At 38.2% G+C, this 288,358-nt stretch overlaps 3 protein-coding genes across 11 annotated transcripts; 2 read left to right on the plus strand and 1 right to left on the minus strand.

Moving 5' to 3' along the window:
• The first annotated feature begins 44,445 nt into the window (after positions 1–44,445).
• LOC145977926 (eukaryotic elongation factor 2 kinase-like) lies at positions 44,446–90,745 on the plus strand. 2 transcript variants are annotated; one of them, XM_083110247.1, is made up of 16 exons: positions 44,447–44,649; positions 44,884–45,072; positions 47,682–47,945; positions 51,360–51,513; positions 54,352–54,524; positions 59,348–59,522; positions 64,290–64,465; positions 66,304–66,383; positions 67,819–67,973; positions 71,610–71,780; positions 73,305–73,598; positions 76,075–76,260; positions 78,994–79,121; positions 80,883–81,037; positions 83,738–83,883; positions 89,330–90,745. In XM_083110247.1, the coding sequence occupies exons 3-15, from the start codon at positions 47,860–47,862 to the stop codon at positions 83,845–83,847; spliced, it is 2,043 nt and encodes a 680-aa protein (XP_082966373.1). In that variant the 5' UTR covers positions 44,447–44,649; positions 44,884–45,072; positions 47,682–47,859; the 3' UTR covers positions 83,848–83,883; positions 89,330–90,745. The 2 variants fall into 2 exon arrangements, with proteins under 2 accessions (XP_082966374.1, XP_082966373.1); XM_083110248.1 differs by lacking the exon at positions 83,738–83,883 and having other exon boundaries at positions 44,446–44,649.
• Positions 90,746–95,214: 4,469 nt separating this feature from the next.
• Positions 95,215–150,628, minus strand: LOC145977927 (uncharacterized). Of its 5 annotated transcripts, none has more exons than XM_083110253.1 (6): positions 122,304–122,396; positions 119,322–119,447; positions 116,922–116,973; positions 114,068–114,156; positions 110,677–110,833; positions 95,215–95,574 (listed from the first exon to the last, which is right to left on the minus strand). In XM_083110253.1, exons 2-6 carry the CDS (start codon positions 119,391–119,393, stop codon positions 95,498–95,500), a joined length of 447 nt encoding a protein of 148 aa, XP_082966379.1. In that variant the 5' UTR covers positions 119,394–119,447; positions 122,304–122,396; the 3' UTR covers positions 95,215–95,497. The 5 variants fall into 5 exon arrangements, with proteins under 5 accessions (XP_082966379.1, XP_082966376.1, XP_082966377.1 ...); XM_083110250.1 differs by lacking the exons at positions 95,215–95,574; positions 122,304–122,396 and adding exons at positions 100,899–101,397; positions 150,291–150,628; XM_083110251.1 differs by lacking the exons at positions 95,215–95,574; positions 122,304–122,396 and adding exons at positions 100,899–101,397; positions 125,400–125,877.
• LOC145977928 (uncharacterized) lies at positions 113,458–174,035 on the plus strand. Of its 4 annotated transcripts, none has more exons than XM_083110257.1 (6): positions 113,458–113,476; positions 150,310–150,433; positions 161,455–161,542; positions 165,210–165,283; positions 169,229–169,382; positions 170,832–174,035. In XM_083110257.1, the coding sequence occupies exons 2-6, from the start codon at positions 150,359–150,361 to the stop codon at positions 170,933–170,935; spliced, it is 495 nt and encodes a 164-aa protein (XP_082966383.1). In that variant the 5' UTR covers positions 113,458–113,476; positions 150,310–150,358; the 3' UTR covers positions 170,936–174,035. The 4 variants fall into 4 exon arrangements, with proteins under 4 accessions (XP_082966383.1, XP_082966382.1, XP_082966380.1 ...); XM_083110256.1 differs by lacking the exon at positions 113,458–113,476 and adding an exon at positions 114,025–114,163; XM_083110254.1 differs by lacking the exon at positions 113,458–113,476 and adding an exon at positions 128,585–128,710.
• Positions 174,036–288,358: the final 114,323 nt, after the last annotated feature.

The following is a 288,358-nucleotide window of genomic DNA, read 5'->3' on the forward strand; positions in this document are numbered from 1 at the left end:
CGTTTCGACCCTGTATCAGGGTCTTCCTCAGACGAAGAACTAAACTAAAATGATCTAGTTTTTAGTTTCTGATTTTAGTTTAGTTCTTCGTCTGAGGAAGACCCTGATACAGGGTCGAAACGTTACGTGTTAAGTGTTTTTATCTTAATAAACTGCCTTGGTCAGCAACTTATTGATTTCTAGATATGTTCTTGGTTCTGGTGGATGGAGGAAAGCTTCACAATGTTCAAATGGGCTGCTGGAGTGGGTCTGGGCAGGCATTGATTCATATTTGCAGACCTCTAACACACACACACACACACACACACACACACACACACACACACACACATACAATTACAAACTAAAAATCGCCTGCCTCACCCTCTAATTAACTTATTTAATTATGTGGCATCCACTTTATGCGCAGATAGGCTAATTGGGACTGACTTGCAAATTAAAAGTGGAATCTCAACCAATGCTTCCACTGGATATTGAACCCATAACCGCTTGACTACCAGGAGACAATGTTAGCACTGCGATGTCATGCCAGGGGTTCCAGGTTCGAATCCCTACCTGAGCATGGGTGTTCTTTGCGAGTGTCCCTTTATCATCAATTTCATCATCATCTTAGTAATTAGCCAAAAGTAGCAGAAATGCGAAGTAAAATACACCAAATCAAAGAAAACAAACAGTAATGTTGAAAATTTTACAAAACGAAAGTAGATGATTCTTGTATGTATGAATTGCTTGCATTGCAGAATTCCTATTATAGATTGCAGTTATTGCAAGCATTTAACACACTTTTTTCATGTAAGATTTCGGGAGAAATAAACTCCCTTCAGACATTCGTATTTGATTACTATTAAAGTACACCAACCACAAGAATAAATTTAACAAAAAAACAAAAGTAACACAATGGATCTTGTCGATAATGTTACATGGTTGGAGCCGAACAGCTGAATTAACTGAGCAACATTTCCTTGTCTGAAAACATTTAAATCAAAAATGTGTTTAAATGCTTGTAACAGTAAACTAGAAGAATAATTCAAAGTGCATGCAGATATTTAATGGCTGCATTTATAAAACAAAATGGAAGAATAGCTCACTGAATTACCAACTATTTATTTATTTATGGAAGGATACAATTAAAATTATCCAAGATAATGTTTTTCTATATTGCAATTGAGTAATAAGGAAAAATAGAGAACAACTATGAATAAATAAACATATTACAATTATCAAATCTACATATTATGCAATACAAATAATTACATACGAATTATTTTCTTCACATGTCTAGATTTCAAATTCTAAAACTATAAAGAAATAAAGGGAAAATAATAGAGATAAACTATGAGTAAATACAAATATTATAATTGGCAAACCTACATATTATGCAATACAAATAATTATGTAAGACAATTATTTTCTTCAGTTAATGAAAATATTTGGCCATATCTTAGATTTCAAATTCTAAAACTATTATTTCCCCCCTATGGCTTTATAGAGAAAAATTATGAATAAATACAAATATAATTGAGAAATTACAGATTATGCAAGGCAAATAATTGTATCAGATACTAAAAATTCAACTATGTACAATAAATAGATATTGATCAATAAATGCAATGAATGAATGAATTTATTTAGAAGATGTAAGTGAGTATTGAAGCATCGAGTTTCTCAGTACTCACTTACGTCTTCTAATTATCAACAGTGCTTTTTATTCTGCCTAACATGAATGCACTTATGTTTTGAAATGGGATACAGTATTTCTGTGTGCATACATATCAGTACAGTTGATAAACCTGATATACACATGTAAGAAACGAATCGACTGTACAAGAGAATGAAAACAACAGTAAGAAAAATTATAAGTAGATGGAAGTACCAGTTCTAACTTCAGTATCTGCAAATAGAAAGTCTATTGTTGAAAATGTTGACACAATCTATTATTCTGTTTTTATTGAGCATCCAATGTATCTCAAGCACTTGTAAAACTTACAGTAAAAGCACTTCTAACATAGCTAGTTGCCATACATTGAAAGGAAAAAAAAATCTTGCAGATTTCATTTTCTGGTAACAGTTAACACATACCACTGTAATTTTTTTGCAAAATGTAGCACCCGTTTCCCAGATAATATGTAGAAATATTTTCAAATTACCAAATGTAGCAAACATGGACAAGATATGCAGATTTTAAATACAATTTGAACACTATTCAATGTAAAAGTATTCAAAGTTTCGATAAAATATCTTGTGTAATATATGTCATTATTGTTAAAATGGCAACAGAAAAAGTGAGGTATCAATGTAGATACTACTAAGATTTAGGACTGATTGTTCTATGTTATATGTGAAGCTCCTCCAACTGTGGACCTCAATGGACTTACGGAATTATTATTTTTTAAATGAAGTAATTATCTGCAGTATGCATTTCCTTGCTTGAACCGATACAATTTTGATTTAATTATGAAAGCATGTTAACAACAATATTCACACAATCTCTGCATCAAGCATTAAAAGGTTATAAACAAGGTTTGGGATCTTCTTGATTTTTGGTTTGGGAGCACTCCCTAGATGAGGGGCCTAGAACCAAAAATGTTCAGGTGATTTTAAGGGGTCTGGAAAAATGCGAGAGATTAATTTCTGAAACACTAAAGTTTCCCACTGATGCCTAATTATTGCCTCGAACTCCAGCTACTCAGAAACACAGTGTGTTGAGAATGAAATGAACTTATATCGGGTGTCCCACTTAAAAGTGGTACGACTCACTGACTGCTTTTCATACTAGTTGAATTGTTTTTTCATATGTAAATACTGCAGAGTTTCAAGACATGTGTCATCATATAATTACATTTTCACATCTTATGTTACGTTAGGTACACTTACTGTGTAAAACTGTAAAACTGTCTGGTTTATAACAAATGCTGAAAGTGCCATCCACCAGCATCAGGCATCGCTGTGCTCGCAGTACAATGTTCTGAGAAACACGTCGTAATTCTTCAGGGGAGATGTTATTTATCTCGTTTGTGATGTTCTCTTTCAGTTGGTCTATCGTATGAGGGTTATTAGCGTACACTTTTCCTTTCAGAGCTCCCCATAAATAAAAATCACAAGATGTTAAGTCCGGCGATCACGGAGGCCAAAGGTGTTTGCTGACAAGCCTGTTTTCGGGAAACACTTCACTTATACGGGTCATACTCTGGTTGGAGGTGTGGGCAGTGGCACCATCTTGTTGAAAGATGCCGTGTCTTTTTTCATTTTCTGTTAACTGTGCATAGAACGACTCAAATATCTGCAGATATCTTTCGCTGTTGATAGTCTCTTCAAAGAAAATTGGTCCGATAATGCATGTTCCCGACACTGCACACCAAACGCCTATCTTCTCTGGGTGAAGAGGTTCCTCATGCACGATGTGTGGGTTATCCTGTGACCAAAATCTACAATTCTGTGAGTTGATGTAACCAGAAAGATGAAACCAAGCTTCATCTGTCATGAAGAAGAGCATAGGATCCAAGTAACCATCAGCAATCGAAGATAACATCCAGTTGCAATAAGTAACCCGTTTAGCTTTGTCTGGTTCTTTCAATTCATGCACTACGGTCACACGAAATGGTCGGAAATGGAGCTCTTTTAGTACACGATGGCATGTTGTGCGGGATACACCATCTTGTTGAGATAATCTTCGTATCGATTTCTTGGGCCTTCTCAATATGTTACTGCGAATTCTGTCCATTACCACCGGGGTCTTCACTGTGGGATGCTTCTTCTTCAAAACATTACTAACGGATCCTGTAGTCCTCCATTTGTTATACATCTTTTGAATTGCATTGGTTGTGGGAGGCTTCATACCGACGTATTTCGCCACAAACATTTCTTTAGTCTCTTTAATGGACCCTGTCTTTATGTAAAATTCAACAATATCTATCCGGTGTTCAATTGCAAACTGCACCATTTCTCCGCAAACTTTTGCACAACAATCTCCGCAAACAATCACTTTTAAACTGTCGAACGCAACTCAACAATTACATGTGACTTCAAGTAATGCGATATTTCAGTGTAGGCAACTACATTAATCTGATTCCACCCATTTATTTGTGAATGCCAGAATGAATGTTAGGCGTACCACTTTTAAGTGGGACACCCAGTACTATCCTAAAGAAAACAATACATCACCAGTTCATACTGTTGGCAAAAGAGAGGTGGGCTACTAGATTCTACTAGGTGATGAGGTAGTCTACTTTTGATTTCATCGTTACACTAAATAACACAAATAGTAGATTCTAGTAGAGTCTTATCTTAATTCAAAAAGTCACATGGCTTATGTATTTCTAATTTGAAAGGCAATGAGCAACATTAGTTTCTCTTGTTTCATGAAAAAATTGCTGACTACTGAATTCTATTTGTACAGAAGCAGTAATTTCACGCATCACTTTTCACTGAACCTTACAACTTATCAAAAGTATACTATGAATGGGGAAGAATGAACAATTAGACAAATTGGAGTAATCATTGTCACAAAAAGATGTTAAAGTGTTGGGGGTGGGGCACCATGTTATTTTAAATTCCAAAAAACATTTCTCATTATTTGAAAAGATGAAAATTTTGTGACAAAATAAGTGAATGTTCTATAGTTTCATCCTTTGGAAATCTTACAACAAATTCAACAATGACCACCTCCCTCCCTCCCAAGGTCCATCTCTTCCCAAACAACCAGAAATATTTGAGAAAAAAGGAATAAAGAGGGAAGAAGCAGGAAAAAATCCAAAGAGTTTGTGTGGAATTCTAGTTTGGTTCGTTGGTGCATGAATGCATGCACAATCCCAATTTTCTAACAAAAATTCTATCAACTGGAATTTCTGGGTCACGTACACTGATTACTCAAATTGTGTTTAGGATAAATATAACAAAATATGTTCAAATGTAACGAAAGGCAATGCATATTCATGCCCAATTCTACACCTAAGACATTCATTCTGTGGCAACAAGGTGACTTCAAAATCTCTGTATTCACTTGTCACTTTCTAGTGTGTTACTATGCAAAGAAAAATGACCGTGTAAGTGCAAGATAAGTGCTTACTTTGAATTTTTAAGAGCTTAACATGGTCATCTTTGGTATACCAATAAGTAAGTTGCTAATTCTTAACATTTTCTCTGTAATAACCACACCCCTTAATCAGATTGTTAATTTCATGGGCAGAGCAATCCAACAATTTGCATTAAAAATAAACTCTTTGAACTATTTTTGTCAAATTCTCTAGCCTCCACAACTTTTACTTCTCTCATGAAAAGCAGGTTAAATGGTCAACAATCATTTCATATTTCTAACCAATTCATATATTGATATCATAAATGATATTTAAGCTGAGAATTGAAAAATCTAATGTCTACATGCATTTGTTTCTCTCCAGGTATACACAGGAGATACCAGTAATAGGTCACAGTTAAAACTTGTTTTACAACTAAGCTAGTCAACTTTAAATGCTTACAATCTTCACCAGATAATTTTTCAAGACTTCATTATCTAATTAATAATCTCATTGATAGGTTTCAGCTATTACAAATTTCAGTTTTGGGAATTGTATTATGTGGAGGAAAAAACACAATGGCATGGCAAGATTTAGACAAAATACAAAATCTTGAATAGATTACTAGAAATTAGTAAGAAGTGTTAAAAAGTAACTATCATTATTGAAAGTTGCTGCAAACTGCTGTGAGAAGAGACAAGTGGATAATTTGAAGAGTGGAAATCAAATTTCAAAAAGGGGCTAGTATATTTAAACAAAAGTGATGCAGAAAGACAAAATGAAAAACATACCAATGGAGTGGAAAGTAATAAGAGAATCGAAACTGAAGAGTATATCACTAACTCTTCACTCACAATGAATTCCATGTGAAATGTGTGGGAATAAATGGAAATTCGTTGAGAAATGATGAAACCAGGACCTGCCTTATATGTTTACGTTGGGTAATGGGTGGTCAATTATCAAATTCTATCCTTGCCGTTTAAAAAGAAAAAAAAAGAGTATTTTCCACAATGCTGGGCCAACACCAGAAGTTTAGTATTAACCCCCACTGGGATCAACTCTAGAATCACTTGCACCCTGGCCAAGAGTGATAACCACGTGGCGATGCAGGACCATTTATTACCTCCTTAAAGTAAATTCTTTGGCCCAACAGTCCTACGAGGGCTTAAAATCATGAATCATGTGATCAGAGTGGAGAGTCCCTTCAGGTCTTTCCGCACTCAAGTCCACTACTTCTTCTTTACAAGTAGCTCTCTCTGTGCTTCGTCGAGTTATCCATCAGGATCGAACCCATTGCTGCTAACCATTCGGTTTCACTGGAGCTTGCTTGCCTTCTTAACAACCAGCCTGGGCTCGTAACGGCCATTTGGGATCTCTTTTAGTAATTTTAGTGTAAGTGTGGATTGTTTTTATGAAGTTTTTAACATGCTGAGATTTTTTAAGTGGGAATATGGCAGAGTTTTCGTAAGTGTTTTTAACCTTAACCCTTAACCGAATCCTCATTCAACACTTCATTTACATGGCACTATGCTCTGTGCCTAGAAACATCCACGAACCTGATGAAGGAGGCAGTTTGACCTCCGAAATGTTGTCCATACTCACTCACGTAAGTATTCAAAATTAATTAATACTATTTAACGTATTTATTTCCTTTAATAGTGAGTAATACGCAACAAGCTACAATATGTTAACATAGGAATTTGTACATTTTCACTCATTTTATCTAAATTCCCATGCTTTCATAATTTGTCTTCACATGTAACATTCCTTACATTCAACTTCTTCCTTGAACATTACTCCTGTTTTTCTTTATTCTTTCTTCAAAATGTTTTCAAAAGATTATCTTATCTTCTATTGTCTTGTCAATTTTGCTCCCAGCTTCTCTTTATCATTGTTTTCCACATGCTTTTCTGAGGGAAATTTATGCTCGAAAGAACTTTGAAGCATTTTTGTTGTAAGCCCCTTCTGAATTAAACATTATCAGCTTAATTATCACTAGGGAGTGGAAGTTGATGAAATGTCATCTTTTTTCTGACATTTCTGACACGATGCCCATTAAATATACACAATATTACACTTCGTCCAGAACCCAAGAAAGGTAATTTAAAAGTGCATTTTATGCATTTCTTTGCCAATTTTCAGGTTTTAGGTAATTTTCCCCGATTTTCGGCATTTTTACGTCATTTTTCGCAATATTCGGTGCATTGTTTTGTCATCTTTTGTCACTTCTTTCATTTTGGTAATATTCTTGAGTCTATTCACCAAGGTGAACATAGGCTTATATATATATCTCGCAGGATTGCAATTTACGAGCTTTTTCATTAAATTGCTTTAAAATTTTTCGGTTGTTTCCATTGTATATCCTCGTTACATATTTTAAGTGAATGTGCATGTGCTAGCATTTGGTGCCTTTTTTTTCTTGAAAGCAAGATTGCATTTTGTTTAATTTCCTTTTCATTTCAATTTCTAACCTGAAAATAAAATTTAATGGTCATTTTTCCAATTTTTTACGTAATTTTCCCAATTTTTTTTAGGACATTCTATAGGTCATATACCTATATTTTTTTAGGTTATCAACTTCCGCTCCCTAATTATAACAATATTATTATAATAAACCATGACACAACAGCTCTTGAGACCTAAGGCCAACCTACTGATAACTAACCACACTCCTACATGCCTCAGTAGAAGTGGGAAATCTTCCAACCAGTTACGGAGTGACACGAGGTCAAGATGATGAATCCTAGTAGTTTTAGGTTTCCACGACCAGGTTACACTACTCATCCGTAGCTCCTCAATTTCCTCATGATGGTGCGTGGCCACTGGCCTCACACACAGGCCGAAATCTCAAGAGAAAAGTTGTTAAGCTTCACTCCCCAGGAGACTCAAACCAGCATGCATCCCCCAGCCTGAGCCCAAAGTGTGACGTCTTAGACTGCACTGTCAGTGTGCGGGACAATAAGCTAATTAATCAGAGCCAAATGTACAACTCAAACCCACTATAAATTATTCAAAACTCAAGCACTGTTCTACTTTTATCAACTGCATTTATGATGTAAACATATTGACTTTAGCAACTGCACTTGTGAAACAAAAAAGCTGCATTAAAGTCTATTCAGTTACAGAATTGATGAACTGCATCTCACTGTATTCCAACTAACTTAACCTAAGTATAGATTATAATTAAACCTTAAACTTATGCTTACTATGATGATGATGATGATATAGATAAATACAAAGGAAGTCCCAAGAACCAAGTCTAGAAGTGGCTTGATCTTGTTAAGTCCTTCGCATATATTCATATCTTAATATGACTGTAGAAAACTTCTTACGTCACGTGCCGGCAACATATTTGTTAAAACACTAAAATAACACACAAACAGCATGTTTTTGACTCCTTCACGGAGTCATCTTCAGGGCTGGTCGAGGAAAGATGGAGTAGACGCGGTTGTCGTTACACTGGCGTTACTTGATGTGTCCGCCGGCAGATGTTGTTGCGGTCTTGCAGTGTTGGCAAGACTTGGTGTGTTTGGATTGTTGGTTGGGGTACTAGAGTAACTTAGTATAATTCTAATATCCATGCACACTTTCTTGGCCAAGGAAAGTAATGATGCATTTGAGTCAACAAACAGAAGTATGCAAAGAATCATCAGGTTGCATAAGACTAATGAGTGTTGGAATCCTAAAGAAGCTTTACAATATCATTATTGTGAAAACACATTTCATCAATTGGTGAAAGTGAACAGTATCTTCTAAAATATTTAAATGAGATAAAGAATATTAATTTTGTGCAGAACTATTCCCATCCCTATAATACACTAATGTATCATGCTGTCAAACATTTGTAACTGAGCGATTTGATTCACAGACATCTCTGATGGCACTTTTTATGTTACTGACCTTGTGTAAGTTACCCTGGGGACTCGACAGTTTTAACTACAGCCAAGATGGAGAATGTGTTGAGTCGTGCCGTGCCTTCTTGGCATGGTGCAAATGCACAGAAGAGAATTTTTATCTTTTTCGCACAAAAATCTTAGGTAGATAAACAATGAAAGATTTTACTTTACAACCCTGAATTCATGGAGTTCACACCACATCCTCCAGAGGCAAACGGGTTTGGGATTCTACTGGAGTCAGGTGGAAGTGGGCACCTCATTTCTGCCGGATTCAATCCTCATGCAGTAACTACCCAAATTTGTTTCCCTGAGGAAGATGTGATGTGAATTTCATGAAATAAAGACAGATGTAAGATGACATATCTATATTAAAACTTTTCTTTATATTAATATACTAGATAAATCAAAAACTGAAGGCAATTTTGTGTTTTCGCAGGAATAAACGAAGACTGGGTGTGTCTGACGTCACCACGTGTATACTTGGAGTGACGTGGAAGTAGGAGTATCAATCACTGCCCCATTCAGTCGAGTGTCGCGGAGCAAAAAGGTCACATGTATGGATGCACCACTCCATGAATGCACCATCAAGGAACAGCGTGCTGTATTGCACTTTCTGTGGTTGGAGGGAGTGAAACGGCAGACATCCACCGTCGGCTGTCAGCGCAGTATGGAGCAAGCACCATGACTCAACGAAAGGTGTATGAGTGGGTGGACCACTTTAAAGCTGCGTGGTCATCGGTTCAGGTCAGATGACAAGGTCCAGCAGGCAGTGCAGACATGGTTTCATGACCAACCAAAAACCTTCTTCGCGGACAGGATACAGAAGCTGATTGCACGATACCAAAAGTGCATTGCCGTGCAGGGGTCATATGTGGAAAAGTGATATGTGTAGTTCTTCTTGTGTAGAAATAAAGATGTTATGTGAAAATTGCCTTTACTTTTTGATTTACCCTAATATAATGCATTATGTTGAAGTAGTCCTGAACGTTGCCCATGTGGTCCATGACAGGCTTTGGGCTCAGGCTACAGGATGCATGCTGGTTAGATTCTCCTAAGGGGAATCAAAACAACTTCTCTCTTGAGATTTCGGCCAGTGTGTGGAACTGGTGCCCACCCACCATCGTGAGGAAATTGAGGAGCTAGGAATGAGTAGCATAACCTGGTAATGGAAACCTACAACCACCAGCAATTCGTCATTCTGACGTCAACGTCATCCTGTAACTGATTGGTTGATCGCTCACCTCTGCTGAGGCATGTAGGAATGAGGTAGTCAGTAAGTTGGCCTAAGCTTTCAGGCCAGCTGCACACCGGATCCGACATGGCTGATATGCAAAGCGACATGAGGCAAGACAAGTCTTCTTGTGTTCTTCATACGAGAACGACAGGGCAAAAGAGGTGTTGGTTATTTTAATTCCATTCACGGCAGCTTTCCATGACAATATAACTTTACGAATTGCTAACAAAAATGAACTTGGGAAGGGTGCGAGGGAAAAGAGGTCCTGTATCGCCACGTGGTTAGGACTCTTGGTTCGGGTGCAAGTGGTCCTGGGTTTGATTCCAGTGGGAGCTCCTAAAAAAAATCGATGTTGATCATGCATCATGAAGAGAATTTGGGAGATACTTGCAAAGATTGGACTATGGTTTCAAAAACAATCAAACAAAAGAGGAAAAAGCAAACTAGTGGTAATGAGACTATAAGCTGACCATGTACCACACAATAGAAAGCCACTTTGAAAGTCCTGATCTTCACAACGCTGTTGTGTCACAGTGTTTAGTTAATTAAGAGGAGGAAAATATTTTCAAGAGATTTTAAAACAGAAAACCATAGTAAATGATTAGAGGCATGCATATTTCGTTTTTGACGAAAACATGAAATGTGAAATAACACATTGTAATGTTAATTTTTCATGTTTCTGAAAGGTGAAAGGTGCATTTTCCTACCCTGTTTTGTCACGAAATAATGCAAAATGAACTGCAAAAGGCGAAATAGACTCAAACACGAAATTTACCGTTTATATACCAACATGACACTTTTTGAAGTCTGAAGTATCCTGTGAGTTATGCAATTCACGGAAAATTGATTAATTCTGCTGCAAACGTTTGAGAAGCAAAAATGGACTCCTTTATACAGGAATAAACATAATATTCTGGTAATGATTTAATGTGCTATTAGAAGGTATATGTTTATTTTGTGTAATAGTGCAGTTTTAAAATCAAATTTGAGAATATATTCACATTTTTAAAACCAAAATGTCATTTTATATGCTGGTTTTTCACTGCTATAACAGCAAAATTTTATTTCATTTACCGCTTTTGAACCTGAAATTGACTGTTTTGTACCAAAATTTTGCTTTTTAATTTACCAAAAATATGTGCCTCTATAAATGATGAAACAATAAAGATCACGAAAAGTCAAAGTAACCATATGAAACAAGTATCTGGTATTAAACATTTCACGAAGGACACTAAGCTGTCAGAATGTTCTAAGAGCAAGGCAAAGTTTCGATAAAGAAAGCACAGAAGGTTGAATTAAGGGGGTACATGAGATAACATAATTCATTGGCTTGGATTAAGACAAAAAAATCAAGGTAGAGCAAAGCTCTGAAAGAACAATCTTTCAAAACATTAACAATTGAATGAGTGTGGGACTAACGTAAGTTATAAATGTGAAAGGTGACAATATGCAACAGCTGAAACCAACATCTTTAATGATAAACTGATGGAATCTATACAAAAATATGAGTAATTTTCAATTATGTTTTGCACATATCATAAATTTATAGAATTTAGTTCCACAAGACCGTGCATATCGAACCTAAAAAAATATCGGGTGAAAATTTGGAGAAGAGTTCATAGTAGTAAATCAAATTAAAATGGATGTTCTAAATATAAGGAAGATAGTCCCTACATTACATGTATTAAATTGAAAATCAATCTTCTTCAAAATGTTAATTACTTTCAATACTTCAGTCATCCAATTACTGTCCTGATAACTCACTTCTAATAAGTAAATTCTAAATTGACAACCTGAATGTAAATATACCTGAAGAGCAGTTTGTAAATACTAAATCTTAATGATTATAATCATTAAATTTAGACAATTCTCAGCTTGAATTTAAGTTGCCCTTCCCAAATTATTACATTGAAAGAACTCTCAAATAGGTAAACTACATTACAAAGTGTACTTACACAGAACAGTTGACGATAGCAGATCTTCTCATGCTGGATAAAAAGGATTAGTTTCACAACATCGAAATCAAACAATCAAAATTCTCAGATCTCTTAAGGCAAAGAACACCATGAGATTCCACCCTTCTATGACATTTTAAGTGAATGAAGAATTTGGTAGAACAAATATTATTGTACTGATTAGTGTTATAAAGAAAGACATGTTAAGTTCTCTATAAAATTCACTGTAAATGTAAGCATTTATACATACATACATACATACATACCATTTACTTATTACTAGAGTACAGATTTCTATGGAATAACTGCCCAAATAATAACAACATTTTATTGTCATTAGGCCAAGTACAGAATAGACAAAGTCAATAGTTAAGATATGCACATAATAGTGTTAAACCTATAGGTTATGCAAAGCTAATTAAATTATGTACCAAAACTAAATCATATATCTACTAGACATTCAAAAAAATCATTAATATCATAAAATGGGTGTAAAACTAACCAGCTGTACAATTTGTTTTTTAAACCCTGTAACGATTCATTATGCAAGTAGAATGGAATTCTGTTGAAAAGTTTTTGGCCAATTACTTCAAAACTATTTAGGCATCAAAATGTGAAAGAAGCAATAGACATTGGCTTGAAATATTGTGAATAATGAAAACCTTACATGTAAAACTTATTACATCTATAATATTTTTGCACTAACAAAAAGAGTACTGTACATTTTTACATCCTGTATTTGTTTTCAAAACAGAAAACTAATAAATTTAGTTCTGAGATGAGAATATTTGTATTCTCTAGTAATGAACTTTTCTTCTTTTTTAGTATAATAAAAAAAAAAAAACATTTGTCCCAACTTTGCAGTAAAGCATTAGGATATATTTAATCAGTATAACTATTTCTAGAGAGATTTTTATCTTAATAGTTTTAATCTGCATGTATGGAAACCTACTCCCCTTTTTAAGCATTTTGGGCACTAATAATTAAAATAGGCAGTCAAAAAGGCACTTCTAGGCACAAGAGAATTTACACTGAATGAGTGTTGATCTTATACTGAATGCCTATGCATCTGTTTACAGGGATAAATTAATCATTTATGGCACCTTTGTATTTAATATACTCACGCCTCAATTCTAATGATGCTCAAATGAAATAGGTGAATTTAACACAGGGCCGTCTGGTCGATATTTTTCTGGAGACAAAGCCCCCCCCCCAGTCTCCTCCCCAGAACATACGAAATGTCAAACTGAAGCAGAATAAATGTTCTGAGTTATTGAAAATACTAACTGTCACTAATTTTCCATATTGTGTGGTAAAAGCTGTTTAGTATATCTATATTAATAATTTTCATATTTTACATGAATCTCTGAATATTTTAAGTAATCTCTGGTTGGTCGAATGAAATGGTTGCAATAGAAGCATTTAAAAAAATCTTAAATGGCATTGGCAGTCACCTGTAAGGTTGCCTTCACACCCGAGTGACAAGTGATACTTCTCAGTTGAGTGTGAAGTCACCCTGAAGAGCATCAGTCTGAGGTTCTTCAACTTAGTTCCAGAAAGAGGTAAAATGAAATTATCAAAAAATAATATAGTTCAGAACCATAAAGTAAATGAAGAAAACAAGAATATGAAAGAAGCCAACAGCAAGCAGCTGGATGGATGGAGAAAGCACGAAACTAAAGTATTATATGAACAACAAGAAGCAAATAAGGTAAAAATCTAACAGTCAATGATTATGCAATCTTATCAGCATGAATTACAGATTTTTTAAATGCATCAATATTGACAGAATGGAGTACATGTACAGGATTGTAAACACCATTAAAATGATTCAACTTTGGTATAATTAGAATTTTAAAAAATTGGCAAATAAGATCAAATTCCAGTGACGTGCGGTGACGTCGACACTTGGGGTAGCAGTCAGTGGCATGCTCAGGGGGGGGGGGGTTGGTGTGGGTCACACCCCTCCTCCCTTTAGGGCCAGTATTCCTACAAAAAATAAGAATGTCAATAACAGGAAAAGATGGCAAAATTATGAATGAGTACTAGAAAAAAGTACATGTAACCCCCACCCACATTCAAAAATAAAAAACTATTTGATTTGACTCTAAGCCAGAGATCCTGGGTTCGAATCTCGGATTGGTCATTTGTGTTCTTTGTGTGTGTCCCTTCATCAATTTTGTCGTACCAAAGGTGGCGGAAAAGCGAAGTAAAAGAAACCAAATTGAGCAATCAATCAATGATTTGATTTCATTTTTGTTACTTAGCGTCGCTTTTTGTCACATTTGGTTAATTGCGAAGATGATACGATGAAATTGATGAAGGGACGAACACAGGGAATGCCCATGCCCGGGTCTGGGTTCGAACCCGGAACTCCGGAATTTTTTTCATTATTCACTGCAACACATAGGACAAGAATCACGGGTTCGAATCCTGGCCTGGATTGTTCATATGAGGTTCCTTCACCAATTTCATCATATCATCACTCAATCCTCATTTTCGCGATAACCAAATGTGGCAGAAAAGCAAAGTAAAATAAACCAAACCAACAACAATATGAACACGCGTTCTCTTGCCCAAATAAATACATCCATATTTATGACTGTTAGAGGCCAAGAGTAGTATATTTAAATAAAACACTACTAAAACGAGAGTCAGAGAGAACCTGAGCACATATTTGTAATTTAATCATTATATATTCCATATTTGAAAAAGAAAAAAAAGAAAGAAAGCATAACATTATTGTCTGCACATAACACGTTCCCATTTAATAAATAATAAAACTACATCCCATATTATACATACACACATATTGTACAATGTGTAAAAGGTTGTGTAAATACAGAGAACATAAGTACTGCAGAAAATTTTACCTTGTGTTCTTTAGAGGATTTACAAAAAAAAAATATGAGAAACCAATCCTCTATCTGCCCTATAGGAGATAGACTGGAGGACCTGAAAGCCTGGGCTTTCAATCATTGCAGCGGGGGGCGAGGGGACAAGGGAGGTAGAGAGAAATCTTCCTTTTCCTTGGGCCGGCCGTTTCTACCTGGAAACTGGTCTGGCGGAAGAAGAGCGAGCTAGGGTATCCAGCCAGCTTTGCCCGCGGAGAACACCGATGGACGAGAAGCGCGTGGAAAAGAAAGTGTTCCTTATGAGCTGTGGTGGCTTTAACAAGACAATAAATATTGTGATTTGAATATAATTCGAGATGTGAGATTGATTGATCTATCTCTGCTAGACTAGCTACTCCTCAGTGCACGTCACTGTCAAATACCCTCTAACAATTATTAAAGCATTACGTTCAGGTAATTGCATTGATTTGTAATGAAATACACTTTGATGATACTGACTAATTCAAGACTCAAAATTTGCTGTGCAACAGCTGTTTGAGGGCCAATGCTTGTCAAGTGAATTCTCATTGATGACGGCAGATTGAGTATATTGAGACTTTGTGGACCAAAGCCTGTTACTTCTTGTCAAAATACCTCCCCTCCCAATTGCCATGATGCTGGGACAGTTCTGAAAACTTTGGAGTTCCCACCATTGATTGAACCTGGCACTGATTACACCAATAGTCGAAGCATTAAAAAATCCATCAAGCGAGAAAACCCTTACAAAACATTACGCTGGTCTTATCTAGTAACATTATAATTAGTGCTGTCTCTGGGAGCTACTTAACATCTTTCTATTTGGAAATGTGAACTTCAATGCATGTAACACTGGCATTACACCATGATATTATTAACAATAATTCAATTTAAGAGGTTTTCCGATCCAAAAAATGAAAAATATATGGTTATTAATGATCAAAAGATTATGTGTGACTGTTCTGTCATACGGATGCTTGTAGCAGAAATAATTAATTTTGAACAAGAATCCACATAAAAAAAAGACAATTTCAGATGTGGGCGAGAATAGCAGGAGGTGTTAGAATACAATGGTGGGTAAAGGCTTGCTTATGACTCGAAATGGAAAAAAAAAAGTGTGAACATGCTCTCGGTCTGACTTGAAACAAGTTTGGAGGGGAATAATGAGAAAACAAAATCAGGAGAGAAGAGTTCTGATGACAACCTGTGCTTGAAGCTGGCTTCACTTCCACTGTTTTCTGCCGTTAAAATATACCTTGGAGAACATTGGTAAGTCACTGGGTAGTGTTAAGCGCTGGCACTTCAACTACCAAAACACAAAAAACAACTGCATGCAAACCTACTACAACTACACAGAACACAAAGACACAAATCCCCAAAAAACATACCCTACAACCTACACCAGCAAAGCAGTAGACAGCCCAGTGACTTTATTTATCTTAAGAATGTGGGAACAACCGTCGATGGAAAACTAGCAGTGTCACTGAGGCCTGCCTTATTAGTTCAAATATGTATTTTGTGTGTATGTGTTGGTGGTCACCAGGTAAAAAAAAGGTAAAGTGTTCCCCTGTGCTTAGCACCACGCCATGAAGGCATATAGGGGGTGCGGGGGTAACACCCCACACTTTCTTGATCCGGTCGTGAGTGGGGGTGATGTGATCAACACCACACCCCTGACTGCCTTTACCCCCCAGAGTTTCCCCCAGGTACCCATGTTATTCGACGCTGGGTGGGTGCTGGGGCCGCTTCCACCATTAGAAAAGTTCCGAATTTGAACCGGCCGGGGATCGAACCCGGGACCTAGAGCATGGTAGTCAGACGCATTACCGACTGAGCCACCGCAGCCACCAGGTGTATGTAAACTGTCTAAAAATTAATATGTATTGCAAAAATTGATTTCAGCAAATGCTTTTAACCTCCTTAATACATTATGAATAATTACTAAAAGTGACTAATTCTTGATTTAGTGTAAAGATAATGAGATATATAGTTGCCATCACACTGTACAACTCTCCTGGTTACCAAATCTGCTTTTGCAAGACAATCAATGATCTCCAACATCTGATTCCAACCAAAGTAAAAGCAGGCTGCACCAGTTGAACTTTTAAGATTTCATATTGAGGAATGCAACAGCCCAATAACTACTGATCATGGAGGATTTTCTCTTACACTTATTTTCAAAGAATTAACGAAGTGTACTACTGCTATGGGGCAATTCCAGCTTTGGTCAAGTGAGTTTTTGAATACAAAGTCCCACATCTAAATTCCAGGGAAACTGTGCTTGTTCTGATCTCCCAAAGACTGCACAATTTCTGAATGAATGAAATCGATTAGTTCTTCATTTTTACTTGCAAGATAAACTTTAAATAATATCCATACTATTATGCGAACACAACATTATGAATCATGTTGCCATTACTGACATTTATACGCATAATAACTTTATATTTCCCAAAATGTTGCAAACTTCTCTAATAGCCTAGGGAACAAATGATCCCTTATGGTTCCAGATTTGATCAAACATTGTGAAAATAATTTGGATGCTTTCTGGGTAAGATAAATGAAAAGCCACTTAACAAGTCTTGACCTTCAAATGATTGTTGTAACAAACTAAATTATGAATGCTAATTGAATGCACAAATCTAATTACAACACAAAATATACTTTTAGATTAATTTTAGATTAATTTTAGCTTAATCTTGAAGCTTTCCTTCATTAGGAAACTATTGGTTAAATCTGAATTTTTGACAAATAATAACACAAAGTTAAAACTGAGAGTCAAGACTGATTCATGAACCAATAAAACATTGAATTCAGTCCACATTAGCCAAAAGCCTAGTGAATGATTTTCTTCTATATTACTCTACCAATGAATGATACTTGCTAGGAAGGGAAAGGAAAGAATTTCCAGAGAAGTTTTGAAACTCTTAATTAAATAAGACTGGTGAAGGCACTGATTGCACACAGTTCTTAAAGACCAGGAAAATTTTCAAGCAATGAACATTGTAGTACAGTAGACTCGCGATTATCCAAGCTAATTGGGACCAAGATTACCTTGGATATGGAAAACTATGGAGATAATGTGCTAATAGGTCATAAATAGGGAACGGAACTTTAGGTAATTAAATGTTTTTTCTGCGATAAGATAGAGACCCTCGTTTTTGCCAAAATTCTGATCATAGCCTTATATGTCAACACAGCAAATTTTATTTTACATAAAAACACATATTTTCCAGTTTTCCGTATGTAAATACATATTTTTCGAATTTTTATTTTAAATACATAAAATCACTTATTGGCTTCATCTACCTCGAAATCCTCGAAGGAAAAATGTTTATTCTCCGCACCTCTTTCATATCGAGATTTCTAGGTTTGTTTTGTCTTTGAACACGCTCGCTGGCAGACTTCTGGCATCTCGCCTACGATCCTATTGGGGGAAAATATTACCCCCACCACTGGATCTAACGCACAAGTGCTAATGTCAAAATATACAGAATTTTTTTGGGAAGAAACAAGGTTTTCAAACTTTGTGCCAAATTGCACGTGTTTTGGAAGCTGAAGTAGAGGAAGAGGAAGCTTTGGAAAACTTCAGCGTTAGTGGCATTTCGTGCTTCAAATATGCAAGAATTGTTTCTTGTGACGTGGAGCGGTCTTTCTCACAATATAAGATGCTTTTTAGAGATAATCGTCACAGATTTACAGCGGAGAATTTGGAAAAACTATGGTGATTCAATGAAATTCTTCCAAAAAATAGCTCGCTAGGAGGTAAGCATTTAGAAACTGATTTCAGCTGTTAAAATGCATGTAATATTTTGTTTTTCTTACCAAATGTTTTTCATTTTTGTCACATATTTTCCTGTTTTTATCACATATTTTCAACATTTATGACACATAAGAAAATAAATATTTCTGAGTTTTTTAGCACATAAAGTTCCGTTCCCTAGTCATAAATGATGAAACAACACTTAAAACTGTATAGTAATTATTTATTACTAGTACAACATAAGTGAGAAGATTACTTTTTCCACTTAGAATACGCCTACACAGACTTAAACACCATCGTAACAATCGGATACACCGACAATGTAACAAACACATGCAGCGCGGATGGTGACTTGACTCCATAAACAAACAGGGGGGTGCATTATGAAGCATGATGTTTTCCAACCACTCCCTCGGTTAACCCAGAGCCTCGGTTAATCGGGACTCTGTTAATCGTGAGTCTACTGTAATTTGAAATCATTAATGTTAAAAGTATATTGCATTGCAACTATAACATCAGTCTACCAGGTTTTCTCATAATATTCATAGATTCATGTAAGAGAATATTACACAAAAAAAAAAAAAATCACTTTTGTCACATAAGAGCAGCACACAATTAGAAATTATTGCATTTAGATTTGCATATACTGTCTCCATCAAGATACTCATACTCCAGAAAAATATCAACCGAAATTGGTGGCACTGTTCTCCTTGATGATGCTAATAGATATGTTTCAGTATACGAGGGATATCAAAAAGTTTAATTATCCCCCAGAATTTATTGAGTGATTTCGATGAAACTTTGCTTCTGTAGTCATTAGACCTTCTATGTGTTCTGTAGTGAAAATTATTAATGTGTGTTATTTCTGTTCTTTATAGGTGGCGCTAGTTGTCAGTAAAGTGCAAAATGGAGAAGATCGAAGCTCGCAGCGTTATTAAGTTTCTGCATTTGAAGGGTCACAACGCCCGCCAAATTCATGAAGAAATGAAAGTTGTGTATGGTGGTGATTGCCCATCCTACGACACTATTGTGAGGTGGAAGAGAAATTTCCAAACAGGTCACATGTCTGTTACAGATGAACCTAGATCTGGACGCCCATCATCCACGGATGACGCCGTCACAGTGAAGAATCGAGGATCTGATACTGGAAGATCGACGCATAACTATCCAAAACATCATGCGACAAAGTGGACTCAGTTATGGTAGTGTTTGGAATATTATTCATAAGGAATTGCAATTGTCTAAAGTGTCGGCCCGCTGGGTTCCGCGTTTGCTCACTCCTCTTCAGAGACAAACACGGCGTGACATGTCGAGTCAGATGTTGAACATTTTGGAACAAAACGAGGAAGATTTTTTTGCCCGTATGATAACTATGGATGAATGTTGGATCTACCTATATGATCCTGAGACAAAAGAGATGAGCAAACAATGGAAGGACCCCTCGTCCCCTTCCCCCAAAAAAGCGAAGGTGGAAAAGTCTGCTGGGAAGGTCATGCTCTCAGTGTTTTGGGATTGTCATGGGGTCATCCTTACAGACTACCTTCGGAAGGGAGAAACTATCACTGGGACATACTACTGCTCACTTCTGAGGAAGTTACGAGATGCTGTGAAGGAAAAACGTCGCGGCATGCTCTCCAAAGGGATCAGTCTCCTTGCGGACAATGCACCCGCTCATTCATCGCAAGCAGCGGTTCTTGAAGCTCACCGTTGTGGCTATGAATTATTACCGCACCCGCCCTATTCTCCCGATCTACCACCAAGTGACTTTTTCCTTTCCCCACATATGAAGAATCCACTTCGGGGTCGCCATTTTGACAACACTAACGATGTCATATTGGAGGTGGAGCGCTGGTTTGCCATGCAATCTGCAGAGTTCTACAATGATGGTCTTCGACAGATCAAAAAACGCTGGGAGAAATGTGTAACTCTGCATGGTGACTATGTAGAGAAGTCACAATAAAAGGATATAAAACTCAACTTTCTGTCTCAATTATTTCATGGGGATAATTAAAACTTTTTGATACCCCCTCGTATGGTTCACCCAGCTTACGCTAGAAATAGTTAGAAGTCCATGTAACATAGGAGCCACTTGTCAGAATGAATAATTATGAGCTTTGATAATAATTTTCTTCTGATTTCATACTTAACACAATTAGGATTAATGCTTGCTCAGATCACATGTGTAAAGACACTAGGTACCACATACACACAATAAGCAAGGCACCTATGATTTTAAAATCAGCTTGTTGGACAAGAGAAACAAATGCTATCCAAAAGCTGCCAGCCTTCATTGTGAAGGCACGGGCTGTTCTACAAATATACAACTGCTGCAAACTTTATTAACCTTGAACAAGAAATTATGTGCTTTGAGATGAAATCCTATTGCTACAAAGCTGTGTTTTAAATCAATCTCTTCATTCTCAACACAACAATGTGTACTGAGCCCTGGAGATACCAATATATATACGTATATATATATATATATATATATATATATATATATATATATATATATATATATATGAGTGGCGTGGCGTGACTTTTTCAAAAGTGTTACCCGCTATCAGTATGACAATTATGCCTGCTAGGCGTTATCACCCACCCCCTCCCCCCGGTAAAGAAAACATGTCTTTGAGCTAGATATTTGTTCATTTCGTTCTTGTTTTGCAATCAGCACAGTGATTTAGCCACAAACACGCCTAGAAAGAACTACCACTCATGAGACAGTTACCATGGAAATCCAATGAATAGTGGTAGACTCTTGCCAATTCTTCATCTGTCTCTGTTTCTCTGCAATGAGGTGCGAAGGGAAAGAAGAAGAACCACACTTTCCTCGGGTCAGTTTGACGTTTGTGTGGTGAGCACTGAGCGGACGACAAAACTCCGCTCCTTTGTGGAAGGGAAGCCCAGCTGTAAGTACTACTGTTGCCAACTTAGTATTTTGGAGCAAAGTTTGTCCAAATCACGAATCACACAAATTAACTATATTTTCGTCTATTACCTAACTGGTCTCAGTTGTAGTTGAATCCAGCCTTGGCTCTGCAGTCTACCTATAGTTGCTTCACAGAAATTGTATTCCTATTTTAGGCGGGATTTAGCTCTTTTCTGCCAATCCGATGTGACAACACTGGCTGCTCCGGTGGGTCTGAACGGCAACAGGACCCCTTAACAGGCATATGAATAATACACCAAAGTCCTTCCCCACTCTTTCCTTGCATTAGCACCCTCTTCTCCCTTGTTGCCTCTGCAGGGTAGCGGAACGGCCTCCCTCTTCACTTCTGTCGGTTGCAGAAAAAATGTCCTAGGCAATATCTACTCGACAGCAATGGTGTTCATTAACGTATTTAACAATGTTGTCATTTTATTGAAACAACTTTTTAGTTCTTTATATTTTGATGTTACCTACGGTAACACCGGCTACATACACGCCACGCTATATATATATATAAAATAAATATAAACTACAAGTATCTGTATTCTTGCACGAAAGGCTTCTGATTGACAATTCAATGAAAATAATCAACTAGTCCATGATTTGTCAGAAATTTTGGAATGTTGACAGAAATCAATAGTTTTCATTTTATCAGTTAGGAAGAAAATGTTCAAGTAACTATCAGCTTGAAACTATATTTATATTCCAAAGAGTGGAAGATTGCAAGCCATGAAAATGTTTCGGTAGGATATGAAGACATTTGCTTTCGTACTTAGTTGAAAATGCTAAATTTCAAGTACACACTAAATTAGATATGAACTTTTCAAGCTGTAATTAAAAATCTATAAAGTAAAGTAAAGTAAAAAAAGTAAAGTGTTCCCCTGTGCATAGCACCACGCCATGAAGGCGTATAGGGGGTGTGGGGGTAACGCCCCACACTTTCTTGATCCGGTCGTGAGTGGGGGTGATGTGATCAGCATCACGCACCTAACCGCCTTTACCCCCCAGGGTTTCCCCCAGGTACCCATGTTATTCGACGCTGGGTGGGCGCCGGAGCCGCTTTCACCGTTAGAAAAGTTCCCGGATTTGAACCGGCCGGGGATCGAACCCGGGACCTTGAGCATGGTAGTCAGACGCGTTACCGACTGAGCCACCGCGGCCACCCAATTAAAAATCTATAGAAATCTATAGAAATTTCAATTTGGAGAATCACACTTCACACATATTTGTAACTTTACTTCAAAGGAAAAACTACTGCAGATAAAATTTCAAACTAAAAAGTTTTATTTTTCTTTCTTAAAAATTCCTTAAGCCACATAAAGTTTATGTTAAATAGAGAAGTGTAACCACTTGATTGGAACAAGTAATTCTGACATTTTAACTACACAGTTTAGAAAAAATTGCAACTAATTTCCACTCTTTTTGCCCCTGAGGTAACGACTGAAGAGCAGGATGCTACTATGGCTGCCCTACTCCAAACCATCGCACAGGGAGAGCTATATTTTTCCTTTACCCAATATTATCCATCTACATTTATATTACTTAGTTCAGTGAGCTTTCTGCAAGGAATCAGTGATACAAACGTTTCATTGGCTGTTGCATAAGCAGTATAGAAACGACACTGGAATTGAACCATTACCAGAAAATGAATTCATGATTCGTTAAAAAAATAATTCTTAGGAGTGCTTTCACTGTTACCTGTAATGAATTGTTAATTTGGTTGAGAAAGACAAAAATAAACAAAGGCGTGCATGACACAAATACTTAAATACTTACAAAATTATGAGAGACATTAGTAATAAAACTGGTACTTCCATCAATGAAATACTTGCTTTAATGAAGGATCCTTGTCAGAATCTGGAAAAAAAAGTAGAATCAGATGAATGTGTGAGAATTGAAGGAGATATCAAACAAAATAGCATTCGACCTCAAAAGTGTGAGGCATCAAAGTCTTGATGACCTTAGACCAATAAGCTTGCTGCCTATTGTCTCCAAAATTATTGAAAAAGTAGTGTGTCAGCAACTCACCAAATTTGTTGATGCGAACAATATATTACCAGAATTACAGTCAGGTTTTCGCAGTAAACATAGTACTGCCACTGCACTCACAAAAGTAGTAGATGACTTCCTTCATTTCATGCATGAACGGAGTGCAGTCATACTAGTCCGCTTAGACCTCAGCAAAGCCTTCGATAGTGTACGGCATGATCTACTTTTAGCTAAACTCAGATATTATAACTTCAGCCCATTAGCAATCAAGTGGTTCAACTCGTATCTTACAGACAGACACCAGAAAGTACAAATGCCTGGCACTCCACTATCATTTTCAAGATCTGTGCCAATAAAAACTGGGGTGCCTCAGGGATCAATATTGGGGCCACTATTGTTTACTTTATACACAGCAGACTTATCGAGAGCAATACAAACATGTACATATCATTTCTATGCTGATGACACACAGATATACATACCTACCATGCCAATTACAGTTAGACGTGATGTTATGGTCCTCAACGATGAATTAAAAAGAATTTCCACCTGGTGTGATTCCAATGCACTGATATTAAATCCCAAAAAATCCACATACATGTTACTGGGGAACAGACAAACAATTACAAACGACAAGTATAACGACATAGTCTTGAAGATACGTGGGACGTGCATACCGCATAAAACAACATCTAAAAACCTGGGTTTGGTGATTGATAGCTCTCTTACTTGGACAGAACACATCAATGGACTGTGTAGAAAAGCATTCTACATTCTCAGAAATTTATATGTGTCTCAAAATTATCTAACCGAAAAAGTTAAACTGAAGCTCGCCGAGCTCTTATTGTGGTCACTCTTTGATTACTGTGATGTAGTTTATGGCCCTGGGGTCTCAGTCAGAGATAAAAGGAAAATTCAGGTGATGCAAAATTCTTGTATACGATTTGCATTGAACATAAGAAAATATGAACATATCCTGCCTCATTTGAACACAAAGAAAATATTAACAATGGACAGAAGAAGGCATCTGCACTACATCACCTTCATAAACAAAATTTTGAAAGTAAGTAAACCAGATTATCTATTTAGAAAACTTAAAATAGGCACTCAAATACACTCACACTTCACGCGAGAGCATAACAAACTTTTTACATGTCATTACAGTACCGCCTCCTTCAAATCATCATTCTCGGTAAATGCAGTTTCAACCTGGAATAAATTGCCCATAACAATAACTAACCAATCAACACCCCATGTTCTTAAATCCACAGCAAAGGACTATCTACTATGTAAACAGTTTGAATCTAGAAGCACACACGAATAAAAATACATCCCAAAATGTATTAATGTCAATGTAAGAATTTGATATTACTACATGTCAAATATTTCTATTTTTGCACCATCAAAGATTAACAAATATGCAATTACGTGTACATGTGTGTGTGTGCCTATATATATATATATATACTTAAAATTGTATTTAGAATTTAGTTTTATGTGTATACATATACTCATTAATTGTATCCTTACAGTTCTTATTTTATTTCAAATTGTCCATACGTTTTTCTTTCATCTTTCTTACTTATTTACCATTATTATTATTATTATTATTTGTTTTGTTTCTTTTTTCTTATTGGATATATATACCTTTTGTAACTGTAGACTGTATTCTGACAAGGGTTAGGTGGGAGAACAGCGTATGCTGAACCTCGCCCGCTCAATAAAGATATATTATTATTATTATATTATTATTATCTAAAATGATACACAGCAAATGTTGAGAGAGTACATATTTATCTGTTAAATTCTAACTCTCTAACCTTATCAAATGTTGCACTTTATCTGAGTATGCACTCGTAAGTAGCTACTCTATGGATCAGAAGTATCCGGACACCCACCTGAAAATAAAGTACAAGTTTGGGCAACCCTCCATCGGGAACACTGGCAGTCAATACAGGGATGCTTTCAATCAGGTGCCGGAAGGTTTCCTGAGGAATGGCAGCCCATTCCTCGCAGAGTGCCAAAATGAGAAGAGGTATTGATGTGGATCGGTGTGGTCTAGCATGAAGTCTGCATTCCAAAACATACCAGAGATGTTCTATCGGTTTCAAATCAGGACTCTGCACAGGCCAGTCAATTAGTGGGACGTTGTTGACGTCAAACCCCTCCCCCACAAGCCCTGCAGTATGGACAGGTGCTCGGTCATGTTGAAAGACACAATGGTCATCCCCGAACTGGTCTTCGATGGTAGGCAGCATGAAAGCTGTTAAAATGTCAACGTAAGCTTGTGCCGTGACATTGCCATGTAAAGCAACAAGGGGGCCAAGCCCCCTCCAGGAGAAACATGACCACACTGTAACCCCGCCACCTCCAAATTTCACTGTCTGCACTATACAGGCTGGTAGATGTTGTTCACCAGGCATTCGCCACATCCACACCCTACCATTGGATCGCCACATTGTGTACTGTGATTCATCACTCCACAGAACGGTTTTCCACTGTTCTATGGTCCAGTTTTGACGCTCATTGCACCACATGAGGCGGCGTTTGGCATTTGTCTGTGTGATGTTTGACTTATGGGCAGCTGCTCGGCCATGGAAACCAAGTTGCCGCACTTTGCGCCAAACAGTAATGGTGCTTGGAGTAGATCCTGATGCAGTTCGGAATTCCTGTGTGATTGTGGCGATGGATGATTGACGATAATGCTGTACGACCCTCTTCAACACTCGATGGTCTCTGGAGGCCAACATGGGAGGTTAGCCTGCACCTTTTGGGTTGTACACATCCCTTCACTATAACATCAGAAACAGTGGACAGAGAGATATTTAGGAGGGTGGAAATCTCACACACAGACTTCCTACACAAGTGGCACCCAACTAACTGACCACGTTGAAAGTGTGAGTTCCTCAGACCATCCCATACTGCTGTCTCACACTGTCTGCAGACTACTGAGTTCGCTGACTATGTGTTCCACGTGGTAGATGGCAGTACTGTGTCGCCCTCTATGATAAACACACGTTTCGCGGTGTGTCAGGATACTTTTGATCACATAGAGTATGAAATGGAAAATTCATTACCATTCTTTTCAATTCATGAGAGAGAGAGTTCATTCTGGAAAATGCTTCTAGTTCCGTCATTCTTTCAATGCCCTCCTTCTTGTAGCTTTCCTATTTGGACTGCTTCTCCACCAAAAGCTTGAAAGAGAAATACATTAAAATTTAATTCAACCCATTTGGTGCACATACATACATACAAACATATATTAAAAATAGATAAAATGTCTTACAAAATGAATTGATGTGACAAATTTGCAAAATTTAAGGATGGAAACAAATAAATAAATGCAAAATGGGAAAGGGATGAATTCATTAACTACGAAATTTTGCTACCCGTGCTATATAAAAAATTCATCAATAAAGTTTGTCAGAAAACTAATCAAGGCTGGACCTGCAGTTTGAAGTTCAATTAGAAGTACTGTACATTGTGCCTCCACAGGATGTAAAACCCAGGATTCTTTAATAACAAGGTGACTACATTTCCAGTATGCTACCACCCAATAAACTGATAAAATTCAGATATAAAATATAGTAAAGCTGATAAGCAATACATTACCAATCCAATATAAACCTGCAAATATTAGTGTGTGTCACCAATGAGCAAAATGGAACATTTTGATGATTTAGGCATTGTTGAAAAGGACAAGCACAGTCCTAACAGAAAATAACAGTGTTAACCTCCTTCCCACTCAGAAAATAGCAAAATCTTAAAAGAAAGTAATATGTTGTGATAAGAAAGACACCCTACTTCTGGTAATTGTTTGATAGGGAATACCCAGGTTTTAACACAAAGGAAAGTGTTACAGTTTATTTGATAAAGTGCAATCAGGTCAGACCTAATTATAATTACTGTTTAAACTGAAATATCTAACCTTGAGCTTTCTCAAAGGGTTGTACCAACAGTTTTTCTTTCCTCCAGCTGCAATTGCAACTTCACAATTCAGAGAATCAATCTGCTTTCCCATCTCCGAGAACTATGCTCTCAGATTGTCTACAATGAAAAGGAAAATATGAAATATACTAACACAATTGCTGAAAATGGTTTCAAGCATGTAACATGCATGCAATTTGTTCTATTTACTTGGAAAAGAATGAGCATTGTGTCAGGGTGTCTAAAACTTCTGGTAATATGTACTCACTATATCAACTGTAGAGTATTTTGTCCACAACAAATATCAAATTTCTTGCTTATCCTTTTCTTTGCTCAAAAACATACTTTTAGTGTTGTTTTTACCAGAAACACAAAACATTTCCCTCACTTTTCCATTATTTCCAGATTGGTGCACACCCACAATGTGCAAACATTTTATATCAGGATGTCAAAAAAATAACAAGTAACAATAACGGGTACGTGTAAGAGCAATAATCATAAATAATAACAACAGCATTATGAAACATTATGCTTTATGCACATGGCATGGAGAGGTTGAAACCTGAAGGTGAGTTACACACTCTCTAACCTTATCAAATATTGCACTTTATCTGAGTATGCACTCGTAAGTAGCTATGAAATGGAAAATTCATTATTTTCAATTCATGAGAGAGAGAGAGTTCATTCTGGAAAATGCTTCTAGTTCCGTCATTCTTTCAACGCCCTTCTTTTTGTAGCTTTTCCATTTGGATTGCTTCTCTACAAAAAGCTTGAAAGAGAAATACATTAAAATATAATATATGCACCATTTGGTGCATATACATACTTATATTAAAAAATAGATAAAATGTTTTATAAAAATAATTGATGTGACATTTCTGGGGGTTGGAATTTTTCAGACCTTGTTTCTGTATAAAGTGGCTCTGGGTTCACCCATCCTCAAGTGGGTACCTCAGGACAACCCTGAAGGGGTGGGGTAAAGATGGTTGATGGTGCTGCTCACATCACTTCCAAAAGACCAAGATTGAAAATGTGAGGAGCCCTAAGGGGAACTTTACCACATAAGTCCCAATGTTTAGTGACAATATGAGAAAAAATACAAGCAGGTAAAACAGAGACAGCTCGGTAGCTCAGTGGTAGAGCAATGGAATGGTATGCCAGAGAACCGGGTTCGAGTCCTGGTCGAGCCTGCATTTTTTTGCTGAAAAATTCTATGAGAGATATTTGTTCGTATATTGCCAATAATTTTACAAATTCAATATTTCTATAAGTGGTGTGTAATCCATACTCTGTACTCTGAATCTCTGGGGCAAGAAAAACAAATCTTTTCACAAGTGACTCAAAACAGCTTGGCCACTGAGAACATGAGAGTGGAATGGGATTGTGTGGAGGAGGAAAAGCAACTTTCATCTACCAGCCCTTTGCAGCAGTATGTACTGCTTCACAAGAAACTGTGACAAGAAATTTACATCCACATGTTCTATGTTATTGAACAATATTAAAACAAGCGAAGTGAAATAACGCAAATTTCATTTGAATTTGAAATTGGTATAGGTCTATTTTATGCACTGATAGGCTATCGGAACTGGATCTGTAGTTTAACGTGAGATCCAAACCATTATGTGAATCCACCAGGTACTGAAGCCAGGTCAGTTCCAGCATCTTCTGTTACCATTGCACCTCGTGTCAGTGTACAGCCTCAACCTTGCATACTACATTGAAACAAGCACATTAGATTAAAACCCACATATGTCCAACAACTTTCCACTATATGCACTAATAACAGAGTGACTCTATGTAACAATACTTTTGAATCATCCTGTATACCAAAATGTTTGCACACACTTGGGTTTGTCATCAGTAATGGAAAGAATATTACAAGAACATTAAAAAAGGATCAGATAAACAAAAATCCTTGTGACGGAATATTGTGGCAACTTGTATTGTCAAAAGTCCTCAACACGAGCAACAGGGATTCACCGAATAGCATCCACAGCTAATAATCAGGCATGACCTTGACTGGAAACAGTCAAGGTCATGCCACCCACCTAAAGAGTTGCCAATAAGCAAAACATTCAACTGTCAATAATATTTTTTTTAAAAAATGTTAGAAAATAGTAATTAACGAAAACAACATGAGGATTTTTTAAAATTCTAATACTTTCTTGCCCATTCAGAAAAGAAAATAAAAACCATGTTTCCATGAAATTCACAAGAATTCTTTTTTAATTCAAACTGTAAAAAATTATGGAAGCAGTGACAAGAGGGTTGTAAAAATTAGTGAAACATTCTTAAGGTTCATACATGCCTACAGTACATATATTATACACAAAATGTAAACCACTTGAAGTAAAAAAGTATAATGTTACAAGAATCATAAATATTTTCAAATTATGTAATGTAAAATACACTTACAATAATAAAGGTAACATTAAGTTTAATACCAAGGGAAGGATTTTTCTTGAAATCCTCCTGCATGTACATATCAACCTCACACACATAGCTCAATTCTGCAATGATCTGCGAGAACTTCTTCCTTGATGTTGATGGTTTGGATCATCTGATGATGAAGCAACGAGTGTCTGCCAAGAACTGCTTCATCTGAAGATTACTCTCCACTTGATAAAATTCTGAAAAAAAAATCACATCATCCTGGTGAAAGTGTGAAATTATTATTAAATCATCCGACTGAAAGACAAAACAATTGCTTCATAGTCCTGAATTTTTTTTCATACTTTTACAGATAGACTCAAGGTCCAATATGACATGTGCATATTAGGCTTGTGCAAACCTAAGTTGAAAGTTAAAAATATTTGAATATTTTCAGATGTTGGGTGAACACACGTAATATACAAATCAGTCACATCTCTGAAACTTTGTGGAACATTTTGATGATTTAGTCATTGTTGAAAAGGAGAAGCACAGTCCTAACAGAAAATAACAGTGTTACCCTCCTTCCTACTCAGAAAATAGCAAAATCTTAAAAGAAAGCAATATGTTGTGATGACAAAGACACCCTACTTCTGGTAATTGTTTGATAGGGAATACCCAGGTTTTAACACAAAGGAAAGTGTTACAGTTTATTTGATCAAAGTGCAATCAGGTCAGACCTAATTATAATTACTGTTTAAACTGAAATATCTAACCTTGAACTTTCTCAAAGGGTTGTACCAACAATTTTCCTTGTATATACTGTTGTACCAACAGTTTCATCTTTCCTCCAACTGCAATTGCAACTTCACAATTCAGAGAATCAATCTGCTTTCCCATCTCCGAGAACCATGCTCTCAGATTGTCTGCAATGAAAAGGAAAAGATGAAATACAATTGCTGAAAATTGTTTCAAACATTTAACCATACATCAAGTAACGCACATATGCATGTAATTTTCTCTATTTACTTGGAAAACAACAAACTCTGTGTCAGGGTGTCTAAAACTACTGGTAATATGTACTCACTATATCAAAGGCAAGTGTATTTTGTCCACAACAAATATCATATTTCTTGCTTATTCTTTCCTTTGCTCAAAAACATACTTTTAGTGTTGATTTTACCAGAAACACAAAACATTTCCCTGACTTTTGCACAACTTCAAGATTGGTGCACTCCCTGAGTGTGCATCCATTTTATATCAGGTAAAAAAAAAAAAGGTAAAGTGTTCCCCTGTGCTTAGCACCACGCCATGAAGGCGTATAGGGGGTGTGGGGGTAACGCCCCACACTTTCTTGATCTGGTCGTGAGTGGGGGTGATGTGATCAGCATCATGCCCCTGACCGCCTTTACCCCCCAGGGTTTCCCCCAGGTACCCATGTTATTCGACGCTGGGTAGGCGCCGGGGCCGCTTATATCAGGATGTGAACAAATAGAAAGTAACAATAATGTATATCTGTAAGAGCAATAATCATAAATAAAAACAGCATTATGAAACATTTTGCTTGATGCACATTGTGTTAAAAGTTTGTTTGGAGACGTTGAAACCTGAAGATGATTTACGTACTTTCTAACCTTATCAAATGTTACAGTTGATCTGAGTATGCACTCCTAACAAGCTATGAAATGGAAAATTCATTACCATTCTTTTCAATTTGTTTGAGAGGTCTCATTCTTTCAATGCCCTTCTTGTAGCTTTCCCATTTGGACTGATTCTCTACCAATAGCTTGAAAGAGAAAGGCATTAACATTTAATTCAATCTATTTAGTACATATATAAAAAAAAAATGTTTTATAAAATGAATTGGTGTGACAAAGTAGCAAAATTTGAGGTTGGAAACACAATAAATACTGTAGACTCGCGATTATCCAAGCTAATTGGAACCGAGATTACCTCAGATACAGAAATACTCCGATAATATGGATATAATGTGCTAATAGGTCGTAAATGACAAAACAACATTTAAAACTGTATAGTAATTATTTATTACTAGTACAACATAAATGAGAAGATTACTTTTCTGCTTAGAATAGGCCTACACAGATTTACACACCATCGTAACAATCGGATACACCGACAATGTAACAAACACGTGCAGCTCGGATGGTGACTTAACCATAAACAAACAGGGGGGTGCGTTAAGAAGCGCGATGTTTTCCAACCACTCCCTCGGTTAACCTGGAGCCTCACTTAATCGCGAGTCTACTGTAAATGCAAGGATTTCACTTTTTCTCTCCAAAAGGGAGGGCCATGTCATTAATGTTCTTCAAAGAAAGTTTAGTTTCATATCAGATCTGCAATTTTTATATTAAAAAATTGTAACAATTACAGCATAAACAATACATAATTACAGTAAAATTTACTAATATCTGTATTAATCCTAATATCACCCAAACACAGCACAAAAATTGCAACAAGAAAGAGGAAGATTCCAATGGCCAATCACTGAAGTACACTTCGACAGGAATGCAGTTCAAGACATGCCCCTTTTTCCTATAGTATTTAATAAGTAATTTCTACTGAAACTATTGGTAATACATACTCAATACTATAACGAAGTGAAGTGTACTTTGTTTGCAACAAATATCACATTTCTTGCTTGTCCTTTTCTTTGCTCATAAACCTGCCTTACTGCACTACAAATACAACAATATCTGGTTTTTCCATCAGAACCTTCCTATTGGATTCAATTCTTTTATAAGGAAAATCAAAGATCACATAAATATTTCCTTAATATGATCCCAAATGAAATTGACTTTTTCTCCCAGCTTCTTTAAGAGGTGAAGGTACAGTATTTTCAACAACGTATGGATCTCTTGCAAGCCTCCTAATAGCCCCTATATCGAAACTGTCCATTATAGCTTTTCTTGCACATTTTCTCCATTGCTAAGAGTAGTCAGCGGCTCTCTCTTTTGGGTTTGCTACAATGGCATTGTTGGTTTTGAATTGATCGATTTGATTTACTTTACTTAGTTTTTCTGCCACTCTTGGCTAATCGCTAAGATCACTATGATTTATTATATTGATGAAGGGACACTTACAAAAAATAAGATCCACAGGCTGGGATTAAAAATCAGGACTCCTGGCGTTGTAGCACTCTGTGATAACCTCTCCATCACGGAGGCAGTGTTGCCACAAGATGAAGTCACAATTTCCCTTCCCAAGGGGCAAAATTTCCCTTTTTGGACCAATTTTCCCCTTCATCTAAGCAAATTATATAATAAAAATAATTAGTAGTAGTAGTATTAGCGGTATTATTAGTGGTGGAAGCAGTAGTAGTACGTAGTAAAGTATTCCGCTGAATTCGTTATTCTTTTGAATAAAAAATATTTTTTTAAAAAATTCACATTTCAGTTTCATCACTTCCTGACCAGACGTCCCAGGTTTGAATCCTGGTCAGGAGTCCATTTAATCGTTAATCCTCATCGTTACTATTTATCCAAAGATGCATAAAAGCAACGTGCAATAAACTTAAAAGGAGCAGAAACAAGTAAGAATAGCAAAATAAATAAATAACATAAAAATGTGAATATGAAAATCGATATTAACATAAACTGTAGTAATGTAGTCAGATGACCTTAAAATTTCCCTGCAATTGTGATATTTTTCATCAAAATTCCCTTTTCCCTTTTGGCTCAAATTTCGGTCCGAATTTCCCTGCAAAAGGGAAATTTCCCTTCATGTGGCAACACTGCACGGAGGTTGGCGGGTATCTTTGGAAATGGGGCTTGTGCTTTTCTTCCCACATTTGTTGCCTAGCTTCGCAATTCTCGAAAAATACATCTAAACTGAGTGACCATATATTGCTTACAACTGTAGGTTGCAACATTGGGATTTTGCTGCACCAGCCTGCCTTTCATGAAACATCAATAAAAGACATAAGAATTCCACCCATGTTACAAGTGGAAGCGATTTTTCACATTTACTATTAAGCTGATTATTATTATTATTATTAATAATTGTTTTAAAAATCTGATAAATAAGAATTTTCAGATTTCCATGCATTCCTTATGGAGAAATAACTTCGTCAGGCCACGCTAATCAAACGGCAGGGGCGTGCCGTGACCTTTCGTGATAGGCAAGCGATGGGTGAATTTTTCGTTTCGGTTAATTATAACAATTTCAAATATAATATAGGCCTACACACATCCCCATTTACAATAATGTGTGTAATGGTGACGTATCGGTCTTGAGTGTGTGATGTGCATACATACCGTAAAATCAAATCTTCGCTGCGCGGTTTTTAAAGAAGGAAAACAGCCTTTCGATATAACTTTTAAATTCCAACCATGAAAAAAAATTGATTTACCTGATATTTGAGGGCAACTGTAAATTAAATTAAGTTCTTCTTTAACCTTGAAAGTAATAAACATCCTATTAGCATAAAGTTTCGATCTTAAATAAACGGACGGGTTTCGGTTTCTTACTTGGCTAGAATTATGAATCATGACTTGTCTTCAGTTGGATGCAAGCGCAGATGTGATTCTGTGAACGTTCATGTCTTTGCACTGCATTATAAAAATTGCTCAAGTCACTCACCGTAGCCTGTATAGTTCCATCAGTGGCGTGCTCAGGATTTTCAAAAGGGAGGGGTTATGTATAGGCTTGGTAGTCAGCCCTCATTTTGTCATATTTTCCTACCTTTGACGTTCTTTTTTAGGAATACTTGGCGAAAGGGGGGTTATAACGCACACCACATCAACCCCCCCCCCTTGGGCACGACACTGAGTTCCATGGTCCTACATTTGTATTGAATAAAACGCATGGCCAACAAAATAATTTATTAAGATCATTGCTGCCACATAACCAGATAATATTGTTGTACTGAGATGTTTTAAAGTGCCTAGTGAAAACTTTCCCATCTTTCTTAGTTGGTTTGGTTATGAACAATTCAGGACACGGTCGCTCATGGTTCACAAGCTCCAACCTTTCACCTTATGTTCTCGAACTGAATGGTTTTGAAAGAAGGCCCCTAATAATCAAGTCCTTACCTGCAACACTGCAAATCGATGGCTCGTCTGGTATATCAACCATGGCGGAAATTTTCAATATAGAATCATACTTTTACATCAGGTACAAAAACACTACACAAAGAACAGAAAAACACAGCACAATATCACAGTAAAAAACAACACGCATCCGCAGCACCCACGCTTCTTCCGTTTCACCCTACCTGCAGTGTTACATACCCTGCATATTTCCGAGTAACTGACTACATGACGGATATGTTCAAGTACCGGCTGTGATTTTATTTCTTATAAATAGCACACGACTGGTGATCACTGGCTAACTTCATAATGTAATTTGTTAATTACTATAGACAGGCCCGTAGCTAGAGGGGGGCAGGGGGGCAACTGCCCCCTCTGAGAGCCTGCTTTGCCCTTCCCCCCTGTGAAATATACAGAACACCTGATATTCTCATTAATTTTTACAATTATATCCTCTATTACTCTAGCAACATAACAAAGACACTTATTTATTTTGTGATTTAATGAGGTGTGTGGGATTCCGAATAATGTCGTACTAGGATTGGGGGGGGGGGGTCCCTTCCCGATTCAGACTTTGGGACATTATTTCGTAATTTTCAGTATCTAGAACAGTTGTGGCATTTTGAGAAGTCTTATATTAAAGGTGCCCAATGTGTTTGGATGTTTTTCTTGGATGTGTTGCTATGAAGTTTGAACTACTTAATTTTTTGTTTCCCAAAACAACAAAACAATTGGTAATAGTGATTCATGCAGTAGAGAGGGGGAATGGATATTTAATTTTTGTTACTTAGCCTTGCTTTTCTGCCACTTCTAGCTAATCGCGACAATGAATGATGACGTGAAATTGATGAAGAGGAACTCACAAACAGTGCCGCAACCACAGGGGGGGCAGGGGTCATTGTACTCCCAACCTTGAACGGAAGTCCAATCTAGGGGGGGCAAACATTTAAGTAAAAAACAAGACTAACAGAATATAAGAATAGTAGGACAAATGGATACTCAAGATGGAATTAGTTTCTTCTTCCAGACGGCCAAGGGATCTTGCAGGGGGGCACGGAGGGTGAATTGCCCCCATTGATTTCAAATTTTCGTAAACTTTTCTTGCTCGCTTCGCTCGCATTGTCTGCTATAATTATGGTCCAAGTTCAGAGCCTGGGGCAAAGCGGTCTAAATAAAATAAAACATGAGTTAAAGAAAATGCCATGGTGCCCTGTGAATTTTTTTGCCTCCTATTAAGTTTTCAGTTTGAAAAATTTGGATCTAAAAATGTTCTTGCTCACATCGATCCCAATATGATTGTTTTCTGTAATGTAGGTGGCCGCGGTGGCTCAGTCGGTAACGCGTCTGACTACAATGCTAAAGGTCCCGGGTTCGATCCCCGGCCGGTTCAAATCCGGGAACTTTTCTACCGATGGAAGCGGCCCCGGCGCCCACCCAGCGTCGAATAACATGGGTACCTGGGGTAAACCCTGGGGGGTAAAGGCGGTCAGGGGCGTGATGCTGATCACATCACCCCCACTCACGACCGGATCAAGAAAGTGTGGGGCGTTACCCCCACACCCCCTATACGCCTTCATGGCGTGGCGCTATGCACAGGGGAGCACTTTACCTTTTTTATCTGTAATGCGTTCTAAATTACCCGAGAGAGAAATAAGACAAAATATATAGCTACTTCAGACTGTTGTTGCTAAAAAGTTTTGTCTCAAATGCACGAATAATTATTTTGAGGAAAAGGAGACAAAATTTGTATTATTTTTATAATTGATTTGTTATGAGGCGGATGAATTGATTATGTAATGTATTCTCATTAATATATATATATTAAAGAAACTTTGAATGCATACACAATTTAGTGTTAACATGTTGCATACTTATGTATTTTCTTATTTTACGTAGTTTCATTTGCATAAATAAAACATATGTTGTACATGAAAGTAATACATGTCATATGTACGAATAGAATTATGTTCATCATGCATTTTGTGTCTTTCAAAAATACAGTTCTGTGCTTGTTTTCCAGTATTAGCTAATGTGAAATTGAACGCGTTGGAAAAATATTTTCAAATCATTTGTTCCATGACAAATGCTTTAGCACAGACTTCTAACCCCTTCTTGCATGATTTTTAATAACGTCTTTGATGCTACTTTTATTACTACCACTACCACCACTATAATACAATTATTATTATTTGCACGTTTGTCCTGGTACTGGCCACGAAAAATCAAATCTTCAACCTGTCCTCTTTCTGTTCATGTGTTTTATAATCCATCGGACGTTTCATACTCCCAAGAGAACAATTAAAATAATTCTCCCATAAGCGTAATGCTAAGTTCTCTCCTCCTACAACCAACCAGCGCAGGGAAAGGTCGGTGGGGGAGGAGCAGTTTCCGGTTCTCGCGTTTGGCTGAACACAAACTGTTCCTCCTGCCCTTAAGACACCATTATTTATCAATTTTTGGCTAATTGCGAATGTGAGGATGATTCATTATGATGAAATTGATTAAGAGACATTCACAAAGAACACCCTTTCCCGGGACGGGATTCGAACCCGGGAGCAGAACTTAGTACAAGAGGTGATCAAACACTCTCGAAAATCTCTGCTGCCGTCATTAATAAACACACAATTATAAATCCATTGGGCGTAACTTGGTACCTAATTTGGTTGGGGAGGGGGAATCGAACTTTGGGCCTATCTCGGGGGGGGGGGCAGAATAGAAAAGTTTACCATCCCATAAAAATAGCGTTCAGCCGGCGACGGCGACAGGATTATTGATGTAAGGGTACTGAGAGAGTGCGGAATGAAATGTAAAGGGTGAGATATTGAAAATGAAGAAAACATGAAACGCCAATCAATTTTTAGTAGGCGAAAATTAAGACCCTTATCAATGCAAAAAAATAAAATACAACAACTCAAACAACTATATGCCACTCGTCAATTTGATCATATCATCACTCATCCTCATCTTCACGATTAGCCAAAAATGGAAGAAAAGCGAAGTAAAATAAACCAAATCAATTCTTAACAATTGTGACGAAAGAAGGACAACCGCCGCTGATCTTGGAGACTTCTGCCACTACTGGAAAGTAAATGCGGCTTCTCTTTCAGAGTAGGATGAATGCTTGCCTGTTTCATACAATAACAGCGACCTCACTTCCATATCTAATATTCGACGCTCAATATGACACTGTAAGAGATGATGTTTTCGGTTGAATATAGGTTTTGAAAAGGGGGTGCGGAAGAAAATTAAAGGGTGCGCAAGCACTCTTTCGCACCTCCCCCCCCAACGCCGCCCCTGCGTCCAGGATTATTTGCTATTGCGAAACCACATATATTACTATTCATTATTTTGCTACTCAGGTTCCAGGAGGTTAATAAACCCTAATAAACCTGAAAATGGGGGCAAGTAACCCTTTGACCCCGTCAAGTTACGCCTATGTATAAATTAGTTTACAGAAATAAGCTATCAAGATTTTTTAATGGAATGGAATCTATCGTTCGAAAATGCCATGTGGTGGATTTCTACAGAACGTTTGTGAGTAAAGGAAAACAAATGACTAACGGTGCCCATAAAAAACACATTCAATCGAAATCAGCCTCTAGTTTTCTGTTACACGTCCACATTGTCCACCGTTTAATGTCCAGCAGTAAACCATTTACAGCTCGACAACAACAACAGTGGCAGTTTTCTTCGTTTGCGCCTATCGCCAGAGGTCAATGAACGTCACAATAGCTTTCCCAACGTGATTTCATGCCAGCACACACACTGGCGAAGCGATACAGCGCAGAGTGTGTGTGCTACTAGCTGTTCTTGTGTTATCACCTTTGTTAAGTTTTTTCAACATTACAAGAGCTCCCGATTGTGCTTATCGCAAGAGAAAACTTCTCTCGCCTGGAATCACTGTTGCCAACTTCGCCGTAAAGGAACCACACACTTTTTTTCCAGTTTCAGATAGGTCAGGTCATCCGTATCGTATAACAGTTGCCAACTTTAGCGAGAAATCACAATCTGGCGGTCTTTTAAAAACGAATTAAGCAAAAATGTATTACAATACTGGCTCGTTGTTCATCTTGCATTTAGACTAGAAAAAAATTACCCTTTTATAGTTTTACATGAAGATTTGTGAATGTTATTCTGTGATTTAGCCACTTCTCCGTCCCAGTTGTTGCCAACATTAGGCGTATTTTTATGTAGTACTTTGTTAGGAATATAATTTCAGTAATTTTGGATATTTTAAAGTCTGTCAAAATCCGTTAAATCAGGAAAAATCAGAATAGTTGAAAGCAACAACGTCCTATAAACCATACACAAGCAATTCTTGCCCCTCCTTAGGGGGGTTAAGGGGTCCGGACTCCCCCCGAAAGACTTACCAAGTACTAAAATAAAATAATGAAAATGTAGTTTTTAGCATAATCTATGGTTATTTATTGCTTGATTGATTGATTGATTTAGTTTACTTCGCGTTTTGTGCCTCTTGGCTAATTTGCGAAGATGGGGATGAGTGATGAAATGATGAAATTGATGAATGGACATTCGAACCCGGGACCCTTGGCGTCGCAACGCGATGTGCTAACCACTCGGCCACAGGGTCGGGCGATGGTTATTTATTTCCTATGAACTTGGAAGACAAGGATTATTAAATTGGGATCATTCTGCTTTGAAGGACCACAAGAAGATTTATGAACTTATGAAAATATGAATAAAATATTAATCAGGAAGATCCGATTTTTATTATTCAATAAATATTCAATTCTTTATCTATTTCATATTAATTTCCTTGTTTTTGTACAGATTTGGCGATCTTCAGTACACGCAAACTAGATAATAAATATATGCTGTTATATTATATCATATTTTTAAGTATTCATGTAATAATAAAAATGCAATATCAATAAATTTACATAATTTAATTAATATTTAATTGAATTATAATTTGTTTTAATTTATACATTATTGTTATTATTATTTCTGGGACACTTAGTTCGGACCATCCAGAAATATATTTCTAGATACGTGCCTGAGGGGTGTGACTTTTTTTTAACGTTTAACGAAAAAAAAGGAAATTTGGATAAGCAAGGATATGTACCCCATCAACTCCCTGGGTGTGCCAGAACTTACTCGACACACACAAAACTGCATCTTAAAAATCTGATAACGAACCATCATTCAGAGAATTTAGATTGAATAGACAATCACTATTCTTGCATTAGAATCGTATAAATCACAATTGTGGAAATTCTCCAATATTATGGTAGCAGCTCCCCATTTCTGACTTGGGTGCACCCACACCACTTTCAGTTCAATTAATTTTATAAATTATAATACACAATAGTATATTTTTTCAGATTTCATGAAAAAATGAAACTTCAACCCTGATGAGAAAATTCTCATTTTATTGCTATAGTGGAACCACAAGGAGAGAAACCTGCGCAGACCCCATCGCGCTGGCGGGTGGGGGAAAAAGACAGGAGGAAGGAGCCTTCAGAGCGGCCAACGTCAGTGTTGCCAGACCTATTGATTTCTCGGTAGGATTCCATAATAAACTATTGCTATGGCACCTCCGACGGCCTGCTCAAAAACAAGTTTTCTGGTCACCTTACTTGAACATGGAGGGGAGAGTGGAACTCCACTCAGCCATGAAAAGTGTTGTTTGAACTGTGAAATTATGCCAAACGATGTGCTAGGACATTATTATTATTTTATTACTATTACTACATTACCATGGGCGTCCGGAAGGGGGGGTGGCCCCCCTGGAAAATGAAAGTCAACCAAAAATTATATATTTTTCACATATAATTTCATTTCAGCTGCAATAATGTGTGTTAATTATTGCATGAATATGATACATTGAAATTTAAGCAATGTTTTTTGAGGGAATAACACTATTATTGGAGAAAATGTGCCTTCTTTGCCCCCCCCCCCGGAAAAAAATGCCTTCCTTGCCCCTGCCTGGAAAAAATCCTGCGGACGTCCATGTACATTACTATTTTTAGATGGTTGTATTTTATCCCACCCGAAAATTGAGTTGATTTCAGTTACAGTAATTTACATCCATTATTATTATAGGGATGTAGAAACGTGATAATTTCAAACTCAAGTGGTGTTTTCTGAGAGGGCAACATTATACGGGGTAATATGCCTCGTTTACCCGCCTGATAAAAATACATTGTTTCCCCCTCGCTGGAAAAAATCTGCAGACATCCTCTTGCCCCCCAGTGCGCACGCCTATGCCGCCCCCGAGAAGGTCGTTCATCCGCTACTATTAGATCATCGGATTTTGTAGCAGATCTTCTGGTTTCCCAAGGAACAATCTCCTGAATTTTTCAAATCTGACCTGGCAACACTGCCCCGAACACCGATATAACGACAGGGAAGTTGCGCGAACGCTTTGGGCGGAAGGTTTTTTTCCTTGTGGTCGAGCTGTAAACATTAGGAACCAAGCCTGCTTTTGATTTTTTTTAAAAAATGCGTGCCAACTCCATCAAGGTAGCCAAGTTTTGCAAGTCAAGCTGCATGAAAAGCCATCTTACCTTCATTTTTGGCACTATTTAGCTCATTTTCATTCGTTGGGGTTAGCAACACTGCTCACCTACTTATTGCGTCGTTCTATTTGAAGCTGCTTTGATTTTTAATCAGGAATTTTCACGGATAATTCAACTGAAGTGGATCTTTTTAAGTTGTACAGGTAATTACCACACATTTTCAAAGTGAGAACGTTCCATATTACTTTGAAATAGATAATGAAAACAAACTGTCAGTTTTACCACAGACTATGGTGTTACAACGTGCTTCCCGTTTGCATTAGAATCTTGTAATTTGTTGACGTTCATTTGTTAATTAAGGAGATTTATGATTACACGAAATGTCAAAAGCTCTGTATAATATGTAATTTGTCCTGTCCGTTTCTTTATAATGTAAACATCTGTTGTCACGTACTCATGCGGTAAATATCACGTGACTCGCATGCATATAGTTAGAGTTGTTCGGGTAATCCAAAATTTATGTTAATGAAATAAAGATAATAATTCATAATTTTATGCAAGAAAGAATATTAAATTAAAAAATCAACCCACCTTTATTCCATTGAATTTTCACAAACTTCTTTGTACGCACGAAAACATGTACAGTGGGATTCATAAGTATTACCAGGCAAATTATCCGTTGCCATGTTTAATGTCTTTGTTTAACGAAATAAGAGCTTCAAGAATTGAACCAAAACGCCAAAAGAGCTGCTGACAACTTCTGCACCAGCACACATAAGACGCCTGTCCTTAAAAACACGAAAGATGCAAGAGAAAAATTAACGAAGTTTGTTATGGGCAATTTGCTCTGCAATGCTTGTCACTTGTGCAGCTAACGGGTAATAGTGGACAAATTGTCTATCACCATGTACAGTGGGATCCATCAGTAATACCGTGTAAATTGTCCATAACTATTTTCATTAATTTTTCTCTTACATCCGATGTGTTTTTAAGCGATGATTTTTTGTGTATGCTGGTGCAGAAGTTGTCAACAGCTTGTTTTGAATTTTCTTTTGATTCTTGAAGCCCTTATTGGGGCAAATAAAGTGCACGAACATGGTGATGGACAATTTGCGCGGTAATACTCATGGATCCCACTGTACATTCATTCGGTTTCTTAAGAGTATAGAAGGATAGGTTAGGTTCTCTAAGTTCGGTTTTCTCGATACAAGAAACATGGACCATGACATCTGTTAGCAGATTTTTTTAAATCTCTTTTTGGGACTATTTCAAAGACGTCCAATAGTTCCAAAATTATAAAAAGCACTGAGTTTGTCTCATCTATATCGCCAGTTAATCATTCATCCTCATAAAATAACCCGTGACGCAACATCCCATGAGGGCCAGGGCATATAGGTAGTACCGACTGCCGGCCTGACTCCCACATGCCGAGGTGGGCGATCAACCAACCAGTTACGTGGTGATGTGTGGTCAGCAAGACGAACCCCCAGCATTGTTGTAGGTTTCCGTGACCATAGTCGATATTAACCCAAGCGATAAAAATTGACGTAAACTAACATAAAAAAGAAACTGTCGTCAATACAGTTTGTTGTGTGTTGCAACAGAAAGAGACACATTCGTGTTTTATAAAATTACATGTCATCTACAGATAATTTTATTAGGATATGTTGACTCACCTTATAACCGGGATGAACAGATATCTCTCTGCTTGTGATACCAGAACAGAATAGATACGATTCAATGAGTCTAGAAACGGATTCTGCACAAGTCCAGCGCAGAATTAGTTCAGTGATAAGCAAGGAATTATTTTCTTCCTGACGAATTAGAAATTCTAGCGTTCTTACGACCAATCTTTATTAATCTTACTTTAGACTGATGTAATGATTAGCCATCTAAAATAATTAAATGTTTTATTCGCCTGGTATTCAATTTCCATAAGGAGGGAGATGTCTCTCTGTCTCCACATTGTTAATGTCCAATGTTTATATATTATCTACACGTATTTGGTGAGTCGGTGACTGTGCTACTCTTCGAAACAAGAAAAAACAAATTTATGCGGTCTTTGCTTAAATATGCATTTTGTACGGTTTTTAGTGATTTATTAAATATGCTGCCTCCAGAAAAAAAATTATTCCCGCGCCTCTCTACCTCCTCACCTTACTATTTTTTTCTGGAGCACTCGCTGCCTAACATAGGCGTGCGCGCGGGGCGGCAAATGTCCCCCTAATCATGGACGTCCGCAGATTATTTCCACGGAGGGACAAGCAAGGTATTCTTCCATGGGGCATATTACCCTGATAATAATGTTGCCCCCTCAAGAAAACACCTCTTGAATTTGAAATTATCGTATTCCTGTATCCCCATTATAATAAACAATAGTAGCGAAGTGATGATTATTAATACTTTTCATTCCAAGATAGCTTTAAATTGTGTTAATATTCTTTTTCAAAGAACTGGGAATGTTGTTTGTTGCTGCATTGCAGACGACAGAGTCATTTGCCATGTTAGGAAAGTTCTATTATTATTATAGTGAGCACGCACTACTTGAGAGAGATGCGCCACACATTCTGATTACACCACTCGAACAACTGCAATAGAAAAAAAAATGTCTAATCTAGATAAGGTCGACCATAAATATTAGATATCTTTGAGTTTAATTGAACGTTAATAATATAAACAGAAATGCACATTTTTCCAGGCTTATCTCGTGTTGCATGTTTATCAAGCAATCTAACGATTTCAACCAAAGATTTCTCTTGTCGAAGCATTGCAAGCTTTAGGGGTTTTCTCAAGGACTTTATTCGCACATAACAACGCAAAAGAATATTCGAATTACGTTTGTCTCTGGATTATACGGTATGACCGGAATCCATTGTATTATTCTGCTGTGGATAGTTAATTTACGTTCTGTAGCTTTTGGTGTTCGCGCAGGATTGTATTAGCCAATAGGAGGAAGCGGAAAACCACAACAAACAACCCAACGAAATAGCACCAGGCACAGTGCGCAGTTAGCAATCTTGCGTTCCAACACGTTGATCTGTTTTTGATCTATTAGCACGAAGAGCTAATAGATCTTGCAATACAACGTCCCGAGAACATTTGAGTGTCAAATAGTGTATTTTTCTCGCTATCACGGCTTAGGCTGAAAGTAAAAATACAAGAAGGCTGCAGGTTGGTACTCCTGCAAAATATAGAAGTAGGTCAATGGCTAATGGTGGGGGCGTAGGAAAATTACCTAATGTTTTGGTTGTACTAGCTCAAGTAATCCAGTAAACACTACTTTTATGCGAAATATATAATCATGTTTATAATTTGTTGTGTATGTATTGTGCAAGTTCTTTTAGAATTGTCATGTCTTATTTTTTCAGTGTCTGAAAATAACTAGCTTTTTTGTCGGTTTCTTAGCAGACGAAACAAAACAAGGAGACTCGGTCCGGTGCGTTCTGCAAAGGCGAGTGACCTCCACGAATTTGTTGTCCTGCTGACCTTGGAAAGATAGTGAAAGCCAAGGCAAGGAAGGAAAATATTTTTCTAGTGTCTGTTTAGCCATGACACAATTCTTCTTAATCATATACTCAACTGACATAGCGTATGGTAAGTTACTTTACGTATTTCCGTAATATTTAATAAGCTAAAGACGATGAACCAGTGATGTAAACATACGTAGATTCCAATTTGCGGAAGTAGCCTTGGCATTTTTTTTCTATTTCATAACATGCCGGTACATCGGAATAATATCGTATACATTTCGTGTAAACACTAGGTTGAACGTATGTGTCAGCTTTAACCGGCAAACTGTTGCACCCGTTTAAATACTAACATTATTAAATCGAAGTAATTTTCCCAATAGAAATCTTTTCGCGCATTGGAAAATAACAAGCCCAAGGCATATTGCCAGTGTCACCTGTTTGAGCGCCAAAACATCAATGCTTCTGAAGTTTTTTTTTTATTTTTAATAACAAACTTAGGTAGAATAAACACTGATACAGTATTTAAAACACATATCAATGTTGTTTAGTAGCATGGAAATTGAATTTCCAATCAAACGTTTCAAGGAAAGGAGAAATAGTAATTATGTTGCAACATATTTTCAGTTACAGATGATTCTGCTTTCTCTGAATGATAGCGACAACGATTCACATTAGCATCTAATTGACATTGCACGCTAGGACTGCGTTATAATTGATACGGTGTACCACAATATACATAACACGAATTTGCACAATGAAACTAATGAAATGAAGTTAAGTTGATACAATTGTTATGTGTAAGATGTTTCATACCCTTGAAGTGCAAGGTCATGGATTCAAACCCTGTCTGAGGCACTACTGTAGTTGACCTTTATGTAGGTGGTGTTCGAACATTTGTCTAGGGTAACCACAGTGTTTAATTACTCTTGCTGGTAAGTACAATGACTGTACATCAAACCATGAATTATACGTTCTATGTTCTATCACTGTGCTTTATTTAACAACTGTTTTCTTATACATAAAGAATAAGGTGAAATGAAGGAATACATGTCCAATATATATTTTTTGGCTCTTTCTGATACTTTCTTGAAGAATTGCTGGGTACCCTTGACCCACTGGAGAATAAAATATTTTGCATGGTTTATGAAGATATTGTTTGTTGTTCATGAACGTTTTCAGTTCATTTTAGCTCTCGGAAATGTGTTTTTGTGAAGTAAAGTATGTCTGTTACCTTAGCGTATTACTTTACCGTGTAGCAGAACAGCCTGAAGGCTTCACGCAAGTGAATATTGCACCCAAAACGTCTTTCCACAACAGCAACTATAATTTTACGTAGTTAGGTTAGGATTATTAGGTTTGGTACTGATAGTTATTTTTGACGTGTTCTTTTGCTATTTTAGTGTGCATACAAACAGTTTTTACTAACAAGAATATACTCTGAAATTGCAGGTTTTAACTTAGCAACAAAATTTATTTCAAGATGCAGAAACAATAATAACAGATATTTATTCATGAAATGTGACCAGCTTTCATCCAATTCCTCATAAAAAAAAAACACATTTGAAGAGCGTAACTCTTTTAACACTCCTAACTTAGCAAAAAGTAAAATTACTATCAGCACTTAAACTCTCATTGCTTCACTATAACAATTCCAGAAGTAAAAAACAACTCATATTAAACACAAGCTTCATTAACAATGCAAATATTCCACTATGTTTTTACAGGTGTTCATATTGTTACCAGCACTGTACAGAATATTTCAAGAGTTGTGAAACAACTGTAGAAGTAACTGTTCATAATGTTACTTCTTTTGCAGAAAAGTAACTGTTAGAGCTACTTTTAGAAGTAACTATTTACAGTTAGAATTCCTAAAAAAAACTTACTTCCAAACACTAATTTTTCTACATGTTTGTGTACAGTCATGAAAAAAAAATCCCCGATAGAGCATTTATACCAGCAGGCTTATGGGGGAAATATTTCTCTCCATGACTGTACATACTTCACGTGTTTTGGCTAAAAAATCTGCCCTCCTGTGTCTTTCACATTCAATCAAAGGTAACACTTTACTATACTGGAGATGGATTTCTTCAAATTTACAGGAGAAAGTACTTCCGCAAATCATTTTCTGTAGGGTTGTTGATGTTCGGGAATGTAGTTTTGATCCATTTTAATGCGAATGCATGTGGTTTTCTATGAAAATCTATTTCCGACGCACTATTGCTGCTGCCGCCATTTGCTTTCTGCACGTCATCGAGAAAAACCGATGTTGTCCGTATATGCTAAATTGAATGAAAGGAGTGCTAATGGAACCTAACCTAGTAGGCATACCTCGATGGTTCGTGGGGCTGTCGTGAATTTTTGGGCTAACGTCAATGGTTTTTGGGGCTAGCCCCAAATATTATGTGCATATACGTAAGTACGACTGCATATTTAGTGAGTATAACAACTAGTAAAGTAATTACAGAATATCTCTATATTGTTAATTCTTACCTTAATTTTTTTTTAAACCGAGGTATTTTTCATTAGAAATTCATTATTTCACCTAAAGAAATGTTCTGCAATGCAGAATAGTACGTTCGCAATGTAAAAAATTGCTAAATAAATCATTGATAGGTGTCTCCGGTATAGTAAAGTAGTACCAAATCAAATGTAGTGATGCATATGATTGAAACAAAGTAAATGCTCTTATAGATACAATTCAGTATTTTTGCTTAAGATTTCTTTCATTTTCAGGGGCAGTGGCCAATTTGTCCAAGATTAATTTCAGGTATTGTTCCACGAGAGAAGTGTGAGCACCCGTGAAGAGATTGTATACTGGTTTTCTTTGAGATAAAGCTGTGTGTTTGGGAAATGGTTGGATTTGGAACAAGTTTTGCCTTGTAAGAATCAACTTTGGCTGTTGCATCAAGAGATGGATGAACAAGATATCGAGGATTTGGTTTTGGAGCCTATAGTGCTTGAGGACGTGGAGAGGCACCCTAGCTCAGCTGCTAGAAGGTAAACATCTTAAATTTATAGTTCTTTTCTTTCATGATTCAGTAATTGGAGGTGTTATTCAGAGAAATTCAGTACTGGAGCCATGGTGGTTATTCGGTAGGGCATCTGACTACCACGTGGAAGACCTGGGTTCAATCCCCAGTGTGGGTCGTCTCAAATGAGAACTTTTCTGACAATGCTCTTGCATGAAATGGCTCTGACTCACCCAGCTCTTAATCCATGTGGTAAAAGTAGCTGCAGCATGATACTGATCACATCACCTGCACTACGGCCAATGCCAATATTTTTGAGCAGCTAGAGAACTACATTTTTCCATTCTGACTATATCTTTGCGCTGCGCCTGGCAACTTTGCAGGTCGAACACTTACTTCTGTTTACACCTTTGTCTTTTTAGAATTGAAGATGCAACCCATGGCTTCAAAAATTTAATATTTTGTAGTGTTCGGGGAGTGTTTCCTATATTGCACACACACACAACGTTTTCCCCTCTCAAATTTACCCCCTCCCCACTGGAAATTCTTCAAATACCACACATGTCTTTTGTTACTAATTTATCCACAAAGCAGACTTTATTTACACAACAGCAACTGATTTAATATGATGAAACTCAAGCACAAAAAAACACCTTCTCAGAGCCGTGACACAATATCTTTGTAAAACTTGCCTCCTAATGGACAAATGTGTAACTACAGAACACTACCTTTGCAAAAGAAAACGCTGAGATTGCCTCCATCAATTGGTGCGGATATATAAATGCCAAATGTTTCCTGACCTGCTCAGAAAAAAAAAAATATATTGAAACCCTGACAACCATGGGCCCCCTGGCAAATGAAAGTCAACCAAAAATTATGTATTTCACACATATAATTTCAATTTAGCCACAATAATGTGTGTTAATTATTGCATTAACACCATAAATTCAAATTTAAGCAATGTTTTTTTTTTAGGGAACTACACTCTATTGGGGGAAAATGTGACTTGTTGGCCCCCCTTGAAAAAAAAATACCTTCCTTGGCCCTCCTTGGAAAAAATCCTGCAGACGTCCATGCTTACAACCATTTTGAATAACCCTGTATGTGTTATTTTCTAAATGCATGCAGTCACGGACACTTCTGGGCTGTAGCGATTTCAATGAAAGTCAATGGGATTGTTACAACCCAGAAGTGTCCGTGACTGTACATAATGATTATTATTAAGAATTAATTGCTCTATTACAACTTTACTCTAATGACTAAAAATTTCCATTTCATCATTCTAAAACAATGCAAGAAGTAAGGAATATCCTCCCAGCGTACGCATTCCCTGCCAATGATTTTCTGTTAATGTTTAAAGAGAAGATTAAAAAATATTTTTGCATCTGTGCTGATTCTCTAATGTTCTGAACTAATATTTATCTGTCATTTGAAGATAGTGAAGTCAAATAACTACTACTTGTCGGGCATGAAAACCATGGTGACTGCACCTATTGATGGCTAGTTGCAGACCGAGGACCACATCAGCATTCCTCTTCCTACAATTGACCATTTAGCAAAGGGAGTTGTTTGTTCTGAACAGGGAGATATCATACGTGTTGGAACTTTAGCGTTAAATCACTCAGAAATACAATCTTGAAATGCCGTTAAGAGCATAATTTCTCAGATTCTGGCATTAGTCCAAAGGCTAATTGGTACAGTTTTCATATTATGTAGTGAAATCCACATTTTACATTCCCTGGGTTTACATCTTCCTGCATTAAACATTCAGTCTTCATCATTCCAAAACATCAAAATGTTATATGGTCATTCCATGTCAAATCAACCACTGTCTGAATCTTGACATCTCGGAAATTGATAATTTTTTGTGCAGTGGTAGTACCAGTAATGTTGACGAAAACTGCCAAATTTCAGATTTTTTCAGCTCTCAGTTTTTGAGTTATTGATTTTTCATCAAAAAAATAAATAATCCGAAAATTTGAGTACATTTTGAAATCTGTAGATCAAAAACTATTTGACCTAGAGAGCTCAAATTGGCGTCATTCTCTTCTGCTTTTAATGAGCTTTAATTTGAAATGCAACATGACTGTGCAACTTGAATTTTTTAATTTTTTTAATAAAAATATATGAAGACATCAATTGACTGTGTGCAAAATTTCATAATTGGACGGCAATGGGTTCCTATGGAAATTAGTTTTTCTGTATTGTAATGTGTGCGAAATTTGCTATATTCCTTAACTTTCATGTTAAAACCACAACTAGATGCTGAGTGGTTGATGTTGAAGTCTTCATATTTTATAATTTTTAGACTACAAATAACATGAAAATACCTAAAATTTATCACTTTTAATATCAGATAAGCAAATTGAAAAATGTACGAGGGGAAGTCAATTAAATAACAGGAATTTTATTGTGAACTTCATGGAGATTTATGCACAATGAAAATTTGTGTTTCGACACTCAAAAAGGTTCCTTAGCAACATGCCATAAAGGTGTCGTGACCATCAAGCGTTATGTGCCTGCGCAGTAGCTCTTACAACATGGCCGCTACACTGTTGACGTGCACCGTAGAAGAGCAACCAAGTGTTATTCTTTTTTGTGTTCAGAGGGAGTGAAACCTTATGAATTCTACAGCAGAATGAAGGTTCAGTACGGAGACAATTGTTTAAGTCAGGAAGACTTCAACATCAACCACTCAGCATCTAGTTTTGGTTTTAACTTGGAAGTCAAGAAATTTAGCAAATTTCACACACATTACAATACAAAAATAAATTAATTTCCATAGGAACCCATTGCTGTCCCATTATGAAATTTTGCACATAAATAGTCAATTGTTGTCTTCAAAACATATATTTTTACGAAAATAATTAAAAATCGTGTTTTTGAGATTTTGAAAAAAAAGTTTTTTTAAAAGAATTACAAAATTCACAGTCATGTTGCATTTCAAATTAAAGCTCATTAAAAGCGTAAGAGAATGACACCAATTTGAGCTCTCTAGGTCAAATAGTTTTTTAACTACAGCTGTATAAAAATTTCAAAATTTGGCAGTTCTTGTCCTCTTGATAGGTACAATGTATAAACAAAAAAATCTGAATCCTAAAGGGTCGAAAATAATTTTTATTGTTTGATTTGACATGGAATGACCCTATAAGATTTTCCCGGATTTTACATTGTCCTGCATTTTAAGTTCTTTCACTGTGGTCCTCTGAAAAACATAAAATCGAAGTTTTACTGTATTATGTTGTAAATACTTGAATTTATGATGATAAAGTCCACTTTATGCACAGAGAGGCTAATCAGGAATGGACCTACAGTTTTTTAAAATGGGAATCCAAACCACTGTTCAATCTGGGACCCCTTGATCACAAGGCGATGATGTTACTTGACGAAATCTGGTAATTGTTTTCAGTCAATCTTTATTATTTTGCTTGTTTCATTGCAGCAATTCTTTGGACGAGGATGTGGAGGACAAAAAGACCAACAACCCCCATGTGTTTTTCTCTGCCGCTATGGGCAAGGCCCACAGTCGCCGGTCAACCATAGAGGAAAATCGTCATCAGAAGACTGTCCTTGCGTGGAAACATGCTGTGATGAAGGTAAGGCTGGGAGAAAGTGTTACAGCAGTCAGCTCACGAGGGGATATGGCATGGAGGGAAGGATCAGTTCATTTGCAGATTTTAGGGGTAGTAGAAAGTCTTCCGCTTCAGTGTCCCTTTGGAAGTTCATAGGAGTTCATTTGCGTCATTCACACAGAGCGTGTGTCTGCGGCAACAAGTTGCTGGTTTCAGTGTGCAGAATACTTTTTGTATTGCTTATCCTGTGCATTATTTTGACTGTATTTCAAAGAATTTCAAAAATAATATACGGCAACGACTTTAGGGTTACCAGATGACAAACTTTAAAAAAGAGGACATTTTTAGATTGCAAAAAAGTTGTTACCGTTCAAGGAAGATGCAGCACTTCGAACACACATTTTGTGCTAGTTAGTGTTTTGGTAAGCTTATAGCCGCGGTAGCTGCGGTGGCTCAGTCGGTAACGCGTCTGACTACAATGCTCAAGGTCCCGGGTTCGATCCCCGCCCGGTTCAAATCCGGGAACTTTTCTAACGGTGGAAGCGGCCCCGGCGCCTACCCAGCGTCGAATAACATGGGTACCTGGGGGAAACCCTGGGGGGTAAAGTCGGTCAGGGGCGTGATGCTGATCACATCACCCCCACTCACGACCGGATCAAGAAAGTGTGGGGCGTTACCCCCACACCCCCTATACGCCTTCATGGCATGGTGCTATGCACAGGGGAACACTTTACCTTTTTATAGCTTACACGCCCCTTTCAAATAATTTTATTCCGTTTCCGTATAAATAATATAGGCAAATCTCTGAATATTGTAATATTTATTCACTATCCCGTAATATTACACGGTTGTGAAACTTGGTCTCTTACTTTAAAAGAATATAAATTAACATTTTGCTTCGGAGTTGTTTCGTCCAGGCCTAAAGTCAGGAAACCATTTTTCTAAGGTGTCACTAAAAACACATTTGCATTTTGTCATGGTTCAGATCGCTCATTGACAGAACTTCACTTCTCCACTGTCATGTAACAACTAAGAGTACGGCAGTTAAAAATTAATGTTTATTTCTGATGTTATGAAATTCAAATCAAAGGAAACCGCTGCGTATCGCATTATTGTTAGAAACTTGCTGCTCACCACGAGCTGCGGTAGAGGTCAGAAATACTTTAAAATCAAAACCTCACGCGTCACGGCGGTGACAACAGAAGAGACGCAAAGGTCCAACAATTTTTCTTTGTTGGAAGAATAGTTTCTTATCTTTGCGCTTGCAACTGAGTATGTTGTATTTTCTTACTTTGAAATTGAAGATGGAAACAATATTAACCATTATTTACAATAGTTTTTCTTGTATGTATGCATTGCTTGCATTGTAGAATTAATTTCCTGTAGTTTACAAAAAAAAAAAAATACCTGAAATAAAAATAAAACAGACTGCTTCTTTTCACAGTTAAGTTGCTATATTACAACAGTGTAACATTGACAACATCCATTATATAACGGATTACTTTTGTTTAAAAAATTATTAACCATTGTTATAACTGTATCTTTAGTCAAAATGAAAATAAATGTCTGATGAAGGGAGCGTGTGTTCTCCTGAAACGTCACAAAGAAAAATTGTTTTCTTATGCTTGTAATAACCGTAAACTACAGGAAAATAACATTATTTACAAATAACATTTTGTTACTAATCTTGAAGTTAAGCAGTTGTCTATACCCCCAAAAAGTGGATATTTCCAAATTTTCCTAAAAACCCACCCGGAGCATTTTTAGAACCTGAAAAACAGGATTTGTTTCGGTACAAGAGGACGTCTGATAACCCTAAATGACTTGCATCGCTGTGCTGGTTACAACAGACCCACATGTTTTTCTCACTGAGGGTGCTCTCCCTCAACCCTAATAGTGGAGTCGCCTGTCGCTACGTCACTTCAGTCGGGGATGATCTTCTGAGCGGTCAGCTGTACATGAAACTTCTTTTCTTGTATGTTAGAGCCCACACGTAACCTAATGGTTAGCACACTCATCTTTGGTGCAAGTAGTCCTGGGTTCAATTCCTGGTGGAAGCTCTAAAATTTCTGTGTTGACCCAGTCTTATGAGGAGGAGAAAAGAAGCTTTTCAAATAGTTCCCAATGATTCATTTTTGTTCCTCATGAAATATTTGTCATTTAGGATTGGATGAATACACTACCAGAAATGTTTTTGTATCAGAACATACATATCAAGCACGCTAGGCGTGATATACAAATATTACATGTCACATTGCTTCGTTAAAACGCAAATGCAACCTGGGATAAAGAAATAAGAAACTATTTACAATTTTTCGATATCAGGCTTCAGCCATCTTATTTTTTAGTAGTCGTGATAATTTTTCACCTCATTCTTTATTGATATTTTTTCTTTCCAGAATCGAATACAAGTTGACATAAATCCTACAAAGTTTTATATTAACAAATTTGAATAGTTTTTTTACAATATTGTCTGATTTTAACTTATTACTGAATAATTTGAAATAAAATAGTTTTAAAAAAATCACTGCTCTGTTGGGATATGGTTTGCTAAGGTGAACAATAGATGGCTCTGGACTTATGATTATTTTTCTAACATTTTTCTTTATTATTTCTGAATGTTTTATTGTGGTGGTAATGAGTTAATATCTTGATCTTTTTTACAGAATTTAGAATTTTATTTGAAATTGAGAAGATAAACCACATGTAGGAAGATAACAAAGTTTAATTTCAAATTGCCATAAAGAAAAATGTATGTAATTTCCTTTTATAGAAGTAATAAGAAAGCTAAATTTTCTTGCCAAATGGCTCCCATATCAATATCATTTGCATGATATTGATATAATACCTAATGCATTACAGGCTAGATTGCTTGGAGATCCATGGGAGAGGTTCCATTTGGATGAGTACCCCACCGAGAAGGCCAAGAGGTACCGCTACAGTGCCCTTCGCAAAAGCTGGGTTGTGGACGACGTGGTTCTCAAGATGGAGCCCCAACCTTTCAGTCACGGGGCAATGCGGGAGTGTTACAGGCTGTGAGTTTTACCTCTACTTTTAACAATACTCTATTCATTTTTCTAATCTTACTTTGTCCCATGTTGATTATTTCTCCTTTTCATTATTTTATGTCGCTTGTCTACCTTTCTAGGTTAATTGCAACAACAGTGATTTCTAATGCATAATCATTTTCTTGTATATTTAGGATTCTTAAGAGTAAAAACATGGGTACCTGGGGGAAACCCTGGGGGGTAAAGGCGGTCAGGGGCGTGATGCTGATCACATCACCCCCACTCACGACCGGATCAAGAAAGTGTGGGGCGTTACCCCCACACCCCCTATACGCCTTCATGGCGTGGTGCTAAGCACAGGGGAACACTTTACCTTTTTTTAAGAGTAAAAATATAAAAAATCAAATAAACTAAATTAAATTAGATTTTTCATTCTGCGTGCTTGAGTATTATAAAGGTACTTTGTACATAACTCAGTTCTGCGTAATTCTGTTTTATACGTAAATTACTGTAGGTCCCGGCAAAATATAATTTAAAAAAGTGTTCATTAAACCTTATTGGTATGTGGTGCGTTTACATGTAATTCAGTATTATACGTACTAATTTTCATAAAGTACAGTTGACTTGTATGTAATCAAGGTACAAAAGTATACTTTTCTCATGGTTACAAGAACACAAGTCTATTTTCAAATACGAAACAAGATTTGAGGGCATTGTCGCTGTCGGTCTCGAGTTGCGAGTAAGACTAGTGCGGCATGGCAGTGCGACAGAGAAGGCAAGGAGAGTCGGCATGAAATCAGTGCAGAAAGATTTGCTGCAGTTCAGAACATCACACACATTTTCTTTTGTATGTAATGGCGATACGAAAGTACACACGTTAAAAATATGCCAATAGCTGACGTTTGCCATGTTCCATTATAAAAACAGAACTGCGGTTCCTTCAGTGAACCTTTTCAGTTGTTACTGGTCGGCTATGGAAAACAGGAAGAGAAAATGTTACACGCTTGACCAGAAAGTAAAATTTACGTGGGAAGTGGACCCTAATCTACATAATACTTAAGAATAACTTGTAGATTCATTAATTTACCACTTATGGCAAAAATAGCCTGTATTATGTATATCTTAATAGATACAATTACAGTATTTTTAATAATGATATGGTATCTAAATGTGATTTACATAGATATACATCACAAAGAGAAAGATAAGTTTATTATGGGACGTTCTCTTGCGAGTTTAGAGATATGGTGGTGACCCTTTCAGTTCTCTTCATGTAGTATATACCCCTGGCATGCATTGTTATAGACTAACAAGGCTCTGGTGCCTGGACTCGCATCCCATATAATCATCTGTGGAGGTTGTGTTATTTCTCTTGTAGTCTACTGTTGTTAGAAGCATAAAAGCACAGTTTGTTTTGTTGTGACATTTCAGGGGAACACACACTCTCTTCATCATACATTTATTTTTAGTTTGGTTAAAGATTCAGTTGAAACAATGGTTACAAATCTTTAAAAACTAATCAGTTATAGAATGGATCTTGTCAGGGTTACATTGTTGGATCTAGCAACTTATTTGCGAAACAAGCAGTCTCTTTTATTATTATTTAAGATGAAAATTTTTGTCACATTTTTAAAAAAATATATAAATCCCAAATATCATCAGGCAATTCAAAATCACCATTGCTCTCACAGATATTCTTGATGTTTTCAGTTACATAGAATTTTAAAGAAAACTCCATAGTGGGTCAATGTTAACATTTTCATTATTCAATTTATTCCAGTGTTCTTCCACAATGAACGAAGCTTCCCAGACATTCAAATGTATATTTCCCGCCACTCTTTTCAAAACCCTTCTCTTTTTAATCATATGCTTCTCCTCGATGATGTGAGCTGACAAACCCGTTCATGCATTTAAATTTGTAATTTCCAAATCATGTTCGTGCCATCTTATTGCCATTTTCCTTGCTGTTTGTCCTACATAATCCTTTGTACATGAACAACTTATATATTATATATTCCTGTGCTTTCCATATCTGGTACAGATTTTCTCATTTTGTGTTCATTAAATGTGCATTCCAAACTCATTGGTGATCTAAAAACAATTTTGAACTTAAATCTTTTAAAAAAATTTGCAATTTCATGAAAGAATCCCTTGTAGCCCAGTCAATGAAGGACAAAAAAAGGCCAATGTCCGGACTAATTCCGTAAAAGCTGAATTTTGGTCAGTTGTTAGTAGTAGTGCAAAATTCCAAAAGTCTTAATCCTCATGATTAATCATTAGATGGGCTACAAGAAAGATTCTGTTTAGTTTTTTGATAATGTTGGTGGTTTTGCCGTAATTTAAACAAAAATCTTCAAAAAGTGATTTTTTTCTAGTACTTTCTGAAGTTTTTGCCTTGTAACCCTTAAACAAATTAAATGACAAAAAATTGTTTGGAATAAAAGTTGTAGGCTAATTTATAAGCTTTAAAACGATATCAGTTTTAATATATTTTAAATGGAGAACAGCGCCAAAAGAGTGTGTCTTTATCAGAGTCCGGCAGTAAGTCCAGAATCATTGATTATTCGATAAAAGCATGAGACTTGGTAGAATCAATTGTTATATCACTTAAGACATGTTCAGTCAAGTAGCCAATCACCATCTGCATGCTGATAGCCGTCATCTTGAAAAGAGTATGCCATATTGGATATTTTTGATTTGATATATCTTGGGAACTGTGGCACCTGTCAACTTCAGAATTTTTCAGAAATGCTCCAAATAGTGTAAACTTTCATAATATATCAATAAATATATTTTTGAAAAATACAATATGTAATTGCTGGAAATGATTCCAGATACTGGGTTTCCCATTGATAACCCATTACTTTCTTGATAAATTTTACCATCAAATATGAAGAAATGTAATTTGCAGACACAGTAAACCATAGCATGCACCATTTCCCACGCTTGTACCAGGTTAATCTTCATTTCAATAAGCCATCTATGTAATGCATTTGTTGCACCTACTATTGGGACACTAGGATATAAATTTTCAACATGAAATATTGTAATACGAGGGTGAATCAAATATGAACGAGCCTTGTGCGGAAAAAAATATTTATTGAAGGAAACAGAGACATTGCCACATCCTATTTTTCTACATAGTCTCCGCCCTTAGTGATACAGTTTTCCCAACGTTGTGGTAGGTTCTTGATGCCGTTCTCGTAGAATGAAGCTGGGTGGGTAGCCAACCAGTTGCACACAAAGGTTTCCACCTGATCATTGGTTGCAAATCGCTCGCCCCCAAGTGCTTCTCTGAGGGGTCCGAACAGGTGAAAATCACATGGTGAAAGGTCTGGGCTGTATGGTGGATGCGGAAGCAGTTCCCAGTGCATTTCCACCAGTTTCTGCCACGTAACACCTGCTGTATGGGGTCTGGCATTGTCGTGGAGGATCAAGACCTGGCGGATGGGACAGCCTCGTCGTTTGCATCGATACTGCACCTTAACTTGATCCAGGAGGCTGCAGTAGTAGGGTGCGTTGATGGTCCGACGTTCGTGTAAGAAATCCACCAGTAGGATTCCCCTCCAGTCCCAAAACACCGTGGCCAACACCTTCCCCGCAGACAACCGAACTTTGGCCTTCACGGGGTTTCCTTCGCCTTTCCTCCTCCACTCCATGCTGGCACGCTTGAATGCTGGGGTGTAATGATACACCCATGTCTCGTCACAGGTAACGATGCAATGCAAAAATGCTTACCCTTCCACGTCAAAACGAGTGTGAAGCTGGCGAGCAATGCGAACTCCGTCATCTTTTTGAGCAACATTCAGCAGCTTGGGAACCCACCAAGCTGTGATTTTGCGGAAGCCCAAGTGCTTTGTGATGATTTATTGGACACTTCCAAAGCTCACACCAAGTTCTGCCGTAATTTGCTTCACAGTGACTCGGCGATCCTGTTCGACAAGCTCACGAGCACGAGCCATGTTGTCATTTGCAACACGTTCACGGCGTTGCTGGAATTCCTTACACCACACCTTCACTCTTGCCCACGAGAGGGTACCATTCCCAAACTGGGCCTGCAGTCTCCGGTAAATTTCGGCCGGTTTGACATTTTCCTGGGTGAGGAACTTGTTGATTATGCGTTGCGCAACAGACACAGGCACACTCGGGTCACTCATCGTGACAGCTACTAAACGAAGCATGCGACACGCCGGCTGCTCTGGTTCCTGACTCACGACAGCCCCACCTACCAGCTGCACATGCGCAATCACACCCTGCTACCCATTCCGACGCTTAGCCAATCAAGGCTCGTTCATATTTGATTCATCCTCGTACAATACTCATTATTCCAAACATTTTTTTTAGTATCTGTTTCACTTCACATACATTTTTAACACGAAATTCAGTTTGTTGTTTAATTAAAGCAAGTCTTTGAACTAAATATTTGGATAGTTTGTAAGCAGCATGTGTGAAAGTTGCAATGATGGGTCGTATTGGGGTTCCCTGTTTGTGAATTTTTGGAAGTCCAAAAGCAAGCGGAAGGGATGGATTTTTGAGGTTGTGTTGTATTGTGATTGTTCGTTCATCAATTTCATCTTATTACAATTCATTCTCATCTTCGTGCTTAAGCCAAAAGTGGCGAATCTTGCAAATTGACCAAGGGACTAGTGGAAAATATACTGATGACCAGGAATAAGTCGCCAGGAAGAAAAAAATGGTTAACATAAGTTAAGGACAATTTTTAACACTTATTCATTTTTTTGTTAATTCCAGGGGAGAATTGTGAAATAAACGATTGTTTTATTTTGGCTTGGGAAAGTAATATGAAATATCACATGATTGAATTGATATGCTGTGTGCTTTCTTCACAGGAAGAAGTTGAGTAATTTCACCCATTCTGAAGACTGGAGAAGGGATAGCAACAATTACGTAGCCAAGCGATACATGCAGCCTGTGGAGAGGGAGGTGTATTTTCAGGATGTCCAGCTACAGATGGATGCCAAGCTATGGGGGGAAGAATACAATCGTCACAATCCTCCCAAGAAGGTAAGGAGGTTCTCTTCATAGGCTAGTCAATATTCAGATCAGATCTTCACTATTTCTACCAAGCAGGGTGGATAAAAATCATAATTTTTATTTTAAAAAAAAATCATTTTTGATATTATTTTTGATTTGAAATAGATTTTTTCTTAAAAAACACACTTAAAACTGCTTGCATGGTTGAACTATGCATATAGATATATGTTTTTTTCATAGACATGCCTTTTCTAGTAAACGGCCCTGGAAATGTTTGATGAGTGCGTAATTTCAGTAACTTTTCTTCCAATGAAAATAAAACATTCTTACAGTACTCTATAATTATAACTTTAAATATTTTTATAGTCTTTGTAGCTGAATTTGGCAATTTATTTAATGATAGTTTTCAAAATATCTACTGCCATGTTTATTTACAGTTTAATGATAATGACACCATTTACGGTTTAGCATGATTAGTATTTTGTATATTTTTCTACACAAAATGGTTGCTATTTTTGCCCATGAAAATTATTGACTTTTTTTTAAAGAGAAATTTACATGTGTTTACAGTTTATATATTACATTTTCTTTCATATGAGCTTCACCTCATAAGTACATACAGTGCATTCCCCGACATTCGCTATGAGACTTGGCGGCAAGCGGCCCGGCGTAAGTGCTTGTTTTTCCCAGTGAATGGGGTCCGCGACAGTCACACGCTACAGTATGTTTTTTCGCTCTCCCTGCCTTCGCTCTCTTTCCCTTTCTGTTGACGTTGCAGACTGACACCAGTATGGGGGTTATTCCTGAGTAAACAAAAAAAATGATCGATCAGACAAATCGATTATTGATGGCGGGGAAAGAACTTCCGGTTTGGCGAATTTTCCAATGTAAACAAGTGGAATACGGATCGTCACCGAGCTTCTTTTCTTATAAAAGATCGGAAACAAAATGAATCACTTGCAATTTTTGAGTGATGTAGAGAAACAAAGGTACATAGATTGGCAATTTCCCGGATCGTTTGGATGCAGATATAAGGGACAATACTAATATTTTCCAATGCAATGTTGATCTTCTACCATCAGTTTCGGTTTTGAAAAGACTTCTCCAGGTTGAAATGAAGCTTACATTAATTATAAACATTGAAATACTTCGATCATAACAGTAAAGGAAATAATAGTAATTGCTAAGGTTAAATTATTGTTATACACTAATACCTAATTAAATACATTTTATTCGAATTTAATTATTATATTATTATTGTTGTTTGTTAATTATTATTATGCTATTCGATCCCGAGTGAATATCCAGCACAACTATTTTCCATTAATACTTTTACATTTCATAGTTACTATACTGAAATAAACACATATTGTAGTTTGTTATTAACTTTTGCTAGTGTCGTTCAAGAAATGACTTCAGAAGTTAGAAAAAATACTCACAAAGTTTATATTGTGTGACCTCATCTAAAATTATAATTTTTTGAATTCTGAAAACTCTGGAACCATTTGTTCTTTGAATTAAATGGTAGAATATAAAAAAAATACCTGGTTCCTGTATTTTTCACTTATTTTTTCAATCTAATGCATATTTTACATTGATTACTCTGTTTGAACGAATAATAACCAAGTTAACTTTATTTCTGTTATTAACATTAAAAATAACAAACTTCCTGCTTTTTTGCATCATGAAATGAAGAATGCCAATTTGCAGAGGGGGGAGAAGGAGTCGACTGACTTACAGACACCCATGGAGAGAGCACCTATCAACAACCGAAAGGCAAATGCATTATAATATGATTATAAATAGTTCCAACTTTTAAATTTAATCAACACACGTGCGTTAGACAATTATATTTTTCGAAACATGTAAAATATTTTCATTTGATTTGATGAAGTGCCGACTGCAGAGCCTACTCCCACGTGTTTGTGTCCAATCTTTTTGCCTTACTGCCTAAATCCACTGATCTTTCAATATCGGGTCTGTCTGAAAACGATGCATAGATACCAGAGAACAATTGTTTGTTCCCTATCTCATGTTGAAACCAAATGCCACACAAATATTGTCGCCTTTTCCGAAGACACTGCCTTTACACCATTGAATTCAATGTTATTCATTTTAAACCGGAAGTGCAGTCCCCTCCAGCACGAAGGAAGCACAGAAATATAAACATCCGGTGAATAGTGCCCATAATCCTCTCTCTCGGAAGTTGTGTTGTGTTGTGTCGTGTCTGTGTGTTGAATATTGTGGCTTAATATGGCACCACAAAAGTTTACATTACAACAAAGGATTTATCTTGTCGAGTGTTACTTCGGAAAGAGGAATTGTGGAGAAGTGAAACGATGTTTTGCAACGAAATTTCCTGGTGTTCCCGTTCCACATTGGACCACTATATTAAACCTCGTAAAAAAGTTTAGAGTAACAGGGTCAGTTCTGAATAAAAGTAGAAAGAAAAACCCAAGTGTAATTACTGAGGAAAAACTATGAGATAGAACTAAAGTTAGAACAGTCTCCTCAGAAATCTATCCGCCGCCTCTCACAAGAAACGGGTGTTTCAAAAACCACAGCATTTAGAGCCTCTAAAATTCTTAATTTTAAGCCCTACAGAGTGACAATAGTGCATGAATTACAGCCTAGAGATAATGCGAGTTGTGTGAATTTTTGTAACTAGGTTTTACAAAGTGTTGTCGATAGCGTTGTGGATTCTAAATTTATTATTTTCACAGATGAAGCATGGCCATGTTATAACGCAAAACAGAAAATCCTCATCTCATTCATGAAACTCCTTTACATGATGAGAATGTTGGCGTATGGTGCACTATAACTGCACATAGGATTATAGGCCCTATATTTTTTTTACGATACGATCAATGGTGACAGATACAGAACACAAATACTCACCCCATTTTTTGAACGGTTAACCGGTATTGAGTGTCAAGAGTGCTTATTTCCAGCAGGATTCAGCAACTGCCCATACAGCAGACGAAACATTGAATTTGATAAAGGAAATTTTCGAGGATTTGATAAAGGAAATTTTCGAGGACAGGATTGTTAGTAGAGGATTATGGCCCTCTAGGTCCCCCGATTTGTCAGCCTTCGATTTTTATTTATGGGGAAATCTAAAAAATAAAGTATACAAAGACAATCCGCACACCATCCATGAGTTAAAAGTGAGTTGTACGAGAAATCGGGAGAATTACAGTAGATGAACTTGCACGTGTAAATGCAAATTTCTTTCGGAGATGCCAGAAATGTGTTGCAGCAGAGGGACATCATTTTCAACACCTGTAGTCAAGGTTAGTACACTATATGAAAACTGTAATTTTAATAGCCGACTCTACCTACTGTCGCTGACCCCGTTCTCTGGGAAAGACATGTTCTGACCCCGGCCCGTTTGCCGCCGAGTCTCGTAGCGAATGGCGGGGAATGCTCTGTATATTTTGTTTCCTTTCTTTTCCATTCTTAGAACCTAATAAATACCATTAAATGATTACAACATTAATTTCCTAAAAAAAAAATTATTGATATTTACAAAATGCTTATGTACATTATTGTATAAATTATGTTTTTAAAGTGATTTAAATCAACCTGTTTTAAATGAATCCACCTTGCTACCAAGTATTGTCTTGTAAAGACAAAAGCTTTCCATTTTTAAAAATTATCAGCTGTTGAGGCTTGGTATCATGGTTGTACTTCCATTGCATTCAAGATTTTATGTGATTGTTTTCAATTCGGGTGATATAAATTCCAAGAGATTCCAATTCCAATTATTTTCTTGTAGTTTACGGTTATTTACGTTACCCCCACACCCCCTATACGCCTTCATGGCATGGTGCTAAGCACAGGGGAACACTTTACCTTTTACCTTTTTTACGGTTATTTGAAATGAAAATAAATCTCTGATGAAAGGAGCGTGTGTTCTCCTGAAACGTCACAAATAAAAACTGTTTTCTTATGCTTGTAATAACTGTAAACTACAGGAAAATAATTCTACAATGCAAGCAATGCATACATACAAGAAAAACTATTATCCAAGAGAGCTGTTGATGCTATAGCAACGGCAGTCCAAATTGCCCCGTTTGTGTAAAGATCTATTGCGTTCATGTGAATGTTTTTTGTCATGGCTGTTTTCATCTCCCTCTTACTATGAAGTAGCAACCAAAGGCGTCAGGTTCGAATCCTGGCATGAGTCATCTGATTAATAAAGTTTAATTTGATTCTGTCTATATTGTGGGTGCAGGGGGTGGAAATTTCTAGCCAAAAAAGAGTAAATCCTTTACATTAGAATTTTTTTCCCCCTCGGAAAGTATCAACAGGAAGTGTGCTATTGTTGCCAAGAAAATGGGACACACATCAGTCAAAATGCAGGTCCCATTTCCAATCCTCAATGTCCCGGTGTTCTCTACGTGGACTGGATGAAGTTCAAACAAATTTTGAAGAAAAACCACCATTTGTCTTATTTTTCTTCTACTTGATAAATTATTATTATTTTTTAACTATAGACTTGCAGCGTAATCTGTAACAGAAGAAACTAGCTAAAATTTGTTACGCTATCATTTGTAGGTAGATTAAAATTATGCAAAGTTTTAAATAAAAAATATAACTTTCCATTAGAGACGCACTTGGCATTGTGACTTACATTGGGTGTGGTGTTTAAGGGTTAAAGTGGGATCCAACAAATGTCACTTTACTCTAAATGTTTTTAAAAATTATGGTAAATTGACAATACCAAAGAATTCTGTATTTTTTGTACATGTTGCAGTATTGACAATGTTTATTTTTTTCTCATCACCTCCATAGGTAGACATCTTCCAGGTGGCTGTATTGGAATTTGCCGAGAGAGAAGGACATCCTCTGTTCCACATCGAGCATTTCATCGAAGGACACTACGTCAAGTACAACTCCAATTCAGGCTACGTACAGGATGACAACCTTCGTCTTACTCCTCACGCATTTAGTCATTTTACATTTGAAAGGTGAGCTTGCAATTTTGTTGAGGGCATTGCTAATGTTTCCACAACACTTTATTATTATTATTATTATTATTATTATAACCAGTGGTGCAACAGGCCGTGAGGGCAGGGCTTCCTACCTACTGACTGCTGACCTTACTCCCAGCTGTCGAGGTGTGACATCATGCAACCAGTTACGGGGTGATGTGTGGTCAGCACGATGAACCCCCAGTCCATCATTGTAGGTTTTTGTGACTGGGTTTATGCTACTCATTCCCAGCTCCCCAATTACTTCACAATGATGGGTGGCCACCGTTCCCATACTGTATCATGCCGAAGGCATGACTCGAATCCGAGACACCGGGCACCATAGTCCGATAATCTAATCATTTCATAAAAAGGGCCCGAGCTTCTTTCAAGCAAATGCCACTTGCGATCTTCAGCAAATGTAAAAATCCGCTGATGCGAATTCTTCCGGAATCGCAGGAAAGATACTGCAAACACAGCTTTACACTGAAAGCACAGTTATTGAGAGACGTGGTCTCTCAATGGCAGAAGTTCGAATTTCGTTTAAATAGCTTGGGAGAATATTTCTTCAAACAGTCGGTATCTGAAATCTATCGCGTGCGCAGTCGGTGCATCGGAATTATACAAGTTGTTGAACTAAGAAAGTTATGGTGCAAATAGTTGTTGCCTCGGACTTAAAGTTGGATTACCGAATGTTACAAAAGGAGTTACAGCGAGGAGTAGTACAGTATCGGAAAGGAGCTTCATTTCAGGAGAGTTCATCAGAGTTTCATCAACGAACCAGCGAGTTGATCGTCACTTCGAGATCTACAGGTAACGAACGTTCCTAAAATCCTTGTCTATCATTCTCTCAGACCCCTGCCAGACCATCAAGTCAAGTGTTTAAATTTAATCGTGAGTGTAGTTCTTATTTCACGGGGCTCACCCCCTTGCTTGGTTAAGTGTAGACGTAGCTCTTTAGAGTTATACCCCCTCTTACGATACACCTCTCGCAGCCAATTAACTTCGAATATCAGGCTTCACATAGCCTATCAACGATCCCTTAATCTGAAACAATCGGGTGTTTGTACGATACACAGGTCGAAATCTTGGGAGAAAAGTTGTTACACTTACTCGAGGAAACACGAGACACGTCCCGTAGCCAGAGCCCAATGCATATCGCCTTGAACTTCGTGGACACTGTGTGGGATTGTTAATGTTTCTTCATATACATTAATGTTGAATGTAATGTGCAAACTGCTTTTTCTTTGTGAAGCTTTATTGTGATGACTCCAACATATCTGGTTTAGACAAGGTAAATTAACAGCCAAACTCTGTTCTTAGACAGGGTTACTTTTCAATTTAGGCAAACTTTCACTACCTGTAATGCCATTATAAATGCCTTTTACTATTTTTTAATAATAGTTTACTCTTACAGGAAATTTTAAGGAATGTACGGTCACGGACACTTCTGTGTTGTAATGACCCCATTGAAAGCAAACGGTAACTTTACAATCCAGAAATGTCTGTGACTGTACTTGTATTTTAGTTCTTTAGCATCCCATTTTGACAACTTTTGGCTAAAAGTGCCAATGTGAATGAGTGCTTATTCAATTTATGAAAGAACGCCCAGGCCAGGCTTTAAACCTGGGAATTTTGGTGATGAGATCAAAGCAACCACAAATTTCGAACACTGATATGAGGTGATACCATCCAATCTGTTTGCAAAATTTGCTGAAAGCATTTCCAACCATATATTAATTTCTGCCTAAAATAATTAAGCCCGAATTGTAACTTAATTTGTGTATGATCAAAGTATATGCATCTTCTTTTAATGGTATTTTTTTCTGTTTCAGGTCTGGTCATGAGTTGATTGTGGTGGACATCCAAGGTGTGGGCGATTTATACACAGATCCTCAGATACACACATGCACAGGTAAGTTTGACATTGCGTAAAGAAATTTACTTGAATTTTGTCTTGCCATTTAAGTTGATTAAAATCTGAGTTGAATTCCTTAAATGAAAGACTTCACGATAGAGGCATATATTTTTGGTAAATGATGCAAAATTTTTGTACAAGAACCGAATCAATTTCGGGTTCAAGAGCCGTAAATGAAATATTTTTTTTTTTTGTTATAGTGGTGAAAAGGCTGTATATAAAATGACATTTTGGTTTTAAAAATGTGAATATAATCCCAAATTTAATTTGAAAACTGCACTTAGTAGACAAAATAAACATATCCCTTCTGATAGCACATTTATGTCGTTACCAGAATATTAAATATATTCATGCATAAAGCGATACATTTTTGCTTCTCAAATATTTACAGCGGAATTGATCAGTTTTCCATGAATTGCATAACTCACAGGATAATTCTGACTTCAGAAAGTGTCGTGTTGGTAAATAAACTTTAAATTTCGTATTTGAGTCTATTTCGCATTTTGAAGTTCATTTTGCATCATTTTGTGACAAAACAGGGTAGGAAAATGCACCTCACACCTTTCGGAAACATGAAAAATTAACATTACTAAGTGTTAATAACATTTTATGCTTTCGTCAAAAACGAAATATATGCGTGCCTCCACTCCACGGTATTGGTATTGGTTAGAATACTGAATACACCATCACTGGCAAGGAGAAATTTGTTCACCTGGTGGCTTTCCCAATGGCGAAGTGGTAATATTGACACCTTATAATCAAGGGGTCCCAGGTTTGATACCCGGTGGAGGCACATAATGGTTCGGATCCCACTTTAAACTGTAGGTCCATTTCCGATTAGCCTTACTGTGCATAAAGTGGAGTTAAACACAGAATCAATCATTGTTCACCTGAAGACAAGAGAAAAGGTGTGGTCTCTCGACATGTAGTGTTACAATAAGTATAGGTGAAAATACTAAGACAATGCATAATGCTCAAGTAATTTCGTATGCTAATAATCCAATAGGATCAAGTATAAAAAGAGAAAACTGTGCCTAATTTTATTATAATCAATGTCGCAATTTTCACAGCCCATGTTGCACTTGAAAGGCAGTGTTTTTCATCTTTTTTCTCTGATCAAATTAAGTCGCAGCAAGCATTCCATTAATGTAATTTCAGTACAAAATCTCCTTCACCTTAGAAGAGATGAATATGTTCTTTTGTAATTATTATATAAATCAAGTTCACATGCCCCCTAATGAGTCCCTCAGGACACCCCACTGTTTTCAACCTGTAAGTTGTGCTGCTCATATTTTTAAACATAGTAAATTAGAATGCAAATTTGTCATCGAAATCTTTTTTTAGCATCAGAATTTAGAAAATTTATAGTAATTCACTTTTGTAGTGATGTTAGGGTAGCTACACAGAAGTAATGAGATTTCTTCCTGATTAGGTGATGAGTATGGAGATGGCAACCTTGGAACCCGTGGGATGGCTCTCTTCTTCCACACGCACGTCTGCAACAAGATATGCAGGAGCCTTGGGCTCTCTCAGTTCGATCTAGCCGATTCTGAACTAGCAGACGTGAAGAAGATCAAAATGGCTCAGGTAATTACAGACAATGAAAAAGCACACGGCATATATTACAATGGATTCCCGGTGTTCATATTTTTCCAGGGCCTGACTCTGTTCAGGGTACTCAGAATGTACAATGTTCATTATTGCACTAATACCGGGTGTCCCGGAAGTCTTTCCCTGATTACAAACTTTATTCATATCCACTAACAAGTTTTTTTGTTGCAGGTTTGAGTAACGTGGCTGTAGTGTAGCAACAAATAAACTTGGTTAGTTTTCCAACATTTTGGCACCACTTTCACATCTCTACATTGCATATAGTGGATATGAATAAAGTTTGTAATCAGGGAAAGACTTCTGGGACACCCGGTATTTGATAGTGTACTTGTACTGATCCAAAAAATTACATTTTGTAGAGTACCTGAATGTTTCTTCACCCTATTTATTAAAGTACAACTCATTGGTGTTGTCAGGGATGGGCAGAAGCTTGGCAGAAAACGATACCATTAAATTTGTAATATTTGTAATTGTTTCATTAAATCATTGTGTCCCATGTGCTACATTTGTGTGTGTGTGTGGGGACAGCATTGTTCACTTCACTAAAAAAAAAATACAAGTAAAATAAAACAGCCCATGATAGGTCAGAGCCTGCCTGCCAAGTAACTTTTCATTGGGTAACAATTAGCAAGCCAATAAAGAACTTCTTGAAGCAGACGACCCTATCCCCCAATCATCACCTGGCAACACCCCCTGACACAGCAAATAACGCAAGGCAGGAAAAACACACCAGTGTCGCCAAATGGAAAAAAATGCAACTACCTCCACCTGGGAACTAACAAAGAAGTGACGCTCTACCATCTCCACTCCAGACGCCGTATCCTTATAGGCCTTTTCTACTTTTATGGCGGGCAGCCTTCATGCTGGCAAGGGAAGTGGAGAGCGTGGATTACAACTCATACCAACCAAACAACAACGGTGGCACCGTGAGTTACGATGTCGAGGGGAGGAGGTACTGCCTCCACCTCGTTCTACAGGCTGCTGAGTTTCTTATCGCATTGGATTGTTCGCTTCCCCACTCCCCACTTCGCTTGCCAGCATGTAGGGTGCCTGCCGTAACAGTAGAAAAGACCTTTAGTGAATGAAGGCAGTGAGCCTTCGAAATTAATCTGAAAAAAGAAAAAAAAACAAAAAACAAAAAAAAACCACTAACCATATGTACAACACAGAAACACGAAATTTCACATTGGTAATATATCATATATAGTTATGCACTTATTCTGAGAAAAAAAACATTATATTCTTACAATGGAAAACACAAAAATAGCCAAGGATCGATTGGAATTGTTGCTGCTCCTAGGGCCATGTGAAAATTCCATCCTCCCTGATTATCTTGTAGGGATGTTGAGTGGACGTGTATTCGTTCATTAGTTAATATAATAACAAACATAGTTAACATAACATCCCATAACCACAGCTTGTAATTAATAAATGAAATGTAAGTCATTACTTAATGTCTGCTTTGCAAGTCATATTTGAATTATTATATTTTGGACCCATTGTTAGATCCTACCTCAGGGTTGTCCGAAAAAATCACAAAGGATAAAAGCAGAATGAAAAGTGGTCGAAACGATAAAAAGACTTGGGATTAACCTTTTGAGTCCCAAGGCCATTTTCACATGTAACCCCCTTGGTCCCGAGCCGATGTTGAGCAAAATGCAGAGTTTCAATTAAATGAGTGTAGATCGGAGACTAATTGCCCTAGAGAGATGAGTGATATACCGTTGTACGCGGAATGAACCAGAGATTCAGACTATATGAAATTTATGCATATTTGGCGTACATATGAAGGGGGAAAGGGGGGAAATCCCCTGAAAATACTTTTTTAAAAAAGGGTTTCTCCCCCACCCCCGCCCCCCCGAAAAAAAGGATATGAAAAGTTCAAAATACACATAGACATTATCGCTGGCATGTAAGAAACAGAAAAATATTTGCATCATTGTCGTATGACCAATGTAACTTGAGTTGTACCCCCAAAAGGAATGGTCGGCACGCCACTGATTGAAGCTTCAAAATGCAGTGGTACCTTGAAATGACTATAGCTCAGAAACAAAATGCCCTAGAGATATGAAAGATATACCGTTGTACGTAGAATAAATCACAGATTCAGACGATATATAATTTATGCATATTCGGCGTACATATGGAGGGGGGAAAGGGGGAAAATCCCTCAAAAATACTTTTCTTAAAAAAAAATGGTTTACCCCCATCCCCTGAAAAAAATGTCAAAATGTACAAAATGCAAAATTTATGCAAATTTGGGGTATATATGGAGGGGAAGGGAGAAAACCCCCAAAAATTATTTTAAAAAATTGTCACCACCCAAAAAATGTCATTGCACTTGGGCACAAAACGACACCTACACACAACATTCACGGACGAAAAGCTATAACGCAGTGAAAAATGAACGTCGATTCTTGCAACTGCTTGACAGTCTATTTTTAGACAATGCAGAGTAACCTATGTTCAACCTTGTGGAACACTTGTGCTCACAAATAAAGGTTTCCTTCAGTGCGCTTCGAAATTCCATTCTCACAAGGCAGATTCAACAACCAGTCTTCCCCCTCCCCCTGCTTGCGCCCTCACGGAAAACTTTCATTTTGACATCGGATACTGATAAACAAGCTTCCTTCGAATGCATTAACAGGAGGGAGTGAAAAAGCATTGCTTTAGAACAACAAAGCCGGTCTTACTTTGTCGGCAAAAATTTGACCTTGAAAAGAGACTCAAAAGAGAAGTGCCTTTTCCCGTCCATTTTCATGGACAAAAAAATGCAAAAAAAACATTTCTGTTAAATACATGTGTTAGGAACAATATATAAAAAAATCGAAATTCTAGCCAAAAATAGAAAATTTATAACATAAAAACTACGACCTTGACACAGGGTATCTCGATCGAGATACTTGGGACCGTGAGGCTTACATTTGGGTATCTCGATCGAGATACTTGGGACCCAAAAGGTTAAAAAAAACAAAAAAAACATCGAAATCATCAGCTATCAGGCATAAAGGATGCATGTCACTATTGTGCAGCACTGGCCCCACTTTAAAGTTAAAGCAAAACGTTATTTGGAAAGACTTGTTAACTACACATAAGTAGTGACTTATGTTTGGTTGGTAGAATGTAGCTAATTCATACCATTCCGTTCACTACTGTGGAATGGTAGAACAACTTATAGGTTGAAAGGAAATCGGGTGAAGAGCGTGGGGAAAACCCTCAGCTAAGATGGTTGAAATGAGAAACTGCATTTTCTTCAATTGCAGAGTGCCTCCTGAAACATATCTTTAGGATTTCCAAATACAAACAAAGATATTCTATTTGATTCTAATAAGACTGAAGTCAATTCAGCCAATGTGGTGCAGAGACTTTTCCCGATTCTCAGACATAGCAATTCCAATGCTCGAAAATAACATTTAACAGCTTCTTAAAAAATTTGATATAGATAATTATTCTACTGCAATTACATGTATAAATTAGCTAGAGTTTTGCTTCAAGAAATACATCGGAATATTACAAGACTGCCATTCAATCACACAGTTCTGGTAAAAATTAATGAAAATCTCTCTAATTTTGCTCTTGTTTTCATTCATTAACTTTTGCTTATCGTTTCAGCTAAACTGTGCTACGGTAGTTCGTGGCCAGGAGGAAATCTGCATCACTCCGTCAAAGTCTGAGAAGATCCATCTCCACAAGTACCTGAGGACTCGCTCCATCTCTGGCAGCAGCTTGTCCCTGTCACCGCCTGATTCTCCCGACAGCGGGTTCCTTAATCACGATTCTCAGGTACTGGCTCCATGCACTTTTGAAATTTAATAACTCTTCTTTACGTGTTCTTGAAACACTTACTGCTCCTGTTTTCCTTGGAGGCATGAAAGTGGCTTAATATTTTGTGCTAAATTATCCTCTTGGTGCCAGAAAATCAGAAAGGTAGAATTAGAAGAACCGTCAAATCAAAACAAAATTCATTCTCACATGTTGGCTTGAATCCCAGCTTGAATAAACTGTTCCTATCCTGTTTTGTGAAAATGTAATAAAAATAGTCTTTAAGAAATTGTATGATATGCGGTAACCACCTTCTTGAATAAGAGAAATTAGTGGATTATGTGGAACATTTTTTTCTTCTCTTTTGGTGGTTTGTTGCCGTAAATGTTGGAAGTGTATCCACGTTGCTGTTCTTTTTCTGGTCAGATTTTTGAAGGCCCACCACCTTCATTAACACAACTTCTGACATCTACGACATCAGTGCAGTCTATGTGTCTTTAAAATTTGTGAGATCTTGTGTGAATATTGAAACAATGGCCAGATGCAAGAAACAAAAATCATTTATAGATGTATCTAATTAATAAAATTATCAGTAATTTTAGTGATAAACAAATATACAGGGTGAGGCACCTAAAATTACCACTGAAAATATTTTATGAACAACAAAAAATAATAAAAACTACTTTAGCATATATAAAGGTATGAGAGGGGATGAAATTAGTGGACACAATATGTTCAACTATGTAAGGAAGTACGATTTTCAACACAAACTTAAAGTTTTTTTTTTAATTGAAACCTCGTATTATTTTAGTGCAATTGAAAGTAGGGAAAAATTTAATAAGAAACTGAGTTAGTTACAATGTAATATGTTGAGTAGTTCTCAAGTAATTGTAACATGAAGTTGACGCTTGAAAGAAACATCTCAGAAGTAGGGCTGTCCAATATTTCAATATACTGATGAGTCGATATTTTTAAAATATCAAAGCATCAATATCGTAAAACTATTGATGTTGATATTTGACATGTCGATATTTGATATACAGTATATCGATATCAACATATCAATGCAGGTATTATCATTATCGATGTATCAACATCAATATTTGTATGATTCGATGCTTTGCTATTTTAAAAATATCGACTCTACATTAGTATGTCGAAATATTGCACAGCCCTACTTCTGAGATGTTTCTTTCAAGCGTCAACTTCACGTTAAATTACTTGAGAACTACTTGATGTATTACAATGTAACGAACGCTGGTTCTTAATGAATTTTTTCCTACCTTCAATTGCACTAAAAATAATACTTCCTTACGTAGCTGAACGTATTGTATCCACTAATTTCATGAGCCCCTCTCATACCTTTGTACAGTATATGCGAAAGTAGTTTTTCAATATTCTTTGTTGTTCACAAAATATTTTCAGTGGTAATTTTAGGTGACTCACCCTGTATTTGCTATCAGAGTAGTTCTATATTTTTGATAATCAGTTGTCCTGGCTGTTCTAAGGTCCAAATGTATTTTAAGAATCCGTGTATATTTTCAGCACAGTGACGGAATGAATGGGAACCAATCTCCGAGAATAGCTCTGTTCCATTTGGACGAGAACATTGACCTGGGAATGGACGATGATAGTGATTTTGAGTCAGGGTCCAATTCTGGATCCGAGTACGCCACCCGACGCAGGCTGGAGTCCGAGAACAGCAGCTCTGTGAGCAGCGAGGCGGACAGGCTGGCCTTCCAGCAGGCCGTTGCAAGGAGATCGAGACCATCGTGCGTTCAGCCGGAGAACATTAGGGAGAGCTTCAAGGCATACATCGGGGATTCTATTCTCGGAAGGGTCAGTTGTGTCAACAAATAATAATATTCCAAGCAAATTGTAGGCATTTTGAAAATTATAGATTTCAATGTTGATCAAATAGCTTAATTTTTAGTGGACGGGAGCTCCTCGCACATGTTGGCTTTTCTGGAGGGGGACTTTTCACATGCACACCTTTCAAACCAGACGGCGATGTACATAAAAAAATCATAGAAAGAGATCCAACTAACGTAGAAACGAAATTAGTTATTTTTTTTTCTTTCAGAATGACAGAACTCTTAACGGTGGTGAAATTTATACATTTTACCTCCCAGTAATGAAAGTTATAAAAAGAAGAAAATAAAAAATTTGCACAAAAAGTTGTATTCGGCATGCCTCTATAGCGACTACAATAGACCAAAGTGAATGAAAAAAAATTACTATGTAGCAGTGCTATATTCTTACAACCATGCCAAGTCATGTTGAAAAATAGACAAATACTTCTTGGGGTGAAATATAATAATAATAATGTATAATAAAAGCAGTGTTGCCATCTTGTAGAAAAAAATCTGAAAAATTGACTATCATTGGCCCAAAACTGCAAGATATACTTTTACTTATCCACATAAGCATGTTGACAAGTTGCACTAATATGTAATTGAATTATGCTTCTATGCATAAAAAACGGCCATAAGAAAGTTGTGTAACTTGGATGTAAATTTGAGACTATTTAGGGCCAGTTTTTTAATGTCCAGATAATCTTTTCTGTTAACTATCTGCCAGTTGGAGATAATCGCCAGTTAACAAGCACAATTTTTTCAATGTGAAAGTAACTGCCAGTTAACTAATCCAAGGTTCGTTCTTCAAAACAGTGTGTTGGCAATTCCGAAGCACGGAAATTACAGGAAATCGATCTATGCCCCATCTGTTGGTATAGTTTCAAACTGCATCGATTGGCACACAGCCTGGTGTTTAGATGTAGAACTACAAGTGCTTATATGCTAGAAAGCAAGTTTCTGCATTGAAACAATTGAAATAATGGCTATGTATTCATTCTGTATGATTATGAAATAAATTTAAGGAAAGCAGTCACTACAAATTTGGCTTTCTTTCAATAATGGCTAATCTCGTACATCTCAAATGCTGTTACGGAACTCAAGCATACATACTTTCTTGCAGAAGAAGCGTGAGGAAGTCGAAACATTTTATTTCCTGTCTGTTGATGTAAACACTATTAATATGTACAAATTTTACATGTCTTTTGACTGCAATGTTTCTCTGTTCCTTGAGAAAGAAAAACAACCTTTTAGTGAGAACGCTTTGTAGGCAAACTTCTAAAAAATTTTGAAAATATATTAAGACTAAAAATAATTTTAAAATTTACTAAGATTTTTCTGAGGTACGAACATTCAACAATAAAGCCTGAAGTGAAGGAAACACGCACAATAAATAATTTGACAAAGAAAGAACCAGGACCTAGGCTCAAACTTGTATCATTAAACATAACGAGCTCCGCTATAAGATTGGTGCACGTGGTAGAGCAGGTATTAGTGTCTCAAATTCTTCAACACCAACTCGTCAAGCGAACTCTAGCATGCATGCTGCTTAATTTTCCTGTTTGCTTGGACATCAGTTGAGCTCTGCCAAATAAAATAAAGAAGAAAACTTACTAATTTATAGGGGCATGCATATTTAGTTTTTGACGAAAAAGCAAAATTTGAAAGAACACATTGTAGTGTTAATTTTTTATGTTTTTGAAAGGTGTGAGATGCATTTTGTGACCATATTTTGTCACGAAATAATGCGAAATGAACTGCAAGAAGCGAAATTAACTCTTAAACACGAAATTCAGGGTTTATTCACCGACGCAACACCTTCTGAGGTCTGAATTATCCTGAGAGTTATGCAATTCCCGGAAAATTGATTAATTCTGCTGTTAATATTTGAGAAGCAAAAATGGACGCCTTTACACAGAAATAAACTTAATACTCTGATAACTACATAAATGTGCTATTAGAAGTGAAATGTTAATTCTGTGGAATAAATGTAGTTTTTAAATAAAATGTAGGATTATATTCACAATTTTAAAACCAATGTGTCTTTTTGTATACCACTTTTCATCCATTTTTTCACCGCTATAACACCTATATTTTATATTATTTACCGCTTTTGAACCCGAAATTGACTCAGTTTTTGTACCGAAATTTTGCTTTTTTATTTACCAAAAATATGTGCCTCTACTAATTTAACTTTTTAGTGAATCGCATCTTGTTTAATCTTATGGTGAAAAGTTGTCAAGTGTGAAACCAATATCTCCATGAGGCAGCCATGTTGCTTTGCAACCTCCAATTAGGCTGGTAACTGCAAGAAGGAGTGGCAGTAAAGATAATCGCCACCACACTTCCAGTTACGAGCTAACTGTACATTGAAAAACTGGCAGAAACATCAGATCAGTATATCTATACTATTATTGATCAGTATCATGAATTGCATGTTCAGTATGTAAATCTCTTTTCAGATACATCTTGATCTTGCTCGGTATCACGAACTCCACCGTTTCACCTCCCCGGACAGTCCATGGTACGATCGCGAAGCGGCTTTCTTCCACCTGGAAAAGTCCTCAGATTGTGGCATCGTCGAGGCAAAGCTTGCCCTCGCTCGCATGCTGCTTGGTCTTCCACATGATATTCTTCCTGACCTTGAGGTACGCAAAATATTTGTCATGTCTTGATATTTATTTACAGGATGTTAATCATGTGTTAGGAAGGGATTTAACTCTTCCATGGTTCATGGCATATTTTTAAGACTTAATTTTTTTTTTGTTTTGTACATGCACTGTTTTCTCAATGCACTTTATTGATATACTGTTATAATTAGAAGCATGTATATTTTAATTTTGACGGAAACGCAAAGTGTGAAATAACTTTGCTCTAATCTTCATTTTTCAGGTTTTTGAAAAATAGGAGCATTTTTCTACCTTGTTTTGTCATGAAATGATGCAAAATAAACTGCAAAATGTGAAATAAACTCTCTCAGGAAGAATTCACACTAAAGTGACAGGCGGATACACGTCCTTGAGGATTTCACTGATTGAATGCATGCTGCTGATTGGTTGTTCCCAAGCACCTATCGCTTCAGTCTGAAATCTCCCTTAAAACATAACATAACATAACACTTTCTGAAGTCTGAATTATCCTGAGAGTTATGTGATTCACAGAAAATTGATTAATTCTGCTGTAAATATTTGAGAAGCAAAAATGGACCCCATCATACAGGAAAAAACTTATCACTCTGACAACTACATAAATGTGCTATTAGAAGGGAAAAGTTTGTTTTGTGTAATAAGTATAGTTTGTAAATCAAATTTAGAGTTATATTCACCATTTTAACACCGAAATGCCATTTTATATACTGCTTTTGGTGCGGAAATGTGCACAGTTTTTGTACTCAAATCTTGCTCTCCTATTCACTGTAAACCTGTGGCTCTAATTATAATTCTTTTCTGTATTTTTCTTATTTGTGTTGCTGTTCTGCCAGTTTTGGCTAAGTACAGTGGCAAGAAGAATAATTAGATTGAAACAATGAAGACACATACACAAAGGAATACGCAGCCTGGGATACAAACATGAAACTTTTAGTGGCAAGATCATAAGTTAATCACCTAATGCACTCAACCCCCCTAAGTCAATCTACTGCTTTAACCCCTAAACTCAAAGGTGTGACATATTGTCAAATTTGGGTTTTCAACTTTTGGAACATACAGTGACTCAGGTAATTTTCGGAGATGCATGTTTTGAGTGCTCCATGATTCTTGAGGCATCATATTAGTAAAGTTTAATTTGATTCCAGATATATTTGATTGGGGGAGGAGACTGAAATTTCTGGCTGAAAGAAAACATGGCTTTTTCATTAGAATTTTTTTCTCCAAAAGTATTAGCAGCAAGTGCGCTATTCTTGCCATGAGAATGGAATGCAGGTAATGTTTTGAACCTCTCATGTTCCAGCATTGCCTGGACGAAGTTTAAATTAAGAACAAAAAAAAATAAATTAAAGTTTTGTCTTCTATTTTTTTTAAATGAAAAGTTGTCTAATCTGTACTGAAAATGACAAATTAATATTTGTAACTCTAGCATTCATTAGTTACCGAGATAGACATGTTTATGTAAAACCATGATAATTTTAAATTTCTCACTGAAAACACACTTGGCATTGGGGCCATATCTGGGAAAATCAACCTTCGCCATTTCCTGCCTCTTGTATACAAATTAGTAATTAGATAATTCTGTTCCCACTATCCCAATTATTGGATTAACTCACCAATATTTGAAGTGCAATAAGAAGAGTTCTTATACTCTGTGCTATGCTCAGACTGTAATTGGAACTGGACCTACAGCTTAAAAGCAGGTTCAGAACCACTATACATGTAATTCACTGGGAAATCCAGAACTCTTGATTACAAGGAAACAATGTTACCTATTACGCTGTCAAAGGGTACAGTTGAAGTGCAAAGGGAAGAAAATACTGAAATAGCTCACGGTTCATATACCTGGTGTCCAGAATTAAAGTTACCCAACTCAGAGCCCTCTGTAGCCTGTTTGAGGCATCGTAGATCTCTGAAATTTGGTGAATCCACTATGCAGACTATGAGGAAGAGGATGGCGATAAAATAGTTCAATTTTTTGCCACCAGGTTGAAATGTGGTGCTGTACTTCCATGATGGCTTGTAATAATGACATAAATTGGTCCAATTGGTTATGGGTTTGCCTTTACCTTGCAATAAACGAGAGATTATTTTCTCGCAACTTCCAGCCACTAACAAATGTCTTTCTAATTAATAATTCAGCTAACGTGATTATTTGTACAACCCATCATGGAAGTACAGCGCCACTTTTCAACCTGGTGGCGGAAAATTGAACTTTTTTTTTTGTATCGCCATCCTCTTCGCCATGGTCTGCATAGGGGATTCATCAAACTTCAGAGTTCTACGATGCCTCAAACAGGCTACAGAGGGCTCTGACTTGGGTAACTTTAATTCTGGCCACCTGGTATGATGTATTACATCTCACTGCAAAGATATCTGGTTCAACCAGAGATGGAGTCTTTGATATTCTATGTGATTGCTCTACCACTAACCAGCCCATTATCTATCTAACCTCCCCACAACTCCACAACATAGATCTGTACCTCTTTTTTTTTTAATGTCTTTCCAGGCTTAGTATCTCAGACAACAACCATTTTCACGTAATTTTACAATATGCTGTAAAGAAAATACTGTCAAGTGGAAAATGTTTTAAAAGTTGTTTCTTCATCATCAGTATATCTATATATGCAAATTTCACTAAAGTTTCAAATTACACTTTTTTTAATGTTTTTAATCCAGCGTGTCTTGTGCAAAACAGGTGATCTCTTCATTGCTAGAGGTGTTAATTTTTTTCAGATGCCTCAAACGACCAAAAACATTGATCAGGGGTTGGATATTTTAATGGAGTTGGCACACTGCGAAGATCGACCAGCAATGGTTTATTTGGCAAAGGCATATGATACAGGAGTCAGCCTTGGAACCAGGTGAGAAGTCTTTTTGCACATTCTCCATTATTTATCTTCCTGAACTTCCAATTATTTTTCCTCCCACCCCAATAGGTAAAATATTCTCTGCACTTGTTGGTCTTCATGCTCCTGTTCTACATTTAGGGGACACTATAATTGAAGATTGAAAAGTTATGAAATTTTTTCTTCATACTAGATGAGTAATATTTTGATGCTATATAGGCAGCAGAACCGAATATTTACTAATGATGTTTTGTTTAATTATTGAAAATTTCATGTACCATGCTAATGACATTTTGTTTATGCCAATGACAAACCAGACAATTCTTATTTTTCTCCTTAGGATGTTGGGTTGAATTACCCCAAGCTTTAGGCTTATGATTTGAAATCATTCCTCAAGTATCATTGTAATATTATTAGTATTTTATTATTAGTGTGCTGGATTACACGTAGTCCATGATGAATTGATACACTGGCTGCGCTTTCAGAAGAAAAGTATTTGTCATCGAAGAAGATTCCTTCAAAGCACATGGCCACTCACTACTATTACTCTAAAGAAGAATCATGTCCCTGCCTTCCAAAACTCAAATTAAAATTTGGCCATGCTGATGATATGGGAAGGGGGGGGGACAAAGTTTATTAGCATCCCAATTCTATTGTATTGTTGGTTGCTTTTATTTTTCATGGTATATGAATTATCATACTTATTTTATACAAAAAACACTTTTACTTCATGAATAAAAAGTTACATTTGGGAAAGAATTGCACTTAAACTTTAATACACCATATCCATGCTAATGACTATGGTTCGGAAGTTGAGGAAAAATCATTTTTTTTCCTAGTGTCCGAAGCCCCATAATAATATATGTTCATTTTGGGTCATTGTAGGCCAGAAAAAGGTTGGTTTTATTTGTCCTTTTTTGCCTTTGTCGGCTTATTGGTCCTTTTTTAGCCTTTTTTTTTTTTTTAGGTCTGAACGTTTTTTTTTTGCAACTTCACCTTCTTTCGACTACGTTTTTACTACCCATTCTCAATTCGAATCAGCAGTTCATCACCTTTTAAACATCCTTTCTGTAGTAAAGAAATAAATAAATCTATTTGAACCATCCCTGAAACTAGAGAAACATTTTTGGTCGACTGAAGCAGGTACGGTACAAGGTCCTTTAACCGTAACTTGTCTGGAAGGTCGCGCTGTAAGTGGCAACTTTCTCTTGTTTTGAAGCTTTCAGTTTTTTTCGCACTGTGTTTTCCATACCTCAGAATTTTGTATTTTTTTTATTCATTAAATATGTAATTAAAACTGAAGGTATTAATTAATTTGGATCACATTTATACGTCCTTTTTTCCATTTTTAGGTCCTTTTTTGACATTTTTAGTTTTTTTTATAGGTCTCTTTTTGGCAAATTATAGGTCTTCAGCTTCCGAGCCCTACTAATGACAAATTGCATGGATATATATTTCTTCTTATTTTTTAACATTTTTTCATTATAATATTGGAACATAAAGGATTGTATACATAGAATATGGGAAAATTTTTAGAATAATTCCACATCCTAGTGACTCTTGTTACAGAACTGGGACTTTAAATTGTCCCCTAATCGTACAATAACCCACAGCAGTACAGGCCCATTTATTTTGTTCTTGCAAGACTTACATGAGAGATCAGGCTTAGCGGAATGGTCCTTGGTTCGATCACTGGTGAGAGCAATTACAATGATGTCATCTAATTAAAAAAATTGACAATTCCTTCAGTAATATGAGAGCAATGCATCTTTGCAGGGAGAGGTCATGGACGGAAGCAGCCAAGTGGTACGAGAAGGCTTCAGTGAACACGGAAGAGGGGACGGACGATCCTTCGTACTTGCTACAGGCTCGCTTGGCCGAAATGTACATCGGCGGAGGTTTTGGCCTGGAGAAGGATCCGTGCAAGGCAGGTCGGTAACACCATATGCATATTTACTTTTTTTTAACTCTTGAGATGTGAGATCTTAAAACCTCTTGAACAGAAATTAAATACACTGGAACTCCAGTTTTAATTTCCTGGATTTTATATTTCCACATTTTCAGTGGCACCAACTTTTTGAAAAACATTGGGTGAGCTGAACTCTGACGTGAGACTTGTTTCAATAATATGATGTCATATGGAAGCGGCCTCGGCGCCCACCCAGCGTTGAATGACATGGGTACGTGGGGGAAACCCTGGGGGGTAAAGGCAGTCAGGGGCGTGATGCTGATCACATCACCCCCACTCATGACCGGATGAAGAAAGTGTGGGGCGTTACCCCCACACCCCCTATATGCCTTCATGGCGTGGTGCTAAGCACAGGGGAGCACTTTACCTTTACTTTAAAGTATCATATGCTTCCGAAATGGCAGGACCATTGGGAGAAGTGTGTGTGCAGGGTTTCAGAGTAATTCTATTTTTACCAGCCAATAGGCTGGTACTTTGGAAGTACATGAATGATGCATAGTGAGGTTAACTGCATATTTTGTGCAGTTGTAAGCCAGATAACACGTCCAGATCTGTCTTAGCAGTGCAGCAGTATTGTAGCCCATCCTGTACGAATAGCTTTCTTTTTTTTTAATAAACCAAAATATTGGGAGGGTGGAGATGCTCAATATTTTTTTCTTGTTATGATTAGAACAAAAATAAATGTTTTAGCATCTTCTCTAAATGAGAAACTGCTGAGGAATTTCTCCGTAATTGCTCAACCAATGGGTTCAAGAAACCTTCTAAGTAAGGTTCAAAAATGTGATAGAAACATTGAGATTTGAGACAGGAACCATACATTTTTTTAAAAAAAAATTCTGAATAAGTGAATTCCGTTTTTGCTTAAAAATATTCACAACTGTTATTAACTCAGGAAATCCACAATTATGTTATTGTAGAATTAGTGACTACTTTGCATATTCCATCTATGACGGTATCATAATGACTACCATCATAACATGAAAAATAAAATAATTCTTTTAGTAGAAATCTACGATTTAAGTTCGTATTTGGTAGTTTATATTTGTATAAATTTAATTTACATCACTTTGGCTTTGATTTAATTGAAGTACGTATGTAAACTGTACGTATTTAAAATATTTTATATATCTCAGCAATGTAATTTGGTTTGTGACGTATCAAGAAAGTGCTTACCGTAAATTGCCAATTTATGCAAAATCGCACATATGTTTGGTTTCAACAGCTTTTACTTGCTCATTCATTACTATGTGGGTACGAACATGTATTTAATATGTATTACTAGCATGTACAAACCATTTAAGATAAGTTTTGGCAGAATTTCGACGATAAAGTTACGATTTGTTAAAATGAGCACCTTGAAGAGTAATCCTAAAGCTGTGAAGTAATCCTAAAGTCATAAAATTGTGAAACATAGCCAACTCACATAAAGAGAAAAATCTGAGTTGTGCGTAAATAACCTTTTTCCCACCAAAATTGTAAAACTTAAAATAACTCAAAAAGGTAAAAAGAAAATACGTAAACATGTGATAGAATATAGTAATATATGTTTTATTGTATCTAATTTATTTTACAAGCATTTTCAAGCATAATATCTGTACAATTCAATAATTGTCATTTGAAAAGTATTCGCAAGTTTGTATTCTGTGCTGAAAGTTGTAACAGTGTGAGTTTGGAGACACTGCTTCATCTATAAGATCACGGACGACTAGAATGGAGTCACTAAATATTTCGGAGACCTAAATTGGAAATATTTTATGTAAAACAACAAGATTTGTCCAGGAAAGGTGACAAAAATGTCACAAAAAGGGCAGTAACGGTTTTTCGATCTTCAGAAAGGCCGTGAAGAACCTAAAAAGTGAATAGGACATTAAAAAGTGACCGGTCCATAGGACGTAAAAATGGCAGCCATCTTATCTTCATAACAAGCCAACAGATAAGTATTGTGGATATATATGTAGCTACATAAATGAAAGGCCTAGTTTGTTAATATACATAAAGTGTGCACTCTGAATGTGGAAAGTCTGTTAAACGTATAAATACACATAATTCGTCTTGGATTCTACTGTTCATAATCGAGCGTTTTGGTGCCGTTTTTCTCGTTAAAATCTACGCAAGATCGGAAGCAATTATACATGGTATTAAATTGACTTGAAGCGATAAATGTGAAGACAAACGTGTAATATGTGAAAAAGTAAACGTAATGCAATATTTATGCTTCATTATATATATATGAATGTGTACTGAATTTATGTATGAACTTGAAAACTCAGTTGTTTAATTTGTTTAAATAGATCGTTCGCTAACACTTGATTTTGGTAATTTTCCTTATATTCTAAAAAGTGAATAAATTATTGTGCCAGTAATTTTACAACATATAAAATTTTAAACTTGAATTTTTCGTAACTTATGATGTAAAGACTTAAAACCATTTTCATTATTCCTTTTTAAAAATATATATGACCGTGTCATTCAGTAAGCCGAGGAAGAGTGTCATACATCACATGTTTCAGCACCAGAAAAATATTAGCCAGTACAAATTGTTATATCCCAGCCAGAACCTTCTCAAACTACCAAGTGAGCAGGTGTTTTTGTACTCTTTAGATTGTTTATTATTTTTCAAAAACATCACGACAAGAAATGTTTATATCCTTTTATTTTTCAGGCGAGTTGTACAGCACCGCTGCGGACGATGCAATGGCTAACATGAAGGGGAGGCTTGCTACGAAGTACTACCAACTAGCAGAAGAGGCGTGGGCACAGTGTGAAGAGTAACAGTGTTTCTTTGGAAGTGTTGTTATGTGAAGTCATGTAAGTAGTAGCGCAAGATAATTTGTCTTTATACTAGGACAGAGCTAATACCACTTTGAACTGATACCGGTAGTCTCACAGATACCAATGCTTGAAAATTTTAATAATTAAAAGTTGTTCAAGATAGAGCTGTGGTGATCTAGTCGGGAGAGAGACCTGGTTTTGATTCCCGGGGTCGGTGATCTAAGGTCAGAATTTTTCCGGCTTTGTCCCTGCATAAAATGGCTCCAGGGCTCACACAGCCACAAATCAGCAAGTACGTGGGGGTAAAGGTGGCTGGAGCCTGGTGCTTATAACATCACCTCAAAAATGGCCAAGATTGAGAATGTGTGGCACCCTATCCCCATATCCCCTAAATGTGCATTCATGGCACGGTGCTATATGGGAACTTTACCTTTAACCTTATCATGAAAATATTGATTAATATTAGTGTGTTAGTATTCCACTTTAATTACATGCATCAAATTGTAAGAGTTTTGCTTCAAAATAATTAAAGATTATTTCTCTTACAGTCTATAGTTGTTAGATGCTAAGAAACATACCTCTTGTGACATTTCAGAACACACAACAAAAGCTGTATTTTTATGCTTGTAACAACGTAGACAAGAGAAATAATTCTACATACATACAAGAAAATTTATTAAAAAATTACATCAGAATTTAAAAAATACCTGTTATGTAATCACAGAGTATGTTTTTTTTTTGCCCAACTGAACATCCTTGCATAGGACAGACATTCATTCCAAAACTGTACCGTAAGCATGGTAACATTTTCAGATGGAAGAACATTTTCCTTCACCAAATATCATATAATTATGTTTTATCGAACATTTCAACTCTCTGACTTACCGGGGAAACATTGAGTTGTTGTTTTAAGTCCACTTATGCACAGTAAGGCTAATCGGGAATGGACCTACAGCTTAAAGTGGGATCCGAACCACTATGCGCCTCCACCGGGAATCAAACCCGGGATTACAAGGCGACGACGGTACCACTGCGCCATCAAGGAGGCCCTGACCTGGGAAACAGATTGGAACTCTAATAGTATGGTGACAAGCTGGAACATGGCCAAACGTCTTATCGTTCCAGAAATATAAAAGATTTCATCTCTGTATGCCAATTAGTTCTGTTGCTACAATTTTTTTTTTTTTGTACATCGCGTCAAGTTTGAAAAGCGCACACGTGAAACGTTCCCATCCGGAGAGGCTTCCATCCTAGAAAGGTTAATTGTCAATCCTTATATTGATAATACGAGAATACAGTAGGGATGGGACCAATTAATTGGTACTCTATCGGTATCAGCCGATATAGGTGTATCGGTTTATCGGTAAAATTACCAATTATTTTACCCATCCAATATATCGATAAATATCTGATAATTTAATGCAAAATGCTGCCATTTTGTTGTAATTTTTATGGATAATCTCCATGCCTTTATTTCTAAAAAAAGTAAATGGCTAAATATGCAATTTCTTTTTCACTGCAGTCACCTTGAAACACACATTTTTAAGGAGGTCAATGAACCTTTCAGGTTCTTCAAGGACCATTTCTAATTTTATATCTGATCGGTTATCAGTATCGGTAAATTTTATATCGGCTCATCCCTACAATACAGTAATTAAACTTGTTGAACAACTGTATTGCAAACTTAATACAACCATCATTTAGCAATACTGCTATTGTTCTTAATGTGAAATCCATGGGTGCTCTGTTTATGAAAAAAAGTTTTGAGCACCAACTGTTTCTTCAGATTTGCAATGAGTGTAGCACTTGCACTACTTCTATTGTTGTTAATGTAAACACTAACAAATCACGGGGGTGGCTGTCATTCAGTAGAGTTCTGTCACTATCTGTTTGTTCCTAAAGTCCACTTTATGCACAGAAAGGTTAATCGGGAATAGACCTAAAGTTTAAACCTGGATCAGAACCACTGTGTCTCTTCAGACACAGGCCCTGTAGTTTGCTATTCCCAGGTTATATCTAGGGTGCAGATTTATAGGCACTAAAAACCTCTCAAATAGGCAGGCAAATAGGCACGAAAAATGATTGAAATTGGCACTTAAAAAGTGAAATCGGCACTTAAAAAGGCACTATAAAATAAGAAACCACTAAAATAGGCACTTAAAAGGTATCCTACACTAAAAAAGACATTAAAATAGGCATTGAACATGAACGTGTTTCAATTTTCTTCTTGCAATTCACAGTTACACTGTATTAGTATTACAGTTTATACATAAATGTATGCTAATAATTCACAAACTATTAATACTATTTTGATTGAAATTCACATTTGCAGGGAATCGTCAGTAACTCTCACTTGTGCTAACATCTGTTGCATGCATAATTATTAACAAGTGATGAAAAAACAATTTGCACCATTAAAAGAAAGTATATATTTTGAAGGATGTTCCAATTTTTAATTTCTCTGAAGCTATAAAATTGTGTTACCTTTGTACTAATTGTGCACAAATGTTTCACTCAATTGACAATGGTTTGAATCAAATCCCCATTTGCAGGAAAACTAGGATAACATAAACTGGCAAATTTAAAACACCTTTGCCTTGTAATCAAGTGGTCCAGGGTTCAATTGCAACTGAAGGTACATGGCACAGTGGTTTGGATCCCACTTCAAACTGTAGGTCCATTCCCGATTAGCCTTCTTTTGGCACGAGTTTATGAGCTGTTTAACTGTGTGTGGGTATGAAATTTTAGAATAAATAATATCGTTTAAGTGCTGCTTAATAGTGTAATTCTCTAACGCAACACAAGGCCACTAAACTTAAGTTTTTCACATAATTTAGCGTTATTGCATTCAGAACTGAGGTAATGTAAGATCATGGCTCGACACAGTGCGCATTGTTCACAATTTATCGTTGTTTCGAATAACACGAGAGGTAGAAAAACATTTTCAGAGGAGCCGGAAATTACTTCAAGTCCACTATATGCACAGAAAGGGTAATCGGGACTGGACCTACAGTTTAAAGTGGGATCCAAACCACTATGTGCCTCCACCAGGTATCGAACGAGTGAAATTACGTCAGCAGCTGAGAGTTTTGAACAAGACCATTATATAAAACTATGCATGCATATTGTAGTATTTTTCATTTGGGAAAGGATATGTATATTTGTGAAGCAATTTTACAGTTAAACCTAACTACTTTGCACAACTTGACAGAACATTACTGTTCTGTCAGTGGGGCCAAGTTCCGTGCCGGAGTGGTTAGTACAGCATGGCTACGATGTCAGGTAGTAGCAGTTAGGTGCTAAAACTGAGGGAGGGGGGACAGTTTGCTTTCCTTGATAGACAAAGCTTAGCATTAAGAGGCCATAGTGCAGGGACAAAAGTGGCAAAAAGAGACGGGTGGGGGGAGGGGGGGAACTGCCCCCAACTCCCTAATGCCTGGGATCCTGGGCTTGGCATGGGTGTTTATGTGAGTGTACCTATATCGATTTTGTTGTCGCGATTAGTCAAACACAGAGAAAAGCGACACTAAATAACAAAAATTAAATTTCCAGTCAGTGGTGAAAGAAGCCACCTTGTGCTTTTGCATTTTGAAACGTATCTCCACAGATATCTACCTACTTCCTTTCACACACACAATAAAGCAAATGAGTACTGATTGACTCCTACAAGCTTTCATGTGGGGGAAAAAAGAGGTGGTGGGTTGGAGTCGTTTTGTCCAATGTATGAGTCACCAACCAGTTGTCCAGTTTGCTTACACTGATTCAAGGACAATAGGTAATTCCAAAGATCAGACATCCTTTGAGACCGTCAAATCTCGCGAATATCCAATTTCGGTCAGTTCAATACAAACAACGGCTTAACTTCTTCAATGTATGGAAAGCCAAAGGTGCTTAAAAAAGCTGAAGTAAGCAAATATGGCAGAATAGGCATTTTTAGGCATGACTATGCAAAATAGGCACTTATAGGCACTATAAAAATGCACTTTCGGATTAAAAACACCATGAAACTAACTTTAAAGATTAAAGCCTACGTTTTACTACAAGGAATTAAAAATGCAAATTGGAAACATCTACACCCTAGTTATATAATTTGATACAGTGTAGGTGTTGCTGTTTGCGCAGGGAATGGAATTAAATAAACACACTTTCTCAGCCAACTTTTAACAGAACTGTGCAGTGGGATGCATAAGTATTACCAGCAAATTGTCAATCGCAATGTTTATTCTATCTTGTTTTTCCCAATGTGAGCGTCAAGGATTGAAACAAAATGGCAACACACTGCTGACAGCCTCTACATCAGCATGTGTAAAAATCCACTCCTTAACACATTCTGGATGTATGACGTTCATAATCTGTCAAACAACCAATGCCCAAAAAGGTGGATGATGGGCATAGCCCATGAATGAACAATGGGCTATAATCTCACTACATCTCTTGTGCATATGTATTGTAACCACTTCTTTCAAATCCCAACCGCTAGATGACACATGTGTATTGTTTTCGTCACTGCCGAGCTTTACTTGTACTCCTGTTGAACTAGTAATCTCCCCAATGGTGCAGTGGTAGCGTTATCATCTTGTAATCGAGGGGTTCCGGGTTCGATACCCGGTGGAGGCACATGGTGGTTCGGATCCCACTTTAAGCTGTAGGTCCAGTCCCGATTAGCCTTACTGTGCATAAAGTGGACTTTAAACACCAAATCAATCAATCGTGTCGAACTACTATAGCTTATGTTCTTAAGAATTGCATTGAACAATTTAATTGCACATTGTGGAAATTATTCATGAGAATTCTGCTTCTGATTTTGAAGTTACTGACGATTTTGAATCTGAAGAGGAAGTGTTTGGGTTATTTTTCATTAATTGTTTCTGTATTATATACTGAAAATGTGACTTTAGTAACTTTTATTATAATTAACAAAATATTCTCTTGGGCTTTCACCGGGAAAGCATCAAGACTAGCTTCAAGAATGAATGAATGATTTAAAATGATTGGGTGCGTTGCCACTTAAGGCCATTTTGCACCGTTCATTATATTTGGGGAAATATCCCCTTACCTAAATTCTGACTTGGGGGATTAAAATAAGACTTACTTTTATTATAATGTACTATTTGGTTTCAAAGAACTGTTACAGAAAAACATTCATAAATGTGACAAAATATATATGTAAAATATAACATCTAATATGGAATGGGGCCATCTTGTAGATTTCAGAAAGGTTTGATTAAGTAATGATAAACTTGGAAACATTTCTTTTTAAAAAAAAAGTCTACATGGAAAAAAACTTGATATTTTCAGGCCAGTCCGTTAAGTCTTAAAAGCATGTAGACTGCAAGAGAAAAAATAATTCAAATGCTCAGGAAATTGTCAGTGATTAATACTTATGCATTCCACTGTACCATTGCATCTTTAATTAACATTTTTAGTCTGCTGGTACGTAAGTAATGGCACAGGGCACTGACTGTTTATTGCTTTTTTTCAGTGCCATCTTGTGGCAGCATTTCAAAGTTTGAGGATTGATCAGTTGCCTCTTGCGATCTGCCCTTCTGCACCTGAATGCGCTAGTCCCGCTGCTACGATGGCAAGCAGAAAAAATAAGTATTAATGCGTTGATTTTTTATTAGTAAGTACTGTTTGGTTGCTGGGGGAAAGTTGCATTTAATCACACTGCCACTTTGAAATGAGGTAATTAATTAACATTACACATTTTGAGTTGAATGTTAACATTGCACCACATTTATGTTCATCCCGAACAGATCTATGTTTGAAGAGTGGGGAACCTGGGCAAGTTACATTGTTTTGTTGTAAGATTTTGCATTTTAAGTTTTGTGGTGTGCGAACTGATTTTAATCAGAGACTGATTTTGATGTGTTTTTCTTGTCACACTATGTACTAATATTTTGGCAACTTTAAAAAGTCTGTAAAATGTACAGGGTGTTGAGAAATTCAACTTCTGATATCACATCATTCAAGATAATACAGAGTACATTATATACAGCTATGTCTTCATATGGTTTATGGGTGCGAGGCCCAAAGCGAGTTTCACATGTGAAGAGAAGTTGTTGCATTTGAGTGCATTTTTTAAAGTTTGGTAGTTTAATTTTAGATCATCCTGTATATGCACGACATACATCACACGAACACACATATATGTATGTATAAAGAACACATATTTAGGAGAAAAATAAACATCATAGTTGTAGAAAGTAATGATTAAAAAACAAACTTCAGAAAATTAGGTGAAATGGGAATAGTAGTTTGCAAATAAACATATTCTAAGCTCATGTTGCATGTATCTTTTTTGCATGTTTACTTTTAATGTCTCTGTTGTTGGTTTAAATATACTATGAACAGAAAATCTGTGTAAAATCAAGTCAAATATAATAAAAGTGTTTTCTGTGATATGAGGTTATATAATACTCAGAAGTGCTTCTTCTTTTCTATATTTACTAATAATGGTGTGTATTTTGAAAACCTATTCCTCGAGTTATAATGCAATGTAACGTAAAGGTACTAAACTTTTTTTTATCTTTGTACTTTTTCATTCTTTTTCTAACTTTTTCTTTATGTTGAAATTTCCGAATAAAGATAGTTTTTTTATGTAAAAGCACAAAGTTATTCCTATATTATAGCACTTTGAAAGTATATCAAGAATAAATGTTTATAATAGTGATTTTATTCTTTTTTATGTAAAGACAAGGTAATAATAATAATGCATGTAATGTTTACTGTATCATGGAAAAATTATAATGTCAAAGAATCACGCATGTAGTTTTTCATGTTTTAAAAGACTTTCCAGTTTTGAAAACAATAGTTGCAGCATATATGGTCATTTCTCGAGTTGGTTGCAAGGAAAAATCTGTATTATTTTTGTGAATTAAATCATTCTTATCACTGATGTTGTGTAAATGTATTTTTAGTGTGTTTACTTGTGTATTATTTTTGCAAAATATGGTACTAAATAGAGTTGAATAATTTACAGTGTATTTTGCTTGTAATATGGCCAATAGCTGTAAAATTACAGGGAGAAATTGAGAAAAGGGTAGACAGAGTTTGGTTTTGGTTGTTCACATTACTTTCTATCCAGTAAAACCTCGTTTAGCTGCATTTACCCATTCTGGATAATCTGGAATGTATTGCATGAAACATATACTGTATGTGAAAAAATTACAGTGAATATAACACATTAAACTGTAATGCATAACCACCCTGTTATGTATAGGTTCTACAGAAAATAGTGTTGGAGTGTAGTTACTATTGCAAAGATGAAACTAACATTATCAGTATTGATATACTGTACTGAAGAATGTTATTATTAGAGTTATATATATCATGTGGAATTATTTGTGTACACTATTAAATATTTATTATAGTGATGGAAAAATGTGTATTTTTTTTTTAAATTTACTAAAAATTAGGGCTGAACTGATACCACTTTGAACAGATACCCATACTGGCAGTGTTACCAATTTCCAATAATACCAATACTTGAAAATTGTAACAATTAAACTTTTTTCAAAATACTGATTGATATTAGAGGGTGACTATTCCATTCGAATTATAAGCATCAGTGTACCAGTGTTTTGCTTCAAAATATTCAAAAATTACATCAGAATTTTAAAAAAAACCTCCTGTTATGTTATCAGAGTAAGTTTTTTCCACATAATATTGGTACAAAAGCAATGGAAACTTCTAAATTTGCATAACTTCCATGTGAATGTTTTGCACACATTTTTGCAGATCTCGCAAACAATCAAAATTCTGGAAAATTATCAACTAATATTTGTAGATAAAATACAACCGATACTTTCTGATAGCGATACATCAGCATTGGTATCGGCTCAGCTCTACTGAAAATAGAATTTTCGGATAAACTAGTTTTTGGTGTACTTCTTAGGCCTAACGTGTACCATTCATAGTAAAGTTCTGTATCAGTGTTGATCTTTTTGCTGCAGTTCGATAGATTTTAAGGACCTCTCTGGACACCTAGGATGCTCCAATGTCGTAATAAAGGCAAGGGTCCTTCAAAATTAATTGTACTCTACAAGTAAAGCAACGAGGAAGTACAGAACTTCACCACGCAATGCTTTTACTGCAGTTGCTGCACATATCATATACTCAGTTTTGGTTAGAAGAAAAAATTGTTGGGAAATGTCAATTTACATTATGGTTTGAATCAATGAATGCTTGTGCTTGATCAACCACACAAATAATCTACATTATGAAAAATAACAAGTTCTCCCAGAGTAAGTGCTTCCTCTAAATACGAGAAATATGGAACAGAACTTTCAAAAATCTAGACATCGACTACAGTGCACACAAAGATTGTCCTAATTCCCTAGAAGGAAATGTTAAGAGATTTAATTTTTTAGAATTTAGATCGTCAGTACAGTTTCTGAAAGCATGAGACATTTTTGAAAATGTCCATCGGAAAGGTAAGAATGATTTTGCAGTGAAACTACACTGCATTGTTTCATCCTTGTAAACTATTTAGTATCGAAAGCTAGAAATGGGTGATGTGATCCAATTCGCTGAACACACGTCACCCAATGAGAAGTCACTTGGCAGGTCCTGTCTCTTAGAGGGTTGTTGCACCATGAAGCGTAGTTTCTTTATTTAGTGTGTACAAACAACCCACGTGCACATCACTTCATAAGGGTGAAATATTGTTCACTGCAAAGTTGAGTATTACAATAAGAAAAGCAACGGAATTGCAGTAAAAAAACACAAAAAGTGTTTCCTCCATGCTAGCAGTTAAGGAGACAAGGCACAACTTTGCGTAAGGTGCACATTAATTTCAATTCTGTCAAAATGTGCTTGAATATTACAAAAATAAAAAACCTTCTTTGTATTTTAGTGTATGCATATTCTCTCATATGGCAGTTACAAGCAGCTCTAAGTATGTTAACCTAATACAATTTATTAAAAAATTCCACCACGTGTCTTTCAACTTGCAGATATTCTTAAGGAGCACTTTGCCTTTAACGTAACATTTCACTAATCAGAAATTGGTTTTGGTATTGTTTGTTCCAACATATTACTGTAATGTTAATTTGCTTTGTGTAGTTTTATCGGGTACTTAAAGAAAACAATACTTCCATCAGTGCCATGTAAAATTCTATATCTTGTCTTCATTCGCTCTTCATGAAAGAAATGGTACTCTTTATCCTGAAAGTTATTCTGATGAAAATCACTAAGAAAATACTTTCTAATGTGAAAACTTATTTTCATGCTGTACTCTTAGCTAATGTAGACTAGTGCCTTGACTTGTGGAAAGTTATAGGAGGAGATTTGACAAGAGCCCCTGCCTACAGGGTGCTTGTGCGCACATATTGCGTTATATAAATGTAAGAGCCTCATGTTAACATGTAATTTTTCCTCAATGGCCTGCTGTCTTCAAGTGATATTTCATGTGATGTGCCTTTGGATCCATGTTATTTTAGTGTTTAAATTATGTGTGGATAATGATATGCATAAATATCACCATTGTTACTATTTTGAACTCATATTACATCTTATGCATTTGTAAGGAATGGTATTGTGTAGTTTTGCAGCTACATGATTGGTGTGCTGTTGAGGTGGTGTAAAAATAAATAACTTTGACATATGTCACTTTTAACATTTACATACATCACAGCTCTGATTGGCAAAGAATAAAATAATCACACATGTAGTGCTGGTCTGTGTTCTGTAAATATATATCATTGTATTACACTGGATTCTTTATGGAATTTTTGATCCGTATGGATTTCTCCGGAAGGGTTGTGCAAGGCAATTATTTCAGTAAAAATTGCCTGTCCCCGGAAAATACCTTTGTTACTTGTAATTATCAGACTTTTATTATAATTAATGCAAATTGCAGTGACTAAAATGGAAGAGTGTGTGTGAAGTATCTAATTTTAAACTGATGTTCATCTCCCTTCTGAATGTCCGTCATTTAAGGCTTTTGTAGACCTTTGGCCGATGTCAGCAAAGCCATCTTTGAAATGTCATTTTTTGAACGCTTATATTCCAAATTCTGAAAAACTTAAATCGCTTAGAATTCTTTCTTGAACTTTCACGTGAATCTCTGCTTTCACTGTTTCTAGATATTTGCAGTAGTCACGAAACTGTTATGAATATTCAGACAACAGCAAAAACAAACTACACTAAGATTCACGTGAATGCTCTAGAAGGAATTCTAGAAGATTCACGTGAATGCTCTAGAAGGAATTCTAGAAGATTCACGTGAATGCTCTAGAAGGAATTCTAGAAGATTCATGTGAATAATCTAGAAGGAATTCAGAGCAGATATCTGAATTCGGAACATCATAGCGATTTTTTGGAAGAAGAAGAAATTTCGAAAACTGCTTCGCTAGCATAGTTCAACGGTTCAGCCAAACCTTAGGTACTTGATTTTTTAAATGTCATGTCAGATGTAGCTTTGTTGTGCACAGTTTTCAACTGTGCTCTTTGTTTTATGGGAAACAAATTTTTATCTTTGTGAAGTAATATTTTGCAGCAACCCTGTACATAAGCTATTGCAGAGTTGGAAACACTGAATTAACATGTTGCTGCATGTAAGTGTATTTTCAGTAAAGTAAGTATATTGTCTTTTGTTACAGTAACTTTGCAAAGCTGTGTATTGGCTTTGATATTTCAGTATAATTTGTTTTAACCTGTTACTCTCTTCCACCGTAATAATCAAATGTAACAATTCATGTGTCACTCTTATATGTAAGCAAATAAGCGTGGAATATTATGTTCAAGGTGATTACTTGTACATGTAACACACATTTTTTCCTGCTTTTGATGTACAAGTCAAGTACACACACGTTGGTATGTGTTACATTGAGCTTTTCTTAAGTTCTGTAATGTTATATTGTGTTTTATAAGCAAGTGAACCACAAGAGAGTGATGCGGTAATACCGTATGTCACTGCATAATCATCGCACTCTGTTTTTTCCATCCAAATATTGGTCTATAATTGTTTTATTACATCGCATTGGCAAGTCAGATACTTTGGACGCAGAAGATTAAATTTTATAAGTGTATTTTGCAAGACTAGTAAATATTCTTAAGTGTGATATTTCGACTAATTGACAAATTAATACCTGATGTGGTAACTTTTTTTCAGACTGAAAAATTGTTTGCTAAACTGTCACGAAGACTATTTTGACTATTCCGTTTTAACGTAATCACAAGTATTCTGTCCATCCTAATCTTGCTCAAAGGACAGTTTAGTAATAAATACTTTTTAAGTACTGATGATATCGGCACAATTAACACATTCGGGACTGACCTCATAATACAGAATTTTTACTTCTGGACTGCGGTTTTTGGTTGTTTTTCAAAAAATCATAGAAAAAATATTTTTAATTTGTTTTTATTTACTACACATTTCATGAATCTACAAAACTTCCTCTTTTCAATGAACAAAAATTTGTTAAATCTTCTTTTCATTTTCAGACATTTTTGAATATTTTTTTCAGCAATATTTTGTGAAAAAAAAGTGCAACATTGTAACAAATGTTAATATAGAGATATTAAAGTTCGTAATCTGGAAATTTCAATAATTAACTACATAAACTATCAATACATCTTTTGAATCTTGCATAAGAATACTTCTTATGTGCACATAACAAAAAATAATTACAAAAACAATTACAAATTACAGGTAATTAGCTTTTGTATGAAGAAGTGGCTGCAGGACAGGACCAGACGATGTATCAGTTAGTTCTGCGTCATCTGTAAAAATTAAACAAATAAACTAAATAAATAAAATAAATTTTCATTTGACATACACCCAAAAAAATTACCTCTTCTCACTTCATTCATAAAATACTAGAGTTTGCAACACTGTTTATATTGTCAACAATTAATTATTATGAATATAACCTGCTTTCCAAATCTTGAAGTTCATCTGCATCATCAAAATCGTCGCTAACTTCAAACTCTGAGGGGGAATCCTCATGCAGAATTTCCGCTATGCAGTCTGGATCTAACGACGCCATTCTAAACAATTCAAGGTACATCAACCCGACAACAAACAGTCGCAGGTGCGAGATAAAAAAAGCACATGAGTCACCTAGCGGTTGGAATTTCAACAGATCGGCTTGAATGAACACGCACAATGAGGCGAAGTACGAACATAGCCTGTAGTTCAATCGGCAAAGCGATTGCATACCACAGGATGGGCTATGCTCGTCGTTCGTCCACATTGACTTTAAGTGCACTGTGGGCTATGCCTGTCGTTAGACCCCAATGTGTTAAAAAGATAAAGCTCCCAACTTTTTTTTAAAAAAAATTTTTGCATAAAATCTGAGACGATTTTGCAGTGAAATACGTTACTACATTTTACCTGTATAACCACTTTTATTGTTGAATTTGTGTGTGCAAATTAATGTAAGATACTTGATATTGTATTGTATTAAAATAATTTGGTGCTCTGATAAGGTGTGGAACACTGTCATTCAAGTGCTCTCTTTGGCTATGACAGAACACACATGGATGGTACCGTGTCTGTTAAAGATATTATTGTAGTATTTGCCTCGAAAAGTTAAGAGGTTTTGAATCTGTGATCCATCCGGAGCAATCACCCATTGAACTGTACTCGTTACATAAAGAGAGGTAGTCGTTCTCTTTGGAAGGTTTAGGAAATTACAATTTGATGGCTGTGACAGTATTTCAGGAATTGTAAGAAAGGATTGTCGAGGTTGAAGCATACAGTTTTGGGTTTTGTGTTGATCCACAGACTTTAAAGGGAGTTTGAACATTAATCATGTCCCAAACTGGCTATTGAAACAGTTCCCGCTGTGTATTTATACACACCAGCTCAAAGCTACAAACTGAGGAACGTACTGGCGTGACGCTTCACTTTCTGGAAGATCCGGAAAGTTTCCGTCGTATTTAGGCAGGAACCCGTGTCTTGCCAGATGGATGCCACAGCCAGAAGGTGTGAAGAGTTGCAGTCATTTGCGAGTGGTGTGCGTTTGCACACTTTTTCAAGTTAAGGAGTTATTTGGTAAAGTTATTCTGCACATGCAAAGATTGGGGAAGAGGGGTCAGGTGACGGTAGTTGGTTTAAGTAGCATCAGGGAATAGGGTATCGTAAAAATATTTGGTTTGAGTTATAAGCACCGTGCACGTGTTCGGACAGATTGAAAAAGAATTAATTTTTAGATAGTGCTCTAGTTTTGAGTTAAATTGGTGCGAATTTTTTTCTGATTGAGAATCGCATTAGGAAACTATATTTAATGGTGACTATTGGAGTCAATCTGCTGACCACACACTATTTGACAAAGGTCAAGGCAGGCATTATGTCCATTCCTTTTTATGTTTAAAAGTACCTTTTTACAAGTATATCAGAGTTGGTAAATCCACCTATGAAGTATTGTCTTTACTAGTATTCTACGCCCTGTAATAGCAACAAAGATTTTTGGATTGGAGATACTAAAACATGAGAAAATAATATTTATCCTGTGGCATTGGGCTGACAAGATTAAAAGATGGTTACCAGTTAGCAAATGTCACTAAGTTCAGCTTGAGTACACATAATATATGAATGCTTACTGCAATGTATAATTTTTGCAGGATGCTGTTACTATTGTGCATTTTATTTCAATATAAAGAGATTGTATTTCTTGATGAAACACATCCACTATGTATATGGTATCAGTTGGTATTTATTGAAGTGGTTACTTTCATCTTTGTTAAAATCCCTTATTGTGTTCATTGTAACGAAGTTTAATAAATGCATGAATAGAAGTTCCTGGTCTTCTGTCATTTCTACCTTCTATGAAATTTATTCTAATTTAGAGTTTATCAAGGAATTTGAAAACTGCGTTTGAAATGTTAAACAGATTTAGGGTATTTTCATTTTCATTGTATAATGTGCCTCATTCGATACATGATGATTAGGTGAAAATGATGTACTAGGAACAATCATACCAGGCTAGGATTCAATCTCGGAAAATTTGACGGGTTCAAGAAACTCGTGATTTACTGAACTTCATCAAATTACATTGTATGTTGTATTATTTGAAGTACATTGTATGTTTATATTATATTGAAAGAAAAAAAATCTTATTGCTTGTTTTAAAGATCGGGCAATAATTTTATTTCATGTTATTTATAATGGGCCCGTTCCGAAAGTCTCACGAGCTTAACGCGTTAAACGAGTTATGGTAACTGGCTGTCCCATAAGTGCTTCCATGCATTTCGTGAGTTTCATTATGCTGTCCCAAAAGTTGCATTCCGTGCAAGAACGAGATTCACCAAACACACGGGCCAGGAGGCTGGTTTGTTCCGTGAGAATTGTCTGCTCCTTGCAGACAAAGCGCATACTGGTGGATTCAAACTGCACTAGTTCAGAAAATGTATTATAATTTTAAGAGAGACCGATATGAAGCAACATGCACAAGATTGACTGTTCTTAGAATGTGATTAAAATGAGTAACAGTGTCCACCATGCGGAAACTTTCTCTAAAGAAAACGCTGCGCATGCGCTTTCGCCTAGAGTGTCCCATAAGTCTGTAAAATAACTGGTTTCACCAGGTTCACGAGCCCAGGTATTTTCGATGAATGCGTCCGTTTCGTTAAGACTTTCGGAACGCACCCAATAAGTAGCTACCTGTCAGTATATTCAATTTATCTGATGCCAGAAACTGTAAATCAGTATATTGCTTATAAAGGAGAAAGCATCTTCCATCAGGAAATGCACACTTGTGTACTCAATTTCGTGTGGCCAGTTTCTGACAGTTTCCTATATGCATAATGCAACACTAGTGCATAGATTTGGATATTGTTTCAATGGTTAAATTCACCTCTTACCCTTATTTCATTATAATGTGGACAACAATCGATTGGCCCAACATCTATATTTCTATTAACTTTGGGCATAGACAGTCTACAGCTACTGGCATATGCAAGAGAAAATCAAAATTTCCAAATGAAAACAGTAAATAGCTTGCAAAACAACGAAGTGGTTAATGCAAATTCCGCTTGAACTTTTCGTCTTTGTACAACTTTTAAACCTAAAGTTCATTCACCCTTCAACCCCCTCTGAGAACAAATTCTTGCATTGTCTACGGCAGTAGTCAATCTTCGTGAACCCACGGCCAGGTAAATTCGTTTTTTATGTACCTATTTTTTACCTTTATACGTTAATTAATATGTACCCTAGAATTTAATATTAATAAATAAATTATGGCTTAATCTATAATGTCTAGGCTTGCTGACAAATAGAATATCTGGTTTAAATTAGTTTCCTCTGGCGCTGGTCAATATCATTAAATTAACTTGGGTAAGTACCGATTTTCATTGGCATCTTCCGTTTCAGACACCGAAAAATTACAATTAATCAGAATATTTCCACTTCAATACACAGGGTGTCCGGACCAGAGGTATACAAAAACAACTGCTTATAATGCCAAAACTGCTCCTTGCATTGTCTCGTGGTGAAGCTCACAAGGGAGGTTATCTAAGTGTCCCCCTCCAATTTCCATGAAACTTGGCAGTGGTATAGAGAGGCCCAAAGGAAGAAATAAGTGTTTTTTTTTTGTTTTTTTTTGCTAAAAAACTGTTTTAGGGAGCAACCCCCATCAAATGTCAAGATGAAGACAATTTAACGCGGGAATCTGGCCCCTGTGTCCCACTCCGATTTCCATGAAATTTGGCAGGTGTATAGAGGGGCACAAAGAAAGAAGTACATGTTTTTGTGTTTCAGCTAAAAAACTGTTTTAGGGGCAACCCTTCCCCCCCGCTCAAATGTCAAGATGATGAGAAATTGAAGTGGGGATCTGACCTGAAACCACGTAAATATGGCATAGGGAGAAACGGGTGGCATAGGGTTCTTTATTGTATTATCATGATCATTATGTGTTTTTTTCTTTCTTCATTTATTGTATCTTTGACAAGGGTTAGTTGTAAGAACGGCCCACGAGGCCGAAACACGCCTGCTTAAATAAAGACCATTCTATTCTATTCTATTCTATACACCTGCCAAATTTAATGGAAATCGGAGGGGTACACAGGCATCAGATCCCTACGTCAATTTGTCCTCATCTTGACATTTGAGGACGGTTTTGCCCCCTAAAACAGTTTTTAGCCGAAGCAAAAAGACACGTATTACTTCCTTTGGGCCCCTTTATACACCTGCCAAGTTTCATGGAAATCGGAGGGGGACACTTAGATAACCTCCCTTGTCAGTCGATAGATCATCGATTCCAGATTTCAGTAGTCCACTTATACGATCAGTCATGCTGTTGAGTCACGCATGCACAGAAACTGCCTGGCCATCTAGATCTCCTGATCTGACACCATTAGACTTTTTTTTCCATGCGGCTTCATTAAAGATGTTGTGTGCAAGAGAAAAGTTCACGATTTGGGTGATTTGAGACAGCGTATCGTTGCGCTAATAACTCCTCAAATGCTGGTAAACACTTGGCACGAGCTTCAGTATCATTTGCATATCTGTCGAGCTACAAATTGTATTTTTGTATACCTCTAACCCGGATACCCTGTACTTGTTAATGAAAATTGCTGCGTAAACTAAATTGACTGTGGTGCCCGTCCGTCAGCCTCCAAATTTGGAGGTAATCGTTTAATCACTCTTGTCATGAAAGTATATTCTCTTATCGCTTGTGAACCCCGAACGAAAGTTTCCAGGTGGCTGGCTTGAAGTCGTGAACGTCAGGTGAACCTCTCACGGCCCGGTAGAGGTGACGCCAGGGCCCGGTACCGTCCCGCGCCCCAGCGGTTGAGGAACTCTGGTCTACGGTATATTACCGGTTCTGGTTTGATCCCCATTTAAGTGGTTCAGATCCCAATAGAAATTGTAGATTCAGTCCCGATTAGCCTATCTGAACAAAAAGTGAACTTAAACTTTGCAACATAAACGTTTATAAAAGTATACTTACAAATTCTATGAAGGAATAAACTTAATTTTCTCTTTTCTAATAACAATTATTTGTACAATGCTCTTTTGAGAATGCGATATTAGAAGTTCTTAAAGCTGTTTTATTTAATGCCATTTTCACCAACTCAATAAAAAAAGCATACTTGTTGCTACTAACAATATTTACATGTAATTCACACAAGACGCAGTTTGTGTGTGTCCAGCGCCACAGACGGCGGAACGCGTAACTACACAACCTTCCACCTCGCTTGAAACAAATTGACAGTCTTCTTTTTCTTTAGTCTGTTCTCCAAGCATCACCTTTCAACTTGGGAGATTGAATAAAGGATCCATTACACGGGCAAAACTCGGCTCAAAACTTTGCGGTAAAATTTCGGGAAAGAAAACTCTTTAAAAAACAAACTGGCAGAAACGAGGAATAGATCTTCAAGTATCCTGCTCGGGGACTACGCCTTCCCTTTCCAACGTCACAGAAACTTCGAGGCCTTATGAAAAAGTTTGGAATACGGCCGAGGTCACGTCTGGAGGCTGGTCGTCCGGTTGAGTGACTCCAACGAACTGTGTTTCTCGATTTGGTGGATTCTTCTCCCGTCGCTTGGTGTGTATGAAATAGCTTAGGACAACGAACCACATGTAGGTGAGGACAACCAGCCCTGAAACAAACAAGCGCTTGAGAAAGCAAGAAATGTACATTCTAAAAAAAATAGCCTTTTTCCAAGTAGCCAGGTCCGGTCTGTAAAGAAGTTCCCACGATAAAGATCGCCGAGGAGTTGACAAGGCCGAAAAGCAATGGTCTTTGACAGGTGGTATTTGGAAGAGGGTACAGGGGTATTCTTCGGGGTCATACTATAAGCCTATAATTTTATAATATCTGGTGCTATTATCTGCAATATCTCCCGTAAGTAGCTTATAACTGATGTACGACACCATGTAGATTTTTGAATGAACGAGTTCAATTTCTTTGTGGTGCATCGGTACGTATGGTCATTTTGCATCCCTCAAAATATAGGAGGAAATATCCTATCATCTGATACTCTTACCTTGAAGTTAAAAAAGGTGTGTAGAGAGCCCCTTGAGAAAGATTGTAAATGACCTGCACAGGGACGTACACAACACATTAAAAAGGTGAGGAGAGATTAAACTTCCTCAGAAACAATGTAAGAGGCTCGCTCTTCTCAAAAAGCTAAAATAATTTGTTAAAACACTGTCGTCTCCCAACAAGGATGATAGTAAATTAGTTGGAGATTAAAAGTTTGTCCGAGGAAAGTACAATCAGCACTTCGAGAAAAATATGTCGAAGATTTGAAATAACATTACAGACTCGGCACATTGCAGCGTCCAGCTCTTGCAACAAGTGACCATGGGTTAGACGGCTGTGTCCAATACAAAGCCGAGTGGAAATGACTATTTCTGGACGGGAGGAACGGTACGAGGATGCATGGGATTGATAGCGCCAGGCACGTATCCAGGAATTCCTTTCGGGGGGGGGGGGGCTCAACACAATTTTTAATGGGTATAGTAAGAACCTCACAATTGTATGTTCAAGACCAGTGGTGGCAATTGGGTTCCAAAAGGGTGGGGGGGGGGTGCGGAGGTCGTTGCAAGGAACGTTTACTTTCTCTTGGTAGACAAGGCTTAACATTAAGAGGCCATAATGTTGAGACAAAAAAATGGGGAGCAACTATCCCTTAAATCGTCGCCACTGTAAGTCTGTCATTTTAATCAGAACATGAAATTGGAACGTTTCTTACCACTCGACTCCTGTTTCCATGTATTAACATTGTGTGCTGGAACTATCTTAGTATGCGTGTTTGTCCATTTCTCCTCAGCAGGCATCAAAACATCTATGGTGTCTTTGACTGTTTTTACGAAGCTGTTACACATGCACGGGATGGACAATCCACTCGACAACGCGAGATTCAAATTGTGGGCTGCGAACTGGACGCAGACAGCTCTCGAATATTTCTCTCTGATTCGAGCCTGAACACCACTAACGTGTCTTGTCCTCCCATGTTTGCAGCTCTTATAAAAGGCGAAACCCACCAAATTGTTCAGATTTAGGCCTTAGCACTCACAAGTGTTCAAAAATGCCTGTCACAGCTTCCGCTGTCTTGTCATATACCGGCACGAAACAAAGGAAGTCTTCTCAAATACAGGTGGATCACGAAACAATTAATGCACAGTGAAAACCCTTCCGTTCCCAACACATCTAATGTTTCGTCTCCCAGTATGATCAAATGCTTACTCATTTATCTCCAGTGACGTGATCAAGGGAGGGTTGGTGAGGTCATAACCCCATTTGACCCAGTATTCCTATTTTTTTAATATTTTTTTAAAAAAAAGCCGGAACGTCAAAGACAGGAAAAAAATGGCAAAATCGGGACTAACCACCAAAAATAGTATGCGTAACCCCTATCCCTTCCGAAAATCCTGGGCACGTCTCTCTCTATCTCGGACACATTTTTTAAAATCAACTCACCAGAAGTTTTTATCATTCCGTATTGGAGATTGAAGTAAGATGCGTTCTTCCTGCAGGTTTGGGTATGATCCTTTAGGGTGCTGTCGTCTGCCTGCCTTCACACCTAACTTTAACAAGGCCATAATTTTCCATCCTTGTGACTTGGATTTTCAAGACTTAGGAAGGTTTCAGACTGAAGGGACACGCGATACATGTCGATTGGAATGGGCCAATCAACAGCAACGTTTCACACCGTAGCGACACAAAAGGCCGCACAAACCTAATCTTCAGGCGACACGGTGTGAAATCTCCCTTATTAGGCCAATGTCATTGTCACCTCGAAGTAGTAGCTCTTGTTGACCACAGAAAAAAATATTTTCAACCGGTGGGAATGCTCCTCAGTTTTCTTCTCTCTCCTATATTTTCTGTGCTTGTTCACTATACAGGCAACACCTTACGATTTGATATACACAGGACATGTACTATGTAGACATTTTAACGAAAAGTCGGTTGAAGTCAAGGATGGCTAAGTGGCTCAGTTGGTAGAGCCCTGATTTGGGTCCTGATAGAGCCTGCAATTTCCACCTAAAATGTCTACATATGCAACATCTTCTTGCTTTCTCTTCTCGACATTCATAAAATTTTCGGCTGTCTCTTTATGGTAGTTAAGTGTTTGAATGTGTTTCGAACCCAGTAGGCTTAAACAAAAGTATTTTTTTATGCCATGAAATTCTCGGACTGCATATACGAAATTTAGTTCTCGCAAAACTAAATCATCACTCAAAACTTTGATTTTCAGTTGATCTATGCAGCTTATTTCTGTTTTAATAAACCACTCCAATATCTGGTACTGCTGAAATATTCACTTGAGAGAGAGAGAGAGAGAGAGAGAGAGAGAGAGAGAGGCGCAGGCCTTGATCTCTTCGGCCCTGGAACCGAACTAGCACTACACTGAGGCCCCGGAAGTTCTGCTGTCGTCAATGTCTTCATTTTCGAATCACTATATCTTATAAAGCAACCAGAGGACGCTGACTGATCTGATCACCAATCGACTGTATGAATTGTCACACTTACCTCTGAAATCTCATTAACCGATTCTTTGTACAGATCAACCGAAAAATTGAATCCGCGTATTTATATCTTCATTATATTGTAGAACGTTCCGCAGATAAAACGATTCGTTAATATTGCCAGTAGTTGACTCCTTCTCTCATTCAAGAACGTACCCTTTCCCGCCTTCCAGAGATTAGAAATTACAACGAATCTCCTTACATGTGGCGCTACCTTTGTTGTGCAGCTTCAAAATGCTGACAAGTCTCTACATAGTGCTCAAGTGCGCTGCGACAACACCGAAAGCGCAAGAAAAGTTTACGTCCAATATTATCAACAACAGGGTTATAGAACATTCTCCGTCTTGCCTCGATAATTATTTCTCTCAGATTTATAAATTTATTATCTTCACATTATTCAAGACGCCAAAAATCTAATTTTATCTAATGTAAATTGAAAGATTTCCTGAGTGGGGGGGGGGGGGGCTCGAGCCACCTCATCCCCACCTTGGATACGTGCAATTAACAATAACAGGGGTATAAAACATGCTCCGTCTTGCCTCGATAATTATTTCTCTCCTTACATTATTTTTACATTATTCAAGAAGCCAAAAACCTAATTTTATCTAACGTAAACTGAAATATTTCCTGTGTCCCATCTTGGATATGTGGTATTATCAATAACAGGGTTACTGAACATTAACAATAGCAGGGTTATAGAACATTCTCCGTCTTGTCTCGATAATTATTTCTCCCAAATTATCATCACATTATTCAAGAAGCCAAAATCGTAATTTTATCTAGTGTAAACAGAAAAAGAATCCTGAAGGGGGGCTCGAGCCTCTGATTCCCACCTTGGATACGTGCTATTGACAATAATAGGGCGAATAGAACACACTCCGTCTTGTCTCGATAATTATTTCTCTCAGATTTATAAATTTATTATCTTCACATTATTCAAGACGCCAAAAATCTAATTTTATCTAATGTAAATTGAAAGATTTCCTGAGTGGGGGGGGGGGGGGGGCTCGAGCCACCTCATCCCCACCTTGGATACGTGCAATTAACAATAACAGGGGTATAAAACATGCTCCGTCTTGCCTCGATAATTATTTCTCTCCTTACATTATTTTTACATTATTCAAGTAGCCAAAAACCTAATTTTATCTAACGTAAACTGAAATATTTCCTGTGTCCCATCTTGGATATGTGGTATTATCAATAACAGGGTTACTGAACATTCTCCGTCTTGCCTCGATAATTATTTCTCTCCTTAAATTATTGTCACATTATTTTATTTCACGCCACAAGAAACCAAACCAAGGGGAAAAGGAAAGGAGAGAGAGAAAGAGAGAGAGAGGGAAGGCGTCGTAGCGCGATGTGCTAACCACTCCGCCACGGGAGGCGGCTACACTGTTCGAATCAGTGTAAATAAGGCCTCTTTGGAAAGTGCGAACGTCAGCAAAGTTTAGGGCCATTAGTACGGCATAGTTCTGCCGTGTATATGGAACAGGCAGGATGTAACGCATGACATAAATCTCTTCCAGGATGATTATTGCATAAACTAACTGGCAATTTTAATATTTAGTTTGAAGTAAAACTTTAAATAAAGAAAATTTTTGTCAATGCATTATCCATACTTAATAGAATTTTAACGCTTTAAAGAATATTTAATTTTGGCTTTATAAATTGGAAGCAGTGGAGGCGTGGGGATAGGTGTGTGGCGGTCAGTTGCCCCCGAACTATTTGGTCTTAATCCTAAGCCTTACTTACCAAGATAAAGTTCTTGCCCCTCCCCCGTTCCAGTTTTGCAACCAATCACCGACACTCGTCGGAAGTATAAAATTAGTAATTCAATGAAATTACTCGAGAATTCGCTCGATAAGATTCGAAACAAAATGACACAAACTTTAATTAATGTATTAAAATATTGAAAAACTAAATATGCTGACCAAGGCAGTAATTTATTTTATTATAAAACATAAACTAACGTAACGTTTCAACCTTCTAGCAAGGTCTTCTTCAGACTCTGTATCAAGTACAAAAGTAACCAGATACAACAAGAAGGGTAATATATATACACAAACATTACTCCCTCCAGACTATTTAGAAAGTTGTTAGGAACTTTCTAGCAGATGACTTTCACTTTCCAACTTTACTTTCACCTAAAAGGCTAAACACAATTACTTCCATATAGAATGTGGTTGGACTTTTTAATCTCACGCTCTTTTCCCTTCATTTTTCTTCCTTCTCCTCTCCTCTTTTTCTCTTGTCCTTTCCACTCTTTCCAACATCTTCTTCCATTCTTTGCTTAACTTCAGTCCCCCATTCCAGTTCATTGTGTCTTCTTCGCCTTTCTTCTCTATTTCCTTGGCTTCCTTCCATTTTCTCACTAGCATTCTCTTCTCCCTTCCTATCTGCTTAGCCTCATCCCACTCTATGTCATGTCCTGTTTCTCTCGTGTGTTTAAATATTGCATTTCTCTCTCTCTTAAGTCGTACATCATGAGAGGGACGAGGCTAAGCAGATAGGAAGGGAGAAGAGAATGCTAGTGAGAAAATGGAAGGAAGCCAAGGAAATAGAGAAGAAAGGCGAAGAAGACACAATGAACTGGAATGGGGGACTGAAGTTAAGCAAAGAATGGAAGAAGATGTTGGAAAGAGTGGAAAGGACAAGAGAAAAAGAGGAGAGGAGAAGGAAGAAAAATGAAGGGAAAAGAGCGTGAGATTAAAAAGTCCAACCACATTCTATATGGAAGTAATTGTGTTTAGCCTTTTAGGTGAAAGTAAAGTTGGAAAGTGAAAGTCATCTGCTAGAAAGTTCCTAACAACTTTCTAAATAGTCTGGAGGGAGTAATGTTTGTGTATATATATTACCCTTCTTGTTGTATCTGGTTACTTTTCTACTTGATACAGAGTCTGAAGAAGACCTTGCTAGAAGGTTGAAACGTTACGTTAGTTTATGTTTTATAATAAAATAAATTACTGCCTTGGTCAGCATATTTAGTTTTTCATAATCATGGAAACAAGGCTTAATGGAGTTATAATTAAAATATTGTATTTAATTTTAAAGTAATGTTACATGTTAATGTTACATGCGTTATAATTGTATACGCTAGTAACACCGTAATTCAGTAAATACCCAATTTATAAAGCTAGACATTCGGAAACTAAGCAAAAACAACTATGGCATAGTGAGAAAATGTACGATACATTCTTCACCACTTTTCTTAAAAAAATACTATATTAGAGAATTCTCTGGCCATTTATATTGTTTTCGTAAAGCCTTAATTTTTACCTAAAATTGGACCTAGATTTCTCTGCAACACTGCCTCTGCCAAACGCGGCACAGAAAGCAGAAAGTAGCAAGCAGTTTCTTCCTGCAAACTGACCGCACTGAGGCTCAGTAGCTTCCGCTCCCTCGCACTCCCCGCGTACAATCGGCAGAGGCGTCGCTTGAAGGGGGTTCACGGAGCACACGAACCCCCAACCGAAAACTGAAAATTTTAAATTTGTTTTTTTTTCTACACAATAAAACAACATTTCAATATACTTATTTTATAGAGCAATTAAAATTAAAATTTCCCAATTTCCTCAGACTGTTGGCATAATAAGCTCATCAGATTAGGCAGCGAGAACCCTCGCAAATATTTGACGGTGCAAACCTCTTTTGGCGCTCTAACCGACGGACACTAGCTTCTTGACATCACGAAGGAAAAACACACTTACCCGCAGCAGTAAAACTCCGTTCTGTATGAAAAACACGATGGACCACAGATATGTAATTCTTTGGCAAGGGCTTGTATAATTTCACTGATAACTTTTTCATTAGCAATTTCGATGTTTATGTGGTTGCGAGCCGAGCTGAATTCGGAAGAAGTTCGAGTAATCGAAGCACATGCGTACTTACACGAAAAATTAAAACGTGCGGTTATTAATTTTTCATAATATGCGTTACTGAACTACATTCTGTTCCACACCTTACAAGCTTCCTTGGAAAAATTAAGCCGTAGCTTATGGCTTCCTGCCAGGGTGTTTCATACCCGGCCAACACAAGCGATACATTATGAATTCAGCCACCAAGGTAACTGCCTGCAATTACTTGAGAATATAAGGCCATTTTTCTAACATAAACATCAACGTCCGGCCGTGAAACTACCCGCGCGCCATCTGGCCGCGGGACCCAAGACACCCCCTGACGAGCAGTAACAATTCCTAAACAGTCTATAGCGAAGATGGGACGCTATGTTCTTATTTTTATTACAGCGCATTAAATGAAAGTCGTTGAATCGCCAACGGCGGCGCTACGGTCGCAGGTTAAAAGAAAAAAAGAGAGAAAAGCAAGGTAACAGGAAAGGATGAAAATAAAAAGAGGTCAAACAAAAACAAGCTAGTTTACGCAAAAGGGACTGTCGTGTTCCTGTGTCTTTCTCCTCCCCTCTTCCCAACACTGCTTCAACGAATGTTAGAAGCATGTACCTGGCGAAACTTTCGGAGACATAGAGACATTGCGAAGAAAAAAGGCAGATAGCTCCGCTGGGGGTAATCTTTGACTCGTGGCATGAAACTTGCAGCTTCGAAGTTCCCCTTCTGAGGCAATCACAAGCGACGTTGTTTCACTCCCGGGTCTCGAGGAAGAGCTTGAGTTTGTTTCACCCTCTTTTTCGTCTCTATTTTTTCTTTTTCTCGGTGGTTCTTGTTGGTTTCCTGGCACCACCGTGCTCGGAAACAATGCCTCTCGAGTTGCTGACAACTCGAATGATGCAGTTCTTTGTCAGTGTTTCAATTGTGAAGCTCAGTACTTCTTTTTTTTTTCACATTTGCAGATTTTGAACTAGCTTGTTATCTGTGACAAACAAGGGTATTGAAATTACAAGTAATAAAAATTTAATCAATACTGTGAAAGGTAGATTAGTTTCAAGTAGCCGAAAATAGATTTTTTTTTTGTTTGCACCACCCTCGCACAAAGTAATTTGAATTTGGATTTAAAATTTTGGGTGCGTCAGCACTTAGGCTATTTTACATTACAAATAACAACTCTAACGTTGCATATCTAAAATCTTAAAATATTCTGACTTCTGTTAAAAGCTGAGGCTGTAAACGGGCACTCAGCACACACAAGGACAAAAAACAGGACAACAAACACAAAAGTATGCTGGCCATAGTGCCAGTCGCCAGAGCCTCGTTCGTCTGCAAAATGCAGTCCAGGGTATACTACGTGGAAGTGAGGTTGACTTTTGGGCGCCTACGTGGAAGGTACCCCTTACACCCCTCGCACAAAGTAAATTAACAAGATTACAAGATGTCGAATGCGATTCTCGGGGGGGGGGGGGGGGGGTGAAGTCAAACGAACATGGACGCTCGCAGGATTTTGTAAAGGCAGAGGCAGTATTTCTTCAATAACATCCCTCATCCCAATAAACACGACTTGAATACGAAATAGCTTTCTTGAGACACATCTGTGTCCTCCATACTTGTAATACCCGTAAAATAAGTAATGCAAAATACCGTGATTGAAATCAAATGACACAATGTAATTTTCGATTTGCATTCACTTTCCAGGGAGGGCCGTAGCCCCACTGTTCCCTTCTGGACGCCCATGGAAGGAGAATGAAGGCATTGGTAAAGGTATTTCTGGAGATTATTAAATATTAATAGTTTTAATTTCAAAACATTCAGCTTAAATGGTTTTGAAATTATACGTACCGTATCGTACCCAAGACTTTGAGTAGAAGTGATAAGTCTTCTGTTATTCTTAACCTAACATAAAGCAGACAAAGGAATGTTTAATAAGAATTACGCAAACGTTAGGTTATTGACTTGAGAGACTGTTGGGTAATGAAAGGGGAAAAGAGGTCGAAGGGTGAGAGAGCGGAACAGTTGGCGAGTGAAAGGGATTGTGACAGGATCAGGGATGAAGAGCGCAAGGGTGTGAGGAGAGTGAATTGTGACAGGGGGTCAGTACATCCGGAAGAGAGGCAGATGAAGTCCTTTTCCTAATTACATCCATATCGGTTCAGTCGTGGAGAGTATAAAACACATTTATGGTACTTGTCAATTCTTCTCGAGCGCGACCTCTCGCACATCATACTTTAGGCCAAGCGAGTGATAACCATCTGGAAGATGAATGATGAATAGCTACGCCACCCAGGAGACAATTCAGGGTCTCTAGTTCGATCCCAACGCATCAATAAGGTTGCGTTAAGGTACATTTGTTGAAGTAATTTTATGTACATAGGTTAGGTTCATCAATGAGCAAACCAAAACGATTTTGACCTGATGAAAGTGCTCCTTGCATCTACAATTTTAAGAAATGAAGTTTCCCATACACTGCATGAAGAAACGTCAGTTAAATTGCATGAAATACACATACCCTTTCAACACTGTCAACCAATGAGAGACGTTCAAAATGTTTTCTGTACTTACCTACGAAGCTCAGCGACACGACCAGCCTCCCGGCCCGAGCCCTGTTCTGATCAGCTGCTTCTATCAGCTCGGCGGTCAAAGTGAACAATAGGAACAGCGTCAGAGCGAGAACGAACAGCGTCCAGAACAACCAGGAGCCAATCAAGAACAGCGAAGTCTGCAAGAGACGATGGAATTGTACAGGGTGTACCAAAAGCCCCATTACCCCCCTTTGAATTATAGACAAACCTGCAAAATGTTATTTTAAAAGCATGCGTATGATGAGAGGATGGTACACCATTAAATCAGACCAATGACCACTATTTACTCCAGAGGATCTGTGTGCACACCGCCATTTTCATGGCACAGTATTATTTGCCTCCAGGTGCGATGTGAAATCCTCCGTAACATGTCAGATCTGGATTTCGGCGTGGCCATTTTAAGATAATTCCTCAATGATGTGTTCAGAGACAAACGGATTGGACGAGGATCGCCAAATTTACCAAATCTGACATCTTGTGATAATGCGCTATGGGGCACATCAAACAGAAAGTCGCCCATAATCATTATCAAACAACTGAGGAAGTTCCAGAAGCTGTTCGCAGTGCGTTTGCTTCCTTCACACCAGCCAAGTTACGGAGGATTTCACATCGCACCTGGAGGCGAATAATACTGTGCCATGAAAATGGCGGTGTGTGCACACAGAGTAAATGGTGGCCATTGGTCTGATTTAATGGTATACCATTCTCTCATCATACGCATGCTGTTAAAATAACATTTTGCAGGTTTGTCTACAATTCAAAGGGGGGTAATGGGACTTTTGGTACACCCTGTATATTCCCTTCTGTATACTGCATTCATGACAGTTATAATCTTTAAAATCATAAATAGTATATGTATTATTATTAGGCTATTAATATTATTATAGTTCCCCAAGATTTATAAGACCTTACGGGCAGATAACCCAAATAACGGTAAAAATCAAATGTAATAAATATACAAGGTTGTCATTCATCCAAGAATATAAAGTGTAGTAATTTGAGCGTGTTTCAATACCTAAAGAGGATGAAAGCCAAATCCCCCTCTGGTTGTTAATTTGCGTACTTAGAAAGGAATAGCTATGTGTACACAATTTATGAAATATCCCGATGCTTCAAGAGGAATTACTTGAATTCCTCCTCTCTCTGGAAAATGTTCAAATAGCACACAGTTCGTTTCTGTAAACTTGTGAAAGGTTCGGCCCCCCTATCCCTCGTTTCTATCCGGCCCTCTGGAGTTCTTCCTACTTTAATCCCTCAATCTCTCCTTTCACCTCACCTTGGGTGCCAAGCGAGCAGATTATATTTGCGCCGGAATTACGAAAATTACACAATAATTTATATTTTTATGTCCCTGGTTCGTTTACACATGTACAGAAAGTGAATATACAACTGGTTAAATGGACAGTACCGTAGTTCTTGAAATTATAACATTCTCGTAGGATATATTGGTTTATTATACGTAGTTATATATATACATATTTTACATAGCGTTTCCATGTGTGTCTGCATAGACCAAATTACCAAATCTCTAAATCAATATAATTGCGCACCTATGGCATAACCATCGGCACTTCTTTTACCGCAGAGTTAGCATAACTATCTCTGCGGGCCTATCCTCAGCTTAAATGACATTCCGTTCATTACAAATGCGTTTCCTTACGCCTTCACTCTTCCTTTTGGGCAGCAATTAATCAATACGGAAATATCCACATATTCAAAGCTTTTTCTAAAAGGGGACTTGGGACAGCAACAGGGGCTGGCTTAACCAGATGCTACATTGTTATATCCAGTTTAGCCACCATAAGTGGACTAAACTTGAGGAGACGTTCCTCTTTCGTCGATCAATGGGGAAACACTGTTTTTTTGCTAAAGCCCACTAGCCTTTTTTATAGTCGGGGTAAACGTCCGTGGACGTGGACCCCGTAGCGTTGGAAAATTCCACTGCAACGGTCTTTTGAAAGACAACTAGCTCCCCCAACCGGGGAGGTAAAAACAGGGGAATCTAACATCCAGCAAAGAACAATCCAATAAGCATATACACTTACATGCAATAATAACATAAAAGTACACTCATGGAAACATATTACTTAACCCTACACCTCGTAGCTGGCCAGCAATTAATTAACATATAACCAAAACCAGTAATGGTCAATCCGACCGTTACAAACTAAAGGGCAAAATTCGTAAGGATGGTTATGGTCGTGACTGTATAAAGTGTCTGATTTGCGACTCGCAACAATACGTATCGTACTTCTGCCAGCCTCCCTGCACTGCTTGTGACTGACCCCCGTCCTCCCAGGCATTTATTCCGACCGAATGTACTCAATAATGCCGAATCAGTTACCTGTAGTCTCTTCCTTGATTAAGATTGTTTACACCTGTTTACAACGATGGCGATCAAGTAAGTTCGGCAATGTCTGACAAAACATTCATTCCTCAGATATTTCTAGATATTTCCCGTCTGGAAAGGTGATGGATAAATGTCTTGGATTTGGAGCTCTTTGTACTTCATATTTCCAATGATTTTATAGATTGTTACGAATTCTTTGACTGGGCATTAGCTGATATACTCCGCAATGTATTTCCTCTCCATTTGAACGTCCAATCAAGAGTATTTTATCGCAACCAATCACGTGAGTATCAGTCAGCCCCAAGTGCAGGCGCTACACATCAGGAAACGTGCAACTTAATATATGAACATCCACAACGCAAGCAATATGCTTGGTTCAGCCAAGATCTGGTAGTGATCATATTTTGCTACATGCACCAACAGCAAGGAGGTAAGTTACTATACATAAGACTGGTAGTATCCTACAGTCCAAGTTCCTAAGGCTAGTCGCGATCTAATCTCGAAATAACAAACAAAAATGTAAAAATATACCAAGTAAAACAAAATGAAAACGCCACATTGAACATCACATATAACAAGGATCATTAATATTTTAAAAATATTTTTGCATTGCGACCGACTATACATATAATGTGTGTATATAGGAAACTACTAGAGAGAGAGAGAGAGAGACATAGAGAGAGAGACAGAGAGAGAGAGAGAGAGACAGATAAGAGAGAGAGAGAGACAGACAGAGAGAGAGAGAGACAGATAGAGAGAGAGACAGAGAGACATAGAGAGACAGAGAGACATAGAGAGACAGACAGAGACAGACAGATAGAGAGAAACAGAGAGAGAGAGAGAGAGAGATATAGAGAGAGAGTTATGGTGACGTTCTTCGCGCTTCGTCCCAGATTGTTGCCTAGGTGCTCTAAGTTACGAAAGTGCATACAAATTTACACCTGTGCAATCTCCCCTTGCTTCACCTTAGTGTTAATACACAACGCATGCCATACGCGGTTAGGAATAGCGGCTCTCTCACCTTACAAACGCCAATGACGAGGATCACATTAGCTGCCAGGCAAAGGATGAAGAACGCCGTGGACATCCCAACAAAATCCTCTGGGGCTCCTGCAAGGTAAGAAAAAGAACACTTGTTCATTCTCTGAGGACGGAAGGGTGAGGGAAAGTCTTGCCTGAGTAGGGGTGGGGGCAAGTAGCTGGAGCGTGGTGTTGATCACGTCACCTCCCCTATGGCCGACATTGAAAACTTACTGGAGCCCTACTTCCCACTATTGGGAATGGACAGCAGGTAGATTTACCATTTCAAAAAAATTACAATAATTCAGGCGATACAGAAATCACGAACTATTTTTTTTAAAAAAATCGTTGAATTTAGCAAATTAATACAGAATATATGGTCGAGAGGAACGCATCAAAATCATGGAACCTTACTTTGTATTTTCTTATTCACTGCCACTTTTGTGCCACTTTAGCTAGTCGTGGCGATGTGGATGAATGGTGATTACATGAGTTCACGAGAGAACGCTCGCAAGGACATTTGCCCACTCCCGCAATCGAACATAGGACCATCGGTAACAAGATCGTGACGTTTCACTGTCAGAATTGACCACATTCAGCTGGGCAATATTTAAAAATTCAACACCCCCATGGTCCCCAAGACAGGCTGATTAAACTGCTTCAATTTTTCTTCTTTCTTTGGGGTTGTTTCAAAGAACAGATCCCTGTCAACAAATGTAATTATGAATGGGGAAGGCCAAGGTGGTCACTTAACACCCCTATCCCCTTGGAATAAGTGAACATTGCGTACTTCTCCTTCCTTCATTTTTATAACTCGCTTGTCGGTTTCTTCCCTTGCACCTTCTTCAAGCTTTCCGTATTCATTTCTCAGTTTTATCACCTACTCGTTCTTGTTTACTTTCTCTCTTCTTTATCATTCTCTATGTTTTCCCTCCCATTTTCTCACACCTTCGTTTCTCTTTCTATCGTTTTTCAGCTATAATATTGCTCTTTCTTCTCGCTCTTCCTCTTTTTCCTTCGTCTATGTTTCTTTCCCTCGCTTCTAATACATACAGGGCCGTATCAAGGTTTGTGGGCCCCCCATTTTTTATTACTTTTTACTAGGAGCTTTATTAGCTCAATATGATAACCACCAATTTTCAGCAGTTGAAATGGTAGACCTGATTTTAGAATCAGTAGTCATTCACAATCGAACATATCGCAGATAGGTTTGCAGGGAGAATAGCGCAGTAAAATAAAGTTACTGGACGAAAATTGTAGCATTATAGCAGCAGTAAAATTCTGCGTCCGAACGTCTACAGTATATTATGAAGACTGAACACCGTAACAACAATATATAGTAAATACTAAGGGGGTTCAGACGGAAACAGAGAACTGAGCAGTAGACTGTACTTACGTACATAATTTATTATAAATGATATTATGTACAATTAAGAGTAAATATGTCACTACATATGCACGGTCCATCTACTGGACAATTACCGACAGGTTCATTGTGGAACTTGTAGTAACTACACTTTCTTCAAGAAAATTCCCAAAGGCTTAACACTTATAGTATACACACTTTTCTTGCCCCTTTCGCCGAAAATTCATCTACTATATCATCGAAGTCCAATTCACGAAGAAGTTCATGTTCAATGCTTAATAAACAAAGATTGGATAAGCGATCCTGTCCCATGGCACCACGAAGCCTGTTTTTCACTAATTTCATTTTTGAGAAAGCGCTAGTATCTTCACAGTTCCCCCCTAGAGAAACTCACAGTTCTAATACGATGTTATTAACGAAAGAAAGTATGTACTTCGTAGGATTATTTATTATCTTAATCGTTTCTGAGAATTGATTGTTTGAATAAGTGTGCCTTATTTCCACACCACAGCCAAATCAATCCATGGTATAAAGTATACTGAGCTTCAGATATCTACAAACAGATCGACTGAGAGCTATGCTACAATTGGACCCAGAAGAGTGTACACATACGACAACATTGAAGTTTTTTTGATTTTCAAAATACAACTTATGTAATTTTTCACAAGCATAACCAGCTGGTTAAAATATTTTTTGGTGGAGGCCCTTCACAGCTTCGTTTTGTTGGGGGCCTCGGGGCAATTGCCCCAGTTGCCCATAGTTTAATCCGGCCCTGTATATATATACAGTATATCTTATCTTTTTTCCTTCGTCTGTTTCTCTTGCTCTTTCCGCTTCTCTTTCTATGCCCCTCTGCCGCATTTTTATTTTTCTTCCTTCTCTGTCTGTTTGCCGCGCTTTGTATGCGTGCTTCACTTCTTTATTTCTCACGCTTTTCTTCCCTTCGCTCTTTTATCTACATCCCTTGAAACACTCCTTTCTTATGATGACATGCAAACATGATGTCAATGTAACTTAATGACAACTTGCGAACACCAATGACTAAGTATGATGAATGAATGCGTCAAAAAAGAACCCAAGTTTATGAAATAATTGTTATTAGTAAAAATCCATGTTACGTATTTTTGGAAAAGAAATGGAAGCAAGCACAAAACTTGAAGTGTCTTGTTCATTCGTGACTACTAGATTTTTTACTGTTATTCCGGTTTCCTGCATATTGCAGGACTACAAGACATGTGATGTTTAGCGACAAAAAGAGAATTATACAGAAAATACATAAATATCTTGTTCTTCCTCACTTATTTGTAGGGTTGTCTCACTGGTAACAATTGTCTTTATAGTTTATTGTCCTTGTATTATTTTACAAATGTGTACAGGTCTATGTACACACTTAAATTTATTAGTGAATTACAATATTTATGATTAAAAGGAGAATTTATACCCAACGCACGGAATTATTTTAACAATTGCTAACATAAGCAGTACTTACCTCCTCTAACTGCGTAACACAAAATCAACGAAGCCACGACAACTGTGGTAATCTGTAAAATAAGACAATAAGGCGCTTTAGTAATCTGTGGAGTTGCTCATGGATACATTTAAATTCATTCAATCAATCGTTGAATTAGAAAAGTACAAGGAGAATCATTTTGATTTACTACGTTGAAGCTTCTCCTGTTCGTTCAAAATCTGCCAATTTAAACACATTTTATTATTTAGTTGCTGAAACTAAAATGTTGCTTTTAGAAGTGTTACTCCCACTTATACAAAACAAATAACGAGTGTGTCTGATGTTCAGTTAATCTGACTTCTAATGTAGTTTATTAGTTTTGGTACACAGACAGACACTAGTTCCAGTAAATGAAAAGTTGATGGAAGAATGACTGACTAGAGTTTAAGCATGAACAACTCGCACACATGGCAAGCCCAAATGTTTAACATTTTTCTTAGAAACAAATGCCACACTTATAATTTTTCGTATTTCTGATATACTGCTTGCATTAACCCCAAACTCGTTCTCTACTAATGTCATATGTTAATATGAGATGTTGACCAGAGCAACTACAGATAAACGTTCATCTCATTGTTTTTAAACAGGGTTGAAATGCTTGATTGATTGATTTGCTTTATTTTACTTCGCTTTTTGTGCCACTTTTGGCTAAATTGCGAAGATGGGGATGATGATGAATGGACACTCACAATCCTCCATGTTCATGCCGGGATTCGAACCCGGGACCCCTGAGGTGCCAACCACTCCGTCACGGGGGCCGGCAGGGTTGAAATGCGAATCCGGCAGCTAATTAAGTGTATCGTCATGAAGACTTAATCGAGGAAAGTATTAGAGTAGAAACAGCTAGAAAAAATTGGGGATTATACACTGACGTGTCCAGGAGTTTTGAAAGCGGGGGGGGGGGGGAGGGATTACGTATACTTTTTTTTTTAGTAGTCTCTCCTCATTTTGCCATATTTTCCTGCCTTTGTTGTTTCGCTCTAAGGAATTCTGGGCTAAAAAGTGTTTTTTTTTGTTTTTTTTTTTTACCGACACCATTGAGATTATATATGAACACTTATCATGACTAATTCATTTGAAGTCATGACTGAATTAAGTAATTCCGTTCAATCGTTAATGACCTGCCATCTATCGGAGACTTCCAAACGTGAAACGTGAGACTTTTGTACGGCAATAGCCTCAAGTTCTCATCCGCATGAGCCAAAATATACCTGAAAATATCAGAAAAAGATGTCTCTAGCGGATGAATTTAAATTTCTAATACTTTCTTTCCCTCCTCACAACGATTTGATACTCCAGTTCGAACCATTTACCGAGCCTGGTTTCTTTTGACTTTTACTTGAACAAGATTGATGTCCACGTGAGCAAATACGTGCCAAATAACCATTGAGAAGCTCCGTGCCAAATGTACGCGTAACTAATGAAGAAAAACTATCAAATCGTACGCTAGGGTCCGCTAAAATATTTCTCTGCATCCGACAAAACCTATCCCACAGTTGCATAGAAACAATAACAGCAGCACGATCCTTACTTATAGGCTCTTGGGGTTTCCGGAAAACAATAGGAACGAATAAATTCAGCCGATGAAACGAACAAAGCAAGAGAAACATACACGCTCTATGGATTATCACACAATCCCAATTGAGAGAGTCGCGAGTCAGTGTGCGAAATCCTACCGCCAGCGAAAGCTCCAATGATATACTGGATAACACCATTTTACATTGGGCAAGTTCATAAAACTGCCACAATTTCAAGCGCACACAGTACATCGTTAAGAATCGGTTTGGTCGAATATGTGGCAATTTTAGGTTTTCTGTGCGAGCAGAGTTTATAATGAGAAAAACATAAACCAGCTTGTGCTTGGCTCTAGTCGATAGTAGCCAAATCTTCTAGTATGAATGACTCAAATTATTATTTGTAAATGAGCACCTCCAAAATTTAAAGAACATATTTGCTTAATAACGATATGAAGTTTGATATATGTTTAAGTTTCAGCATTTCTAGGAACCACATTGCACTCCAAATCAGTTTGTCACAAAATTTTAAACGAGAAAAAAGTTTTATCCTTGTTGTCTGGATTTGTATTGGAATCACCAGTGTGTCCAGAAATTTAATATTATTTTTATTGCAATAATTATGTTAAAATGTATAAATGTGATCTTGTATTATTAACAATAATTATTTTTATTACGTGTGATACAAGTATATTTTGCTCCATAAGCAGGCGTTTAGTCTACAGTCCAGCTACATATCTGGTTTCCTATGAAAAAGTATCGGAAGAGACTCGAATCCCTTTTCCCAGTACGAACTACAGCTCCTACAATTCCTGATCAATGTGTTTAATTTGTTAAATGAGGCACTGGTCGTTTGAGTACTTACCGCCCCAGTTACTCCTATAACCGTCACGCCTTTGTCCAGAGGGAAAAATACACAACAGTTTTTGGGTCTCATGGTGTTCTCCACAGAAATATTTCCGGGGGAAAGTGCCTTCTATATTCTCTCAATCTGCAGAAAAAAAGAGAATAAAGCATCCGATAAGTTCTCTAGAAAATATCTCAACACATAATATCTAATAACTAGCAGACATTTCTGGATCAGATATTTTGTCAAATTTATCGGAGTTACCATCAATAGTGTATTACTGTTTAGAGATATGTAAGGCAATATTTAAATTCGTTGCTTTCAATGTTATAGACAAACATATTGAAAAATATATTGAAACCATTAAATTCGATTCATTGTATACACTTCACTACAATATAATGAAAACAACTATCATTCAAAATACATTTGTTATCATATTCGTGTGAAAATATGATCTTAAAAAATTTAGATCATTGTAAATCCTTGAAAACTTTAGTGCATTTGTGGGTAATTTTCTTGCATTTGTAATCAGTGATGGAAGTGGAAATTGTTAAGTGATGGGACGTTTGCTTGAACCTTGGGGCTAGCTGGGAAGATGCTTCTGTTTAATATGGGGTCAATGGAATGCATATTTTTTCTAACTCTCTCTCCGCACACCCCTCCACTTCGGTAATTACTTGTAATTTCAATTATATTTGAAATGTATGTCCTACAATTCCGTTATCAGTATGAAAATAACATAATAATTTAAAAGACGACTGTTATTGTATTGTGTGTTGGATAGCGTAACGTACTGTGAATCAAGTGTTGTGGGTTGGAATCGCAATCAGAATAGAATAGTCTTTTTATTTTCTACTGAGCGAGGTTCAGCCTAGGGCTGCTCTACCACCTAACTTAGGACTAGGTATTACAAAGTAGGATTACATGTGAAACTTATTGAACATACCAATTCACACACACACACACACACACACACACACACACACACACACACACACACACATACATAATTCAAAATCGTGTCAAAAAATGAAAGAAAAGTGTACACAATACGCATTTATCGTGATGTCAGGCGGGTGTATGTATATTTTGTGGGTTTAGCCATATGAGGAGTGACTTAATCGTTGTTTTTTCATTAAGTATGGTATAATATTTTCTTTGAAGTGTTTGATTGAGGTAGCAGACGAAATATCACCCGGTATGGCATTCCAAACAGTAGCGGACCAGAGAGAAAAAGAGCCATCGAAGCTGGCGACAGATTGGTGGGGGATGTCTAGTTTACGTCGACCTCTGGTGTAATGTTAATATACTGGATCTGTAAACACATTTTTTTTTTGTAGAGATAACCTGGTGTTTTTGACTTACGGATAGTGAACATTAGGCAGTATTGATGTAGTAGGCGTCGTCAAGACATATTGAGGATTTCATGAGCATTATGTAAGGGCAAGATATGCTCACTTCTGATCGAAAAAGCAAATCAAATGCAAGAATTTTGAATTTTTAAAATTCTATTTGATAGTTTCCTTTGCAAATTTGTACCGTTACAATTGTCAAATAGAGGGTATATTAATGCGCCAGTAAGGTATAATTAGGTTTCTCTGGTAAAGTAATCCCTCTTTCTGTATAAGGATTGTAAGTGCTTTTGTGCACTGTGTTGAAACATGAGCATATATTATGTCTTGATTTCTAATGTTAACATTAATTGCGTATTTTTTTGTTTGTTGCAGGGAGTTGCGAGATCCCAGTACCGTATAAACAGATTTTTGGGGGTTAATTGTGAGTCAATTTGCAATGAACCATTTGTTAATGGCATGTAAATCTTTATTTAGATTTTCAATTTTGTTTAATCTATTTGTTGGCGAGGATGATATCATAAGTTGCGCATCATCTGCGTAGCAATGAACATTACAATGCTTGATTAACCTTGAAATGCAGAAAAAATCGTGAAGTAAGAGAAACACACATAATATTTAATGTCTTTTCCCTCGCAGCGTGCACTCTTCATCAACATTCAGACAGTTTCTAGTACAGCGCAACCTATTACCAAGTAGGTCTAACCGTGGCCTGTGGTTAGATTTATGACTGCAAATTTGTTGTTTGTTCTCTACTGGAAGATACACAGGATTATGCAACCATTGAACAAGTAACACTGATGTTCTTATCATATCAGCAATGGCTGAACTCAAGGACACATGGCAGGGAGCCAAGGAAGATCGATTATTATTCACAGTAACCTCCAGTCTTGACATTTAACACAAATTGATGTAACGTTAAACTAAAGAATAGGTGATTGTTTTGTTTCAGTTTCATAAATCAAGGAGAAAAGAAATATGTTAATCTTCAGTGCAATGATTTGAAAGAATAGTCTATACGGAGCAGTTTTATCGCAGTATTAGGAGTGGTTCAACTTCTGAATAGATGTATAAAATGAAAAGCTAAACATCTTACAGACAGGTTACAGAAGCTTCTGTCAATATATGATGCAATATCACTGTACTTCACATTGATATCCATACTCTTAGTGCAGTAATAGTAACATTAACTTATCTGATGTTACATAATTAAAATCATCTATTTGATGTTTTGTAACTTTTGCCCAACCTTCACTTACGATGGCAGTTCAAGTTGCCTTTGCATATCATTTCCTCAAGCGCGTGGTAGTTAACATTATCAGTTCCTGGAAATTTTTCTATACTATTCAGTTTACTCATTATACAAATAATATATGACATTAGACGAATAGTTGTTATTACAGGCTGTCTGATCGTTCTAATCTACTCGTATTCATTTACACAGGTAAAACTCTCTTCACACGGAATAGCTTTAAAACAAGATACGTTAGTTCTTCCAGTAAACAACAGTCTATAGTATCACAATACAATAAACAAATCCGACAATTTGATAACCTAGATGCGTATTTTGATACATAACTTGTAAGACGACAAACACTTGGGCGGAAATCTGTGAAATAATACAACATAATTAAATGAAACCAACCTTCATAAAGATACTCAGAAATCTACAGACCCCCTGCTCTTCATTAAGCTGTCAACTTCAGTCTGCTGAGAAACATCTGGCTGGATATCATGAAGTTTGATCGATTCTGGCGACATCGCGCGGTGCAAATTGTTATTACTATTTCTGTTGTGAAATGTGTGTAAAAAGAGAAACAAAGATATATATAATATTTGTAATCGCCAATAATGTGGGTGGCAGAGCGCATTTACTGGTCGATTTTCGATCTCGCTACCGAAGTTCCCGGGTTCGAGTCCCCGCCTGGCCATGGGTGTTCTTTGTGAGTGTCCCTTCATCAATTTCATCATTTTTTCATTCATTCCCATCGTCGCGATTATCCAAAAGTGACATAAAAGCAACGCAAAAAAAAAAAGAATAATATCACAAGGTTCCAACGCATTACAACTATACAAATAGTTTTAACTTCAATTTATATACAGATAAATTAATCCGGACTGGAATAACAGTTCAAAGTGGAATCCATCGATCTGTGTCGTGAATCGAACCCGGAATGCCTTTATCACGAGGGGACTATTACGCAAGGGGAATTCCACAATGATGTGACACGCGACGGGACAGTGTCATTTGGGAACGAACCATTTTAACAGCAACGCTTTGCACCAAAGCGGCATGATGTCGCTAAACAAACCTACGTTCAAATGGTGAAATTCTCAAATTACATGCGACACGTGTGGAATCTCACTACCCTAAGCAATGGCACACAATGAACATACGGCTGTGAGACTACGTTAAAGGTTACAGAACTTCATTTTTTATTGGCTCCCGAAACTATGGTGGTATATTTCGTAGTCCCAAACCTTTTCCGCAAACTTACACTCAATCCAGTATTGCTTTTCTAAAGAAATAATTTATTTAAAAGTAAAGTTAGAGATTTTCATGTTTTACGAAAGTTTTCCCGAGAAGTTGATCATCACGAACAATTGTTTCACAAAACGACCTTGGTCTCCCACGCTTTGTCACCATTCACTTTCTTCATGGAAAGCGAGCACAGCAATGACCTTCCATTGAGCACAGGTGGAGTGATGCTACGAATATATCAGAGCCAATGTATCTGTTACTTGAATTCCATATTTAAAAAGTGTAAATTCAGATTATTTTGTTGCACCATCAATTTGTAACAACTTCTTAAAAAATCTTATGAACTTAATACCAAATTGTACACGTAAGACAATAAACACAAACCTATAATAATAAGTGTAACAACTTTTACTTCATTTGAAGTAAGATCCTAGAAGCTGTGTAGATCTAGCATGTATTTTTAGCCAGTCTATACTTTCTAGTTCAAGACTCTGACTGGTATTAGGTTTGTCATCCGCAATACGTAACCGATTATGAATGATTTTAGTTCACACATTTGTAATGAGAGTGGGATGCATTAGTATTGTGAAACAAATTATTCATATTCATACTCTTTCTTTTACGCAAAGAGAGCTTCAAGAAATGAAGCTGCTAACTTTGCAGCAGCATACGGAAAAATTAATTCCTTAAAAACGTTTAGGATATATTTTTAAAATGTATAAATTGATATGGACAATTTGCCAAGCAATAGTTGTGCATTCCTATCTTATACAGTGGGACATTAAAATATTACAAGGAAAAAATACAGCTATTTTTATTAACCTTTTTTGCCATTATATTCTAACCTCAAGATGGTGTTGGTTTTACCAATGTAGGGATCGAGAATTGAAAGAAAATAATAATTCACATCAGTAGCGTACGCAGGATTTCATCAAGGGGGGTGTTATTTCGAAAACTTTCTACAAATTCACATTACCATTGTTTTATTATACTTTAATAATAATAATAATTAATTATTTAATAATTCTTATAATTAATTAATTAATTAATTTAATTACTACTAATGCAGCTGCTATTTATGAAAGAAATAGAACAAAATTACATTTCTTTTCTTTCTTTGTTACAAAATAATTGTCAACGGTTATTTGTATATGATAAGTGAGACATTTTAAGTGTAAAGAAAATCCATAAAAACAAGCAAATGTATTAAATTTATTGAAATAATCGAAATATGAAACTCATTCAAGGAGCCGCGCTGGTCTAGTCTGACAACTTCGTGGGATATCTGGGTTCGCTTCCCGGAATTGGTTGGAATTTATCCAGCCTTGTCTCCGCACCCAGCCTCATAGCAATGGGTACCTGAGAGCAACCCTGGGGGATAAAAGCTGCCGGAGCATGGTGCTGATTACATCACCTGCAAAATAGTTCGAGGTCGAGAATCTTTGGGGCCCACCACACAACAACGTGTGCCTTCATGGCACGGTGCTATATGCACGGGGGAATTTACATTACCTTTACCTATGGAACTCGCCCAGGATGATGATGAAACGCGAGAATACATGTTGCTAAATTCCACTGAATATATGTTTTCGTTGAAAAGTAAGTTTATAGACATTCCAACACATTTATCACTTCTAGGTGATTCACAAAGCACTTCTTCAACATTATTTAATGATGTGGATATAGACTCAGCATCACTTGAGAGTTCACAAGGGGATGCGAAATCAGTACCAGGAAGAACGTTTGCAATAAGGTCTGCACACTGCGACGAAGCAAGGAATTTTCACAATTTTCGCGAGTCACTGCGCGACTTTTTGCAAAAAAAAAAAAAAAAAAAAAAAATGAACTTTGCGGCCGCTTAGATTGTGTTTGGAATGTTGTGTTTTCTTCATGCTGCATGGGAATAATAATTCAAATTATTATTATTATTATTATATTATTATTATTATTATTATTATTATTATTATTATTACTGTCGCAGATCTTTGACTGTGATAAATTAGCCATTTTTAATTTTTTCTACAGCATTTTCCATAATATTTCAAAAGCTCAAGGGGGGGGGGTTAAACCCGATAACCCCCCCTTGCGTACGCCACTGATTCACATGGTATCTACTCAAGCAGGATGTAAGAAAAAGCAGAGAATGAAAGTGCCGATGGACAATTTGGTTGGAAATACCTAGTATTTATACATTCAATTGTTCTACAGGTTGCTTAAACGTGTCACGTATTATACTGTTTTATCTACATAGTATCTTACGTGTCTAACATTGGTTTTCAAATCGCATGACACAGAACGTGTCTCATGATAACCACGTTTTACGATTTATTTATGGTTGTGTTCGTCAAGGCCATCGATTGACACGAATCCTTCTTTCATCATTCTTCTTCTTCTTCTTCTTCAAAATGTCCCCATCACCGGAAAATGAGGCGATCTTGGACAACGGTACTGAATGAATGCATCGGAAAAAATCCGATGACATCCCACGTTAAAATAAACGCTTCCTCCTATTTATTAGTATAAATAGGTCCTTCGTAAATAGAAACACAAAAAAAATAGCACAAAACTCTTCCTCCCATTCACAGTAATAAGTAAATGGGTCCTTTGAGGTATGAATAGGACGAACACAACACAAAAAACAGCACAAAACTCTTCCTCCCATTCACTTAATAAGGAAATGGGTCCTTTGAGGTATGAATAGGACGAACACAACACAAACGTCCGCCTCACACCGAAGCACAAGGCGAACTCCTCTTCTTTCATCATTGCATTACCACAGATCATATCGAGTGAACGCTTCCTATTGTGTTTTGTTCGATCCTTTAATAGATTGGAGGGCCGGCCATCTGGTGTTACGCACTGAAACTAAAACGACTATCACGTGTGCAAGGTGGAGTATGAAGTGGCGCATAAATGTGACAGGGAAATTGTCCAGCGCCAGTCGCGGCGATAAGGGGGAGTAGGGGACAGTTGGTTCGCTACGTTTTGTCTACCAAGAGATAGTAAACTGTTCTTGCTGTTATTTTAGTATTTTGTTACAAGGAACATAACAATGGGAAATTTGCCTGGTAATAATTATGCATCCCATTCTGCTCGTAGAAGCAACATATATAACATGCAGTGCATAAACTTGTACAGCGAATAGAAATCATTAATAGCGTAATATACGTATATTATCAAGCGCTAGTTTGCATCCAAGTTTGTTGGAATTAAGGCAAACAACTTTAACATTTTTCTGACACCTCTCTTCGATGTTACAAACCCTCTAAAAATGGAAGTTTATCTCGAAGATTTGCAAACGTGTTGGTTAGGATTGTTGAAAAAAGATGGTGGGCCAAGTTCTGATACATGAATGAATAAAGAGAACACAATCAAAAGGGGAAAATACATTGTAAGACCTAGGATGGATTATTTCAAACAATCACTGAAGCCTCGTCTGTTTGTAATTGAAAAAAGGAGAGGGGGTGTTTAACTCAAGGTGGAATGTATAGAGGTAGGTCCATCAAGGATAGTGAATGGTTGTAGGTACCGGGGGGGGGGGGGAGAGGGGCAGTTGCCCCCGGTTTTGGAACCCAATCGCCGCCACTGACACGATGGATGACGTCACGTGGGTATCCGGGATTTCGGGAAACGTAAACAGATGCTCAACCATTCAAGGCCGAATTTATAAGAGTGGGATAAGTTCATGAATACGTTATGCGCAGCCTTGCTCCACAGATTCTCGAGAAAGCATAGTGCAAATTTCATCCCGCTCCAATCTGCCACAGGCAAATACGTCACACGAAATGCCTGATGGATCCACCTTTATGCGCCCCTCTTGTTTCATGTGCATAGATGTTACGAACTGTAGTACCGACATTTTCAGCACTGCAATCATACCGTAAAAGCAACAAACCTTCAGAGGTTTTGTCTCCGAAATCTAAGCTGTTAAGGAAAAAAGCCCACGTGCACAGATAATGAATGCATTTATCAGAAGAAACGATGCAAAGATGTAAAACTTCAGCTTGGCAGTCCGAATTTTGATGACGTCAAAACTGGCTAGACAACTTTTGGGACTTCTCGAACTGCGTGGTGCTGAGTCAAGCAACAGGAAGAAAGGCTTGAATAATACATTAGCATTTAACATATCCGCAACTTTAAACCGGCTCGAAAAAATATAGTGCATAAAATTTCTCATGTGTGTCCATTAAAGGACTAACTTTGGCTCGCATTTGTCCTTCACTGTCTGGAATGACAGTTAAAAATCTTGTTTCGGACTACAGAGCTCTCTTATTTAAGTTTGTCAAGTGTTAGATTCTTACGAATGAGAATGTGAACGGTTCCGTAAAGTGCAAGGGCAACTTCTTGTATGTCCAACAATTTAATGGCCAGTTAACAAAGTCAAATAATAAGTATTTCTGTTGTTTGCATGCTCAATCACAGGAAAAAATAATAAACACAAGAATCAATACGATTAACATCGAATACAAAAATAATTAGGTTTTAATTTTTATTTGTTGACTTGCAACTTCTTAAATTATGGAGCTTTATCATTATATCTTTCCTAAGTAGAATGAGATGCACAAATATTTCCAGGTAATGTGTCCATCGGCATGTTTTTGGTTGACGCAATGTGAAGTTCGAGAAATGAAATAAAAACGCCAACGAAGCAGTTGGCAACATTTACACTAATATCATTACAATTTCATACCTCAGGGAGCTTTCAGACCAAAGCGACATACGACTGTCGACATGGGTGTTTCACACTGAAGCGACGAGCGACGCAGCTCCAGTTTATGTAAAGTTCACTTCGCGACGAGAAGACCGAGCGACAAGCGGCATGTGAAGCTTGTTGTGCCGCTTCGGTGCGAAAGGTTGCATTTTTTCTGAAGGTTGGTGTCCAAGCGAAGCGACACGTGTCGGTCAGGTCTGAAAGACTCCTTAAAACAACGACATGAAAGATAAAAATGACTAAAATAAGAACGCTCAATTTGCCTGGCAATATTTATGTACCCCACTGTACAACTTCATATAAACTGTTAGTCAACTAGTTTGTTAAAGAGGTATATTGGCACTGAGCACGCATAAGGCCAAGACAATAGCAAATCATTACGAGGATTACTGTCGCCAGAGCCTAGTCAGCCTGGAGTTTCCATTTTCCCTATTTGAAGACAGATTGACTTCTCAGGTCACCCCTAGATCTAGGGTTTGGAGAATTTCCGGTATCCAATGTTGAAGACAACCCCCTTCCGAGAAACAGAACGAACATACCAGTCTTATTTCTGTGATCATAACAAGCAATACGCACACGGATGAAACGTGACGTCACCGAGTCTCTTTGGCAAAGTTTCAAAGTAACTTTAAAATCCGCGTAGGTTCCTTACGATCGCATTGCGAGAGCTCGAGGATTGGCCGACTAAGACCGTGACATCATCGTCGCCACCCACCTGGTGACCCAGAAAAAGATCCTCAAGGAACCTGCGTTGATCTTGAGAGAGCAGAACGCAGTGCCTTGATCGTGTTCGGACACAGCTGTTTCCACCAGACCGCAAGGGGTCAGCACAGGGGGATTTTGACGCCGATAAAGCAAGGTATCGTCTTGCCCTGTGTAATATAGCGAAGGGTTTCTGTTTTTTTGTAACACAATCTGCATGATAGCTCATTTATCTTACTAACGGCTCAAATGTGTGGTGGCGCTGGGAGAGGTTATGTAATAGCAAAGGAGGCACTGTATGCTTCAAGTTATGTAACCTTGGATAGACTCTGAAGCGGACTGAAGATTTCTGGGGGCCATATGCAGAGGCAGTGGGTGCCAGGATTCATCGTCTAGGGGTGCTGAGGAGGTGAGATATAATATTTAAGGGGTGCGATTTTGGAAATAAAGAAAACATGAAATATGCATACATGCTTTAGTCACTACATCAAATGTCAATCAACTTTTTATAGGTTTCTATCAAAATATGCCATTGAAACTGTTTCACTTTTGCTTACTTTTACCACAACAACTGCGTGTTTTGTAATTTGAAACAAGCAAAGCCTGTTCAAAGCAAACCAATGACATATGCGTCTTACAAAAGAAGAAGCAATTTTTAACAAAAATACGGACGAATGAAAGAATACCACAGATACTGTCAAGGAAAGGAAAGTAATGGCGCATCTCTTGCAGATTTGAATCAGTGGCTTGCCTGTTTTATACTATTAATATCGATCTGACCAGTGGTGGCGATTAGGGGACATGAAGGGGGGGGGGGACAGTTGTCCCTCATCACTCTTTGCCACTTTTGTCCCCGCACTATGGCCTCCTACAAACAAAAGCAAACTGTCCTTGGCACCCAATCGCCGATCTCACTTCAATACCTGCATTCTACGCTAAATATGATAGCTTTTGAAATACGGGTGCGGACAAGGCATGCCCAAGGGGGGGTTGGTGTGGGTTGTAACAACATTTGGACCCAGAATTTCTAAAAAAATAAATAAAAAAAGAATGTCAAAGGCAGGAAAACTTGGCTAAGTGAGGATAGACTACTAAAAAAATGATACGTAACGCTTCCCTTTCGAAAATCCTGGGCATGCAACTGCGTGCTGAAGAAAAAGGATACGCAATCACCCATTTGCATCCCCTGTTCACAAATGTCTAATTTCACATCGACCCGTAAAACATTTTCGAACACCAAAGCCTAGCCATTACATGAGTGTGCCAATAAAACATTACAATTAACATCTTGCTCCAATGTTTTCTCCTTTCGTTTCTCTAACACGTTGTTACTGTTAACATATCTAGTGACGACACTATAGTTTTTTTTGGGCACAAAAGTAGACGAATTTTTATGCTTCGGGTTGAGTTTTGATGGTCAAATTATGATTTTACTGTACAGTGGGATCCATGAGTATTACCGTGCAAATTATCCATCACCATGTTCGTGCACTTTATTTGACCCAATAACAGCTTCAAGAATGAAAAGAAAACTCAAAACAAGCTGTTGACAACGTCTGCACCAGCATACATAAAAATCCATCGCTTTAAAATACACAGGATGAAAGAGAAAAAAATAATGAAAATAGTCGTGGACAATTTGCACGGTAATACTCATAGATCCCACTGTACAAACTTTATGAAATTGCCGGTTTCATATATGTGGATGCACGGAACTAACACTCGCTCGCGAGGCCCAACTATATACAATTTTACTTAAGTTATTCAGATGGTTGGTTATTTCCAAAGCACTTTTCTCCCTCAGTGGGCTCATTGGGGACTCATCCAATTTCATGATGGACTGCCACTGAATGCATGCTGCAACAACGAAATGCAACAATACCTATCTAAATTTAAAAAGAGGCCGTAACAAATTAATTTCATTGTAGTGTTGAGGTACGGAAATAGATTAAGTATTCAGTTGAGAGAATTTACTATATTGATGGGTATGTCAGCAACTGCATTCTTTACAGAGACAAACCTCTTGGTAACAATGATACATTTTGACAGTTCTCGTAACCTTGGGGCCCTGGAGTCGCTCCCCGGTTGAGGAACATTTCTCTTTTATTTCATAGTAAAACAGGTCTTAAAAACAAATTTTGATGGTTGTAATAAGATTTCTTGGCCTATTCAGATAATAATAAATATATCCATTAAGTTTAATAATAATAATGATGATAATAATATGTTCTTAGGAAAGTGCCTGCACATGTAGTGTGATGCAGATTTTCCTACTCCTTCTTGCTCGACAGTTCACGTGAATCACTCGTTTCTCACTTGTGGCAACGTCACAAGGACCGGACCACCTGAACAATTTTCACCTCCACGTCATTCTTTATCGTTGAGTCAGCCATTCTGTCTGCCGATCCTTGCAAAATTATGCCCAACGACGACACCTTCTGAGGTCACGCTGCGAATACGACTGAACCAGTTCTTGCAAACCTCCCCCACAGACTACAAACCAATGTCTCCCATTGACGATCAGTGTGGGTTAGGTTGAAACTGCCTTAGATCTTAAATCTAATACCTGTTCTTTGCGTGGATACTTTTATCAATTTCATCCATTATATATATATTATTATTATTATTACATTATTATATATACACACTATTTTCTGTTTCTGTTTAAGTAAAACGGAAACTAAGTTCCATGACGCAACAGCCCTCTAAGGATCAGGAGCTACCCGAGCGGCTTTTGGGTGACGCGTGCTCAGCTCATCGAGTCCCATCGCGAATGTTTTCTGGCTTCCGAGACTACTTATTTTCAAGTACGAAAGGATTCTCTCGGGCTATCGACCAGGTGAGTTGTGGAAATGGTCGACAGCCCGAAAGAATAGTTTTGTCACTCGTCGCCAAGAAAGCTTCAAGTCTTCCTTCTTTTCAAGTAGCTCCCCAACTGCCCTCACGACGTTGGGTCAACGCCGAAATGGTGGGAGCTTCCATCGGGAATCGAACCCGGGACCGTTCGCACAAAAAGCGAGAGCTCCAACCACCTTGCTACCCAGGGGCCCTTATATCTAAGTCACTTCTACAACTCAATGTAGGTGACGATAATTAAATCAGCTAAATGAAATAAATACAATTGAATCACTGGCGTACGCAGGATTTTTCGGAGGGGGCTGGAATTGTAAACGTAGAATTTACATAGCTGCATTCTAAGAGGCGGGATACACTATAAAATAATTTCATTATTACCACATTTAACCTTAGTCTTAAATATGGTTCAAAGACCCGAAAAGTAGCTCCCCAGCCCCCCTCTGCGTACGCCAGTGAATCGAACATTTATGTCTTGGCCAGGAATTGAACCTGCAACCTCCCGAGGCGAGATTAAGGGGCACTAATTCATACTGTTAGATTTTTGTCATGTCTCTAGAGGATGGTATTATGAGCGGATAAATAATTCTCTACTCGCCCCTGCATAATTGTAACTTCTCACCTTTCGACAGGATGCTACACATTCAAAATTTTTTTTTGTCTTTCGTCCATATGTAACTACAATAAATGGAGCTTGATGACTCAAAGATTAAAAATAAATCACTGGAAGAAATGAAAGTTTACCCTCCGCGTTGCAACAACAGTAAAAGGCAGAGTTGCAGTATCATCACTAGAGCCCGGAAGTTTGGCAAAATGCCTCTTTTTATCTACTGCATATATTGATAAATTTTTTTTCCGGATAAACGTTTTTTATGTTGTTTCGAATGTTTTAGAAGCCTTTTCATTTTGCCTATTTGGGACCCCACTGCCTATTTTTAATTATAATGCCTTTTTTTTTTTGCCTTTTTCAATGAAATTTGACCATTTTTTTAATAAAATATGTTGGCATTTATTTTTCTTCCGTTTATTATGTGAATAATTTTCGTTTTATTTAAGTAATATTGAACTCACGCATGTTTCAACATTGCTGAAGGAGAAAAGTATGAGAAAATAGTATTTCATGCTGAGTTAGGATATTGCCTTTCGGTTAACATTTCCTTGTGTATGTTTGACTGCTGAAGTGGAGAGGTTGATTTCGAACACAAATAAGATATTTCTGAAATCTCCCTCTCGAACCCGAAAATTTCAGGAAGTTGCGCCTGAGCTTAGTTTACCTCCGCAACCAGTCTTGACGAGATGGGGAACCTGGATATCAGCAGCTATATATTATGCTAACAACCTTGAAAAAATCAGTGAGGTGATCGATGCTCTTCCAGAAAATGAAGCGGCTTCAATTCGTAAAGTGAAAGACTCCTGTGCTATTCAGAACTGAAGAATGAACTGTCGTTTATTTTTGCACATTATGGTGCATTGCCAGAGACAATTACAAAGCTAGAAAAAAGAGGTGAGAGACTTATAGCATCCATGAAAATCTTCGAGGAATCTATGCAGCAGATGATGGAAGTGCCAGGAGAAAAGGGGTCAGCTGTTGCGGAAAAGTGCAAACGTGTAGTGAGTGCAAATAAGGACTTGAAACAATTGAAAACAATTTGTGATATTCTAAAAGGTGAAAATGCTGTTACCAAAATGAGTCCAGCTACATTAGCTTGTTTTATGTATGCTCCAATAACTTCTGTCGAAGTAGAAAGATCATTTTCTATTATGAAAAACATTCTCTGACAGACGACTATCAATGAATGTTGAGAACTTAAAAAAAACAGCTTGTAGTTATGTGTAATCAAGACGGAGAAAATTGAAATGCTCTTCCCAATGTAGATTTTAACATTTTGCCAGAAATTATAGATAAAAGTAAGTGACTTCCAAATGTGCCTTTCTTCGCTTTATTTTGCCTTTTTTTCATTTTTAGTGCCTATTTTCCACATTATAAATGCCTTTTTGCCTGCCTATTTTAACGAAAATAAATGCCTGAACTTCCGGGCTCTAATCATAACGCATCAATTTTACGGAACGTGAATCAGCAACGCGACACTTTCAAGGAACGTGCGTTAGTAGCGCGTTAACAAATTACACGAGTGATTGTAACGGTATTGAGTTCTTTCCTCGAGAATTGAGCATTTATTTGTCATGACAAAACATGCCTTGTTTTGTTGTTTTAAGCTCAATTGGAAAACGTGTACCACAGAGAACAGGTGAGATACTTGTTTAAACAGGTAAAGTGTCCTTATTTTACAGCAAGGTAAGGGATTGGTTTTGGAAACAATGAAGTTCTCCTTTCTCATTTTCCGGTAAGCTCGAGGTCTTGCCTCCCATCCAATTATACATGTGACAGGTGCGGTTTGCCACTTCGTCCACAGGAGAAGAAAGGGGGTAGAACGAGAGGGGTGCTTTCGCCCCTCCGTTGTTATTCGGACTCTCTTACGCACCCCTCATCTAATAGTAATAAAACACGAAAGCAAGTTTGTAATAGCGTAAACTGTCTTCAAGCGATCTACGCCTGCTTTGTGGCAGGGAAGGGCATCCTGTTGGCGCCCACATTATTATAAAGGTTCATTCACAAATAAGTACTGCATACAAAGTACCTTGTTTCTTGCTTGTGTGCCTGCGTGAAACATAGGCAGAAATAGAGAGAAAATCAGAGTAGAAGATAGATAGAGAGGGACAAAAGAGATAGGAAAAGAGAAAATAGAGGATAGAATAGAGAAAATAGAAGAAAAAGGAAAACAGATGAGACAAAACAGAGGAACAGAGAAAGATGGAGAAGAGAAATAGAGGAAAGGAGAAAGAAAAAGCAGAAGATAGGAAAGAGAAAGAAACAGAGAAATTAGAAAAAAGAGGAGATAGGAAAGAGAAAAAAAACAGAGAAATGAGAGAAGAGGAGATAGAAAAATAGTGAAAAATAAATAGAAAGGAAAAGATAAATAGAACGCAAGAATCAAGAGAGAAAAAAGAAGAGAGAAGGAAATGAAAGCAGGATATTGAGAGAAAAAGGAAAAGAGAAATTGAGAAAAACGATAGAACAAAAACACAGGAAGAGAGAGGCAGAGAGAGTTACAAGGGCCAACAAATATGGGTCAAACTTACATTTGCAATATTGCACGGTGTTTTCTTTTTAACATTCCTCTGACGCATGTTTTATTTGCTTTGCTACAAGATCCCTTCCAACCTCATATTCCCTCTATCCTGTTCGCATTTGGACAGGGCAATATTGGAATGTAATACCTCTGATGAACAAGTGTGCTCTACTGCACGTCATAATGTCTCTCGTCAGGCGTCATCAAAAACCACTTAACTTCTTGTGTAGTTTCGCATCCGGCGTACGAAATGGGTGCATCATGTGATGTCCACAATCATCACGTGGATCATTTGAATCTCATTGAGCGAGCCTGCATGAACCTTAACGTGAATTTATAACGATTTAGTCTTTACTACTGTTTTAGCGCAGTAATCTGTTCAATTTAGTCAACCCAGCCGTCGATATACCAGTAACTCCAGAACTAGAGATTTAGAACGAACAGTAAATTCCTGATATGTTATCTCGTTTGAGGGGTGAATGACGTGTCCACAATCTCCAGGGGCATTCCACGAAAAATGGTCCTATTCCATGTAAACAACAAAATGAATTAATCTGAAAATTGTATGTGTTTTTCATTGCATTAATGTTTGTGAATGCATATAATTTGCACATCTCACCAACAACAAATACTAGCAATTGTACCCTGTATGTTTCACAGGCAAATTAAATCAGTTCATTATGAATATTTTAATCCAATCTCATGTCCACAACCTTACATTTTGTGTGTGAAATGTCACACGTAACGCTGGAATGCCCCTGTATCATTCAGCATATCTGTATCTCAAGACACATGGCAACAATTATTTTATTTGTTATCGTGATCCCACTGAATGTTTTGTTTCAAAAGTTGGCTACCCTGGCCGCAGTTTCCGACATTACACCGAGAAGGTGTTTTTGGTCCTTAGTGGCAACTGTACCTTTATATGCGAGGTGATCACTGATGTGTGCATTAAAACCTGTTAATGCAGAAATGTGGTGACTTTATAATCACCCTGTATATAGAGACTGCGCAAATCCAGCTCTTGTCTGTAGCTAAGTTCAGAACGAAATAGAAGAACAGAGGCATGCTGAAAATAAGTGAAGGTAGCAAGAGTTTCGTATTTTAAAGGGTGGCAATTCTTTCGGAACCAATCAAAAGATAGCAGACGCGAGGTAAACAGGAAGTTGGGGAACGACACAGAGTCGTTTCGAATGAAAAAAATAGCTTGGCTCAAGTCGCTTTTCTGTTTTGCTTCAGGAGCTGTTATTTTTGAGAACGTCGGCTAACAGTGCATCGACCCACGAAGGCACTATGTGAAGAGAGAGGCAGCAAGATAAAGCGCCATGAGGGAGCTAATCGGATTAAGGAACACTTAATTGTTGTCTGTTCTGCTACTCGTTGCAGCATGCGGTGACCCTTGAGGAATAGAATCGCTTGACTTTAGACCTTAACTTGACGTGTGTAGCACCGCAGGAGACACGAAACCCCCTGGTGAGAAGCGAACTTACTACAAAGGTTAGACAGGGCAGTGAAATTTCAGCGCTCACGCGAAACAACGGTCACTTCTGGTAATTGTACCGTACGTCACAGATAAGTCAAAAACATATCTTAAGTGTTGGTATTTTAAATAATTTAGCTCGCGGGTAGTGGCTGGTGTGACCATCTACTTTGGGTGGTGTCAACCAAAACATGTCTGTACATTGGGGTGCACAAATATTCCAAGGCAAGTTGTCCATTAATAGTGTTAAGAAACAGAATTGTAGTAATGCTGGCTGGTGCATAGGTTGTCTGTCAACTTCTTCGCTGGCCTTTCGTGGTAATATTTAATCCCACTTCATCAAACGTAAACCCGGGACATGTAAAGTTTTTAAGCTATATTCTGTTTATTAAACTGCACATTTGCTGTTAAATTAAAACTCTTTTTAACTACTTCCTTCACACAAACTAATTAAAAACTTTATAGAAAAGGAATTATTTGCTTTTCTTTAACTTGACATGGCACTAATATTTCTGTCACATATTGAACTAACACTACCATTTGGATTTAATACTGGTGTTTAAAGATGCCAGACAGGTGGGTCAAATAAACGTAGCGAGTGATCATAAGTTTAGAGTATATGACGTAAGCTGGAGGAACAGATGAAAAGTTAAGAAAACAGTTAAATTTGAAATTGGGCAAAAGAATAATGTATGGAGTTGAAACACTGCTATCCATTTCGTTAAGCCGGTTAGTGTATGTGACTGGTAACATTGAACTGGAAACGCTGAATGGTATCATTCAGTGTTCCTAGTTTTCCGGGGGATTGGCTCTAAAATGTGTAACTGGGGTTGGAAACTGTGCTATTGAAATCACACCAAGCCGAACAAATGTGTGGGTTTGGAAACGCTGCCACCCACTTCACCGAGGGGGAAATATCGCCGATCGTAAATCGCACGTCCTAATTTACGAAACAGGAGCGCTGGAAATGGTGCCAAAGCCCTCAGCTGGGAGTTTCTTATTCCATCTCGAACTGACAACACGCCCGTTGATTTTTTTTTCATACCACCGCCAAAGCTAACCTCGTTTCTTTAAGCATGCGTGCATCGCAACAGCATCATATGAAATAGCCATCTGGGCACCTCTGCGCCGGCACGCTTATGAACGAGCGATATAGATTTCTCTCCATTATAGTTTTTTTCTTCTCTCTTTTCGGAAGAGAACAAATTCCAACTTCCGGAGTCATGACGTGCGAAAACAGCGTTGTGCGTTTCTGAAAACTATTTTTACATAGGCGGCCACTCGTTTCTACCACAGCTTCTACACGTCCACGACGTTTGGGGCACGAGAAAGCCGTACGAAGCGTAATTGAATTTGATGATAACTTGGCCAGTTTAGTGTAAGTGACTACTACTCATAACTCCCTCAACTATTTAGACAAATTAAATTTAAAAGACCTCGTAAAGTCGTAATATCATAAGACCAGAATGGACCATACTGTTTTGAAGAAAGTGAAAGATATTAATCAACATGTAGGAACATATATAATAGTACTTAAACTCGGCAACTTTGGCTAGAAATCGCAAAAATACGCGGTGTGAGCCAACAAAATAACGACGACGACTACTTGATCTCTCCTGTCAAAGAAGTTTTCATACCAAAGAACAGTTCGTATCAAAGAATCTTCATAATAAACGCTTCATACGGAACTAACTTTTCACAATAAACGATTGGCCTCAAAGTTTTTAACCCGTTTATATTACGAACTCAACAGTTTTGAATGCTATTCACTATTATGTCATGGTGGTCCGAACACAATCACAACAGACGTTATGTAGTTGTTGAAAAGCACAGTAAATACCGTTAGAAAAGTAAGTGCCTTTAGCGGATTCTTATATCAAATAAAATTCATTAACGTTGAAAAGTATAAGTGTAAAAGAAGACTGCAACTAACTTGTTCACATCATTCGCTTGACGGCGCTAGTGAGCTTGCGCATGCGCATAATGATTGGTTGCCGTTCTGAGAAAAGCAAATTGTTATAGCCCAAGAAAATCACAATGTTACATTAAAGATTCTGTTCCTGAATTAGCATCAGTGACATTAACTCGAATGAACATTTGGTAGACTGACCATGAGGCGGTGTGCTGAACGTAACTTTGCTTGAGAACGAATAAAAGAAATGCGACTGTTACAGTCAACCTTTGCAAGCATTAGTTGCACATCTTTTCACGTTTGCAGCAAGGGGTGAAAAGGAGGCCGCATATAAGGATATGGGTCGACTGCACGAGAGTTGCGCAAGAAGTTCATCTGGCCTAAGTGTTGAAATGTGTCCCGTTTAATGTGAGATATGAGCTGTGCCTCCTCTTCTCCTCATTTCCTTCTGCAGCGTTCCAGAAATTGCTTTGAAGGATTCCATTCCGTTTGCACTCTTTCTTTTCGGTTGCTGTTGACGGTTCCCCCATTCTCTTTTCTGCAGTGGCGGATCCAAGAATAGCACTTGCGATGGGCAATTTTCAGTCTTGTACAACCGGAGACGAATACAAATGGGAAATTAAATTATCAATCATTATTTTCGAATTGTACCGCTGTACTTTTATATAATTCGTGTGTCTATTTGTATTTCTTTCTATTCGTGTCATTTAGCGTTGCATTTCTGCATAATCACAACTATGAGTGATTAGATGAAAGTAGTACATGGACACTAACAGAACACCCGTGCCCAGCACGGGACTCGAACCCGGGACCTTCGATGATGAAAGTCTCCCCAAAGGTGCAGCGGTAACGTTGTCGACTTGTAATTAAGAGGTGCCGGGTTGGCGTGGAGGCTCATAGTGGTTCGGATAACACTTTAAACTGTAGTTTCAGTCCCAATTAGCCTAACTGTGCATAAAGTTGACTAGAAAACTGAACTCAACCTCAATGCCTTGATCATCGAGATGCAATAACAATAAACATGACGTAACATACGAGGAGCGTTCTATAAAGATTTCCCCTGACCCGCTTACCATAGACTGCACCATAGCCCTTCTCTACATAGCTGCCACCCAGTCACACCTTCTATCGTTTTATGCAGCTGTGCAGATTCTTCTTGTACAACTCAGAAGGTTAGGACTGAAGTCAGGACAGCACTTCAGTCCAGACCAGTTCTTCCGGCTGGAATAAACACTGTTGCAGACGTTATGGTTAATTTTAACACCAGATACAAGAACACTGATCTCGTGCACGTTGCTTTATATGGATTTTGTGTTCGAATTATTCTTTTCCGCACTAGAGCAATATGAAGCAACCACGCACTCGCCTTGTCGGAAACAAGCAGACGATCTTCACAGAACAAACCTTCCTTCCGCGTTTCGTGCCAGAACGAACTTCACGCATAGCACGGAAAGCAACTTTATACCGCGTTTGTTACAACCTGTCCCGGTTCCCGCGCTAGTTGCTCCCTGGCTTTTCTCGGTGCTGGGGAAAGTCAAAGCCAGGCAGCCAATTAAAATACGCAACGTCGCAACGTCGCAACAGGGTCTACGTAAGCGCCTCTCTTCTGGCTTCCATTCGCTCCTCGCTGCCCAGCAGACGATTTTTTCCTCGTTTCTCATTGGCACCGAAACTGTCGAGCGCTCCCTAGCGCGGGAAAGGGGACAGGTTGTAACAAACGCGGTATAGTAACGGCAAAACGAACTTCACAATCTTCACGGCAGGACTTAAGTGAAAAATTCACATAATTAGTTTAAGGCGTTTAACTCGTGCGAGTTCCGGAATGTACCCAGTTAACAAATATATATATAATAAGGATATCACACAGAGACGATCCCTAGAACTTTGAAAAAACCTTCAAACAACAACAACAAAACAAAAAGGTCAGTGGAACCACGAGAGAAGGCTCACAATGCACATACAGAGTGCGTTTTCTCAAACGCACAACCGACCAATAACGCTAAACGATATTCGATATATTCCCCAAACACCTTCGGTTGCTGGAACGAGTCTCCCAGCGGGGGATGGGAAAGATGTCGAAGAGAGATATGCTCCTGAGGGAGGCTGTGGACGAAGGAGCATCGCATCGCACTCCATTTGTAGGCAACACATGGTTATCTTTGCGATTTATTTATTGTATATTGCAGTGCAAAATAAATGGACAAAGAAAACTATTTTATCATTCTTTGTTGTTAGTAGGGAGCTTGATTCTCAAAAATGCGATAACACCATAACATATGAATTGTTGCAAGAATGTGTTGATGTATGTGCCGTGGCATGTTCTAAACACATTTCTCATACATTAGAAACCGCGAATTTCAACGCGTTTTTAGTTTTGAAAAACGAAAAAGTGCAGTGAAAGTTCAACGTCTCTCGTATTCTAAGCTTTAAAGTAAAACGTACCACATTTACGCGTGTATAACGCGCACGATTTCAGAAATGTTATCCACCCCCCGAAAAAAAAGAAACTATAGTGCGTGTTATACATGGAGTAATTCCGACAGCTCCATGGAACCATGTGTAAATGGATGTTTCCAACGATTTTTCACTTTCTATCGGAATGTTTTGAATCACCGAGCTAAGCGGCGAGATTCTGGCGGGAGATCGAGTGCGCATCTACCGTCACATGGAAGCCGTAACATTGATAATTTGTCGCGCGAGTAGCGGAAAATACCTAAAAAATCGTTTCCAACCCATGAATCACGAACAGTCCATGTGACAAATTAAAATACTAGTTTACAAGCACGGGCAAGAAATAATTATAGGTATATTTAGCAGAAAGGTGTGCTAAAGTAAAAACCCAAATTTTGTGGGGAAAAAACACCGAAAAATCGAGGTCCATTATTATTAGTGCTACCGTTTCAAGAACATTTAGAGGCCTCCCCGATGGCGCAGTGGTAGCGTCGTCGCCTTGCAATCAAGGGGTCCCGGGTTCGATACCCGGTGGAGGCACAAGTGGTTCGGATCCCACTTTAAACTGTAGGTCCAGTCCCGATTAGCCTTACTGTGCATAAAGTGGACTTAAAACACCAAATCAACAACAACAACAACAAGAACATTTAGAAGGCGTTGAACATTCCCAAACCTCACTTTCGGAACGCCCTTGACTATCACTACCGATATGTCTAGATTTCGGAGAACTTAACACAGATCTACGTTCAGCAAAGAGCAACTTTCTTGAGAGAGCAAAGATTGCAAATTTCAAACTGTTTTGTTAAGGTCGTATTTCGCATTCACCTCCCGCCCGTTTGCCCACTTCACGGACAACCGGATGGAGTTGGAAGGGGCTGAGGGGGGCAAGAGAGTTCCGCCACCGGGGAAGTATAATAAGGTTCCTTCCCCATAACAGAGCACAGCATCTTGACAGGATCCGTAAAGAATCTTCCAAGAGAGTTCTCAACCTCTTGGAGAAAAGTGTCTGAATTGGTGGAGAGAAAGAGGAAAAAAGTCTCGAGTCGGCATGACCACATCTGGAATTGCTCGCTTCCAGCTTAAAAGATGGCGCCTTAATTTCACGGAAGCGCCGGCCAGGAGGGACATTGAGTTTCCAGATTCAGGATTATCCCCGCACACCCTCCCCCTCGCCGAAAGTCCCACGGTTTCACAGGGAAACCTTTTTACTTTGCAGTCCACATCGTCGTTTCAAAGTCCACGGTTCGTTGGCAGGGCACGAAGGAAACACGTGAGTCACATTCATACACGTGCACTGGCGTACGCAGGGGGGAGCTGGTGGGGCAACAACCCCTCCCCAAATTTCGAGAAAATAAAAATGTTAAGAAATGTAAAGAAATCGGGGAAAACCAAAATGAAAAAAAAAACAACTTTTAATCATCCCCATTGGCCACTTTTCTCTTTGGATAACCTTTAAATCGATGGTTAAAAAAGGCTAATTACGCAATATTTTACACTGTATCCCGCCCCCTAGGACGATGCTATATAATAACCCACCTTTACAATTTCAGCCCCCTCCAAACAATCCTTCTTACGCCAGTGTACACGTGTGGCACTCAGGAATAGAAATTGTAGTGCAACAACGTTTTAAACATGGAACCAATGATAAGACAGACCTCTGTATGATCTAGACGATTTATTATAAATAAATCATTTTGAAAATATTGAAAATCAACTAAAACGGCACAGAAATTAATTGAAACAGCGGTCAAGATGGTTAAAAAGAAACTTATTTGAAGATTAATTGAAGTACAGTGCGATGCATAAGTATTACGAACGAAAAAAAATATCATTGAAAGAATAACTCTGTTGGTTGACTCATTTCACAAAACTGGTTGAAAGATATTTGAAGGTTGTTAAAAAAAAATCATCGAGACAATTTCTTACGTTGATTTATAAAATTCCTTACAAGCGATTTTCAAAATTATTTGAAAATCGCGGAAAGAAAGCTCTAAAATTATTTCTGATTTATTTATTTATTTTACTTCATTTTTCTGCCACTTTTGGCTAAACGCAAAGATGAGTGATGAGTGATGACATGATGAAATTGATGAAGGGACACTCACAAATAATATCCATGCCCAGGTTGGGATTCGAAACAGAGACCCCCAGCGTCGTAGCACGCTGTGCTAACCACTCTGCCACGGAGTCGGCTAAAACAATTTCGAGATACTCGAAAATATTAGATTAAAACTTATTGGGGGTAGTTCCACGTGCCAAAAACATGAATTGCAAATGATTTAAAATATTTCAACAGGAGTTCTTGCATATTAAGGGCATGCGATACAGTCTCCACAACTATATCGCATTGTGAGAATAGAAGTGTATATTTGTCATAAGTTTTCGCTTAAACATAAGTGTGTGTATAATTTTACTTTGTGATCACAATTGTGTACATAAGGCAGCAAAATGTATACAAACCGACCCTCTTTACATCTAAATTTGATTTGCAAGACACAGAACATTTATTTTCGCGAGAAATACATTTCCTAGGAAGGAACCTTCACATTTTTTTAAACTCGTAATCTGTGAACGCAACCCGTGAAGTCTCTTCAGAATAATTCCACGACCGATATCAGCGCTGCACGCGGCAGGTCTCCGAACTAAAACTACCCAATTGGAAGAATACGCAATGAATATTTTATGCAGATATGTTCCTTTTCTCACTTTCTTCTTTCGTTATTATGCCGTGGACATCTTTCCTTCATTTTTACCCCCTCTGCATTCGCTGGGAACGTAGCCTGTGGCAATCGGGAATGTACAAGTGAGGAAGTGGGGGAATTTCGGGAAGTTCTTAAGCAGCAAAACTCGCGAGACGTGAAGATCGATATCTTTGAAGCTATCATCCCGAGAGTTAGGCCTAATCCACACTTGGCCCCGCGAGCCGAAAGTCCAAAGGACCATTTTGCCACCGTTTGAATGCCACATCACGCTTACGGGTTGCCAGTGCCCCGCATGTGTAGCAAGATTTGGTTACGTTCTTGTAAACCCTTCGTGGCCAGTGGATTTAGGTATGGATCTACGACTTTTTTTTCTTTTTAATGGTGCCCATGTATCTACGAGACGATCCACGGGATTCGTATATTCTATCACTAATTTATACACTCTCGATCAGCACCTGGAAAGTTACTCTTTAAAGCTGAGTTACAGACGCTTTGTTCAAAAAGTAACTCGGTTGCAGTTTCCTATTGGAACAAGTAACTCGGTTGCAGTTTCCTATTGGAACAAGTAACTCGGTTGCAGTTTCCTATTGGAACAAGTAACTCGGTTGCAGTTTCCTATTGGAACAAGTAACTCGGTTGCAGTTTCCTATTGGAACAAGTAACTCGGTTGCAGTTTCCTATTGGAACAAGTAACTCGGTTGCAGTTTCCTATTGGAACAAGTAACTCGGTTGCAGTTTCCTATTGGAACAAGTAACTCGGTTGCAGTTTCCTATTGGAACAAGTAACTCGGTTGCAGTTTCCTATTGGAACAAGTAACTCGGTTGCAGTTTCCTATTGGAACAAGTAACTCGGTTGCAGTTTCCTATTGGAACAAGTAACTCGGTTGCAGTTTCCTATTGGAACAAGTAACTCGGTTGCAGTTTCCTATTGGAACAAGTAACTCGGTTGCAGTTTCCTATTGGAACAAGTAACTCGGTTGCAGTTTCCTATTGGAACAAGTAACTCTGCTGCAGTTTCCTAGTGGAACAAGTAACTCTGCTGCAGTTTCCTATTGGAACAAGTAACTCTGCTGCAGTTTCCTACTGGAACAAGTAACTCTGCTGCAGTTTCCTATTGGAACAAGTAACTCTGCTGCAGTTTCCTATTGGAACAAGTAACTCTGCTGCAGTTTCCTAATGGAACAAGTAACTCTGCTGCAGTTTCCTATTGGAACAAGTAACTCTGCTGCAGTTTCCTATTGGAACAAGTAACTCTGCTGCAGTTTTTTTTATTGGAATTGTATGTTTGTTAGTTTTTAAAAACAATGACATTTCAAGTACAGTTATTCTAGATAATATAACTCTCATAACAAATTTCATGCCATGTCTCCGTCAAACTATGAAATACACATGTGAACCTGTAAAAACCTACCCCTTCCCTCCCTGCCTCCATGATAGAAAAATTGTGGCTAAAATCCTGGAGATGGGAGTAAGAGTCCGTAGGCTTGGTTAATGGCATCATCCCAGCATTTGACCGGAGTGTGCGATAATAACGCCGGAAAAGTCACACTGTGGGATTCGAACCGAGCACAACCGCTTCACCTTAACCTTAAGCCTGCTTGTAGTAGCCATGTTTGCCTCAAAAACCAGCCAAATAGGAATCTCGCGTTATCTTTTTATGGCGTTCAGAAATTATGGCTTTTTACTACTTGTACCCAAGGTCCGTGGAAGATGCAGGCGGCCGCTCGCTAAATATGGTCACGCTGGCTGTGTCTGTGACGTCAGAGGCCCCGTGCTCCGTCGGCGGTGCTGCGACCTTGCGGCCGGCCGGAAAGTGGGCATTGGGAGAGATTCGCAGCTCGCTTTCAGTTGGGTTGCGAAAAGTTAATCTTCGGGGAGAAATGCTTCCTCGCTGGGCAAGATTATCGGTTTGAGCGTGTTGGTGATAAGTTTTATGCACTTTTTAGCACGCTTATCACATTATGGTTGAGCAGTGCCAGTTTTAGCGTCCAGAGAGGAACATATAACTGTTACATGCATACGTATATAAACAGGACTAGCTTTCATAAATGATGTATCCGATTTGAAACTCGTATATTATTAGATTGCACAAAATTTGTATGGATTAAGAGACAAACGTAGCTTTGGTTTAATTCTACTATTGAATTTAATATCAACAACCTGATGTCCCTTACACAATTTTCTTAGGGTGCTCGTGGTGTAAGAGTGGCGTATTTAAAGGGGCTGTCGGGCTTGGGCCCTCAGAACTATACTCGAATTTAAAAAGAAAGTATTATGATACATAATTACTTGTTGATTTACAAATGTTCTTGCTTTGTATTTCATATTTCCCATCGGTTTTCTGACTCTCTACGCTAATCGCGACTATGAGGGTATATGATGATTAGATGGAAATGAATGAACGCGCGTAAAGAAGGTTATGTCCAGACTAGGACTTGTATACGAAGCCTTCGATTGCAAAGACTTAAATGTGTTTTTGTAAAATACTACTAAGATGTATTGAATGCCCTCGGGTATGTTATCGTGGAGTGTGCAAATTGCAAAGCTCAAGACAAAAACACTCCTCCAGATTGAATTTGGTAATACGCCGGTGATTACAAACCAAGTATATATCTAGTCATGTGTATGCGACGGATTTAATTCCCAACCGACCTTCGTGGCGGAGTATCTTGTATGCGAAAGGTATAATTTATGACTTATTTAAATAAACACTTGGAAGCACAGTACTACTAAGCTTATTGTTTGAGTTGGAGTTTTAAGTCCACTTTATGCACAGAAAGGCTAATTGGGACTGGACCTACAGTTTAAAGTGGAATCCGACTACTATGTGCCTCCACCGGGTATCGAACCTGGGACCCCTTGATTGCACGGCGACGACGTTACGTCATCGGGGAGGCCATGTAATATTAAGCAAGACACCTGAAAACTGAAATACATTCTCAGAAATAGATTAATATAGAATATTGCTATAACAATAGTAATGAAAAGTATCGTTAAAATGTATCTACACGTATGCACAATAAGTATTTAATGCCAACAAAACAAAGACTTCCTATCAAATCACTTTGAAAATAAATTAATGTATTTTAAGGCATTAAATAATATTTATTCACTAGTTCCGATGCGTTTCCTTCTCCTATCTCCTTTAAATGTTCTTCGATAGCGAATGTCAGTTCCTTGGACGTATTTCCCTTACAAAGTTCTTCAGTTTTTTTGTTTTTCACTTCTCTCGCTACGTTCTTCAAAACTTACTCTGCTTTTAACAATGCATAGAGCAGGAAAAAGCAACTACAAACATGTCGTCCTTTTCAAACAGACTGAAATTACCTTTAAACAAATTTATCTTCTATTTTGGTGACACGTTTCATATCTTTAAAGTACTTTGCAACAGAACCGCGAAACATCTTCTTATCATAATCTTCAAATATTGTCAATATTTATACAATCGAACACGAGTGGCACAAATGCTTAATCTCATCATTGCTATCTTCACCAGATTTTTAAGAAGGATGGTTTGTGGATTTCCATAACGCATCACCCGTAAGGAGGTACTATCCAGGCAATTTCGAAATGTTTTGGTTTTTTTTATTATTTCTGTTGAGTGCCTGAAGAAACCCTTCTCAGTACCTATCCAGTGAACCAGTGACGGGAAATTGATTGGGAGGGGGGGGGGGGCAATCAAATGTTGTAGGGGGAGGAGTAGTTACATTACTTGCACACAGTGTACAGTCAGGGCCGGATGCTGCAAGTGGCAACAATCGCCAAGATGTTGCAAAAAAACGCAGCTAAATTTACTAAGTAAACTGTTTAACGTAAAATTGATAGCATTAACTTGAAATCTTCGGTGAACAATGAACACAACGACGTTATAGTTACGTCACAGCGCAAAGAATAATAGTAACTGTATAATAAATAACGCTGTGTCTAGGCGTCCGAAATTGGGGCTCGAAATGTCATTCTAAGATTTATTTTCAGGTTAATATAGCAAAAGAAAACTGGCTTTCGGAGAATTCCCGTCTGTTTTCATCTGGGCCTATTTCAGGAATGGGCCTAATGCTGCAGCATCAATAGCACCCACCTTAATCCGTGACTGTGCACTGTCACACGCTGCACTGGAAACTGGGATTGTCACAGGGATTGTAGCTGTTTGCGAACCTTGTGAAATGCTTATTTATACTTTGCTAGGAAATCTACGAAATCCATTAAAGGGTGCAACCTTCTTGGGAACGCTGAAAACTTTGGGCAAAATTTGCATTTGCATATTTATAATATATCCACACTAAATCATGTACGAATGGTTTTTTTCAGAGAGTTTCTACTGCGCACTAAGAAAAGCGCATGTAACTCAGAGTAACCTTACTTTCCGATCACACCAGGGTCGCTTTTAGTTTAATTTCTCGTGTACGCAACAACAATCTGCGGCCGCACCTGTCAATAATTAATTGCTACAATCGCTGAACTAATGCGTTCCATAACTACAACACATCAGTTACATTGATTAAGCCATTAATACCTTAATGAACTAATTGCACATTATACACGAAACAGGAAATATGTGAAAATGTACGAACGCTTCAAATCAAGTTAGCTTTTGTGATTGCGGTACTCGCGACAATTGAATTTACACCAAAGTTCGCATTATAAAGTTATTTTATGGCTTTAAGGGGATGAGTTACTGTTACGCACCAATTGTGCATTTATTTCAATATCGCCCGAATTGGCACTGCTACTAAAAAAAACTGGGTGTACCAAGAGTATGAATTTCTCTTCATGTTGCAAGTGGAAGCGTATTTTTTATGTTGATTATTAAGCTGGACACGATGTTTGAAAAATATGATGAATAAGAATTTTCAGAAACCCAAGTATTCCTTATGGGGAATCAATTTCAACATCAAGTTACGGCTAATCAAATCGAAGTTTCGACTTTTCCGCTGGTGAAATGCATCTTCAAACTGCCCTCTTCCCGTTGACATGTTTTTCTATTCCATCGCAAGTTTATATTCCCAAGAGAACGAATCAAATCATACTCCCATATGATCAATGCTTTTCTCCTTGCCTCCTGGCAGTATTGCCAAACCTGATGCTCATAAAAGAACTAAATATCACCTTAAATGGAGTTAAAACTGACTTTCATGGAGCTAGATTTACAAAGGCTGGATAAAGTGCCTCCTAGGGTAATGTTAGTTGTCAAGGGGTGGGGGCACTGCTATTATCGTTAACTAAATTGATGACAATTTATTCTTTGTTTTCAACATCTAGATCCGGCGGCATCGCCCATCTCAATAATCCACCGATGGTCGTATGAAATCGAAAATAAAGAATTCCCTGGTAACAATATTATGTCAATTTCACGTCAAACACGGTGCTATAAAGAAGTAGCTGGGGATATAAGAGGGTATGGGGCGACTCAGCCAATATAACAATATCACGTCACGTGCAAAATGTATAATTATGACAAAATTTGGTCTATGTGGGCCGGAACCAGTGATGGCATGGCATCATAGTAGGGCACGGAGGTGGGCGTCACAGTTCATAGCCGAACGAGTGCACGAAAGATCGAGATCTGGCTCCAAGATAGCTAAGTTGGCACACTGCCACGGACGGAAGAGCTTGGGAAGAGTCCCGAGCTTGTTTCAAATTGCTATTATATATGACTATATTTGTATCAATAAAACATTTCTTACTAAAAAAATAAATATTCGGTGCGTTAACTGCGCCAAGCGCATTTTCTAAACTTTGTTGTGGTACGTTGTAAGTCTGCCATATTGAAATACCATAACTGATTGCATTCCAATGCAATACCAGACTTGCCGTCTAAAGTAGGCTACGTACTGAAAATTTCAGGTAAAATGGACTCAATTTTACCGCAGTTGGTGTAACGAATACAATAGTGACATGTACAGGGCGATGCACAAGTATTACCAAGCAAATTTCCCATCACGATGATCATGCTCTTTGTTTTACCCAATTAGAATTGCAATATTTGAAACATAGCACCAAACAAGCTGCTCACAGCCTCCACCAACATACTCAAAAATCCATTTCTTAAAAACACATACGATGTAAGAGAAAATTAATGAAAACAGCCATGAAGAAGTTGCCGAGCACTACTTCTGCATCCCACTGTACTCTCCTTTTTAGAACGTGATAGATTAAGCGTTGCTCTAAAATTACCGAAGGTTGCCCTGAAAATGCGGTCCACCCGCATCTTCTTCGAACTTTAGATTTTCTGGCAATTGTACATCGCCTGAAGCAAACTCCACCAAGAATATAACTTAAGTTTTCAGTTATGTACAGTCAGCCGCAATAGAAATAGGACACCTACATCCTGAAATACTCTCTCCCTTCTATGGAGGTGGTGGAAGTTGCCACTGAAACTTTGCTATTAAAATCCCCGGAGAGTTAGGTAACACACACAACACCCAGCAGGGAAGCGAGTATATCAGGATCTAAGTGTACCAGTTTTATTGCCGGTGACTGTACAACAATCGCAATGGTTCAGAAAGTATGCTTCCTGATATTCGACTGAAGATAACTATGTGCTTATGGGCAACAGGTGAATGGAACTTCAAGCAGCAGGGGTATACAATTCTTTGATGAACCACAAGTCCACCGAGCGACGTAAGAAGCAGCAGAAACTGAAAATTTAAGTTTCATACTTCCGAAATGTCACTTTATGGCTGTTGAAGACACTGAAATTTTTCTGATTTAGGTGTTATTCGTAACAAAGTTAAATATTGTAACAAGTCTTAGTTAAAACCAAGCTCTCCTACAAAAAGTCACCATCACATGCAATATCGTAAAGTGAATACCACCCACTCTACCTGTGGTTAACAACAGTGTAATAATTACACAAACTATCCCCAATCTTAACCAGGCCATTCCAGTCTTAAGCTGTTCTTGTGCACATGATGTCGTGACATCTCCAGCTATGTACACACAACGGCGAAAGAAACAGTAGGCAAATTGTCCACCTCCACTTTCATTCGGTCTGAATTAGACAATGTATCGAAATAAAGACGTCAATGGGCAGACAACAATGCCTGCTTGGAACCAACATAGTTTCATTCCTTAAAACAACACAGGATGTAGAATATAAAAGTAATGAAAACAGCGGTGGACAATTTGCCTACCATTATCTTTACCGTTGACTGTACAAGGACTCTTACTGACTTTGAACTAAGATAATTATTCTTCATGTTACTTACGTTTCTCCTTTGTTTCCAGGGCTGTTGGACCGTTCTTCTGAAGAGGCGTGGGAGGAGAATCACTCAGGATGCCAGTCCTTAAGAGCTGCTGCATCTGTTGCTCCCTGAAAATGGGAACGCTGATCAGCGGGGCGTTAGCAATTGTAAGTACCTTTATTATGAATTAAGAACAAAGATAGTGAAGGAGAAAGGACTGTCCCCAGTTGTGCTAACAAATTGTTAAAGTTATTTGAAGGAATAGTCAAAGTATCTATTTCAAGCACTAGCATATATTGTGTTTAGCGTACAAGAATATTACAGAGAAAAACGAACGAGAAAAAAATCAACGTCCATGCAGTCGAGACTGATAACACAGAATACTCTGTGATTTACCACACATACTACTCACCAACATTGATAAGTTCTACACTCAGCTACCAGTTGGCAGCACCAAACAAATACACATCATAGAATGCAGTGTTTCTTAACACAAATAAAATCCAAGTCCAGTCAGGAGAAAGTCTGTTCCGATTATATAGAGAAGTATGCTAAAACATCCTTACCTCGTCCCTCCGAAATAGACACTGGAGAATTTTTCAGAGCCAGTTACAATAGAGCAAGAATCACAGGGTTAGATAGAAAAGGAGATGTAACTAATGAGATTTGACTTGCTTTATTTTACTTCGCCTTTTGTGCCACTTTTGGCCAATTTGCGAAGATGGGGATAAGTGATATGATGAAATTCATGAATGGATACTCGCAAACATCCATAGAGAAAGGGGAAGACAAGGAAAGGAAAACAGAAATAAAGGAAAATAAAGGCGAAGAAGGAAAGAGAAACAGAAAGAAAAGGGAGGAAAGAGGGGAAGAGAAATAATTAGAAAGAGGGGAAAAGGGAGAGAAAAGAGAAGGAAAGAGGGGAGAGAAGAAGAAACAAAGAAAAGGGAGGAAAGAGGGGAAAAGGGAGAGCAAAGAAGGAAAGAGGGGAAAGAAACAAAGAAAGAAAAGGGAGTAAAGAGGGGAAAAGGGATAGAAAAGAGAAGGAAAGAGGGGAAAGAGAAAAGACTAAGAAAAATAAATAGAAATAGAAACAAAGGGAAAGAAAAGGAGAAAGCAGGAAAAAGTTAATTAGAGAGAGACGGACAGACAGAAAAAAGAGAGGAGCTTAGTATCCATGCAGAGTTCACCTGATTTCCACACCTCCAACCCAGAATGAAATGTCCTATAGCTCATTCCAGTCTTACGGCGGGCGCTTTACATGTTGGCAAGGGACGTTGGGAGCGGGGAATCGACAGATTCAGTGCGATAAGAAACGCAGCAGCCTGTAGAACGAGGTTCACGTAGTACTTCTTCCCGCCAAGTCGTAACTCTCGGCGTCACCGCTGTTGTCTGGTCCGTGGCGCATTCTCCGCTCCCCTTGCCAACATGTAGGCCAGGCCCGTACCCAGGGGAGGGGCCATGGCCTCCCCTCAAACCCTGAAATATTTAAATGCGAACCTCTAAAAAAAAAAAACTACTAAAATATCATCGTCGATCTTTCAAATTTGTAAAAATTTCAATTTTGTTCTCGCATAAATGAACTTTTCTAGTGTAGAAGTCTGTAGTCTGCAATAATGGGTAGTACGTATTATTTTTATAATCATAGATGCAAGACTAACATATGTCCAATTTAGCAGGACCGTGCGTTACTTTCAATGCCTTTCCCGACTTTTTCGAACTGCAACAGACACTCTCTTTATTAATTTTTAATTTTTTGGTTAACTCACATTTAGACATGTTCTTTATTGTAATAATAATTCCTAATACACAACATTTAATTTCTAAATATATTATTTTCTAAACATAGATTTATCATGACTTTTCAATGGCGCTCGCATAAGAAAAATTGAAGGATATTTGAAAATATTGTTAATTTGCGGAACGCAGAACTAAATGAACTATGAACTATTTTGTAATCTCTTTCTCTCTATTATATATATATATATATATATATATATATATATATATATAATTAATTTCGGATCTGGCCCCTCCCTCAAGAAAATTCTGGGTACGGGCCTGATGTAGACCACCCGCCGTAAGAGTAGGCAAGAGCTACAGTGACGCCAGTGGACAGCCTTATTATTTTACACACATTCTTTAAGATGATTTTAGGTTTTTTCCTTCAGTCACGAGTGTAATACACTAAAATGGGAAATATTCCAAACTGAAAGAAAAATTTAGACGAGGGGGGAGGGATATATACTCTTCACCTTCTTCTTGTTGTTATGTGGCTTCATATATGTCCACGTCTTGTATTCTCACGAGGAGATGATACCTTTAACGAACGCAGCATTCGTCGCCGACAACCTCCCAGCCCCCTCCCCTCTTCCCAAATGAGCAGCAATCTTGCTTCAGACGTGGTTACAGGGGTAAATGACTCGCCACGCGGGCAACATATATTTCAGGCGCCGTGTTTTAACGCGATTCCCACGCGGGGGGAGGCCAGGCTGAAAAATTAATCTCATACCACGACGTGGGGCCACATAATTATTGATCTACTCTGTTTCTGCGAGCTGTTCATTTTGCGAAGCTCATTTTACACGGGGAACATCGCTGAGGTGGGGAATAACATTGTTCTGAAGGAACCATGATCTTTGACTGCGCTATTGACTCGCAGGCTGGACTTCACGGGGTTCTGAACGAAGTACGAGTCTATACAACGAATCATTCATGCATTTGAAGAAATAATTAAACTTTTCCAGCATTCCTGAGGATAATCGCATTGAAAAAGAAAACAAGATGTACCCCAACGACACAAATAAGAGTAGCAGAACACACAGACAAAAGAGTCCGGAAAAACTTCGTTCCAAACGCGTCCGGGATAATTTCGTAACGCGTCCGAAAGTTATAACTAGAGCTCGGAAGTTGAAGACCTATAAAAAGACCTAAAAATATTAAAAAAGGACCTAAAAACTGAAAAAAGGACGTACAAATTTGATCCAAATTAATTAATAACTTCAGTTTTAATTACATATTTAATGAATATGCGCGGCACCTCCTTATCTGACTTGAGATCTTTGCAGGCGCGTGCTGTCTGGTCGTATACACCGTGCTGAAAGCTTCAAAACAAGAGAAAGTTGCCACTTACAGCGCGATCTTCCAGACAAGTTACGGTTAAAGGACCTTGTACCGTATCTGCTTCAGCCGTCCAAAAATGTTTTTCTCTCTTTTCAGGGATGGTTCAAATATATATATATATAATTATTTCCTTACTACAGAGAGGATGTTTAAGAGGTGATGGATGAACTCATGATGATTCGAATTGAGAATGGGCAGTAACAATGTAGTCGAAAGAAGGTGAAGTTGCAGAAATAAGCCGTTAAGACCTAAAAAAAAAAGCCAAAAAAACCGCCAAAAAAGGCAAAAAAGGACAAATAAAACCCACCTTTTTCTGGCCTACAATGACCCAAAATGAACATATATTCTGTTGACACACACCTTCCTAAACTGTAATTTGAACGCTTTCGTAATTTAAGGACGCTAACATGCTTCAGGTTCACATCTTGCGTGTTCAAACTCCATCAGAAGCAGTTTCTGGACAGTATTCTGTTTTATACTTAGAATGTAATAATGATTTCAAATACTATAGTACCGGGTGACGTCCGTATCCAGGAGCGCAGTCAAGGAAAGAGCGCTATTGAAACTTTTCCTCAGAAACTATTCCCTAACATACCCAGCACCACGATCTGGCTGTCTAACTCCCCCTCCCCCACTCCCCCTCAACGAACCCATTAGGTAAGCGCAAGAGCAGCTTATGAAGGGAGAAATATTATACTTAAAATTATCCATCCCGGGAATCGAACTTTGATCTCCCGCGTAGCAGACAGGCGTCGTTCAACATTGCCAAAGTCCAGAAACCTACGAAGACCAAGCGTTTAATATAACATATTCATGGTCAGTGTTTCTGGGACTTACCAATGATTTACAACAAAATTTAGCAACAACGAAATTCCAGTTGCTTTTGCTTACAATAATTTATGATCGGTTTAAGAGCTCTGGGAACGTTCAATTAACTCTCGCTTAACTCTTTATGCCTGTCAGTTCGCATTTCAATAATGAGCTAAGGAACAATTTTATTTACTCTTGCAGTGTTGCCATCTCACCACTTCTTATCTACGGTTTAAACTTTCTACCCGTAGTAACTCGTGATGGTGACGAGATGAGACGAGACTGTCTCGTGCTGGGTGTCGTCACGCACCAGCTACAAATATTTGTCTCGTTCTCGACCAGCCTATCCCTTCCATCTCTGGCTCGATTGTCGATTATTAGTGTTATTAGGTTAATCGCGGAGATGAAAATGAATAAAGTACATAAGCCAAAATTCGAACCTGAGGCTATCAGTGGTAAGTTCGTGAGATCAGCACTGAGCCACTGAGGCGACAAGTCTCAGCGTTACATGTTAAATCGCGACGCCAGAGATGAAATGATGAACTGAGTACATAGATGATGGGTTAAGAACACATTCTTGTCTTACCAAGAGTTCGAACTTGGGACTCTTTGTGTCGTTATACTCAATTATTACTTCTCGAGACAACCTAGGATCTCGTCACATATTTCCACCATTAGGTAGGGACCACGCACGGCAATAAGAATAGAACTAGATTAATTGAAAAAGACGAAATCCTAGGAAACGACAATTCAGAACAAAACAAGCCAACACACACTTACATTTGACTTGCAAACCTTGCTTCTTCCACTGAATCTATTTTCGTCGTGAAGGTTGAAAACACGTCACCTCCAGCTAAACATTTACGCAATGTTGCCAAACGTGCTTCTGCATATCTCTAGAAGAACGCACCAAAAACACCAGATATATAACGTGGCCACGGATATCACCAAATTTCCCAAGAAACTTTCCCGATTTTCTGCCAACCTTCTGTCCAGACCGGAACGTAAAGACATGCTATTCGGGGAAAAATCGTGATTTCGATTTCCTTAGCTACAGGGTGATTCAAAAGTTGTTCAACTAAAATTATAAAATTAAATAAAAATACTGCAATGTGCTCACCCCAAAGATTCTAAATTATCAAGTAACACTAAAAGGGACTTTTAAACAGTGTACCTCATAACGTTACAGCTTACGAAATCATTGGAAACTAATTTCTGGCGTAGTTTATACTGAAAAAAATTGAAGTATCAAAACACAAGAAACAAGAAAAGAAACGAACATGTGCGTGACGCAATTCAGGATTCAATTGTGATTGATAGAAAACGTTTGTACAACTTCTGACTGTTTGGATATAAAGGGAAGACATATCCATATTTAGGGTGATACAGTCTGGGTTGGCAAGAATGACAGTCAAGAAATATGGCTACCATGAATATGACGAGAAAAGATCATAAAAGTGTAAATTCACATCAAAATTCTGATTTCAAATGGAAATTTCATCGTATCACCTCTCATTCTCATCTTGTCAAAAGTGGCAGAAAAGCGAAGTAAAATAAATAAAATTAATCATTCAATTAATTAATGAACTTGAGAAAATTTTACATCTTCACGTATGCTAGTTTGCGAGATAACGATTACATACAATCGATTGTCTCCTCTCACAGCCAGATCCAGTTAAATTACGTATTGAACAAGTACTTGGTAGGTTTCTAGGACCAAATTTCATCGTTGTACTTCTGGTAGTTTCAGAGATCGGACATTGCCAGGCAGGGCCTTCGCATAATGATACTGTTTTAAAAATGAGAACTGCAGCAGAGGCCAACATGATGGCAATTTGCCAGCGAGAAAGTTACTTCGTCTCGCCCTACAGATGGCAGCTCGGTCGAATCAGCGGGCCAAATCTAACATCGCGCTCCCATTCTGACACGACGAGGGAGAAAAATTGTTTGCAAGAATCAACACGGACGTGAAAAAAGTTGGGTGGTATGAGAGAAATAGAGAGAAAAAGGTCTCAAATCTATGAATAAAGCAAAAATGAAAAACGGGTTTAAGCGTAAAACATGATTAAGAGGGCAATGAATAAGTTATAAACTCTACTTTTGTTTCGCAGACATTCTTCGTGGAATAATGAAAGAACGAACAGGGTGAGGAAGTTAGCGGAAGTTAATAATTTAAAGAATGGAGGAAAACGGAAGTGACAGTGTCTCACTTCTTTCCGGAAGTCAGTCCTCGATAGCATCGTTAAGGGAGAATTGAATTAGCGGAGCAAAATGAAAAAAACAAGGAGACTATATACAAGGGCGGGCCATTCATCAATTCCCTTAAGTTGTTGAACAAACTTCAGAGGCGCTCCGATTTTATGGTCCATTTGGTCGATAATTGGTTTTTCAGAAGAACGGTTTTCTGGAAGGGAAATAACTAATTTTATTGGTCCCTGTTCGTAGCAGTCTGTTAATAATTAACAAGCCAGCGGAAAATTTTCTTCCTTTTTAGACATTTTAATAGTGGTTAAGAGGTACGGATATGAAAACATTAAAAGGAATAAATTGACGGAAAACTACGAAATAAATTAAAATCAACGGAAAAATTTCAATTCAGGCCACACATGCAAGATACATACAGGGTGAGTACAAAAGAAGGAGCAGATTTCGTGATTTATTTAGTGTTTTAAGTCCACTTTATGCACAGTAAGGCTAATCGGGATTGGACCTACAGTTTAAAGTGGATTCCGAACCACTATGTGCCTCCACCAGGTATCGAACCCGGGACCCCTTGATTACAAGGCAACGACGCTACCACTGCGCCAACGGGGAGGCCCTGGAGTATATTTCAGAATGTTAATTCCAACAAACCATACACGCCAGGAAAATAATCCATACATCATTGGATAGATTAAGCTTCAAAGTTTTGTTGTAGGACAATTGGCTTCGTTCGTCCACTATGAATGACGTTTTTCTTTCTCGTTGCAGCAAAATGACGTCACAGGAATAGTCGTTTTGTGTGCTACAATTTGCGAAGTCTGAATCCATTGTGCAAGCGCAACGCAAAATTCGAACCTTCTGTCACGGTCGTCAGGGTGGGTGGATATCCACAACTGAGGCAAGCCTAAAACTGTTTCTGATCTTGAAGGGTACCAGGCATACTGTTTCTTGAGGAATGCACATATTTTCTAGGGCTCTCGGACGTCCGTGGATGACCAGTGCTTTTCTACTTGCGTATGCAACCATCTTCGAAGAATTTCTTGTGCCACTCGTAAATTTGCTTATGACGAGGCGGCTGTTTGTTGAATCTACTGTGGCGTCGACATTTTCCTGCACGAGAAAAAAAGCGTCATTGTTAGTGCAAAAATTTGAACCTTAATCTATCCAATGATGTATGTATTATGTTTCTGTCGTGTATTGTTTGTTGGGTATATATTCAGAATACCGGAAGTATCTTCAATTACTTTCAAATTCGGCATACTCACTAATATTGGCCTCGCAATCACGAATCTGCAGTTAAAATTTGGCGGTCACATCTAGAAATTGCAAAATAAGCTTGTCAATTACCGCTATGCAATAACATGGAAACCATGTTTCTGATATGAAGACGTCTTCCTTTCCGCACAACGGTCTTGCTACCGTAGTCATTACACAACGTTGCTCAAGTGTTGTGCAATAATTGAGACCCATTGCATGGAGCGTTCATTTGCATGTGAGAAAATGGAGTCTTGCGTCAAGTTGAAAAATTATGTTTACCCCACGAACCATTCACGGTAAGGTTAGGTTTGGCAAGCATAGTAAAAATTAAGGTTGATCGTAAACATAGTTTTGAAACGCTAATCATTGCAAAAAATAGTTGTTTTCTTCATAAATGAATGGTGTTTACTCCGTTCACGGACCCACTTTTTTCGACTTATTTCGCAATTTCTAGACGTGACCGCCAGATTCGTGATTACGAGGTAAAAATTAGTGAGTATGCCTAATACTTCCGGTATTCTGTACTTGCTCCGTTTGTTGGAAATAACATTTTGAAATCTACTCCTCCTTTTTGACTAACCCTGTATTTAAAGATGGAAACGTTGAAAACAACTAGTTCGTTTGGAAAATTAGGCATTTGCCCTAATTTCCTAGTTACTCATGCACAGAGCCGGAAGTCGAACCTACAACTTCCGGTGGCGAAATCTCAAGACGAGGGGAGAGAGAAAGAGAGAATGAAACAAAGGTAGTTGGCGATGATATATTGAGGTTGATACAGGAAGAAAACATGTGACCAAATAACAATAGAATCCTACTCACGGACAGAATTAGAACGTGTCATATTTAAAATTAGATTTAGCTTTTAAAAACTGGGAGAACATCCAGAACGTAACGACTCGCGAGGAAAACAACTTCATGTTCCAGAAGTTCCGAGTACCGAAAAACTTCACTTGATCGTTTCCGTGTAATGCGTAGTTTGCAGATGGCAGCACTCATCGAGGTAGTCAGTGTTTCCAACTCCTAGAATATTATGCTGAGTCGGCAGCAAATTTGAAAAACTGGAACTGCACGTTGATCAGAATATATTTGAGGAGTGTCCAGTTTTAAAATAGCTGAGAGTAAATGTATATAATGCAAAATTGCGATTATTAAGGAGAAATCTCATACGACGAAATTCTAAGTTTGAAATGTAAGACTTTTGATAAGTCAAATGTCATTTGCGGATCAGAATTAGGTTGTTAAATAATTTTAGTAAATAATATTAAGGAAATATACGACATGGGTCTAGTATAGAGCGCCATAATCGAATTATAGTTAATCATAAGAGTAATATCTTTGCCATTGAATTTCATTCCAGTGTGTTCAATGGCGGAAGAAATATTTACCAGTGAGGTGCATCAATAATCATGAATATTGTCGCGATTCGCCAAAGTGAAAGAAAAGCTACTTTTTGGTAATCGTAATAAAAAATTGAAACAATTTACCTTAACTTTAAAATAAATTATTGAACGAGATATGCAAAAGGTAGCAATGAAGAATATGAATTTCAATATATTTACTGCATGAAATATCAAAAAATAAGAGCGAAATAAGTTGCTGTGTATCCAGTAGAAAGGTATATCCCAAGGATATGATAATAATCTGACAATCAAATAATAGTTGATTATTAGTTCACAGTAACTATTGTTCTTTGATTGTTATGGTTATTTCTGGTATTCATTTTTATACCAACGCGTTGCAACGTCACAATTTGTAGTTTCGCTCATTTAAGGTAAAAACGTTATTCCTAAATCAATTTTGTTTTAGTATTAGACTTATTCAAACAGATTACAACAACAAACAACTTTGTATTTTCAGTTGTTAAATACGATTTACTTTAATTGAAACCTTTTGATAACAGAAGTAACGCATCACGTAAGTTTTCCCCATAAATTCCAATAATATATAGTTCGAAAACACCTTAAATTACAATTTATAGGTAGACCAAATCAGTTTTTTTTTACTGTGCAAAAACTTATGATCTTAAGATTCCTTGAACAGTCTTATCTATTATTTCGAAAACAAGAAGAGACCGTGCTAAGTGTGTTCTCGGTAGAATCGCAACAGTAAATTTTTAACACCCGAACTTACAGAATGTTTTATCAGTATCTGGCAACACTTGCTTGAACTAGAGGAAACTTTCCGTTATCGCCTGCTTCTACAGGGTAAAATAGCTGATCGTATCTCGCCTACAGCAACTCTCTGTTTTAAAACAATCGTTGCTTTATGTTGGGGGGAAGGGGGGAGGCTTCCCTGCTTCGATCGGTTCCGTAAAAAAGGAAAGATTCCCCGCGTACTGCAGCCCTTCGAATCTTCGATACTTTTCCTCGCTTTTATCTGGATGAATTTTTCATTCCGTTGACGCCGTGTGTACGGTGAGAGGTGTATAGCGACGGAAATAATTCAAGATCGCCAACTGAATTTCTTATCATAACGCATTGTGAAAGGGGGGGGGGGGAGTGTCGAACAGGTAGTTCTGTCCCCTCTGGGAATTGACATCGCTTATTTGAGTGCAAAGAAAGCGAAACTCATATTTATGATAGTCGATAAGAGGAAATATTTTTCAGTTTGTCAGTATCCATGCCTTGTAAATTAACTCAAAAATAGATCAACTTGCACAAGCGCACATTTTTGTTATTATTGACAATGACGTTAAAGTATGCCTCTTTGTAGAATGTCGTGGGCCTTCCCGATGGCGCAGTGGTAGAGTCGTTGCCTTGTAATCAAGGAATCCCGCGTTCACTTTAAACTGGAGGTCCCGATTAGCCTTAATGTGCATAAAGTGGACTTCAAAACACCAACTCAATCAATCAGTTTGTAGAATGTCGAATTTTATGAAAGTTAAAAATTAATATTTTAGTCAAATTTCAATTTAAATCCTGGAAGGGGTTAGGTATTTTGTTATACATATCACATATTTTATGTTACATACAGTATGTCACAGTTGTATATAACTTTAACACCATTAAGCCTTATTTCCATGATATGAAAAACTAAATATGTTTTTATTTATTTTATTATACAACATAAACTAAACGTTTAGTTTATGGTTTATAATAAAATAAATTACTGCCTTGGTCAGCATATTTAGTTTTTGTATATAACTTCCACAACCTTTTCAACCAATGTAGTGTTTGACCAATTTTCAGATTATGTTTGATTGCAAAACGTTTACTAAACGAATTGGAGAGTTTTGTAGCCGTTAAACTCCCCTCTTATATGCAGCCATGATACGAATTCTTGAAGTTGGAACTGTTACATAATATCTGTTATATTATCACACACAAAAATAAGAGTTTTAAATATACCAAAGTTATATTCTTATGGTTGATATAATATGTACAGTGGCTCCATGAGTATTATTATGAAAATTGTCCATCACCATGTTCGTGCTCTTAATTTGACACAATAAGAGCTTAAAGAATACTCAAAACAAGTTGTTGACAACTTCTGCACCAGCATACATAAAAATCCATCGCTTAAAAGTAAGGAAGTAAGAGAAAAATTAATGAAAATAGTCATGGACGATTTGCACGGTAATACTCATGGATCCCACTGTACATGAACCCAATATCCTAATCGTTTACCGAGAAATGTTGTTGGTTGTATTTTTACTTTTAAATAATAAATAGTATCAATTAAATTGTAACTATTACAATTGTAGTATCCTTGGGATACGAAGTTCAAATCCACTCATTTCTGTGTATATAAAGGCCACGATTCATAGTAAGGAACTTTTTACTTTTCTTCCTTGCAGATCATCTGCGTCCTGTTCCTGATAGTCACGCTCTTCAGCGACATCAAGATGAGGACCATCGTGTTTGACGAGTTGGATCCAGACATTGGTAAGGCTCACTCGTTTTTAGTTTGTGGAATCTATTAGAACTGTGTTGTATTGCTACGATCCATGACAAAATAACCCCTGTCTTTATTAACACACTGTAAAAAGGTAATTAGAGAAATGATATAACACAGTCAATTTCGTCTGCCATACCGTATCATTCTACTGAATGATGGGATCGAACCTGCCACTCTCAATGGGTAATGTAGCTAATCATCATTCATCCTCATTAATGATGACAGCACTTGACATAACGACGAGTTAAAATGCTTGGCAGCAAAAGGCACAACTGAAATAAAATATCTTAAACAACTAGAAATTGCAAATAGTCACTCGTTCGATTTTGTGAACCTTTGAACCTGAATCATGCATGTCATGGTTAGGATAACTCCTGTTCCAATCTCTCCCCAAAGGTGCTCTTCTCAGTTTCCAATCTAATCGCAAAGTGAGTCCCTTGCCAGTCTGTCCGCTCTTCTCAACACCTCTCACTCAAGACTTCCTATACGCTGATGAGTCAGTTTTTACCTTCCTATTATTGTAAGTTGCTTACTCCTTGTTTACCCGTTGTAAAGCTTGCAGCCTCAATATATCAGGAAGTGGAAGTCTGCTTAACACTCGACTGTGCATAATTCAAATACCTGAGAGGACTGGACAGCTGATGTAAACAAGTGAATGAACTTAGGTGAAATGAAGCTTAGAGAAAGTTAAAATAAAATTAAATAAGAATCATATGGATTGATACGATACAACTAAGGCAAAAAAAATGAGATATTATATTACCAATTATTAACAGCTACAACAAAGATATATTTATGGTGCAAACAACTGCAATGTATCACTATTATACATCTCTATGCATGATAAAACATTCAAATTTAAGTTTGAAAGTTGTTTCTATTTGTTTTAATGCTGTACTGTAGGCATGTGTGTATATCTTGAAAAGATATGTAGGCCTACATGCCGCACGCTGAAACGTTGAGCAAATTCATTTCAGCCACTGAAGAAACATGTTTTCTTCGTATTATTTAAATGAATTCAACACATCTGAAAAATCGACCCTTGTATCTCAGTCTGAAGCACCTGTGTCCTACACAGGGTGTATCATAAGTAATAGCGCAAACTGACACAGTTGAGATGTGGTTACAAGCCGCCACTGACTTCATTGTTTGTAAACGTCGTCCTAGTTGGTAAAATGTACTCTTCGTTGCTGTAAGGTTCCATTTTCACTGCGCAGTACAGCATCAACTGACGTGACTCCCACAGTAAGATTAGACTGTGCATGATTGTATCCTTCCTGTTCGATTACAATGCCATCTCTCGGAAATGTTCTGTTTTGTAAACAAAGAGCAAACCTCGGACCGTGCAAGGAGTAAAGCACTCGGTGTTTACAAATGCAATCAGTGACGGCTTGTAACCACACATTCGCACACATTATTAGCATTTTACCAACTAGGACGACGTTTACAAACAATGAAGTCAGTGGCGGCTTGTAATCACACATTCGCGATTATCTCGAAAACGGCTCGTTTGCAGATCCATGTTTACTGAGACTTTTTTGCTTCTATTATCGTATACTATCAACTGTGTCAGTTTGCGCTAATACTTATGATACACCCTGCATAGTCACAATAATAGATATGGGGTATTACATTAACTAGACTATTGATAGTTAAGCAAATTCATCTTACAGTTTCTGAGCAATGAAATATGAAACTTAACACTGTTTTCTAAAGATAACTACCCTTAAAATACTCTCCCAGATTTGTAGCTATAAGTGAACAATTTTGTGTCGAGGGTGGGACAGACGAAACACTGCTTCTCTGCGGAATAAGAAATTTATTTTAATTTCTGTGAATTGTCAAATGACAAAAAATAAATTACTTCATACAAAGAGAAAAGATAATTGACCTTTGAATATTCTAGTGGAGTTGAAGGGAGAAATGTAACAGTTGAAGAAGAAATTAATTGTTTTTTTGGTGTCAAGGGTGCGACACAATACAAAACAAAAGTAAATCAGAGTTAAAATAAAAGAACAATATGTAAAATACCTTCTAACTTAATTACGTATAATACTTGAATCTTTATGAAAATGACAAGTTTAGATTGTTTAGTGACAAGATAGGATAAAGTTACAGCATTGCATTTCATTTTCAAAATTGAGGTTCAGGAACACTTTCACGTGGAATGCCCCAAATACAGAGCATTCCCTGACATTCGCTACGAGACTCGGCGGCAAGCGGCCCGGCGTCAGAGCTTGTCTTTCCCGACGAACGGGTCCGCGAAAGTCGCTCGCTACAGTCTGTTTTTTTCGCCCTACCTGCCTTCGCTCTCTTTCCCTTTCTGTTGACGTTGCAGAGTGACGCCAGTATAATCCTCCCTCGGAAGTTGTGTTGTGTCGTGTCCGTGTGTTGAAGATTGTGGCTTAATATGGCACCACAAAAGTTTACATTACAACAAAGGATTTATCTTTTCGAGCGTTTTGCAACGAAATTTCCTGTGTTCCCGTTCCACTTAGGACCACTATATTAAACCTCGGAAAAAAGTTTAGAGTAACAGGGCCAGTTCTGAATAAAAGTGGAAAGAAAAATGGGGAAATCTAAAAAATAAAGTACACAAAGGCAATCCGTACACCATCCGTGAGTTAAAAGAGGGTATTGTACGAGAAATCGGGAGAATTACAGTAGACGAACTTGCACGTGTAAATGCCAATTTCCTTCGGAGATGCCAGGAATGTGTTGCAGCAGAGGGACATCATTTTCAAGACCTTCTGTAGTCAAGGTTAGTACACAATATGAAAACTGTAATTTTAATAGCCGACTCTAGAGACTGTCGTGGACCCCGTTCACCGGGAAAGACAAGCGCTGATGCCGGTCCGCTTGCCGTGAGTCTCGTAGCGAATGCTCTGTATTTAATAAACAGTTTGGTAATATCTGAGATATTATTGCATCCCACAAAGATGCTGAAGTTGCCACGAAATATCTTAAAATTGCGGAGGAGGAAAGCGACCATAATTTCGAAATTATTTCGTCTGTTTTTCTGACGTATCGGCTGCAATGTCTTGGAATTTCAAAACAGTTTCAGCAGCATTTTAAAACATTAAATTATTACTTCCCCTGCGTGTGTTTACTTGCCAGTTCTTTTTATGCAACACGCCGAAATGAATTTACATTTGTTGCACATAAACGTACACTTTCACACCGTCGTGCCAGTCTGAAAAATCGATCAAATAGTGTGCACAACTATTTCTGATCAGGGTTGTTAAAGGTCAAGGAATTTTAAATAAATTGAATTCCGGTCCGGGAGAGAAAATCAGCAAGCGTAAATGGGTTCTGGACCGTAAAGAACCTTTTTATCTGTAACGTATTCCAATTCGGTCCAGGAACCTTTTTTCCGTAAGAATTCAAATTCGGTCCAGGAACCTTGTTTCAATGTAACAATAGGCAACTTGGACCGAATTTAAATTGTGCTAGAAAATAGGTTCCGGTCCTACAGCGAAACCCAATAGAACCCATTAGAATTTATGGACCTTCAACAACCCTGTTTCTGATTGCTACTGGAGTACAAGTTTCTAGTGAAGTACTTTGTTTAAAGTATGAACATGATCTCGGATATTTTAAGTATTGCCTCGTACCTGTGCGTTGTTTGTTTACTATATTTGTGTTCTCTTTCAGTGAAAATTATAGTCTCCATCGGCCTCGCAATGAGCATAATTATCTCCATACTTCTAATCATCGGAGCAGTAAAGGTAAGTCAACAGGATCTTTACTATATATAGATGTAACTTATTGTCCTAATTATTGATCGTTGAATATTGGACTATACGAAGGCAGTCGGGAACATTTTATGGCACAGGGAAGGGTCTAGCTCTTGCAGCAATTGACGGTCTGTGAGACGACTGTGCCCAATTCCAAGCCGGGTGAAAATGACTTCTCGACGGGAGGAACGGTGCGAGGCACTAATGGGCTTGATGGAACGAAGCTGAATTTGTGATCAATAATTATGACATACCCCTCGTATATACATTAGAACTTGTTGCAAGTGACAATTTATACTGTCCTACCTCTGATTACAGAACAAGAAGATGTAACAATAAAAAGAAATACCAGGGCAATATAACTAATCTAAATATTTAAATATTCCTCTCACTATATGTTGATCCATTTATATCTTCAGTAATCCTATTACCGAGTGTAATAATTAAATCCCATATTCTCTGAACATGGGTAGGATATAACGTTAATAAAGGTAATTATACAAATAATACAAAAGTACAAAATTAGCAGAATTTACATAAGCTTTCATCGTAATATCTTTAAAATACGAGTAATTACTTTAATATATGTATTTCGTGATTAATTGTCCCTTTGAGAGTGCAATACTACTGCAATAAACAAAGCTTTTATTTTGATTGCAATTTTGATTTTCTAATTTGGTTACACCCAATTAGCAAATAAATAAAACAAGTGCGATTTCACATACTCTGCCATTTAATATTCAATTATATATTTATTATCTTACCTAAACTTTTCTGCTTTGGGAACAACCATCTCAAAATCCGATTACCTCTCGGCCAGTGTTTCCAGAAGTCAAAGAACTTTTGCATAATTATGCAAAGCGCATGCACCTGTATCGAATGTTTAAAAAAGCGTGAAGAAATGCGGAAATTTACATGAAATTATCGATTTTTTTCCAAAAATGGCAGATGGAATTGGTTTCACGCTGTCTGCCTTTGTGTAACTCCCCCTCCCCCCTCCCGAATTTATGAAAGAAACATTCGAAAAGCAAATTGAAGTGAATGTTTACTGATGCGGATCGTACATTTATGAAAATGATCAGAAATGCATTACATTTCATCCCCCCCTCCTCCTGATCGCTTGACGGTTGACTGACGATTGACCCATTTCCCCTCCCGACGGTGTCCCGTGTACTCACGGTCGTGTGCTCCCTAATTAATGCAATATCATGGCTGAAGCATCCAATCAGAGAACTGTTGAAGCCACAAAGTAGGCGGGCGCAGTTAATTATAATGTTTTTACCTTGCAATATGGAGTTCCAAATTGGAGTACACTATTGACCAGCCATCGCAGAATAAATCGATTTAAGGGGAGTAAATTATTTCCAAATGTCAACCTCGAAAGAGGATAGTATTCGTTTGCAGAACAAACATGCAGGATTTCGCCATCAAAGAAATTAATTCGTTTGTGCAAAAAAGAAAAACTGAATCGACCACATATGACTGAGGTTGATCAGCAAGTTGCAGAAAAAATTCAAACATGAATATTGAATGTCCAAAGTTTCATCTTTAGTTTGACAGAACTGCTTACAAGTTCCCTCCGAGTGAAGATGTTGACTTGAGCTTATCTAAAGTGTAAATCACCAACCCTGAGACCTTCTGTAAACAAACCGTCTCACCGATTCGATGTATCACTGAACACGAAGACCTTCCCACACGCATAGAACTCGCCATGTTGAAAGTGGCACTACTTCCTTGCTGTTCACATGATTATTTTTAGAAAATAACCAATGTTATAAAATATCATTATGTACACAAATCTCTAAGCCCATTGAAAGTTACAATGCAGATTCCTACAAAATGTTCACACTTATCTTGCCTTGCCAGGTCACCAAGTTATTTTACGAAGTGCACTATATTTGGCGGAACAAAAATCGTTATTAGGATGCTTGTCAAAGTTTCCAACCGCAATAAATTTACGAACTTTTTGTCTTGTTTTGATCATCATCATCAATATATTTATTGGACTTACAGCATTGCATATGGCTGTTTATGCCCTTTATATATTTTATTTACATAAGATACAATTTACATAAAATATACAAACAAATTTCAAATACACTCCTATTTAATCAAACCTTAGAAATATACATTACCATGTTATATAATTTTGTCTAAATAACTGCAAGTAAAATATATTCAATTCGCATGCAAGCAAGAAGCCAAATTTATGGGAAATGATTACTGGTGCAAAGAGTTAACCATAAAGGTGAAGCAATAAGTACAAAAGAAAGAGCATTGGGTTTAAAGTGAGACGTCATTTGCGGTAGCGTATCCCATACTACAAATTGGCCGTTGTTTTACCTCACGTAATGAATCCTGTAACAACGCTGGATTTTCGTGTGGATTATTTTACTTCTATGAGTTTGCAATTTTCTGCATGCATGTGGTTTTGTTTACAGAAGGTCTTAGGGTTGGTGATTTGAACTTTAGTCGTGATCACATTATTTACAACTTTTATAAGCTCATTAGTTCATTTTTATAATCAAATAACCTTTGTTCTTTCTCTTAACGTTCTTCTATTTTTAATCTTCAATCTCTTAAGCAACTTTGTTGTACTTAAAACTCATGTCCACTTATGTACACTTATGCATGTAAAAATAGTTACCCAAACATCATTACTCTTTTTTGGCATCGTGAAAGGAGATTCCCTATTTTTCAAGTTTCAGGAAGTTGTACCACTACCACTACATACACGAACTCCCTATTGGCAATCATTATCCTCTGTTTTGTCAATAACTTGCCCTTGTACTTTCACTGAACATAAGAATTACTCGTTTATTGTCCATTGTGCTAATCAAGGTTATTAGAAGTATAGTGCTAATGCTGCTTATATCCTTTCGAATGTAGATCTGTCAGGGAACATTCTTCTTTTGCTGTCACAGATATCTAGTATCAGAACGGAGCATAACCACTGTTCAAATTAAAGCAAAGAAAGCAGAGTCTGAAACCTATATTCGTAGTGACCTCAGGTTCTGTGCCTAGCATTAATTTTGTTTGTCCCCATCAGGAGTTTGATTTGAAGGTAGGAATCAAAGTGACCTCTCCACCCAATCTGGATTATATTTCTCGGGTTCTAAATTTCAAAATTGATTCCCAGCCGGGAAAGAGAATGGAAACGTCACCGTTGTGCAATTATTATTGTAATACGTGACACTAATGGAATAAATTCACAACGCCTATAAAATGTCGAAATGAGGCAAAGAAATTTCTGAACACTTTCTCTCCCAACGTCATCCTAAACAGATCACCCTGTGCATTGTTTCAAATGGGGAAACCTTGCTGTTAACACAAATGTTCTGTGCGACTTAAACATATCTGGCTGTTTGTAGTCAACTAACAGTGAAGGAGAATATATTTATCAGTTTGGCACTGGAGTTTGCGAAAGCAGCGTTACTGGTGACAAAACATTGAACTAATTCCGTGCAATTTTATTCCAAATTACAATTTCGATAAACGTTGCAGACAGTTTCTTAACAGTATTGGTCCTGAATCTATCATGCGCTCTCACCTCTTCCATTTCAGAACTCGTACAAAAACTTGAATACACATCTTGATTTTAGTGCTACATTTTTAGGCGTATTTAAACAACTTATTTTTGGTTCCAGTTGTCATAAAACCTCGTATTTAGTCGAAATATACCATCTTTCTGGTCTTTAAATTTGAAAAATAAAATAATAATTTTGTTGTAGGGTTTATCTATTCTCTCATAAAATATAATTCGAAAACAACTTTTGATCCATTAGATATAAAATTCAAAATTGTGAGTCAAAACTAAGATTTTCGAAGTGAATAAATCTCAAAACAATAACAATTTTTTTAAGAGTAATGTGCGTATATCTTGTGTTCGCTGATGTAACTTCCTTCATTTTATGTTTGTATTTCCTTCTCTTTCAGTCCAACAGATACATGATGTTGCCATGGGTGGCGCTAGTTATCATGGGCACGATCGGCTTGGCTATTTCCATAATCTACACAGCGGTCGTGTTCTTTATCGATGGATTCGTACTCTATGGATGCTTGGCTCTTATATTCGGCCTTTTATCCGTCGGTAAGTATATCGAACACAAATTTATTGAGGAAAAAATAAAACGGTTGCATGTTAGGAATAAACTGGAAATACATAGTATTTGATATTGAAACAAGAAGTTACTCATGCACTCAATTTATATACTGAAAATTTTAGAGTTTTGTAGTTTATCGATTACTAACTTGAATTTCTGAACGAATCATCGTATTAGTTATATCCAAAACACACCTTACCGGCCTATGAAGCTGTTTGAGTTAAGTGCAGTGAAACCCAGGGCTCTATATTCCAATGCTGGTAATTTGTAAATCTTTCTCCATCACGTTTCCTCTATTCATCATTACAAAAGAGAAAATACGTTAAATAAGCAAGTAAGACACATCAAATATGGAATCCATTTTGTTTTTAAAGTTCACTTTATGATCGGACAGGTCAATAAGAATTGTGTGTGGTTCTCAACCTTCGTAAGATTGGGCCCGGTAAATTCGTTTCTTGAAAGTCTATGCCCCAATCCCAACAATTTTACTCGTAAATCACTTTCTAATTTTTAAAACTGTTTTCGGGTTTTCACTGTCATCTTTCCAGGTGGTTGTCAGCTCGGGTTGCAAGCCGCTTCACCATTCCGGTCCCAACTCGAGAACGGGCCCACGGTTGTAATTCACATTTGGAGGCTGCACGGATGACAGCAGGGTTGTTGAAGGTCCAGGAATTTTAAATAAATTCAATTCCGGTCCAGGAGAGAAAATCAGCAAGCCCAAATGAGTTCTGGACCCTAAGGAACCTTTTTATCTGCAAATATTTCATTTCGGTCCTTTTCTCCGGATCAATTTAAATACGGTCCAGGAACCCTTTTTCCGGCTGATTTCGAATTCGGTCCAGGAACTTTTTCTGGCCGAATTTAAATTCGGTCCAGGAACCTTTTTCAATGATACAATACGCAACTTGTACCGAATTTAAAATGAGCAAGAAAAGAGGTTCCGGTCCTCTGCAGCGAAACCCGATAGAACCAAAAATTATGGGTTCCTACTACCATGGGTGACAGTCCTCTCTCACCATCGCTGGCGAGAAACAATTTTCTCTTTATCGATGGTGAACCCCGAACGAAAAGCCATCTTCCCACGTCGTTTCAAGTTCGGGCTGCAAGTCAAACTTCAGGAGAGCCTATCGCGGCCCGGTACCGCCGGTTGAGAAACACTGTTCTATGGTGAAACTGTGACTGTTCTTTGATACAGAACGAATTCGCTTGACAAAGTGAAATTAATCAAGGGTCTCTCGCAAAGAGAGAGCAATGTCCCACGCCAGGATTCAAACCTGGGACCTTTGGTGGCGAGATAGTCCGGTATTTAACACGGTCGGAGGCGACTAGAAAAGTGACGTAAGATAAGAAACAAATATGCATACGAATATAAATAATTGCTGCAACATGCATTTATCACACATTTACTTTATATATTATCTCTCTTTTTGTTTAAGCGATCTACTTGTACCTGTGGCTAGTGGTCTACAGTTACTACCAGCTTGTGAAGGAGGAGCAAAGGAGAGGATACTACTACTACAAAGCCCCTGGAAGACCGTGAAGTGGACAACACCAGACTTCGAGTGACTTTTCTTCTCGTCAGAACCCCAGGTCGACCTCCCGACTTCTAACACATGCGACTCGAACGACGCTTGGATAAACAGTTTTCAACAATGTGTCCATTCTTGGCTATTCTCCGCTCTATGGAAGCATCTAAGTTTCCCTCTGCTTTTCCTCTGTTCTTTGTCTGCCCCTCATTGTGGCCTGTCAGAAACATCCGGTTGCCTTTCGCCTAAACATAGATATATTTCCGCTCTTGCGAAAGAGACGTTCAAAAATATACTAAAAAAAGGAAGGTTTATATCCAGAGATCAATGTCCCAACGACTGAATTAACAGCAAACGAAGGTAAATCCGAACAACTTAGGTTCATTATAACGATAGGGTGTGTGACGAGGTACCAATTTGTTGTGCATTTCTATAATTTCTAATATAGTTTACTAGTTGGAGCATTTTGTCTCAATTGTTCGCATTGTTGCATTTACATCTCAAAATAACCACAATAATAAATAGCGTTAACCACCATTATATTTCTGGCAACACTGTAGACTGTGTTTATATATGAAATACTGATATTTCATATATATTTTACGTATAATGCCTTCCACACATAATATCAAGAAATATATTTTTTACATACATCAGATATAGCTAAGTACACTCACCTCACTCAGTAATGCTGAAATTAGTTTCTGTACAGAGCATTTTTGTCCAAGCCTCAGTTCGACCAGACAAAAATGCTGTATACAGAAGCGAATTGCTTCACTACTGTAGCGAGTGTACCTGTTAGCACCTTGTGAGGTGATAAAATTTGATGAGAAATGCATGGTTATTAAACATGTATATTTTTCTTGTAATGACATAGTGAGAACATGTAATCAAGTTCAAGCAAAATCTTCAAGACTTCATTTCTGAATGATCATTGTATATTCTCATATACTGTATATATCATTTTGTCCATGTCGTTACATATAAAGCAAATTAATTTTATAAACAAAAGTGTTCGCATGGCACTGGCACATAGGGATTTACAAAGACATGTTGGTGTGTAAGCTAGCGCTTGCCGTACCTTTCAGTACAAAGGTTATTTTTTAGTCCTTATGGGGACACAAGCTCCTTTCAAGGACACAGTGGGATGCACAAGTATTGCTCGGTAAATTGTCCATGACTATTGCAGACTGATCTGTGGTAAAACTAAGAGAACAAACACGGTGGACAATTTACTTGGTAATTCTTATGCATCCCACTCTACGTTAAGTTCAGCTATTCAAACGCGGGAAATCCTTACAGTGAAAGAAGTAGATACTAAATTATTATTTAATACAGTGTGATATTTACTTATTTTGAGGAGTTTCTACTGTCGCTAGAATCCGCAAAGAAGAATAAAATACACTATTATTCGGGAAGCAAACAGAAAATAAGAGTTTATGCACTGGACAAATATGCTGTATAAAGAAACAAACTTCTACATTTCGTTTCACTGTACCATTAGAGTCGAATTGATCACAGCGATTTTCTGTGTGAGGAGAGAGGTCACCCAAGCACAATCACAGAATAATAACCTACAATATATTGACTGTTTTGTGAAGTTACTAATCACAAAGGTAATTTTATTTCGGGTACTGGATGCATCCAAAGAAGTCGACATTTTTAACACTTAAGCAATCACAATAAGTGTATGTGTACAGTGTTGTATGTTTTCCTTAAATCTTTAATAATGTCTGTTTCCATGTTGTTTAGAAGTAACGTACTGACGATCATGAATTCTTTATTTATATAAGCTAACATAACTGTTGTATTTGTTCTTTTGTAGAGTGTTATGCGAGACTTAAAATTCTCGACAAATGTGCCTTCGTAATGGACAATTTCTTCCTTTGACGATTAACGATATCTGCCACATTAACCGAAGGTAACATGTATAACTTTTGAGTTTCGAAGCCTGCTGGTTAGGCAACCAACATGACGCAGACAAAAATTATCTGCGAGGTTGAAAATCTGTGTACAGGGGCAGGACGTATGTTTTGTAGAATTTCGCGAAGTTTTAGTTGCAACCGCCAGGGGCGGTGATGTAAGAGGTGACCTAGATTTCGCAGAGTTGTCCCATCTGCACCCGAACGTGAGTTCACCAAGGAGGTAGAAGATTACATAGAGCAGCAGAAATCTTGAAATCGACTGTCTTTTGTTCAGGAAAAATGAATGAAATGTTCCACCACCATAAAAGAATGGTGGCCGCAGAGAATGAACTGTCTGCAAGGTATAGTCTTAATTCTTTACCTTTATGAAGTTCTGTCTGCTCGTAAAAAGTTGAGAGCATTTTATAATAGGCACCAGAATAATTTCCATTGTGCAAAAGACCGTAAATATGACCTCAGAGTGTATCCAACATTTTGAACGTACACGCCTCACTAGAGCCTCTGGCGGCCACGTTGAAAAGTCCAAGATTTAAATTAAGATCTCCATGAAATGTGAGCTAGCCAGTTCAAAATGGCGGAACCATGCTTGCAATGCGATGAAAATAGTACAAAGAAATATACTGTTTATTCGCATCATTGTTGTTACATTTCATTTTTTTGAATCTCTATTGTTTTATAATAAAGCAGATTCATATCTTTGTTCCGCAATATAATGCACATTCAACAACTTTCCACACATTTTTAACAGAGTTTGCATAGTCCACATACCCAGTTTAGGTTAAGTCTCCATGTACAGTGGGATCCATGAGTATTACCTTGCAAATTGTCCATGACTATTTTCATTAATTTTTCTCTTACATCCTGTGTGTTTTTAAGCGATGGATTTTTATGTATGCTGGTGCAGAAGTTGTCAACAGCTTGTTTTGAGTTTTCTTTTAAGTCTTGAAGTTCTTATTGGATCAAATAAAGTGCACGAACATGGTGATGGACAATTTGCACTGTAATACTCATGGATCTCACTGTACGACAAACTGTGTGTTTACTGTTCATATGTGACAAATGTAAATTTCGAGAAACTTACAATACTTTTGACGAAATGAAGTGTGAGCAAGCTTGCAAGATAGGATGTATGAATATGTTTTTCCTGTGTACATATAAATATTTAAATAATAAATTTTATAAAAATATATATTTTGGGTTTTGCTTTTTAACCTTTTGCAAACTGTACTATTTTTCGTCTAGCGTCATACGTTAACCACACCGCCACAGAAGTCTACTACACACTCCCCTCTAGCACTATCAGGCCAAAGCGAGAAATATTATCGGACGCGTAAACTTTGTAGTGTTATTGTTCGATACGTGAAATTTATCGATATTATTGACCAGTGAGAAGTGGTATTTATAATTAAATTGATGCACGCAAAGAATTTAGACGGTTCTTTTATATTCACGCTTACATTTCTTTCTTAAAAACATTCACCATTCACCGATATTTCAACCATTCTTTTCATCTGTTAAAATATATTTGGTTTGATAAATCTTCATCAAATCTGCCACAGAAAAGGCATTCAGGAATTCTTCATAACACAAACACAGTTTGTCATTTAACTAAAGTTTTACTTGTGCTTTGTTCCTTTGGATTAGGTAATAAAGATTGAGCAGCTCGTATGGAATACGATTTTTTACTCAAGAATGAAGAAATCAGCATTTTAGGTCTGTATAACCTTCAAATTCTTCTCTCCGTACTGAAAATTGCAAAAAGTAACAAAGCTTAAGTCAATTTTATGCAGAGATTGTGTAACAGAGGCTGATCCAACAGTTTGAGATCTGATAAAATCTATAAAACAGGGCCCTCTGATTATTTAGAAACTTTTAACTATATATTATGCTCTCGGGTGGGCCGAAACCTGAGATTATACCATCTACTCACACTAGCGATTCAAATGCTATCTCAACGTGTCAGTGTCCACGTCTACTTTATGCTCAGCTGCTAATCGGGACTAGATCCACAGTTTAAAGTGAGATCGGAACCACCAGGTAAAGTATCTCCAGTAGGGATCAAACAAGGGTCCTCTTGGTTTCAAGGCGACAGCGTTACCACTAAGCCACCGGGGAGGACTGATGATCCTCGGTGATTGACTGATTTGATTTAAAATCTTGGGTGTGTCGGCACGTATGGTCATTTTTCACTATTTAGTACACACGGGAGAAAATCCTCTTATCTAAAATCCTTAACTTAAAATTTAAAAAAAAAGGTGTAGAGCCCCCCCCCCCCCCCTTGAGGGACCTGCATAGGACAAACACAACACATTAAAAAAAGGTAGGGATAGTTTAGAAACTACGTCAGTGGAAGGCTGCTTTCAGACCGAAGCGACACGTGTCGCTTGAAACATAACCGTAAGCAAAAAATGCACTTTCAAACTGGAGACCCACAACAAGCTGCACGTGCCGCTCGGACTGGGCCGTTTTCTCAATGACGTGTTACCATTGGTCTGTTCTTCGCGCTTGCTCCGCGAAGGCCTGCTTGTAGACTTGCCGTGCGCTTGTCGGTTTGAAACCCAATGTCTCGTGCGTCTTGTCGCTTCGGTCTGGAAACTCCCAAAGGTGCAACGGGTCGGTGTTGACCCAACATCGTGATGTTCATTAGAGAGCTACTTGACAAGAAAACTCCGGTCTAGAAATACAGATAACGCCATTGCTTAATGTGAAAGGAGCTTGACGGAGCTTAGCCCTTGAGAGGCTGTTGCAAGTGGGGCAATTTCAGTTTAGGCCCGACAGTTTTTCTTAAATCAGGGTTGTTGAAGGTCCAGGAATTGTAAATAAATTCAATTCCGGTCCGGGAGAGGAAATCAGCAAGCGTAAATGGGTTGTGGACCGTAAAGAACCTTCTTATCATTAAAGTATTTCAATTCGGTCCCGGAATCTCTTTTCCGGATCGATTCAAACACGGTACCAGTCCGGTATTGATTAAAGCGTTTTATTTTACTTGTCTTTTGTGCCACTTTTGACTAATTGCGAAGATGTGGATGAGTAATGATATGATGAAATTCATGAATGGACACTCACAAACACTCAGGCCAGGATTCGAACCCGGGACCCCTGGCACTGTAGTGCGATGTGCTAACCACTCCGCCACGGAGGCGCGCTGTACAAATCCGGTATTGAAATGAAACAATACGCAACTTGGATTGTATTTAAATTGTGCTAGAAAGAAGGTTCCTCTCCTGTTGCGGATAATAGAACTCATTAAAATTTATGTGTGCCTGGTCCTTTAACCGTCTTAAATACGCCACTGGGCTGTACTAATCGAATGAAACTTGTCCCAGACGAGATATCCTTCAAAAAAGCGAACGAAGAAAGGGTTTAAAGCGAGAACCATTTTCCCCGCCTAAATGGTAGATTTGCGTGTCCGAACGCGCCGATTCGATCCCGAAGAAAGGAGTGTCGCTTGTGATTACCTGTTTCCACGCGGCCTCTCTTTATTCCCATGCCAAAGCGGCATTAGGGTTTCCGTGAGTGCGGTTTTTCGGAACATTACCGGAGCCCCAACTTTATAAAGCTGTTTGTCAGCGTCTGGTTAATGCAGGGGTGGGCCGAGACGCTTACGGAATGCTTTCCTGAAGAACCAGCGTTCTGGGACGCGCATTTGCAAAACCCACTTGGAAATCGCAACCGTTGGCAACAGCCAATAAGATTACGCAGCACATACTTGGGCTGCTATATTCAACCATGAAGCAAATGAAGGAATTGATTTATTTAATTTCGCGTTTTGGCTACTTTTGACTAATTGCGAAGATGAGGACTGATTGATTGAGTTAAAATTGTCGGTGCGTCGGCACATATGGCAATTTTGCACCCTTCATTGTATACGGGGAAATATCCCTTTATCTAAAATTCTTACTTTAAGGTTAAGTAAATAAGGTGTAAGAAGCCCTTAGAGAAAAGTTAAAAGTGCAAGGTTGTAAAGGGACCTGCACAAGACAAACACAACACTTCAAAAAGTCAGAATAAATTATAAACGTCCTCTAAACAGTGGGAGAGACCAGCGCTTCGTAAAAAGCTAAGAACATTTGTTAGAACACTGCCGTCATCTCCCAACAGGAATGACAAACAGTTGGGGAGATGAAAAGTCTGTCTAAGGTAAGCCAAGTCCTCAACAAGAATATGCCGAATACTTAAAACGACAATACAATAGATGAAGGGAAAATCGCTCACATGGACAACACAAGAACCAAAGATGATTACACTGACCATGGGTCCATACACCAGGGCCACGTTATCTGCAAACTGCAGTCCCGGGTGTACTACGTGGAAGTGAGGTGCGACTAGAGACGGCCAGCCTTACACTTTACGAAACAAGCGAGTCTCAGGACATCTACTTATGGAAAAATTACCAACACCATCAAGTGTACACAGAGGAAAGGTTTTGGAATAACCAGAAAGTAGTTTCTCGTACGCAAATATTTCTTTAAGTGGGCGACAAAAAACTGATTGTTCGTGAGAAACAAAAAATCTTTTAGTTATGGTGCACATGTACTTAGTTAGGGGAGAGTGACAATTTCCCCTAGGTTCTTCTCTCTTCGGCAGCTGCCGATCACTGTTGCCAGCTTCGCTCTTTTGGAGCCAGATCTGGCTCTTTCGTGCACTTGTTTGGCTGTGAACTATGATACCCGCCCCTGCCCCACTATGATGCCATCACTGGCTCCGGCTTACATAGACATCTACTGACATAAGTATACATTTTGCACGTGACGTGATATTATTATATTAGCTGCGTCGCTCCACCCTATAATACTTTATTTTCGATTTCATACGACCATCGGTGGGTTATTGAGATGGGTGATGCCGCCGGATCTAGACGCTGAACACTAAGAATAAATTGCCATCACTTTAAAGCTAACGGTAATAACAGCGCCCCCTCACTCACATCCCCACTCATTTGACACCTAAAATTACCCCAGCAGGCACTTTATCAAGTTTCGTAAATCTAGCTCTTATGTGCGTCAGGTTTGGCAACACTGCCAGTATGGCCGTAGGAGGCAAGGAGAAATACACTGCTCTTATGAAAGTATTATTTGATTTGTTCTCTTGGGAATATCAAACTTCCGATGGCATAGGAAAATATATCAACGGAAAAAGGACAGACTGAAGTAGTAATTGGCAGACGGAAATATCGAAACTTCCATTTGATGATCCGTAACTTCAAGTTGAATACATGGGGCTAAGAACATTTTTATTTATCATATTTTTCAAGCATCGTATCTAGCTTAATAATCAACTTTTAAAAAACACTTTCACTTGCAACATGTGGAGAAATTCATACTCTATTAAACGCCAGCTTTTTTTCCCCTCAGTAGCACTGCCCACTCGGACGTTATGGAAATAAATTCACAACTGGTGCGAAATTGTCCCTCATCCCGTTAACCACACAACTTTTGCCCCTTACCGTAACTAAAACCTCCTTATCCAGGTTAAAAGCTGAGCCTGTAAAGTGGCACACAGCACATAAGAGGAAAATACAAAAACTGAAGGTAGGTCAAGACGCCAGAGCCTCGTTGGATTACAATACTGCAGCTACCGTGGTGTACAGTTAAGGACACTTCTGCATTGTAAAACTTCCATTAACTTTCAATGGAATCATTACAACCCAGAAGTGCCCGTGACTGTACCATGTGGATGTGAGGTTGACTTCTTGAAACAGTTCATTGTGAACATAAGTACTGTATGAAACAATCACAATATTAATAATAGTAAAAAAAGCAACAATATATATTAAGCTGTCCGAGCATGTAGCATTTCGTGTTTTCGAAAGTTACAAGTGAAGCCGTGAGCACTTCTGGGTTGTAGCGATCCTATTGAAAGAACATTGGAACAAGCTCTTCCTGTCTGTCAACTAACTGACACTAGAGCAGTCAATTTCAAGAGACATTCACTCAAACGAGTACTTTCACTCTGGTCAAGTCAGAGTAGTTGCCTCATATAAAGTAGTATTCAATACGTTGAAAAAAAAAAAGAAATTAGCCTTATAACTCCTCCTCCAAAACGTCGCGTAGGAAAGGGTCTAGACCTCAATACTATTCTACACTAGGATATATTGTAACACTTACTGGAAACCACAAATTTACCTATCTTAGCAATATGTTCATTGGAAGCACACTTTTACAAACATTCAGTCAAGGGAACACTTTCAATCTGATCAATATCAGAGACGTACTCTGATACATTGGCCCCGTCCAGTTCACTACGTGTTTCGACTCAACCTTCACTCCCACATCAACTTGGTTACACGGATTCGTCTGTGTTGTAGATCTGGCGTGAAGTAGTTGAAGTGGTGTGTTGGATGGCAGCACTACGTTGTGGAACGGTGTATAGTTGAATTTCAGTAGTTGAACACCGCCATTCGTTTACTTGGTTGAACATCAGTTTCCTGCCACAGCCTCACATCGGGATAGACGTGCACTACACGCAGTAGCTCCTAGACGGGGCCAATGTAGTGTTCTAGACATACCGAAATACCGGAGAATCCTCCTCTCCCCAACTCTGCATCACGTAGGAACTGGCCCAGGAACATGATTTCCTCCCTACAGTCATGTGATCTAACTTGGTGCATTTCCCTAACATAGGGAGAACGTAGTAATTTTTTCTCTAATGTCAATACTCAGTGAGTCGGGGAGATTCTCTCATGTGCTCATCAAATGCGACTGTTGGGTTTAAATTTTTGTTCTTCTTATTCAGAGAACAACTAGTTATAATTTCTAAATTTGTGAGTAATTGGATGCAACACAAAGTAACATAAACAGGATTAAGACGTGTGGTTTCCAATATTGTAAACGTCAGATTTTTAAATTTCACATTTTCAAGAGAATTACTTGAAGACCTAAATTGGTACAGTTTCCAAACGGCTCTACAAACTCTTGTGTGATATATAAGATAACCGTTAACAATGGAAAACATCAGCAAATGAAGATTTGGAAAAATCGGACCCAGGATTAAATGGTTTAATAAGTAGAATGGAAGGATGGCACAAACATTTCTAATCTTCAATATTCTCCAAGTTATGAAGGGGATTAGAAAAGCTTGTTTTCATTGTCTCTTTTACCGTAGTATAGTATCAGAATTATCAGATACTTTTCATTTCTGTGAAACGTCAAGCCATTGTGACTTTCCTTGGAACATGAAATAAAAATACCAATTATGAGAATGGGAAAGCTTCACAAGTTAGATTTAATGATTGTACTTTGACTGATCACAGGGAAACCATGAACTACTGGAATTCCAGAATCTACCTACGATAGCCATAAAAACACAGCATTCGGACTCTAGAACAGTCAAGATCTACGTACATTCACTCAAAGGAACACTTTCATCCTGGTCAAGTCAGAATAGTTGTCTCGTAAAAGGTAGTATTCAATACAATAAAAAGAAGAAATTAGCCCTCCAACTCCTCCTCCAAAGCGTTCGCGTAGGAAAGGGTCTAGACCTCAATACTATTGTACACTAGGATATATTGTAACACTTACTGGAAACCACAAATTTACCTACCTTAACAATAAGTTAATTAGAAACAGACTTTTGCAAACATTCAGTCAAGGGAACACTTTCAATCTTGTCAATATCAGAGATGTATTCTGATACATTGGCCCCGTCCAGTTCACTACGTGTTTCGACTCACTCTTCACTCCCACATCAACTTGGTTACACGGATTCGTCTATGTCGTAGATCTGGCGTGAAGTAGCTGAAGTTGTGTGTTGGCCGTCAGCACTTCGTTGTGGAACGGTGTATCGGGTGGTGTATGATCACGTGGTGCTTGTTGTCCAATCTATTTGAAGATTTGTTGAATTTCAGTAGTTGAACACCGCCATTCGTCTACTTGGTTGAACATCAGTTTCCTATCACAGCCTGACATCAGGACAGACGTGCACTACACGTAGTAGGACCTAGACGGGGCCAATATAGTGTTCTAGACATTCCGAAATACCGGAGAAACCTCCTCTCCCCAACTCCGCATCACGAAGGAACTGGCCCAGGAACATGATTTCCTCCCTACAGTCATGTGATCTAACTTGGTGCATTTCCCTAACATAGGGAGAACGTAGTAATTTTTTCTCTAGTGTCAATACTCAGTGAGTCGGGGAGATTTTCTCACTTGCTCATCACAGGGCGACTGTTGGCTTTAAATTTTTGTTCTTCTTATACAGAGAACAACTAGTTATAATTTCTAAATTTGTGAGTAATTAGATGCAACACAAAGTAACATAAACAGGATTAAGACGTGTGGTTTCCAATATTGTAAATCTCAGATTTTTAAATTTCACATTTTCAAGAGAATTACATGAAGACCTAAGTTGGTACAGTTTCCAAACGGCTCTACAAACTCTTCTGTGATATATAAGATAACCGTTAACAATGGAAAACAGCAGCAAATGAAGATTTGGAAAAATCGGACCCAGGATTAAATGGTTTAATAAGTAGAATGGAAGGATGGCACAAACATTTCTAATCTTCAATATTCTCCAAGTTATGAAGGGGATTAGAAAAGCTTGTTTTCATTGTCTCTTTTACCGTAGGATAGTATCAGAATTATCAGATACTTTTCATTTCTGTGAAACGTCAGGCCATTGTGACTTTCCTTGGAACATGAAATAAAAATACCAATTATGAGAATGGGAAAGCGTCACAAGTTAGATTTAATGATTGTACTTTGACTGATCACAGGGAAACCATGCACTACTGGAACTCCAGAATCTACCTACGATAGCCATAAAAACACAGCATTCGGACTCTAGAACAGTCAAGATCTACGTACATTCACTCAAAGAAACACTTTCATCCTGGTCAAGTCCGAATAGTTGTCTCGTAAAAGGTAGTATTCAATACGATAAAAAGAAGAAATTAGCCCTCCAACTCCTCCTCCAAAGCGTCGCGTAGGAAAGGGTCTAGACCTCAATACTATTGTACACTTGGTTATATTGTAACACTTACTGGAAACCACAAATTTATTTACATTAACAATAAGTCAATTAGAAACAGACTTTTGCAAACATTCAGTCAAAGGAACACTTTCAATCTTGTCAATATCAGAGATGTACTCTGATACATTGGCCCCGTCCAGTTCACTACGTGTTTCGACTCACTCGTCACTCCCACATCAACTTGGTTACAAGGATTCGTCTATGTCGTAGATCTGGCGTGAAGTAGCTGAAGTGGTGTGTTGGCCGTCAGCAGTACGTTGTGGAACGGTGTTTCGTGTGGTGTATGATCACGTGGTGCTTGTTGTCCAATCTATTTGAAGATTTGTTGAATTTCAGTAGTTGAACACCGCCATTCGTTTACTTGGTTGAACATCAGTTTCCTATCACAGCCTGACATCAGGATAGACGTGCACTACACGTAGTAGCACCTAGACGGAGCCAATGTAGTGTTCTAGACATTCCGAAATACCGGAGAAACCTCCTCTCCCCAACTCCGCATCACGTAGGAACTGGCCCAGGAATATGATTTCCTCCCTACAGTCATGTGATCTAACTTGGTGCATTTCCCTAACATAGGGAGAACGTAGTAATTTTTTCTCTAGTGTCAATACTCAGTGAGTCGGGGAGATTTTCTCATGTGCTCATCACAGGGCGACTGTTGGGTTTAAATTTTTGTTCTTCTTATTCAGAGAACAACTAGTTATAATTTCTAAATTTGTGAGTAATTGGATGCAACACAAAGTAACAGAAAAAGGATAAAGCGTGTGATTTCCAATATTGTAAACCTCAGATTTTTAAATTTCACATTTTGAAGAGAATTACTTGAAGACCTAAATTGGTACAGTTTCCAAACGGCTCTACAAACTCTTCTGTGATATATAAGATAACCGTTAACAATGGAAAACAGCAGCAAATGAAGATTTGGAAAAATCGGATTCAGGGATTAAATGGTTTAATAAGTAGGATGGAAGGATGGCACAAACATTTCTAATCTTCAATATTCTCCAAGTTATGAAGGGGATTAGAAAAGCTTGTTTTCATTGTCTCTTTTACCGTAACATAGTATCAGAATTATCAGATACTTTTCATTTCTGTGAAACGTCAGGCCATTGTGACTTTCCTTGGAACATGAAATAAAAATACCAATTATGAGAATGGGAAAGCGTCACAAGTTAGATTTAAAGATTGTACTTTGACTGATCACAGGGAAACCATGCACTACTGGAACTCCAGAATCTACCTACGATAGCCATAAAAACACAGCATTCGGACTCTAGAACAGTCAAGATCTACGTACATTCACTCAAAGGAACACTTTCATCCTGGTCAAGTCAGAATAGTTGTCTCGTAAAAGGTAGTATTCAATACGATAAAAAGAAGAAATTAGCCCTCCAACTCCTCCTCCAAAGCGTCGCGTAGGAAAGGGTCTAGACCTCAATACTATTGTACACTAGGATATATTGTAACACTTACTGGAAACCACAAATTTACCTACCTTAACAATAAGTTAATTAGAAACAGACTTTTGCAAACATTCAGTCAAAGGAACACTTTCAATCTTGTCAATATCAGAGATGTACTCTGATACATTGGCCCCGTCCAGTTCACTACGTGTTTCGACTCACTCTTCACTCCCACATCAACTTGGTTACACGGATTCGTCTATGTCGTAGATCTGGCGTGAAGTAGCTGAAGTGGTGTGTTGGCCGTCAGCACTACGTTGTGGAACGGTGTATCGTGTGGTGTATGATCACGTGGTGCTTGTTGTCCAATCTATTTGAAGATTTGTTGAATTTCAGTAGTTGAACACCGCCATTCGTCTACTTGGTTGAACATCAGTTTCCTATCACAGCCTGACATCAGGATAGACGTGCACTACACGTAGTAGCACCTAGACGGGGCCAATGTAGTGTTCTAGACATTCCGAAATACCGGAGAAACCTCCTCTCCCCAACTCCGCATCACGTAGGAACTGGCCCAGGAACATGATTTCCTCCCTACAGTCATGTGATCTAACTTGGTGCATTTCCCTAACATAGGGAGAACGTAGTAATTTTTTCTCTAGTGTCAATACTCAGTGAGTCGGGGAGATTTTCTCATGTGCTCATCACAGGGCGACTGTTGGGTTTAAATTTTTGTTCTTCTTATTCAGAGAACAACTAGTTATAATTTCTAAATTTGTGAGTAATTGGATGCAACACAAAGTAACAGAAACAGGATAAAGCGTGTGATTTCCAATATTGTAAACCTCAGATTTTTAAATTTCACATTTTGAAGAGAATTACTTGAAGACCTAAATTGGTACAGTTTCCAAACGGCTCTACAAACTCTTCTGTGATATATAAGATAACCGTTAACAATGGAAAACAGCAGCAAATGAAGATTTGTAAAAATCGGATTCAGGGATTAAATGGTTTAATAAGTAGGATGGAAGGATGGTACAAACATTTCTAATCTTCAATATTCTCCAAGTTATGAAGGGGATTAGAAAAGCTTGTTTTCATTGTCTCTTTTACCGTAACATAGTATCAGAATTATCAGATACTTTTCATTTCTGTGAAACGTCAGGCCATTGTGACTTTCCTTGGAACATGAAATAAAAATACCAATTATGAGAATGGGAAAGCGTCACAAGTTAGATTTAATGATTGTACTTTGACTGATCACAGGGAAACCATGCACTACTGGAACTCCAGAATCTACCTACGATAGCCATAAAAACACAGCATTCGGACTCTAGAACAGTCAAGATCTACGTACATTCACTCAAAGGAACACTTTCATCCTGGTCAAGTCAGAATAGTTGTCTCGTAAAAGGTAGTATTCAATACGATAAAAAGAAGAAATTAGCCCTCCAACTCCTCCTCCAAAGCGTCGCGTAGGAAAGGGTCTAGACCTCAATACTATTGTACACTAGGATATATTGTAACACTTACTGGAAACCACAAATTTACCTACCTTAACAATAAGTTAATTAGAAACAGACTTTTGCAAACATTCAGTCAAAGGAACACTTTCAATCTTGTCAATATCAGAGATGTACTCTGATACATTGGCCCCGTCCAGTTCACTACGTGTTTCGACTCACTCTTCACTCCCACATCAACTTGGTTACACGGATTCGTCTATGTCGTAGATCTGGCGTGAAGTAGCTGAAGTGGTGTGTTGGCCGTCAGCACTACGTTGTGGAACGGTGTATCGTGTGGTGTATGATCACGTGGTGCTTGTTGTCCAATCTATTTGAAGATTTGTTGAATTTCAGTAGTTGAACACCGCCATTCGTCTACTTGGTTGAACATCAGTTTCCTATCACAGCCTGACATCAGGATAGACGTGCACTACACGTAGTAGCACCTAGACGGAGCCAATGTAGTGTTCTAGACATTCCGAAATACCGGAGAAACCACCTCTCCCCAACTCCGCATCACGTAGGAACTGGCCCAGGAACATGATTTCCTCCCTACAGTCATGTGATCTAACTTGGTGCATTTCCCTAACATAGGGAGAATGTAGTAATTTTTTCTCTAGTGTCAATACTTAGTGAGTCGGGGAGATTTTCTCACGTGCTCATCACAGGGCGACTGTTGGGTTTAAATTTTTGTTCTTCTTATACAGAGAACAACTAGTTATAATTTCTAAATTTGTGAGTAATTAGATGCAACACAAAGTAACATAAACAGGATTAAGACGTGTGGTTTCCAATATTGTAAATCTCAGATTTTTAAATTTCACATTTTCAAGAGAATTACATGAAGACCTAAGTTGGTACAGTTTCCAAACGGCTCTACAAACTCTTCTGTGATATATAAGATAACCGTTAACAATGGAAAACAGCAGCAAATGAAGATTTGGAAAAATCGGACCCAGGATTAAATGGTTTAATAAGTAGAATGGAAGGATGGCACAAACATTTCTAATCTTCAATATTCTCCAAGTTATGAAGGGGATTAGAAATGCTTGTTTTCATTGTCTCTTTTACCGTAGGATAGTATCAGAATTATCAGATACTTTTCATTTCTGTGAAACGTCAGGCCATTGTGACTTTCCTTGGAACATGAAATAAAAATACCAATTATGAGAATGGGAAAGCGTCACAAGTTAGATTTAATGATTGTACTTTGACTGATCACAGGGAAACCATGCACTACTGGAACTCCAGAATCTACCTACGATAGCCATAAAAACACAGCATTCGGACTCTAGAACAGTCAAGATCTACGTACATTCACTCAAAGGAACACTTTCATCCTGGTCAAGTCCGAATAGTTGTCTCGTAAAAGGTAGTATTCAATACGATAAAAAGAAGAAATTAGCCCTCCAACTCCTCCTCCAAAGCGTCGCGTAGGAAAGGGTCTAGACCTCAATACTATTGTACACTAGGATATATTGTAACACTTACTGGAAACCACAAATTTACCTACCTTAACAATAAGTTAATTAGAAACAGACTTTTGCAAACATTCAGTCAAAGGAACACTTTCAATCTTGTCAATATCAGAGATGTATTCTGATACATTGGCCCCGTCCAGTTCACTACGTGTTTCGACTCACTCTTCACTCCCACATCAACTTGGTTACACGGATTCGTCTATGTCGTAGATCTGGCGTGAAGTAGCTGAAGTGGTGTGTTGGCCGTCAGCACTACGTTGTGGAACGGTGTATCGGGTGGTGTATGATCACGTGGTGCTTGTTGTCCAATCTATTTGAAGATTTGTTGAATTTCAGTAGTTGAACACCGCCATTCGTCTACTTGGTTGAACATCAGTTTCCTATCACAGCCTGACATCAGGATAGACGTGCACTACACGTAGTAGCACCTAGACGGGGCCAATGTAGTGTTCTAGACATTCCGAAATACCGGAGAAACCTCCTCTCCCCAACTCCGCATCACGTAGGAACTGGCCCAGGAACATGATTTCCTCCCTACAGTCATGTGATCTAACTTGGTGCATTTCCCTAACATAGGGAGAACGTAGTAATTTTTTCTCTAGTGTCAATACTCAGTGAGTCGGGGAGATTTTCTCATGTGCTCATCACAGGGCGACTGTTGGGTTTAAATTTTTAATTTTTCTTATACAGAGAACAACTAGTTATAATTTCTAAATTTGTGAGTAATTAGATGCAACACAAAGTAACAAACAGGATTAAGACGTGTGGTTTCCAATAATGTAAACCTCAGATTTTTAAATTTCACATTTTGAAGAGAATTACTTGAAGACCTAAATTGGTACAGTTTCCAAACGGCTCTACAAAGTCTTCTGTGATATATAAGATAACCGTTTACAATGGAAAACAGCAGCAAATGAAGATTTGGAAAAATCGGACCCAGGATTAAATGATTTAATAAGTAGAATGGAAAGATGGCACAAACATTTCTAATCTTCAATATTCTCCAAGTTATGAAGGGGATTAGAAAAGCTTGTTTTCATTGTCTCTTTTACTGTAGCATAGTATCAGAATTATAAGATACTTATCATTTCTGTGAAACGTCAGGCCATTGTGACTTTCCTTGGAATATGAAATAAAAATACCAATTATGAGAATGGGAAAGCGTCACAAGTTAGATTTAATGATTGTACTTTGACTGATCACAGGGAAACCATGCACTACTGGAACTCCAGAATCTACCTACGATAGCCATAAAAACACAGCATTCGGACTCTAGAACAGTCAAGATCTACGTACATTCACTCAAAGGAACACTTTCATCCTGGTCAAGTCAGAATAGTTGTCTCGTAAAAGGTAGTATTCAATACGATAAAAAGAAGAAATTAGCCCTCCAACTCCTCCTCCAAAGCGTCGCGTAGGAAAGGGTCTAGACCTCAATACTATTGTACACTAGGATATATTGTAACACTTACTGGAAACCACATATTTACCTACCTTAACAATAAGTTAATTAGAAACAGACTTTTGCAAACATTCAGTCAAAGGAACACTTTCAATCTTGTCAATATCAGAGATGTACTCTGATACATTGGCCCCGTCCAGTTCACTACGTGTTTCGACTCACTCTTCACTCCCACATCAACTTGGTTACACGGATTCGTCTATGTCGTAGATCTGGCGTGAAGTAGCTGAAGTGGTGTGTTGGCCGTCAGCACTACGTTGTGGAAAGGTGTATCGTGTGGTGTATGATCACGTGGTGCTTGTTGTCCAATCTATTTGAAGATTTGTTGAATTTCAGTAGTTGAACACCGCCATTCGTCTACTTGGTTGAACATCAGTTTCCTATCACAGCCTGACATCAGGATAGACGTGCACTACACGTATTAGCACCTAGACGGGGCCAATGTAGTGTTCTAGACATTCCGAAATACCGGAGAAACCTCCTCTCCCCAACTCCGCATCACGTAGGAACTGGCCCAGGAACATGATTTCCTCCCTACAGTCATGTGATCTAACTTGGTGCATTTCCCTAACATAGGGAGAACGTAGTAATTTTTTCTCTAGTGTCAATACTCAGTGAGTCGGGGAGATTTTCTCATGTGCTCATCACAGGGCGACTGTTGGGTTTAAATTTTTGTTCTTCTTATTCAGAGAACAACTAGTTATAATTTCTAAATTTGTGAGTAATTGGATGCAACACAAAGTAACAGAAAAAGGATAAAGCGTGTGATTTCCAATATTGTAAACCTCAGATTTTTAAATTTCACATTTTGAAGAGAATTACTTGAAGACCTAAATTGGTACAGTTTCCAAACGGCTCTACAAACTCTTCTGTGATATATAAGATAACCGTTAACAATGGAAAACAGCAGCAAATGAAGATTTGGAAAAATCGGATTCAGGGATTAAATGGTTTAATAAGTAGGATGGAAGGATGGCACAAACATTTCTAATCTTCAATATTCTCCAAGTTATGAAGGGGATTAGAAAAGCTTGTTTTCATTGTCTCTTTTACCGTAACATAGTATCAGAATTATCAGATACTTTTCATTTCTGTGAAACGTCAGGCCATTGTGACTTTCCTTGGAACATGAAATAAAAATACCAATTATGAGAATGGGAAAGCGTCACAAGTTAGATTTAAAGATTGTACTTTGACTGATCACAGGGAAACCATGCACTACTGGAACTCCAGAATCTACCTACGATAGCCATAAAAACACAGCATTCGGACTCTAGAACAGTCAAGATCTACGTACATTCACTCAAAGGAACACTTTCATCCTGGTCAAGTCCGAATAGTTGTCTCGTAAAAGGTAGTATTCAATACGATAAAAAGAAGAAATTAGCCCTCCAACTCCTCCTCCAAAGCGTCGCGTAGGAAAGGGTCTAGACCTCAATACTATTGTACACTAGGATATATTGTAACACTTACTGGAAACCACAAATTTACCTACCTTAACAATAAGTTAATTAGAAACAGACTTTTGCAAACATTCAGTCAAGGGAACACTTTCAATCTTGTCAATATCAGAGATGTACTCTGATACATTGGCCCCGTCCAGTTCACTACGTGTTTCGACTCACTCTTCACTCCCACATCAACTTGGTTACACGGATTCGTCTATGTCGTAGATCTGGCGTGAAGTAGCTGAAGTGGTGTGTTGGCCGTCAGCACTACGTTGTGGAACGGTGTATGATCACGTGGTGCTTGTTGTCCAATCTATTTGAAGATTTGTTGAATTTCAGTAGTTGAACACCGCCATTCGTCTACTTGGTTGAACATCAGTTTCCTATCACAGCCTGACATCAGGATAGACGTGCACTACACGTAGTAGCACCTAGACGGGGCCAATGTAGTGTTCTAGACATTCCGAAATACCGGAGAAACCTCCTCTCCCCAACTCCGCATCACGTAGGAACTGGCCCAGGAACATGATTTCCTCCCTACAGTCATGTGATCTAACTTGGTGCATTTCCCTAACATAGGGAGAACGTAGTAATTTTTTCTCTAGTGTCAATACTCAGTGAGTCGGGGAGATTTTCTCATGTGCTCATCACAGGGCGACTGTTGGGTTTAAATTTTTAATTTTTCTTATACAGAGAACAACTAGTTATAATTTCTAAATTTGTGAGTAATTGAATGCAACACAAAGTAACATAAAAAGGATTAAGACGTGTGGTTTCCAATATTGTAAACCTCAGATTTTAAAATTTCACATTTTGAAGAGAATTACTTGAAGACCTAAGTTGGTACAGTTTCCAAACGGCTCTACAAAGTCTTCTTGGATATATAAGATAACCGTTAACAATGGAAAACAGCAGCAAATGAAGATTTGGAAAAATCGGACCCAGGGATTAAATGGTTTAATAAGTAGGATGGAAGGACGGCACAAACATTTCTAATCTTCAATATTCTCCAAGTTATGAAGGGGATTAGAAAAGCTAGTTTTCATTGTCTCTTTTACCGTAGGATAGTATCAGAATTATCAGATACTTTTAATTTCTGTGAAACGTCAGGCCATTGTGACTTTCCTTGGAACATGAAATAAAAATACCAATTATGAGAATGGGAAAGCGTCACAAGTTAGATTTAATGATTGTACTTTTACTGATCACAGGGAAACCATGCACTACTGGAACTCCAGAATCTACCTACGATAGCCATAAAAACACAGCATTCGGACTCTAGAACAGTCAAGATCTATGTACATTCACTCAAAGGAACACTTTCATCCTGGTCAAGTCAGAATAGTTGTCTCGTAAAAGGTAGTATTCAATACGATAAAAAGAAGAAATTAGCCCTCCTACTCCTCCTCCAAAGCGTCGCGTAGGAAAGGGTCTAGACCTCAATACTATTGTACACTAGGATATATTGTAACACTTACTGGAAACCACAAATTTACCTACCTTAACAATAAGTTAATTAGAAACAGACTCTTGCAAACATTCAGTCAAAGGAACACCTTCAATCTTGTCAATATCAGAGATGTACTCTGATACATTGGCCCCGTCCAGTTCACTACGTGTTTCGACTCACTCTTCACTCCCACATCAACTTGGTTACACGGATTCGTCTATGTCGTAGATCTGGCGTGAAGTAGCTGAAGTGGTGTGTTGGCCGTCAGCACTACGTTGTGGAACGGTGTATCGTGTGGTGTATGATCACGTGGTGCTTGTTGTCCAATCTATTTGAAGATTTGTTGAATTTCAGTAGTTGAACACCGCCATTCGTTTACTTGGTTGAACATCAGTTTCCTATCACAGCCTGACATCAGGATAGACGTGCACTACACGTAGTAGCACCTAGACGGAGCCAATGTAGTGTTCTAGACATTCCGAAATACCGGAGAAACCTCCTCTCCCCAACTCCGCATCACGTAGGAACTGGCCCAGGAACATGATTTCCTCCCTACAGTCATGTGATCTAACTTGGTGCATTTCCCTAACATAGGGAGAACGTAGTAATTTTTTCTCTAGTGTCAATACTCAGTGAGTCGGGGAGATTTTCTCATGTTCTCATCACAGGGCGGCTGTTGGGTTTAAATTTTTAATTTTTCTTATACAGAGAACAACTAGTTATAATTTCTAAATTTGTGAGTAATTAGATGCAACACAAAGTAACATGAATAGGATTAAGACGTGTGGTTTCCAATATTGTAAACCCTAGATTTTTAAATTTCACATTTTGAAGAGAATTACTTGAAGACCTAAGTTGGTACAGTTTCCAAACGGCTCTACAAACTCTTCTGTGATATATAAGATAACCGTTAACAATGGAAAACAGCAGCAAATGAAGATTTGGAAAAATCGGATTCAGGGATTAAATGGTTTAATAAGTAGGATGGAAGGATGGCACAAACATTTCTAATCTTCAATATTCTCCAAGTTATGAAGGGGATTAGAAAAGCTTGTTTTCATTGTCTCTTTTACCGTAACATAGTATCAGAATTATCAGATACTTTTCATTTCTGTGAAACGTCAGCCCATTGTGACTTTCCTTGGAACATGAAATAAAAATACCAATTATGAGAATGGGAAAGCGTCACAAGTTAGATTTAAAGATTGTACTTTGACTGATCACAGGGAAACCATGCACTACTGGAACTCCAGAATCTACCTACGATAGCCATAAAAACACAGCATTCGGACTCTAGAACAGTCAAGATCTACGTACATTCACTCAAAGGAACACTTTCATCCTGGTCAAGTCAGAATAGTTGTCTCGTAAAAGGTAGTATTCAATACGATAAAAAGAAGAAATTAGCCCTCCAACTCCTCCTCCAAAGCGTCGCGTAGGAAAGGGTCTAGACCTCAATACTATTGTACACTAGGATATATTGTAACACTTACTGGAAACCACAAATGTACCTACCTTAAAAATAAGTTAATTAGAAACAGACTTTTGCAAACATTCAGTCAAAGGAACACTTTCAATCTTGTCAATATCAGAGATGTACTCTGATACATTGGCCCCGTCCAGTTCACTACGTGTTTCGACTCACTCTTCACTCCCACATCAACTTGGTTACACGGATTCGTCTATGTCGTAGATCTGGCGTGAAGTAGCTGAAGTGGTGTGTTGGCCGTCAGCACTACGTTGTGGAACGGTGTATCGTGTGGTGTATGATCACGTGGTGCTTGTTGTCCAATCTATTTGAAGATTTGTTGAATTTCAGTAGTTGAACACCGCCATTCGTCTACTTGGTTGAACATCAGTTTCCTATCACAGCCTGACATCAGGATAGACGTGCACTACACGTAGTAGCACCTAGACGGGGCCAATGTAGTGTTCTAGACATTCCGAAATACCGGAGAAACCTCATCTCCCCAACTCCGCATCACGTAGGAACTGGCCCAGGAACATGATTTCCTCCCTACAGTCATGTGATCTAACTTGGTGCATTTCCCTAACATAGGGAGAACGTAGTAATTTTTTCTCTAGTGTCAATACTCAGTGAGTCGGGGAGATTTTCTCATGTGCTCATCACAGGGCGACTGTTGGGTTTAAATTTTTGTTCTTCTTATTCAGAGAACAACTAGTTATAATTTCTAAATTTGTGAGTAATTGGATGCAACACAAAGTAACAGAAACAGGATAAAGCGTGTGATTTCCAATATTGTAAACCTCAGATTTTTAAATTTCACATTTTGAAGAGAATTACTTGAAGACCTAAATTGGTACAGTTTCCAAACGGCTCTACAAACTCTTCTGTGATATATAAGATAACCGTTAACAATGGAAAACAGCAGCAAATGAAGATTTGAAAAAATCGGATTCAGGGATTAAATGGTTTAATAAGTAGGATGGAAGGATGGCACAAACATTTCTAATCTTCAATATTCTCCAAGTTATGAAGGGGATTAGAAAAGCTTGTTTTCATTGTCTCTTTTACCGTAGCATAGTATCAGAATTATCAGTTTCTTTTCGCTTCTGTGAAACGTCAGGCCATTGTGACTTTCCTTGGAACATGAAATAAAAATACCAATTATGAGAATGGGAAAGCGTCACAAGTTAGATTTAATGATTGTACTTTGACTGATCACAGGGAAACCATGCACTACTGGAACTCCAGAATCTACCTACGATAGCCATAAAAACACAGCATTCGGACTCTAGAACAGTCAAGATCTACGTACATTCACTCAAAGGAACACTTTCATCCTGGTCAAGTCAGAATAGTTGTCTCCTAAAAGGTAGTATTCAATACGATAAAAAGAAGAAATTAGCCCTCCAACTCCTCCTCCAAAGCGTCGCGTAGGAAAGGGTCTAGACCTCAATACTATTGTACACTAGGATATATTGTAACACTTACTGGAAACCACAAATTTACCTACCTTAACAATAAGTTAATTAGATACAGACTTTTGCAAACATTCAGTCAAGGGAACACTTTCAATCTTGTCAATATCAGAGATGTATTCTGATACATTGGCCCCGTCCAGTTCACTACGTGTTTCGACTCACTCTTCACTCCCACATCAACTTGGTTACACGGATTCGTCTATGTCGTAGATCTGGCGTGAAGTAGCTGAAGTGGTGTGTTGGCCGTCAGCACTACGTTGTGGAACGGTGTATCGGGTGGTGTATGATCACGTGGTGCTTGTTGTCCAATCTATTTGAAGATTTGTTGAATTTCAGTAGTTGAACACCGCCATTCGTCTACTTGGTTGAACATCAGTTTCCTATCACAGCCTGACATCAGGATAGACGTGCACTACACGTAGTAGCACCTAGACGGGGCCAATGTAGTGTTCTAGACATTCCGAAATACCGGAGAAACCTCCTCTCCCCAACTCCGCATCACGTAGGAACTGGCCCAGGAACATGATTTCCTCCCTACAGTCATGTGATCTAACTTGGTGCATTTCCCTAACATAGGGAGAACGTAGTAATTTTTTCTCTAGTGTCAATACTCAGTGAGTCGGGGAGATTTTCTCATGTGCTCATCACAGGGCGACTGTTGGGTTTAAATTTTTGTTCTTCTTATTCAGAGAACAACTAGTTATAATTTCTAAATTTGTGAGTAATTGGATGCAACACAAAGTAACAGAAAAAGGATAAAGCGTGTGATTTCCAATATTGTAAACCTCAGATTTTTAAATTTCACATTTTGAAGAGAATTACTTGAAGACCTAAATTGGTACAGTTTCCAAACGGCTCTACAAACTCTTCTGTGATATATAAGATAACCGTTAACAATGGAAAACAGCAGCAAATGAAGATTTGGAAAAATCGGATTCAGGGATTAAATGGTTTAATAAGTAGGATGGAAGGATGGCACAAACATTTCTAATCTTCAATATTCTCCAAGTTATGAAGGGGATTAGAAAAGCTTGTTTTCATTGTCTCTTTTACCGTAACATAGTATCAGAATTATCAGATACTTTTCATTTCTGTGAAACGTCAGGCCATTGTGACTTTCCTTGGAACATGAAATAAAAATACCAATTATGAGAATGGGAAAGCGTCACAAGTTAGATTTAAAGATTGTACTTTGACTGATCACAGGGAAACCATGCACTACTGGAACTCCAGAATCTACCTACGATAGCCATAAAAACACAGCATTCGGACTCTAGAACAGTCAAGATCTACGTACATTCACTCAAAGGAACACTTTCATCCTGGTCAAGTCAGAATAGTTGTCTCGTAAAAGGTAGTATTCAATACGATAAAAAGAAGAAATTAGCCCTCCAACTCCTCCTCCAAAGCGTCGCGTAGGAAAGGGTCTAGACCTCAATACTATTGTACACTAGGATATATTGTAACACTTACTGGAAACCACAAATTTACCTACCTTAACAATAAGTTAATTAGAAACAGACTTTTGCAAACATTCAGTCAAAGGAACACTTTCAATCTTGTCAATATCAGAGATGTACTCTGATACATTGGCCCCGTCCAGTTCACTACGTGTTTCGACTCACTCTTCACTCCCACATCAACTTGGTTACACGGATTCGTCTATGTCGTAGATCTGGCGTGAAGTAGCTGAAGTGGTGTGTTGGCCGTCAGCACTACGTTGTGGAACGGTGTATCGTGTGGTGTATGATCACGTGGTGCTTGTTGTCCAATCTATTTGAAGATTTGTTGAATTTCAGTAGTTGAACACCGCCATTCGTCTACTTGGTTGAACATCAGTTTCCTATCACAGCCTGACATCAGGATAGACGTGCACTACACGTAGTAGCACCTAGACGGGGCCAATGTAGTGTTCTAGACATTCCGAAATACCGGAGAAACCTCCTCTCCCCAACTCCGCATCACGTAGGAACTGGCCCAGGAACATGATTTCCTCCCTACAGTCATGTGATCTAACTTGGTGCATTTCCCTAACATAGGGAGAACGTAGTAATTTTTTCTCTAGTGTCAATACTCAGTGAGTCGGGGAGATTTTCTCATGTGCTCATCACAGGGCGACTGTTGGGTTTAAATTTTTGTTCTTCTTATTCAGAGAACAACTAGTTATAATTTCTAAATTTGTGAGTAATTGGATGCAACACAAAGTAACAGAAACAGGATAAAGCGTGTGATTTCCAATATTGTAAACCTCAGATTTTTAAATTTCACATTTTGAAGAGAATTACTTGAAGACCTAAATTGGTACAGTTTCCAAACGGCTCTACAAACTCTTCTGTGATATATAAGATAACCGTTAACAATGGAAAACAGCAGCAAATGAAGATTTGTAAAAATCGGATTCAGGGATTAAATGGTTTAATAAGTAGGATGGAAGGATGGTACAAACATTTCTAATCTTCAATATTCTCCAAGTTATGAAGGGGATTAGAAAAGCTTGTTTTCATTGTCTCTTTTACCGTAACATAGTATCAGAATTATCAGATACTTTTCATTTCTGTGAAACGTCAGGCCATTGTGACTTTCCTTGGAACATGAAATAAAAATACCAATTATGAGAATGGGAAAGCGTCACAAGTTAGATTTAATGATTGTACTTTGACTGATCACAGGGAAACCATGCACTACTGGAACTCCAGAATCTACCTACGATAGCCATAAAAACACAGCATTCGGACTCTAGAACAGTCAAGATCTACGTACATTCACTCAAAGGAACACTTTCATCCTGGTCAAGTCAGAATAGTTGTCTCGTAAAAGGTAGTATTCAATACGATAAAAAGAAGAAATTAGCCCTCCAACTCCTCCTCCAAAGCGTCGCGTAGGAAAGGGTCTAGACCTCAATACTATTGTACACTAGGATATATTGTAACACTTACTGGAAACCACAAATTTACCTACCTTAACAATAAGTTAATTAGAAACAGACTTTTGCAAACATTCAGTCAAAGGAACACTTTCAATCTTGTCAATATCAGAGATGTACTCTGATACATTGGCCCCGTCCAGTTCACTACGTGTTTCGACTCACTCTTCACTCCCACATCAACTTGGTTACACGGATTCGTCTATGTCGTAGATCTGGCGTGAAGTAGCTGAAGTGGTGTGTTGGCCGTCAGCACTACGTTGTGGAACGGTGTATCGTGTGGTGTATGATCACGTGGTGCTTGTTGTCCAATCTATTTGAAGATTTGTTGAATTTCAGTAGTTGAACACCGCCATTCGTCTACTTGGTTGAACATCAGTTTCCTATCACAGCCTGACATCAGGATAGACGTGCACTACACGTAGTAGCACCTAGACGGAGCCAATGTAGTGTTCTAGACATTCCGAAATACCGGAGAAACCACCTCTCCCCAACTCCGCATCACGTAGGAACTGGCCCAGGAACATGATTTCCTCCCTACAGTCATGTGATCTAACTTGGTGCATTTCCCTAACATAGGGAGAATGTAGTAATTTTTTCTCTAGTGTCAATACTTAGTGAGTCGGGGAGATTTTCTCACGTGCTCATCACAGGGCGACTGTTGGGTTTAAATTTTTGTTCTTCTTATACAGAGAACAACTAGTTATAATTTCTAAATTTGTGAGTAATTAGATGCAACACAAAGTAACATAAACAGGATTAAGACGTGTGGTTTCCAATATTGTAAATCTCAGATTTTTAAATTTCACATTTTCAAGAGAATTACATGAAGACCTAAGTTGGTACAGTTTCCAAACGGCTCTACAAACTCTTCTGTGATATATAAGATAACCGTTAACAATGGAAAACAGCAGCAAATGAAGATTTGGAAAAATCGGACCCAGGATTAAATGGTTTAATAAGTAGAATGGAAGGATGGCACAAACATTTCTAATCTTCAATATTCTCCAAGTTATGAAGGGGATTAGAAATGCTTGTTTTCATTGTCTCTTTTACCGTAGGATAGTATCAGAATTATCAGATACTTTTCATTTCTGTGAAACGTCAGGCCATTGTGACTTTCCTTGGAACATGAAATAAAAATACCAATTATGAGAATGGGAAAGCGTCACAAGTTAGATTTAATGATTGTACTTTGACTGATCACAGGGAAACCATGCACTACTGGAACTCCAGAATCTACCTACGATAGCCATAAAAACACAGCATTCGGACTCTAGAACAGTCAAGATCTACGTACATTCACTCAAAGGAACACTTTCATCCTGGTCAAGTCCGAATAGTTGTCTCGTAAAAGGTAGTATTCAATACGATAAAAAGAAGAAATTAGCCCTCCAACTCCTCCTCCAAAGCGTCGCGTAGGAAAGGGTCTAGACCTCAATACTATTGTACACTAGGATATATTGTAACACTTACTGGAAACCACAAATTTACCTACCTTAACAATAAGTTAATTAGAAACAGACTTTTGCAAACATTCAGTCAAAGGAACACTTTCAATCTTGTCAATATCAGAGATGTATTCTGATACATTGGCCCCGTCCAGTTCACTACGTGTTTCGACTCACTCTTCACTCCCACATCAACTTGGTTACACGGATTCGTCTATGTCGTAGATCTGGCGTGAAGTAGCTGAAGTGGTGTGTTGGCCGTCAGCACTACGTTGTGGAACGGTGTATCGGGTGGTGTATGATCACGTGGTGCTTGTTGTCCAATCTATTTGAAGATTTGTTGAATTTCAGTAGTTGAACACCGCCATTCGTCTACTTGGTTGAACATCAGTTTCCTATCACAGCCTGACATCAGGATAGACGTGCACTACACGTAGTAGCACCTAGACGGGGCCAATGTAGTGTTCTAGACATTCCGAAATACCGGAGAAACCTCCTCTCCCCAACTCCGCATCACGTAGGAACTGGCCCAGGAACATGATTTCCTCCCTACAGTCATGTGATCTAACTTGGTGCATTTCCCTAACATAGGGAGAACGTAGTAATTTTTTCTCTAGTGTCAATACTCAGTGAGTCGGGGAGATTTTCTCATGTGCTCATCACAGGGCGACTGTTGGGTTTAAATTTTTAATTTTTCTTATACAGAGAACAACTAGTTATAATTTCTAAATTTGTGAGTAATTAGATGCAACACAAAGTAACAAACAGGATTAAGACGTGTGGTTTCCAATAATGTAAACCTCAGATTTTTAAATTTCACATTTTGAAGAGAATTACTTGAAGACCTAAATTGGTACAGTTTCCAAACGGCTCTACAAAGTCTTCTGTGATATATAAGATAACCGTTTACAATGGAAAACAGCAGCAAATGAAGATTTGGAAAAATCGGACCCAGGATTAAATGATTTAATAAGTAGAATGGAAAGATGGCACAAACATTTCTAATCTTCAATATTCTCCAAGTTATGAAGGGGATTAGAAAAGCTTGTTTTCATTGTCTCTTTTACTGTAGCATAGTATCAGAATTATAAGATACTTATCATTTCTGTGAAACGTCAGGCCATTGTGACTTTCCTTGGAATATGAAATAAAAATACCAATTATGAGAATGGGAAAGCGTCACAAGTTAGATTTAATGATTGTACTTTGACTGATCACAGGGAAACCATGCACTACTGGAACTCCAGAATCTACCTACGATAGCCATAAAAACACAGCATTCGGACTCTAGAACAGTCAAGATCTACGTACATTCACTCAAAGGAACACTTTCATCCTGGTCAAGTCAGAATAGTTGTCTCGTAAAAGGTAGTATTCAATACGATAAAAAGAAGAAATTAGCCCTCCAACTCCTCCTCCAAAGCGTCGCGTAGGAAAGGGTCTAGACCTCAATACTATTGTACACTAGGATATATTGTAACACTTACTGGAAACCACATATTTACCTACCTTAACAATAAGTTAATTAGAAACAGACTTTTGCAAACATTCAGTCAAAGGAACACTTTCAATCTTGTCAATATCAGAGATGTACTCTGATACATTGGCCCCGTCCAGTTCACTACGTGTTTCGACTCACTCTTCACTCCCACATCAACTTGGTTACACGGATTCGTCTATGTCGTAGATCTGGCGTGAAGTAGCTGAAGTGGTGTGTTGGCCGTCAGCACTACGTTGTGGAAAGGTGTATCGTGTGGTGTATGATCACGTGGTGCTTGTTGTCCAATCTATTTGAAGATTTGTTGAATTTCAGTAGTTGAACACCGCCATTCGTCTACTTGGTTGAACATCAGTTTCCTATCACAGCCTGACATCAGGATAGACGTGCACTACACGTATTAGCACCTAGACGGGGCCAATGTAGTGTTCTAGACATTCCGAAATACCGGAGAAACCTCCTCTCCCCAACTCCGCATCACGTAGGAACTGGCCCAGGAACATGATTTCCTCCCTACAGTCATGTGATCTAACTTGGTGCATTTCCCTAACATAGGGAGAACGTAGTAATTTTTTCTCTAGTGTCAATACTCAGTGAGTCGGGGAGATTTTCTCATGTGCTCATCACAGGGCGACTGTTGGGTTTAAATTTTTGTTCTTCTTATTCAGAGAACAACTAGTTATAATTTCTAAATTTGTGAGTAATTGGATGCAACACAAAGTAACAGAAAAAGGATAAAGCGTGTGATTTCCAATATTGTAAACCTCAGATTTTTAAATTTCACATTTTGAAGAGAATTACTTGAAGACCTAAATTGGTACAGTTTCCAAACGGCTCTACAAACTCTTCTGTGATATATAAGATAACCGTTAACAATGGAAAACAGCAGCAAATGAAGATTTGGAAAAATCGGATTCAGGGATTAAATGGTTTAATAAGTAGGATGGAAGGATGGCACAAACATTTCTAATCTTCAATATTCTCCAAGTTATGAAGGGGATTAGAAAAGCTTGTTTTCATTGTCTCTTTTACCGTAACATAGTATCAGAATTATCAGATACTTTTCATTTCTGTGAAACGTCAGGCCATTGTGACTTTCCTTGGAACATGAAATAAAAATACCAATTATGAGAATGGGAAAGCGTCACAAGTTAGATTTAAAGATTGTACTTTGACTGATCACAGGGAAACCATGCACTACTGGAACTCCAGAATCTACCTACGATAGCCATAAAAACACAGCATTCGGACTCTAGAACAGTCAAGATCTACGTACATTCACTCAAAGGAACACTTTCATCCTGGTCAAGTCCGAATAGTTGTCTCGTAAAAGGTAGTATTCAATACGATAAAAAGAAGAAATTAGCCCTCCAACTCCTCCTCCAAAGCGTCGCGTAGGAAAGGGTCTAGACCTCAATACTATTGTACACTAGGATATATTGTAACACTTACTGGAAACCACAAATTTACCTACCTTAACAATAAGTTAATTAGAAACAGACTTTTGCAAACATTCAGTCAAGGGAACACTTTCAATCTTGTCAATATCAGAGATGTACTCTGATACATTGGCCCCGTCCAGTTCACTACGTGTTTCGACTCACTCTTCACTCCCACATCAACTTGGTTACACGGATTCGTCTATGTCGTAGATCTGGCGTGAAGTAGCTGAAGTGGTGTGTTGGCCGTCAGCACTACGTTGTGGAACGGTGTATGATCACGTGGTGCTTGTTGTCCAATCTATTTGAAGATTTGTTGAATTTCAGTAGTTGAACACCGCCATTCGTCTACTTGGTTGAACATCAGTTTCCTATCACAGCCTGACATCAGGATAGACGTGCACTACACGTAGTAGCACCTAGACGGGGCCAATGTAGTGTTCTAGACATTCCGAAATACCGGAGAAACCTCCTCTCCCCAACTCCGCATCACGTAGGAACTGGCCCAGGAACATGATTTCCTCCCTACAGTCATGTGATCTAACTTGGTGCATTTCCCTAACATAGGGAGAACGTAGTAATTTTTTCTCTAGTGTCAATACTCAGTGAGTCGGGGAGATTTTCTCATGTGCTCATCACAGGGCGACTGTTGGGTTTAAATTTTTAATTTTTCTTATACAGAGAACAACTAGTTATAATTTCTAAATTTGTGAGTAATTGGATGCAACACAAAGTAACATAAAAAGGATTAAGACGTGTGGTTTCCAATATTGTAAACCTCAGATTTTAAAATTTCACATTTTGAAGAGAATTACTTGAAGACCTAAGTTGGTACAGTTTCCAAACGGCTCTACAAAGTCTTCTTGGATATATAAGATAACCGTTAACAATGGAAAACAGCAGCAAATGAAGATTTGGAAAAATCGGACCCAGGGATTAAATGGTTTAATAAGTAGGATGGAAGGACGGCACAAACATTTCTAATCTTCAATATTCTCCAAGTTATGAAGGGGATTAGAAAAGCTAGTTTTCATTGTCTCTTTTACCGTAGGATAGTATCAGAATTATCAGATACTTTTAATTTCTGTGAAACGTCAGGCCATTGTGACTTTCCTTGGAACATGAAATAAAAATACCAATTATGAGAATGGGAAAGCGTCACAAGTTAGATTTAATGATTGTACTTTTACTGATCACAGGGAAACCATGCACTACTGGAACTCCAGAATCTACCTACGATAGCCATAAAAACACAGCATTCGGACTCTAGAACAGTCAAGATCTATGTACATTCACTCAAAGGAACACTTTCATCCTGGTCAAGTCAGAATAGTTGTCTCGTAAAAGGTAGTATTCAATACGATAAAAAGAAGAAATTAGCCCTCCTACTCCTCCTCCAAAGCGTCGCGTAGGAAAGGGTCTAGACCTCAATACTATTGTACACTAGGATATATTGTAACACTTACTGGAAACCACAAATTTACCTACCTTAACAATAAGTTAATTAGAAACAGACTCTTGCAAACATTCAGTCAAAGGAACACCTTCAATCTTGTCAATATCAGAGATGTACTCTGATACATTGGCCCCGTCCAGTTCACTACGTGTTTCGACTCACTCTTCACTCCCACATCAACTTGGTTACACGGATTCGTCTATGTCGTAGATCTGGCGTGAAGTAGCTGAAGTGGTGTGTTGGCCGTCAGCACTACGTTGTGGAACGGTGTATCGTGTGGTGTATGATCACGTGGTGCTTGTTGTCCAATCTATTTGAAGATTTGTTGAATTTCAGTAGTTGAACACCGCCATTCGTTTACTTGGTTGAACATCAGTTTCCTATCACAGCCTGACATCAGGATAGACGTGCACTACACGTAGTAGCACCTAGACGGAGCCAATGTAGTGTTCTAGACATTCCGAAATACCGGAGAAACCTCCTCTCCCCAACTCCGCATCACGTAGGAACTGGCCCAGGAACATGATTTCCTCCCTACAGTCATGTGATCTAACTTGGTGCATTTCCCTAACATAGGGAGAACGTAGTAATTTTTTCTCTAGTGTCAATACTCAGTGAGTCGGGGAGATTTTCTCATGTTCTCATCACAGGGCGGCTGTTGGGTTTAAATTTTTAATTTTTCTTATACAGAGAACAACTAGTTATAATTTCTAAATTTGTGAGTAATTAGATGCAACACAAAGTAACATGAATAGGATTAAGACGTGTGGTTTCCAATATTGTAAACCCTAGATTTTTAAATTTCACATTTTGAAGAGAATTACTTGAAGACCTAAGTTGGTACAGTTTCCAAACGGCTCTACAAACTCTTCTGTGATATATAAGATAACCGTTAACAATGGAAAACAGCAGCAAATGAAGATTTGGAAAAATCGGATTCAGGGATTAAATGGTTTAATAAGTAGGATGGAAGGATGGCACAAACATTTCTAATCTTCAATATTCTCCAAGTTATGAAGGGGATTAGAAAAGCTTGTTTTCATTGTCTCTTTTACCGTAACATAGTATCAGAATTATCAGATACTTTTCATTTCTGTGAAACGTCAGCCCATTGTGACTTTCCTTGGAACATGAAATAAAAATACCAATTATGAGAATGGGAAAGCGTCACAAGTTAGATTTAAAGATTGTACTTTGACTGATCACAGGGAAACCATGCACTACTGGAACTCCAGAATCTACCTACGATAGCCATAAAAACACAGCATTCGGACTCTAGAACAGTCAAGATCTACGTACATTCACTCAAAGGAACACTTTCATCCTGGTCAAGTCAGAATAGTTGTCTCGTAAAAGGTAGTATTCAATACGATAAAAAGAAGAAATTAGCCCTCCAACTCCTCCTCCAAAGCGTCGCGTAGGAAAGGGTCTAGACCTCAATACTATTGTACACTAGGATATATTGTAACACTTACTGGAAACCACAAATGTACCTACCTTAAAAATAAGTTAATTAGAAACAGACTTTTGCAAACATTCAGTCAAAGGAACACTTTCAATCTTGTCAATATCAGAGATGTACTCTGATACATTGGCCCCGTCCAGTTCACTACGTGTTTCGACTCACTCTTCACTCCCACATCAACTTGGTTACACGGATTCGTCTATGTCGTAGATCTGGCGTGAAGTAGCTGAAGTGGTGTGTTGGCCGTCAGCACTACGTTGTGGAACGGTGTATCGTGTGGTGTATGATCACGTGGTGCTTGTTGTCCAATCTATTTGAAGATTTGTTGAATTTCAGTAGTTGAACACCGCCATTCGTCTACTTGGTTGAACATCAGTTTCCTATCACAGCCTGACATCAGGATAGACGTGCACTACACGTAGTAGCACCTAGACGGGGCCAATGTAGTGTTCTAGACATTCCGAAATACCGGAGAAACCTCATCTCCCCAACTCCGCATCACGTAGGAACTGGCCCAGGAACATGATTTCCTCCCTACAGTCATGTGATCTAACTTGGTGCATTTCCCTAACATAGGGAGAACGTAGTAATTTTTTCTCTAGTGTCAATACTCAGTGAGTCGGGGAGATTTTCTCATGTGCTCATCACAGGGCGACTGTTGGGTTTAAATTTTTGTTCTTCTTATTCAGAGAACAACTAGTTATAATTTCTAAATTTGTGAGTAATTGGATGCAACACAAAGTAACAGAAACAGGATAAAGCGTGTGATTTCCAATATTGTAAACCTCAGATTTTTAAATTTCACATTTTGAAGAGAATTACTTGAAGACCTAAATTGGTACAGTTTCCAAACGGCTCTACAAACTCTTCTGTGATATATAAGATAACCGTTAACAATGGAAAACAGCAGCAAATGAAGATTTGAAAAAATCGGATTCAGGGATTAAATGGTTTAATAAGTAGGATGGAAGGATGGCACAAACATTTCTAATCTTCAATATTCTCCAAGTTATGAAGGGGATTAGAAAAGCTTGTTTTCATTGTCTCTTTTACCGTAGCATAGTATCAGAATTATCAGTTTCTTTTCGCTTCTGTGAAACGTCAGGCCATTGTGACTTTCCTTGGAACATGAAATAAAAATACCAATTATGAGAATGGGAAAGCGTCACAAGTTAGATTTAATGATTGTACTTTGACTGATCACAGGGAAACCATGCACTACTGGAACTCCAGAATCTACCTACGATAGCCATAAAAACACAGCATTCGGACTCTAGAACAGTCAAGATCTACGTACATTCACTCAAAGGAACACTTTCATCCTGGTCAAGTCAGAATAGTTGTCTCCTAAAAGGTAGTATTCAATACGATAAAAAGAAGAAATTAGCCCTCCAACTCCTCCTCCAAAGCGTCGCGTAGGAAAGGGTCTAGACCTCAATACTATTGTACACTAGGATATATTGTAACACTTACTGGAAACCACAAATTTACCTACCTTAACAATAAGTTAATTAGATACAGACTTTTGCAAACATTCAGTCAAGGGAACACTTTCAATCTTGTCAATATCAGAGATGTATTCTGATACATTGGCCCCGTCCAGTTCACTACGTGTTTCGACTCACTCTTCACTCCCACATCAACTTGGTTACACGGATTCGTCTATGTCGTAGATCTGGCGTGAAGTAGCTGAAGTGGTGTGTTGGCCGTCAGCACTACGTTGTGGAACGGTGTATCGGGTGGTGTATGATCACGTGGTGCTTGTTGTCCAATCTATTTGAAGATTTGTTGAATTTCAGTAGTTGAACACCGCCATTCGTCTACTTGGTTGAACATCAGTTTCCTATCACAGCCTGACATCAGGATAGACGTGCACTACACGTAGTAGCACCTAGACGGGGCCAATGTAGTGTTCTAGACATTCCGAAATACCGGAGAAACCTCCTCTCCCCAACTCCGCATCACGTAGGAACTGGCCCAGGAACATGATTTCCTCCCTACAGTCATGTGATCTAACTTGGTGCATTTCCCTAACATAGGGAGAACGTAGTAATTTTTTCTCTAGTGTCAATACTCAGTGAGTCGGGGAGATTTTCTCATGTGCTCATCACAGGGCGACTGTTGGGTTTAAATTTTTGTTCTTCTTATTCAGAGAACAACTAGTTATAATTTCTAAATTTGTGAGTAATTGGATGCAACACAAAGTAACAGAAACAGGATAAAGCGTGTGATTTCCAATATTGTAAACCTCAGATTTTTAAATTTCACATTTTCAAGAGAATTACTTGAAGACCTAAATTGGTACAGTTTCCAAACGGCTCTACAAAGTCTTCTGTGATATATAAGATAACCGTTAACAATGGAAAACATCAGCAAATGAAGATTTGGAAAAATCGGACCCAGGATTAAATGGTTTAATAAGTAGAATGGAAGGATGGCACAAACATTTCTAATCTTCAATATTCTCCAAGTTATGAAGGGGATTAGAAAAGCTTGTTTTCATTGTCTCTTTTACCGTAGTATAGTATCAGAATTATCAGATACTTTTCATTTCTGTGAAACGTCAAGCCATTGTGACTTTCCTTGGAACATGAAATAAAAATACCAATTATGAGAATGGGAAAGCTTCACAAGTTAGATTTAATGATTGTACTTTGACTGATCACAGGGAAACCATGAACTACTGGAACTCCAGAATCTACCTACGATAGCCATAAAAACACAGCATTCGGACTCTAGAACAGTCAAGATCTACGTACATTCACTCAAAGGAACACTTTCATCCTGGTCAAGTCAGAATAGTTGTCTCGTAAAAGGTAGTATTCAATACAATAAAAAGAAGAAATTAGCCCTCCAACTCCTCCTCCAAAGCGTTCGCGTAGGAAAGGGTCTAGACCTCAATACTATTGTACACTAGGATATATTGTAACACTTACTGGAAACCACAAATTTACCTACCTTAACAATAAGTTAATTAGAAACAGACTTTTGCAAACATTCAGTCAAGGGAACACTTTCAATCTTGTCAATATCAGAGATGTACTCTGATACATTGGCCCCGTCCAGTTCACTACGTGTTTCGACTCACTCTTCACTCCCACATCAACTTGGTTACACGGATTCGTCTATGTCGTAGATCTGGCGTGAAGTAGCTGAAGTTGTGTGTTGGCCGTCAGCACTTCGTTGTGGAACGGTGTATCGGGTGGTGTATGATCACGTGGTGCTTGTTGTCCAATCTATTTGAAGATTTGTTGAATTTCAGTAGTTGAACACCGCCATTCGTCTACTTGGTTGAACATCAGTTTCCTATCACAGCCTGACATCAGGACAGACGTGCACTACACGTAGTAGGACCTAGACGGGGCCAATGTAGTGTTCTAGACATTCCGAAATACCGGAGAAACCTCCTCTCCCCAACTCCGCATCACGAAGGAACTGGCCCAGGAACATGATTTCCTCCCTACAGTCATGTGATCTAACTTGGTGCATTTCCCTAACATAGGGAGAACGTAGTAATTTTTTCTCTAGTGTCAATACTCAGTGAGTCGGGGAGATTTTCTCACTTGCTCATCACAGGGCGACTGTTGGCTTTAAATTTTTGTTCTTCTTATACAGAGAACAACTAGTTATAATTTCTAAATTTGTGAGTAATTAGATGCAACACAAAGTAACATAAACAGGATTAAGACGTGTGGTTTCCAATATTGTAAACCTCAGATTTTTAAATTTCACATTTTCAAGAGAATTGCATGAAGACCTAAGTTGGTACAGTTTCCAAACGGCTCTACAAACTCTTCTGTGATATATAAGATAACCGTTAACAATGGAAAACAGCAGCAAGTGAAGATTTCGAAAAATCGGACCCAGGATTAAATGGTTTAATAAGTAGAATGGAAGGATGGCACAAACATTTCTAATCTTCAATATTCTCCAAGTTATGAAGGGGATTAGAAAAGCTTGTTTTCATTGTCTCTTTTACCGTAGTATAGTATCAGCATTATCAGATACTTTTCATTTCTGTGAAACGTCAAGCCATTGTGACTTTCCTTGGAACATGAAATAAAAATACCAATTATGAGAATGGGAAAGCGTCACAAGTTAGATTTAATGATTGTACTTTGACTGATCACAGGGAAACCATGCACTACTGGAACTCCAGAATCTACCTACGATAGCCATAAAAACACAGCATTCGGACTCTAGAACAGTCAAGATCTACGTACATTCACTCAAAGGAACACTTTCATCCTGGTCAAGTCAGAATAGTTGTCTCGTAAAAGGTAGTATTCAATACGATAAAAAGAAGAAATTAGCCCTCCAACTCCTCCTCCAAAGCGTCGCGTAGGAAAGGGTCTAGACCTCAATACTATTGTACACTAGGATATATTGTAACACTTACTGGAAACCACAAATTTACCTACCTTAACAATAAGTTAATTAGAAACAGACTTTTGCAAACATTCAGTCAAGGGAACACTTTCAATCTTGTCAATATCAGAGATGTACTCTGATACATTGGCCCCGTCCAGTTCACTACGTGTTTCGACTCACTCTTCACTCCCACATCAACTTGGTTACACGGATTCGTCTATGTCGTAGATCTGGCGTGAAGTAGCTGAAGTGGTGTGTTGGCCGTCAGCACTACGTTGTGGAACGGTGTATGATCACGTGGTGCTTGTTGTCCAATCTATTTGAAGATTTGTTGAATTTCAGTAGTTGAACACCGCCATTCGTCTACTTGGTTGAACATCAGTTTCCTATCACAGCCTGACATCAGGATAGACGTGCACTACACGTAGTAGCACCTAGACGGGGCCAATGTAGTGTTCTAGACATTCCGAAATACCGGAGAAACCTCCTCTCCCCAACTCCGCATCACGTAGGAACTGGCCCAGGAACATGATTTCCTCCCTACAGTCATGTGATCTAACTTGGTGCATTTCCCTAACATAGGGAGAACGTAGTAATTTTTTCTCTAGTGTCAATACTCAGTGAGTCGGGGAGATTTTCTCATGTGCTCATCACAGGGCGACTGTTGGGTTTAAATTTTTAATTTTTCTTATACAGAGAACAACTAGTTATAATTTCTAAATTTGTGAGTAATTGGATGCAACACAAAGTAACATAAAAAGGATTAAGACGTGTGGTTTCCAATATTGTAAACCTCAGATTTTTAAATTTCACATTTTGAAGAGAATTACTTGAAGACCTAAGTTGGTACAGTTTCCAAACGGCTCTACAAACTCTTCTGTGATATATAAGATAACCGTTAACAATGGAAAACAGCAGCAAATGAAGATTTGGAAAAATCGGACCCAGGGATTAAATGGTTTAATAAGTAGGATGGAAGGACGGCACAAACATTTCTAATCTTCAATATTCTCCAAGTTATGAAGGGGATTAGAAAAGCTAGTTTTCATTGTCTCTTTTACCGTAGGATAGTATCAGAATTATCAGATACTTTTCATTTCTGTGAAACGTCAGGCCATTGTGACTTTCCTTGGAACATGAAATAAAAATACCAATTATGAGAATGGGAAAGCGTCACAAGTTAGATTTAATGATTGTACTTTGACTGATCACAGGGAAACCATGCACTACTGGAACTCCAGAATCTACCTACGATAGCCATAAAAACACAGCATTCGGACTCTAGAACAGTCAAGATCTATGTACATTCACTCAAAGGAACACTTTCATCCTGGTCAAGTCAGAATAGTTGTCTCGTAAAAGGTAGTATTCAATACGATAAAAAGAAGAAATTAGCCCTCCTACTCCTCCTCCAAAGCGTCGCGTAGGAAAGGGTCTAGACCTCAATACTATTGTACACTAGGATATATTGTAACACTTACTGGAAACCACAAATTTACCTACCTTAACAATAAGTTAATTAGAAACAGACTTTTGCAAACATTCAGTCAAAGGAACACTTTCAATCTTGTCAATATCAGAGATGTACTCTGGTACATTGGCCCCGTCCAGTTCACTACGTGTTTCGACTCACCCTTCACTCCCACATCAACTTGGTTACACGGATTCGTCTATGTCGTAGATCTGGCGTGAAGTAGCTGAAGTGGTGTGTTGGCCGTCAGCACTACGTTGTGGAACGGTGTATCGTGTGGTGTATGATCACGTGGTGCTTGTTGTCCAATCTATTTGAAGATTTGTTGAATTTCAGTAGTTGAACACCGCCATTCGTTTACTTGGTTGAACATCAGTTTCCTATCACAGCCTGACATCAGGATAGACGTGCACTACACGTAGTAGCACCTAGACGGAGCCAATGTAGTGTTCTAGACATTCCGAAATACCGGAGAAAATTCCTCTCCCCAACTCCGCATCACGTAGGAACTGGCCCAGGAACATGATTTCCTCCCTACAGTCATGTGATCTAACTTGGTGCATTTCCCTAACATAGGGAGAACGTAGTAATTTTTTCTCTAGTGTCAATACTCAGTGAGTCGGGGAGATTTTCTCATGTTCTCATCACAGGGCGACTGTTGGGTTTAAATTTTTAATTTTTCTTATACAGAGAACAACTAGTTATAATTTCTAAATTTGTGAGTAATTAGATGCAACACAAAGCAACATGAATAGGATTAAGACGTGTGGTTTCCAATATTGTAAACCCTAGATTTTTAAATTTCACATTTTGAAGAGAATTACTTGAAGACCTAAGTTGGTACAGTTTCCAAACGGCTCTACAAACTCTTCTGTGATATATAAGATAACCGTTAACAATGGAAAACAGCAGCAAATGAAGATTTGGAAAAATCGGATTCAGGGATTAAATGGTTTAATAAGTAGGATGGAAGGATGGCACAAACATTTCTAATCTTCAATATTCTCCAAGTTATGAAGGGGATTAGAAAAGCTTGTTTTCATTGTCTCTTTTACCGTAACATAGTATCAGAATTATCAGATACTTTTCATTTCTGTGAAACGTCAGGCCATTGTGACTTTCCTTGGAACATGAAATAAAAATACCAATTATGAGAATGGGAAAGCGTCACAAGTTAGATTTAAAGATTGTACTTTGACTGATCACAGGGAAACCATGCACTACTGGAACTCCAGAATCTACCTACGAGAGCCATAAAAACACAGCATTCGGACTCTAGAACAGTCAAGATCTACGTACATTCACTCAAAGGAACACTTTCATCCTGGTCAAGTCCGAATAGTTGTCTCGTAAAAGGTAGTATTCAATACGATAAAAAGAAGAAATTAGCCCTCCAACTCCTCCTCCAAAGCGTCGCGTAGGAAAGGGTCTAGACCTCAATACTATTGTACACTAGGATATATTGTAACACTTACTGGAAACCACAAATTTACCTACCTTAACAATAAGTTAATTAGAAACAGACTTTTGCAAACATTCAGTCAAGGGAACACTTTCAATCTTGTCAATATCAGAGATGTACTCTGATACATTGGCCCCGTCCAGTTCACTACGTGTTTCGACTCACTCTTCACTCCCACATCAACTTGGTTACACGGATTCGTCTATGTCGTAGATCTGGCGTGAAGTAGCTGAAGTGGTGTGTTGGCCGTCAGCACTACGTTGTGGAACGGTGTATCGTGTGGTGTATGATCACGTGGTGCTTGTTGTCCAATCTATTTGAAGATTTGTTGAATTTCAGTAGTTGAACACCGCCATTCGTCTACTTGGTTGAACATCAGTTTCCTATCACAGCCTGACATCAGGATAGACGTGCACTACACGTAGTAGCACCTAGACGGGGCCAATGTAGTGTTCTAGACATTCCGAAATACCGGAGAAACCTCCTCTCCCCAACTCCGCATCACGTAGGAACTGGCCCAGGAACATGATTTCCTCCCTACAGTCATGTGATCTAACTTGGTGCATTTCCCTAACATAGGGAGAACGTAGTAATTTTTTCTCTAGTGTCAATACTCAGTGAGTCGGGGAGATTTTCTCATGTGCTCATCACAGGGCGACTGTTGGGTTTAAATTTTTGTTCTTCTTATTCAGAGAACAACTAGTTATAATTTCTAAATTTGTGAGTAATTGGATGCAACACAAAGTAACAGAAACAGGATAAAGCGTGTGATTTCCAATATTGTAAACCTCAGATTTTTAAATTTTACATTTTGAAGAGAATTACTTGAAGACCTAAATTGGTACAGTTTCCAAACGGCTCTACAAACTCTTCTGTGATATATAAGATAACCGTTAACAATGGAAAACAGCAGCAAATGAAGATTTGGAAAAATCGGATTCAGGGATTAAATGGTTTAATAAGTAGGATGGAAGGATGGCACAAACATTTCTAATCTTCAATATTCTCCAAGTTATGAAGGGGATTAGAAAAGCTTGTTTTCATTGTCTCTTTTACCGTAGCATAGTATCAGAATTATCAGTTTCTTTTCGCTTCTGTGAAACGTCAGGCCATTGTGACTTTCCTTGGAACATGAAATAAAAATACCAATTATGAGAATGGGAAAGCGTCACAAGTTAGATTTAATGATTGTACTTTGACTGATCACAGGGAAACCATGCACTACTGGAACTCCAGAATCTACCTACGATAGCCATAAAAACACAGCATTCGGACTCTAGAACAGTCAAGATCTACGTACATTCACTCAAAGGAACACTTTCATCCTGGTCAAGTCAGAATAGTTGTCTCGTAAAAGGTAGTATTCAATACGATAAAAAGAAGAAATTAGCCCTCCAACTCCTCCTCCAAAGCGTCGCGTAGGAAAGGGTCTAGACCTCAATACTATTGTACACTAGGATATATTGTAACACTTACTGGAAACCACAAATTTACCTACCTTAACAAAAAGTTAATTAGAAACAGACTTTTGCAAACATTCAGTCAAGGGAACACTTTCAATCTTGTCAATATCAGAGATGTATTCTGATACATTGGCCCCGTCCAGTTCACTACGTGTTTCGACTCACTCTTCACTCCCACATCAACTTGGTTACACGGATTCGTCTATGTCGTAGATCTGGCGTGAAGTAGCTGAAGTGGTGTGTTGGCCGTCAGCACTACGTTGTGGAACGGTGTATCGGGTGGTGTATGATCACGTGGTGCTTGTTGTCCAATCTATTTGAAGATTTGTTGAATTTCAGTAGTTGAACACCGCCATTCGTCTACTTGGTTGAACATCAGTTTCCTATCACAGCCTGACATCAGGATAGACGTGCACTACACGTAGTAGCACCTAGACGGGGCCAATGTAGTGTTCTAGACATTCCGAAATACCGGAGAAACCTCCTCTCCCCAACTCCGCATCACGTAGGAACTGGCCCAGGAACATGATTTCCTCCCTACAGTCATGTGATCTAACTTGGTGCATTTCCCTAACATAGGGAGAACGTAGTAATTTTTTCTCTAGTGTCAATACTCAGTGAGTCGGGGAGATTTTCTCATGTGCTCATCACAGGGCGACTGTTGGGTTTAAATTTTTAATTTTTCTTATACAGAGAACAACTAGTTATAATTTCTAAATTTGTGAGTAATTGGATGCAACACAAAGTAACATAAAAAGGATTAAGACGTGTGGTTTCCAATATTGTAAACCTCAGATTTTTAAATTTCACATTTTCAAGAGAATTACTTGAAGACCTAAATTGGTACAGTTTCCAAACGGCTCTACAAAGTCTTCTGTGATATATAAGATAACCGTTAACAATGGAAAACATCAGCAAATGAAGATTTGGAAAAATCGGACCCAGGATTAAATGGTTTAATAAGTAGAATGGAAGGATGGCACAAACATTTCTAATCTTCAATATTCTCCAAGTTATGAAGGGGATGAGAAAAGCTTGTTTTCATTGTCTCTTTTACCGTAGTATAGTATCAGAATTATCAGATACTTTTCATTTCTGTGAAACGTCAAGCCATTGTGACTTTCCTTGGAACATGAAATAAAAATACCAATTATGAGAATGGGAAAGCGTCACAAGTTAGATTTAATGATTGCACTTTTACTGATCACAGGGAAACCATGCACTACTGGAACTCCAGAATCTACCTACGATAGCCATAAAAACACAGCATTCGGACTCTAGAACAGTCAAGATCTACGTACATTCACTCAAAGGAACACTTTCATCCTGGTCAAGTCAGAATAGTTGTCTCGTAAAAGGTAGTATTCAATACGATAAAAAGAAGAAATTAGCCCTCCAACTCCTCCTCCAAAGCGTCGCGTAGGAAAGGGTCTAGACCTCAATACTATTGTACACTAGGATATATTATAACACTTACTGGAAACCACAAATTTACCTACCTTAACAATAAGTTAATTAGAAACAGACTTTTGCAAACATTCAGTCAAGGGAACACTTTCAATCTTGTCAATATCAGAGATGTATTCTGATACATTGGCCCCGTCCAGTTCACTACGTGTTTCGACTCACTCTTCACTCCCACATCAACTTGGTTACACGGATTCGTCTATGTCGTAGATCTGGCGTGAAGTAGCTGAAGTGGTGTGTTGGCCGTCAGCACTACGTTGTGGAACGGTGTATCGGGTGGTGTATGATCACGTGGTGCTTGTTGTCCAATCTATTTGAAGATTTGTTGAATTTCAGTAGATGAACACCGCCATTCGTCTACTTGGTTGAACATCAGTTTCCTATCACAGCCTGACATCAGGATAGACGTGCACTACACGTAGTAGCACCTAGACGGGGCCAATGTAGTGTTCTAGACATTCCGAAATACCGGAGAAACCTCCTCTCCCCAACTCCGCATCACGTAGGAACTGGCCCAGGAACATGATTTCCTCCCTACAGTCATGTGATCTAACTTGGTGCATTTCCCTAACATAGGGAGAACGTAGTAATTTTTTCTCTAGTGTCAATACTCAGTGAGTCGGGGAGATTTTCTCATGTGCTCATCACAGGGCGACTGTTGGGTTTAAATTTTTAATTTTTCTTATACAGAGAACAACTAGTTATAATTTCTAAATTTGTGAGTAATTGGATGCAACACAAAGTAACATAAAAAGGATTAAGACGTGTGGTTTCCAATATTGTAAACCTCAGATTTTTAAATTTCACATTTTGAAGAGAATTACTTGAAGACCTAAGTTGGTACAGTTTCCAAACGGCTCTACAAACTCTTCTGTGATATATAAGATAACCGTTAACAATGGAAAACAGCAGCAAATGAAGATTTGGAAAAATCGGACCCAGGGATTAAATGGTTTAATAAGTAGGATGGAAGGACGGCACAAACATTTCTAATCTTCAATATTCTCCAAGTTATGAAGGGGATTAGAAAAGCTAGTTTTCATTGTCTCTTTTACCGTAGGATAGTATCAGAATTATCAGATACTTTTAATTTCTGTGAAACGTCAGGCCATTGTGACTTTCCTTGGAACATGAAATAAAAATACCAATTATGAGAATGGGAAAGCGTCACAAGTTAGATTTAATGATTGTACTTTGACTGATCACAGGGAAACCATGCACTACTGGAACTCCAGAATCTACCTACGATAGCCATAAAAACACAGCATTCGGACTCTAGAACAGTCAAGATCTATGTACATTCACTCAAAGGAACACTTTCATCCTGGTCAAGTCAGAATAGTTGTCTCGTAAAAGGTAGTATTCAATACGATAAAAAGAAGAAATTAGCCCTCCTACTCCTCCTCCAAAGCGTCGCGTAGGAAAGGGTCTAGACCTCAATACTATTGTACACTAGGATATATTGTAACACTTACTGGAAACCACAAATTTACCTACCTTAACAATAAGTTAATTAGAAACAGACTTTTGCAAACATTCAGTCAAAGGAACACTTTCAATCTTGTCAATATCAGAGATGTACTCTGATACATTGGCCCCGTCCAGTTCACTACGTGTTTCGACTCACCCTTCACTCCCACATCAACTTGGTTACACGGATTCGTCTATGTCGTAGATCTGGCGTGAAGTAGCTGAAGTGGTGTGTTGGCCGTCAGCACTACGTTGTGGAACGGTGTATCGGGTGGTGTATGATCACGTGGTGCTTGTTGTCCAATCTATTTGAAGATTTGTTGAATTTCAGTAGTTGAACACCGCCATTCGTTTACTTGGTTGAACATCAGTTTCCTATCACAGCCTGACATCAGGATAGACGTGCACTACACGTAGTAGCACCTAGACGGAGCCAATGTAGTGTTCTAGACATTCCGAAATACCGGAGAAAATTCCTCTCCCCAACTCCGCATCACGTAGGAACTGGCCCAGGAACATGATTTCCTCCCTACAGTCATGTGATCTAACTTGGTGCATTTCCCTAACATAGGGAGAACGTAGTAATTTTTTCTCTAGTGTCAATACTCAGTGAGTCGGGGAGATTTTCTCATGTTCTCATCACAGGGCGACTGTTGGGTTTAAATTTTTAATTTTTCTTATACAGAGAACAACTAGTTATAATTTCTAAATTTGTGAGTAATTAGATGCAACACAAAGCAACATGAATAGGATTAAGACGTGTGGTTTCCAATATTGTAAACCCTAGATTTTTAAATTTCACATTTTGAAGAGAATTACTTGAAGACCTAAGTTGGTACAGTTTCCAAACGGCTCTACAAACTCTTCTGTGATATATAAGATAACCGTTAACAATGGAAAACAGCAGCAAATGAAGATTTGGAAAAATCGGATTCAGGGATTAAATGGTTTAATAAGTAGGATGGAAGGATGGCACAAACATTTCTAATCTTCAATATTCTCCAAGTTATGAAGGGGATTAGAAAAGCTTGTTTTCATTGTCTCTTTTACCGTAACATAGTATCAGAATTATCAGATACTTTTCATTTCTGTGAAACGTCAGGCCATTGTGACTTTCCTTGGAACATGAAATAAAAATACCAATTATGAGAATGGGAAAGCGTCACAAGTTAGATTTAAAGATTGTACTTTGACTGATCACAGGGAAACCATGCACTACTGGAACTCCAGAATCTACCTACGATAGCCATAAAAACACAGCATTCGGACTCTAGAACAGTCAAGATCTACGTACATTCACTCAAAGGAACACTTTCATCCTGGTCAAGTCCGAATAGTTGTCTCGTAAAAGGTAGTATTCAATACGATAAAAAGAAGAAATTAGCCCTCCAACTCCTCCTCCAAAGCGTCGCGTAGGAAAGGGTCTAGACCTCAATACTATTGTACACTAGGATATATTGTAACACTTACTGGAAACCACAAATTTACCTACCTTAACAATAAGTTAATTAGAAACAGACTTTTGCAAACATTCAGTCAAGGGAACACTTTCAATCTTGTCAATATCAGAGATGTACTCTGATACATTGGCCCCGTCCAGTTCACTACGTGTTTCGACTCACTCTTCACTCCCACATCAACTTGGTTACACGGATTCGTCTATGTCGTAGATCTGGCGTGAAGTAGCTGAAGTGGTGTGTTGGCCGTCAGCACTACGTTGTGGAACGGTGTATCGTGTGGTGTATGATCACGTGGTGCTTGTTGTCCAATCTATTTGAAGATTTGTTGAATTTCAGTAGTTGAACACCGCCATTCGTCTACTTGGTTGAACATCAGTTTCCTATCACAGCCTGACATCAGGATAGACGTGCACTACACGTAGTAGCACCTAGACGGGGCCAATGTAGTGTTCTAGACATTCCGAAATACCGGAGAAACCTCCTCTCCCCAACTCCGCATCACGTAGGAACTGGCCCAGGAACATGATTTCCTCCCTACAGTCATGTGATCTAACTTGGTGCATTTCCCTAACATAGGGAGAACGTAGTAATTTTTTCTCTAGTGTCAATACTCAGTGAGTCGGGGAGATTTTCTCATGTGCTCATCACAGGGCGACTGTTGGGTTTAAATTTTTGTTCTTCTTATTCAGAGAACAACTAGTTATAATTTCTAAATTTGTGAGTAATTGGATGCAACACAAAGTAACAGAAACAGGATAAAGCGTGTGATTTCCAATATTGTAAACCTCAGATTTTTAAATTTTACATTTTGAAGAGAATTACTTGAAGACCTAAATTGGTACAGTTTCCAAACGGCTCTACAAACTCTTCTGTGATATATAAGATAACCGTTAACAATGGAAAACAGCAGCAAATGAAGATTTGGAAAAATCGGATTCAGGGATTAAATGGTTTAATAAGTAGGATGGAAGGATGGCACAAACATTTCTAATCTTCAATATTCTCCAAGTTATGAAGGGGATTAGAAAAGCTTGTTTTCATTGTCTCTTTTACCGTAGCATAGTATCAGAATTATCAGTTTCTTTTCGCTTCTGTGAAACGTCAGGCCATTGTGACTTTCCTTGGAACATGAAATAAAAATACCAATTATGAGAATGGGAAAGCGTCACAAGTTAGATTTAATGATTGTACTTTGACTGATCACAGGGAAACCATGCACTACTGGAACTCCAGAATCTACCTACGATAGCCATAAAAACACAGCATTCGGACTCTAGAACAGTCAAGATCTACGTACATTCACTCAAAGGAACACTTTCATCCTGGTCAAGTCAGAATAGTTGTCTCGTAAAAGGTAGTATTCAATACGATAAAAAGAAGAAATTAGCCCTCCAACTCCTCCTCCAAAGCGTCGCGTAGGAAAGGGTCTAGACCTCAATACTATTGTACACTAGGATATATTGTAACACTTACTGGAAACCACAAATTTACCTACCTTAACAAAAAGTTAATTAGAAACAGACTTTTGCAAACATTCAGTCAAGGGAACACTTTCAATCTTGTCAATATCAGAGATGTATTCTGATACATTGGCCCCGTCCAGTTCACTACGTGTTTCGACTCACTCTTCACTCCCACATCAACTTGGTTACACGGATTCGTCTATGTCGTAGATCTGGCGTGAAGTAGCTGAAGTGGTGTGTTGGCCGTCAGCACTACGTTGTGGAACGGTGTATCGGGTGGTGTATGATCACGTGGTGCTTGTTGTCCAATCTATTTGAAGATTTGTTGAATTTCAGTAGTTGAACACCGCCATTCGTCTACTTGGTTGAACATCAGTTTCCTATCACAGCCTGACATCAGGATAGACGTGCACTACACGTAGTAGCACCTAGACGGGGCCAATGTAGTGTTCTAGACATTCCGAAATACCGGAGAAACCTCCTCTCCCCAACTCCGCATCACGTAGGAACTGGCCCAGGAACATGATTTCCTCCCTACAGTCATGTGATCTAACTTGGTGCATTTCCCTAACATAGGGAGAACGTAGTAATTTTTTCTCTAGTGTCAATACTCAGTGAGTCGGGGAGATTTTCTCATGTGCTCATCACAGGGCGACTGTTGGGTTTAAATTTTTAATTTTTCTTATACAGAGAACAACTAGTTATAATTTCTAAATTTGTGAGTAATTGGATGCAACACAAAGTAACATAAAAAGGATTAAGACGTGTGGTTTCCAATATTGTAAACCTCAGATTTTTAAATTTCACATTTTCAAGAGAATTACTTGAAGACCTAAATTGGTACAGTTTCCAAACGGCTCTACAAAGTCTTCTGTGATATATAAGATAACCGTTAACAATGGAAAACATCAGCAAATGAAGATTTGGAAAAATCGGACCCAGGATTAAATGGTTTAATAAGTAGAATGGAAGGATGGCACAAACATTTCTAATCTTCAATATTCTCCAAGTTATGAAGGGGATGAGAAAAGCTTGTTTTCATTGTCTCTTTTACCGTAGTATAGTATCAGAATTATCAGATACTTTTCATTTCTGTGAAACGTCAAGCCATTGTGACTTTCCTTGGAACATGAAATAAAAATACCAATTATGAGAATGGGAAAGCGTCACAAGTTAGATTTAATGATTGCACTTTTACTGATCACAGGGAAACCATGCACTACTGGAACTCCAGAATCTAACTACGATAGCCATAAAAACACAGCATTCGGACTCTAGAACAGTCAAGATCTACGTACATTCACTCAAAGGAACACTTTCATCCTGGTCAAGTCAGAATAGTTGTCTCGTAAAAGGTAGTATTCAATACGATAAAAAGAAGAAATTAGCCCTCCAACTCCTCCTCCAAAGCGTCGCGTAGGAAAGGGTCTAGACCTCAATACTATTGTACACTAGGATATATTATAACACTTACTGGAAACCACAAATTTACCTACCTTAACAATAAGTTAATTAGAAACAGACTTTTGCAAACATTCAGTCAAGGGAACACTTTCAATCTTGTCAATATCAGAGATGTATTCTGATACATTGGCCCCGTCCAGTTCACTACGTGTTTCGACTCACTCTTCACTCCCACATCAACTTGGTTACACGGATTCGTCTATGTCGTAGATCTGGCGTGAAGTAGCTGAAGTGGTGTGTTGGCCGTCAGCACTACGTTGTGGAACGGTGTATCGGGTGGTGTATGATCACGTGGTGCTTGTTGTCCAATCTATTTGAAGATTTGTTGAATTTCAGTAGATGAACACCGCCATTCGTCTACTTGGTTGAACATCAGTTTCCTATCACAGCCTGACATCAGGATAGACGTGCACTACACGTAGTAGCACCTAGACGGGGCCAATGTAGTGTTCTAGACATTCCGAAATACCGGAGAAACCTCCTCTCCCCAACTCCGCATCACGTAGGAACTGGCCCAGGAACATGATTTCCTCCCTACAGTCATGTGATCTAACTTGGTGCATTTCCCTAACATAGGGAGAACGTAGTAATTTTTTCTCTAGTGTCAATACTCAGTGAGTCGGGGAGATTTTCTCATGTGCTCATCACAGGGCGACTGTTGGGTTTAAATTTTTAATTTTTCTTATACAGAGAACAACTAGTTATAATTTCTAAATTTGTGAGTAATTGGATGCAACACAAAGTAACATAAAAAGGATTAAGACGTGTGGTTTCCAATATTGTAAACCTCAGATTTTAAAATTTCACATTTTGAAGAGAATTACTTGAAGACCTAAGTTGGTACAGTTTCCAAACGGCTCTACAAACTCTTCTGTGATATATAAGATAACCGTTAACAATGGAAAACAGCAGCAAATGAAGATTTGGAAAAATCGGACCCAGGGATTAAATGGTTTAATAAGTAGGATGGAAGGACGGCACAAACATTTCTAATCTTCAATATTCTCCAAGTTATGAAGGGGATTAGAAAAGCTAGTTTTCATTGTCTCTTTTACCGTAGGATAGTATCAGAATTATCAGATACTTTTAATTTCTGTGAAACGTCAGGCCATTGTGACTTTCCTTGGAACATGAAATAAAAATACCAATTATGAGAATGGGAAAGCGTCACAAGTTAGATTTAATGATTGTACTTTGACTGATCACAGGGAAACCATACACAACTGGAACTCCAGAATCTACCTACGATAGCCATAAAAACACAGCATTCGGACTCTAGAACAGTCAAGATCTACGTACATTCACTCAAAGGAACACTTTCATCCTGGTCAAGTCAGAATAGTTGTCTCGTAAAAGGTAGTATTCAATACGATAAAAAGAAGAAATTAGCCCTCCTACTCCTCCTCCAAAGCGTCGCGTAGGAAAGGGTCTAGACCTCAATTCTATTGTACACTAGGATATATTGTAACACTTACTGGAAACCACAAATTTACCTACCTTAACAATAAGTTAATTAGAAACAGACTTTTGCAAACATTCAGTCAAAGGAACACTTTCAATCTTGTCAATATCAGAGATGTACTCTGATACATTGGCCCCGTCCAGTTCACTACGTGTTTCGACTCACTCTTCACTCCCACATCAACTTGGTTACACGGATTCGTCTATGTCGTAGATCTGGCGTGAAGTAGCTGAAGTGGTGTGTTGGCCGTCAGCACTACGTTGTGGAACGGTGTATCGTGTGGTGTATGATCACGTGGTGCTTGTTGTCCAATCTATTTGAAGATTTGTTGAATTTCAGTAGTTGAACACCGCCATTCGTCTACTTGGTTGAACATCAGTTTCCTATCACAGCCTGACATCAGGATAGACGTGCACTACACGTAGTAGCACCTAGACGGGGCCAATGTAGTGTTCTAGACATTCCGAAATACCGGAGAAACCTCCTCTCCCCAACTCCGCATCACGTAGGAACTGGCCCAGGAACATGATTTCCTCCCTACAGTCATGTGATCTAACTTTGTGCATTTCCCTAACATAGGGAGAACGTAGTAATTTTTTCTCTAGTGTCAATACTCAGTGAGTCGGGGAGATTTTCTCATGTGCTCATCACAGGGCGACTGTTGGGTTTAAATTTTTAATTTTTCTTATACAGAGAACAACTAGTTATAATTTCTAAATTTGTGAGTAATTAGATGCAACACAAAGTAACATAAACAGGATTAAGACGTGTGGTTTCCAATATTGTAAACCTGAGATTTTTAAATTTCACATTTTGAAGAGAATTACATGAAGACCTAAATTGGTACAGTTTCCAAACGGCTCTACAAAGTCTTCTGTGATATATAAGATAACCGTTAACAATGGAAAACAGCAGCAAATGAAGATTTGGAAAAATCGGACCCAGGATTAAATGGTTTAATAAGTAGAATGTTAGGATGTCACAAACATTTCTAATCTTCAATATTCTCCAAGTTATGAAGGGGATTAGAAAAGCTTGTTTTCATTGTCTCTTTTACCGTGGCATAGTATCAGAATTATCAGATACTTTTCATTTCTGTGAAACGTCAGGCCATTGTGACTTTCCTTGGAACATGAAATAAAAATACCAATTATGAGAATGGGAAAGCGTCACAAGTTAGATTTAATGATTGTACTTTGACTGATCACAGGGAAACCATGCACTACTGGAACTCCAGAATCTACCTACGATAGCCATAAAAACACAGCATTCGGACTCTAGAACAGTAAAGATCTACGTACATTCACTCAAAGGAACACTTTCATCCTGGTCAAGTCAGAATAGTTGTCTCGTAAAAGGTAGTATTCAATACGATAAAAAGAAGAAATTAGCCCTCCAACTCCTCCTCCAAAGCGTCGCGTATGAAAGGGTCTAGACCTCAATACTATTGTAGACTAGGATATATTGTAACACTTACTGGAAACCACAAATTTACCTACCTTAACAATAAGTTAATTAGAAACAGACTTTTGCAAACATTCAGTCAAGGGAACACTTTCAATCTTGTCAATATCAGAGATGTACTCTGATACATTGGCCCCGTCCAGTTCACTACGTGTTTCGACTCACTCTTCACTCCCACATCAACTTGGTTACACGGATTCGTCTATGTCGTAGATCTGGCGTGAAGTAGCTGAAGTGGTGTGTTGGCCGTCAGCACTACGTTGTGGAACGGTGTATCGGGTGGTGTATGATCACGTGGTGCTTGTTGTCCAATCTATTTGAAGATTTGTTGAATTTCAGTAGTTGAACACCGCCATTCGTCTACTTGGTTGAACATCAGTTTCCTATCACAGCCTGACATCAGGATAGACGTGCACTACACGTAGTAGCACCTAGTCGGGGCCAATGTAGTGTTCTAGACATTCCGAAATACCGGAGAAACCTCCTCTCCCCAACTCCGCATCACGTAGGAACTGGCCCAGGAACATGATTTCCTCCCTACAGTCATGTGATCTAACTTGGTGCATTTCCCTAACATAGGGAGAACGTAGTAATTTTTTCTCTAGTGTCAATACTCAGTGAGTCGGGGAGATTTTCTCATGTGCTCATCACAGGGCGACTGTTGGGTTTAAATTTTTGTTCTTCTTATACAGAGAACAACTAGTTATAATTTCTAAATTTGTGAGTAATTAGATGCAACACAAAGTAACATAAACAGGATTAAGACGTGTGGTTTCCAATATTGTAAACCTCAGATTTTTAAATTTCACATTTTGAAGAGAATTACTTGAAGACCTAAATTGGTACAGTTTCCAAACGGCTCTACAAAGTCTTCTGTGATATATAAGATAACCGTTAACAATGGAAAACAGCAGCAAATGAAGATTTGGAAAAATCGGACCCAGGATTAAATGATTTAATAAGTAGAATGGAAAGATGGCACAAACATTTCTAATCTTCAATATTCTCCAAGTTATGAAGGGGATTAGAAAAGCTTGTTTTCATTGTCTCTTTTACCGTAGCATAGTATCAGAATTATCAGATACTTTTCATTTCTGTGAAACGTCAGGCCATTGTGACTTTCCTTGGAACATGAAATAAAAATACCAATTATGAGAATGGGAAAGCGTCACAAGTTAGATTTAAAGATTGTACTTTGACTGATCACAGGGAAACCATGCACTACTGGAACTCCAGAATCTACCTACGAAAGCCATAAAAACACAGCATTCGGACTGTAGAACAGTCAAGATCTACGTACATTCACTCAAAGGAACACTTTCATCCTGGTCAAGTCCGAATAGTTGTCTCGTAAAAGGTAGTATTCAATACGATAAAAAGAAGAAATTAGCCCTCCAACTCCTCCTCCAAAGCGTCGCGTGGGAAAGGGTCTAGACCTCAATACTATTGTAGACTAGGATATATTGTAACACTTACTGGAAACCACAAATTTACCTACCTTAACAATAAGTTAATTAGAAACAGACTTTTGCAAACATTCAGTCAAGGGAACACTTTCAATCTTGTCAATATCAGAGATGTACTCTGATACATTGGCCCCGTCCAGTTCACTACGTGTTTCGACTCACTCTTCACTCCCACATCAACTTGGTTACACGGATTCGTCTATGTCGTAGATCTGGCGTGAAGTAGCTGAAGTGGTGTGTTGACCGTCAGCACTACGTTGTGGAACGGTGTATCGGGTGGTGTATGATCACGTGGTGCTTGTTGTCCAATCTATTTGAAGATTTGTTGAATTTCAGTAGTTGAACACCGCCATTCGTCTACTTGGTTGAACATCAGTTTCCTATCACAGCCTGACATCAGGATAGACGTGCACTACACGTAGTAGCACCTAGACGGGGCCAATGTAGTGTTCTAGACATTCCGAAATACCGGAGAAACCTCCTCTCCCCAACTCCGCATCACGTAGGAACTGGCCCAGGAACATGATTTCCTCCCTACAGTCATGTGATCTAACTTGGTGCATTTCCCTAACATAGGGAGAACGTAGTAATTTTTTCTCTAGTGTCAATACTCAGTGAGTCGGGGAGATTTTCTCATGTGCTCATCACAGGGCGACTGTTGGGTTTAAATTTTTAATTTTTCTTATACAGAGAACAACTAGTTATAATTTCTAAATTTGTGAGTAATTGGATGCAACACAAAGTAACATAAAAAGGATTAAGACGTGTGGTTTCCAATATTGTAAACCTCAGATTTTTAAATTTCACATTTTGAAGAGAATTACTTGAAGACCTAAGTTGGTACAGTTTCCAAACGGCTCTACAAACTCTTCTGTGATATATAAGATAACCGTTAACAATGGAAAACAGCAGCAAATGAAGATTTGGAAAAATCGGACCCAGGGATTAAATGGTTTAATAAGTAGGATGGAAGGACGGCACAAACATTTCTAATCTTCAATATTCTCCAAGTTATGAAGGGGATTAGAAAAGCTAGTTTTCATTGTCTCTTTTACCGTAGGATAGTATCAGAATTATCAGATACTTTTAATTTCTGTGAAACGTCAGGCCATTGTGACTTTCCTTGGAACATGAAATAAAAATACCAATTATGAGAATGGGAAAGCGTCACAAGTTAGATTTAATGATTGTACTTTGACTGATCACAGGGAAACCATGCACTACTGGAACTCCAGAATCTACCTACGATAGCCATAAAAACACAGCATTCGGACTCTAGAACAGTCAAGATCTATGTACATTCACTCAAAGGAACACTTTCATCCTGGTCAAGTCAGAATAGTTGTCTCGTAAAAGGTAGTATTCAATACGATAAAAAGAAGAAATTAGCCCTCCTACTCCTCCTCCAAAGCGTCGCGTAGGAAAGGGTCTAGACCTCAATACTATTGTACACTAGGATATATTGTAACACTTACTGGAAACCACAAATTTACCTACCTTAACAATAAGTTAATTAGAAACAGACTTTTGCAAACATTCAGTCAAGGGAACACTTTCAATCTTGTCAATATCAGAGATGTACTCTGATACATTGGCCCCGTCCAGTTCACTACGTGTTTCGACTCACTCTTCACTCCCACATCAACTTGGTTACACGGATTCGTCTATGTCGTAGATCTGGCGTGAAGTAGCTGAAGTGGTGTGTTGGCCGTCAGCACTACGTTGTGGAACGGTGTATCGTGTGGTGTATGATCACGTGGTGCTTGTTGTCCAATCTATTTGAAGATTTGTTGAATTTCAGTAGTTGAACACCGCCATTCGTCTACTTGGTTGAACATCAGTTTCCTATCACAGCCTGACATCAGGATAGACGTGCACTACACGTAGTAGCACCTAGACGGGGCCAATGTAGTGTTCTAGACATTCCGAAATACCGGAGAAACCTCCTCTCCCCAACTCCGCATCACGTAGGAACTGGCCCAGGAACATGATTTCCTCCCTACAGTCATGTGATCTAACTTGGTGCATTTCCCTAACATAGGGAGAACGTAGTAATTTTTTCTCTAGTGTCAATACTCAGTGAGTCGGGGAGATTTTCTCATGTGCTCATCACAGGGCGACTGTTGGGTTTAAATTTTTAATTTTTCTTATACAGAGAACAACTAGTTATAATTTCTAAATTTGTGAGTAATTAGATGCAACACAAAGTAACATAAACAGGATTAAGACGTGTGGTTTCCAATATTGTAAACCTGAGATTTTTAAATTTCACATTTTGAAGAGAATTACTTGAAGACCTAAATTGGTACAGTTTCCAAACGGCTCTACAAAGTCTTCTGTGATATATAAGATAACCGTTAACAATGGAAAACAGCAGCAAATGAAGATTTGGAAAAATCGGACCCAGGATTAAATGGTTTAATAAGTAGAATGTTAGGATGTCACAAACATTTCTAATCTTCAATATTCTCCAAGTTATGAAGGGGATTAGAAAAGCTTGTTTTCATTGTCTCTTTTACCGTAGCATAGTATCAGAATTATCAGATACTTTTCATTTCTGTGAAACGTCAGGCCATTGTGACTTTCCTTGGAACATGAAATAAAAATACCAATTATGAGAATGGGAAAGCGTCACAAGTTAGATTTAATGATTGTACTTTGACTGATCACAATGAAACCATGCACTACTGGAACTCCAGAATCTACCTACGATAGCCATAAAAACACAGCATTCGGACTCTAGAACAGTAAAGATCTACGTACATTCACTCAAAGGAACACTTTCATCCTGGTCAAGTCAGAATAGTTGTCTCGTAAAAGGTAGTATTCAATACGATAAAAAGAAGAAATTAGCCCTCCAACTCCTCCTCCAAAGCGTCGCGTAGGAAAGGGTCTAGACCTCAATACTATTGTAGACTAGGATATATTGTAACACTTACTGGAAACCACAAATTTACCTACCTTAACAATAAGTTAATTAGAAACAGACTTTTGCAAACATTCAGTCAAGGGAACACTTTCAATCTTGTCAATATCAGAGATGTACTCTGATACATTGGCCCCGTCCAGTTCACTACGTGTTTCGACTCACTCTTCACTCCCACATCAACTTGGTTACACGGATTCGTCTATGTCGTAGATCTGGCGTGAAGTAGCTGAAGTGGTGTGTTGACCGCCAGCACTACGTTGTGGAACGGTGTATCGGGTGGTGTATGATCACGTGGTGCTTGTTGTCCAATCTATTTGAAGATTTGTTGAATTTCAGTAGTTGAACACCGCCATTCGTCTACTTGGTTGAACATCAGTTTCCTATCACAGCCTGACATCAGGATAGACGTGCACTACACGTAGTAGCACCTAGACGGGGCCAATGTAGTGTTCTAGACATTCCGAAATACCGGAGAAACCTCCTCTCCCCAACTCCGCATCACGTAGGAACTGGCCCAGGAACATGATTTCCTCCCTACAGTCATGTGATCTAACTTGGTGCATTTCCCTAACATAGGGAGAACGTAGTAATTTTTTCTCTAGTGTCAATACTCAGTGAGTCGGGGAGATTTTCTCATGTGCTCATCACAGGGCGACTGTTGGGTTTAAATTTTTAATTTTTCTTATACAGAGAACAACTAGTTATAATTTCTAAATTTGTGAGTAATTGGATGCAACACAAAGTAACATAAAAAGGATTAAGACGTGTGGTTTCCAATATTGTAAACCTCAGATTTTAAAATTTCACATTTTGAAGAGAATTACTTGAAGACCTAAGTTGGTACAGTTTCCAAACGGCTCTACAAACTCTTCTGTGATATATAAGATAACCGTTAACAATGGAAAACAGCAGCAAATGAAGATTTGGAAAAATCGGACCCAGGGATTAAATGGTTTAATAAGTAGGATGGAAGGACGGCACAAACATTTCTAATCTTCAATATTCTCCAAGTTATGAAGGGGATTAGAAAAGCTAGTTTTCATTGTCTCTTTTACCGTAGGATAGTATCAGAATTATCAGATACTTTTAATTTCTGTGAAACGTCAGGCCATTGTGACTTTCCTTGGAACATGAAATAAAAATACCAATTATGAGAATGGGAACGCGTCACAAGTTAGATTTAATGATTGTACTTTGACTGATCACAGGGAAACCATGCACTACTGGAACTCCAGAATCTACCTACGATAGCCATAAAAACACAGCATTCGGACTCTAGAACAGTCAAGATCTATGTACATTCACTCAAAGGAACACTTTCATCCTGGTCAAGTCAGAATAGTTGTCTCGTAAAAGGTAGTATTCAATACGATAAAAAGAAGAAATTAGCCCTCCTACTCCTCCTCCAAAGCGTCGCGTAGGAAAGGGTCTAGACCTCAATACTATTGTACACTAGGATATATTGTAACACTTACTGGAAACCACAAATTTACCTACCTTAACAATAAGTTAATTAGAAACAGACTTTTGCAAACATTCAGTCAAGGGAACACTTTCAATCTTGTCAATATCAGAGATGTACTCTGATACATTGGCCCCGTCCAGTTCACTACGTGTTTCGACTCACTCTTCACTCCCACATCAACTTGGTTACACGGATTCGTCTATGTCGTAGATCTGGCGTGAAGTAGCTGAAGTGGTGTGTTGGCCGTCAGCACTACGTTGTGGAACGGTGTATCGTGTGGTGTATGATCACGTGGTGCTTGTTGTCCAATCTATTTGAAGATTTGTTGAATTTCAGTAGTTGAACACCGCCATTCGTCTACTTGGTTGAACATCAGTTTCCTATCACAGCCTGACATCAGGATAGACGTGCACTACACGTAGTAGCACCTAGACGGGGCCAATGTAGTGTTCTAGACATTCCGAAATACCGGAGAAACCTCCTCTCCCCAACTCCGCATCACGTAGGAACTGGCCCAGGAACATGATTTCCTCCCTACAGTCATGTGATCTAACTTGGTGCATTTCCCTAACATAGGGAGAACGTAGTAATTTTTTCTCTAGTGTCAATACTCAGTGAGTCGGGGAGATTTTCTCATGTGCTCATCACAGGGCGACTGTTGGGTTTAAATTTTTAATTTTTCTTATACAGAGAACAACTAGTTATAATTTCTAAATTTGTGAGTAATTAGATGCAACACAAAGTAACATAAACAGGATTAAGACGTGTGGTTTCCAATATTGTAAACCTGAGATTTTTAAATTTCACATTTTGAAGAGAATTACTTGAAGACCTAAATTGGTACAGTTTCCAAACGGCTCTACAAAGTCTTCTGTGATATATAAGATAACCGTTAACAATGGAAAACAGCAGCAAATGAAGATTTGGAAAAATCGGACCCAGGATTAAATGGTTTAATAAGTAGAATGTTAGGATGTCACAAACATTTCTAATCTTCAATATTCTCCAAGTTATGAAGGGGATTAGAAAAGCTTGTTTTCATTGTCTCTTTTACCGTAGCATAGTATCAGAATTATCAGATACTTTTCATTTCTGTGAAACGTCAGGCCATTGTGACTTTCCTTGGAACATGAAATAAAAATACCAATTATGAGAATGGGAAAGCGTCACAAGTTAGATTTAATGATTGTACTTTGACTGATCACAATGAAACCATGCACTACTGGAACTCCAGAATCTACCTACGATAGCCATAAAAACACAGCATTCGGACTCTAGAACAGTAAAGATCTACGTACATTCACTCAAAGGAACACTTTCATCCTGGTCAAGTCAGAATAGTTGTCTCGTAAAAGGTAGTATTCAATACGATAAAAAGAAGAAATTAGCCCTCCAACTCCTCCTCCAAAGCGTCGCGTAGGAAAGGGTCTAGACCTCAATACTATTGTAGACTAGGATATATTGTAACACTTACTGGAAACCACAAATTTACCTACCTTAACAATAAGTTAATTAGAAACAGACTTTTGCAAACATTCAGTCAAGGGAACACTTTCAATCTTGTCAATATCAGAGATGTACTCTGATACATTGGCCCCGTCCAGTTCACTACGTGTTTCGACTCACTCTTCACTCCCACATCAACTTGGTTACACGGATTCGTCTATGTCGTAGATCTGGCGTGAAGTAGCTGAAGTGGTGTGTTGACCGTCAGCACTACGTTGTGGAACGGTGTATCGGGTGGTGTATGATCACGTGGTGCTTGTTGTCCAATCTATTTGAAGATTTGTTGAATTTCAGTAGTTGAACACCGCCATTCGTCTACTTGGTTGAACATCAGTTTCCTATCACAGCCTGACATCAGGATAGACGTGCACTACACGTAGTAGCACCTAGACGGGGCCAATGTAGTGTTCTAGACATTCCGAAATACCGGAGAAACCTCCTCTCCCCAACTCCGCATCACGTAGGAACTGGCCCAGGAACATGATTTCCTCCCTACAGTCATGTGATCTAACTTTGTGCATTTCCCTAACATAGGGAGAACGTAGTAATTTTTTCTCTAGTGTCAATACTCAGTGAGTCGGGGAGATTTTCTCATGTGCTCATCACAGGGCGACTGTTGGGTTTAAATTTTTAATTTTTCTTATACAGAGAACAACTAGTTATAATTTCTAAATTTGTGAGTAATTGGATGCAACACAAAGTAACATAAAAAGGATTAAGACGTGTGGTTTCCAATATTGTAAACCTCAGATTTTAAAATTTCACATTTTGAAGAGAATTACTTGAAGACCTAAGTTGGTACAGTTTCCAAACGGCTCTACAAAGTCTTCTTGGATATATAAGATAACCGTTAACAATGGAAAACAGCAGCAAATGAAGATTTGGAAAAATCGGACCCAGGGATTAAATGGTTTAATAAGTAGGATGGAAGGACGGCACAAACATTTCTAATCTTCAATATTCTCCAAGTTATGAAGGGGATTAGAAAAGCTAGTTTTCATTGTCTCTTTTACCGTAGGATAGTATCAGAATTATCAGATACTTTTAATTTCTGTGAAACGTCAGGCCATTGTGACTTTCCTTGGAACATGAAATAAAAATACCAATTATGAGAATGGGAAAGCGTCACAAGTTAGATTTAATGATTGTACTTTGACTGATCACAGGGAAACCATGCACTACTGGAACTCCAGAATCTACCTACGATAGCCATAAAAACACAGCATTCGGACTCTAGAACAGTCAAGATCTATGTACATTCACTCAAAGGAACACTTTCATCCTGGTCAAGTCAGAATAGTTGTCTCGTAAAAGGTAGTATTCAATACGATAAAAAGAAGAAATTAGCCCTCCTACTCCTCCTCCAAAGCGTCACGTAGGAAAGGGTCTAGACCTCAATACTATTGTACACTAGGATATATTGTAACACTTACTGGAAACCACAAATTTACCTACCTTAACAATAAGTTAATTAGAAACAGACTTTTGCAAACATTCAGTCAAGGGAACACTTTCAATCTTGTCAATATCAGAGATGTACTCTGATACATTGGCCCCGTCCAGTTCACTACGTGTTTCGACTCACTCTTCACTCCCACATCAACTTGGTTACACGGATTCGTCTATGTCGTAGATCTGGCGTGAAGTAGCTGAAGTGGTGTGTTGACCGTCAGCACTACGTTGTGGAACGGTGTATCGTGTGGTGTATGATCACGTGGTGCTTGTTGTCCAATCTATTTGAAGATTTGTTGAATTTCAGTAGTTGAACACCGCCATTCGTCTACTTGGTTGAACATCAGTTTCCTATCACAGCCTGACATCAGGATAGACGTGCACTACACGTAGTAGCACCTAGACGGGGCCAATGTAGTGTTCTAGACATTCCGAAATACCGGAGAAACCTCCTCTCCCCAACTCCGCATCACGTAGGAACTGGCCCAGGAACATGATTTCCTCCCTACAGTCATGTGATCTAACTTGGTGCATTTCCCTAACATAGGGAGAACGTAGTAATTTTTTCTCTAGTGTCAATACTCAGTGAGTCGGGGAGATTTTCTCATGTGCTCATCACAGGGCGACTGTTGGGTTTAAATTTTTAATTTTTCTTATACAGAGAACAACTAGTTATAATTTCTAAATTTGTGAGTAATTAGATGCAACACAAAGTAACATAAACAGGATTAAGACGTGTGGTTTCCAATATTGTAAACCTGAGATTTTTAAATTTCACATTTTGAAGAGAATTACTTGAAGACCTAAATTGGTACAGTTTCCAAACGGCTCTACAAAGTCTTCTGTGATATATAAGATAACCGTTAACAATGGAAAACAGCAGCAAATGAAGATTTGGAAAAATCGGACCCAGGATTAAATGGTTTAATAAGTAGAATGTTAGGATGTCACAAACATTTCTAATCTTCAATATTCTCCAAGTTATGAAGGGGATTAGAAAAGCTTGTTTTCATTGTCTCTTTTACCGTAGCATAGTATCAGAATTATCAGATACTTTTCATTTCTGTGAAACGTCAGGCCATTGTGACTTTCCTTGGAACATGAAATAAAAATACCAATTATGAGAATGGGAAAGCGTCACAAGTTAGATTTAATGATTGTACTTTGACTGATCACAATGAAACCATGCACTACTGGAACTCCAGAATCTACCTACGATAGCCATAAAAACACAGCATTCGGACTCTAGAACAGTAAAGATCTACGTACATTCACTCAAAGGAACACTTTCATCCTGGTCAAGTCAGAATAGTTGTCTCGTAAAATGTAGTATTCAATACGATAAAAAGAAGAAATTAGCCCTCCAACTCCTCCTCCAAAGCGTCGCGTAGGAAAGGGTCTAGACCTCAATACTATTGTAGACTAGGATATATTGTAACACTTACTGGAAACCACAAATTTACCTACCTTAACAATAAGTTAATTAGAAACAGACTTTTGCAAACATTCAGTCAAGGGAACACTTTCAATCTTGTCAATATCAGAGATGTACTCTGATACATTGGCCCCGTCCAGTTCACTACGTGTTTCGACTCACTCTTCACTCCCACATCAACTTGGTTACACGGATTCGTCTATGTCGTAGATCTGGCGTGAAGTAGCTGAAGTGGTGTGTTGGCCGTCAGCACTACGTTGTGGAACGGTGTATCGTGTGGTGTATGATCACGTGGTGATTGTTGTCCAATCTATTTGAAGATTTGTTGAATTTCAGTAGTTGAACACCGCCATTCGTCTACTTGGTTGAACATCAGTTTCCTATCACAGCCTGACATCAGGATAGACGTGCACTACACGTAGTAGCACCTAGACGGGGCCAATGTAGTGTTCTAGACATTCCGAAATACCGGAGAAACCTCCTCTCCCCAACTCCGCATCACGTAGGAACTGGCCCAGGAACATGATTTCCTCCCTACAGTCATGTGATCTAACTTGGTGCATTTCCCTAACATAGGGAGAACGTAGTAATTTTTTCTCTAGTGTCAATACTCAGTGAGTCGGGGAGATTTTCTCATGTGCTCATCACAGGGCGACTGTTGGGTTTAAATTTTTAATTTTTCTTATACAGAGAACAACTAGTTATAATTTCTAAATTTGTGAGTAATTGGATGCAACACAAAGTAACATAAAAAGGATTAAGACGTGTGGTTTCCAATATTGTAAACCTCAGATTTTTAAATTTCACATTTTGAAGAGAATTACTTGAAGACCTAAGTTGGTACAGTTTCCAAACGGCTCTACAAACTCTTCTGTGATATATAAGATAACCGTTAACAATGGAAAACAGCAGCAAATGAAGATTTGGAAAAATCGGACCCAGGGATTAAATGGTTTAATAAGTAGGATGGAAGGACGGCACAAACATTTCTAATCTTCAATATTCTCCAAGTTATGAAGGGGATTAGAAAAGCTAGTTTTCATTGTCTCTTTTACCGTAGGATAGTATCAGAATTATCAGATACTTTTAATTTCTGTGAAACGTCAGGCCATTGTGACTTTCCTTGGAACATGAAATAAAAATACCAATTATGAGAATGGGAACGCGTCACAAGTTAGATTTAATGATTGTACTTTGACTGATCACAGGGAAACCATGCACTACTGGAACTCCAGAATCTACCTACGATAGCCATAAAAACACAGCATTCGGACTCTAGAACAGTCAAGATCTATGTACATTCACTCAAAGGAACACTTTCATCCTGGTCAAGTCAGAATAGTTGTCTCGTAAAAGGTAGTATTCAATACGATAAAAAGAAGAAATTAGCTCTCCTACTCCTCCTCCAAAGCGTCGCGTAGGAAAGGGTCTAGACCTCAATACTATTGTACACTAGGATATATTGTAACACTTACTGGAAACCACAAATTTACCTACCTTAACAATAAGTTAATTAGAAACAGACTTTTGCAAACATTCAGTCAAGGGAACACTTTCAATCTTGTCAATATCAGAGATGTACTCTGATACATTGGCCCCGTCCAGTTCACTACGTGTTTCGACTCACTCTTCACTCCCACATCAACTTGGTTACACGGATTCGTCTATGTCGTAGATCTGGCGTGAAGTAGCTGAAGTGGTGTGTTGGCCGTCAGCACTACGTTGTGGAACGGTGTATCGTGTGGTGTATGATCACGTGGTGCTTGTTGTCCAATCTATTTGAAGATTTGTTGAATTTCAGTAGTTGAACACCGCCATTCGTCTACTTGGTTGAACATCAGTTTCCTATCACAGCCTGACATCAGGATAGACGTGCACTACACGTAGTAGCACCTAGACGGGGCCAATGTAGTGTTCTAGACATTCCGAAATACCGGAGAAACCTCCTCTCCCCAACTCCGCATCACGTAGGAACTGGCCCAGGAACATGATTTCCTCCCTACAGTCATGTGATCTAACTTGGTGCATTTCCCTAACATAGGGAGAACGTAGTAATTTTTTCTCTAGTGTCAATACTCAGTGAGTCGGGGAGATTTTCTCATGTGCTCATCACAGGGCGACTGTTGGGTTTAAATTTTTAATTTTTCTTATACAGAGAACAACTAGTTATAATTTCTAAATTTGTGAGTAATTAGATGCAACACAAAGTAACATAAACAGGATTAAGACGTGTGGTTTCCAATATTGTAAACCTGAGATTTTTAAATTTCACATTTTGAAGAGAATTACTTGAAGACCTAAATTGGTACAGTTTCCAAACGGCTCTACAAAGTCTTCTGTGATATATAAGATAACCGTTAACAATGGAAAACAGCAGCAAATGAAGATTTGGAAAAATCGGACCCAGGATTAAATGGTTTAATAAGTAGAATGTTAGGATGTCACAAACATTTCTAATCTTCAATATTCTCCAAGTTATGAAGGGGATTAGAAAAGCTTGTTTTCATTGTCTCTTTTACCGTAGCATAGTATCAGAATTATCAGATACTTTTCATTTCTGTGAAACGTCAGGCCATTGTGACTTTCCTTGGAACATGAAATAAAAATACCAATTATGAGAATGGGAAAGCGTCACAAGTTAGATTTAATGATTGTACTTTGACTGATCACAATGAAACCATGCACTACTGGAACTCCAGAATCTACCTACGATAGCCATAAAAACACAGCATTCGGACTCTAGAACAGTAAAGATCTACGTACATTCACTCAAAGGAACACTTTCATCCTGGTCAAGTCAGAATAGTTGTCTCGTAAAAGGTAGTATTCAATACGATAAAAAGAAGAAATTAGCCCTCCAACTCCTCCTCCAAAGCGTCGCGTAGGAAAGGGTCTAGACCTCAATACTATTGTAGACTAGGATATATTGTAACACTTACTGGAAACCACAAATTTACCTACCTTAACAATAAGTTAATTAGAAACAGACTTTTGCAAACATTCAGTCAAGGGAACACTTTCAATCTTGTCAATATCAGAGATGTACTCTGATACATTGGCCCCGTCCAGTTCACTACGTGTTTCGACTCACTCTTCACTCCCACATCAACTTGGTTACACGGATTCGTCTATGTCGTAGATCTGGCGTGAAGTAGCTGAAGTGGTGTGTTGACCGCCAGCACTACGTTGTGGAACGGTGTATCGGGTGGTGTATGATCACGTGGTGCTTGTTGTCCAATCTATTTGAAGATTTGTTGAATTTCAGTAGTTGAACACCGCCATTCGTCTACTTGGTTGAACATCAGTTTCCTATCACAGCCTGACATCAGGATAGACGTGCACTACACGTAGTAGCACCTAGACGGGGCCAATGTAGTGTTCTAGACATTCCGAAATACCGGAGAAACCTCCTCTCCCCAACTCCGCATCACGTAGGAACTGGCCCAGGAACATGATTTCCTCCCTACAGTCATGTGATCTAACTTGGTGCATTTCCCTAACATAGGGAGAACGTAGTAATTTTTTCTCTAGTGTCAATACTCAGTGAGTCGGGGAGATTTTCTCATGTGCTCATCACAGGGCGACTGTTGGGTTTAAATTTTTAATTTTTCTTATACAGAGAACAACTAGTTATAATTTCTAAATTTGTGAGTAATTGGATGCAACACAAAGTAACATAAAAAGGATTAAGACGTGTGGTTTCCAATATTGTAAACCTCAGATTTTTAAATTTCACATTTTGAAGAGAATTACTTGAAGACCTAAGTTGGTACAGTTTCCAAACGGCTCTACAAACTCTTCTGTGATATATAAGATAACCGTTAACAATGGAAAACAGCAGCAAATGAAGATTTGGAAAAATCGGACCCAGGGATTAAATGGTTTAATAAGTAGGATGGAAGGACGGCACAAACATTTCTAATCTTCAATATTCTCCAAGTTATGAAGGGGATTAGAAAAGCTAGTTTTCATTGTCTCTTTTACCGTAGGATAGTATCAGAATTATCAGATACTTTTAATTTCTGTGAAACGTCAGGCCATTGTGACTTTCCTTGGAACATGAAATAAAAATACCAATTATGAGAATGGGAACGCGTCACAAGTTAGATTTAATGATTGTACTTTGACTGATCACAGGGAAACCATGCACTACTGGAACTCCAGAATCTACCTACGATAGCCATAAAAACACAGCATTCGGACTCTAGAACAGTCAAGATCTATGTACATTCACTCAAAGGAACACTTTCATCCTGGTCAAGTCAGAATAGTTGTCTCGTAAAAGGTAGTATTCAATACGATAAAAAGAAGAAATTAGCCCTCCTACTCCTCCTCCAAAGCGTCGCGTAGGAAAGGGTCTAGACCTCAATACTATTGTACACTAGGATATATTGTAACACTTACTGGAAACCACAAATTTACCTACCTTAACAATAAGTTAATTAGAAACAGACTTTTGCAAACATTCAGTCAAGGGAACACTTTCAATCTTGTCAATATCAGAGATGTACTCTGATACATTGGCCCCGTCCAGTTCACTACGTGTTTCGACTCACTCTTCACTCCCACATCAACTTGGTTACACGGATTCGTCTATGTCGTAGATCTGGCGTGAAGTAGCTGAAGTGGTGTGTTGGCCGTCAGCACTACGTTGTGGAACGGTGTATCGTGTGGTGTATGATCACGTGGTGCTTGTTGTCCAATCTATTTGAAGATTTGTTGAATTTCAGTAGTTGAACACCGCCATTCGTCTACTTGGTTGAACATCAGTTTCCTATCACAGCCTGACATCAGGATAGACGTGCACTACACGTAGTAGCACCTAGACGGGGCCAATGTAGTGTTCTAGACATTCCGAAATACCGGAGAAACCTCCTCTCCCCAACTCCGCATCACGTAGGAACTGGCCCAGGAACATGATTTCCTCCCTACAGTCATGTGATCTAACTTGGTGCATTTCCCTAACATAGGGAGAACGTAGTAATTTTTTCTCTAGTGTCAATACTCAGTGAGTCGGGGAGATTTTCTCATGTGCTCATCACAGGGCGACTGTTGGGTTTAAATTTTTAATTTTTCTTATACAGAGAACAACTAGTTATAATTTCTAAATTTGTGAGTAATTAGATGCAACACAAAGTAACATAAACAGGATTAAGACGTGTGGTTTCCAATATTGTAAACCTGAGATTTTTAAATTTCACATTTTGAAGAGAATTACTTGAAGACCTAAATTGGTACAGTTTCCAAACGGCTCTACAAAGTCTTCTGTGATATATAAGATAACCGTTAACAATGGAAAACAGCAGCAAATGAAGATTTGGAAAAATCGGACCCAGGATTAAATGGTTTAATAAGTAGAATGTTAGGATGTCACAAACATTTCTAATCTTCAATATTCTCCAAGTTATGAAGGGGATTAGAAAAGCTTGTTTTCATTGTCTCTTTTACCGTAGCATAGTATCAGAATTATCAGATACTTTTCATTTCTGTGAAACGTCAGGCCATTGTGACTTTCCTTGGAACATGAAATAAAAATACCAATTATGAGAATGGGAAAGCGTCACAAGTTAGATTTAATGATTGTACTTTGACTGATCACAATGAAACCATGCACTACTGGAACTCCAGAATCTACCTACGATAGCCATAAAAACACAGCATTCGGACTCTAGAACAGTAAAGATCTACGTACATTCACTCAAAGGAACACTTTCATCCTGGTCAAGTCCGAATAGTTGTCTCGTAAAAGGTAGTATTCAATACGATAAAAAGAAGAAATTAGCCCTCCAACTCCTCCTCCAAAGCGTCGCGTAGGAAAGGGTCTAGACCTCAATACTATTGTACACTAGGATATATTGTAACACTTACTGGAAACCACAAATTTACCTACCTTAACAATAAGTTAATTAGAAACAGACTTTTGCAAACATTCAGTCAAGGGAACACTTTCAATCTTGTCAATATCAGAGATGTACTCTGATACATTGGCCCCGTCCAGTTAACTACGTGTTTCGACTCACTCTTCACTCCCACATCAACTTGGTTACACGGATTCGTCTATGTCGTAGATCTGGCGTGAAGTAGCTGAAGTGGTGTGTTGACCGTCAGCACTACGTTGTGGAACGGTGTATCGGGTGGTGTATGATCACGTGGTGCTTGTTGTCCAATCTATTTGAAGATTTGTTGAATTTCAGTAGTTGAACACCGCCATTCGTCTACTTGGTTGAACATCAGTTTCCTATCACAGCCTGACATCAGGATAGACGTGCACTACACGTAGTAGCACCTAGACGGGGCCAATGTAGTGTTCTAGACATTCCGAAATACCGGAGAAACCTCCTCTCCCCAACTCCGCATCACGTAGGAACTGGCCCAGGAACATGATTTCCTCCCTACAGTCATGTGATCTAACTTGGTGCATTTCCCTAACATAGGGAGAACGTAGTAATTTTTTCTCTAGTGTCAATACTCAGTGAGTCGGGGAGATTTTCTCATGTGCTCATCACAGGGCGACTGTTGGGTTTAAATTTTTAATTTTTCTTATACAGAGAACAACTAGTTATAATTTCTAAATTTGTGAGTAATTGGATGCAACACAAAGTAACATAAAAAGGATTAAGACGTGTGGTTTCCAATATTGTAAACCTCAGATTTTAAAATTTCACATTTTGAAGAGAATTACTTGAAGACCTAAGTTGGTACAGTTTCCAAACGGCTCTACAAACTCTTCTGTGATATATAAGATAACCGTTAACAATGGAAAACAGCAGCAAATGAAGATTTGGAAAAATCGGACCCAGGGATTAAATGGTTTAATAAGTAGGATGGAAGGACGGCACAAACATTTCTAATCTTCAATATTCTCCAAGTTATGAAGGGGATTAGAAAAGCTAGTTTTCATTGTCTCTTTTACCGTAGGATAGTATCAGAATTATCAGATACTTTTAATTTCTGTGAAACGTCAGGCCATTGTGACTTTCCTTGGAACATGAAATAAAAATACCAATTATGAGAATGGGAAAGCGTCACAAGTTAGATTTAATGATTGTACTTTGACTGATCACAGGGAAACCATGCACTACTGGAACTCCAGAATCTACCTACGATAGCCATAAAAACACAGCATTCGGACTCTAGAACAGTCAAGATCTATGTACATTCACTCAAAGGAACACTTTCATCCTGGTCAAGTCAGAATAGTTGTCTCGTAAAAGGTAGTATTCAATACGATAAAAAGAAGAAATTAGCCCTCCTACTCCTCCTCCAAAGCGTCACGTAGGAAAGGGTCTAGACCTCAATACTATTGTACACTAGGATATATTGTAACACTTACTGGAAACCACAAATTTACCTACCTTAACAATAAGTTAATTAGAAACAGACTTTTGCAAACATTCAGTCAAGGGAACACTTTCAATCTTGTCAATATCAGAGATGTACTCTGATACATTGGCCCCGTCCAGTTCACTACGTGTTTCGACTCACTCTTCACTCCCACATCAACTTGGTTACACGGATTCGTCTATGTCGTAGATCTGGCGTGAAGTAGCTGAAGTGGTGTGTTGACCGTCAGCACTACGTTGTGGAACGGTGTATCGTGTGGTGTATGATCACGTGGTGCTTGTTGTCCAATCTATTTGAAGATTTGTTGAATTTCAGTAGTTGAACACCGCCATTCGTCTACTTGGTTGAACATCAGTTTCCTATCACAGCCTGACATCAGGATAGACGTGCACTACACGTAGTAGCACCTAGACGGGGCCAATGTAGTGTTCTAGACATTCCGAAATACCGGAGAAACCTCCTCTCCCCAACTCCGCATCACGTAGGAACTGGCCCAGGAACATGATTTCCTCCCTACAGTCATGTGATCTAACTTGGTGCATTTCCCTAACATAGGGAGAACGTAGTAATTTTTTCTCTAGTGTCAATACTCAGTGAGTCGGGGAGATTTTCTCATGTGCTCATCACAGGGCGACTGTTGGGTTTAAATTTTTAATTTTTCTTATACAGAGAACAACTAGTTATAATTTCTAAATTTGTGAGTAATTGGATGCAACACAAAGTAACATAAAAAGGATTAAGACGTGTGGTTTCCAATATTGTAAACCTCAGATTTTTAAATTTCACATTTTGAAGAGAATTACTTGAAGACCTAAGTTGGTACAGTTTCCAAACGGCTCTACAAACTCTTCTGTGATATATAAGATAACCGTTAACAATGGAAAACAGCAGCAAATGAAGATTTGGAAAAATCGGACCCAGGGATTAAATGGTTTAATAAGTAGGATGGAAGGACGGCACAAACATTTCTAATCTTCAATATTCTCCAAGTTATGAAGGGGATTAGAAAAGCTAGTTTTCATTGTCTCTTTTACCGTAGGATAGTATCAGAATTATCAGATACTTTTAATTTCTGTGAAACGTCAGGCCATTGTGACTTTCCTTGGAACATGAAATAAAAATACCAATTATGAGAATGGGAAAGCGTCACAAGTTAGATTTAATGATTGTACTTTGACTGATCACAGGGAAACCATGCACTACTGGAACTCCAGAATCTACCTACGATAGCCATAAAAACACAGCATTCGGACTCTAGAACAGTCAAGATCTATGTACATTCACTCAAAGGAACACTTTCATCCTGGTCAAGTCAGAATAGTTGTCTCGTAAAAGGTAGTATTCAATACGATAAAAAGAAGAAATTAGCCCTCCTACTCCTCCTCCAAAGCGTCGCGTAGGAAAGGGTCTAGACCTCAATACTATTGTACACTAGGATATATTGTAACACTTACTGGAAACCACAAATTTACCTACCTTAACAATAAGTTAATTAGAAACAGACTTTTGCAAACATTCAGTCAAGGGAACACTTTCAATCTTGTCAATATCAGAGATGTACTCTGATACATTGGCCCCGTCCAGTTCACTACGTGTTTCGACTCACTCTTCACTCCCACATCAACTTGGTTACACGGATTCGTCTATGTCGTAGATCTGGCGTGAAGTAGCTGAAGTGGTGTGTTGGCCGTCAGCACTACGTTGTGGAACGGTGTATCGTGTGGTGTATGATCACGTGGTGCTTGTTGTCCAATCTATTTGAAGATTTGTTGAATTTCAGTAGTTGAACACCGCCATTCGTCTACTTGGTTGAACATCAGTTTCCTATCACAGCCTGACATCAGGATAGACGTGCACTACACGTAGTAGCACCTAGACGGGGCCAATGTAGTGTTCTAGACATTCCGAAATACCGGAGAAACCTCCTCTCCCCAACTCCGCATCACGTAGGAACTGGCCCAGGAACATGATTTCCTCCCTACAGTCATGTGATCTAACTTGGTGCATTTCCCTAACATAGGGAGAACGTAGTAATTTTTTCTCTAGTGTCAATACTCAGTGAGTCGGGGAGATTTTCTCATGTGCTCATCACAGGGCGACTGTTGGGTTTAAATTTTTAATTTTTCTTATACAGAGAACAACTAGTTATAATTTCTAAATTTGTGAGTAATTAGATGCAACACAAAGTAACATAAACAGGATTAAGACGTGTGGTTTCCAATATTGTAAACCTGAGATTTTTAAATTTCACATTTTGAAGAGAATTACTTGAAGACCTAAATTGGTACAGTTTCCAAACGGCTCTACAAAGTCTTCTGTGATATATAAGATAACCGTTAACAATGGAAAACAGCAGCAAATGAAGATTTGGAAAAATCGGACCCAGGATTAAATGGTTTAATAAGTAGAATGTTAGGATGTCACAAACATTTCTAATCTTCAATATTCTCCAAGTTATGAAGGGGATTAGAAAAGCTTGTTTTCATTGTCTCTTTTACCGTAGCATAGTATCAGAATTATCAGATACTTTTCATTTCTGTGAAACGTCAGGCCATTGTGACTTTCCTTGGAACATGAAATAAAAATACCAATTATGAGAATGGGAAAGCGTCACAAGTTAGATTTAATGATTGTACTTTGACTGATCACAATGAAACCATGCACTACTGGAACTCCAGAATCTACCTACGATAGCCATAAAAACACAGCATTCGGACTCTAGAACAGTAAAGATCTACGTACATTCACTCAAAGGAACACTTTCATCCTGGTCAAGTCCGAATAGTTGTCTCGTAAAAGGTAGTATTCAATACGATAAAAAGAAGAAATTAGCCCTCCAACTCCTCCTCCAAAGCGTCGCGTAGGAAAGGGTCTAGACCTCAATACTATTGTACACTAGGATATATTGTAACACTTACTGGAAACCACAAATTTACCTACCTTAACAATAAGTTAATTAGAAACAGACTTTTGCAAACATTCAGTCAAGGGAACACTTTCAATCTTGTCAATATCAGAGATGTACTCTGATACATTGGCCCCGTCCAGTTAACTACGTGTTTCGACTCACTCTTCACTCCCACATCAACTTGGTTACACGGATTCGTCTATGTCGTAGATCTGGCGTGAAGTAGCTGAAGTGGTGTGTTGACCGTCAGCACTACGTTGTGGAACGGTGTATCGGGTGGTGTATGATCACGTGGTGCTTGTTGTCCAATCTATTTGAAGATTTGTTGAATTTCAGTAGTTGAACACCGCCATTCGTCTACTTGGTTGAACATCAGTTTCCTATCACAGCCTGACATCAGGATAGACGTGCACTACACGTAGTAGCACCTAGACGGGGCCAATGTAGTGTTCTAGACATTCCGAAATACCGGAGAAACCTCCTCTCCCCAACTCCGCATCACGTAGGAACTGGCCCAGGAACATGATTTCCTCCCTACAGTCATGTGATCTAACTTGGTGCATTTCCCTAACATAGGGAGAACGTAGTAATTTTTTCTCTAGTGTCAATACTCAGTGAGTCGGGGAGATTTTCTCATGTGCTCATCACAGGGCGACTGTTGGGTTTAAATTTTTAATTTTTCTTATACAGAGAACAACTAGTTATAATTTCTAAATTTGTGAGTAATTGGATGCAACACAAAGTAACATAAAAAGGATTAAGACGTGTGGTTTCCAATATTGTAAACCTCAGATTTTTAAATTTCACATTTTGAAGAGAATTACTTGAAGACCTAAGTTGGTACAGTTTCCAAACGGCTCTACAAAGTCTTCTTGGATATATAAGATAACCGTTAACAATGGAAAACAGCAGCAAATGAAGATTTGGAAAAATCGGACCCAGGGATTAAATGGTTTAATAAGTAGGATGGAAGGACGGCACAAACATTTCTAATCTTCAATATTCTCCAAGTTATGAAGGGGATTAGAAAAGCTAGTTTTCATTGTCTCTTTTACCGTAGGATAGTATCAGAATTATCAGATACTTTTAATTTCTGTGAAACGTCAGGCCATTGTGACTTTCCTTGGAACATGAAATAAAAATACCAATTATGAGAATGGGAAAGCGTCACAAGTTAGATTTAATGATTGTACTTTGACTGATCACAGGGAAACCATGCACTACTGGAACTCCAGAATCTACCTACGATAGCCATAAAAACACAGCATTCGGACTCTAGAACAGTCAAGATCTATGTACATTCACTCAAAGGAACACTTTCATCCTGGTCAAGTCAGAATAGTTGTCTCGTAAAAGGTAGTATTCAATACGATAAAAAGAAGAAATTAGCCCTCCTACTCCTCCTCCAAAGCGTCACGTAGGAAAGGGTCTAGACCTCAATACTATTGTACACTAGGATATATTGTAACACTTACTGGAAACCACAAATTTACCTACCTTAACAATAAGTTAATTAGAAACAGACTTTTGCAAACATTCAGTCAAGGGAACACTTTCAATCTTGTCAATATCAGAGATGTACTCTGATACATTGGCCCCGTCCAGTTCACTACGTGTTTCGACTCACTCTTCACTCCCACATCAACTTGGTTACACGGATTCGTCTATGTCGTAGATCTGGCGTGAAGTAGCTGAAGTGGTGTGTTGGCCGTCAGCACTACGTTGTGGAACGGTGTATCGTGTGGTGTATGATCACGTGGTGCTTGTTGTCCAATCTATTTGAAGATTTGTTGAATTTCAGTAGTTGAACACCGCCATTCGTCTACTTGGTTGAACATCAGTTTCCTATCACAGCCTGACATCAGGATAGACGTGCACTACACGTAGTAGCACCTAGACGGGGCCAATGTAGTGTTCTAGACATTCCGAAATACCGGAAAAACCTCCTCTCCCCAACTCCGCATCACGTAGGAACTGGCCCAGGAACATGATTTCCTCCCTACAGTCATGTGATCTAACTTGGTGCATTTCCCTAACATAGGGAGAACGTAGTAATTTTTTCTCTAGTGTCAATACTCAGTGAGTCGGGGAGATTTTCTCATGTGCTCATCACAGGGCGACTGTTGGGTTTAAATTTTTAATTTTTCTTATACAGAGAACAACTAGTTATAATTTCTAAATTTGTGAGTAATTAGATGCAACACAAAGTAACATAAACAGGATTAAGACGTGTGGTTTCCAATATTGTAAACCTGAGATTTTTAAATTTCACATTTTGAAGAGAATTACTTGAAGACCTAAATTGGTACAGTTTCCAAACGGCTCTACAAAGTCTTCTGTGATATATAAGATAACCGTTAACAATGGAAAACAGCAGCAAATGAAGATTTGGAAAAATCGGACCCAGGATTAAATGGTTTAATAAGTAGAATGTTAGGATGTCACAAACATTTCTAATCTTCAATATTCTCCAAGTTATGAAGGGGATTAGAAAAGCTTGTTTTCATTGTCTCTTTTACCGTAGCATAGTATCAGAATTATCAGATACCTTTCATTTCTGTGAAACGTCAGGCCATTGTGACTTTCCTTGGAACATGAAATAAAAATACCAATTATGAGAATGGGAAAGCGTCACAAGTTAGATTTAATGATTGTACTTTGACTGATCACAGGGAAACCATGCACTACTGGAACTCCAGAATCTACCTACGATAGCCATAAAAACACAGCATTCGGACTCTAGAACAGTAAAGATCTACGTACATTCACTCAAAGGAACACTTTCATCCTGGTCAAGTCAGAATAGTTGTCTCGTAAAAGGTAGTATTCAATACGATAAAAAGAAGAAATTAGCCCTCCAACTCCTCCTCCAAAGCGTCGCGTAGGAAAGGGTCTAGACCTCAATACTATTGTAGACTAGGATATATTGTAACACTTACTGGAAACCACAAATTTACCTACCTTAACAATAAGTTAATTAGAAACAGACTTTTGCAAACATTCAGTCAAGGGAACACTTTCAATCTTGTCAATATCAGAGATGTACTCTGATACATTGGCCCCGTCCAGTTCACTACGTGTTTCGACTCACTCTTCACTCCCACATCAACTTGGTTACACGGATTCGTCTATGTCGTAGATCTGGCGTGAAGTAGCTGAAGTGGTGTGTTGGCCGTCAGCACTACGTTGTGGAACGGTGTATCGGGTGGTGTATGATCACGTGGTGCTTGTTGTCCAATCTATTTGAAGATTTGTTGAATTTCAGTAGTTGAACACCGCCATTCGTCTACTTGGTTGAACATCAGTTTCCTATCACAGCCTGACATCAGGATAGACGTGCACTACACGTAGTAGCACCTAGACGGGGCCAATGTAGTGTTCTAGACATTCCGAAATACCGGAGAAACCTCCTCTCCCCAACTCCGCATCACGTAGGAACTGGCCCAGGAACATGATTTCCTCCCTACAGTCATGTGATCTAACTTGGTGCATTTCCCTAACATAGGGAGAACGTAGTAATTTTTTCTCTAGTGTCAATACTCAGTGAGTCGGGGAGATTTTCTCATGTGCTCATCACAGGGCGACTGTTGGGTTTAAATTTTTGTTCTTCTTATTCAGAGAACAACTAGTTATAATTTCTAAATTTGTGAGTAATTGGATGCAACACAAAGTAACAGAAACAGGATAAAGCGTGTGATTTCCAATATTGTAAACCTCAGATTTTTAAATTTTACATTTTGAAGAGAATTACTTGAAGACCTAAATTGGTACAGTTTCCAAACGGCTCTACAAACTCTTCTGTGATATATAAGATAACCGTTAACAATGGAAAACAGCAGCAAATGAAGATTTGGAAAAATCGGATTCAGGGATTAAATGGTTTAATAAGTAGGATGGAAGGGTGGCACAAACATTTCTAATCTTCAATATTCTCCAAGTTATGAAGGGGATTAGAAAAGCTTGTTTTCATTGTCTCTTTTACCGTAGCATAGTATCAGAATTATCAGTTTCTTTTCGCTTCTGTGAAACGTCAGGCCATTGTGACTTTCCTTGGAACATGGAATAAAAATACCAATTATGAGAATGGGAAAGCGTCACAAGTTAGATTTAAAGATTGTACTTTGACTGATCACAGGGAAACCATGCACTACTGGAACTCCAGAATCTACCTACGAAAGCCATAAAAACACAGCATTCGGACTGTAGAACAGTCAAGATCTACGTACATTCACTCAAAGGAACACTTTCATCCTGGTCAAGTCCGAATAGTTGTCTCGTAAAAGGTAGTATTCAATACGATAAAAAGAAGAAATTAGCCCTCCAACTCCTCCTCCAAAGCGTCGCGTAGGAAAGGGTCTAGACCTCAATACTATTGTACACTAGGATATATTGTAACACTTACTGGAAACCACAAATTTACCTACCTTAACAATAAGTTAATTAGAAACAGACTTTTGCAAACATTCAGTCAAGGGAACACTTTCAATCTTGTCAATATCAGAGATGTACTCTGATACATTGGCCCCGTCCAGTTCACTACGTGTTTCGACTCACTCTTCACTCCCACATCAACTTGGTTACACGGATTCGTCTATGTCGTAGATCTGGCGTGAAGTAACTGAAGTGGTGTGTTGACCGTCAGCACTACGTTGTGGAACGGTGTATCGGGTGGTGTATGATCACGTGGTGCTTGTTGTCCAATCTATTTGAAGATTTGTTGAATTTCAGTAGTTGAACACCGCCATTCGTCTACTTGGTTGAACATCAGTTTCCTATCACAGCCTGACATCAGGATAGACGTGCACTACACGTAGTAGCACCTAGACGGGGCCAATGTAGTGTTCTAGACATTCCGAAATACCGGAGAAACCTCCTCTCCCCAACTCCGCATCACGTAGGAACTGGCCCAGGAACATGATTTCCTCCCTACAGTCATGTGATCTAACTTGGTGCATTTCCCTAACATAGGGAGAACGTAGTAATTTTTTCTCTAGTGTCAATACTCAGTGAGTCGGGGAGATTTTCTCATGTGCTCATCACAGGGCGACTGTTGGGTTTAAATTTTTGTTCTTCTTATACAGAGAACAACTAGTTATAATTTCTAAATTTGTGAGTAATTAGATGCAACACAAAGTGACATAAACAGGATTAAGACGTGTGGTTTCCAATAATGTAAACCTCAGATTTTTAAATTTCACATTTTGAAGAGAATTACTTGAAGACCTAAATTGGTACAGTTTCCAAACGGCTCTACAAAGTCTTCTTGGATATATATAAGATAACCGTTAACAATGGAAAACAGCAGCAAATGAAGATTTGGAAAAATCGGACCCAGGATTAAATGATTTAATAAGTAGAATGGAAAGATGGCACAAACATTTCTAATCTTCAATATTCTCCAAGTTATGAAGGGGATTAGAAAAGCTTGTTTTCATTGTCTCTTTTACTGTAGGATAGTATCAGAATTATAAGATACTTTTCATTTCTGTGAAACGTCAGGCCATTGTGACTTTCCTTGGAACATGAAATAAAAATACCAATTATGAGAATGGGAAAGCGTCACAAGTTAGATTTAATGATTGTACTTTGACTGATCACAGGGAAACCATGCACTACTGGAACTCCAGAATCTACCTACGATAGCCATAAAAACACAGCATTCGGACTGTAGAACAGTCAAGATCTACGTACATTCACTCAAAGGAACACTTTCATCCTGGTCAAGTCCGAATAGTTGTCTCGTAAAAGGTATTATTCAATACGATAAAAAGAAGAAATTAGCCCTCCAACTCCTCCTCCAAAGCGTCGCGTAGGAAAGGGTCTAGACCTCAATACTATTGTACACTAGGATATATTGTAACACTTACTGGAAACCACAAATTTACCTACCTTAACAATAAGTTAATTAGAAACAGACTTTTGCAAACATTCAGTCAAGGGAACACTTTCAATCTTGTCAATATCAGAGATGTACTCTGATACATTGGCCCCGTCCAGTTCACTACGTGTTTCGACTCACTCTTCACTCCCACATCAACTTGGTTACACGGATTCGTCTATGTCGTAGATCTGGCGTGAAGTAGCTGAAGTGGTGTGTTGACCGTCAGCACTACGTTGTGGAACGGTGTATCGGGTGGTGTATGATCACGTGGTGCTTGTTGTCCAATCTATTTGAAGATTTGTTGAATTTCAGTAGTTGAACACCGCCATTCGTCTACTTGGTTGAACATCAGTTTCCTATCACAGCCTGACATCAGGATAGACGTGCACTACACGTAGTAGCACCTAGACGGGGCCAATGTAGTGTTCTAGACATTCCGAAATACCGGAGAAACCTCCTCTCCCCAACTCCGCATCACGTAGGAACTGGCCCAGGAACATGATTTCCTCCCTACAGTCATGTGATCTAACTTGGTGCATTTCCCTAACATAGGGAGAACGTAGTAATTTTTTCTCTAGTGTCAATACTCAGTGAGTCGGGGAGATTTTCTCATGTGCTCATCACAGGGCGACTGTTGGGTTTAAATTTTTAATTTTTCTTATACAGAGAACAACTAGTTATAATTTCTAAATTTGTGAGTAATTAGATGCAACACAAAGTAACATAAACAGGATTAAGACGTGTGGTTTCCAATATTGTAAACCTGAGATTTTTAAATTTCACATTTTGAAGAGAATTACTTGAAGACCTAAATTGGTACAGTTTCCAAACGGCTCTACAAAGTCTTCTGTGATATATAAGATAACCGTTAACAATGGAAAACAGCAGAAAATGAAGATTTGGAAAAATCGGACCCAGGATTAAATGGTTTAATAAGTAGAATGTTAGGATGTCACAAACATTTCTAATCTTCAATATTCTCCAAGTTATGAAGGGGATTAGAAAAGCTTGTTTTCATTGTCTCTTTTACCGTAGCATAGTATCAGAATTATCAGATACTTTTAATTTCTGTGAAACGTCAGGCCATTGTGACTTTCCTTGGAACATGAAATAAAAATACCAATTATGAGAATGGGAAAGCGTCACAAGTTAGATTTAATGATTGTACTTTGACTGATCACAGGGAAACCATGCACTACTGGAACTCCAGAATCTACCTACGATAGCCAATAAAACACAGCATTCGGACTCTAGAACAGTCAAGATCTACGTACATTCACTCAAAGGAACACTTTCATCCTGGTCAAGTCAGAATAGTTGTCTCGTAAAAGGTAGTATTCAATACGATAAAAAGAAGAAATTAGCCCTCCAACTCCTCCTCCAAAGCGTCGCGTAGGAAAGGGTCTAGACCTCAATACTATTGTACACTAGGATATATTGTAACACTTACTGGAAACCACAAATTTACCTACCTTAACAATAAGTTAATTAGAAACAGACTTTTGCAAACATTCAGTCAAGGGAACACTTTCAATCTTGTCAATATCAGAGATGTACTCTGATACATTGGCCCCGTCCAGTTCACTACGTGTTTCGACTCACTCTTCACTCCCACATCAACTTGGTTACACGGATTCGCCTATGTCGTAGATCTGGCGTGAAGTAGCTGAAGTGGTGTGTTGACCGTCAGCACTACGTTGTGGAACGGTGTATCGGGTGGTGTATGATCACGTGGTGCTTGTTGTCCAATCTATTTGAAGATTTGTTGAATTTCAGTAGTTGAACACCGCCATTCGTCTACTTGGTTGAACATCAGTTTCCTATCACAGCCTGACATCAGGATAGACGTGCACTACACGTAGTAGCACCTAGACGGGGCCAATGTAGTGTTCTAGACATTCCGAAATACCGGAGAAACCTCCTCTCCCCAACTCCGCATCACGTAGGAACTGGCCCAGGAACATGATTTCCTCCCTACAGTCATGTGATCTAACTTGGTGCATTTCCCTAACATAGGGAGAACGTAGTAATTTTTTCTCTAGTGTCAATACTCAGTGAGTCGGGGAGATTTTCTCATGTGCTCATCACAGGGCGACTGTTGGGTTTAAATTTTTAATTTTTCTTATACAGAGAACAACTAGTTATAATTTCTAAATTTGTGAGTAATTGGATGCAACACAAAGTAACATAAAAAGGATTAAGACGTGTGGTTTCCAATATTGTAAACCTCAGATTTTAAAATTTCACATTTTGAAGAGAATTACTTGAAGACCTAAGTTGGTACAGTTTCCAAACGGCTCTACAAAGTCTTCTTGGATATATAAGATAACCGTTAACAATGGAAAACAGCAGCAAATGAAGATTTGGAAAAATCGGACCCAGGGATTAAATGGTTTAATAAGTAGGATGGAAGGACGGCACAAACATTTCTAATCTTCAATATTCTCCAAGTTATGAAGGGGATTAGAAAAGCTAGTTTTCATTGTCTCTTTTACCGTAGGATAGTATCAGAATTATCAGATACTTTTAATTTCTGTGAAACGTCAGGCAATTGTGACTTTCCTTGGAACATGAAATAAAAATACCAATTATGAGAATGGGAAAGCGTCACAAGTTAGATTTAATGATTGTACTTTGACTGATCACAGGGAAACCATGCACTACTGGAACTCCAGAATCTACATACGATAGCCATAAAAACACAGCATTCGGACTCTAGAACAGTCAAGATCTATGTACATTCACTCAAAGGAACACTTTCATCCTGGTCAAGTCAGAATAGTTGTCTCGTAAAAGGTAGTATTCAATACGATAAAAAGAAGAAATTAGCCCTCCAACTCCTCCTCCAAAGCGTCGCGTAGGAAAGGGTCTAGACCTCAATACTATTGTACACTAGGATATATTGTAACACTTACTGGAAACCACAAATTTACCTACCTTAACAATAAGTTAATTAGAAACAGACTTTTGCAAACATTCAGTCAGGGGAACACTTTCAATCTTGTCAATATCAGAGATGTACTCTGATACATTGGCCCCGTCCAGTTCACTACGTGTTTCGACTCACTCTTCACTCCCACATCAACTTGGTTACACGGATTCGTCTATGTCGTAGATCTGGCGTGAAGTAGCTGAAGTGGTGTGTTGGCCGTCAGCACTACGTTGTGGAACGGTGTATCGGGTGGTGTATGATCACGTGGTGCTTGTTGTCCAATCTATTTGAAGATTTGTTGAATTTCAGTAGTTGAACACCGCCATTCGTCTACTTGGTTGAACATCAGTTTCCTATCACAGCCTGACATCAGGATAGACGTGCACTACACGTAGTAGCACCTAGACGGGGCCAATGTAGTGTTCTAGACATTCCGAAATACCGGAGAAACCTCCTCTCCCCAACTCCGCATCACGTAGGAACTGGCCCAGGAACATGATTTCCTCCCTACAGTCATGTGATCTAACTTGGTGCATTTCCCTAACATAGGGAGAACGTAGTAATTTTTTCTCTAGTGTCAATACTCAGTGAGTCGGGGAGATTTTCTCATGTGCTCATCACAGGGCGACTGTTGGGTTTAAATTTTTAATTTTTCTTATACAGAGAACAACTAGTTATAATTTCTAAATTTGTGAGTAATTAGATGCAACACAAAGTAACATAAACAGGATTAAGACGTGTGGTTTCCAATAATGTAAACCTCAGATTTTTAAATTTCACATTTTGAAGAGAATTACTTGAAGACCTAAATTGGTACAGTTTCCAAACGGCTCTACAAAGTCTTCTGTGATATATAAGATAACCGTTAACAATGGAAAACAGCAGCAAATGAAGATTTGGAAAAATCGGACCCAGGATTAAATGATTTAATAAGTAGAATGGAAAGATGGCACAAACATTTCTAATCTTCAATATTCTCCAAGTTATGAAGGGGATTAGAAAAGCTTGTTTTCATTGTCTCTTTTACTGTAGGATAGTATCAGAATTATAAGATACTTTTCATTTCTGTGAAACGTCAGGCCATTGTGACTTTCCTTGGAACATGAAATAAAAATACCAATTATGAGAATGGGAAAGCGTCACAAGTTAGATTTAATGATTGTACTTTGACTGATCACAGGGAAACCATGCACTACTGGAACTCCAGAATCTACCTACGATAGCCATAAAAACACAGCATTCGGACTCTAGAACAGTCAAGATCTACGTACATTCACTCAAAGGAACACTTTCATCCTGGTCAAGTCAGAATAGTTGTCTCGTAAAAGGTAGTATTCAATACGATAAAAAGAAGAAATTAGCCCTCCAACTCCTCCTCCAAAGCGTCGCGTAGGAAAGGGTCTAGACCTCAATACTATTGTACACTAGGATATATTGTAACACTTACTGGAAACCACAAATTTACCTACCTTAACAATAAGTTAATTAGAAACAGACTTTTGCAAACATTCAGTCAAGGGAACACTTTCAATCTTGTCAATATCAGAGATGTACTCTGATACATTGGCCCCGTCCAGTTCACTACGTGTTTCGACTCACTCTTCACTCCCACATCAACTTGGTTACACGGATTCGTCTATGTCGTAGATCTGGCGTGAAGTAGCTGAAGTGGTGTGTTGACCGTCAGCACTACGTTGTGGAACGGTGTATCGGGTGGTGTATGATCACGTGGTGCTTGTTGTCCAATCTATTTGAAGATTTGTTGAATTTCAGTAGTTGAACACCGCCATTCGTCTACTTGGTTGAACATCAGTTTCCTATCACAGCCTGACATCAGGATAGACGTGCACTACACGTAGTAGCACCTAGACGGGGCCAATGTAGTGTTCTAGACATTCCGAAATACCGGAGAAACCTCCTCTCCCCAACTCCGCATCACGTAGGAACTGGCCCAGGAACATGATTTCCTCCCTACAGTCATGTGATCTAACTTTGTGCATTTCCCTAACATAGGGAGAACGTAGTAATTTTTTCTCTAGTGTCAATACTCAGTGAGTCGGGGAGATTTTCTCATGTGCTCATCACAGGGCGACTGTTGGGTTTAAATTTTTAATTTTTCTTATACAGAGAACAACTAGTTATAATTTCTAAATTTGTGAGTAATTAGATGCAACAAAAAGTAACATAAACAGGATTAAGACGTGTGGTTTCCAATATTGTAAACCTGAGATTTTTAAATTTCACATTTTGAAGAGAATTACTTGAAGACCTAAATTGGTACAGTTTCCAAACGGCTCTACAAAGTCTTCTGTGATATATAAGATAACCGTTAACAATGGAAAACAGCAGCAAATGAAGATTTGGAAAAATCGGACCCAGGGATTAAATGGTTTAATAAGTAGGATGGAAGGACGGCACAAACATTTCTAATCTTCAATATTCTCCAAGTTATGAAGGGGATTAGAAAAGCTAGTTTTCATTGTCTCTTTTACCGTAGGATAGTATCAGAATTATCAGATACTTTTAATTTCTGTGAAACGTCAGGCAATTGTGACTTTCCTTGGAACATGAAATAAAAATACCAATTATGAGAATGGGAAAGCGTCACAAGTTAGATTTAATGATTGTACTTTGACTGATCACAGGGAAACCATGCACTACTGGAACTCCAGAATCTACCTACGATAGCCATAAAACACAGCATTCGGACTCTAGAACAGTCAAGATCTACGTACATTCACTCAAAGGAACACTTTCATCCTGGTCAAGTCAGAATAGTTGTCTCGTAAAAGGTAGTATTCAATACGATAAAAAGAAGAAATTAGCCCTCCTACTCCTCCTCCAAAGCGTCGCGTAGGAAAGGGTCTAGACCTCAATACTATTGTACACTAGGATATATTGTAACACTTACTGGAAACCACAAATTTACCTACCTTAACAATAAGTTAATTAGAAACAGACTTTTGCAAACATTCAGTCAAGGGAACACTTTCAATCTTGTCAATATCAGAGATGTACTCTGATACATTGGCCCCGTCCAGTTCACTACGTGTTTCGACTCACTCTTCACTCCCACATCAACTTGGTTACACGGATTCGTCTATGTCGTAGATCTGGCGTGAAGTAGCTGAAGTGGTGTGTTGGCCGTCAGCACTACGTTGTGGAACGGTGTATCGTGTGGTGTATGATCACGTGGTGCTTGTTGTCCAATCTATTTGAAGATTTGTTGAATTTCAGTAGTTGAACACCGCCATTCGTCTACTTGGTTGAACATCAGTTTCCTATCACAGCCTGACATCAGGATAGACGTGCACTACACGTAGTAGCACCTAGACGGGGCCAATGTAGTGTTCTAGACATTCCGAAATACCGGAGAAACCTCCTCTCCCCAACTCCGCATCACGTAGGAACTGGCCCAGGAACATGATTTCCTCCCTACAGTCATGTGATCTAACTTGGTGCATTTCCCTAACATAGGGAGAACGTAGTAATTTTTTCTCTAGTGTCAATACTCAGTGAGTCGGGGAGATTTTCTCATGTGCTCATCACAGGGCGACTGTTGGGTTTAAATTTTTAATTTTTCTTATACAGAGAACAACTAGTTATAATTTCTAAATTTGTGAGTAATTAGATGCAACACAAAGTAACATAAACAGGATTAAGACGTGTGGTTTCCAATATTGTAAACCTGAGATTTTTAAATTTCACATTTTGAAGAGAATTACTTGAAGACCTAAATTGGTACAGTTTCCAAACGGCTCTACAAAGTCTTCTGTGATATATAAGATAACCGTTAACAATGGAAAACAGCAGCAAATGAAGATTTGGAAAAATCGGACCCAGGATTAAATGGTTTAATAAGTAGAATGTTAGGATGTCACAAACATTTCTAATCTTCAATATTCTCCAAGTTATGAAGGGGATTAGAAAAGCTTGTTTTCATTGTCTCTTTTACCGTAGCATAGTATCAGAATTATCAGATACTTTTAATTTCTGTGAAACGTCAGGCCATTGTGACTTTCCTTGGAACATGAAATAAAAATACCAATTATGAGAATGGGAAAGCGTCACAAGTTAGATTTAATGATTGTACTTTGACTGATCACAGGGAAACCATGCACTACTGGACCTCCAGAATCTACCTACGATAGCCATAAAAACACAGCATTCGGACTCTAGAACAGTCAAGATCTACGTACATTCACTCAAAGGAACACTTTCATCCTGGTCAAGTCAGAATAGTTGTCTCGTAAAAGGTAGTATTCAATACGATAAAAAGAAGAAATTAGCCCTCGAACTCCTCCTCCAAAGCGTCGCGTAGGAAAGGGTCTAGACCTCAATACTATTGTAGACTAGGATATATTGTAACACTTACTGGAAACCACAAATTTACCTACCTTAACAATAAGTTAATTAGAAACAGACTTTTGCAAACATTCAGTCAAGGGAACACTTTCAATCTTGTCAATATCAGAGATGTACTCTGATACATTGGCCCCGTCCAGTTCACTACGTGTTCCGACTCACTCTTCACTCCCACATCAACTTGGTTACACGGATTCGTCTATGTCGTAGATCTGGCGTGAAGTAGCTGAAGTTGTGTGTTGGCCGTCAGCACTACGTTGTGGAACGGTGTATCGGGTGGTGTATGATCACGTGGTGCTTGTTGTCCAATCTATTTGAAGATTTGTTGAATTTCAGTAGTTGAACACCGCCATTCGTCTACTTGGTTGAACATCAGTTTCCTATCACAGCCTGACATCAGGATAGACGTGCACTACACGTAGTAGCACCTAGACGGGGCCAATGTAGTGTTCTAGACATTCCGAAATACCGGAGAAACCTCCTCTCCCCAACTCCGCATCACGTAGGAACTGGCCCAGGAACATGATTTCCTCCCTACAGTCATGTGATCTAACTTGGTGCATTTCCCTAACATAGGCAGAACGTAGTAATTTTTTCTCTAGTGTCAATACTCAGTGAGTCGGGGAGATTTTCTCATGTGCTCATCACAGGGCGACTGTTGGGTTTAAATTTTTGTTCTTCTTATACAGAGAACAACTAGTTATAATTTCTAAATTTGTGAGTAATTAGATGCAACACAAAGTAACATAAACAGGATTAAGACGTGTGGTTTCCAATATTGTAAACCTCAGATTTTTAAATTTCACATTTTGAAGAGAATTACTTGAAGACCTAAATTGGTACAGTTTCCAAACGGCTCTACAAAGTCTTCTTGGATATATATAAGATAACCGTTAACAATGGAAAACAGCAGCAAATGAAGATTTGGAAAAATCGGACCCAGGATTAAATGATTTAATAAGTAGAATGGAAAGATGGCACAAACATTTCTAATCTTCAATATTCTCCAAGTTATGAAGGGGATTAGAAAAGCTTGTTTTCATTGTCTCTTTTACCGTAGCATAGTATCAGAATTATCAGATACTTTTAATTTCTGTGAAACGTCAGGCCATTGTGACTTTCCTTGGAACATGAAATAAAAATACCAATTATGAGAATGGGAAAGCGTCACAAGTTAGATTTAAAGATTGTACTTTGACTGATCACAGGGAAACCATGCACTACTGGAACTCCAGAATCTACCTACGAAAGCCATAAAAACACAGCATTCGGACTGTAGAACAGTCAAGATCTACGTACATTCACTCAAAGGAACACTTTCATCCTGGTCAAGTCCGAATAGTTGTCTCGTAAAAGGTAGTATTCAATACGATAAAAAGAAGAAATTAGCCCTCCAACTCCTCCTCCAAAGCGTCGCGTAGGAAAGGGTCTAGACCTCAATACTATTGTACACTAGGATATATTGTAACACTTACTGGAAACCACAAATTTACCTACCTTAACAATAAGTTAATTAGAAACAGACTTTTGCAAACATTCAGTCAAGGGAACACTTTCAATCTTGTCAATATCAGAGATGTACTCTGATACATTGGCCCCGTCCAGTTCACTACGTGTTTCGACTCACTCTTCACTCCCACATCAACTTGGTTACACGGATTCGTCTATGTCGTAGATCTGGCGTGAAGTAGCTGAAGTGGTGTGTTGACCGTCAGCACTACGTTGTGGAACGGTGTATCGGGTGGTGTATGATCACGTGGTGCTTGTTGTCCAATCTATTTGAAGATTTGTTGAATTTCAGTAGTTGAACACCGCCATTCGTCTACTTGGTTGAACATCAGTTTCCTATCACAGCCTGACATCAGGATAGACGTGCACTACACGTAGTAGCACCTAGACGGGGCCAATGTAGTGTTCTAGACATTCCGAAATACCGGAGAAACCTCCTCTCCCCAACTCCGCATCACGTAGGAACTGGCCCAGGAACATGATTTCCTCCCTACAGTCATGTGATCTAACTTGGTGCATTTCCCTAACATAGGGAGAACGTAGTAATTTTTTCTCTAGTGTCAATACTCAGTGAGTCGGGGAGATTTTCTCATGTGCTCATCACAGGGCGACTGTTGGGTTTAAATTTTTAATTTTTCTTATACAGAGAACAACTAGTTATAATTTCTAAATTTGTGAGTAATTAGATGCAACACAAAGTAACATAAACAGGATTAAGACGTGTGGTTTCCAATATTGTAAACCTGAGATTTTTAAATTTCACATTTTGAAGAGAATTACTTGAAGACCTAAATTGGTACAGTTTCCAAACGGCTCTACAAAGTCTTCTGTGATATATAAGATAACCGTTAACAATGGAAAACATCAGCAAATGAAGATTTGGAAAAATCGGACCCAGGATTAAATGGTTTAATAAGTAGAATGTTAGGATGTCACAAACATTTCTAATCTTCAATATTCTCCAAGTTATGAAGGGGATTAGAAAAGCTTGTTTTCATTGTCTCTTTTACCGTAGCATAGTATCAGAATTATCAGATACTTTTAATTTCTGTGAAACGTCAGGCCATTGTGACTTTCCTTGGAACATGAAATAAAAATACCAATTATGAGAATGGGAAAGCGTCACAAGTTAGATTTAATGATTGTACTTTGACTGATCACAGGGAAACCATGCACTACTGGAACTCCAGAATCTACCTACGATAGCCATAAAAACACAGCATTCGGACTCTAGAACAGTAAAGATCTACGTACATTCACTCAAAGGAACACTTTCATCCTGGTCAAGTCAGAATAGTTGTCTCGTAAAAGGTAGTATTCAATACGATAAAAAGAAGAAATTAGCCCTCCAACTCCTCCTCCAAAGCGTCGCGTAGGAAAGGGTCTAGACCTCAATACTATTGTAGACTAGGATATATTGTAACACTTACTGGAAACCACAAATTTACCTACCTTAACAATAAGTTAATTAGAAACAGACTTTTGCAAACATTCAGTCAAGGGAACACTTTCAATCTTGTCAATATCAGAGATGTACTCTGATACATTGGCCCCGTCCAGTTCACTACGTGTTTCGACTCACTCTTCACTCCCACATCAACTTGGTTACACGGATTCGTCTATGTCGTAGATCTGGCGTGAAGTAGCTGAAGTGGTGTGTTGGCCGTCAGCACTACGTTGTGGAACGGTGTATCGGGTGGTGTATGATCACGTGGTGCTTGTTGTCCAATCTATTTGAAGATTTGTTGAATTTCAGTAGTTGAACACCGCCATTCGTCTACTTGGTTGAACATCAGTTTCCTATCACAGCCTGACATCAGGATAGACGTGCACTACACGTAGTAGCACCTAGACGGGGCCAATGTAGTGTTCTAGACATTCCGAAATACCGGAGAAACCTCCTCTCCCCAACTCCGCATCACGTAGGAACTGGCCCAGGAACATGATTTCCTCCCTACAGTCATGTGATCTAACTTGGTGCATTTCCCTAACATAGGGAGAACGTAGTAATTTTTTCTCTAGTGTCAATACTCAGTGAGTCGGGGAGATTTTCTCATGTGCTCATCACAGGGCGACTGTTGGGTTTAAATTTTTGTTCTTCTTATACAGAGAACAACTAGTTATAATTTCTAAATTTGTGAGTAATTAGATGCAACACAAAGTAACATAAACAGGATTAAGACGTGTGGTTTCCAATAATGTAAACCTCAGATTTTTAAATTTCACATTTTGAAGAGAATTACTTGAAGACCTAAATTGGTACAGTTTCCAAACGGCTCTACAAAGTCTTCTGTGATATATAAGATAACCGTTAACAATGGAAAACAGCAGCAAATGAAGATTTGGAAAAATCGGACCCAGGATTAAATGATTTAATAAGTAGAATGGAAAGATGGCACAAACATTTCTAATCTTCAATATTCTCCAAGTTATGAAGGGGATTAGAAAAGCTTGTTTTCATTGTCTCTTTTACTGTAGGATAGTATCAGAATTATAAGATACTTTTCATTTCTGTGAAACGTCAGGCCATTGTGACTTTCCTTGGAACATGAAATAAAAATACCAATTATGAGAATGGGAAAGCGTCACAAGTTAGATTTAATGATTGTACTTTGACTGATCACAGGGAAACCATGCACTACTGGAACTCCAGAATCTACCTACGATAGCCATAAAAACACAGCATTCGGACTCTAGAACAGTCAAGATCTACGTACATTCACTCAAAGGAACACTTTCATCCTGGTCAAGTCAGAATAGTTGTCTCGTAAAAGGTAGTATTCAATACGATAAAAAGAAGAAATTAGCCCTCCAACTCCTCCTCCAAAGCGTCGCGTAGGAAATTGTCTAGACCTCAATACTATTGTAGACTAGGATATATTGTAACACTTACTGGAAACCACAAATTTACCTACCTTAACAATAAGTTAATTAGAAACAGACTTTTGCAAACATTCAGTCAAGGGAACACTTTCAATCTTGTCAATATCAGAGATGTACTCTGATACATTGGCCCCGTCCAGTTCACTACGTGTTTCGACTCACTCTTCACTCCCACATCAACTTGGTTACACGGATTCGTCTATGTCGTAGATCTGGCGTGAAGTAGCTGAAGTGGTGTGTTGACCGTCAGCACTACGTTGTGGAACGGTGTATCGGGTGGTGTATGATCACGTGGTGCTTGTTGTCCAATCTATTTGAAGATTTGTTGAATTTCAGTAGTTGAACACCGCCATTCGTCTACTTGGTTGAACATCAGTTTCCTATCACAGCCTGACATCAGGATAGACGTGCACTACACGTAGTAGCACCTAGACGGGGCCAATGTAGTGTTCTAGACATTCCGAAATACCGGAAAAACCTCCTCTCCCCAACTCCGCATCACGTAGGAACTGGCCCAGGAACATGATTTCCTCCCTACAGTCATGTGATCTAACTTTGTGCATTTCCCTAACATAGGGAGAACGTAGTAATTTTTTCTCTAGTGTCAATACTCAGTGAGTCGGGGAGATTTTCTCATGTGCTCATCACAGGGCGACTGTTGGGTTTAAATTTTTAATTTTTCTTATACAGAGAACAACTAGTTATAATTTCTAAATTTGTGAGTAATTAGATGCAACAAAAAGTAACATAAACAGGATTAAGACGTGTGGTTTCCAATATTGTAAACCTGAGATTTTTAAATTTCACATTTTGAAGAGAATTACTTGAAGACCTAAATTGGTACAGTTTCCAAACGGCTCTACAAAGTCTTCTGTGATATATAAGATAACCGTTAACAATGGAAAACAGCAGCAAATGAAGATTTGGAAAAATCGGACCCAGGGATTAAATGGTTTAATAAGTAGGATGGAAGGACGGCACAAACATTTCTAATCTTCAATATTCTCCAAGTTATGAAGGGGATTAGAAAAGCTAGTTTTCATTGTCTCTTTTACCGTAGGATAGTATCAGAATTATCAGATACTTTTAATTTCTGTGAAACGTCAGGCAATTGTGACTTTCCTTGGAACATGAAATAAAAATACCAATTATGAGAATGGGAAAGCGTCACAAGTTAGATTTAATGATTGTACTTTGACTGATCACAGGGAAACCATGCACTACTGGAACTCCAGAATCTACCTACGATAGCCATAAAACACAGCATTCGGACTCTAGAACAGTCAAGATCTACGTACATTCACTCAAAGGAACACTTTCATCCTGGTCAAGTCAGAATAGTTGTCTCGTAAAAGGTAGTATTCAATACGATAAAAAGAAGAAATTAGCCCTCCAACTCCTCCTCCAAAGCGTCGCGTAGGAAAGGGTCTAGACCTCAATACTATTGTACACTAGGATATATTGTAACACTTACTGGAAACCACAAATTTACCTACCTTAACAATAAGTTAATTAGAAACAGACTTTTGCAAACATTCAGTCAAGGGAACACTTTCAATCTTGTCAATATCAGAGATGTACTCTGATACATTGGCCCCGTCCAGTTCACTACGTGTTTCGACTCACTCTTCACTCCCACATCAACTTGGTTACACGGATTCGTCTATGTCGTAGATCTGGCGTGAAGTAGCTGAAGTGGTGTGTTGGCCGTCAGCACTACGTTGTGGAACGGTGTATCGTGTGGTGTATGATCACGTGGTGCTTGTTGTCCAATCTATTTGAAGATTTGTTGAATTTCAGTAGTTGAACACCGCCATTCGTCTACTTGGTTGAACATCAGTTTCCTATCACAGCCTGACATCAGGATAGACGTGCACTACACGTAGTAGCACCTAGACGGGGCCAATGTAGTGTTCTAGACATTCCGAAATACCGGAGAAACCTCCTCTCCCCAACTCCGCATCACGTAGGAACTGGCCCAGGAACATGATTTCCTCCCTACAGTCATGTGATCTAACTTGGTGCATTTCCCTAACATAGGGAGAACGTAGTAATTTTTTCTCTAGTGTCAATACTCAGTGAGTCGGGGAGATTTTCTCATGTGCTCATCACAGGGCGACTGTTGGGTTTAAATTTTTAATTTTTCTTATACAGAGAACAACTAGTTATAATTTCTAAATTTGTGAGTAATTAGATGCAACACAAAGTAACATAAACAGGATTAAGACGTGTGGTTTCCAATATTGTAAACCTGAGATTTTTAAATTTCACATTTTGAAGAGAATTACTTGAAGACCTAAATTGGTACAGTTTCCAAACGGCTCTACAAAGTCTTCTGTGATATATAAGATAACCGTTAACAATGGAAAACAGCAGCAAATGAAGATTTGGAAAAATCAGACCCAGGATTAAATGGTTTAATAAGTAGAATGTTAGGATGTCACAAACATTTCTAATCTTCAATATTCTCCAAGTTATGAAGGGGATTAGAAAAGCTTGTTTTCATTGTCTCTTTTACCGTAGCATAGTATCAGAATTATCAGATACTTTTAATTTCTGTGAAACGTCAGGCCATTGTGACTTTCCTTGGAACATGAAATAAAAATACCAATTATGAGAATGGGAAAGCGTCACAAGTTAGATTTAATGATTGTACTTTGACTGATCACAGGGAAACCATGCACTACTGGAACTCCAGAATCTACCTACGATAGCCATAAAAACACAGCATTCGGACTCTAGAACAGTAAAGATCTACGTACATTCACTCAAAGGAACACTTTCATCCTGGTCAAGTCAGAATAGTTGTCTCGTAAAAGGTAGTATTCAATACGATAAAAAGAAGAAATTAGCCCTCCAACTCCTCCTCCAAAGCGTCGCGTAGGAAAGGGTCTAGACCTCAATACTATTGTAGACTAGGATATATTGTAACACTTACTGGAAACCACAAATTTACCTACCTTAACAATAAGTTAATTAGAAACAGACTTTTGCAAACATTCAGTCAAGGGAACACTTTCAATCTTGTCAATATCAGAGATGTACTCTGATACATTGGCCCCGTCCAGTTCACTACGTGTTTCGACTCACTCTTCACTCCCACATCAACTTGGTTACACGGATTCGTCTATGTCGTAGATCTGGCGTGAAGTAGCTGAAGTTGTGTGTTGGCCGTCAGCACTACGTTGTGGAACGGTGTATCGGGTGGTGTATGATCACGTGGTGCTTGTTGTCCAATCTATTTGAAGATTTGTTGAATTTCAGTAGTTGAACACCGCCATTCGTCTACTTGGTTGAACATCAGTTTCCTATCACAGCCTGACATCAGGATAGACGTGCACTACACGTAGTAGCACCTAGACGGGGCCAATGTAGTGTTCTAGACATTCCGAAATACCGGAGAAACCTCCTCTCCCCAACTCCGCATCACGTAGGAACTGGCCCAGGAACATGATTTCCTCCCTACAGTCATGTGATCTAACTTGGTGCATTTCCCTAACATAGGCAGAACGTAGTAATTTTTTCTCTAGTGTCAATACTCAGTGAGTCGGGGAGATTTTCTCATGTGCTCATCACAGGGCGACTGTTGGGTTTAAATTTTTGTTCTTCTTATACAGAGAACAACTAGTTATAATTTCTAAATTTGTGAGTAATTAGATGCAACACAAAGTAACATAAACAGGATTAAGACGTGTGGTTTCCAATATTGTAAACCTCAGATTTTTAAATTTCACATTTTGAAGAGAATTACTTGAAGACCTAAATTGGTACAGTTTCCAAACGGCTCTACAAAGTCTTCTTGGATATATATAAGATAACCGTTAACAATGGAAAACAGCAGCAAATGAAGATTTGGAAAAATCGGACCCAGGATTAAATGATTTAATAAGTAGAATGGAAAGATGGCACAAACATTTCTAATCTTCAATATTCTCCAAGTTATGAAGGGGATTAGAAAAGCTTGTTTTCATTGTCTCTTTTACCGTAGCATAGTATCAGAATTATCAGATACTTTTAATTTCTGTGAAACGTCAGGCCATTGTGACTTTCCTTGGAACATGAAATAAAAATACCAATTATGAGAATGGGAAAGCGTCACAAGTTAGATTTAAAGATTGTACTTTGACTGATCACAGGGAAACCATGCACTACTGGAACTCCAGAATCTACCTACGAAAGCCATAAAAACACAGCATTCGGACTGTAGAACAGTCAAGATCTACGTACATTCACTCAAAGGAACACTTTCATCCTGGTCAAGTCCGAATAGTTGTCTCGTAAAAGGTAGTATTCAATACGATAAAAAGAAGAAATTAGCCCTCCAACTCCTCCTCCAAAGCGTCGCGTAGGAAAGGGTCTAGACCTCAATACTATTGTACACTAGGATATATTGTAACACTTACTGGAAACCACAAATTTACCTACCTTAACAATAAGTTAATTAGAAACAGACTTTTGCAAACATTCAGTCAAGGGAACACTTTCAATCTTGTCAATATCAGAGATGTACTCTGATACATTGGCCCCGTCCAGTTCACTACGTGTTTCGACTCACTCTTCACTCCCACATCAACTTGGTTACACGGATTCGTCTATGTCGTAGATCTGGCGTGAAGTAGCTGAAGTGGTGTGTTGACCGTCAGCACTACGTTGTGGAACGGTGTATCGGGTGGTGTATGATCACGTGGTGCTTGTTGTCCAATCTATTTGAAGATTTGTTGAATTTCAGTAGTTGAACACCGCCATTCGTCTACTTGGTTGAACATCAGTTTCCTATCACAGCCTGACATCAGGATAGACGTGCACTACACGTAGTAGCACCTAGACGGGGCCAATGTAGTGTTCTAGACATTCCGAAATACCGGAGAAACCTCCTCTCCCCAACTCCGCATCACGTAGGAACTGGCCCAGGAACATGATTTCCTCCCTACAGTCATGTGATCTAACTTGGTGCATTTCCCTAACATAGGGAGAACGTAGTAATTTTTTCTCTAGTGTCAATACTCAGTGAGTCGGGGAGATTTTCTCATGTGCTCATCACAGGGCGACTGTTGGGTTTAAATTTTTAATTTTTCTTATACAGAGAACAACTAGTTATAATTTCTAAATTTGTGAGTAATTAGATGCAACACAAAGTAACATAAACAGGATTAAGACGTGTGGTTTCCAATAATGTAAACCTCAGATTTTTAAATTTCACATTTTGAAGAGAATTACTTGAAGACCTAAATTGGTACAGTTTCCAAACGGCTCTACAAAGTCTTCTGTGATATATAAGATAACCGTTTACAATGGAAAACAGCAGCAAATGAAGATTTGGAAAAATCGGACCCAGGATTAAATGATTTAATAAGTAGAATGGAAAGATGGCACAAACATTTCTAATCTTCAATATTCTCCAAGTTATGAAGGGGATTAGAAAAGCTTGTTTTCATTGTCTCTTTTACTGTAGCATAGTATCAGAATTATAAGATACTTATCATTTCTGTGAAACGTCAGGCCATTGTGACTTTCCTTGGAACATGAAATAAAAATACCAATTATGAGAATGGGAAAGCGTCACAAGTTAGATTTAATGATTGTACTTTGACTGATCACAGGGAAACCATGCACTACTGGAACTCCAGAATCTACCTACGATAGCCATAAAAACACAGCATTCGGACTCTAGAACAGTCAAGATCTACGTACATTCACTCAAAGGAACACTTTCATCCTGGTCAAGTCAGAATAGTTGTCTCGTAAAAGGTAGTATTCAATACGATAAAAAGAAGAAATTAGCCCTCCAACTCCTCCTCCAAAGCGTCGCGTAGGAAAGGGTCTAGACCTTAATACTATTGTACACTAGGATATATTGTAACACTTACTGGAAACCACAAATTTACCTACCTTAACAATAAGTTAATTAGAAACAGACTTTTGCAAACATTCAGTCAAGGGAACACTTTCAATCTTGTCAATATCAGAGATGTATTCTGATACATTGGCCCCGTCCAGTTCACTACGTGTTTCGACTCACTCTTCACTCCCACATCAACTTGGTTACACGGATTCGTCTATGTCGTAGATCTGGCGTGAAGTAGCTGAAGTGGTGTGTTGGCCGTCAGCACTACGTTGTGGAACGGTGTATCGGGTGGTGTATGATCACGTGGTGCTTGTTGTCCAATCTATTTGAAGATTTGTTGAATTTCAGTAGTTGAACACCGCCATTCGTCTACTTGGTTGAACATCAGTTTGCTATCACAGCCTGACATCAGGATAGACGTGCACTACACGTAGTAGCACCTAGACGGGGCCAATGTAGTGTTCTAGACATTCCGAAATACCGGAGAAACCTCCTCTCCCCAACTCCGCAACACGTAGGAACTGGCCCAGGAACATGGATTCCTCACGACAGTAGTGCGATCTAATCTGGGACATTACACTAACAGGGTAGAAAAGTACTCATATTGTTTCTCATGTCACCACTCAGTGAATCGGAGATATTTTATTGTTGTGCTCATCGTTGGAAAAATGTGAGATTTTCGTTTACATATGTGTGTCTAAGCCATCCGAAATATAAAATGTCGTATACTCCTGGGTGTGGGAAACAATTAAATTTTAAAAGAAATTGTTATGCTGTTGAGAAGATATAGTTATAATTCCAAATTGGTGGTCGTAATGTGATACCACAGAATGTAACAAAAAAAGGGTATTAAACTGTTGTTTGCGACATGGCAAACGTCAGATTCTTAATATTCATAATTTCTAGGAGAATCCTAACTTGGAACAGTTTCCAAAGGGCTGCGTGTACTCTTTTATTTTGCCTTCTCTCATAGATGAGATAACCGTTTACAAGAAAAACGGGAGAATAGGAGTGTTTGGAAAAAAACAGTCGTAAAGACTAAGAATATAAAATCAAAAAAACGTGAGATTGAAGGATGGCAGCTAGTTTCTTTAATGACCAAAAGTTCTACAAATTATAAAGAAGCGCTAGAAAAGCGTGTATTGACTTCTTTATATAGTATGTTAAAAACCATTCTGACTTTATTTGGAATCTGTTGTAACATTTAAGGAGAATGGAAAGAAAAAATAAAATATTTTCTTGCAACACAGTACAGTCGTATCAATATTCAAAAATTGGAATGGAGAATGGAAATATGATAATACCAACTGTGAAAATGGGAAAGCGTCACAAGTTTGTTGTAATGACTTGTACATTTACTGATCACAAGGCAACCATGTTCTACTGGAACTCCAGAATCAACCTACGATAGCCATAAAAACACAGCATTCGGACTCTAGAACAGTCAAGATCTACGTACATTCACTCAAAGGAACACGTTTATTCTGGTCAAGTAAGAGTAGTTGTCTCGTAAAAAGTAGTATTCGATACGTTAAAAAAAAAGGAATTAGCCCTCCAACTCCTCCTCCAACGCGTCGCGTAGGAAAGGGTCCAATTTCTGGGGCCCCTCAATACTTGTATTGCACACTGGGATATATTGTATGACTTAAGCAATAAGTTAATTGGAAACAGACTTTTACAAACATTCACTCAAGGGAACACTTTGTTTCTGATCAAGTCAGAGACGTCTGATATAACTAACTTAGTATTCTGTATGTTCCCAAAAGCATTTGGCCCCTAACCTACCTACACCGCCTTGCGTAGGAACAGGTCCCATTAATTGGTCGCCTCATTTCTTGTATTCCACACTAGGATACATTGTATTAGTTACTTGAAAGCCAGAATCTACCTACGCTGGCCATATAAACAATTATTGAAAAAAATGTTCTCTTGCAGAGAACAAATAGTTAATTTGCAAATTGGTGGTCGCACTGTGGTATCATACCAAGTAACAGAAACAGGTTAAATCATGTGATTAGAATCATTGCCAACGTCAGATTTATTAAATAAATTCACTATTTCCAAAAGAACTACAATCCTAAATTGATACTTGTTTTAAAGAGCTCTAGATACGCTTTCATTATTCCATTCGTTATAGATGAGATAATATCTAACAAGATAAACGAGAGCAAGTGTGAATTTAAAAACAAAAACTTATCGAAATTGCGAAGTATGATTAGAAGTTGTATTCAATGTCTCCTTTATTATAGTATATGAATAATCACTTTGTTTTCACTAACGTTACATGTTAGGTCATTGTGACCTTACTTGAAACATGAACAGATTTCTAACAATTAAGTGGAATTGAAGGATATAATATTGGCTAATTTCAACGATACCCACTACGCTATTCATAGTTGCTGTAAGAATTTAAGCTGCAACAGACGTTCCTCCTAAACTACCCAGTTTACACATATTTCAAAGTCATTAATAAAACCCTGAAGTAATGTACTCAATATAAATTTCCATGAATTATCAAGAGGATTGAGGGAGCCAGGACCTCTGCTTGGTTATTTTCCCATATAATTCCTAGACATATTTCTCTATCCCTAATTCGATGCACACAACTGCAAGAGAGATATTCCGTAAATGAACTAACTAAATTATGTTGCTTCTTGAGTTTTCCATAGTAACGCATTGTTTTTGTTTGTACACTTTGATTGTTACTCGTTTCCCCGGTTGTTTTGACCCTAAAGGTAAAGCATCTTTTGTTACTGGATTGACAATAAGTCTTGAAGGATTGTTTTGCTTCATTCTTGCATTGCATTGTCTAAATGCGATAGGGACGGTATTACGCCATGATATTGTAAGAATTTGACTGGTGATAAATAACTGTGACATTCCTAAACTTAAACCATTCCTGATACAAATCTGATGAAGAATTTCTACAAATCCTTGATCAAATCTGTACTATTCGGATTATCGAGTAATTTGATGTTCATATATCCGCTATCTGAACTTAACACAGACTTTTAATTGAAACAATTCCTTTTCTTCTGCCTCTTTTCTAGTTCTCGAACTTCTTTCCTTAGTTTTATTACCTCCTTTTTTCGTGCTAACTTATGTGCTTGATCATTTCTTTTTTCTGTATTTCCCTTCCCTTTTTCTGTATCCCTCTCGTGCTTCTTTATTTTTCTTCTTGTTCCATTCTTTTTCTCTCTCCTAGCTTTTGTTTCACTCATTATTTCTCTTCGGTTTCCTTTCTCTCAGTTTAGCTCTTTTATTTAGCTTTCTTTATTAGTCTTACTTCATTTTTCTCTCTTCATAAATTCTCCTCCATTCTATCATCTCTATAGTTTCCTTTATGTCTTCTTTCCCTCACTTCTCTGTACCCCATTTAAGAACACTACTTTTTGCCCCCCCCCCCCCGCCCTAGAGAATTTTCTACGCGCGCTGGTTATGGTTACACCCTTGTACACTCACCTCACTTAGTACTCCGGCAGTTTGTTTCCTTATACAGCATGTTTGCAGAAGATACAATTCGATATGCGGATTTGTATCAATATACGCTGTATAAAACACATTTTATTACCACAGACAAAGGTAGTAGGTATTTCCTTTGTCTGTGTTATTACTAACTTCATTGACTGTACAGTGGGATGCTCAAGAATTACCAAGCAAACTGTCCAGAACCATGTTTACGTACTTTCCTTCAGCCAATCAGAACTTCAAGATTTGAAACACAAGGCCAAACAGGTAGCTGACAACCTGTGCATCAACATACTTAAAAAATTATTCCTTAAAAACACGTAGGGTGCAAGAGAAAAATTACCGAAACTAGCCATGTAAAATTTGCCAAGCAATACTTATGCATTCCACTGTACAGTCTCGGACACTTCTGAGTTGTAACGACCCTATTGAAAGAGCATTGAGGTTAAGTGGCACATTTTATAAGATTGGACAGTTGAAGTATGTGCCACTTTATCTAAACAGCAGTGTACGTTGGTAGAGTGGCGGATATGAACAAAGCACATGCACAAATCATGCACAAAGCTTGATAAACATATTTCAGAGATTAAAAATATGGAGGATTTGGTAAATAGTTAGCTACTTACATTAGAAATACCACAATTTTAGTTTGAAGTACATTGCAATCCTTTGCAAAAAATCGCCGAGATTTTGATTCGGTTGGAAAATGATTTTTTTTTCTACTATTGGCTCACACCGCCAATCCTCTAACGTTTCTCGCCATCGTTACTACTATTTTTGACCCTAGTTAGTGTCTGGTGGTAAATTTTGTTGTCTACGGGATCATGGTAACGAGTGAAGTATTGTCTCTGGTACATTGTTGAAAAGCTGACAATGATATCCCAAGAGACTTTTCCTTTAATTTATAAAGAAACAAAAGCTACAAATCTCCAAAAAACATTTCTGTCTGACTCTGTCGACACCTCATTAAAATCCGAAACAAAATGTCAGAACGTAACAAGAGAAAAGAGTTAAAGATGTCGGATATGCGACTTCAAAACCTGAAATCCACACCAAAAGCCTCTGAAAACGCTTGACGCGCTTCCTTTTTTATTAATTTTCCGCTTTTGAACCTCTGACTCGTGTGTCCCATTCCACAGGCCATTTTGTTCTTTGATCAAGCATGCTGCACGGGCGAGAAGTTCCAAGGCTCCCCCAGAGATGTCACTACCGTCGCAGTGCAGTCTCGAGTGTAAGGTTCCCCTGTGTACGGGAATCCGTCAGTCCTGTCTACCTTCACCATTATAATCTTGCCGTCTCGAAAGACATGCAAGCGCTCTTTCTCATTCTGTTCTCAAGTTTTGCTCGTTTCTCTTGTTCTAAATACTGCATTTACGCATGCAAAGTCCAGAAAAATTCCCTCAAACCAGAGAAAAAGAGCAGAGAGTATCTGAAATTTCTACACTGTAACGGAGATAGGACATCAAATGATAATAGTTTTAAATCGTGCCTTACTTCTGATATGTAATTAAATTTGGTAAATGTCTGTTATATCGGAGACACATTTCTTCATTTTTACAGAAGAAACTACTTACGGAAATGAGTTTCTGTAGCATTTTGAAAGTTCGTGGAAGTATTTTCTCACCGTAGAATGCTGCACAAGAAATAAGCACTTTTGATATAATAAACTTCCATTTTGAACAAAGCGACAACGTTATGCCGTTGTTTCCATTATGTACCTGGAGATGGCGCGAGCGTCGAAAGTCACGCGGTCTCGCCAGTGTTTCCAAACGTGCCTTTTTTTACGAGAATTTTTTTTTCACTATGCTTACCTAACCTAACCTTGCCGAAAATGGTCCTTGGGGCTATCGTGAATGTTTTTTGGGGCTATCCGTCAATGGTTTGTGATGACATAATGAACACGAAGGTAGGCATTTTCGGTTAAGAAGGTTGGAAACACTGCATGCTCACTCCAAATCGACAAAACACAAGCACGACGCGCGATGATCCACAGCTGTGCGCGCCATATTGTATGTTCCGCAACGGAAGAAAGGAACCAAAATAATTACTAGTAATGTGAAAAATCGATGTTATTTTCGTGTAAAATGCATAATGACACCTTCAACTATGTTCCGCAATACACAATTGGTAAGTACGAACCATCCGAAACACAAAATATCCGATTTTAATGTGTCTCCGATATAACAGACATTTACCTTAAATTTAAGTGTAATTAGGTATAATTAACCATCGTTTTAAGAATGAGATTATGAAAATCAATAAAATATAGCATGCAAATCGAAAGCATCTAGACTTTCTGCAGCGTATCTGTGGATGACATCAATTAAACTTTGTGGGTTTCTCGTCCCACACAGTTGACACCTTTACACAGCTTGATGTGTACCCTGATTAATCCTATTTATTAATTTAGCAGTTATCCAAACGGACGAGAATTTAAATTCGTTAATTATTATGACTTTTAGTCTTAAAAAGAGGACTGAATCAGTGCTACGAAAAAGCCAGAAAAAGTAAGTTCTACGTTAAATTAAAGAGAATGAAACGTTAACATAGTTACCAAATTTCTTAGCTATTGTCCGAACTTGTGAATAGGTTAGGCACGTTAAAGTTTATTTCTGCTATTAGATGCGTACGCGAGTAGGTTAGGCAGGTTAGGTTTGGTGCTGCAGCTGCTATAGCTGTCGCTAGCCGCTCATTATCTCACTACGGGTAGTTCCAAAACCTCTCTCCAGATGACATAACTAATATAGCAAATACCAAACCAGTGTATCAGGTGGTCATAATTAATTTTGCGTATCTCAGAGCCCTCTGAAGTCCCTTCGAAGCAACGGATTGCGGGGTAACTTGGTATATAGGCTATGGATACCACATTTCCACCTAGTGGTGAAAAATGGAACTATATTTTTTTCGTTAGCATTTGTTTCCCCATTGTCTCTATAGCCTCTATATTAAGGTTAACCGCAATCCGATGCTTGGAACGTGCTCCAGGGGGCTCTGAATAGGGATCATTTAATTATGATCACCCTGTATATAGCCTTTGGAATATTAACTACAAATAAGCAGTGTTTCCGAATATTTCGCACACTATCCTCGTTTAACTTTACGGTACAGTGTATTCTCATAAGAGGTACATCAGTATTTATTTTATTGGAGGGGGGCGTATTAGTATCTGAACATTTGCGGCCTTTAAGTGAGAGGAAAAAAACAAGATTTGGCGACCGCAGTTTCGCAGCTTGTCCCGCTCAAAAGAAACAGCGGCCCCTGACAGAGCATTAGGATAACGACAGCGCCGCGACCATCGACCACGCTTGCCACTTCATTGCACCGGACAAGAAATTCCGGTCACGTGACGTAATGGCTCGCGTAAAATACGTTTCTCTTCCTGAATGTGGTTCCCGGAGGATCATTCCACCCTTCCCCCCGACACACCCTCCCTGCCCTCTCCACCAAAAGACGAACGTCTTGGCGTAAATGTAGAAATTTATACACGCGACACACACGCTTGTAAGTGCGGTGTTAAAGTTCTTGCCACATAGCGGACCTGTCTCTCTCTCTCTATCTGGGAGCGATAGACTCGCCCCACTTGACGATTGGTTTATTGGCTGCTGACGGGTGCACTTAGGGACCACAGGGTAAAAGGTATTAGGTGCGTACTTCCCCCCCCCCCTTTCTTGAAGAGAGTTGGCACATGTACGAGGTTCATATGAAAAGTAAGTTAGCAGTATGAATGCGCAAGCAGGTAAATATTGCTGCGGCGCATGACGTCATGGTAAAGACGCAATTCCATTTAGAACATTCTGTACGCTGCCGTCGCATCTTCTTGACGCGCCACACAACAATCCGCTTGTTCCACAGGTTCAAATGTTCAACACGCAAATAAATTTAGAGCCAAAATGTCCATAAATTGGCGCTTTTGTGAAACATTTATGGGGCAATGAGGAAATTTCGGTGTTCTTGGATAGATCACTGGTACAATAGACTTTTCCACTATGATATGAAATGAGTTTCAAACACTTTTATATCACCTACCTTAGTGCATGAATGTAGTGTGTCAAATATCTCGTGTGTGAATAGTGTGAACAACTGTGAATTTGTGTCTCATGGCTGCATACATAAAGGATACAAACAACTTTTTTTTAGAGCTCGTAGCGTTGAAACGATATCTTTACGTGCGAAACTATATTAAAGAAAAGTAGTTCGTCTTTATTTTTTATTTTTTTATTTAGTGTCACTTTTCTTCCACCTCTGGCTAATCATGACGATGAGATGAGTGATATATGGGGAAATTAATGAAGGAACACTCACAAAGAGCACATATGCCGGAATTCAAGCCCGGGTCCCTTGGCGTCTTAGCGCGATGTGATAACCACACTGCCAAGGTTGTTAGTCTTTATGTTCTGTACACTTCGCGAAATTGTATCGCTATTGTACGGCAACGCCCTGTATATGAGATGCTGTACTATGTATATCAGAAGCAAATTCTCATGAAACAAGTACTTCTCTGGTGCCGTAGTGGTAACGTCCTTGCCTTGTTACCGAGAAGTTCCGGGTTCGATACCCGGTGAAGGCACGTAATGATTCGGATCCCACTTTAAGCCTGAGGTCCAGTCCCGGTTAACATATCTGTGCATAAAATGGGTTTAAACTGAAATGAAGAAGTTTAAACTGCTTAAGAATGCTTAAACTGCAAGAAGTCATACCGGAAAATGAAACAGAATCACCATCAGGCAAGAAAATACCCAGGGAAGGAAATTGGGATTACAACTTTTCTTCACAGAGTACGTGACGAGATTAACACTGTCTCCTTACCGTGGCATTATTACCTGTGTAAAATTCCAGCGTACTACAAATGTTACCAGCTCCTTAACTTTTAAACCACCATAAAAATACCTGTAACATTTCCACGATTATCAGTCATCAGCCCAAAGAGATTTACTGCATCAAGTAAAACAATAATAGATTTCAACCTCTTAATTTTTCACGTGACGATCTATTAAAACAGATTTTCAAAATACCCACTTGGAAAGTTCGTGAAATTGATCACCGCTGCAAAGCGATCTACAGCCCACCTAGCGTCATTTTACAGAGAACTCTGTGAAATCCACGCGTTATTCCCACCGCTGTAGTTTAATAACGGCCATAATTATCATTTCGTTCGCAACAATGCGCCGGGCGCGGATCGCATTGTTATTTTCTACATTTTCCGATTCATCAACGGGAAGCATTGAGTCTCCCGCCATATTATTCTGTGTTCGTAATTGCCCCTTCTGGCAATTTAACCCCCGCTTTTCAGCCATTTAATTACGCAATATTGCTGATAGATGTCACTAGTGAGGCGGGCTCTATTCGCACTGATAACGGAGATTTGAATATCAAAAATTTATCATGTCACTCTCGGATTCAAGTGGTTATTTTAAGCTCACGTCATCTGCCTGGGGATTCGAGGTGCGGCCAGAAAGTATCTGGACGTATGGCTGTAGAGCTGTGTTTGCGGTACATTATGAGCAGCAAATATGAACGAGAATTTGTATAGAAAACCATTATTATTATTGCAACGAAAACATTTAACATGCTATTTTCCAATGCAGTACTTGTCTATAGAGAAAATCTCAAGAGCAGTCGAAGGTTGTGAACACAATATTTGAAAGAGGGTTTCTGGTTGTCCACATATGCAACCGTGCATAGTTGTCACGACCCCATCAATTGTATTGAATTTCTGCTCACTCAAAAGGTGTTACGATAATCTAAGTAAATTATAGTCAAGGGTGCCAGGTCGGGATTATATACAGGGTGAAGAATATTAGATTTAAATTTTCTTAACGCAGCCAAGGACAAGCCGCCTTTATGAATAATGCGTTCCACATTTTAATACATGCATATATTTTGTAATCAGTTATTTCTTGTGCGATGAATACGACAGAAACCTTAAGGTATTTGTTCTTCGCCAAATCTGTCTCGGGGTCTACCTCTGACACTACTTGCTACAAGTTTTGAATAGTGTAGCCGACCTGGAAGGTGGAGTGGTTAGCACAGCGCACTATAACTTCAGGAGTCCCGCGTTCGAATCTCGCCCTGGGCATGGGTGTCCTTCGTGAGTGTCCATCATATCATTACTCATCATCATCACGATTAGCCAAAAGTGGCAGAAAAGCGACGTAAAATAACCTAATCCAATAATGTAGTCTCGTATATCGACAAGATGATACCGAGGCTTCTACTGCAAGATAATATAGTAACGAAACGACCAATCAGATTTCGAAAATGACTAAAGTTATCTGTACAGCTTCTCACAGCTTCTTTCTTTTAAATGTAGTCGACGCCGAACGGCATTTCTTCTGGATAAGCGGAAATTACCAATCAAGTGGATCGTTTGATACTTTTGAGATGAAGAAGAAAAAACACATTTCGGGAAAAGTCTGCGAAGACAAAGTTTCCGGGAATTGGATTCGCGCAAAATGGGTCAAATGGGAAATTGGGAGAAAATGGAGTTTTCCGGGCATCCACTTGAGGAACGTCCAACAATGGTGCATTAAATTACCTCTAGACTGACGTAATAATTGATTCGTAAGACGTTGATTGGCAAAGTCGTTTCTGTGTGTGGTTTCTGCAAAATGTACAATGGTTTAAAACGCTGTATAAAAGTAAAGTTATATGCAGTGCTGTGGTCGTAAATTTTTACAGGTGTACGCTAAGATATACGCTGGACCTACAACAAAAAAAATGTCACATGACTGAAAAAATCATAGATTTTTGTCTCTTAGTCTGAAGTACAGGTGTAGTACATAATCACATTGTAAACATTATTACATTTAAATTATAGATTTCGTATTATTACCTAACAGCAATAAGCAGAACATGATGAAGGTTAAAACCAAGAATTATGCGAGGCCATAAAAGTTCCTAAATTAGTGTTTCTCTGCGTTTCCGATATGTCACTGGTGTGATGTTCATTATGATTAATGACAAAACTGAGTGTGAATGAATGAATTAGAATTTTTTGGTGCGTCGACATACATAGCCATTTTGCATCCTTCAATGTGCATAAGAAAATCTCCCCTTATCTAAAACCCTTACCTGAGAGTTAAAAAAGGGGTGTAAAGTCCCTCGAGAAAGGTTAAAGTGAAATCTTGTAAAGGGATCTGCACAGAACAAAGCAATAAAAGGGTAAGGATCCGCTAAAAACTTCTTCAGACATACAGGGAAAGGCCAGATCCTCTCAAAAAGCTAAAAATGTCTATATTTAGTGATTGTATTTTGTGTAAAATGAACAATGACGGATACAAGCCGATTCACTATTGAGAAACGTCTCGTTGTTAGCGTATTATATGTCTGATCATTATTTTTGGCCTAGTGGTATCCATGAGTATTACCGTGCAAATTGTCCATCACCATGTTCGTGCACTTTATTTGACCCACTAAGAGCTTCAAGAATTAGTAAAAAACTCAAAACAAGCTTTTGACAACTTCTGCACCAACATACATAAATATCCATCGCTTAAAACCGCATAGGATGTAAGAGAAAAATCAATGAAAAAGTGTCGTGGACAATTTGCACGGTAATACTCATGGATACTACTCTACGGTGAAATGCGTAAGTATTTCTCGGCAAATTATCCATGACTATTTTCATTAATTTCTTCCTACGTGTAAATGTTTTTTTTTTTTTTTATGTAAGTATATGTACTGGTGCACATGTCAGCAGATTACCATATTTGACGATTTCTTTCAGTTCTTGAAGCTCTCATTGCCTGTAACAAAGAGAATAACACAGTGATGGACAATTTGCTTGGCAATACTTATGCATCCCGTAAAATGAACTTATTTAGTTTTATTGCACAATACACTCTTCTTTTAAAAAGTATATTGAAATGTTGCTGTTACAAAATTAAATATCACACATTGTTACGGGGAGATATAATCATCTTTAATTCGCTTATTTGAAACTTGCAGCAGTGGACAATAAGATGAAATTTCATGAGGAGTAATCTGTGGCAGATGTGCTACTTTTCCTGTGATTTAACTTTACAACCATCAGCGACGCCTGTTGGTCTGGCATGTATTTACATTTTTGCTACAATCACGCTAACCTCGCCATCTAGCACTCTTTCTTAGTCTGTGGGCTGCACAATCGCAGGCTGTGGAAGCTTCAGCAAAGATTGTTCTCTTGAATAAATTTATCTGTCCCCCTTTCCTCCTTGGCCTGGATTTCGGCGTTCCCTCTTCCTTTAAATAATCTCGGCTCTTCTCTTGGTCCCTTCTGCGTTCCGTAAGGCCTCTTTCTTCAAGGAGGGATACAAACTGTAAAACCGCGACCGGCGCAAGACATCTGATTCGTGACGCGACTCTGAATGACCCGACAATGGACTCCACACAATGTACCGGTCATGATTAGGCAAAGGGAAATTTCTCGGAAGGGAATTTCCCACCGTGCCTGTATATTTCCCTCCACGTGGGATTTTTGTTGGGATTCTGTTAGTGTAGCTTTTTAGTCACTTTTACCCAATCGCGTCGAAGATTACAGGTGGTAACGAGAGCAAGTTAGTGTTTTAAAAATCGAAACTACAGAGCATTCCCTGACATTCGCTACGCGACTTGGTGGCAAGCGGCCCGGCATCAGCGCTTGTCTTTCCCGGTGAACGGGTCCGCGACAGTCGCTAGAGTCTGGTATTAAAATTACAGTTTTCATATTGTATACTAACCTTGACTACAGAAGGTGTTGAAAATGATGTCCCTCTGCTGCAACATATTTCTGGCATCTCCCAAGGAAATTGGCATTTACACGTGCAAGTTCGTCTACTGTAATTCTCCCGATTTATCGTACAATACTCTCTTTTAACTCACGGATGGTGTGCGGATTGTCTTTGTATACTTTATTTTTAAGATTTCCCCATTCTTCTTTCCACTTTTATTCAAAACTGACCCTGTTACTCTTAAACTTTTTTACGAGGTTTAATATAGTGGTCGTATGTGGAACGGGAACACCAGGAAATTTCGTTGCAAAACGTCGTCGCACTTCCCCACAATTCCTCTTTCCGAAGTAACACTCGACAAGATAAATCCCTTGTTGCATTGTCAACTTTTGTGCTGCCATATTAAGCCACAATATTCAACACACGGACACGACACAACACAATTTCCGAGGAACGATTATACTGACGTGAGTCTGCAACGTCAACAGAAAGGGAAAGAGAGCAAAGGCAGGGAGAGCGAGAAAACAGACTGTAGCGTGCGACTGTCGTGGACCAGTTCACCGGGAAAGACAAGCGCTGATGCCGTGCCGCTTGCCGCCGAGTCTCATGGCGAATGTCAGGGAATGCTCTGTAGAATGGGACATAATCCGCCAAATGTGTCGTCGCTATTCTGTCTCGTTTGGCTAATCGCGAGGATGAGGAATGATGTGACGAAATTGATGAAGAGACACTTACAAGGAACGCCCATGACGGGATTCGAACCTGGGATCCGTTGAGTCGTAGCGCGCTGTGATAACCACGAATGTCGGCTAAAGAGGACTTCCTTAAAATGACTTCTATCTGTAAGCTTTGTTAGTTTCTGCGTTGATACACATTCGAAGACGAGACACAGACTTGCCGTTCGAGAGAGAGACGAGAATGAAGCACAAACGAGACGATAGGTGCCAAATCTCGTCTCTTCTCGGTACCATCATCCCTAATTAGGACGACTGTTGAATTGACGAAACTGATGAAGAAACGGGATGGAACACCCGTGCCAAAGCAGGGACTCGAATCTGTACCCTTGTGTGGAGACACCTTGTAACGGACTGTCACAGAGGAGGTTGCTGGACGGAGGATGTCGTTACACTGTATACATTGGAAAATTCCCAGTCTCCGACTGAAGAATTATTGAATGCACTAACACGAACGCGAAAAAAATAGGCTTGAAAATTATCACGCAATTTAGGTATTAAAGATACGTTACTATTAGGGTTCAAAGATTGATGAAAAGTTCATTTCTTACGCGGCTCTGACATCAACCTCTGAATATAACCAGAAAGTAGTGGCACTCGCCTCGACGTTAATTCAACCTTTGGATGAAACTCGCAGAGCTACTGCTCTCAGCAGCTTTGGAATCTCCAACACTCGACACGTTTGCTCACGCTCAATCCTTCGTATCACTGCATTTGCGCGCTCATCTCGTGACTGATCACTAAGGAATGGAAATTTAGGTAAATGAATGTTTTTTTCTGCGATAAGATCGACACCTTCGTTTTTGTCAAAATTCTGATCATAGCCTTATATGTTAATATGCATATATTACACTAAATATATGCTTACAGGCCAAAACCAAGTGTTAGGTAATAATCAAAATCTAATTATTGATAACAACTCGTTTGAACCAGTTTCCAAATTCAAATACTTAGGAGTAATATTAACAAATGAAAATTATATTAAAGAGGAAATAAAAGGTAGGCTTAATTTAGGAAATGCATGTTACTTCTTTCTTCATAAACTTTTGTCTTCTTGTTTAATATCTAAGAAACTAAAAGTTAAAATATACAAAACAGTAATTTTGCCTGTAGTATTATATGGGTGTGAAACTTGGTCCCTTACATTGAAAGAGGAACATAAATTGAGAGTATTTGAAAATAAGGTCCTTAGGAAAATATTTGGACCTAAAAGAGATGAGGAGACAGGTGAGTGGAGAAGGTTACATAATTTAGAAGTACATAATTTGTATTCATGTCCAGATATTATTAGAAAAATTAAATCAAGAAGACTTAGGTGGGCAGGCCACGTGGCACGAATGGGAGAGGAAATAGGAGTTTACAGGATTCTTGTTGGGAAACCTGATGGTAAGAGACCTGTAGGAAGGCCAAGACGAGGATGGAGGGACAACGTTGAGATAAACCTAAAGGAAATCGGTAGGGATGGAGAAGAGTATATAGATCTTGCTCAAGATAGGGACAAATGGAAGGCCTGTGTTGCTGCAGCTATCAACCTTAGGGTTTAAGAAGGTTAGAGAGTTATTTAGCCTTATATGTCAACACAGCAAATTTTATTTTACATAAAAACACATATTTTCCAGTTTTCCGTATGTAAATACAGATTTTGCAAATTTTCATTTTAAATACATAAAATCGCTCATTGACTTCAGCTACCTTCAAATCCACGAAGGAAAAATGTTTATTCTCCGCACCTCTTTCATATCGAGAGTGTTAGGTTTGTTTTGTCTGAACACGCTCGCTGGCAGACTTCTGGCACTTCGCCTAAGATACTATTGGGGGAAAATATTACCCCCACTGGATCTAACGCACAAGTGCTAATGTCTAAATGTACAGAAATTTTTGGGCAAAACCAAGGTTTTCAAACTTTGTGCCAAATTGCACGTGTTTTGGAAGGTGAAGTAGAGGAAGAGGAAGCTTTGGAAAACTTCAGCGTTAGTGGCATTTCGTGCTTCAAGTATGCAAGAATTGTTTCTTGTGACGTGGAGCGATCTTTCTCGCAATATAAGATGCTTTTTAGAGATAATCGTCACAGATATACAATGGAGAATTTGGAAAAGCTATGGTGATCCACTGGAACTCTTCCAAAAAATAGCTCACTAAGAGGTTAGCATTTAGAAACTGATTTCAGGTGTTTAAAATGCACGTAATATTTTGTTTTTGTTACCAAATGTGTTTTTTTTAATTTTTGCCACATATTTTCCTGTTTTTATCACATATTTTCAACATTTATGACACACACAAAAAAATATTTCAGAGTTTTTTAGCACATCAAGTTCCGTTCCCTTCCGATCACGTGCAAGGGATGGTCAAACAATCCGGATAACGGATATCCAGATTTCAAATTAACCGATATCCATTTCGGATGCAACTGATAACACTGGGGAACAAAAAAAAAAGATTTTATTTTGTGGCATAAAGTTTAATAATAGTTTCAACACGTAAAACAGCTGTGATTGCCAATTGTATGATTGGTTCAGTTGAATTGACTCCAGTTATAAAAATAAACACACCATGGAAAATGTAGGTGGTAAAATAACTCCACGCTTTTCTTGGTAATATCAAAATTTGATAATGGGCTGAAATTCCCATTAAGAAACTTATTTATTTATTTGTAAATTGTTGCTAGGCAACTCATGAAGCATTGCTAGGCAATATATATCTTAATGTTGAATTTTGTAGTATAACTAAGCCAAATGCGTTTAATGTGAATACATTGGAAATATGAGTTCCTCACGTAGTAAGTGTTTCAATAACCCAAATGTTTTTTGCTATATATGTGGAATATATTGTCTACCATGACAGAGAAGAAATATCAGGGATGTAGTGAGAGATTTGTATCAGGCTTATTTTGCCAAAAATCTGGGACAACAGAATAAAAAATGGGTCCCATATATAGTTTGCAAAACTTGTTTGGAATCACTTCGTTATTGGCCCCAAGGCGGACGAAAGGGACTCAAATTTGGAGTGCCCATGAAATAGAGTGAACCAAAAAATCATGTTAATTATTGTAATCACAAAAAGAAATATTAAATTGTTGTTGGAAGTTCATTTATATGTATGTCTTATGTTTCCGCCATTTTGGTTTAGTTGCATTTATTTCATAAATTAGAGCCAATTCAGGAAATATATTATTATATCATTATTCAGAAGCATGAAATCGCCCTAAATTAGCTCTCAAACACTGTGCAGCAATTTCACTGTTCTCCAGTGTAATCTGAATATCCTTACAGTACGGATAGTACAGATAGAACAAATTTGATGAAGGATTTTTAGAAAATCTGTACAGTGAAATAGGAACATGACGAAAAAAAGAATATGCGGACGAAACGGAAGAACGATAAAAAACATTCCGGATAATGCACACATTCAGATATCCGAATCTAGATAATCCGGATATAGAAAGTACGGATAATCAAAATATCATAGAAAATTATCCGGATAAAATTTTATAAGTTATGTAAATTTTTATGCTCTTGCGTGTCGCTCCAATGACTACGCTCAATTCCTCGCGTAAGCACACCAGGTTCTTGTGCGTATTTAAAAGCGTACTTGTAAAGACCTCTAAATCCCTCGGCGTACAGAATGTCTTGAAAGGGAATTTCCCTCAGCGTAGAGAAATAAGGATAGTGCTGAAGTTTGGGTTTCCCTGCTGTAGACAATTTTTCCACGTCGTCCGACGGTTTTGCTGCACGGGTCCTTTTCTCTCGTAATTTTGTTTAATGTATTCTAAGTAGTGGCGGGAATTGGGTGCCGAAACTGGAGGGGACAAGGACAGTTTACTTTTTCTTGATTTCAAGATTTTTGTAGTTTCATTTGTCACACTCAAGAAAATGGAGCCTTTAGAAAGTCCACGGTTGTTTTCTATTTTTCAATAATTACCTTAGTTTGAGAGACTGGCGTACGCAGGATTTCTTTTTGTGAAATGGCTGGAATTGTAAAGGTCAATATTACATAGCTGCGTCATAAGGAGGGATAGAGTACAACATATTTCGTAATTAACATTTTCAACATCGTTGTCCAAAGACGAAATATTGTAATTGAGGAACATTTTAAGGTAGATTTGCATTTACCACTTCGGTTTTTCCCGTGTACTGTACTGCTTTTATTGCACAATTTTGATTTCTTCAAAATTTCTGGAAGGGCTGTAGCCCCACCAGCTCCCCTTTACGTACGCCAGTGGCTTGATAGGTCAATTTTGTAATTATCGAGGTTATTTTCTATTAAAGAAGGGAACTTTTAGGCTTCAACGAGGGATTTTTCTTGAAATTGAGGGAATTTTACTTGGGACCTTCTGGTGATCTCCAAAGGAATGTGCACGGAACGGAACCGCCATGTGACGGGACCAGTGTTGCCACATGAAGGGAAATTCGAACCAAATTTTGAACGAAATGGGATGAAAACTTAAGAAAATTCCATGGAAATTTTAAGACACCAATCTCAAAAATAGTACAGATTATGTATTATTTATTACTATTATTTTTAAAGGTTTTTAGTGAAGGGAAAATTGAGTGCACAAAGGTAAATTTAGCCCCTTGGAAAGGGAAAATATGCCCTCAGATTGTGGCCACACTGGACGGGACTCGGCCCGACCTTTCCGAATGTAAAGAAAGGAACAAATAAAACATAAAACTTCATGATTTCCCTAATACTCCGCTCTTTGTGCCCGCTTAACCCAAGCTGAGCGTCTTTTATGGGGCAGAACGGAGGACGCGAGGAGTCTAGGGACTCTGGGAATAAAGTGCTGCCTCTCATGTTCCCCTTACACTGTCCTTTCCTTCCCATCTTTCCTGCATTAACTCGGTTAAAAGAAAGCCTAGACTGTTCAACAAGAAAAGGCCCTCTCATGCGCTGTTATGACGTAAGACAAGGAAGGCAAATCGCCTAGAACAGTGGTTCTCAACATTCCCGAAACCGTGACTCGGTAAATTCATTTTTAAACGTCGATGTCTCGATCCCGACGGTTTTCCTCCAAAATATCTTTTAATTTCTTAAACTTCATACATTTATTAATATGTACACTAGAAATTTGAAAATTTTGGCGTAATCATAAATAGTTCCATTAGGCATGTTGAAAAATATAAATATTGGATAATGAAAGTTGCTGGGCAAACCAAAGTCACAAATTCCAGGAGAACATCTCGCCCCGGTATAAATGATACCAGGCCCGGTACGGGCCCGCGGCCGGGCGGTTAAGGAACACCCTCAATAAGCCCCCTTAAATATACTACTCATGAATACAGTACTGATTCCATTCAATATAACCATAATGTAAAATCATATCACTGTAATATATCTGAAATATCACAAAACCTTACGGAAATGTATCTGAAATGTTACACTGACATGTTTCTGTAACATTACGAATGTTATGGTTATGTTATATTCGCGGACATTTTTACATTGCTGAAACATACCTGAAACATCACTAATGTTTCGCAATGTTACAATGTTTCACGAGTTACGTATCCGTAATATATCTGAAACCATGTTGTGAAAATAATGTGAAATAATATCACTGTAATGTAACTGAAATATCACAAAACCTTACGGAAATGTGTCTGTAATGTTCTCCTGACATGTTTTTGCAATGTTTCATTGACACGTTTCTGTAATGTTGCACTGCCATGTTTCTGTAACATTACGAATGTTATGTTAGATTCGCGGACATTTTTACATTGCTGAAACATACCTGAAACATCACTAATGTTTCGCAATGTTACAATGTTTCACGAGTTACGTATCCGTAACATATCTGAAACCATGTTGTGCTGTATGGGCTGACCTACAACGTCTCACTCCTTGATCAAGCGGTTAGGGAAAAGCGATGACAGAGCATGTTACGTACCCAATAGGACCAAGTAATGTGAATAGTTTGCCAAAGACGAATAGAGATGGCAGCACCAGTCGTGCAAGGTTTAGAATTGGCATAATATATATGAATAACTATAAATAAGAACAAAGGAAATTGGAAAGATGAAAAACAATAGAATATATTATAAGAAGACAAAAAATAAATATGAAAGAAGTAAATTAACATATATATCTTATAAATCAAATCAATGATCACATGTAAGTTAATATGAAAATTAAGGAAGTCAAAGCACTGATACAAGTTTGTGTCTTTGAACAGATATTGCATCTGTTTGGTTGATTTACCATTCCCGTAGCGGAAATTTTGTAAACATCAGTGGCGAGCGCGTTCTGATCGACGCCCCACAGCACTTTTTGGTTGCGCAGTTTAACTGTAGCACCTACTTGGATGCGCATGTCAATCGGCTGCACCAAGTATACACTCTGTTGTACCTAGTTAGTGGTGGCGCGTTCCAATTGCAGCCCCAAGGGAGGATATTAGTATTATTCCCAAAGCTTGGAGGAAAAAGTTGGAAAAGGATAAAGGCATTCGTTAAATAGTCAAAACCTAAATTGAAATCCAGAGGGAAGTTTACAAAGAAGATAAGAAGGAAGTCCCGATCCAGAACGTCCATTGAGAAGGAAGTCCATATCTTCCATATTAAGAAGGAAGTCTAGATCCAGACCGTCCATTGAGAAGGAAGTTCCGATCCAGGCCGTCCATCAAGAAGGAAGTCCCGACCCAGAACGTCCATTAAGAGGGAAGTCCAGACCGCCCATTGAGAAGGAAGTCCCGATCCAGATCTGCCCACTACGAAGGAAGTACATATAGAAGAATATCCAAATAAAGAAAATAAATAATAAAAAGAATATTGAGATGAAAATTGACTGTAACGAGAAAATTATAGAAGAATGTAGCTTATCATGTAAAATTCTTACTCCATGTATCCTGTGTTTAAATAATATATTCGTTTAAACGTCTCCATTGGAAGGCATCCTGTCTGGTTTCGTTGTCTACAAAGAACCCTACCCTGTAGATAAGCTAGCTGAGTTTTAAGATTAAGGTTTATGTACCTTTGCACCAAATGAAGGTAGCATTAAATAAATGGCGACCAACTTTTGGGGCTAGAAAATTAGGAACCAGACAGCGAAGAGAGAAAGAATAATTGAAAATGGAGGAAAAGGATAAAGATGGAAATGAGAATGGAGAAGCTACAATGAAGGAAGACGGAGAAAAAAGGGAAACTTTCATTTGTTGCGGAGAGGAAGGAAACAAGGAAGAAATTATTTTCTGTGTCACATGTAAGGAAATGAAACATTGGACGTGCGAAGGAATAAGAAAGGAGAAATACATAGCAATAAGTAAAAGGGAAGAAGATTATACATGTAAGGAATGCAAGAAGGAAAAGCTAAAAGAAAAGCAGAAGAAGACAGAAGAAATAAACTTGATGGAAATGTTCCAAAAGCTGGCAATGCAGATAAATGAAAATAACAAGGAAGTGAAAGAAAAGTTAGAAGAAAATAACAAGGAAGTGAAAGAAAAGTTAGAAGAAAATAGCAAGGAAGTGAAAGAAAAGTTAGAAGAAAATAACAAGGAAGTGAAAGAAAAGTTAGAAGAAGTAAGAAATGAAAGCAAGAAAATGTACGAGAAAATAACCGAGACATGTGAAGAAAATAGAAGATCATTGGAAAAGAAGATAGAAGAAACAACATTGCTAATTGAAAACAAAAGCATGGATATAAATAGGAAGATCGAGGAAGAAGTTTCAAAACTTAGAGAGGAGAATATACACAGAACCAACAGTATGGAAAGAAAAATTGTTGAAAATAAATCGCAAATAGAAGCAGTATCTTCTAGAGTAGATGCAAATGAAGACAAGATAGAAGAAGCAAAGATTCTGATAGAAGATAGAAGCTGGACGATGAAAGAGGAAAGTTCCAATGACGAGCATGACAGCAAGATAGACGAAGAAGCTATAAAGTTAAGCGAAGGAAACAAAGAAGAGACAGATAAGAAAATAGAAGAAGAAGAAAGAGGAATAGCAAGGGATGAAAAATTTACTTTTCAATGTAATGATGAAGAAATCCAGGTCGAAATGAAGATGAAAGAAGAAAGTTCCAGTGACGAGTCTCTGACGGAGGAAGAAAAGAAGCATACACATAACCGAAGATGTAAACAAAGAAGGAAGAAAAATAAAATGAGATTTAGATATATTCACGTAAAGACATGGAAGAAGAAGAAGAGAAAGAAATTAAAAATAGAAAAGAACCTGAAGAAAGTTAATAATATGCTAAGAAGGGTCGACATAGATCAAACGGATTTTGATTCCACTTCGCCAAAGAGAAGGAAGAAGAAGACGAGATGGAAAAGACAAGGAGAGCATGCATTTGATGAAGATCCAGAACAGAAGAAGTTTTGGCAGAAACTAGATTGGAAGAAGAGAGAAATGAAAGTAATTTCTTTATTAGAAGAAAGTTGGAAGAGGAGGAAGAAGGATCTTGAGAAGAATAGAAAAAAATAAGAAAGAGAAGAAAAAGAGGAAGAGAAAAAGAAAACAAGATAGTGACAAGCAACGGGTATCTGAAAGAATCGGAAGGAACAAATAAGACTGACTAGTGCAAAGGAAGCAGATGTTATGATTTACAGACTGACAAGCAGACGTTTCTAGAATTAATAAAGTGTATGAAAAGGTTCCAGTTCACCAGAAGAAAAATTCGTGGAATTATTAGTTTGGGCAAATATTAATGATCTATTTGGAAGAAGAAAATGTTAGTTCTTTAATGTTAGTTCCTGTAAAAGGATATATAATACCCATCGTTGGAGGAAAATCTATTCTGCAAGTGATATCTTAAGAAAGAATGATAACTGCTAATTTATGTCACCACTCCATTGAACA

This window comes from Lepisma saccharinum, chromosome 24 (genome assembly GCF_977018435.1).
Source record: "Lepisma saccharinum chromosome 24, izLepSacc3.1, whole genome shotgun sequence".
In the NCBI taxonomy this organism is placed as follows: domain Eukaryota; kingdom Metazoa; phylum Arthropoda; class Insecta; order Zygentoma; family Lepismatidae; genus Lepisma; species Lepisma saccharinum.

Bases quoted from the DNA above. Each gene is read 5' to 3' on its own strand.
- LOC145977926 (XM_083110247.1), top strand. From the start codon at position 47,860: ATGGATGAACAAGATATCGAGGATTTGGTTTTGGAGCCTATAGTGCTT. The intron at 67,974-71,609 runs GTAATTACAGAC...TTATCGTTTCAG, and splicing joins AGAAGATCAAAATGGCTCAG to CTAAACTGTGCTACGGTAGT. The intron at 81,038-83,737 runs GTCGGTAACACC...TTTATTTTTCAG, and splicing joins GAAGGATCCGTGCAAGGCAG to GCGAGTTGTACAGCACCGCT.
- LOC145977927 (XM_083110250.1), bottom strand. From the start codon at position 119,393: ATGAGACCCAAAAACTGTTGTGTATTTTTCCCTCTGGACAAAGGCGTG. The intron at 116,974-119,321 runs GTAAGTACTCAA...CTTATTTTACAG, and splicing joins TTATAGGAGTAACTGGGGCG to ATTACCACAGTTGTCGTGGC. The intron at 114,157-116,921 runs GTAAGTACTGCT...CTTACCTTGCAG, and splicing joins GTGTTACGCAGTTAGAGGAG to GAGCCCCAGAGGATTTTGTT.
- LOC145977928 (XM_083110257.1), top strand. From the start codon at position 150,359: ATGCCAGTCCTTAAGAGCTGCTGCATCTGTTGCTCCCTGAAAATGGGA. The intron at 150,434-161,454 runs GTAAGTACCTTT...TCTTCCTTGCAG, and splicing joins TCAGCGGGGCGTTAGCAATT to ATCATCTGCGTCCTGTTCCT. The intron at 169,383-170,831 runs GTAAGTATATCG...TTTTTGTTTAAG, and splicing joins ATTCGGCCTTTTATCCGTCG to CGATCTACTTGTACCTGTGG.